General features: G+C 48.4%; 1 protein-coding gene across 1 annotated transcript; it reads right to left on the bottom strand.

Moving 5' to 3' along the window:
- Positions 1–26348: 26348 nt before the first annotated feature.
- Positions 26349–130108, bottom strand: LOC138568909 (vomeronasal type-2 receptor 26-like). Its single transcript, XM_069646689.1, has 3 exons — positions 129962–130108; positions 43763–43886; positions 26349–27256 (listed from the first exon to the last, which is right to left on the bottom strand). Exons 1-3 carry the CDS (start codon positions 130106–130108, stop codon positions 26349–26351), a joined length of 1179 nt encoding a protein of 392 aa, XP_069502790.1.
- Positions 130109–288358: the final 158250 nt, after the last annotated feature.

Genomic DNA, 288358 nt, shown 5'->3' on the forward strand with positions numbered 1-288358 from the left:
ACAGAGATCAAGATAACTGTGACCCACGGACCATTGGCACAGTATGTGGCCCAATGACCCACAGCATCGAGCAACACGGAGAACAAGATAACTGTGACCCACGGACCATTGCCACAGTATGTGCCCAAATGACCCACAGCATTGAGTAACACAGAGATCAAGATAACTGTGACCCATGGACCATTGCCACAGTATGTGGCCCAATGACCCACAGCATAGAGCAACACAGAGACCAAGATAGTTTTGATGTTAGATATCGATTATGTTTACACAACCATTGTCATGGCGGAGGGGATATAATAGCGGATTTGTCATGCCCCCAATAATTTTGCGAGAATGGAAAAATGAGCAAGCACCCTCGGCCAATGCATGGCTGGTTGGTATGCATCGGATGTCCTTAATGGAGAGACTGATTATTTACAGGAATAAGAAGAGAAAACTCTATGAAGGAATTTGGGGGAGGTTTTTTGGAGTTGTTTTAATTGAACTACTTCAGTACATGTAATCCAGAGTCTGGTTATTGTTCGGAGAGAAGGTGTATATTATTTAAAAAGGACCATCAATAGGGATTGTGAAAGGATTATGTGTGGTGTAAATAGTTCAACTGTTCACTGTGCCTGTGGGGAGCGAGAGTGGGGGGGTCTATATATATCTGTAAGCATGCCTTTTTGGTTGTAACATGTGTTTTTCGCTCAATAAACATGTGAATACTAAAATTAAAAAAAAGATATGTGTAACCCAGTGACACAAGGAATATATCAATAAAGAAACCAAGATCTGTGTGTCAATGCCACACAGCCTCGATTAACGCAGAAACCAAGATAACTGTAAACCAATACCCCACACCCTGGATTAATGCAGACACCAAGATAACTGTGAACCAATGTCCCAGAACCTGGATTAATGCAGACACCAAGATAACTGTGAACCAATGCCCCACAGCCTGGATTAATGCAGACACCAAGATAACTGTGAAACAATGCCCCACAACCTGGATTAATGCAGACACCAAGATAACTGTGAACCAATTCCCCACAGCCTTGATTAATGCAGACACCAAGATAACTGTAAACCAATGCCCCACAGCCTGGATTAATGCAGACACCAAGATAACTGTGTAATGCAGACACCAAGATAACTGTGAACCAATGCCCCACAGCCTGGATTAACGCAGAAACCAAGATAACTGTGAACCAATGCCCCACAGCCTGGATTAACGCAGACACCAAGATAACTGTGAACCAATGCCCCACAGCCTGGATTAACGCAGAATCCAAGATAACTGTGCACCAATGCCCCACAGCCTGGATTAATGCAGAGACCAAGATAACTGTGAACCAAAGCCCCATAGCCGGGATTAATACTGACACCAAGATCACTGTGAACCAATGCCCCACAGCCTGGACTAACGCAGACATCAAGATAACTGTGAACCAATGCCCCACAGCCTGGATTAATGCAGACACCAAGATAACTGTGAACCAATGCCCCACAGCCTGGATTAATGCAGACACCAAGATAACTGTGAACCAATGCCCCACAGCCTGGATTAACACAGACACCAAGATGACTGTGAACCAATGCCCCACAGCTTCGATTAATGCAGAAACCAAGATAACTGCGAACCAATGCCCCACAGCCTGGATTAACACAGACACCAAGATAACTGTGAACCAATGCCCCACAGCCTGGATTAATGCAGAAGCCAAGATAACTGTGAACCAATGCCCTACAGCCTGGATTAATGCAGACTCCAAGATCACTGTGAACCAATGCCCCACAGCCAGGACTAACGCAGACACCAAGATAACTGGGAACCAATGCCCCACAGCCTGGATTAATGCAGACACCAAGATAACTGTGAACCAATGCCCCACAGCCTGGATTAATGCAGACACCAAGATAACTGTGAACCAATACCCCACGGCCTGGATTAACACACACACCAAGATAACTGTGAACCAATGCCCCACAGCCTGGATTAATGCAGACACCAAGATAACTGTGAACCAATGCCCCACAGCCTGGATTAACACAGACACCAAGATCACTGTGAACCAATGCCCCACAGCTTGGATTAATGCAGAAACCAAGATAACTGCAAACCAATGCCCCACAGCCTGGATTAACACAGACACCAAGATAACTGTGAACCAATGCCCCACAGCCTGGATTAATGCAGAAGCCAAGATAACTGTGAACCAATGCCCCACAGCCTGGACTAATGCAGATACCAAGATAACTGTGAACCAATGCCCCACAGCCTGGATTAATGCAAAAGCCAAGATAACTGCAAACCAATGCCCCACAGCCTGGATTAATGCAGACTCCAAGATCACTGTGAACCAATGCCCCACAGCCTGGACTAACGCAGACACCAAGATAACTGGGAACCAATGCCCCACAGCCTGGATTAATGCAGACACCAAGATAACTGTGAACCAATGCCCCACAGCCTGGATTAACGCAGACACCAAGATAACTGTGAACCAATGCCCCACAGCCTCGACTAACGCAGACACCAAGATAACTGTGAACCAATGCCCCACAGCCTGGATTAATGCAGACACCAAGATAACTGTGAACCAATACCCCACGGCCTGGATTAACACACACACCAAGATAACTGTGAACCAATGCCCCACAGCCTGGATTAATGCAGACACCAAGATAACTGTGAACCAATGCCCCACAGCTTGGATTAATGCAGAAACCAAGATAACTGCGAACCAATGCCCCACAGCCTGGATTAACACAGACACCAAGATAACTGTGAACCAATGCCCCACAGCCTGGATTAATGCAGAAGCCAAGATAACTGTGAACCAATGCCCCACAGCCTGGATTAATGCAGATACCAAGATAACTGTGAACCAATGCCCCACAGCCTGGATTAATGCAGACACCAAGATAACTGTGAACCAATACCCCACGGCCTGGATTAACACAGATACCAAGATAACTGTGAACCAATGCCCCACAGCCTGGATTAATGCAGACACCAAGATAATTGTGAACCAATGCTCCACAGCCTGGATTAACACAGAAAGCAAGGTCTGTGTGTCGATTCCCACAGCCTGGATTAACGCAGAAACCAAGATAACTGTGAACCAATGCCCCACAGCCTGGATTAATGCAGACACCAAGATAACTGTGAACCAATGCCCCACAGCCTGGATTAACGCAGACACCAAGATAACTGTGAACCAATGCCCCACAGCCTGGATTAACACAGACACCAAGATAGCTGTGAACCAAAGCCCCACAGCCTGGATTAACACAGAAACCAAGATCTGTGTGTCAATGTCCCGCAGCCTGGATTAACGCAGAAACCAAGATAACTGTGAACCAATGCCCCACAGCCTGGATTAACACAGCATCAAAGTTAATTTCGACCCACTGATCATTTCTAGAGAATGCGCTTACATAGAAATCAAGGTCCATGTGACCCACAGCACTGCGTAATAACGAAACCAAAACATGTGCAAGTCAAATGTCACAAAGAGTACATTAACACAGAACCCAAAATACATGTGCCCTTCTACCATAGCCACATCATGGACTTACAAAGAAAATAAGATACATGAGACCCAATGACCCACAGCATTGATTAACACAGAAATCAAGATACCTGCAACAGAAGACACAAAGCATATAAACACAGAAACTAAGCTGTGTGTGACCCATTGGCGCATATTATGGAGTAACACAGAAACCAAGTAACTGTGACCCAATGACCCACAACATTGATTAACGCAGAAATCAAGGTAACTGTGACCGACTATCCATTGCCACAGTATGTGTTTACATAGAAACCATGAATCATGTGACCTGACCCACAGCATTCAGTAATACTAAACCCAAGACACTGGAAACTCAAATGTCACATAGCATATATTAACACAGACACTCATTAAAGTATGACCTAATGACACATACTAAGGAGTTACACAGAAAGCAAGATAATTGTGATCCACTGACAAACAGCATGAATTGACACAGCCTTAAAGACACATTTGACCAAATGAAACAGCACAGATTAACAGAGAAACCAAGATACTTGTATGGATGTTGTACTCCACTTGACTGGGCGGCAGACCATAACTGTCAGGCCAACATTCTCTCCATCTCACCTCTAGCTTGCACTGGCCACCACCTTGTGTCATTCATGCTTTCTACTAACAGACCCCCACCCATCCTTAGGGCTCCACCCACACTAACTAGAAACACAAACAATATTACATTGGACAGGCTTATCCCGGCCTTACTTCCCACCCTCAACCTGCTCCCAGACAATACCGATCCCGAGAGCCTGGTCGAGGAATACAACAAAAGTATGACTACCCCTTTGGACCAGATCGCCCCCCTCAAACTTAGACCAAGCAAGCCGAAAACTCACTTGAATAAATGGTTTACACCCTTCCTAAAAAACCTAAGGCAACAAAAAAGAAGCTGTGAGGCTGCTTGGAAAAAACATCCATCAGAAGCCAACAAACTTAAACTCACCAAACTGTCTTCCCTCTATAAAAAGAAATATGTCTAGCTAAACGTATACCCTTCGACACGCGCATATCCCAAGCCAAGTCCAATATGAAGGAACTATTCACCATTCTTAAAGAAATAGAGACCCCTATACCATTACCTGACACATGCATTAAAGATAAAAAATGGTGTTCAGATATCCAACACACCTTAGCCAACAAAATATCCACCTTACAAAACAAAATTTCCTGTAAAAGAGCTTCTCTAAACGACCCACCTCCATCCAAAATAATTGGGAACACCATTGCTGATGAATCCACCCGATTCAACTTCACCAAAGTTTCTATCCCTGAAGTGGAAAGAATTATTCTGTCCCTTAAACCCTCCAACTGTCAGGGCGATCTCTACCCTGCGCAGCTCATCAAGGATGCGGCCCGAGACCTATCACCTTTCATAACAAAACTTATCAACGGGTCCTTCTCTACTGGTATCATCCCTACCAAGCTTAAACAATCCTGGGTACTCCCACTCCTAAAAATATCTACCCTTGACCCATCTACACCTACCAATTATAGGCCAATTACTACAGTGCCCTTCCTTCTAAAGATTCTGGACAAGGTAGCTTATATACAAATCCAAAAGCACCTGGAATTACACCACCTACTAGGAGCCAGACAATCAGGCTTCCGTCCCCAACATGGAACGGAGACAGCCCTCATCGATCTCAAGACCCAAGTTGATGAGCTCAGAGATAATGGTAAATCAGCCCTACTCCTCCTCGTAGATCTCTCGACTGCGTTCGACCTGGTTGACGACACTATTCCATGCATCCACCTTGACCAAGCAGCACACTTCTCCGACGACGCTGTCACCTGGATCAGATCCTTCTTAAATGGTAGAACAATGAGGGTCTTCCCGCCTCTAGCAGCTGCCGCCCCATACCCATCACCTGTGGTGTGCCTCAGGGTTCTTGCATCTCGCCCACACTGTACAACATTTTTACTAAGCCCCTTTTCGATGATCTGGATCATCTCGGTATCACCTACACTAACTATGCAGATGATACCCAGATCCTCCTCCCGCTTTCAGGGGATTACGACAAGGATTTGGCCTTGGTGAATAGAGTGTACATCATCATCCAGGTATGGATGGCCACGCATGGTCTATGCCTGAATGATGATAAAACCAAACTCATCATCCTGGACACTCCCTCTAACCTAAAAAGTTAGGATCTGACTATTCCTCATTCATAATTGATGGCAATAGCATTAAAGTAGAACACTAGGTAAAAACACTAGGCTTTTATCTTGACTAAAACCTCTCATTTACCAAACAGGTCAATTCTTTAGCGTCCTCCACGGCTTACACGTGCAAACTGTCTCGCCTGGACTATTGCAATGCCCTCTACTTAGGATCGTCTAAAGCTACTATCAGAAGTATCCAAACATTACAAAACAATGCCCTTAGAGCGACATTGGGCATTTCCACAAGAGATCACATCTCCGAGAGTAGCCGACAGAACAACTGGCTCCCAACCAATGACAAAATCCTTCTAAAAACCTTGTTGCTCACCCACAAATCTCTAAACAATGCTGCTCCATCTACCTGGCCGAGAGATTCCATAAACAGACCTCTCTGAGACCACCTAGATCAGCTAACAGAAATCGCCTCTTCATACCTAGTTTCAAATGCTTCACAATCGAGGCAACAGCTGCCCCATGAAAGCAGCCAAATTGTGGAACTCCATGCCACCCACACTGAGAATAGACCAATCTTACCAAAACTTCAGATCCAACATCATTATGTGGCTGAAATCGAATGACCAGTAAATGATAACTCCTGTTCAGCAAGCAGATAGGACTCACTGCTACGGTACCTTATGTCTGTATGGAGTGTATGCTTCGTTGCTTCTCTCGACCTGCTACCCTTGTGGTAACTACAACTGCCCTACTCACTGCCGTATACCTGTACTTATCTCCGGCCACCCGGTTATATCTATAAACCCCTAAACCTTGTATATACTACTTCTGCAAGATGTCTGTATCATCTGTATATACCCCCCTTGTATCCTACGCCTGTGATTAGGTACCATCTGTATAAACCCCCTTGTATCCTACACCTGTAATTAGGTACCATCTGTATATACCCCCCTTGTATCCTACGCCTGTAAATAGGTACCATCTGTATATACCCCCCTTGTATCCTACGCCTGTAATTAGGTACCATCTGTATATACCCCCCTTGTATCCTACGCCTGTAAATAGGTACCATCTGTATATACCCCTCTTGTATCCTACACCTGAAATAGGTACCATCTGTATATACCCCTTTTGTATCCTACGCCTTTAACAGGTACCATCTGTATATACCCCTCTTGTATTCTATGCCTGTAAACAGGTACCATCTGTATATACCCTCTTGTATCCTGCGCCTGTAATTAGGTACCATCTGTATATACCCTCTTGTATCATACGCCCGTAATTCGGTACCATCTGTATATATCCCCCTTGTATCCTACGCCTGTAAATAGGTACCATCTGTATATACCCTCTTGTAATTAATGACTTGTATGTACATTTTATACCTTGTCTGTTGTAACCAAGCATTGCAAATACTTGTAACCGCTGCGCCCTGTTACCCAAGGGTATGATGCGCATTATAAATAACAAAACAAACAAACTCCAATTACAGACACCATAGTTTAAGTAAAAAACAAGACGTGTGTCATTTGTACAATGCCAGTTGCATGTATTAACAGAGGTCAAGATATTATTGGCCCAAGGAGCAACGCACAGCATTCACAGGAACACTAACAAACTTGTGTATTGATCATTACCGCAACATGCCCTTGGACAGAACCGAATACAATAGTAAACCGAAGACCCAGAGCCTGGATTTACACATACATCAGGATATTTGTGCCATATTGATTAATGCCACAACATGGATTAAACCAAGATACGTGTGGCCTACTGACAATGACCAAAGCATGGATTAATGCATACAGCAAGCTAGTTGTGACTCAATGACCTTCACCCACAGAAGTAATGACCATGTAAACACAGCACCTGTGACTTGGTGTCTCCTACACATGGCATGGATTACCATATAATATACAACACTTGTGATCATGCGCTGCATAGATGACATTGAACCAAGACACTTCTGAATCAATGAACTTCACCCACAGACATGGATGACCATCTAGCCAGATGTGTAATTGTTTTTCAAAAGAAGGAAAGAGATAGTGATTTGAATTGATGTCTCCTATATAACTAACGCAGTTGTCCAGAATTGGGACAAAATAGGTCCATTCACCAGACCTTTCTGGTACAATGAAGGCAGATTGTTCAATTATAAAGAAGACCAGTCATGTCTGCCATGTACATACATTAAGATTTAAATTGGGCAAGAATTAAAAATAGCAGAAACAGTTATCCTTCCTGGTGGTAAAAGAAAGGTTGTTAAGGATGTATTTATTCTGTCACTCTTTTAAAAGGGTATTTCGCTCAGGAATGATTTTGTCCCAATTGATCGGGCATGTATTTTTGATCATACATCGATCCATCTCAAACAAAATTCCTATGCATTTTACCTTAGTTTTCCTCACTTTTATACCTGGTAAAACGCCTGCGTGGGCAGCACCATCTTGTGGAAATCTCACCTGTTTATTCATCAGCCTAAGTTCAAGGGCTCCCCCGGCACTAAATCATATTACCCACCCCTTACGCTGACATCACTACACGCTTACGGCCCTGCTCACAACGCCAATGCACGTCTCATGTGTACGTTCTCTGTGCGACATTTATTGACGTGCCTCCATGGAAATGCCTATTTCCTCCATAAATGTAAACAAACCCTTTCTGATCACACAACGTTGGAGATTCTTTTTCCTTGATGTCAGTTGATTTCTTTTCGAGCCTACCAGACTTGTTTGTTCAGCTATCTGATAAGTACTCCACACATTTACAACAGCTATTCATGCTGACGAAAAATAATGAACTCAGTAGTCGCTTTTTATGTAATATTTCTTATATTATGTACAGATGTCTTTACGAAACCATATTTAAATTATACTTACACATGGAATGTTCTTTACATGTGCCCTTGCAAACTTTTAAATGTTGTCCTGATTAATCGTGCCTTTGCACAATTGGTTTTTCTATCATGGCTGTTTTCTTGCTTGTTTTTAGTTGACATTGAAATTTTATGTGAAACCTGCTTTCATTAATGTATACAAACAAAAAGATTTCTATTTATTTCACTTTTAATTCTGTACCTTTACAATATTCAGCAACTGTGGTCACTATTCAGCCCTACATGCACAAACCTGAATATTCAGGAGAGGAGATCTGTGAAAGAGAAAACATTCGAGACCATGTGGAATCAGACGCTAGTCGTGATGATCAATCACCGGAGCCTGAACCCAGTCGCATGGAGGACGTTTCCACCTGGTGTACCTGACATCGTTGTGAGGTTATGCTCTGGCTGCTTGGCCTATACAGCTGCAGTAGACACGCCACTACTATGCGTTACCCAGCTGCATGACTTCAGGGCAGCCTGAGTGTTGCGAATGATGATGGTCCTTATGCACGAACTTCGATCTGCAGTTCACCGCCATAATCCACGTAACGAGTATGTTCCCTGAATATATGGTGTGTATTTGACAACCAAGACAGCTAAAATTTCAACATCCAAACAATTAGCTTTCTTTCACTTTGATGTAAAAAAAGGTTTTTTAACCGTCTCCCAAACTGTTTTTGATCGAATGGGCGTTCACATTTTCAACTGATCCCCACTTGATATCCCAAGCACAGTTAGTACTTTCCACATAAATGTACTTTTTAAAGCATCAAAAGATCTTACATTTAAAAAGGTATTTCAAATATAATATATGCAATTATTGGGTTAATTTACATAAGAAAACTATTTCTGTATCTCTTTCACAAGTGGAACAGGCTTGTGGCCTTTCGTGCGTTTACAAGGTAGATTCATGGAAGACTGGGATTCCATGTTCAACCAGTGATACCTTCGCGCCATTTGTGATGAATTTCCAAGTCACTCTGGACAATACTGCATATTTATACAGACAGTCCCTCGACCGCAGCAGTACAATTTGTAGTTTGTCATTGCAACCCACTTTACAAAACCTAGTTAAAAATAAATACAAAACTGATTGTAAATGAAAAGTTGCTGCACATTATTTGTAACTACACACCATGTACAGAAATATAAAAGGATTGTGAAAGATTGGTGTGCTTCAACAAGTTTACGGGCCTACTGCACTCCCCTCATCCACATCTATCTCCCCTGTGGGATCAATGGCAGTTCGCACTGTGGCCCTGCGCTCGAAAGGGGGCTGCACTTTGTGCGAACGCACAAGGTGCAGAATACAATGTGCTCCTTAAAGGGCTCTTTGGCAAAGGGACCATTGATCACATGGCCTCCCTAGACCCAGTGTATCCAGACCCCCCTTTGAAGGTCCCGTCCCTGCAATCCACATACCTCTGTGTCCTTTGAATGTGTTCCTGGCCATTATGCGCTCCCCTTACCCACATCGATTCCCCCTGTGGGATCAGTGGCAAGTCTCACTTGTGGCGGTGCACCTGCAAAGGGTCTGGGTGAGTGGTCTGGGTGAGTCAGAAGGCTCAAGGGGCCGGAAACCATGTACACATCAAAGGACTCTTTGGCACAGGGACCATTGACCACATGGTCAGCTCAGACCCAGGGTGTATCCAGACTCACCTTTGAAGGCCCCGTCCCTGTAATCAACAAATGGCAGTGTCCTTTCAATGGGTTCTGGGCCTATTGTGCTTGCCTTATCTACATCCATCCCCCCTCAGCCATCGATGGTCAGATATTCACACACGCACCCACTTCTGGAAGCCTTCATAAACACTGTGGAAGTTACCATGAAAACATCTCTGAAATCGACAAGGCATATCGCCATCTATCCACTTTTTCCTTGCTTGCAGAATCAGCTCATCTACTGGTCTCACAAACAGTTAGTCAACTTTTGCTATTGTTTTCTTTTGTGTCAATGTGTTATGCTATGCCACTTTCTATTGCTTTATGTTCAATGTACACCCTATTCTCAATGTAATATATGTCAAAGGTCTACATCATTATCAAGCATCCTATGTACTTTTATCTCTCTAACTAGCTCATGCCCACTTGATGTGCCATGTGGATGGTACTCAGCTCTATTTCAGGCTCCCTTCTTGAGCCTCCTCACCTACCTCTATCATTCCTGAGTGTCTATCCGCAATTCGGGATTGGTGTGTCGCAAACAATGTCAGCCTTATTGCCAGTAAGACTGAGATCCTTCTCATTGGGACCCCCTCTCCCGCTTTCAATCTTTTATTCTGCCTGCCCTCCTTGGGCCCTCTACATTTGCCTTCCTGTGATGCAAAAAGCAAACCTAGGTGTCATCTTTGAATCAACTCTTTGCTTTTCTCCTCGCATCACAGAGCGTTTCAAGAAGGGCCACTTCCAGCTGCACCTCTTCAGAGGTCTTCTTACATTTCTCAATTTACCTCAGAAGCTGACTGTATTTAGATCCCTGGTTCTCTCCAGGCTGGACTACTGCAACCGCATCTTTCTCAATCTGCTGACCTCTACTCTTTGCCCTCTGCAATGAATCCAGAAATGGGCTGCTAGACTTATCCTTTGCCTCAAGTCCAGGCACTGTATCTCCCATTCCTGAATTTTCTCCACTGGCTCCTGCTGACTGCAAGTATCAAGTTGAAGACCCTCTGCATTGTCCACAATCCTTCCTGGGGATTTATCTCTCTTGCTTGCTTGCTAACTTACCTGTCTGCTGTTTTGACTAGTTGTTTAGCTACCTTCAGTGTCTTACTGGGTACCAGGCTCCTCCATCACCAGTGTTCCTTGTACTGCCTCTGGGCCTACTGCACACATATGGGCTGTAACTGTAAACCCTACAGCCCCCCTGCCTCCTTTCACTTACCCAGAGCTGCTCTGCTCTGGGTGAACTTACCCAGAGTCATGCAGCCCTGATCCCACTTCCTCCTACCCTCCTACCCTCTTCCCTGCAATTCCCCCTCTCCCTTCCACCTGCACCTCGCGTTGTCGCACTTACACAATCCGAGTGACATACAGGCTAGTAGTAGCTCCTGAAGTGGCTTGGAAGTGGCTGTTCGGCTGGGACCACTGCTACAATTCATCTTGCTACGAGTCTCCTGTATATCCAAATTGGAATTTTTTATGGAGGTTTCTTGGAACTATATTGGATTACATGTCCTTAGAGAGTTTGTGATACTCGTGTTAATTATTGTGGCTCAATATCCATTCTAAATACACTATATTTGTATTCCTTAGATAAACCACGCCCCTTTACTGAACCGTCATAAAAACGAACCCCGGTGCGCTCCTGCACGCGCTCTCCTGAAGTGGCTTGGAAGTGGCTGTTCGGCTGTTCGCTGTTCGCAGCACAGCACGCCGCACCAGCCACTTGTAGTCACTCTTCTCTCTACTATGGAGAAAGTCCTAATACCCGCCTGTGCTGCATATCAAAGCTGCATGGTTCATACCCCATCACTTCAAGTGTTTGCTTCATAGCAGCTTTCATTGTTGGTAAGCGAGTTGCCCATTCTCGATTTCTATCAACTTTTCGACTAAGTACGCCTGTGCTTGGGGCATAACGTACTATTCGTAGCTAATGTGGTGACATTAAATCGTTTCTGTACTCTTGATTTTCATTCATGTGTTCTGTTCATCTTACTGTGAACGTACCTGAAACCAGAAGAACATACGAATATTTTGGGTACTGACTGGCTTGTGCATTCGAGTGATCGTGCTGTTACCACACAGTGTATTGAATTACCTTCATCCATAACGGTTTGTCACATGGTTCCAAACGCCTTCAGCATGTATCCTCAGAATCTTTCTTTTTCGCGTATGCACTTCTGACTAAAATAAAGCATTTTTATTCTAACGATACTAGGCACAACTTGTCAGCGCGGCTGCGCAGTAGGCACATTGAAAGCAAACCTCCACAAAAAAATCGTTAATTTACCACTATGGTAGATAACGATTGTACAATCTCTTCACAGAGTATGCCTCACCAAACCAAAGACAATGATAATGTATGCCCTTTAGCTATTGCACCTAGGCACCCATTGTGCGCAAGCGGCTGACTTAATCTGTCATGAAGTAGCATTTGCTTACGGCAAAGCACAACACAAATCACTTTCCAATTTGGAAAATAAACTTGGATTGAATGTGGATGAGCTAGAAAATTCTCATTCACATACTCCAAGGAAATGCTTTCTGAGCATGCGTGATGTGGAAGATAGAAATCTGGCAGAAAATACCCTAGGGGCTCCCTTTAGGCCTCTTTCTGACATATAAATTAGGGCCCGGCAATACTTTATGAACTAGAAAAAAAGGGTGGAACTATCAGTTGGGCCTTCCACACCGGTTACGGCTCCTTCGGGTCGCATTGCCCAAGTGCACATACATTGCACTAACCAACTATCACCAATCTTCTCCCAACATAAGCCCACTGAGACATTTCATATTCAATCTCTTGAAGAACTCCAAACAAAGGCATCTAGGGAGGAGTTGCCTTAAAGCATGTCTGGGCATGATTGTTAATCTCCTGATTAACAAAATTATGAACATTCTAAACTTGCAGAGGGCGATGATAAACCAGATGCAGAATCCAAGCATTCAGCCTTCGCTGAAGATCTGCAAATATTCAAATCTAATTACCCAGTAATATGCAGAATTCTCAATTTTTTAGATCGAGGGCACGATTATACACACTATGAACTTCGTGACATAAAAGCGGCCCTAGCTTTCACACTTTCAAAACTAAACAAACTCGAGTGCTTTATATTTGCAGAAAACTATAAACAGGAGGGCGTTGTATTTCTCCACAGCTCCCTCAAAAAAAGTGTAACACACCATAGCCACACAAACAGAGACCCCACCTGAAATCTTACCATCTGGTAAACCTTATGTGCAGGAACCACCGACCTTTGCATTTTCGCAGTCTTTTGTACAAATTACTAATGACACAAAATCTAGAGAAACCATTCAAGTCTACACGCATGCCCAACTAGGCCAGATGGTGACCGCACATGTCGTAAAGATAGATCAATTACTATTTTTTAATCAGTCCAACGAAGGGAGCATTGGGGATCAGTTAAACCAGGGGGTCACACCCCAGCATGAGGAGACTGCTTTACATCCCGACAGTCCCTTTGCCCTACTTGCGATCATTGAGAAGGAGAACATTACTAAAGACATTGCCAATAGTGATGAGGCATCTGCTGGGGTATTGGAGGAAATTTCACAACAAAAGCAATTTATCTCAAGAAAGGAGAAGAGGTCATACTTGAGGGCAATAAAAAGACTTAATATGCGCAAAGTTGCACAAGTTAAGGCCGAAAAAATTAAAAACATTACACAAACAAAAAAGCTACAAAAAACAAAAAAACAGAAAGGTCCTTTGAATGCGATCGATGCTTCAGATAAAGAGACCCTTACTCCGGATATCACCCTTAAACAGGAAAATCCGGAATTAGGCATAAATGTAGAACTGTCACTTGAAAGCAAGCTTGCATTACAGCACACTGTGGTGGGTAGCTTGAAACCATCTTTGATGGAATCATTAAAACAAGGCACGTATGGAAAACAACTTGTGAGAGATGAGGCCAGCTTTACCTTTATCAAACAGGCTGAGTTTGTCTCCTCGCTTACAGTGCCTCAACAAACTCTTCTTTCTACTTACTACAAACCAATCTACACCAAAAAAGCTATAACAGGAAGAGAAAATTTGGCACCAAATGAAAAAATTGGTGTTGGATGGAGACGGCATTTGACTGCAGAGCCCTTTTAGTAAGACTCTGCTCCACAACGATAAGGAGCCACTGCTCATGGGTGCCGTGCATGGAAGGAGTGCCCTGTTGGCGGCATCCCCCACGCGGGAAACATTGATAACTTCTTACTGCAGCCAGTGCCGCTTTCATCCTCAATCCATCAGGTGCTGTGATGACTCCCAACTCAAGTCTAAACAGCACTGCAAAAGACATAAAATTGGCAACTGATCTTTATCCTAATAATGCGAACATCAAGGAAAAGGAGGAGCAAGATACATACTCTCAGATATCAACCATTCTTGGTTGGATAGGCTCCCCCGAAATTAATGGTGACAAAAGCCTGAATCGCTCCTTTATGCTGCAGGCATTTCAAAAGATTACTGCACTAAGAACACTCACATCTCATGGCATTTCTTGGATTACCCTTCCTCCTGTTAATAATTGCAGAATGGTATTGCAAGTAGAGTCCACAATTATTGCTGAATTAATTTGGACGCACAGACGTGAACTGAAAACGATAGGCCTCGATCTGCATCCACTGTTATCCATTGGTGAAGCCATCGTATTCAATGAAACTCCACCAGTGACGCAGAAGGTTGTCCCACCAGCGCTGATAGGAACCTCAGCCACACCTCCACTAGAGGCCGTGTTGAATCCCCGACTAGCCGCAATGTCTGCTAACACAAAAGACTGGTCCTGGCTATCTGTCCTGCTCAATCCATCCAAGAATGTGCAGGACACAATCCCCACATAGTAACTAGAGTTCTTTGAGAGTGGTGTCTTGGAATTCGTGTGGTATTAAAAATCTTTTGCTCTGGGCTGACACATCAAATCCATACGAATTCATTGACATCATTCTATGCCAGGAAACCATGTGCACCTTCTCACTTCAAATAAAAGGCTATATTGCATTCCATTTGCAAGCAATTCTAGGCTTACATGGTAGGCCCTCTGGCGGTCTCGCTATTTTTCTCAGTAATGCACTTTTAGCTAAATACTGCAAGATCTACAAAACTCAGCTCTATTTGCCAATTGTTGTGGAAATTGGCGATAACGGCCAGGACCGTTATCTCCTTGTCTCTGTATACTATAACCCTCTACAAATGCTACTAGAACTTGCACTCCAAAAACGTACCTCCATCACACGACAAACCAGGCTGTGATAACTAACCTCTGTAGGAATGACAGACGATCTACCTGGGCGATATTACAGGGCGACACACTGAATGAAAATCATGCACAGAAGAGGCTTGGACAATCTTCTTTAGGGTTAAATTCCAGCTCCCTGAGAGATTCTCTAACGGATACTCTAAATTTGTTACATGTTGGATTGTCCACCCTCTAGGATGGGCCACCGATGACATCACATGGGCTATTGGTAAATTGAACAACTCTAAAGCCCCTGGCCCCGATTGCATTCCTCCTTGTGTTCTAAAAAGGAATCCCATACTATTGGCTGAGATTTTGGGAATTCAGTTAGAAGAAACAAGAACTACCTCTCATTTCAAAATCCTGAGTAAAATATATTGTAGTGCCACTACACAAAAAGTGCCACTACACAAAAAGGGTAGTACAACTGACCCCAAAACATTTCGACCAATTGCTCTAATTGACGCGGGAGCAAAGGGTTTTGCTATTCTTTTGCTACGTGAGCTTTAGTTCCACCTACGTCAACATAAGGTACTTTCGAGATTCCAGACAGATTTCCGTGCCCAATGGGCACTTCTCCGAATGCCACAGTTGTGGCCCATCTCTTAACCAAAACTAAAATGCTTGATTCTGGGCCACTATATATGGCGTCAGTCGATCTCTCGGCAGCTTTTGGCTGCGTAATACGCTCTGTTCTATGGGAAAAATTAGAACGGAAGGGAGTCCCTGCACATCTGATAGCATTGATTGCCAGACCACACCACAAAACGTCCTACCTAGTGAAGATCAATGGTTCAGGTGCTTCTACACAGCCGATACCTACAGAGGTCGGGGTTAAACAGGGATGCAACCTAGCAGCAACCCTATTCAACCTCTACCTCTGCGACATAGACGAAATATTGTTAAGTGAAGTATCATACCCAGCAAGGCTCAGCCATCTTAAAATCCAATGGCTTGCCTTTGCGGATGATATTTTAATATTTGATCGAACACCCGATTGGCATGCAGAACAACTTGAAATGCAGTGTAAATAAATCAAGAATACTCATATTTAAGAACCTAAAAAAAGGTGTACACCACTGTTTGGAATATGGATGCTAAAGCAGATGCTCTAGGCACTCCGATGAGGATGGTATACTCGAAATTTTAAAAATGTTCAATGCCCCCTTATTTGAATTCTACACACTCACGCTAGAAGCAATCTTACTATATGGGCTAGATTTATGTTTAATAAACATTGATAGTATGTTTGATCAAATACAAGGCAAACTGTAGAAGCACACTTTACGCCGCGCCAATTCACTTCCCAATTGTGTTCTTCGCCAGGAACTTGGCCTAACCGCACTATCTGCTAGATATCACTAGAGTTAACTGGCAAACCTTGCTAAAATGCTTTATCCTCCTGAAGAGTCACTGTATGAAGAATTTTGTATTATGATCAAAGCAAGAAATCCACCTTCGCTGGCAAAATTCTATTGACTCATTGCTGAAACTGCTTGAATTCGTGTGACTTGGAATTTCGTCTTACACTAGTAAAAAAAACGGCTCTTTGAGTATGATTGGGCTAGGACACTTACTGAGATGCACACTAAGAAAATGTACTCTGAGGCATCAGAGTATGCAGCAAAACGGATGCTTCGTAGATTGTATCTGTTGACATTTCCACATCATGCCTTAAGAGACCTATACCTGAGATTTAAGTGTAACCAAATTCACACTGGTGAGAAAATAGCAAAATGGGTTAAAGAATGTATTATTGTTGAGATTGATGCATGTCGTTTTTGTAATCAAACTGGGCAAAGAGAAACATTGAAACATTTGACAATTTACTGCATCTACTTTGAAATTTATCGTATAGCGACTTTGGGAGGTGCACTGCTGGGTTCCACACCAGAATGCTCGAGAATTGTGCTGGATGAGATTGATGTGGGGCAATTCATGTAAATCTGTATTAGCACTCACCAATCTTCTCAAGATCATTACTGGGGAACTGCTCAACAAAAATAGATTTTAGAGCGATCAACATAACTGCTTTTCTTGGTTGCCCGTATTGTTTTATCCTTGGATGTTTTGTTTATCCTTTTGTAACCAAAAATCAAAATGTGTTTGGAAATCTTGTACATTTGATGAAACACTTAAGTCTGTGTATGTTTTAAAGTTTTCTATTGTAACCTTGTATGTTGTAAAAGTTTGTTAATCAAACTATAAAAAAGTAGTATTGTTTTTCTTGTCTTCCACCTTTCTTCCATCCCTTGTATGGTGACTCCTAGATACACTTGTGTACAGGCGTGTTATATTTGACATATCATATCCTCCTATCACATAACATTAGTGAGTATTGCTTCCAAATGTAATATTTCCTAGTGCATGTTTTCAACGCATATTTGCCGTACTACTCAGTGTCACAATATTTTGACATAAAAATGTTTTTTTTTTAAACAGGTCATAAAGACAATCCAAAAATGCCTTCATGCATTGTTTTCAGTTGCCCCAATGTCAGCCATGCCAACATTGAAAGTGCAGTCCTGTATGTCTTTCCAAAGGATATCAATTTAGTAAAGAATTGGCTGTCCAACTGCAGGTTTCCAATGTCTGAGATTAAAAGCAGAAGCAACAATATCTTGGCTGATGCGAGGGGCAATCGATTCTGTATCTGCAGCGTGCACTTCTCTGAAGATATGTACGAACGGTCAAAGTTCACTAAAAAGGGTCGCCCCAGACTCCATCGAAAATTACTGAATTCCAGCACACGTGTGGTGGCGGCAGATATTTTTAGTGTTTTGCACTATTTTGTAAATTGTTTCTATATAGTATGTTTTTAAAATTATCATTCAATACATTTAACTAGTCTGTGAACAAGTAACATAATAAAGGTTTTGGAATTTTTGTGGAATACTTCAATTTGCATTTTACTACACAAGTTTACTTTTTGGCACAATGTACTGTGGTTTTTACATTTATAACTGTAGATTCCTTTGCGTAACCCTTGTTTATGGATACAGGAAATGTTCGGAGCAATGTGAGCCTTCTCGCAAAAACATACATTGCTTCTCTTACAAACAGGTCAATTGGTTCAGTTGATTAGCATCTCTGTCTTTACGTAGACTGCAGTGATGGAAATGCAGACCGTTACGATGGAGGAAACCACATACCCTTCCAACATCCACATGGTGATGCTGAGTGACTTCAACAATGGTGGTACATCTACCACTATTCTGGAGCCAACAGCAACCACATTCACCATTTAAGTGATTTTTTGATAACTATCCTTCAGATTCTACTATGCAAGACATTTATTTTTTTAAGTGCATAGCAACCCGGAAATCTGTGTATTGGCATGTAGGCTTGTAGGTAAATATCGTCCATCTTTTGCGTCTAACATTTGTTTTCTGATTTTACTTTTAAATCTTTAATATTGAAATTACTTTGATATAGGGGAGGCTGGAACTTCAACAACATACTATTCTTGTACAGAAACCGTTCTGAAGGATGAGGTATGACAAGTGTGTTAAATTATTGAATTATATTATTTCTTTTTTTTTAATTTGCAATACTAACTGCAAATTACAAAGCATTGGCTCAGCAACCTCGATGTATTTCTCACAGAAACAAATTCCACAATTAAGGTTTGTATAATTCTAACTGTAGATTACTTAGTCTGTACTGAGTTCAGGGATACAGGGATAGAGGGAGTTGGAGGTGGATGAGCAAAGAGCTTGAGAAGGAAGATATTTAGGTAGAGAGAGTTGAAGGTATTGAGGCCACGGACCCTATAAAGCCTTGTGGACAATGCAGAGGGCTTTGAACTTAATCCTCGCAGCCACTGGGAGCCAGTCAGAGATTTCAGTCCTGGAGATACGTTCCCTGGGCTTGTGGCCAAGGACAAGTCTCGCAGTCCTGTTCTGGATGAGTTGCAGAGGGCAGAGAGTAGAGGCAGGCAGATTTAGAAAGAGGCTGTTGCAATAGTCCAGCCTAGAGAGAACCAGAGCCCTGAAGAAAGTGAGCTTCTGGGGGAAGGAAAGGAAGAAAACCTCTGAGGAGGTGCAGCTGGTAGTGTGAGTTCTTAGAGACGTCAGAGATGTGTGCAGAGAAGGAGAGTGTGGAGTCGAAGATGACACCAGGGTTTTTAGCCTCGCAGGTGGGAGCAGGAAGAGGGCCAAGAGAGGCCGTCCAAAGAGTGACAGGAAAGGAGGGAGTGGGTATGGCGATGAGGAGAAGCTCAGTCTTACTGGCATTAAGGCGGAGATCATTGGCGGCACACCACTCCTGGATAGCAGGCAGACAGTCAGAGATGAGAGATGGAGAAGAGGTGGCTGAAGGTAGCCTGAAAATGAGTTAAGTGTTAAACCTGCATATCACTGAAAGTTGGGGCAGAGAGCGGCAATGCGGTGGGCAAGAAGTGCCAAGTATTGGTTGAACAGCCAGGGAGAGAGGTTAGACCCCTGGTAGATGCCACAGGTAGAGATAGAGATAGATAGAGATAGAGGAAAGGAAGAACCCAAGTTGGCCTTGGGAGGGTCAGTCAGAGAGGAAAGAAGTCAGCCAGCCCTGACCGGTGATACCCAGGTTATCACAGAGACGGTTGAGCAGGACAGCATGGTTGACCGTGTCAAAGGCAGATGAGAGATCAAGTAAGATAAGAGGACACAGTGGGTGTTGGAATCAAGGTTGGAGAGCAGGTCTTCACCAATGTTCAGGAGAGCAGTTTCCGTGCTTCTGGTAGCTCTGAAGCCAGACTGATGGTCATGAAGACAGGCAACAGATTCAGTGTGGATGTTAAGCTGGGAAATGGCCAGCTTTTCCAGGAGTTTGCCCAGGAAGGGAGTGATGGAGATTGGGCAATAGTTAGCCGGGCAGGACCGGTCGGCAGAGGGATTCTTAAGAAGAGGGTGCACAAGGGAGTGCTTCAGGGGAGATGGGAAGACCCAGTGGCGAAGGAGTGATTTCAGAAGTCGGCCAGAGCAGGAGCCAGGGATTCAATGTGGTCCTTGATAGTTTTGGAGGAACATGGGTGAACCTGTTTTGATGATACTTTCATAGATCGGTCTACAAACCTTGTCAGGGGAGAACAAGGGAAAGGCAGAGAAGGAGGGAGTAGAGGTGGCCGAACAAGCACCAGAGGAAGAGCAGGGTATAGAGGGGGGTAGGGGGACAAGGAGATGACATGTTTTCCTGCGATTTAGAGATGGACTGAGAAGCCAGAGCCATGCAGAGGGCCTAGGAGGGGATAGGAGAGATAGAGACTGCAGCAGGATTGGCCAGGTCCTTGCAGATTTTAGAGAGTTCGGCCGAGTTGTTAGACGCCACAGAGATGCAGACTTGGATGTGGGCACTCTTCTTGGTGTGGACAGAGAGCCGGTATTGCCTTTGGATCAGGCAGCATTCCAGTTTGTCAGAGGATGTACCAGAAGCACGCCATTTCCTCTCAACCACCCTGCGCTTTCATTTGAGGGTGACAAGGTCTGAGTCGTACCAGGAACTGCACTTGGCTTTGGGCTTCAAGTGGATCTTCATGACAGGGGCAAGAACATTGAGAGTATCAGAAGTAGCAAAGTGGAGCATGGACCGGGCTGTGTCAGGGTGTGAGTCAGCCAGAGAGGTTGGGGGAGGTAAGAAATTGGCGGCGAAAGCCTCAACTGACACATGCTTCATGGGTCGGATTACCGAGAAGGTGGATGGCAGTGCTGGAGTTGGCTTAGCCTGGGGTGATGAGAGGGGGAGCTGGGAGAAAAGGAGAAAGTGATCACTCCAGGAGAGAGGAGTTTTGAGAGGAGTAGAAAGGGGAAGGGCTGAGGAGATCGGAACATCCAGAGTGTGCCCTGCAGGGTGAGTCGGGCCAGAGGGGAGAATAGAGAGTGAGGGTGAGACGCTGAGGTCACAAAAGTGTTTAGCGGATCAACATTCAGCAAAATGTCAAGTTTCTGTACATTTGTGGGACTTGAGTTCCTTAAAAAAACAATACTACAGCTAACAGAAAAAAATGTTAAAGAAATATCTTTGGACAATGCTTTACATGGAAAAAGGCACAGGCTTGGGGGTGATGGACAGTGTAACAGTTCTGGTTTTTCAGCTAAATACTGCACTTACCACTTCCAAGACATGGAAATAAAAAAAATAGTGAGTTCAGTCGTTGTGCAAGTGTCTAAATGTACATCTTCAGTTGCAATGGAAAAATATGGGTTCATTGAATCCAGTGTACTTCTGCAGTTCAGAGGAATAGTCCTGATAGCCACTGCTAGGCACGTGAACAATAGCCAAGGTCATGCAGGAGCAGTTCCCACACATACAGCATCAGTAGGATGTATGCTATGTTGCTAAATCAATTTCTAAAACATTTACATCAGCTGGAAAAAAAGTCTTCAGAAAACATTTTAAGTTGGTCACAGTCTATCAGCAACCATCTTTGGTGGAGCTCAAAAACATGTGATGGATCTGTAGATATGCTGCTCGAAAAAAATAGCATTCATTGAAGCACCATTGTTCAAACAAATTCTCTTGTGTAGAAAACAAACATTTCCACGAATGTGCACATGGACCATTGAGTGCAGAGCAGGAGCATAAGAAAACATGGTTGGTGCAATGTTCCCCACCTCACACAGCACTCGAGAAGATTGTATAAGACAAAATCCTTTCAAGAAACATGCGAGGACTCACCAAATTCTGCCACACTGGAGATTTGGAGGTGTTCCATAATATGTGCCTAAAGTACAGGCCTAAAAGGTTGCATTTTTCAATAAATGGTAGAACGTCAGCAGGTAACAATCAAAAACTGCCAAACATTTGGTAATCTTTGTTACAACAAGGAGTTTACCAAACAACGCAAACAGTGGGTGGAAAAGGCAATCTTCCAGCCAATGGATTTTGAATTTGTAAAAGATCTGACATTGAATGTGCTGGCCATTCAAATGCATTGGAATACCCCCTGATTTTGTTCCCAGAGCCCAGTCTATGCCATAGAACATTGTCAAAGTGGTTTGCCCTCCCAAAATTGAACTTGTTGAACGGTTGACTTCAAAATTCAAATTATGTGTGTTTCTCATTTTAACCATTTACACAGTGTTTCTCATTATTTCTAATTGTACAAAGTTGCACAGTGTGTTGTGCAGGCCTCTCTCCTTGGCAGGTGCCTCCCTTTGGAATAGCCTTCCTGCCACCCGGCCACCCTCAGACTTGGGCAGTATATCAGAAAATTCCAGACACCTGTCAAAAATCTGCTCTTCACCACCTCTTTCCCTCTTTCACTTCCCTGCTAACCCTACATTGCCACTGTGACCGATGGCCTCACCCTAGATAATATTACATGATCACAGTCTCTTCTTCCCAGTCAATCCAAGCACCCCCCACTGCACCGCACTGGGATATTGGACAGCACAGACGGTAAGGAAGAGCTGCCAGTATCCCTCCGGAATTACCGGTGGGATACCTGCAACACTGTAATGAGCCTCATTGTCAGGCTTTAGACATCATAACTATCCCCCTAAATTGCACATAATGCACTGTACAAGATCAACCTTTAGACCCCAGAAGTATTCTCCTAAATTGCATACACTGTACTTTACATGCTAAAGCTTTAGACCGCAGAGCTTTCCCCCTAAATCAGGTATCCTGTACCTTACATGGCGAGACTTTAGACACCAGAAGTATCCCCCTAAATGGCATACACTATAACTTACATGTTCAAGCTTTACAGAGCAAAGCTATCCCCCTACAGGAAGGGCCCAGGAGCCACAAAAAAGCACAACATGGCCAGGAAAACCAAAAGGGGCTCACATGGCCAAAACATGTCGCTTCACAACTTTCAGAACCAGTTCAAAAAAACACATACACAGTTCTCTGACATTCTTACCCAAACATCAAAACCGCTTGTATAAAACTTGTAAATGTCAGAGCACAATACTGTCAACCCCCACTTACTTCAGGAAAACACCCTTTCTTTCCCCTTTTTCACTTTTCTAGTATAAATAGCAATGAATAGGTGATGCAATACCTTCTTTCTCCAGGAGATCCCCTGTGGTGAACAGCTTGCACCTTGTGCATTGTTGTGTTCTTGATGACCCGCCCGGTCCATGCTAGGACATCCCTTTGAATGTCAATGAATAAAGGTTGGCAGTTTGTTGCCAGGCTCCATCATTTACTCGAATGCAATTACATAGACAACGGCCAGAATGACTGAAAACATGAGATTGCATTCTTATAGGAAACCCCTGGAATTTTGAGGAGTCCACACTCTCCCTTCTATCTTTTCTGCTCCTAGTTTCTGCATGAAGAATCCCCTGCAGGGCGGTTCCAGCGACACTCTGATACCAATGTGCTGGTTGCAGCTCAGAACATGGTGAGTTGTGGCCATTGGAGGCATGGGTGGGGGAACTCATTTTGGACTGTGTGGAAGAGTTTGGGGTTTGTGGGGGAAGCAGGGAGTCTGGCATGGAGTTTGGCAGGGAATCTGGTGTCTGCCCTGAAAAACACCTTGACCTGACCCTGACGGGCCCTGCCCTGGACGGATAGAGTCTCAGCAGACCACTGAACACTGCACCTGAGCGTATAAGAGTGCCAACCAACATACTAAGGAAGGTGAAATGGGTGACTGTGATCCTCAAATTTCAATCTGCCCTTCCTCTGACCTGAAAGTTCTTGCTCACAGATGCTTGAATTGTTGTACATGGGATACAACAAATACAATGTAACAATTTGAGGGGAAGAGGAAGAGCAAGACAGACATATTAAGTGAGTGAGTGGGATTGACATTGGCAATGTGAGCTAGTGAAATGGGACTGCATCAGGGAGAGCGACCTAGAGTGCTGTTTGGCTGAATACGCTGATTTGTTTCTACTTCCTTGAGGCTACGAGAATTAGTCCTAAATAATTCGCTTGGGCACTTATCACTTTTGGATATGCCATGACCCCAAGCTTCGATCACAAGCGCAGGAATGTTTAAATTAAGACTCCTGTGTGCACACCTGAGAGTGCGACCTAGAGTGCTGTTTGACTGAATATGCTGATTTGTTTCTACTTCCTTGAGGCTATGAGAATTGGTCCAAAAAATTAAATTGGGCACTTATATTCACTTTTGGATATACCAAGATCCCAAGCTCCGGCCACAACCGCAGGAACGTTTAAATTGTGACTCCCGCCTGCACACCTGAGAGTGCAACCTAGAGTGCTGTTTGGCTGGATACGCTGATTTGTTTCTACTTTCTCGAGGCTGCAAGGTATTTCAAGAATCTTAACCTCTCCTCAAATAATGGGACTTTTCTATTACCTTTGGACTGACTGATTTATATACACGTTACTTCTTTTTCAGAATTGGTCCTTAAAAACTTAATTTGGGCACTTTTAATCGGTTTTGGATATACCAACAGCCCATGCTCCGCCCACAGCCGCAGGAACATTTAAAATTGGACTGCTTATTTGTGGATTATTCGGTTATTGTGGGGTCAATAGTGTATAAAAAGGGTTCTTTGGGTTGTGCTTCCTATAACGTTATGTCGTATATGCCTATACTCTAAAAATGACTATGCCGCAAAAGGGCCTAGTTCATCAATGGATGGACACCTTAAGTAAGGACCCCTTGATAAGCAGGTAAGCGATTAGGAAGAAATCCATTCCCAGGTCGAATCCCGCACCACATTCTTACGGTCGAAATCACTATCCTCTGTTATTAGATGTTATTAGGTGAAACCAAAGGATCCTAGTGGCATGGATGAAAACAAAATAGCCATAAAGGATCTAAGCTCTGACATTGTAACGCAGGGTGCTCAACACTCTGTGACTCAAATGGATTTATTAATACATTTTGGTGACATTCCTGATTCTGCGTTAGTTGCAGAAGCAGTGAATCTAGATCTAGAGGTAGAAATAACGCATGAGGTATTCACAGGAATGTTGATGACTTGCATGGTAAATTGGGCAACACAATATAATCACAGATTATAATTAGAGGTTCTTGAGTTCCGTACGTGTTTAGGCTACCAGACTGTCTACACTATCATACCCTTTAGAGTACGTGAAGGCTAATAGCGTGTGGCAAAACATCTTGAGATGTGGGCAAGGCTGGTGGTCTGTGGTTGGTAAAAGGTCTACTTATAATTTGGTCTTCAGCCTAAATTGGGAAATCAGTAGTGAATGGACGTTAACATTAAATACATCATATGCATTAGAAGTACCTGAAATACTCAGCAGGAAAATCGTTTTGACTTGTAAGGGAAGATTCCTATGGGATCATCCTTTGCTCTATCCATGACAATCCTCATGATGTTCCCTGGAATGTTGGCATCGCTCAAGCAATGGAGACTTGATAGATGGTCACCATATGAAGAAAGGTGTCCAGAGACTTTATCGACTATGACTGGAATTGTCCCACCATAACTGCAATTAAAATTTCTTCATGTAATCGGGGCTATGTTTGGTCTGGTGCTATAAATATACAGATGCTTCCTAATCTTCTGCCCTCCCTTTCACCATGCCCATTACAGGAAGATGGGCAGAAGGCAATACAATACAGAGACCTCCGGGATGAAGGAAGGCCCCATGCATGGCATGGAACAAGCTAACCCATATTTAAACATTCATCCAAACATCCCACCCGATAACATCCTCTGACAGGTAGCCCACTCATGATGAAAACAAGAGAGAGAATTGCAGGCCAATAGTATGACACACTCAATGGGAAAATATAATTAAAAAATTGTTATATGCCTCAATTATCGATATATGATGAACAATATATGCTTTCTTTATTTCTGATTCCTGTTTCCAGGACTTCCAGTAAGTTATTGTAATACATTTCTAGGAACTAGGAACCATATTGTCCATTCACTGAATGTGGTGTTTGGGTATTTAATATTTAGGTCATATGGGTTGCAACTAGATTCAGATGGTGGGGAATTTCCCCATAAGACATTCTTTGGTGTTCCGGTCAGGCCTCACAATGATGATGTAGCATTTGGGTAAGAAGATCGAGCCCAGCAGTCCAGCACTTGAGGTCAGGATGGCGAAGATCTCCACAGCTACCATGTACTTGCCCTTGGTGCTCAGGTACGCTGGGATGAAGGAGATCCAGACACTGCAGAACACCAGCATGCTGAAGGTGATAAACTGGGCCTCATTGAAACTGGATGGTAACTTTCTCGCAATGGAGGCAACAACAAAACTAAGAAGAGCCAAAAATCCCATGTAACCAACCACAGCGTAGAACGCAAAGACAGAGCCTTCGTTGCACTGTAAGATCATCTTCCCAGTCTCTGATTTGGTGTCAATGTCTGGGAACGGAGCAGAGTGAAGGAGCCACACAGTACAGATCACCACCTGTACTAGGGAGCAGAGAAGCACCAAGCATCTCGATACTCGGGTGCCCACCCACTTTCTAAGCTTGCTTCCTGGCTTTGTGGCATTGAAGGCAACGATAACTGTGATTGTTTTTGCCAGGACAGAAGAAACAGCAACAGTGAAAATGATCCCAAAGGCCGTCTGCCTGAGGAGACATGATGTCTTTGAAGGGTGTCCAATAAACAGAAGAGAGCACAGGAAACAAAGTGTAAGAGAGAGGAGGAGGAGATAGCTGAGATCCCGGTTATTGGCCTTTACGAGTGGTGTGTAACGGTACTTTATAAAGATGAACAGTACTCCAGCAGTGAGGAATGAGAAGAAACTATACATGGAAGATAAGCTGACACCCAGAGGATCCTCAAAGGACATGAATTCTATGGTCCGTGGAACACAGCTGTCTCGCTTCTCATTGGACCATTGGTCTTCTAGGCATTTAATACAGTTTTCCATATCTGAAATAAAAGACAAACTTTGCTGTTAAAAGGATGCTTTCAAATAAAGAACCGTTTATAGGCACATTCCATGATCATAATGACCTACTAACCATAAGACCAATGTGAAGACCCTGTTTACAAATTCCTTTACATTCGAATCACATGACTGTGCATTAAGCTTGGGTGAAGTTACTTCAACATATATTGAACAACTCCAATGATGGGCATTTTGTGGGTAGTTCTGATAGCATTGTTCATTTTTTTAAATATGCAATCGTTTAGCAGAGGCAGGAGGCTGTGCAGCTGTTGAGGGAATATTTAAGTGAGGGGTAGAAAATTAATAGTATTTAATTGAACATTTAAATATGATAAAGTCTAGGGATGGTAAGGTTTGCAATTAGTATAAGCCATATACTTTTGCGTGTCGGATTCTGGAGACAAGCATCGCAGAAATGGATGGAGACAATGGCAGACACAAGAATACATCTTTCTGTGGCCAGAACAAGTACTTGCTGCTTGGAAAGTTGCAAACAAAAAGGTCTAGGATCCTTTTTGTCAGTGGAAAATTAGGTGAGGGCATCATCTCTCTGTGGTCAGTCCACATACTTGCTGGGTTCACATCAAAGTGTTAACATTTTTTAGAGACGATATCCAGTGGCTGCAACTCCATGCGCCATCTTTTTGTGCCCAAACCAAATGTATTTGACTTGAAAAATTGAGACTGAACAGCCTTAAGAATATGTTTGCTAAAGAAAAGTCTTAGAAATCTTTTTTAGGCAAGAGAGTATATTCTGCAACCCAATTTGAAATCCCTGAAATGGCCTCTGGGGATGTTTCCTGATTTTTTAGGTGTAGGTGGGATTCTGCTTCGTCTTCCCCACACGCTCTGTAACTGAAGGGATTGACGGCCATTGTCATAAGGATGAAGGTTCCTTGGATTCCGGTGGAATCCCCCTGTTCTTACAACTGCTATTACCAGATGGAGTCTAAAGGAATCCATTATAAATCTGCAAGTGTAAACAGAGGGAGACATACGCACCTTTTAGACTATCAAGTGCAAAAACATTGTTACAGAGATTTTGCCTATTTTAACTTTTATTTTTAAACTTTGTGATGGAAATGATGCACATTGCATGGGGGGCCTTAAGTGACTAAATTGCAGATGAAAGTGGTCCTCTCTGTGCAGTCCCTCAGTGTCTATAATTCTGTGCATAGTATTTTGATGTCAGTCCACATACTAGTTGCTTGCATAGAAAAGTTTTGGAATCTCTTAAAGGCAGGATTTGGTAATATGCATTGGCTGTAACTCAAATGTTCCATTTTGTTCTGGCCAGGCCGCATAATAGCTGTTTGCAGATAAAATTATTATAATTCTTTGGATGTAGGAAGACATTTAATTCATTGTGTGCAACACCGTTCCCATTCTGTTTGTGACCAGACCAACTATGTGTTATATGCAAAGCTGCAAATAAGAAATGTAAGGATTAAGATTAGATTTTTAGTCAAGAGGTTACATTCTGGTGCTCCTTTTCTAGTCTCCTGAAGTGCAAAAGGATGTTCAATCCCGACATAAGAGGGTAAACCAGATGCATAACCCCTTTTTAAGTTCTTGGGGATTTTCCTAAATGTTTGCAATCAGAGCCAGTGCACAGAAGTACTACTTGCTTACCCGTGGTAACGTTCTTTTGACTGGATGTTCATCCCACGTGTTCGTCATCTTATGATATCTCCATATTCAGCTTCCGATGCTTCAGAAATGTATTCCAGCAGGGGGCGCTGCATGTCGATGCCTGTCGACTCGATGTCCCTAGAGGGGCTCTGTCTCAGCGTCAACGTTATCGATGGTATATAGACTGCGCAGCAACCGTTGACTTTAGTTCCGATTTTTACATGAATAGGTCTATCCTATACCGATAGCTACTCACCCTGAAAGAGCGCAAACTGTAATAACATGGAAACTGCAGGGTAGGCTGGGAGGGGCGATGAGGAATACGTGGGAGGAACATCCAGTCGATAGAACGTTGCCATCGGTAAGTAACTAGTTCTTTGAATGGATTGTGTTCTCCCACGTATTCCTCATCTTATGATAGCCTCCCAGAGCAGTGTTTGTATTTCTGGAGGAGGGTGTCAGAATTTTCAGTTTCAAATTAGAATTTGGGAGTTCCTTATCAGCCTGTGTGTACAGAATGTAATACTGCCTTCCCAAAAACACCTTATCGGCCCGAGGAAGCGTCCAGACTATAGTGCTTGGTGAATGTGTGGACTGAGGACCACGTTATTGCCTCACAAATATCCTGAACAGGGACTATCCTCAGTGAGGCAGAGGAAGTAGCCTAGCCCCTGATCAAATGTGCTCTGAGACCCTGAGGAGGATCTTTTCCAGCTAACCCGTAGCATTCAGAGATTGCAAGGATAATCCACCGAGACAAGGTTTGTTTTGAAACCACCATACCCAACTTATGTCCTGTGTAACCAACAAAAGGTTGATTGTCTTGTCTTAGTTCAAACATTCTGGAAATGTAGAAAATAAGTGCACATTTTGGGTCTAGCCTCCCCTCTTCATTTCCAGGATGAGGTGGGGGTTAGAAAGAAGGTAGAATGATTGTTTGAGTTAAATGAAACTCATACACAAGTTCTGTAGAAAGGCAGGTTTAACCTTAAGGACAACTCTATCCTTAAAGAAGACTGTATAAGGAGGTTTGCAGGACAAGGCATGAAGTTCACTCACCCTATGGGCTGATTGATGTAAGGGTCACTAAAAGAATGGTTTTAAAGGTCAACAACCTTAAAGGGCAGGAGTGGATAGGCTCAAATCAAGCATGCATTAGGAATTTGAGAATTAGTTTGAGATCCCAAACCGGGACTTGAAAGGGGACCGGAGGAGGAAAGACATTTGTCTATCCTTTCACGAATTGTATGACCGGTGGAATCTTGAAGAAAGATACCTCTTCAGAGGAGCGCTTAAAAATAGATAGCGCTGCCAGATACCCTTTAATTGTGTCAACCTGGAGGCCCAGATGGGCCAGGTGTAACAACAATGATAACACCATAGGTGTACTGTATGTAAAAGGGTCCACATTCTTATCATTACACCAACTGCAGAACTTGTTCCAGCGGCAGCGTTACAATGACTTTGTTGCTGGCCTTCTGGCTGAAAGCAAAATCTCTATTACGTTGTACGCGTGGTCCCAATCCTTATATCTCAACCTCTCAGAAACCATGTGTGAAGGTTGAGTGTCTTGACCTCTGGAAGGAAAACCTAGCCCTCCTCTCACGAGAGAAGATCCTCTCTTTGTGGAAGACATATTGGAGGGCGGATGGACATGTCCAGAAGGTCCGGATACCACGTCCTCCTGGCCCAATCTGGAGCAATTAGGATCATTGTTTTCAAAAAAACCTTTTCAACCTCCTGATGACTTGAGGAATGACGAGGACTGAAGGAAACTCATACAGGAGTGGAAAATCCCAGTCCACTACGAACGTGTCTCTTAGAGCTCATCTTGGGGGAAATTCCATGGATCAGTACAGTTTGCAATTTCGGTTGACACTGGTCACGAAAAGATCACCTTGAGGGGTTTTCCAGGGGGTGAAGATCTCTTGAAGGACTTCCTGAGCTATTTCGCACTTGTGGGAGACTGTGATCTGCCTGCTCAGAGCGTCCAACACCGTGTTCTCCTCTCCGGGTAGGTGAACTGCTGATAGGGAGATTCCTTCTTGAATTGCCCAGAATCAGAGCTGCATTGTCTCCCTGCACAGTGGTAGTGACCCTACACCTCCTCTATTGTTGAGGTAGTACATGGCCAATGTGTTGTTTGTCATTATCAGGACATTGTTTCCCAGTACCGAGGGCAGAAAGGGCCTCAGCACTAGTCTGATCGCCCTGAGCTCCAAAATATTGATGTGTAGTTTGGACTCCAATGGAGACCAACGAACGCTGATAGATCGTTGGTATGGGATCCCCGCTCCATGAGTGAGGTGTCCGTCACTACTGTTATCTCCAGCCATGGTTGCCAAAAATGGTTCTCCTTTTAGAATGTTTTCTTGGTGAGTCCACCACAGAAGAGCTTCTGCTACTCTGCTTGGAACCTGAAGGAGGTCTGACATTTTGCCTGAGAATTGTAACCATTGAGTCCTCAGAGCCCATTGGAGAGATCTCATTCTCAGGCGAGCTTCTGGCACCAGAAAAATGCACAATGTCATGAGGCCGAGCAACCTCAGAAAATCGAAGGCCGGAAGACTCTGGGCATTCTGGAATTTGTTGACCATATGCAGAATGTCTTGAGCCCTCACCTCGTGTGGCGAGGCTTTTCCCAAGTATGCTTTCTGGACAGCCACTGAGATGGTATCATATGGGACTAATTGAAGTTGAGGGAGAAGCCCAGTCTGTAGAGGGAGTGACAGGTGAAGCTGAGATGTTCCAGGACCTGTTTGGGAGAACGTGCCCTGATCAGCCAAATGTCCAGGTAGGGGGTAGACGTGAATCCGCCCTCTCCTGAGATTCGCTGCAACCACTGCCATCAAGTTGGTGAAAACCCTTGGGGCGGAGGTCAATCCAAAAGGCAGAACTCAACATTGATAATGAGAACTGCCAACGGCAAACCTCAGGTAATTTCTGTGCTTGTGATCTATTGACACATGAAAGTAAGCATCCTGAAGGTCCAATGATACCATCCAGTTATGAAGCTGGAGGGCCGGAAGGATCTGAGAAAGGGTAACCATCTTGAACTTGTCCTTCCTGAGGAACTTGTTCAAATCTCTTAAATCCAAGATCAGTATCAATCCTCCGTCCTTCTTGGGGATTAGGAAGTAAGGTCAATACCAACCCTTGTTCCTCTCCGCTACCGGTACCGGTTCTATAGCACCTTTCTTTAGCAGGGTTAATATTTCCAGCATAAGGAGTGGATCTGGTACATTGAAAGACCTGTTCCCCGGTGGATGATCCTGAGGCAATTTTAGAAAGGGAAGGTAGTAACCCTGGGCCACTGTTTCCAATGCCCATGCATCTGAGGTAATACCTCGCCATTCTCTCAGCTGCTGTGAGAGTCTGCCTCCCACCGGCGTCTTGTGAAGTAAGCCCTCACAGAGGTTTTTTGGTGGCTGATGCAGTGGCTGAGGGTAAAGCAGCCACTGCCTGAGCGGTCTTAGTACCTCTTCCCCATCCACCACGGGGGAATCTTTTCTGAGCTCTTTGATTCGACAGTCCTCTCCCTCTTCCAACTAAGGAGTAATAGTGAAAGGACCTGCCCCTCCAAGCTGCACCGGTGGGGCGAGTAGGTGGCAGCCTGATTTCTGCGCCAAGGGATTTGGCTGCAGCTTTGGAGGTTTGCAGCTTCTCCAGGCTCTCGTCAGTCTTGCCGCCAAATAAATGATTGCCGTCAAAGAGCATGTTAACAAGTCTGAACTGTACATCAGGAGAAAAAACTGAATTTGTCAACCAGGCAAATCTGCGTGTTACAGTGTTAGCCGCCATTGCTCTGCTGATACTGTCTGCAGAGTCGAGACCCGTCTGGAGGGATTCGCACATGACATCTTTCCCATCCTTGATAATGTTTAAAAAGCTGTCTCGTTCTTCCCCTTCAGGGATATGTTCAGCCGCCATCACTATACAATCTCATAATGTGAACATTAACTTGGCTAGTGGCATTTGCTGATTTAAGAGCCATACTCCGTACAGAGAAAACCTTTCTATCCCAAGCGTCATTATGCTTGTCATCTCTGTCCATGGGGGATAGTTGGATATGCCTGTTGCCTGCATGTAGAAGTGGCAGCCTGAACTATCAAGCTTTCAGGAGCTGGATGTGTTGTTAGATAGTATGGTTCACTAGTTGATGCACAGTACTTGCTGGTTAGTTTCTTGTTCACAGCTGGAAGTAACTCAGGCGTCTCCCAGTTATGATATGATGTTATATGACTTGATGATATGATATGGCATCTATAACACGCCTATACACAAGAGTTTCAAAGTGCGACGAGGCAAGGGAGGGGAAACAGAGGGAAGACAGAGACAGCGATCCTACTAGGCCAGGTGACATTGAGATTGCGCAAGTGTGGGGGAAGGAGAAAAGTGCGGGGGAATAGGGGACGTGGCAGTGCAGTACATAGGATAAAAGTAAAATAAATAGAGACTATAACTAAAAAATAAAAGTGCGGCCAGCTGGTGGCAGATGCACGGGTAAGTGCAGACATCAGGTGTCAAGTGCTAGTAGGGGCTGTAGGGATACAGAAACAGTCCCCAAGTGCAAGAGTTACCAGGGGGGCAGTACAGGTGTGCAACCGGCGGGGAGGGAACCTGGGCCCGAGATCAGAGGGTAGCCAGGTAACCAGTTTCAGATTCAGCCGGAAGATCAGCAGGGGAGAGGAGTTGAGAAAGCAGAAGAAAAGAGGACGGTCTTGAGGTGCTTCTGGAACCGCAGATGGTTCTCCTCAAGTGTCAGAGAGGCAGGTAGGCTGTTCCAGAGGGAGGCCCCAGCAGAAGAAAGGGATCTACCACCAACTCGCTGTTTGGAGAAGCGACTGACTCTGAGGGAGTTGTAAGCGGATGAGCTAAGAGCTCGAGAAGGAAGATATTTAGGAAGAGGGAGTTGAAGGTATTGAGGCCGCAGGCCCCAGAAGGCCTTATGGACAATGCAGACGGTTTTGAACTTAATCCTTGCCGCCACAGGGAGCCGGTGCAGGGATTTCAGTGCTGGAGAGATACGATCTCTTGGATTGAGGCTAAGGACAAGTCTTGCAGTCCTGTTTTGGATGAGTTGCAAATTACCCCAAGGTTTTTAGACTAACATGTGGGAGCAGGAAGAGGGCCAAGAGAGGCCGGCCAAAGCATGACAGGAAAGGAGGGAGCTTGTGTGCCGATGAGGAGAGTCTCTGTCTTACTGGCATTAAGGCAGAGATCATTGGCAGCACACCACTCCTGGATAGCATACAGACAGTCAGAGATGAGAGAAGGAGAAGAGGTGGCGGAAGAGAGCCTGAAAATGAGTTGAGTGTCATCTGCATAGTTGGGACAGAGAGCGGCAATGCGGTGGTTAAGAAGTGCCAGTTATCGATTGAAATGCCAGGGAGAGAGGTTAGACCCCTGGGGAACTACCCAGGTAGATATAGAGATAGAGGATAGGAAGGACCCAAGTTGGACCTTGGAGGGTCGATCGGAGAGGAAAGAAGTCAGCCAAGCCTGGGCCTGATCAGTTATGCCGAGGTTATCACAGAGACAATTGACCAGGATGGCATGATTTACTGTGTCAAAGGCAGAATAGAGACCAAGTAAGGGGGTGTTGGAATCAAGGTTGCAAAGTAGGTCTTCACAGATGTTCAGGAGAGCAGTTTCATGGAGACAACCAACAGATTCAGTGTGTAGATTAAGCTGGGAGATGGGCAGCTTTTCCAGGAGTCTGCCCAGGAAATGAGTGATGGAGATTAGCTGATAGCTAGCTGGGCAGGAAGGGTCGGCAGAGGGTTTCTTAAGAGGAGGGTGCACAAGGTAGTGCTTCAGAGGGGAAGGGAAGAATCCAGTGGCGAAGGAGTGGTTGCAGAAGTAAGCCAGAGGTGGTTTTTGAGGAACAGGGGTGAATCTGTTTTGACAAGACTTTCATAGATCGGACTTGTCTAGAAACCTTGTCTGGTGAGAACAGGGTAAAGGCATAGAAGGAGGGAGGCGAGGTGGACAAAGAAGGGCCAGAGAAGGAAGTAGTAGAGGGAGTAGGGGGAGAGGAAGAGAGAGAGGGCTCAGGATGTCCTGAGTTTTAGAGATGAAATGAGAATCCAGGGCCGTGCAGAGGGCCTTGAAGGGGACAGGAGAGGTAGAGACTACAGCTCCTTGCAGATTTTGGCACTGGTTGGAAAACACTAGTAGTTTACATGTAAGGAAAAGAGTTGCATTTAGGATTGTCTCTTTTTAGTGGGAATTTATTGAAAGGCAAAGAATGCATACATGCATTAGAACTTCCACCATCTCCCTGTTTTCATGAAGTAAGGAACATGCATGTGCAAAATTTTCTAGCAACTGATTTAAGCGGCACTTGGTGTAATGAGGTGTAATATTGTACCACTATATGGAAAGTGGTAGTATTGGGTTTAAAACAATCTACCTTTATATTTAAGGAAAGCTGATACGTTTTAGTAATGCCTAGTTTGCTTTTAGCAAGAAACATACAGTGTATACATACTTCAGCAGTAGCAAACATTTTAAATGTATGTAAAGGAAAGGAAATGCAGTTGGTAAACACTGGCATGGCACTGGTAAGTGGTAGTTGATGTGGGCAGGGGTGAATGGTGGCAGGATAATCTGATAGCAATGGTTGGAAAACATCACATTTATATATAAGGAAAAAGGCTGGTGTTTTAAAAATGCATCTTTTTAGCACCATTTTATTGAAAGTCAAAAAATGTCAAAAATGAACAGGTGCATTAGGAGCCTCGCCATCTGTAACTTTTTTTTTTACAAATTAAGGAAAATGCACTTGCAAAAGATTTGTACAATACGGTTAATTGGAAGAATGCACTTTCTGAACATTTTAATGGTACAATTAATTGCCACTTGATGTGAGCAGGTGGAAAATGTTGGCAATATGTGGCATCTGATAGTGGTTAAAAAAGAGCATGTCCCTATGGAGATGCATATATATAAATATATATATATATATTTTTTTTTTTTTTTTTTTAATGAAAAAACTTTGTTAAGGGGATGTTATGGTTAAGTTGCACTAATAAAAACCGATGAAATTCAATGAAAAAACTTTTTTTATATTACATTTCTGTTAACATGGGATCTAGGTTTTAAGGTGAAACAGATTTTAACAAAGCAATCTGGAGAAAGCGAAGTGGACAGGTTGGCAGATAAAAGAGGCCAGGTATCTTATGTGTCATCTGCCTCCACCGCGATGACAAATGAGACAACGGTGTCCATTGAAATCAAACAATACGAGACTGATGAACACGTTTTAGCTCATAAAGAATTCATGGAATTTAATAAACTATAAAAGCCGTTCAGAATTACAATTGAAAGCCAGAATCAAGGAAAAGACTCAGCTAGGAATAGTAAGATAGTGAAAACTAAAGACATGGCTGAGGAAAATTGGAGTTGGATTGTTGGTTCTCTGAATGCCAAGAAGGAGAGTTAACATGCGTAGTCTAAGAAAGATGAAGTTAAATCAATGGGTTGCTGGAATACGTGAGGCTTTGGGCCCTTGATATGGATATCCCGAAAGCTGTTATTACTGTTTGACATGATATGCCTAGAAGAGACTTGGCTGAAAGCACCGCCCATTGTTAAAGGGTACGAAGTAGCCTTTAATCCAGCTATAACTCAAACTAAAGGACGACCTATATCTGGCCTGATTACTTTGAAAAAAGACAAACTGGATTTGAAATCCTGAAGTCAAGCAATTCATCTTGCTATATACAGGCGACTATGATTGGGTTGAGAGATCATGCAGAGAAACCCAAGTCAATAATTAATATTATAAATGTCTATTGGCAACATAAAGTAATAGGCAAGACGGATTTCATTGAACAGATATGCAAACTGCTTGATAACATAACATCTGCAGAAGTGAATGTGCGCATTATTCTTTGTGGTGATTTTAACATGGATCTTATATCGGAAAGAAATAGACAAAAAAGAAAGAACCAGAATGAGAAACTACGAACATCCGTTCTCGAAGAACTAGATGTTGGAAGTATGGATATCCTAAATTGAAATATAGTGGGCGACATACCTCTTTCATGTCTCTTTCCTTCTCCCTGTCTGGCCCTCCACTCTTCATAACTAGGGAAGAGATATATAACAACATCAAGATGCTGAGTGCATCCCGAGCACCAGGACCCGGTGGTCTAACTAACTACATACTCAAAAAAAATCCGGAAGAATGGTCGGACTTCTGCTATAAACTCTTCATAATTGTGCCTATTTTTAAAAAGGGCTCAAGATTAGAGCCAAATAATTATAGGCCCATAGCGCTACTCGATGTAGTGGGCAAAATCTTTGCCACCCAACTTCTATCCCAACTAACAGATTGGATTAAACCGGCCGGTGTTGCGATATGAGGCAAACAGGCTTCATCAAGGGCGTGGGCTGTAGTTTAAATCTGTTAGTTTTGAATATTTTAAAAATGGAAGCTATACGTAAAAAGACGCCCATAGACGTTGCATTCATTAACTTGGCCCATGCCTTTGATGGTGAAGACAGGGAGTTTCTATGGGCCAAAATGATCAACAAAGGCTGCCTATCAAGTCTAATATTGCTGCCATAAAAGCTCTGTATTCAGAGACGTCTATACAAATGTGTCTGGATCTAATGGGACATGTAACGTCTCCTTTAAAAACAACGTGAGGTGTGAAGCAAGGGTGTCCTCTAGGAGCCACTCTCTTTAACTTCTTCATTTAAGATGTTAGCAGGGCCATAGAAGTAGTCCATTCCTTTACACTGAAAATCAATGATACGTTAACATAATGATATGTGCAGACGATATTGTGCTCCTAGACAGGACACCTATTGGTCAGCAAAGAAAGATCAATGCCTTGAAAAATTATTTTGAAAAAAATAGACTCGAGATTAATGTGAAGAAATCTGAGATATTGGTTCTTAAAAATCTACAAGGATTGAGAAGGAAAACAAGCACGAAAAACTTTGTGCGGAGGTTGATAAAAAGGAGATGTTGAACGTTGCTAAGGAAGCAAAATACTTGGGAATAACAATAAATTCAAGTATTAATGATGGACCTATGGTGAAGAAAATTGCCTCCAAATGCAATCAGCTTGCTGCAGAAGTGGACAAGCTTCATAAAAAATATGAAAAGTATTTGCTTCTTCCAGTAGTCTACTTTTATAGGAATACAATTATTCCAGTAGTAACTTATGGAGCAGAGATCTTGCTTGGTTGCGATTATGAGATCTGGTCCCGATGCAAACATGTATTCTGGAGGAGGATTCTACAACTACCGAAAGGTTTTCCAACACTGTGCATGAGATATGAGATCAGCTTATCTTCTATTAATTCTACAGTGAAAAGGAACTCCTCGGCTCTCTACCGAAAGGCGATAGGAGGCGATAACATTCCACAATTTAAGATCTTAAACAATGTTGTAAATTCTGAGGCAGATAGTCGTATAAACAAGTGGAAAATCACAAGTGAAGATATTCTAGAGCAGCTGAACACCGATAAAGAATGCCTAATGTGTAATCTGAATGCAGTAAAAAAATAAAACTATATGAGCAAGATTGGATTGAAACTAATGACAAACAAAGCCAACATACAAGAATGAGACATGCACCAGTTGAAGCTAAAAAATTGAATGTGCTGCCTGAATACATGGTGAAGTTCCCTTGTAAGAAGATAAGAGCAACGTTTTTAAAGTTTAGACTGAATACACTGCACACAAGAGATGTTTGCTTTGATACTTAGGATGCTGAGAAAAAAAATTCTATCTTTAGATTCTGTAATTCCCAAGAAGAATCTTTGAAACATCCAGTTCTTTTCTGCCCTAACATGAGAGATAAAAGAACAAGACATATATGGGTACAGAATTGGACAAATACCCAGCCCGATATGCAGAACAATGGTGGTTGCATTATATATTATATTTTTTTGGGACAAGTTGAAAGAGAGTCTTCAGAGAGTCAATGAAAAAGTGATATGAATAATAGCCCGGAGATTTGCTTTTTATTTTTTTTTAGACATGAACAACTATGAACATACATACACTGATACGAAACAGTTTGTAATTTTTTTTAAAGTTTGTAATAAACTAAATACATTTTTTTTTAAAAAGATTACATTTATATTTATTTTAAGAAAGGGATGGGTAATCAGAGTGTGAACCAAATATAGGGGAGGTTGTAAATTTTCATGATTGGGAAAATTGGGGATTGAAATTTCATCAACACGCATATTATAATAATGTTCTGGCAAGGATTGGGGTCATCTTTTGGGAAAAGGGTAAGAAGTACATGTGGGGCAAAGAAAATCATATTTACGGATTACATGATTCTTTACATAACAAACATTTGAGTGCATAATTTATTCATTTTGGTTTGAACACTTTCCATTTGTCCTTCGTCAGTATTTACAAATGGTTCCTCATGATAATTGTCTTGGAATTTTTATTCTCTGACTTTGTGGAGAATAAGATAGATGAAAAAGATGTAATTTAATAACTGCTGGTCATTTTTTATCATTAATACATTCTTGATCTGTCATCTCATTTTTGAGGAACTAATCCTCAAGCCACTCAAGTGTGCTTTCCTTTTCTATACAATTATATAATGACTATTTTCAGTTACTGAAAACATTATTATAAATGTATTAACTTCAAATGGTAAACATTTGGAATAAAAGAGAAGGTAATCTTTACTTAGTAATTTCAAAAATACTCTTTTACTGTGCTGCCTTGTGCTTCAGTTCGTAAATGGTGTCGAAGTGCATTGTTTACATAAAGTGTACAGTTATATTCAGCATTTGATACTCCTCCCTCCTCACCCTCCCTACCCCTCAGGCCAAGCCACCTCCATCACTGCCATCCACCTTATCGGTCATCCGACCCATGAAGCGCATGTCAGCTGAGGCTTTTGCTGCCCCCTTCTGACCCCCATCCCCTTTTGACTGACTCTCACCCTGACACAGCCCACTCCACACTCTACTCAGCTATTTCTGATACTCTTGATATCCTTGCCCCTGTCATGGGGATCCGCCTGAAGCCGAAAGCCAAATGAAACTCCTGGTACGACTCAGACCTCGTCACCTTAAAACGCAAGTGCAGGGTAGCTGAGAGTAAATGAAGCCCGCGTCTCTGCAGCATCTAACAACTCGGCTGAACTCTTTAAAATCTGCAAGGAACTTGTCAATCCATCCGCAGTCTCTACCTCTCCTGTCTCCTCCCAGGCCCTCTGTACAACACTGGCGTCTCACTTCATCTCTAAAACTCAGGACATCCTGTCCTCTCTCTCCTCCTCTCCCCTCCCTCCCTCCACTCCCTGCTCTTCCTCAGGCACCTCTGCAGTCGCCTCTCCTCCCTCCTTCTCTGCTTTTCCCCTGTTCTCCACAGACGAGATTTCTAGACAAGTCAGATCTATGAAAGTCTCATTGAAACAGGTTCACCCCTGTTCCGCCAAAACCATCAAGGACCACATCGACTCCCTGGATCCTGCCCTGGCCGATTTCTGCAATCATTCATTTGCCACTAGAGTCTTCCCATTCCCCGTGAAGCACTCCCTTGTGCACCCTCTTCTTAAGAAACCCACTGCCGACCCCTCCTGCCCGGCCAAATATCGTCCAATCTCCATCGCTCCCTTCCTGGCCAAGCTCCTGGAGAAACTGGCTTAATCTCCACACTGAATCTGTTAGTTGTCTTCATGACCATCAGTCTGGCTTCAGAGCTATCAGAAGCACGGAAACCGCTCTCCTGAACATCTGTGAAGACCTGCTCTCCAACCTTGACTCTAATACCCGTTGCGTCCTCATTCTGCTTGATCTCTCCTCTGCCTTTGCACTGTCAACCATGCCATCCTGCTCAACCGTCTCCGTGATAACCTGGGTAACACTGGTCAGGCTCTGGCGTGGCTGACTTCTTTTTTCTCTGAAAGTCCCACCCAGGACCAACTCAGGGACTTCCTCTCCGCTATCTTTTTCTCTACCTGTGGTGTCCCCCAGGGGTCTAACATCTCTCCCTGGCTGTTCAACCAATACCTGCCACTCCCGGCACACCGCATCGCCGCTCTCTGCCCCAACTTTCGGTGTTAAAAGCCCAAGAATCATATCTCTCCAGGACTGAAATCTCTGCACTGGCTGCCAGTGGCTGCGAGGATTAAGTTCAAAACCCTTTTCATCGTCCACAAGGCCTTCTGGAACAGCCTCCCTGCCCCCCTGAAAGTTGAGGAGAATCGCCTTCGGTTCCGGAAGCTCCTCAAAACCTTTCTCTTTGCTTCTGCTTTTTCTCCTCCTCTCCCTTGCTGACTTCCTGGCTGATATTGAAATTGCACTGGTTACCTGGCCACCCTCTGATCTCGGTCCCAGGTTCCCCCCCTCCAGTCGCACTCCTGTACTGCCTTCCTGGCAACCCCGGCACTTGGGGACTATTTCTGTATCCCTACAGTCCCACTTCCAGCACTTGACACCCGATGTCTGCACTTACCCTACACTTGCCACCAGCTGGCCGTACTTTTACTTATTGTTATTTACTTATTGTTATTTATTCTTATCCCTTGTACTGCACTGTCCTCCCCATGCACTTCTCCTCCCTTCCCTTACCATGCACTTGCGCAATCTGAATGACACCTGGCCTAGTAAGATCGTTGTCTGTCTTCCCTCTGACCCCTCCCTTGCCTAGTCGCGCCTCGAAACACTTGTGTATAGTTGTGTCATAAATGCCATATCATATCATATCATAATACAAGCAGGCTTGCCCCTTGGCTCCCGCTCTTTACATCGCCTACATGGGTGACATTGTAGACCTGGAAAATAACACCAGATCTTTTGCGGCAATTGTAGGAGAGGAAAAGATCACACGGCTCCTCTATGTAGACATCATACTTTTGGACCACACAGCAATAGGCCTTCAACGCCAACTAAACAGCCTCTCATTATACATTAAAAAAACGACTTGGAAAACAACACAAATAAAACAAAAATCATGAACAGCAACTAGAAGGTCGGAAATGCTACGCTGGTACCTTGAAGCTGGGCAACTGGAGACAGTAACGAATTTTACATACCTAGGAGTGATAATCAACAGGAGTTCAGTGGAAAGGCTGATGCAGAATTCACTCTATGCCAAGATCAACACACTAGCTTCATAAACCATGGCACTTGACAGAACATTTGGGCAGCTTTCTTTGATCCCAGTACTCAACTTTTATATTGTATGGAATGGAAGCGAGCATCTGGAACAAACTGGAAGGCCTCTTCTGGTGTAAAATTCTGAAATTGCCATCCTCCACGCCAATTGCTTCAACCAGAAGAGAACTAAGCTTGTCATCATCAAAAGCAGCTACTGACAAAAACAGTCTGATGTTTTTCAGGAAGATCCGGCTAAATCCTTGCCCAAAAATATTCAAAACCAGCAATAAGGAAATAGAGGGAGGCAGAAATAGGATGCTGACAGACTGGGCTAAGAAAAATGTGACCTTTCTATCTGCCATTGGAAGCTCAGAGGAGGAACTGGATCGCAACCTAGAAAAAGTCAAGGATAGACTTAAAATCTGGGATTGGATACAATCTCTGGAAAGAGCTTCAAACAACAAATCAACACCTGCCTCGAAAACACACAAAAAATAGATTACCCAATGAAATATCTGACTAAATTTCCTGACAGAATACTGCGTTCCACATTCCTCAAAGCTCGACTGAAGGTCCTAAAAACCACTGAGATCCTGACAATTCAGGGTCAATCCTCCTCCAACTCGTGTCGTTACTGTAAAGACAAGACCCAGAAAGAAAAAATACGACATCTTTTACTGTCCTGCCCTGGAACAGCAAAGCCACGAGACGCTTATTTGAAACATCATTTGGAAGCAGCACACATACTGGAGGAGGAGGCTTTGTGGTTCAGAATGATTAACGGGGACAAGACATCCCTGGTCACAGCCGTGACAAGATCTTACAGAGCATAGGATTCGAGCAAGAAACTGGCAATAATCCGTAATCATCACCAACCAAGAACAAGGCCAAATAGACACTTGACCAGCAAAGTTCAATACATCAAAACAAAAGGACAAAGGAAAGGAAAAACACCATCGCTAACCAACAAGGAGAACATTTCGTGAAAATTGTTAACAAAATAATTAAATTCTAATAATTAAAAAAAAAAAAAAAATATATATATATATATATATATATATATATATATATATATATATATATATATATATATATATTTGTTTTAGATTTGGAAAGATATAAGTGTATATAAACGTACATTTGGGTAGCATTCATTGTTTGTAATGTTGGTTTTTGTACATTGTTTCTGTTAAAAGGAAGCATTAACATTGTGTTGACCCCTGTGTTTTTGGGTTGGTTCACATCTGGACGCAGGATACTGTCCGCAGACGTTGGAACAGCTGCATAGTAGGCAGAATGATTTTTTGATGTAAAGTTTGAAAAAAACAATGTGATAAATTGGTAGAAATTAGAGTGCACTAGTAAAAACCTATGAAATTCAGTGATAAAACATTGTTAAAGGGACTTTCTGGTTGCAAGTAAAATCGAAAAACTCAAGAAATTCACCAGTTATGGTAAGCTATGCAAACATAACTTGCACCATTGACATGCACTGCTAAGACTAACACCCAAGACATCAAAGATGACATCATAAATGACACCATTGATGAAAGTATTAAAGTGGCATCATCTCTCTTGTCTACACCACAGTTCTCCTAAATGCTTGGGTGTCACTTTCCTCCAAGCACTATGGCTAAGTGCACCAAGCAGAGCCCAGAGCACCCTACCCTGCACAGATCACTTGCCCACTTGCACACAAGATAGGAATCAAAGATCAGCAATTTAGACAGACCAGTAAATATGTAGTAATTACCTACCACTTGCGTTAGTGATTTCTCCTTCTGGGCAGAAGGCACAGTCATAGCAGCAGATTGGCTCTCCCTCCAGTTGAACCTTTCTGTATCCAGGGTGACAGCTCTCACTGCACGCAGAGCGGGGGGTCTGAGGAGGAAAGTTACAAAGGACATGGGTGATAAAAAACACATGCTAGTGTGTCAGAGGATAAAGAGGTATGAGGCCACTATGATAATATTGGCGAGCTACGGGTCTGAGGAGGAAGAGACAAGGGCCACGTGTGATACAAATGACTTGTGCACAGTGCAAAGGTTCTGAGGAGAAAGAGACAAAGGACAAATGTGATAGCAGCTAGGTTCTGAGGAGAAAGAGACAAAGGACAAATCTGATAATATCAGCTATGTGTATGAGGAGAAAGAGACAAATAGTATATCATTTTGAAATGTACATGGCATCTCTCTTTCCAGTAGCAGTCATTTAGTAACATTGCTTATTTGTTTCCATTTTGGGCTTACAATGTTTTTCCTCTCGCTCCCTCATAGTCATGTAGGCAGAGGGTGACTAAAGCGGTAAGTCCTACCATCTTTTTCTTGGACACAAAAATTTAGCTTAAGCTGTACAAGTGCAGCCAACCAGGCTCTTGCTCGCTGATTCTGTTGTGATGGCGGTGATAGTGTGGGAGGGAGGTGGTGCCCTTGCCAGCAGGAGATACCAATTGATATGTACCACTGCAGCATCCAGAGGTCTAGAGTGTTACTGGAATGGTATGTCAAGGACTCAGAGCAGCAGAAGCTTGTTTAGCGCATTGTGTCACCAGCCAGGGCCACATACACCACCAATACACCCAATAGCCGCAGCTGTGGGAGCTGGATCAGGCACGCGGAAATGCCACACAGCTACGACACAGAGAGAGAAGTTCTAATGTGGCACTGCAGAGGCTAGTCAGGTGAGTAAGCAGTGTTATATACTATTTCAGCTTCTCAACTCACTGATCCCTGGAACCCATGCCGGGTGGTCCACCCACAAGCTGTGCATAATTGTTATTCATATGTATGGAATGGTAGAACCCTAGCAGCCATATGAAAATGTACTACAAGTTATACTTTTATCAAAGTTCTGAAACTGAGCAGAGAAAAAACATCTGGGACACACCACAGAAAGCCTGGCAGTCCCACCAGAGGCAACAAAGATTGTTATCAAATTGAGGACAATATTGATCAACTATATTTGCAAATGGGAGCAAGACACACTCTGGGGATAAATGAAATAGGCTAAAACCTCCAGTTATAAATATCTTGTAACATTATCTGATTGAATGTCAGCTCAGGGTTGTATCTAATATTGCAATATCAAGTAATTAGCATTAATCAGACAATACATTACAAAGTGAAACGTGTCACAGGTGGCTTCACAGGTACATGGGCCATTATGATGTTTCTTCTGTTATTAGGACATTTTCAGAAAGGATGATTCAGGAAGTCGTGTGGAAGCCAGACTAGGGGGGTCCCTAAACTTTCCTCATCCTCCATGTATGCTTCATCCCTGTAGCAGAGGAGTCCCTAACCCACAGACGTTCCCAGTCATGTAGAAACCAGACTAAACGGGTTCCTAAGCTTTCCTCAACCTCCATGTATGCTTCATCCCTGTAGCTGTGGAGTCCATAACCCACCAAGGTTCCCAGGCATGTGAAAACCAGACATGGGGGGGTCCCTAAGCTTTCCTCATCCTCCATGTATGCTTCATCCCTATAGCCGAGGAGTCCTTAACCCACCTAGGTTCTCAGACATGTGGAAACCAGGCAAAGGGGGGCCCCTAAGCTTTCCTCAACCTCCATGTATTCTTCTTCCCTGAAGCCGAGGGGTTCCTAACCCACCAAGGTTCCCAGGCATGTGGAAACCAGACTAAGGGGGCTCCTAAGCTTTCCGCGTCCTCCATGTATGATTTATAACTGCAGCCGAAAGCTTCCTAATCCACCAAGGTTCCCGGCATGTGGAAACCAGACTTAGGGGGTCCCTAAGCATTCCTCATCCTCCATGTATGCTTCTTCCCTGCAGCCGAGGAGTCCCTAACCCAATAAGGTTCCCAGGCATGTAGAAACCAGACTAGGGGGGTCCCTATGCTTTCCTTATCCTGCATGTATGCTTATTCCTTGCAGCTGAGGAGTTCCTAACCCACCAAGCTTCCCAGACCTGTGGAAACCAGACATGGGGGGGTCCCTAAGCTTTCCTCATCCTCCATGTATGCTTCTTCCCTGCAGCCGAGGAGTACCTACCCCACCAAGGTTCACAGATATGTGGAAAACAGACGAGGGGGGTCCCTAAGCTTTTCTTAACCTCCATGTATGCTTCATCCCTACAGCCGAGGGGTTCCTAACCCACCAAGGTTCCCAGAGATGTGGAAACCAGACTAAGGGGTTCCCAAAGCTTTCCTCAACCTCTATGTATGCTTTATCCCTGCAGCCGAGGAGTTCCTAACATGCCAAGGTTCCCATGCATGTCATATCCAGACTAAAGGGGTACCCAAGCTTCTCCTAATCCTCCATTATTTCTTCTTCCCTGCAGCCGAGGAGTCCCTATCCCACCAAGGATCCCAGGCATGTGGAAACCAGAGTAAGGGGGTCCCTTAAGCTTTCCTTATCCTCCATGAATGCGTCATCCCAGTAGCAGAGGGGATCCTAACCCACCAATGTACCCAGGCATGTAGAAACCAGACTTATGGGGTCCCTAAACTTTCCTAATCCTCCATTATTGCTTCTTCCCTGCAGCTAAGGAGTCCATAACCTACCAAGGTTCCCAGGCATGTGGAAAACAGAGTAAGGGGGACCCTAAGCTTTTCTCATCCTTCACGTATGCTTCATCCCTGTAGCCGAGGAGTTCCTAACTCACCAAGGTTCCCAGACATGAGGAAATCAGACATGGGGGGTCCCTAAAGTTTCCTCAACCTCCATGTATGCTTCATCCCTGTAGCTGAGGAGTCCCTAACCCACCAAGGTTCCCAGACATGTGGAAACCAGACATGGGGGGGTCCCTCAGCTTTCCTCAACCTCCATGTATGCTTCTTCCATGCAGCCGAGGAGTCCCTAAGCCACCAAGGTTCCCATGCATGTGGAAACCAGACTAAAGGAGGTCCCTAGGCTTTCGTCATCCTCCATGTATGCTTCATCTCTGTAGCTGCAGAGTTCCTTACCCACCAAGGTTCCCAGACATGTAGAAACCAGACTGCGGGTGTCCCTAAGTTTTCCCCATCCTCCATGTATGCTTCATCCCTGCATCCGAGGAGTTCCAAACCCACCAAGGTTCCCAGACATGTGGAAACCAGTTTAAGGGGGTCCCTAAGCTTTCCTTATCCTCCATGTATGTGTCATCCCTGTAGCTGAGGATTTCCTAACCCACCAAGGTTCCCAGGCATGTGGAATCCAGTCTAAGGGGGTCCCTAAGCTTTCCTCATGCTCCATGTATGCTTCATCCCTGTAGCTGAGGAGAGCCTAACCCAGCAGGGTTGCCAGACCTGTGGAAACCAGACATGGGGGGGTCCCTAAGCTTTCCTCAACCTCCATGTATGCTTCTTCCCTGCAGCCGAGGAGTCCCTATCCCACCAAGGTTCCAGGCATGTGGAATCCAGAGTAAGGGGGTCCCTAAGCTTTCCTCCACCTCCATATATGCACAGACCTTGCAGTCACAGGGGCGTGCTCCTCTGGCTGCCAGGCAGTACATATGCACAGACCTTGCAGTCATAGGGGCGTGCTCCTCTGGCTGCCAGGCCATACATATGCACAGACCTTGCAGTCACAGGGGTGCGCTCCTCTGGCTGCCAGGCAATACATATGCACAGACCTTGCAGTCACAGGGGCGTGCTCCTCTGGCTGCCAGGCCATACATATGCACAAACCCTGCAGTCACAGGGGCGCACTCCTCTGGCTGCCAGGCCGGACATATGCACAGACCTTGCATTCACAGGGGCGCGGTCCTCTGGCTGCCACGCAGTACATATGCACAGACCTTGCAGTCACAGGGGCGCACTCCTCTGGCTGCCAGGCAATACATATGCACAGACCTTGCAGTCACAGGGGCGCACTCCTCTGGCTGCCAGGCCATACATATGCACAGACCTTGCAGTCACAGGGGCGCGCTCCTCTGGCTGCCACGCAGTACATATGCACAGACCTTGCAGTCACAGGGGTGCACTCCTCTGGCTGCCAGGCAGTACATATGCACAGACTTTGCAGTCACAGGGGCGCGCTCCTCTGGCTGCCAGGCAATACATATGCACAGACCTTGCAGTCACAGGGGCGCGCTCCTCTGGCTGCCAGGCCATCATTTGCTCAGACCTTGCAGTCACAGGGGATGTGCTCCTCTGGCTGCCATGCCATATCTATGCACAGACCTTGCAGTCACAGGGGCGTGCTCCTCTAGCAGCCAGGCAATACATATGCGCAGACCTTGCAGTCACAGGGGCGTGCTCCTCTGGCTACATATGCACAGACCTTGCAGTCACAGGGGCGTGCTCCTCTGGCTGTCAGGCCGTACATATGCACAGACCTTGCAGTCACAGGGGCGCGCTCCTCTGGCTGCCAGGCAATACATATGCACAGACCTTGCAGTCACAGGGGCGCACTCCTCTGGCTGCCAGGCAATACATAGGCACAGACCTTGCAGTCACAGGGGCGCGCTCCTCTGGCTGACAGGTCATACAGATGCACAGACCTTGCAGTCACAGGGGCGCGCTCCTCTGGCTGCCAGGCAATGCCAGGCAATACATATGCACAGACCTTGCAGTCAGAGGGGCGCACTCCTCTGGCTGCCAGGCCATACACATGCACAGACCTTGCAGTCACAGGGGCGCGCTCCTCTGGCTGCCAGGCCATACATATGCACATACCTTGCATTCACAGGGGCGCGCTCATCTGGATGCCAGGAAGTACATATGCACACACCTTGCAGTCACAGGGGTGTGCTCCTCTGGCTATCAGGCCACACCTATGCACAGACCTTGCAGTCACAGGGGCGTGCTCCTCTGGCTGCCAGGCAGTACATATGCACAGACCTTGCAGTCACAGGGGCGCGCTCCTCTGGCTGCCAGGCCGTACATATGCACATACCTTGCAGTCACAGGGGCGCGCTCCTCTGGCTGCCAGGCCATACATATGCACAGACCTTGCAGTCACAGGGGCGCGCTCCTCTGGCTGCCAGGCCATACATATGCACAGACCTTGCAGTCACAGGGGCGCGCTCCTATGGCTGCCAGGCCATACATATGCACAGACCTTGCAGTCACAGGGGGGCGCTCCTCTGGCTGCCAGGCCATACATATGCACAGACCTTGCAGTCACAGGGGCGCGCTCCTCTGGCTGCCAGGCCATACATATGCACAGACCTTGCAGTCACAGGGGCGCGCTCCTCTGGCTGCCAGGCAATACATATGCACAGACGTTGCAGTCACAGGGGCGCGCTCCTCTGGCTGCCAGGCCATACATATGCACAGACCTTACATTCACAGGGGCGCGCTCCTCTGGCTGCCACGCAGTACATATGCACAGACCTTGCAGTCACAGGGGCGCGCTCCTCTGGCTGCCAGGCAGTACATATGCACAGACTTTGCAGTCACAGGGGCGTGCTCCTCTGGCTGCCAGGCAATACATATGCACAGACCTTGCAGTCACAGGGGCGCGCTCCTCTGGCTGCCAGGCCATCATATGCACAGACCTTGCAGTCACAGGGGAGCGCTCCTCTGGCTGCCATGCCATATCTATGCACAGACCTTGCAGTCACAGGGGCGTGCTCCTCTAGCAGCCAGGCAATACATATGCGCAGACCTTGCAGTCACAGGGGCGTGCTCCTCTGGCTACATATGCACAGACCTTGCAGTCACAGGGGCGTGCTCCTCTGGCTGTCAGGCCGTACATATGCACAGACCTTGCAGTCACAGGGGCGCGCTCCTCTGGCTGCCAGGCAATACATATGCACAGACCTTGCAGTCACAGGGGCGCACTCCTCTGGCTGCCAGGCAATACATAGGCACAGACCTTGCAGTCACAGGGGCGCGCTCCTCTGGCTGCCAGGTCATACATATGCACAGACCTTGCAGTCACAGGGGCGCGCTCCTCTGGCTGCCAGGCAATGCCAGGCAATACATATGCACAGACCTTGCAGTCAGAGGGGCGCACTCCTCTGGCTGCAAGGCCATACACATGCACAGACCTTGCAGTCACAGGGGCGCGCTCCTCTGGCTGCCAGGCCATACATATGCACATACCTTGCATTCACAGGGGCGCGCTCATCTGGATGCCAGGAAGTACATATGCACACACCTTGCAGTCACAGGGGTGTGCTCCTCTGGCTATCAGGCCACACCTATGCACAGACCTTGCAGTCACAGGGGCGTGCTCCTCTGGCTGCCAGGCAGTACATATGCACAGACCTTGCAGTCACAGGGGCGCGCTCCTCTGGCTGCCAGGCCGTACATATGCACATACCTTGCAGTCACAGGGGCGCGCTCCTCTGGCTGCCAGGCCATACATATGCACAGACCTTGCAGTCACAGGGGCGCGCTCCTCTGGCTGCCAGGCCATACATATGCACAGACCTTGCAGTCACAGGGGCGCGCTCCTATGGCTGCCAGGCCATACATATGCACAGACCTTGCAGTCAAGGGGGGGCGCTCCTCTGGCTGCCAGGCCATACATATGCACAGACCTTGCAGTCACAGGGGCGCGCTCCTCTGGCTGCCAGGCCATACATATGCACAGACCTTGCAGTCACAGGAACGTCCTCCTCTGGCTGCTAGGCCATACATTTGCACAGACCTTGCAGTCACAGGGGCGCGGTCCTCTGGCTGCCAGGCCATACATTTGCACAGACCTTGCAGTCACAGGGGCGCGCTCCTCTGGCTGCCAGGCCATACACATGCACAGACCTTGCAGTCACAGGGGCACGCTCCTCTGGCTGCCAGGCCTTTCACATGCACAGACCTTGCAGTCACAGGGGCGCGCTCTTCTGGCTGCCAGGCAGTACATTTGCACAGATCTTGCAGTCACAGGGGCGCGGTCCTCTGGCTGCCAGGCCATACATTTGCACAGACCTTGCAGTCACAGGGGCGCGCTCCTCTGGCTGCCAGGCCATACATATGCACAGACCTTGCAGTCACAGGGGCGAGCTCCTCTGGCTGCCAGGCCATACATATGCTCAGACCTTGCATTCACAGGGGCGTGCTCCTCTGGCTGCCAGGCCATACATATGCACAGACTTTGCAGTCACAGGGGCGCGCTCCTCTGGCTGCCAGGCCATACACATGCACAGACCTTGCAGTCACAGGGGCGCGCTCCTCTGGCTGCCAGGCCATACATATGCACAGACCTTGCTGTCACAGGGGCGCGCTCCTCTGGCTGCCAGGCTATACATATGCACAGACCTTGCAGTCACAGGGGCGAGCTCCTCTGGCTGCCAGGCCATACATATGCACAGACCTTGCAGTCACAGGGGCGAGCTCCTCTGGCTGCCAGGCCATACATATGCTCAGACCTTGCATTCACAGGGGCGCGCTCCTCTGGCTGCCAGGCCATACATATGCACAGACCTTGCAGTTACAGGGGCGCGCTCCTCTGGCTTCCAGGCCATACACATGCACAGACCTTGCAGTCACAGGGGCGCGCTCCTCTGGCTGCCAGGCCTTACACATGCACAGACCTTGCAGACACAGGGGCGCGCTCCTCTGGCTGCCAGGCCATACATATGCACAGACCTTGCATTCACAGGGGCGCACTCCACTGGATGCCAGGCCATAAATATGCACAGACCTTGCAGTCACAGGGGCGAGCTCCTCTGGCTGCCAGGCCGTACATATGCACAGACCTTGCAGTCACAGGTGCGGGCATCTCTGGCTGCCAGGCAGTACATATGCACAGACCTTGCAGTCACAGGGGCGTGCTCCTCTGGCTGCCAGGCCATACATTTGCACAGACCTTGCAGTCACAGGGGCGCGCTCCTCTGGCTGCCAGGCCTTACACATGCACAGACCTTGCATTCACAGGGGCGCGCTCCTCTGGATGCCAGGCCATAAATATGCACAGACCTTGCAGTCACAGGGGCGCGCTCCTCTGGCTGCCAGGCCGTACATATGCACAGACCTTGCAGTCACAGGTACGGGCATCTCTGGCTGCCAGGCAGTACATATGCACAGACCTTGCAGTCACAGGGGCGTGCTGCTCTGGCTGCCAGGCAGTACATATGCACAGACCTTGCAGTCACAGGGGCGTGCTCCTCTGGCTGCCAGGCCATACATATGCACAGACCTTGCAGTCACAGGGGCGCGCTCCTCTGGCTGCCAGGCAGTACCTATGCACAGACCTTGCAGTCACAGGGGCGTGCTCCTCTGGCTGCCAGGCAATACATATGCACAGACCTTGCAGTCACAGGGGCGTGCTCCTCTGGCTGCCAGGCCATACATATGCACAAACCCTGCAGTCACAGGGGCGCGCTCCTCTGGCTGCCAGGCCGGACATATGCACAGACCTTGCATTCACAGGGGCGCGCTCCTCTGGCTGCCACGCAGTACATATGCACAGACCTTGCAGTCATAGGGGCGCGCTCCTCTGGCTGCCAGGCAGTACATATGCACAGACTTTGCAGTCACAGGGGCGCACTCCTCTGGCTGCCAGGCAATACATATGCACAGACCTTGCAGTCACAGGGGCGCGCTCCTCTGGCTGCCAGGCCATACATATGCACAGACCTTGCAGTCACAGGGGCGCGCTCCTCTGGCTGCCACGCAGTACATATGCACAGACCTTGCAGTCACAGGGGTGCGCTCCTCTGGCTGCCAGGCAGTACATATGCACAGACTTTGCAGTCACAGGGACGCGCTCCTCTGGCTGCCAGGCCGTACATATGCACAGACCTTGCAGTCACACGTGCGGGCATCTCTGGCTGCCAGGCAGTACATATGCACAGACCTTGCAGTCACAGGGGCGTGCTCCTCTGGCTGCCAGGCCGTACATATGCTCAGACCTTGCATTCACAGGGGAGCGCTCCTCTGGCTGCCAGGCCGTACATATGCACAGACCTTGCAGTCACAGGGGCGCGCTCCTCTGGCTGCCAGGCAGTACATTTGCACAGATCTTGCAGTCACAGGGGCGCGGTCCTCTGGCTGCCAGGCCATACATTTGCACAGACCTTGCAGTCACAGGGGCGCGCTCCTCTGGCTGCCAGGCCGTACATATGCACAGACCTTGCAGTCACAGGGGCGAGCTCCTCTGGCTGCCAGGCCATACATATGCTCAGACCTTGCATTCACAGGGACGCGCTCCTCTGGCTGCCAGGCCATACATATGCACAGACCTTGCAGTCACAGGGGCGCGCTCCTCTGGCTGCCAGGCCATACACATGCACAGACCTTGCAGTCACAGGGGCGCGCTCCTCTGGCTGCCAGGCCATACACATGCACAGACCTTGCTGTCACAGGGGCGCGCTCCTCTGGCTGCCAGGCCATACATATGCAAAGACCTTGCAGTCACAGGGGCGAGCTCCTCTGGCTGCCAGGCCATACATATGCACAGACCTTGCAGTCACAGGGGCGAGCTCCTCTGGCTGCCAGGCCATACATATGCTCAGACCTTGCATTCACAGGGGCGCGCTCCTCTGGCTGCCAGGCCATACATATGCACAGACCTTGCAGTCACAGGGGTGCGCTCCTCTGGCTGCCAGGCCATACACATGCACAGACCTTGCAGTCACAGGGGCGCGCTCCTCTGGCTGCCAGGCCTTACACATGCACAGACCTTGCAGACACAGGGGCGCGCTCCTCTGGCTGCCAGGCCATACATATGCACAGACCTTGCAGTCACAGGGGCGCGCTCCACTGGATGCCAGGCCATAAATATGCACAGACCTTGCAGTCACAGGGGCGAGCTCCTCTGGCTGCCAGGCCGTACATATGCACAGACCTTGCAGTCACAGGTGCGGGCATCTCTGGCTGCCAGGCAGTACATATGCACAGACCTTGCAGTCACAGGGGCGTGCTCCTCTGGCTGCCAGGCCATACATTTGCACAGACCTTGCAGTCACAGGGGCGCGCTCCTCTGGCTGCCAGGCCATACATATGCACAGACCTTGCAGTCACAGGGGCGCGCTCCTCTGGCTGCCAGGCCTTACACATGCACAGACCTTGCATTCACAGGGGCGCGCTCCTCTGGATGCCAGGCCCTAAATATGCACAGACCTTGCAGTCACAGGGGCGCGCTCCTCTGGCTGCCAGGCCGTACATATGCACAGACCTTGCAGTCACAGGTGCGGGCATCTCTGGCTGCCAGGCAGTACATATGCACAGACCTTGCAGTCACAGGGGCCTGCTCCTCTGGCTGCCAGGCAGTACATATGCACAGACCTTGCAGTCACAGGGGCGTGCTCCTCTGGCTGCCAGGCCATACATATGCACAGACCTTGCAGTCACAGGGGCGCGCTCCTCTGGCTGCCAGGCAGTACCTATGCACAGACCTTGCAGTCACAGGGGCGTGCTCCTCTGGCTGCCAGGCAATACATATGCACAGACCTTGCAGTCACAGGGGCGTGCTCCTCTGGCTGCCAGGCCATACATATGCACAAACCCTGCAGTCACAGGGGCGCGCTTCTCTGGCTGCCAGGCCGGACATATGCACAGACCTTGCATTCACAGGGGCGCGCTCCTCTGGCTGCCACGCAGTACATATGCACAGACCTTGCAGTCATAGGGGCGCGCTCCTCTGGCTGCCAGGCAGTACATATGCACAGACTTTGCAGTCACAGGGGCGCACTCCTCTGGCTGCCAGGCAATACATATGCACAGACCTTGCAGTCACAGGGGTGCGCTCCTCTGGCTGCCAGGCCATACATATGCACAGACCGTGCAGTCACAGGGGCGCGCTCCTCTGGCTGACACGGAGTACATATGCACAGACCTTGCAGTCACAGGGGTGCGCTCCTCTGGCTGCCAGGCAGTACATATGCACAGACTTTGCAGTCACAGGGGCGCGCTCCTCTGGCTGCCAGGCAATACATATGCACAGACCTTGCAGTCACAGGGGCGCGCTCCTCTGGCTGCCAGGCCATCATATGCACAGACCTTGCAGTCACAGGGGCGCGCTCCTCTGGCTGCCAGGCAATACATATGCACAGACCTTGCAGTCACAGGGGCGCGCTCCTCTGGCTGCCAGGCCATCATATGCACAGACCTTGCAGTCACAGGGGCGTGCTCCTCTAGCTGCCAGGCAATACATATGCACAGAACTTGCAGTTACAGGGGCGTGCTCCTCTGGCTACACATGCACAGACCTTGCAGTCACAGGGGCGCGCTCCTCTGGCTGCCAGATCATACATATGCACAGACCTTGCAGTCACAGGGGCGCGCTCCTCTGGCTGCCAGACCATACATTTGCACAGACCTTGCAGTCACAGTGACGCGCTCCTCTGGCTGCCAGATCATACATATGCACAGACCTTGCAGTCACAGGGGCACGCTCCTCTGGCTGCCAGACCATACATTTGCACAGACCTTGCAGTCACAGTGACGCGCTCCTCTGGCTGCCAGGCCATACATATGCACAGACCTTGCAGTTACAGGAAAGTCCTCCTCTGGCTGCCAGGCCATACATTTGCACAGACCTTGCAGTCACAGGGGCGCGGTCCTCTGGCTGGCAGGCCATACATATGCACAGACCTTGCAGTCACAGGGGCGCGCTCCTCTGGCTGCCAGGCCATACATATGCACAGACCTTGCTGTCACAGGGGCGCGCTCCTCTGGCTGCCAGGCCATACATATGCACAGACCTTGCAGTCACAGGGGCGCGCTCCTCTGGCTGCCAGGCCATACATATGCACAGACCTTGCAGTCACAGGGGCGCGCTCGTCTGGCTGCCAGGCCATACACATGCACAGACCTTTCAGTCACAGGGGCGCGCTCCTCTGGCTGCCAGGCCATACACATGCACAGACCTTGCAGTCACAGGGGCACGCTCCTCTGGCTGCCAGGCCATACATATGCACAGACCTTGCAGTCACAGGGGCGCGCTCCTCTGGCTGACACGCAGTACATATGCACAGACCTTGCAGTCACAGGGGCGCGCTCCTCTGGCTGCCAGGCCATCATATGCACAGACCTTGCAGTCACAGGGGTGAGCTCCTCTGGCTGCCATGCCATATCTATGCACAGACCTTGCAGTCACAGGGGCGTGCTCCTCTAGCTGCCAGGCAATACATATGCACAGACCTTGCAGTCACAGGGGCGTGCTCCTCTGGCTACATATGCACAGACCTTACATTCACAGGGGCGCGCTCCTCTGGCTGCCAGGCAATACATATGCACAGACCTTGCAGTCACAGGGGCGCGCTCCTCTGGCTGTCAGGCAATACATATGCACAGACGTTGCAGTCACAGGGGCGCACTCCTCTGGCTGCCAGGCCATACATATGCACAGACCTTGCATTCACAGGGGCGCGCTCCTCTGGCTGCCACGCAGTACATATGCACAGACCTTGCAGTCACAGGGGCGCGCTCCTCTGGCTGCCAGGCAGTACATATGCACAGACTTTGCAGTCACAGGGGCGCGCTCCTCTGGCTGCAAGGCAATACATATGCACAGACCTTGCAGTCACAGGGGCGCGCTCCTCTGGCTGCCAGGCCATCATATGCTCAGACCTTGCAGTCACAAGAGCACGCTCCTCTGGCTGCCATGCCATATCTATGCACAGACCTTGCAGTCACAGGGGCGTGCTCCTCTAGCAGCCAGGCAATACATATGCACAGACCTTGCAGTCACAGGGGCATGCTCCTCTGGCTACATATGCACAGACCTTGCAGTCACAGGGGCATGCTCCTCTGGCTGCCAGGCCGTACATATGCACAGACCTTGCAGTCACAGGGGCGTGCTCCTCTGGCTGCCAGGCAATACATATGCACAGACCTTGCAGTCACAGGGGCGCACTCCTCTGGCTGAGAGGCAATAAATAGGCACAGACCTTGCAGTCACAGGGGCGCGCTCCTCTGGCTGCCAGGCAATGCCAGGCAATACATATGCATAGACCTTGCAGTCACAGGGGCGCGCTCCTCTGGCTGCCAGGCCATACATATGCACATACCTTGCATTCACAGGGGCGCGCTCCTCTGGATGCCAGAAAGTACATATGCACACACCTTGCAGTCACAGGGGTGTGCTCCTCTGGATGCCAGGCCACACCTATGCACAGACCTTGCAGTCACAGGGGCGTGCTCCTCTGGCTGCCAGGCAATACATATGCACAGACCTTGCAGTCACAGGGGCGTGCTCCTCTGGCTGCCAGGCTGTACATATGCACAGACCTTGCAGTCACAGGGGCGTGCTCCTCTGGCTACCAGGCCGTACATATGCACAGACCTTGCAGTCACAGGGGCGTGCTCCGCTGGCTGCCATGCCGTACATATGCACAGACCTTGCAGTCACAGGGGCCTGCTCCTCTGGCTGCAAGGCAGTACATATGCACAGACTTTGCAGTCACAGGGGCGTGCTCCTCTGGCTGCCAGGCAGTACATATGCACAGACTTTTCAGTCACAGGGGCGCGCTCCTCTGACTGCCAGGCAATACATATGCACAGACCTTGCAGTCACAGGGGCGCGCTCCTCTGGCTGCCAGGCCATACATATGCTCAGACCTTGCATTCACAGGGGAGCGCTCCTCTGGCTGCCAGGCCATACACATGCACAGACCTTGCAGTCACAGGGGCGCGCTCCTCTGGCTGCCAGGCCGTACACATGCACTGACCTTGCCGTCACAGGGGCGCGCTCCTCTGACTGCCAGGCAATACATATGCACAGACCTTGCAGTCACAGGGGCGCGCTCCTCTGGCTGCCAGGCCATACATATGCTCAGACCTTGCATTCACAGGGGTGTGCTCCTCTGGCTGCCAGGCCATACATATGCACAGACCTTGCAGTCACAGGGGCGCGCTCCTCTGGCTGCCAGGCCATACACATGCACAGACCTTGCAGTCACAGGGGAGCGCTCCTCTGGCTGCCAGGCCATACACATGCACAGACCTTGCAGTCACAGGGGCGCGCTCCTCTGGCTGCCAGGCCGTACACATGCACTGACCTTGCCGTCACAGGTGCGCGCTCCTCTGGCTGCCAGGCAGTACTCAAGAACAGACCTTGCAGTCAAAGGGGCGCCCTCCTCTGGCTGCCAGGCCGTACACATGCACAGACCTTGCAGTCACAGGGGCGGGCACCTCTGGCTGCCAGGCCGTACATATGCAAAGACCTTGCAGTCACAGGGGTGTGCTCCTCTGGCTGCCAGGCAGTACATATGCACAGACCTTGCAGTCACAGGGGCTTGCTCCTCTGGCTGCCAGGCCATACATTTGCACAGACCTTGCATTCGCGGGGCCTGCTCCTCTGGCTGCCAGGCCATACATATGCACAGACCTTGCAGTCACAGGGGCGTGCTCCTCTGGCTGCCAGGCCATACATATGCACAGACCTTGCAGTAACAGGGGCATGCTCCTCTGGCTGCCAGGCTATACATATGCACAGACCTTGCAGTCACAGGGGCGTGCTCCTCTGGCTGCCAGGTCATATATATGCACATAACTTGTAGTCATGGGGCGTGCTCCTCTGGCTGCCAGGCCATACATATGCACAGACTCTGCAGTAACAGGGGCGTGCTCCTCTGGCTGCCAGGCAGTACATATGCACATACCTTGTTGTCATGGGGCGTGCTCCTCTGGCTGCCAGGCCATACATATGCACAGACTCTGCAGTCACAGGGGCTTGCTCCTCTGGCAGCCAGGCCGTACATTTGCACATACCTTGCAGTCACACGGGCGTGCTCCTCTGGCTGCCAGGCAGTACATATGCACAGACCTTGCAGTCACAGGGGCGGGCACCTCTGGCTGCCAGGCCATACATATGCACAGACCTTGCAGTCACAGGGGTGTGCTCCTCTGGCTGCCAGGCTTTACATATGCACACACCTTGCAGTCACAGGGGCGTGCTCCTCTGGCTGCCAGGCCGTACATATGCACAGACCTTGCAGTCACAGGGGCGCGCTCCTCTGGGTGCCAGGCCGTACATATGCACAGACCTTGCAGTCACAGTGGCGCGCTCCTCTGGCTGCCAGGCCGTACATATGCAGAGACCTTGCAGTCACAGGGGCGGGCACCTCTGGCTGCCAGGCAATACATCTGCACAGACCTTGCAGTCACAGGGGCGTGCTCCTCTGGCTGCCAGGCAGTACATATGCACAGACCTTGCAGTCACAGGGGCGCGCTCCTCTGGCTGCCAGGTAATACATATGCACAAACCTTGCAGTCACAGGGGCGCGCTCCTCTGGCTGCCAGGCCATACATATGCACAGACCTTGCAGTCACAGGGGCGCGCTCCTCTGGCTGCCAGACCATACATATGCACAGACCTTGCAGTCACAGGGGCGCGCTCCTCTGGCTGCCAGGCAGTACATATGCACAGACCTTGCAGTCACAGGGGCGGCTCCTCTGGCTGCCAGGCCATACATATGCACAGACCTTGCAGTCACAGGGGTGCACTCCTCTGGCTGCCAGGCCATACATATGCACAGACTCTGCAGTCACAGGGGCACGCTCCTCTGGCTGCCAGGCCATACATATGCACAGACTCTACAGTCACAGGGGCGCGCTCCTCTGGCTGCCAGGCCATACATATGCACAGACTCTGCAGTCACAGGGGCGCGCTCCTCTGGCTGCCAGGCAATACATATGCACAGACCTTGCAGTCACAGGGGCGCGCTCCTCTGGCTGCCAGGCCGTACATATGCACAGACCTTGCAGTCACAGGGTGTGCTCCTCTGGCTGCCAGGCCGTACATATGCACATACCTTGCAGTCACAGGGGCGGGCACCTCTGGCTGCCAGGCCGTACATATGCACAGACCTTGCAGTCACAGGGGTGTGCTCCTCTGGCTGCCAGGAAGTACATATGCACACACCTAGCAGTCACAGGGGCGTGCTCCTCTGGCTGCCAGGCCATACATATGCACAGACCTTGCAGTCACAGGGGCGCACTCCTCTGGGTGCCAGGCCATACATATGCACAGACTCTGCAGTCACAGGGGCGCGCTCCTCTGGCTGCCAGGCCATACATATGCACAGACTCTACAGTCACAGGGGCGCGCTCCTCTGGCTGCCAGGCCATACATATGCACAGTCTCTGCAGTCACAGGGGCGCGCTCCTCTGGCTGCCAGGCAATACATATGCACAGACCTTGCAGTCAGAGGGGCGCGCTCCTCTGGCTGCCAGGCCGTACATATGCACAGACCTTGCAGTCACAGGGTGTGCTCCTCTGGCTGCCAGGCCGTACATATGCACATACCTTGCAGTCACAGGGGCGGGCACCTCTGGCTGCCAGGCCGTACATATGCACAGACCTTGCAGTCACAGGGGTGTGCTCCTCTGGCTGCCAGGAAGTACATATGCACACACCTAGCAGTCACAGGGGCGTGCTCCTCTGGCTGCCAGGCCATACATATGCACAGACCTTGCAGTCACAGGGGCGTGCTCCTCTAGCAGCCAGGCAATACATATGCACAGATCTTGCAGTCACAGGGGTGTGCTCCTCTGGCTACATATGCACAGACCTTGCAGTCACAGAGGCGTGCTCCTCTGGCTGCCAGGCCGTACATATGCACAGACCTTGCAGTCACAGGGGCGCGCTCCTCTGTCTGCCAGGCAATACATATGCACAGACCTTGCAGTCACAGGGGCGCACTCCTCTGGCTGACAGGCAATAAATAGGCACAGACCTTGCAGTCACAGGGGCGCGCTCCTCTGGCTGCCAGGCAATGCCAGGCAATACATATGCACAGACCTTGCAGTCAGATGGGCGCACTCCTCTGGCTGCCAGGCCATACACATGCACAGACATTGCAGTCACAGGGGCGCGCTCCTCTGGCTGCCAGGCCATACATATGCACATACCTTGCATTCACAGGGGCGCGCTCCTCTGGATACCAGAAAGTACATATGCACACACCTTGCAGTCACAGGGGTGTGCTCCTCTGGCTGCCAGGCCACACCTATGCACAGACCTTGCAGTCACAGGGGCGTGCTCCTCTGGCTGCCAGGCCGTACATATTCACAGACCTTGCAGTCACAGGGGCGTGCTCCTCTGGCTACCATGCCGTACATATGCACAGACCTTGCAGTCACAGGGGCCTGCTCCTCTGGCTGCAAGGCAGAACATATGCACAGACTTTGCAGTCACAGGGGCGTGCTCCTCTGGCTGCCCGGAAGTACATATGCACAGACTTTTCAGTCACAGGGGCGCGCTCCTCTGGCTGCCAGGCAATACATATGCACAGACCTTGCAGTCACAGGGGCGCGCTCTTCTGCCTGCCAGGCCATACATATGCTTAGACCTTGCATTCACAGGGGTGTGCTCCTCTGGCTGCCAGGCCATACATATGCGCAGACCTTGCAGTCACAGGGGCGCGCTCCTCTGGCTGCCAGGCCATACACATGCACAGACCTTGCAGTCACAGGGGAGCGCTCCTCTGGCTGCCTGCCATACACATGCACAAACCTTGCAGTCACAGGGGCGCGCTCCTCTGGCTGTCAGGCCATACACATGCACAGACCTTGCAGTCACAGGTGCGCGCTCCTTTGGCTGCCAGGCAATACACATGCACAGACCTTGCAGTCAAAGGGGCGCCCTCTTCTGGCTGCCAGGCCGTACACATGCACAGACCTTGCAGTCACAGGGGCGGGCACCTCTGGCTGCCAGGCCATACATATGCACAGACCTTGCAGTCACAGGGGTGTGCTCCTCTGGCTGCCAGGCCATACATTTGCACAGACCTTGCAGTCGCGGGCGTGCTCCTCTGGCTGCCAGGCCATACATATGCACAGACCTTGCAGTCACAGGGGCGTGCTCCTCTGGCTGCCAGGCCATACATTTGCACAGACCTTGCAGTCGCGGGGCGTGCTCCTCTGGCTGCCAGGCCATACATATGCACAGACCTTGCAGTCACAGGGGCGTGCTCCTCTGGCTGCCAGGCCATACATATGCACAGACCTTGCAGTCACAGGGCGTGCTCCTCTGGCTGCCAGGCCATACATATGCACAGACCTTGCAGTCACAGGGGCGTGCTCCTCTGGCTGCCAGGCCATATATATGCACATACCTTGTAGTCATGGGGCGTGCTCCTCTGGCTGCCAGGCCATACATATGCACAGACTCTGCAGTCACAGGGGTGTGCTCCTCTGGCTGCCAGGCAGTACATATGCACATACCTTGTAGTCATGGGGCGTGCTCCTCTGGCGGCCAGGCCATACATATGCACAGACTCTGCAGTCACAGGGGCGTGCTCCTCTGGCAGCCAGGCCGTACATATGCACATACCTTGCAGTCACAGGGGCGTGCTCCTCTGGCTGCCAGGCCATACATATGCACAGACTCTGCAGTCACAGGGGTGTGCTCCTCTGGCTGCCAGGCAGTACATATGCACATACCTTGTAGTCATGGGGCGTGCTCCTCTGGCGGCCAGGCCGTACATATGCACAGACCTTGCAGTCACAGGGGTGTGCTCCTCTGGCTGCCAGGCAGTACATATGCACACACCTTGCAGTCACAGGGACGTGCTCCTCTGGCTGCCAGGCCATACATATGCACAAACCTTGCAGTCACAGGGGCGCGCTTCTCTGGCTGCCAGGCCATACATATGCACAGACCTTGCAGTCACAGGGGCGCGCCCCTCTGGCTGCCAGGCCATACATATGCACAGACCTTGCAGTCACAGGGGCGCGCTCCTCTGGCTGCCAGGCAGTACATATGCACAGACCTTGCAGTCACAGGGGAGCGCTCCTCTGGCTGCCAGGCCATACATATGCACAGACCTTGCAGTCACAGGGGCGCACTCCTCTGGCTGCCAGGCTATACATATGCACAGACTCTGCAGTCACAGGGGCGCGCTCCTCTGGCTGCCAGGCCATACATATGCACAGACTCTGCAGTCACAGGGGCGCGCTCCTCTGGCTGCCAGGCCATACATATGCACAGACTCTGCAGTCACAGGGGCGCGCTCCTCTGGCTGCCAGACAATACATATGCACAGACCTTGCAGTCACGCGGGGGCGTGCTCCTCTGGCTGCCAGGCCGTACATATGCACAGACCTTGCAGTCACAGGGGTGTGCTCCTCTGGCTGCCAGGCCGTACATATGCACATACCTTGCAGTCACAGGGGCGGGCACCTCTGGCTGCCAGGCCGTACATATGCACAGACCTTGCAGTCACAGGGGTGTGCTCCTCTGGCTGCCAGGAAGTACATATGCACACACCTAGCAGTCACAGGGGCGTGCTCCTCTGGCTGCCAGGCCATACATATGCACAGACCTTGCAGTCACAGGGCGTGCTCCTCTGGCTGCCAGGCCATACATATGCACAGACCTTGCAGTCACAGGGGCGTGCTCCTCTGGCTGCCAGGCCATATATATGCACATACCTTGTAGTCATGGGGCGTGCTCCTCTGGCTGCCAGGCCATACATATGCACAGACTCTGCAGTCACAGGGGTGTGTTCCTCTGGCTGCCAGGCAGTACATATGCACATACCTTGTAGTCATGGGGCGTGCTCCTCTGGCGGCCAGGCCATACATATGCACAGACTCTGCAGTCACAGGGGCGTGCTCCTCTGGCAGCCAGGCCGTACATATGCACATACCTTGCAGTCACAGGGGCGTGCTCCTCTGGCTGCCAGGCAGTACATATGCACAGACCTTGCAGTCACAGGGGCGGGCACCTCTGGCTGCCAGGCCGTACATATGCACAGACCTTGCAGTCACAGGGGTGTGCTCCTCTGGCTGCCAGGCAGTACATATGCACACACCTTGCAGTCACAGGGACGTGCTCCTCTGGCTGCCAGGCCATACACATGCACAAACCTTGCAGTCACAGGGGCGCGCTTCTCTGGCTGCCAGGCCATACATATGCACAGACCTTGCAGTCACAGGGGCGCGCCCCTCTGGCTGCCAGGCCATACATATGCACAGACCTTGCAGTCACAGGGGCGCGCTCCTCTGGCTGCCAGGCAGTACATATGCACAGACCTTGCAGTCACAGGGGCGCGCTCCTCTGGCTGCCAGGCCATACATATGCACAGACCTTGCATTCACAGGGGCGCACTCCTCTGGCTGCCAGGCTATACATATGCACAGACTCTGCAGTCACAGGGGCGCGCTCCTCTGGCTGCCAGGCCATACATATGCACAGACTCTGCAGTCACAGGGGCGCGCTCCTCTGGCTGCCAGGCCATACATATGCACAGACTCTGCAGTCACAGGGGCGCGCTCCTCTGGCTGCCAGACAATACATATGCACAGACCTTGCAGTCACAGGGGCGTGCTCCTCTGGCTGCCAGGCCGTACATATGCACAGACCTTGCAGTCACAGGGGTGTGCTCCTCTGGCTGCCAGGCCGTACATATGCACATACCTTGCAGTCACAGGGGCGGGCACCTCTGGCTGCCAGGCCGTACATATGCACAGACCTTGCAGTCACAGGGGTGTGCTCCTCTGGCTGCCAGGAAGTACATATGCACACACCTAGCAGTCACAGGGGCGTGCTCCTCTGGCTGCCAGGCAGTACATATGCACATACCTTGTAGTCATGGGGCGTGCTCCTCTGGCTGCCAGGCCATACATATGCACAGACTCTGCAGTCACAGGGGCGTGCTCCTCTGGCAGCCAGGCCGTACATATGCACATACCTTGCAGTCACAGGGGCGTGCTCCTCTGGCTGCCAGGCAGTACATATGCACAGACCTTGCAGTCACAGGGGCGGGCACCTCTGGCTGCCAGGCCGTACATATGCACAGACCTTGCAGTCACAGGGGTGTGCTCCTCTGGCTGCCAGGCAGTACATATGCACACACCTTGCAGTCACAGGGACGTGCTCCTCTGGCTGCCAGGCCATACATATGCACAAACCTTGCAGTCACAGGGGCGCGCTTCTCTGGCTGCCAGGCCATACATATGCACAGACCTTGCAGTCACAGGGGCGCGCCCCTCTGGCTGCCAGGCCATACATATGCACAGACCTTGCAGTCACAGGGGCGCGCTCCTCTGGCTGCCAGGCAGTACATATGCACAGACCTTGCAGTCACAGGGGCGCGCTCCTCTGGCTGCCAGGCCATACATATGCACAGACCTTGCAGTCACAGGGGCGCACTCCTCTGGCTGCCAGGCTATACATATGCACAGACTCTGCAGTCACAGGGGCGTGCTCCTCTGGCTGCCAGGCCATACATATGCACAGACTCTGCAGTCACAGGGGCGCGCTCCTCTGGCTGCCAGGCCATACATATGCACAGACTCTGCAGTCACAGGGGCGCGCTCCTCTGGCTGCCAGACAATACATATGCACAGACCTTGCAGTCACGCGGGGGCGTGCTCCTCTGGCTGCCAGGCCGTACATATGCACAGACCTTGCAGTCACAGGGGTGTGCTCCTCTGGCTGCCAGGCCGTACATATGCACATACCTTGCAGTCACAGGGGCGGGCACCTCTGGCTGCCAGGCCGTACATATGCACAGACCTTGCAGTCACAGGGGTGTGCTCCTCTGGCTGCCAGGAAGTACATATGCACACACCTAGCAGTCACAGGGGCGTGCTCCTCTGGCTGCCAGGCCATACATATGCACAGACCTTGCAGTCACAGGGCGTGCTCCTCTGGCTGCCAGGCCATACATATGCACAGACCTTGCAGTCACAGGGGCGTGCTCCTCTGGCTGCCAGGCCATATATATGCACATACCTTGTAGTCATGGGGCGTGCTCCTCTGGCTGCCAGGCCATACATATGCACAGACTCTGCAGTCACAGGGGTGTGCTCCTCTGGCTGCCAGGCAGTACATATGCACATACCTTGTAGTCATGGGGCGTGCTCCTCTGGCGGCCAGGCCATACATATGCACAGACTCTGCAGTCACAGGGGCGTGCTCCTCTGGCAGCCAGGCCGTACATATGCACATACCTTGCAGTCACAGGGGCATGCTCCTCTGGCTGCCAGGCAGTACATATGCACAGACCTTGCAGTCACAGGGGCGGGCACCTCTGGCTGCCAGGCCGTACATATGCACAGACCTTGCAGTCACAGGGGTGTGCTCCTCTGGCTGCCAGGCAGTACATATGCACACACCTTGCAGTCACAGGGACGTGCTCCTCTGGCTGCCAGGCCATACATATGCACAAACCTTGCAGTCACAGGGGCGCGCTTCTCTGGCTGCCAGGCCATACATATGCACAGACCTTGCAGTCACAGGGGCGCGCCCCTCTGGCTGCCAGGCCATACATATGCACAGACCTTGCAGTCACAGGGGCGCGCTCCTCTGGCTGCCAGGCAGTACATATGCACAGACCTTGCAGTCACAGGGGCGCGCTCCTCTGGCTGCCAGGCCATACATATGCACAGACCTTGCATTCACAGGGGCGCACTCCTCTGGCTGCCAGGCTATACATATGCACAGACTCTGCAGTCACAGGGGCGCGCTCCTCTGGCTGCCAGGCCATACATATGCACAGACTCTGCACTCACAGGGGCGCGCTCCTCTGGCTGCCAGGCCATACATATGCACAGACTCTGCAGTCACAGGGGCGCGCTCCTCTGGCTGCCAGACAATACATATGCACAGACCTTGCAGTCACAGGGGCGTGCTCCTCTGGCTGCCAGGCCGTACATATGCACAGACCTTGCAGTCACAGGGGTGTGCTCCTCTGGCTGCCAGGCCGTACATATGCACATACCTTGCAGTCACAGGGGCGGGCACCTCTGGCTGCCAGGCCGTACATATGCACAGACCTTGCAGTCACAGGGGTGTGCTCCTCTGGCTGCCAGGAAGTACATATGCACACACCTAGCAGTCACAGGGGCGTGCTCCTCTGGCTGCCAGGCAGTACATATGCACATACCTTGTAGTCATGGGGCGTGCTCCTCTGGCTGCCAGGCCATACATATGCACAGACTCTGCAGTCACAGGGGCGTGCTCCTCTGGCAGCCAGGCCGTACATATGCACATACCTTGCAGTCACAGGGGCGTGCTCCTCTGGCTGCCAGGCAGTACATATGCACAGACCTTGCAGTCACAGGGGCGGGCACCTCTGGCTGCCAGGCCGTACATATGCACAGACCTTGCAGTCACAGGGGTGTGCTCCTCTGGCTGCCAGGCAGTACATATGCACACACCTTGCAGTCACAGGGACGTGCTCCTCTGGCTGCCAGGCCTTACATATGCACAAACCTTGCAGTCACAGGGGCGCGCTTCTCTGGCTGCCAGGCCATACATATGCACAGACCTTGCAGTCACAGGGGCGCGCCCCTCTGGCTGCCAGGCCATACATATGCACAGACCTTGCAGTCACAGGGGCGCGCTCCTCTGGCTGCCAGGCAGTACATATGCACAGACCTTGCAGTCACAGGGGCGCGCTCCTCTGGCTGCCAGGCCATACATATGCACAGACCTTGCAGTCACAGGGGCGCACTCCTCTGGCTGCCAGGCTATACATATGCACAGACTCTGCAGTCACAGGGGCGCGCTCCTCTGGCTGCCAGGCCATACATATGCACAGACTCTGCAGTCACAGGGGCGCGCTCCTCTGGCTGCCAGGCCATACATATGCACAGACTCTGCAGTCACAGGGGCGCGCACCTCTGGCTGCCAGACAATACATATGCACAGACCTTGCAGTCACAGGGGCGTGCTCCTCTGGCTGCCAGGCCGTACATATGCACATACCTTGCAGTCACAGGGGCGGGCACCTCTGGCTGCCAGGCCGTACATATGCACAGACCTTGCAGTCACAGGGGTGTGCTCCTCTGGCTGCCAGGAAGTACATATGCACACACCTAGCAGTCACAGGGGCGTGCTCCGCTGGCTGCCAGGCCATACATATGCACAGACCTTGCAGTCACAGGGCGTGCTCCTCTGGCTGCCAGGCCATACATATGCACAGACCTTGCAGTCACAGGGGCGTGCTCCTCTGGCTGCCAGGCCATATATATGCACATACCTTGTAGTCATGGGGCGTGCTCCTCTGGCTGCCAGGCCATACATATGCACAGACTCTGCAGTCACAGGGGTGTGCTCCTCTGGCTGCCAGGCAGTACATATGCACATACCTTGTAGTCATGGGGCGTGCTCCTCTGGCTGCCAGGCCATACATATGCACAGACTCTGCAGTCACAGGGGCGTGCTCCTCTGGCAGCCAGGCCGTACATATGCACATACCTTGCAGTCACAGGGGCGTGCTCCTCTGGCTGCCAGGCTGTACATATGCACAGACCTTGCAGTCACAGGGGCGGGCACCTCTGGCTGCCAGGCCGTACATATGCACAGACCTTGCAGTCACAGGGGTGTGCTCCTCTGGCTGCCAGGCAGTACATATGCACACACCTTGCAGTCACAGGGACGTGCTCCTCTGGCTGCTAGGCCATACATATGCACAAACCTTGCAGTCACAGGGGCGCGCTTCTCTGGCTGCCAGGCCATACATATGCACAGACCTTGCAGTCACAGGGGCGCGCCCCTCTGGCTGCCAGGCCATACATATGCACAGACCTTGCAGTCACAGGGGCGCGCTCCTCTGGCTGCCAGGCAGTACATATGCACAGACCTTGCAGTCACAGGGGCGCGCTCCTCTGGCTGCCAGGCCATACATATGCACAGACCTTGCAGTCACAGGGGCGCGCTCCTCTGGCTGCCAGGATATACATATGCACAGACTCTGCAGTCACAGGGGCGCGCTCCTCTGGCTGCCAGGCCATACATATGCACAGACTCTGCAGTCACAGGGGCGCGCTCCTCTGGCTGCCAGGCCATACATATGCACAGACTCTGCAGTCACAGGGGCACGCTCCTCTGGCTGCCAGACAATACATATGCACAGACCTTGCAGTCACAGGGGCGTGCTCCTCTGGCTGCCAGGCCGTACATATGCACAGACCTTGCAGTCACAGGGGTGTGCTCCTCTGGCTGCCAGGCCGTACATATGCACATACCTTGCAGTCACAGGGGTGGGCACCTCTGGCTGCCAGGCCGTACATATGCACAGACCTTGCAGTCACAGGGGTGTGCTCCTCTGGCTGCCAGGAAGTACATATGCACACACCTAGCAGTCACAGGGGCGTGCTCCTCTGGCTGCCAGGCCATACATATGCACAGACCTTGCAGTCACAGGGGCGCGATCCTCTGGGTGCCAGGCCATACATATGCACAGACCTTGCAGTCACAGGGGCGTGCTCCTCTGGCTGCCAGGCCATACATATGCACAGACTCTGCAGTCACAGGGGCGCGCTCCTCTGGCTGCCAGGCCATACATATGCACAGACTCTGCAGTCACAGGGGCGCGCTCCTCTGGCTGCCAGACAATACATATGCACAGACCTTGCAGTCACAGGGGCGTGCTCCTCTGGCTGCCAGGCCGTACATATGCACAGACCTTGCAGTCACAGGGGTGTGCTCCTCTGGCTGCCAGGCCGTACATATGCACATACCTTGCAGTCACAGGGGCGGGCACCTCTGGCTGCCAGGCCGTACATATGCACAGAACTTGCAGTCACAGGGGTGTGCTCCTCTGGCTGCCAGGAAGTACATATGCACACACCTAGCAGTCACAGGGGCGTGCTCCTCTGGCTGCCAGGCCATACATATGCACAGACCTTGCAGTCACAGGGGCGCGATCCTCTGGGTGCCAGGCCATCATATGCACAGACCTTGCAGTCACAGGGCGTGCTCCTCTGGCTGCCAGGCCGTACATATGCATTTTCCATGATCTTCAGATAAGGGGAGCAATTGGCATGGAATTAGATGACTCTATGTTATGCAGTGAACTTGTTTGCACATATGTGCCTCTCCGACTCTCACATGTAATGGAACACCTGTTCAGAAACAGGAGATACCGGCATTCTGTAAACCTGCAGACTAGATGCCTCTGATGCCTAGATGCCTGTGGGCTATGTGTTCTATATAAATGACTAAATAAACTAAGCAGGAGAGCTGCATGGCAGCAGCATCTACCATTCGTGGCAGCAGAGTATGAAGATCTGTGGTTGCTGGCTAATTTGGGTAGGTTTTGCCACACATCCCCTTGTGCAAATTGAACATGACTTGACATGAGGCCTCTTCCTACCCACTGAGACTGAGGGGGCACATAATGGCCCAATGACCATAATGGCAAGGCAGTCCTATTAGCTCTCAGAAAGTGAACAGGCATTAGTATATTAGTATCTCATTCTTGCAAGAAAAATCACCAGCATCGCCTCCTAATCCGGCGTGACCCCATTAACCCGCGGCACCCCAAGACGTGCTCCATTACACCCAACGCCGTATCTTCAAAGTGACATATTTAGGCCTTCCAGCACACGTCTCCCATATAACTATAGAACACTTTTCCCCATGATTCCGACTCATTACATGCTAATCAGTTTTCCGGTAAATGACGAGGTTTTTATAATTTCCCGTTTAGATATCTCAGGTGAGGTTCATTGGTTCTTCACTCCCTGATGCAGTTCCTCTTGCCTATGTGGGGCGCATTGTTTCTACCAGTTGAAACCAGTATGATCCACATGATGGCAGGGTGGTGTCTTTCCAGAAAAGATTGAGGCCAGCTAGTCCCAATACCACGTGCTCACAGAGTTAGTGCGACATGTGCAGCACAATAAATACTACTCACAAATTAGGAAACACTGTGAGAAGACTCAATAATCATTCCATGCAATGTAGTAAATAACTGTATTAGTGAATACAAATCATAAAAACAATGATCAAACAGAGCAGACCATAAAACATGGCATTTGGGATAGACCCCATTCCTTCTTCAGGGCGCCTCTATAACAAACATGAGAACACAATAACAACATACAAAAATCACAACATGAGAAAAGAAAAGAAGAAAACAAAAACAACATTTTTAAAAATAACCCACATAGATATCATGTGTAAACTCAAAGTTCCGAAATAATCATCAATGTTTATTAAAATAATAAACAGATGGGAAAGAATGTCTGTCTCTCTATATATTGTAGTCTCGGGCACTTTCTCACAGCAATTCTAGCACAAAAGAATAACCACGTAAAGTAAGAAAGAATTCCATGTCAGATCAGGCAGCAAACTAGGGAAATAGAGTGTGACAGGAACCCCTGCGCCGGCCAGCAGCGTGGAAGGAAGCTGCACTCAAGAAAGCAGGTGCAGCCACACACTGAGCGCACGTGGTGAGGCGAACATGGCAAGTGAGGCAAGAAGCATCTGCAAACAGAGAACACGCAGCACAGTGACCTCATCACAGCACAGGAGAATAACCATGTAAAGTAAGAAAGAAGCCCATGTCAGATCAGGCAGCAAACTAGGGAAATAGAGTGTGACAGGAACCCCTGCGCCGGCCAGCAGCGTGGAAGGAAGCTGCACTCAAGAAAGCAGGTGCAGCCACACACTGAGCGCACGTGGTGAGGAGAACATGGCAAGTGAGGCAAGAAGCATCTGCAAACAGAGAGAACATGCAGCACAGTGACCTCATCACAGCACAGGAGAATAACCATGTAAAGTAAGAAAGAAGCCCATGTCAGATCAGGCAGCAAACTAGGGAAATAGAGTGTGACAGGAACCCCTGCGCCGGCCAGCAGCGTGGAAGGGAGCTGCACTCAAGAAAGCAGGTGCAGCCACACACTGAGCGCACGTGGTGAGGAGAACATGGCAAGTGAGGCAAGAAGCATCTGCATACAGAGAACATGCAGCACAGTGACCTCATCACAGCACAGGAGAATAACCATGTAAAGTAAGAAAGAAGCCCATGTCAGATCAGGCAGCAAACTAGGGAAATAGAGTGTGACAGGAACCCCTGCGCCGGCCAGCAGCGTGGAGGGGAGCTGCACTCAAGAAAGCAGGTGCAGCCACACACTGAGCGCACGTGGTGAGGAGAACATGGCAAGTGAGGCAAGAAACATCTGCAAACAGAGAGAACACGCAGCACAGTGACCTCATCAGAGCACAGGAGAATAACCATGTAAAGTAAGAAAGAAGCCCATGTCAGATCAGGCAGCAAACTAGGGAAATAGAGTGTAGCAGGAACCCCTGCACCGGCCAGCAGCGTGGAAGGAAGCTGCACTCAAGAAAGCAGGTGCAGCCACACACTGAGCGGACGTGGTGAGGAGAACATGGCAAGTGAGGCAAGAAGCATCTGCATACAGAGAGAACATGCAGCACAGTGACCTCATCACAGCACAGGAGAATAACCATGTAAAGTAAGAAAGAAGCCCATGTCAGATCAGGCAGCAAACTAGGGAAATAGAGTGTGACAGGAACCCCTGCGCCGGCCAGCAGCGTGGAAGGGAGCTGCACTCAAGAAAGCAGGTGCAGCCACACACTGAGCGCACGTGGTGAGGAGAACATGGCAAGTGAGGCAAGAAGCATCTGCATACAGAGAACACGCAGCACAGTGACCTCATCACAGCACAGGAGAATAACCATGTAAAGTAAGAAAGAAGCCCATGTCAGATCAGGCAGCAAACTAGGGAAATAGAGTGTGACAGGAACCCCTGCGCCGGCCAGCAGCGTGGAGGGGAGCTGCACTCAAGAAAGCAGGTGCAGCCACACACTGAGCGCACGTGGTGAGGAGAACATGGCAAGTGAGGCAAGAAGCATCTGCATACAGAGAGAACATGCAGCACAGTGACCTCATCAGAGCACAGGAGAATAACCATGTAAAGTAAGAAAGAAGCCCATGTCAGATCAGGCAGCAAACTAGGGAAATAGAGTGTGACAGGAACCCCTGCGCCGGCCAGCAGCGTGGAAGGGAGCTGCACTCAAGAAAGCAGGTGCATCCACACACTGAGCGCACGTGGTGAGGAGAACATGGCAAGTGAGGCAAGAAACATCTGCATACAGAGAGAACACGCAGCACAGTGACCTCATCACAGCACAGGAGAATAACCATGTAAAGTAAGAAAGAAGCCCATGTCAGATCAGGCAGCAAACTAGGGAAATAAATCGTGACAGGAGCCCCTGCACCGGCCAGCAGCGTGGAAGGAGTTGCACTCAAGAAAGCAGGTGCAGCCACACACTGAGCGCACGTGGTGAGGAGAACATGGCAAGTGAGGCAAGAAGCATCTGCATACAGAGAGAACACGCAGCACAGTGACCTCATCAGAGCACAGGAGAATAACCATGTAAAGTAAGAAAGAAGCCCATGTCAGATCAGGCAGCAAACTAGGGAAATAGAGTGTGACAGGAACCCCTGCGCCGGCCAGCAGCGTGGAAGGGAGCTGCACTCAAGAAAGCAGGTGCAGCCACACACTGAGCGCACGTGGTGAGGAGAACATGGCAAGTGAGGCAAGAAACATCTGCAAACAGAGAGAACACGCAGCACAGTGACCTCATCAGAGCACAGGAGAATAACCATGTAAAGTAAGAAAGAAGCCCATGTCAGATCAGGCAGCAGACTAGGGAAATAGAGTGTGACAGGAACCCCTGCGCCGGCCAGCAGCGTGGAAGGGAGCTGCACTCAAGAAAGCAGGTGCAGCCACACACTGAGTGCACGTGGTGAGGAGAACATGGCAAGTGAGGCAAGAAGCATCTGCAAACAGAGAGAACACGCAGCACAGTGACCTCATCAGAGCACAGGAGAATAACCATGTAAAGTAAGAAAGAAGCCCATGTCAGATCAGGCAGCAAACTAGGGAAATAGAGTGTGACAAGAACCCCTGCGCCGGCCAGCAGCGTGGAACGAGTTGCACTCAGGAAAGCAGGTGCAGCCACACACTGAGCGCACGTGGTGAGGAGAACATGGCAAGTGAGGCAAGAAGCATCTGCAAACAGAGAACACGCAGCACAGTGACCTCATCACAGCACAGGAGAATAACCATGTAAAGTAAGAAAGAAGCCCATGTCAGATCAGGCAGCAAACTAGGGAAATAGAGTGTGACAGGAACCCCTGCGCTGGCCAGCAGCGTGGAAGGAAGCTGCACTCAAGAAAGCAGGTGCAGCCACACACTGAGCGCACGTGGTGAGGAGAACATGGCAAGTGAGGCAAGAAACATCTGCATACAGAGAGAACACGCAGCACAGTGACCTCATCACAGCACAGGAGAATAACCATGTAAAGTAAGAAAGAAGCCCATGTCAGATCAGGCAGCAAACTAGGGAAATAGAGTGTGACAGGAACCCCTGCGCCGGCCAGCAGCGTGGAAGGAAGCTGCACTCAAGAAAGCAGGTGCAGCCACACACTGAGCGCACGTGGTGAGGAGAACATGGCAAGTGAGGCAAGAAGCATCTGCAAACAGAGAGAACATGCAGCACAGTGACCTCATCACAGCACAGGAGAATAACCATGTAAAGTAAGAAAGAAGCCCATGTCAGATCAGGCAGCAAACTAGGGAAATAGAGTGTGACAGGAACCCCTGCGCCGGCCAGCAGCGTGGAAGGGAGCTGCACTCAAGAAAGCAGGTGCAGCCACACACTGAGCGCACGTGGTGAGGAGAACATGGCAAGTGAGGCAAGAAACATCTGCAAACAGAGAACATGCAGCACAGTGACCTCATCACAGCACAGGAGAATAACCATGTAAAGTAAGAAAGAAGCCCATGTCAGATCAGGCAGCAAACTAGGGAAATAGAGTGTGACAGGAACCCCTGCGCCGGCCAGCAGCGTGGAAGGGAGCTGCACTCAAGAAAGCAGGTGCAGCCACACACTGAGCGCACGTGGTGAGGAGAACATGGCAAGTGAGGCAAGAAGCATCTGCATACAGAGAACATGCAGCACAGTGACCTCATCACAGCACAGGAGAATAACCATGTAAAGTAAGAAAGAAGCCCATGTCAGATCAGGCAGCAAACTAGGGAAATAGAGTGTGACAGGAACCCCTGCGCCGGCCAGCAGCGTGGAAGGGAGCTGCACTCAAGAAAGCAGGTGCAGCCACACACTGAGCGCACGTGGTGAGGAGAACATGGCAAGTGAGGCAAGAAGCATCTGCATACAGAGAGAACACGCAGCACAGTGACCTCATCACAGCACAGGAGAATAACCATGTAAAGTAAGAAAGAAGCCCATGTCAGATCAGGCAGCAAACTAGGGAAATAGAGTGTGACAGGAACCCCTGCGCTGGCCAGCAGCGTGGAAGGAAGCTGCACTCAAGAAAGCAGGTGCAGCCACACACTGAGTGCACGTGGTGAGGAGAACATGGCAAGTGAGGCAAGAAGCATCTGCAAACAGAGAACACGCAGCACAGTGACCTCATCACAGCACAGGAGAATAACCATGTAAAGTAAGAAAGAAGCCCATGTCAGATCAGGCAGCAAACTAGGGAAATAGAGTGTGACAGGAACCCCTGCGCCGGCCAGCAGCGTGGAACGAGTTGCACTCAGGAAAGCAGGTGCAGCCACACACTGAGCGCACGTGGTGAGGAGAACATGGCAAGTGAGGCAAGAAGCATCTGCAAACAGAGAACACGCAGCACAGTGACCTCATCACAGCACAGGAGAATAACCATGTAAAGTAAGAAAGAAGCCCATGTCAGATCAGGCAGCAAACTAGGGAAATAGAGTGTGACAGGAACCCCTGCGCCGGCCAGCAGCGTGGAACGAGTTGCACTCAAGAAAGCAGGTGCAGCCACACACTGAGCGCACGTGGTGAGGAGAACATGGCAAGTGAGGCAAGAAGCATCTGCATACAGAGAACACGCAGCACAGTGACCTCATCACAGCACAGGAGAATAACCATGTAAAGTAAGAAAGAAGCCCATGTCAGATCAGGCAGCAAACTAGGGAAATAGAGTGTGACAGGAACCCCTGCGCCGGCCAGCAGCGTGGAAGGAAGCTGCACTCAAGAAAGCAGGTGCAGCCACACACTGAGCACACGTGGTGAGGCGAACATGGCAAGTGAGGCAAGAAACATCTGCAAACAGAGAACACGCAGCACAGTGACCTCATCACAGCACAGGAGAATAACCATGTAAAGTAAGAAAGAAGCCCATGTCAGATCAGGCAGCAAACTAGGGAAATAGAGTGTGACAGGAACCCCTGCGCCGGCCAGCAGCGTGGAACGAGTTGCACTCAGGAAAGCAGGTGCAGCCACACACTGAGCGCACGTGGTGAGGAGAACATGGCAAGTGAGGCAAGAAGCATCTGCAAACAGAGAACACGCAGCACAGTGACCTCATCACAGCACAGGAGAATAACCATGTAAAGTAAGAAAGAAGCCCATGTCAGATCAGGCAGCAAACTAGGGAAATAGAGTGTGACAGGAACCCCTGCGCCGGCCAGCAGCGTGGAAGGAAGCTGCACTCAAGAAAGCAGGTGCAGCCACACACTGAGCGCACGTGGTGAGGCGAACATGGCAAGTGAGGCAAGAAACATCTGCAAACAGAGAACACGCAGCACAGTGACCTCATCACAGCACAGGAGAATAACCATGTAAAGTAAGAAAGAAGCCCATGTCAGATCAGGCAGCAAACTAGGGAAATAGAGTGTGACAGGAACCCCTGCGCCGGTCAGCAGTGTGGAAGGGAGCTGCACTCAAGAAAGCAGGTGCAGCCACACACTGAGCGCACGTGGTGAGGAGAACATGGCAAGTGAGGCAAGAAGCATCTGCATACAGAGAACATGCAGCACAGTGACCTCATCACAGCACAGGAGAATAACCATGTAAAGTAAGAAAGAAGCCCATGTCAGATCAGGCAGCAAACTTGGGAAATAGAGTGTGACAGGAACCCCTGCGCCGGCCAGCAGCGTGGAAGGAAGCTGCACTCAAGAAAGCAGGTGCAGCCACACACTGAGTGCACGTGGTGAGGAGAACATGGCAAGTGAGGCAAGAAGCATCTGCATACAGAGAACACGCAGCACAGTGACCTCATCACAGCACAGGAGAATAACCATGTAAAGTAAGAAAGAAGCCCATGTCAGATCAGGCAGCAAACTAGGGAAATAGAGTGTAGCAGGAACCCCTGCGCTGGCCAGCAGCGTGGAAGGGAGCTGCACTCAAGAAAGCAGGTGCAGCCACACACTGAGCGCACGTGGTGAGGAGAACATGGCAAGTGAGGCAAGAAGCATCTGCAAACAGAGAGAACATGCAGCACAGTGACCTCATCACAGCACAGGAGAATAACCATGTAAAGTAAGAAAGAAGCCCATGTCAGATCAGGCAGCAAACTAGGGAAATAGAGTGTGACAGGAACCCCTGCGCCGGCCAGCAGCGTGGAAGGAAGCTGCACTCAGGAAAGCAGGTGCAGCCACACACTGAGCGCACGTGGTGAGGAGAACATGGCAAGTGAGGCAAGAAGCATCTGCATACAGAGAGAACACGCAGCATAGTGACCTCATCACAGCACAGGAGAATAACCATGTAAAGTAAGAAAGAAGCCCATGTCAGATCAGGCAGCAAACTAGGGAAATAGAGTGTGACAGGAACCCCTGCGCCGGGCAGCAGCGTGGAAGGGAGCTGCACTCAAGAAAGCAGGTGCAGCCACACACTGAGCGCACGTGGTGAGGAGAACATGGCAAGTGGGGCAAGAAACATCTGCAAACAGAGAACACGCAGCACAGTGACCTCATCACAGCACAGGAGAATAACCATGTAAAGTAAGAAAGAAGCCCATGTCAGATCAGGCAGCAAACTAGGGAAATAGAGTGTGACAGGAACCCCTGCGCCGGCCAGCAGCGTGGAAGGGAGCTGCACTCAAGAAAGCAGGTGCAGCCACACACTGAGTGCACGTGGTGAGGAGAACATGGCAAGTGAGGCAAGAAGCATCTGCATACAGAGAGAACACGCAGCACAGTGACCTCATCAGAGCACAGGAGAATAACCATGTAAAGTAAGAAAGAAGCCCATGTCAGATCAGGCAGCAAACTAGGGAAATAGAGTGTGACAGGAACCCCTGCGCCGGGCAGCAGCGTGGAACGAGTTGCACTCAAGAAAGCAGGTGCAGCCACACACTGAGCGCACGTGGTGAGGAGAACATGGCAAGTGAGGCAAGAAGCATCTGCAAACAGAGAACACGCAGCACAGTGACCTCATCACAGCACAGGAGAATAACCATGTAAAGTAAGAAAGAAGCCCATGTCAGATCAGGCAGCAAACTAGGGAAATAGAGTGTGACAGGAACCCCTGCGCCGGCCAGCAGCGTGGAAGGAGTTGCACTCAAGAAAGCAGGTGCAGCCACACACTGAGCGGACGTGGTGAGGAGAACATGGCAAGTGAGGCAAGAAACATCTGCATACAGAGAGAACATGCAGCACAGTGACCTCATCACAGCACAGGAGAATAACCATGTAAAGTAAGAAAGAAGCCCATGTCAGATCAGGCAGCAAACTAGGGAAATAGAGTGTGACAGGAACCCCTGCGCTGGCCAGCAGCGTGGAACGAGTTGCACTCAAGAAAGCAGGTGCAGCCACACACTGAGCGCACGTGGTGAGGAGAACATGGCAAGTGAGGCAAGAAGCATCTGCATACAGAGAACATGCAGCACAGTGACCTCATCACAGCACAGGAGAATAACCATGTAAAGTAAGAAAGAAGCCCATGTCAGATCAGGCAGCAAACTAGGGAAATAGAGTGTGACAGGAACTCCTGCGCTGGCCAGCAGCGTGGAAGGAAGCTGCACTCAAGAAAGCAGGTGCAGCCACACACTGAGTGCACGTGGTGAGGAGAACATGGCAAGTGAGGCAAGAAGCATCTGCATACAGAGAGAACACGCAGCACAGTGACCTCATCAGAGCACAGGAGAATAACCATGTAAAGTAAGAAAGAAGCCCATGTCAGATCAGGCAGCAAACTAGGGAAATAGAGTGTGACAGGAACCCCTGCGCCGGCCAGCAGCGTGGAAGGGAGCTGCACTCAAGAAAGCAGGTGCAGCCACACACTGAGCGCACGTGGTGAGGAGAACATGGCAAGTGAGGCAAGAAGCATCTGCATACAGAGAACATGCAGCACAGTGACCTCATCACAGCACAGGAGAATAACCATGTAAAGTAAGAAAGAAGCCCATGTCAGATCAGGCAGCAAACTAGGGAAATAGAGTGTGACAGGAACCCCTGCGCCGGCCAGCAGCGTGGAAGGGAGCTGCACTCAAGAAAGCAGGTGCAGCCACACACTGAGCGCACGTGGTGAGGAGAACATGGCAAGTGAGGCAAGAAGCATCTGCATACAGAGAACACGCAGCACAGTGACCTCATCACAGCACAGGAGAATAACCATGTAAAGTAAGAAAGAAGCCCATGTCAGATCAGGCAGCAAACTAGGGAAATAGAGTGTGACAGGAACCCCTGCGCCGGCCAGCAGCGTGGAAGGGAGCTGCACTCAAGAAAGCAGGTGCAGCCACACACTGAGCGCACGTGGTGAGGAGAACATGGCAAGTGAGGCAAGAAACATCTGCAAACAGAGAACATGCAGCACAGTGACCTCATCACAGCACAGGAGAATAACCATGTAAAGTAAGAAAGAAGCCCATGTCAGATCAGGCAGCAAACTAGGGAAATAGAGTGTGACAGGAACCCCTGCGCCGGCCAGCAGCGTGGAAGGGAGCTGCACTCAAGAAAGCAGGTGCAGCCACACACTGAGCGCACGTGGTGAGGAGAACATGGCAAGTGAGGCAAGAAGCATCTGCATACAGAGAACACGCAGCACAGTGACCTCATCACAGCACAGGAGAATAACCATGTAAAGTAAGAAAGAAGCCCATGTCAGATCAGGCAGCAAACTAGGGAAATAGAGTGTGACAGGAACCCCTGCGCCGGCCAGCAGCGTGGAAGGGAGCTGCACTCAAGAAAGCAGGTGCAGCCACACACTGAGCGCACGTGGTGAGGAGAACATGGCAAGTGAGGCAAGAAGCATCTGCATACAGAGAGAACACGCAGCACAGTGACCTCATCAGAGCACAGGAGAATAACCATGTAAAGTAAGAAAGAAGCCCATGTCAGATCAGGCAGCAAACTAGGGAAATAGAGTGTGACAGGAACCCCTGCGCCGGCCAGCAGCGTGGAAGGGAGCTGCACTCAAGAAAGCAGGTGCAGCCACACACTGAGCGCACGTGGTGAGGAGAACATGGCAAGTGAGGCAAGAAGCATCTGCATACAGAGAACATGCAGCACAGTGACCTCATCACAGCACAGGAGAATAACCATGTAAAGTAAGAAAGAAGCCCATGTCAGATCAGGCAGCAAACTAGGGAAATAGAGTGTGACAGGAACCCCTGCGCTGGCCAGCAGCGTGGAACGAGTTGCACTCAAGAAAGCAGGTGCAGCCACACACTGAGCGCACGTGGTGAGGAGAACATGGCAAGTGAGGCAAGAAGCATCTGCAAACAGAGAACACGCAGCACAGTGACCTCATCACAGCACAGGAGAATAACCATGTAAAGTAAGAAAGAAGCCCATGTCAGATCAGGCAGCAAACTAGGGAAATAGAGTGTGACAGGAACCCCTGCGCCGGCCAGCAGCGTGGAAGGAAGCTGCACTCAAGAAAGCAGGTGCAGCCACACACTGAGCGCACGTGGTGAGGAGAACATGGCAAGTGAGGCAAGAAGCATCTGCATACAGAGAACATGCAGCACAGTGACCGCATCACAGCACAGGAGAATAACCATGTAAAGTAAGAAAGAAGCCCATGTCAGATCAGGCAGCAAACTAGGGAAATAGAGTGTGACAGGAACCCCTGCGCTGGCCAGCAGCGTGGAAGGAAGCTGCACTCAAGAAAGCAGGTGCAGCCACACACTGAGCGCACGTGGTGAGGAGAACATGGCAAGTGAGGCAAGAAGCATCTGCATACAGAGAGAACACGCAGCACAGTGACCTCATCACAGCACAGGAGAATAACCATGTAAAGTAAGAAAGAAGCCCATGTCAGATCAGGCAGCAAACTAGGGAAATAGAGTGTGACAGGAACCCCTGCGCTGGCCAGCAGCGTGGAAGGAGTTGCACTCAAGAAAGCAGGTGCAGCCACACACTGAGCGGACGTGGTGAGGAGAACATGGCAAGTGAGGCAAGAAACATCTGCATACAGAGAGAACATGCAGCACAGTGACCTCATCACAGCACAGGAGAATAACCATGTAAAGTAAGAAAGAAGCCCATGTCAGATCAGGCAGCAAACTAGGGAAATAGAGTGTGACAGGAACCCCTGCGCCGGCCAGCAGCGTGGAAGGAGTTGCACTCAAGAAAGCAGGTGCAGCCACACACTGAGCGCACGTGGTGAGGAGAACATGGCAAGTGAGGCAAGAAACATCTGCAAACAGAGAGAACATGCAGCACAGTGACCTCATCACAGCACAGGAGAATAACCATGTAAAGTAAGAAAGAAGCCCATGTCAGATCAGGCAGCAAACTAGGGAAATAGAGTGTGACAGGAACCCCTGCGCCGGCCAGCAGCGTGGAAGGGAGCTGCACTCAAGAAAGCAGGTGCAGCCACACACTGAGCGCACGTGGTGAGGAGAACATGGCAAGTGAGGCAAGAAGCATCTGCATACAGAGAACATGCAGCACAATGACCTCATCACAGCACAGGAGAATAACCATGTAAAGTAAGAAAGAAGCCCATGTCAGATCAGGCAGCAAACTAGGGAAATAGAGTGTGACAGGAACCCCTGCGCCGGCCAGCAGCGTGGAAGGAAGCTGCACTCAGGAAAGCAGGTGCAGCCACACACTGAGCGCACGTGGTGAGGAGAACATGGCAAGTGAGGCAAGAAGCATCTGCAAACAGAGAACATGCAGCACAGTGACCTCATCACAGCACAGGAGAATAACCATGTAAAGTAAGAAAGAAGCCCATGTCAGATCAGGCAGCAAACTAGGGAAATAGAGTGTGACAGGAACCCCTGCGCCGGCCAGCAGCGTGGAGGGGAGCTGCACTCAAGAAAGCAGGTGCAGCCACACACTGAGCGCACGTGGTGAGGAGAACATGGCAAGTGAGGCAAGAAGCATCTGCAAACAGAGAACATGCAGCACAGTGACCTCATCACAGCACAGGAGAATAACCATGTAAAGTAAGAAAGAAGCCCATGTCAGATCAGGCAGCAAACTAGGGAAATAGAGTGTGACAGGAACCCCTGCGCCGGCCAGCAGCGTGGAAGGAGTTGCACTCAAGAAAGCAGGTGCAGCCACACACTGAGCGGACGTGGTGAGGAGAACATGGCAAGTGAGGCAAGAAACATCTGCAAACAGAGAACACGCAGCACAGTGACCTCATCAGAGCACAGGAGAATAACCATGTAAAGTAAGAAAGAAGCCCATGTCAGATCAGGCAGCAAACTAGGGAAATAGAGTGTGACAGGAACCCCTGCGCCGGCCAGCAGCGTGGAAGGGAGCTGCACTCAAGAAAGCAGGTGCAGCCACACACTGAGCGCACGTGGTGAGGAGAACATGGCAAGTGAGGCAAGAAGCATCTGCATACAGAGAGAACTTGCAGCACAGTGACCTCATCACAGCACAGGAGAATAACCATGTAAAGTAAGAAAGAAGCCCATGTCAGATCAGGCAGCAAACTAGGGAAATAGAGTGTGACAGGAACCCCTGCGCTGGCCAGCAGCGTGGAACGAGTTGCACTCAAGAAAGCAGGTGCAGCCACACACTGAGCGCACGTGGTGAGGAGAACATGGCAAGTGAGGCAAGAAGCATCTGCAAACAGAGAACACGCAGCACAGTGACCTCATCACAGCACAGGAGAATAACCATGTAAAGTAAGAAAGAAGCCCATGTCAGATCAGGCAGCAAACTAGGGAAATAGAGTGTGACAGGAACCCCTGCGCTGGCCAGCAGCGTGGAAGGAGATGCACTCAAGAAAGCAGGTGCAGCCACACACTGAGCGCACGTGGTGAGGAGAACATGGCAAGTGAGGCAAGAAGCATCTGCAAACAGAGAACATGCAGCACAGTGACCTCATCACAGCACAGGAGAATAACCATGTAAAGTAAGAAAGAAGCCCATGTCAGATCAGGCAGCAAACTAGGGAAATAGAGTGTGACAGGAACCCCTGCGCCGGCCAGCAGCGTGGAAGGAGTTGCACTCAAGAAAGCAGGTCCAGCCACACACTGAGCGGACGTGGTGAGGAGAACATGGCAAGTGAGGCAAGAAACATCTGCATACAGAGAGAACATGCAGCACAGTGACCTCATCACAGCACAGGAGAATAACCATGTAAAGTAAGAAAGAAGCCCATGTCAGATCAGGCAGCAAACTAGGGAAATAGAGTGTGACAGGAACCCCTGCGCCGGCCAGCAGCGTGGAAGGAGTTGCACTCAGGAAAGCAGGTGCAGCCACACACTGAGCGCACGTGGTGAGGAGAACATGGCAAGTGAGGCAAGAAACATCTGCAAACAGAGAACACGCAGCACAGTGACCTCATCAGAGCACAGGAGAATAACCATGTAAAGTAAGAAAGAAGCCCATGTCAGATCAGGCAGCAAACTAGGGAAATAGAGTGTGACAGGAACCCCTGCGCCGGCCAGCAGCGTGGAAGGAAGCTGCACTCAAGAAAGCAGGTGCAGCCACACACTGAGCGCACGTGGTGAGGAGAACATGGCAAGTGAGGCAAGAAGCATCTGCAAACAGAGAGAACATGCAGCACAGTGACCTCATCACAGCACAGGAGAATAACCATGTAAAGTAAGAAAGAAGCCCATGTCAGATCAGGCAGCAAACTAGGGAAATAGAGTGTGACAGGAACCCCTGCGCCGGCCAGCAGCGTGGAGGGGAGCTGCACTCAAGAAAGCAGGTGCAGCCACACACTGAGCGCACGTGGTGAGGAGAACATGGCAAGTGAGGCAAGAAGCATCTGCAAACAGAGAGAACATGCAGCACAGTGACCTCATCACAGCACAGGAGAATAACCATGTAAAGTAAGAAAGAAGCCCATGTCAGATCAGGCAGCAAACTAGGGAAATAGAGTGTAGCAGGAACCCCTGCGCTGGCCAGCAGCGTGGAACGAGTTGCACTCAAGAAAGCAGGTGCAGCCACACACTGAGCGCACGTGGTGAGGAGAACATGGCAAGTGAGGCAAGAAGCATCTGCATACAGAGAGAACACGCAGCACAGTGACCTCATCACAGCACAGGAGAATAACCATGTAAAGTAAGAAAGAAGCCCATGTCAGATCAGGCAGCAAACTAGGGAAATAGAGTGTGACAGGAACCCCTGCGCCGGCCAGCAGCGTGGAAGGGAGCTGCACTCAAAAAAGCAGGTGCAGCCACACACTGAGCGCACGTGGTGAGGAGAACATGGCAAGTGAGGCAAGAAGCATCTGCATACAGAGAACACGCAGCACAGTGACCTCATCACAGCACAGGAGAATAACCATGTAAAGTAAGAAAGAAGCCCATGTCAGATCAGGCAGCAAACTAGGGAAATAGAGTGTGACAGGAACCCCTGCGCCGGCCAGCAGCGTGGAAGGAGCTGCACTCAAGAAAGCAGGTGCAGCCACACACTGAGTGCACGTGGTGAGGAGAACATGGCAAGTGAGGCAAGAAGCATCTGCATACAGAGAGAACATGCAGCACAGTGACCTCATCACAGCACAGGAGAATAACCATGTAAAGTAAGAAAGAAGCCCATGTCAGATCAGGCAGCAAACTAGGGAAATAGAGTGTGACAGGAACCCCTGCGCCGGCCAGCAGCGTGGAAGGGAGCTGCACTCAAGAAAGCAGGTGCAGCCACACACTGAGCGCACGTGGTGAGGAGAACATGGCAAGTGAGGCAAGAAGCATCTGCAAACAGAGAACACGCAGCACAGTGACCTCATCACAGCACAGGAGAATAACCATGTAAAGTAAGAAAGAAGCCCATGTCAGATCAGGCAGCAAACTAGGGAAATAGAGTGTGACAGGAACCCCTGCGCCGGCCAGCAGCGTGGAAGGGAGCTGCACTCAAGAAAGCAGGTGCAGCCACACACTGAGCGCACGTGGTGAGGAGAACATGGCAAGTGAGGCAAGAAGCATCTGCATACAGAGAACATGCAGCACAGTGACCTCATCACAGCACAGGAGAATAACCATGTAAAGTAAGAAAGAAGCCCATGTCAGATCAGGCAGCAAACTAGGGAAATAGAGTGTGACAAGAACCCCTGCACCGGCCAGCAGCGTGGAAGGAAGCTGCACTCAAGAAAGCAGGTGCAGCCACACACTGAGCGCACGTGGTGAGGAGAACATGGCAAGTGAGGCAAGAAGCATCTGCATACAGAGAGAACATGCAGCACAGTGACCTCATCAGAGCACAGGAGAATAACCATGTAAAGTAAGAAAGAAGCCCATGTCAGATCAGGCAGCAAACTAGGGAAATAGAGTGTGACAGGAACCCCTGCGCCGGCCAGCAGCGTGGAAGGAAGCTGCACTCAAGAAAGCAGGTGCAGCCACACACTGAGCGCACGTGGTGAGGAGAACATGGCAAGTGAGGCAAGAAGCATCTGCAAACAGAGAGAACATGCAGCACAGTGACCTCATCACAGCACAGGAGAATAACCATGTAAAGTAAGAAAGAAGCCCATGTCAGATCAGGCAGCAAACTAGGGAAATAGAGTGTGACAGGAACCCCTGCGCCGGCCAGCAGCGTGGAAGGAAGCTGCACTCAGGAAAGCAGGTGCAGCCACACACTGAGTGCACGTGGTGAGGAGAACATGGCAAGTGAGGCAAGAAGCATCTGCATACAGAGAGAACACGCAGCACAGTGACCTCATCAGAGCACAGGAGAATAACCATGTAAAGTAAGAAAGAAGCCCATGTCAGATCAGGCAGCAAACTAGGGAAATAGAGTGTGACAGGAACCCCTGCGCCGGCCAGCAGCGTGGAGGGGAGCTGCACTCAAGAAAGCAGGTGCAGCCACACACTGAGCGCACGTGGTGAGGAGAACATGGCAAGTGAGGCAAGAAGCATCTGCAAACAGAGAGAACATGCAGCACAGTGACCTCATCACAGCACAGGAGAATAACCATGTAAAGTAAGAAAGAAGCCCATGTCAGATCAGGCAGCAAACTAGGGAAATAGAGTGTAGCAGGAACCCCTGCGCTGGCCAGCAGCGTGGAACGAGTTGCACTCAAGAAAGCAGGTGCAGCCACACACTGAGCGCACGTGGTGAGGAGAACATGGCAAGTGAGGCAAGAAGCATCTGCATACAGAGAGAACACGCAGCACAGTGACCTCATCACAGCACAGGAGAATAACCATGTAAAGTAAGAAAGAAGCCCATGTCAGATCAGGCAGCAAACTAGGGAAATAGAGTGTGACAGGAACCCCTGCGCCGGCCAGCAGCGTGGAAGGGAGCTGCACTCAAAAAAGCAGGTGCAGCCACACACTGAGCGCACGTGGTGAGGAGAACATGGCAAGTGAGGCAAGAAGCATCTGCATACAGAGAACACGCAGCACAGTGACCTCATCACAGCACAGGAGAATAACCATGTAAAGTAAGAAAGAAGCCCATGTCAGATCAGGCAGCAAACTAGGGAAATAGAGTGTGACAGGAACCCCTGCGCCGGCCAGCAGCGTGGAAGGAGCTGCACTCAAGAAAGCAGGTGCAGCCACACACTGAGTGCACGTGGTGAGGAGAACATGGCAAGTGAGGCAAGAAGCATCTGCATACAGAGAGAACATGCAGCACAGTGACCTCATCACAGCACAGGAGAATAACCATGTAAAGTAAGAAAGAAGCCCATGTCAGATCAGGCAGCAAACTAGGGAAATAGAGTGTGACAGGAACCCCTGCGCCGGCCAGCAGCGTGGAAGGGAGCTGCACTCAAGAAAGCAGGTGCAGCCACACACTGAGCGCACGTGGTGAGGAGAACATGGCAAGTGAGGCAAGAAGCATCTGCAAACAGAGAACACGCAGCACAGTGACCTCATCACAGCACAGGAGAATAACCATGTAAAGTAAGAAAGAAGCCCATGTCAGATCAGGCAGCAAACTAGGGAAATAGAGTGTGACAGGAACCCCTGCGCCGGCCAGCAGCGTGGAAGGGAGCTGCACTCAAGAAAGCAGGTGCAGCCACACACTGAGCGCACGTGGTGAGGAGAACATGGCAAGTGAGGCAAGAAGCATCTGCATTCAGAGAGAACATGCAGCACAGTGACCTCATCAGAGCACAGGAGAATAACCATGTAAAGTAAGAAAGAAGCCCATGTCAGATCAGGCAGCAAACTAGGGAAATAGAGTGTGACAGGAACCCCTGCGCCGGCCAGCAGCGTGGAACGAGTTGCACTCAAGAAAGCAGGTGCAGCCACACACTGAGCGGACGTGGTGAGGAGAACATGGCAAGTGAGGCAAGAAGCATCTGCAAACAGAGAACACGCAGCACAGTGACCTCATCAGAGCACATGAGAATAACCATGTAAAGTAAGAAAGAAGCCCATGTCAGATCAGGCAGCAAACTAGGGAAATAGAGTGTGACAGGAACCCCTGCGCTGGCCAGCAGCGTGGAAGGAAGCTGCACTCAAGAAAGCAGGTGCAGCCACACACTGAGCGCACGTGGTGAGGAGAACATGGCAAGTGAGGCAAGAAGCATCTGCATACAGAGAACATGCAGCACAGTGACCTCATCACAGCACAGGAGAATAACCATGTAAAGTAAGAAAGAAGCCCATGTCAGATCAGGCAGCAAACTAGGGAAATAGAGTGTGACAGGAACCCCTGCGCTGGCCAGCAGCGTGGAAAGGAGCTGCACTCAAGAAAGCAGGTGCAGCCACACACTGAGCGCACGTGGTGAGGAGAACATGGCAAGTGAGGCAAGAAACATCTGCAAACAGAGAGAACACGCAGCACAGTGACCTCATCAGAGCACAGGAGAATAACCATGTAAAGTAAGAAAGAAGCCCATGTCAGATCAGGCAGCAAACTAGGGAAATAGAGTGTGACAGGAACCCCTGCACCGGCCAGCAGCGTGGAAGGAAGCTGCACTCAAGAAAGCAGGTGCAGCCACACACTGAGCGCACGTGGTGAGGCGAACATGGCAAGTGAGGCAAGAAACATCTGCATACAGAGAGAACATGCAGCACAGTGACCTCATCACAGCACAGGAGAATAACCATGTAAAGTAAGAAAGAAGCCCATGTCAGATCAGGCAGCAAACTAGGGAAATAGAGTGTGACAGGAACCCCTGCGCCGGCCAGCAGCGTGGAAGGGAGCTGCACTCAAGAAAGCAGGTGCAGCCACACACTGAGCGCACGTGGTGAGGAGAACATGGCAAGTGAGGCAAGAAACATCTGCAAACAGAGAGAACACGCAGCACAGTGACCTCATCAGAGCACAGGAGAATAACCATGTAAAGTAAGAAAGAAGCCCATGTCAGATCAGGCAGCAAACTAGGGAAATAGAGTGTGACAGGAACCCCTGCGCCGGCCAGCAGCGTGGAAGGGAGTTGCACTCAAGAAAGCAGGTGCAGCCACACACTGAGCGCACGTGGTGAGGAGAACATGGCAAGTGAGGCAAGAAGCATCTGCATACAGAGAACATGCAGCACAGTGACCTCATCACAGCACAGGAGAATAACCATGTAAAGTAAGAAAGAAGCCCATGTCAGATCAGGCAGCAAACTAGGGAAATAGAGTGTGACAGGAACCCCTGCGCTGGCCAGCAGCGTGGAACGAGTTGCACTCAAGAAAGCAGGTGCAGCCACACACTGAGCGCACGTGGTGAGGAGAACATGGCAAGTGAGGCAAGAAGCATCTGCAAACAGAGAGAACATGCAGCACAGTGACCTCATCACAGCACAGGAGAATAACCATGTAAAGTAAGAAAGAAGCCCATGTCAGATCAGGCAGCAAACTAGGGAAATAGAGTGTGACAGGAACCCCTGCGCCGGCCAGCAGCGTGGAAGGGAGCTGCACTCAAGAAAGCAGGTGCAGCCACACACTGAGCGCACGTGGTGAGGAGAACATGGCAAGTGAGGCAAGAAACATCTGCATACAGAGAGAACACGCAGCACAGTGACCTCATCACAGCACAGGAGAATAACCATGTAAAGTAAGAAAGAAGCCCATGTCAGATCAGGCAGCAAACTAGGGAAATAGAGTGTAGCAGGAACCCCTGCGCTGGCCAGCAGCGTGGAAGGAAGCTGCACTCAAGAAAGCAGGTGCAGCCACACACTGAGCGCACGTGGTGAGGAGAATATGGCAAGTGAGGCAAGAAGCATCTGCAAACAGAGAACACGCAGCACAGTGACCTCATCACAGCACAGGAGAATAACCATGTAAAGTAAGAAAGAAGCCCATGTCAGATCAGGCAGCAAACTAGGGAAATAGAGTGTAGCAGGAACCCCTGCGCTGGCCAGCAGCGTGGAACGAGTTGCACTCAAGAAAGCAGGTGCAGCCACACACTGAGCGCACGTGGTGAGGAGAACATGGCAAGTGAGGCAAGAAGCATCTGCATACAGAGAACACGCAGCACAGTGACCTCATCAGAGCACAGGAGAATAACCATGTAAAGTAAGAAAGAAGCCCATGTCAGATCAGGCAGCAAACTAGGGAAATAGAGTGTGACAGGAACCCCTGCGCCGGCCAGCAGCGTGGAAGGGAGTTGCACTCAGGAAAGCAGGTGCAGCCACACACTGAGCGCACGTGGTGAGGAGAACATGGCAAGTGAGGCAAGAAGCATCTGCATACAGAGAACACGCAGCACAGTGACCTCATCAGAGCACAGGAGAATAACCATGTAAAGTAAGAAAGAAGCCCATGTCAGATCAGGCAGCAAACTAGGGAAATAGAGTGTGACAGGAACCCCTGCACCGGCCAGCAGCGTGGAAGGAAGCTGCACTCAAGAAAGCAGGTGCAGCCACACACTGAGCGCACGTGGTGAGGCGAACATGGCAAGTGAGGCAAGAAACATCTGCAAACAGAGAACACGCAGCACAGTGACCTCATCACAGCACAGGAGAATAACCATGTAAAGTAAGAAAGAAGCCCATGTCAGATCAGGCAGCAAACTAGGGAAATAGAGTGTGACAGGAACCCCTGCGCCGGTCAGCAGCGTGGAAGGGAGCTGCACTCAAGAAAGCAGGTGCAGCCACACACTGAGCGCACGTGGTGAGGCGAACATGGCAAGTGAGGCAAGAAGCATCTGCATACAGAGAACATGCAGCACAGTGACCTCATCAGAGCACAGGAGAATAACCATGTAAAGTAAGAAAGAAGCCCATGTCAGATCAGGCAGCAAACTAGGGAAATAGAGTGTGACAGGAACCCCTGCGCCGGCCAGCAGCGTGGAGGGGAGCTGCACTCAAGAAAGCAGGTGCAGCCACACACTGAGCGCACGTGGTGAGGAGAACATGGCAAGTGAGGCAAGAAGCATCTGCAAACAGAGAACATGCAGCACAGTGACCTCATCACAGCACAGGAGAATAACCATGTAAAGTAAGAAAGAAGCCCATGTCAGATCAGGCAGCAAACTAGGGAAATAGAGTGTGACAGGAACCCCTGCACCGGCCAGCAGCATGGAAGGAAGCTGCACTCAAGAAAGCAGGTGCAGCCACACACTGAGCGCACGTGGTGAGGAGAACATGGCAAGTGAGGCAAGAAGCATCTGCAAACAGAGAACACGCAGCACAGTGACCTCATCACAGCACAGGAGAATAACCATGTAAAGTAAGAAAGAAGCCCATGTCAGATCAGGCAGCAAACTAGGGAAATAGAGTGTAGCAGGAACCCCTGCGCTGGCCAGCAGCGTGGAACGAGTTGCACTCAAGAAAGCAGGTGCAGCCACACACTGAGCGCACGTGGTGAGGAGAACATGGCAAGTGAGGCAAGAAGCATCTGCATACAGAGAACACGCAGCACAGTGACCTCATCACAGCACAGGAGAATAACCATGTAAAGTAAGAAAGAAGCCCATGTCAGATCAGGCAGCAAACTAGGGAAATAGAGTGTGACAGGAACCCCTGCGCCGGCCAGCAGCGTGGAAGGGAGCTGCACTCAAGAAAGCAGGTGCAGCCACACACTGAGCGCACGTGGTGAGGAGAACATGGCAAGTGAGGCAAGAAGCATCTGCAAACAGAGAACATGCAGCACAGTGACCTCATCACAGCACAGGAGAATAACCATGTAAAGTAAGAAAGAAGCCCATGTCAGATCAGGCAGCAAACTAGGGAAATAGAGTGTGACAGGAACCCCTGCGCCGGCCAGCAGCGTGGAAGGGAGTTGCACTCAGGAAAGCAGGTGCAGCCACACACTGAGCGCACGTGGTGAGGAGAACATGGCAAGTGAGGCAAGAAGCATCTGCATACAGAGAACACGCAGCACAGTGACCTCATCACAGCACAGGAGAATAACCATGTAAAGTAAGAAAGAAGCCCATGTCAGATCAGGCAGCAAACTAGGGAAATAGAGTGTGACAGGAACCCCTGCACCGGCCAGCAGCGTGGAAGGAAGCTGCACTCAAGAAAGCAGGTGCAGCCACACACTGAGCGCACGTGGTGAGGAGAACATGGCAAGTGAGGCAAGAAGCATCTGCAAACAGAGAACACGCAGCACAGTGACCTCATCACAGCACAGGAGAATAACCATGTAAAGTAAGAAAGAAGCCCATGTCAGATCAGGCAGCAAACTAGGGAAATAGAGTGTGACAGGAACCCCTGCGCCGGCCAGCAGCGTGGAAGGGAGCTGCACTCAAGAAAGCAGGTGCAGCCACACACTGAGTGCACGTGGTGAGGAGAACATGGCAAGTGAGGCAAGAAGCATCTGCATACAGAGAACACGCAGCACAGTGACCTCATCACAGCACAGGAGAATAACCATGTAAAGTAAGAAAGAATTCCATGTCAGATCAGGCAGCAAACTAGGGAAATAGAGTGTGACAGGAACCCCTGCGCCGGCCAGCAGCGTGGAAGGAGTTGCACTCAGGAAAGCAGGTGCAGCCACACACTGAGTGCACGTGGTGAGGAGAACATGGCAAGTGAGGCAAGAAGCATCTGCATACAGAGAGAACATGCAGCACAGTGACCTCATCAGAGCACAGGAGAATAACCATGTAAAGTAAGAAAGAAGCCCATGTCAGATCAGGCAGCAAACTAGGGAAATAGAGTGTGACAGGAACCCCTGCGCCGGGCAGCAGCGTGGAGGGGAGCTGCACTCAAGAAAGCAGGTGCAGCCACACACTGAGCGCACGTGGTGAGGAGAACATGGCAAGTGAGGCAAGAAACATCTGCAAACAGAGAACACGCAGCACAGTGACCTCATCAGAGCACAGGAGAATAACCATGTAAAGTAAGAAAGAAGCCCATGTCAGATCAGGCAGCAAACTAGGGAAATAGAGTGTGACAGGAACCCCTGCGCCGGCCAGCAGCGTGGAAGGAAGCTGCACTCAAGAAAGCAGGTGCAGCCACACACTGAGCGCACGTGGTGAGGAGAACATGGCAAGTGAGGCAAGAAGCATCTGCAAACAGAGAGAACACGCAGCACAGTGACCTCATCACAGCACAGGAGAATAACCATGTAAAGTAAGAAAGAAGCCCATGTCAGATCAGGCAGCAAACTAGGGAAATAGAGTGTGACAGGAACCCCTGCGCCGGCCAGCAGCGTGGAAGGAAGCTGCACTCAAGAAAGCAGGTGCAGCCACACACTGAGCGCACGTGGTGAGGAGAACATGGCAAGTGAGGCAAGAAGCATCTGCAAACAGAGAACATGCAGCACAGTGACCTCATCAGAGCACAGGAGAATAACCATGTAAAGTAAGAAAGAAGCCCATGTCAGATCAGGCAGCAAACTAGGGAAATAGAGTGTGACAGGAACCCCTGCGCCGGCCAGCAGCGTGGAAGGAAGCTGCACTCAAGAAAGCAGGTGCAGCCACACACTGAGCGCACGTGGTGAGGAGAACATGGCAAGTGAGGCAAGAAGCATCTGCATACAGAGAGAACACGCAGCACAGTGACCTCATCAGAGCACAGGAGAATAACCATGTAAAGTAAGAAAGAAGCCCATGTCAGATCAGGCAGCAAACTAGGGAAATAGAGTGTGACAGGAACCCCTGCGCTGGCCAGCAGCGTGGAAGGAAGCTGCACTCAAGAAAGCAGGTGCAGCCACACACTGAGTGCACGTGGTGAGGAGAACATGGCAAGTGAGGCAAGAAGCATCTGCATACAGAGAGAACACGCAGCACAGTGACCTCATCACAGCACAGGAGAATAACCATGTAAAGTAAGAAAGAAGCCCATGTCAGATCAGGCAGCAAACTAGGGAAATAGAGTGTGACAGGAACCCCTGCGCCGGCCAGCAGCGTGGAAGGAGCTGCACTCAAGAAAGCAGGTGCAGCCACACACTGAGCGCACGTGGTGAGGAGAACATGGCAAGTGAGGCAAGAAGCATCTGCATACAGAGAGAACATGCAGCACAGTTACCTCATCACAGCACAGGAGAATAACCATGTAAAGTAAGAAAGAAGCCCATGTCAGATCAGGCAGCAAACTAGGGAAATAGAGTGTAGCAGGAACCCCTGCGCTGGCCAGCAGCGTGGAACGAGTTGCACTCAAGAAATCAGGTGCAGCCACACACTGAGCGCACGTGGTGAGGAGAACATGGCAAGTGAGGCAAGAAGCATCTGCAAACAGAGAACACGCAGCACAGTGACCTCATCACAGCACAGGAGAATAACCATGTAAAGTAAGAAAGAAGCCCATGTCAGATCAGGCAGCAAACTAGGGAAATAGAGTGTGACAGGAACCCCTGCACCGGCCAGCAGCGTGGAAGGAGTTGCACTCAAGAAAGCAGGTGCAGCCACACACTGAGCGCACGTGGTGAGGCGAACATGGCAAGTGAGGCAAGAAACATCTGCAAACAGAGAGAACATGCAGCACAGTGACCTCATCACAGCACAGGAGAATAACCATGTAAAGTAAGAAAGAAGCCCATGTCAGATCAGGCAGCAAACTAGGGAAATAGAGTGTGACAGGAACCCCTGCGCCGGCCAGCAGCGTGGAAGGAAGCTGCACTCAGGAAAGCAGGTGCAGCCACACACTGAGTGCACGTGGTGAGGAGAACATGGCAAGTGAGGCAAGAAACATCTGCAAACAGAGAGAACACGCAGCACAGTGACCTCATCAGAACACAGGAGAATAACCATGTAAAGTAAGAAAGAAGCCCATGTCAGATCAGGCAGCAAACTAGGGAAATAGAGTGTGACAGGAACCCCTGCGCCGGCCAGCAGCGTGGAAGGGAGCTGCACTCAAGAAAGCAGGTGCAGCCACACACTGAGCGCACGTGGTGAGGAGAACATGGCAAGTGAGGCAAGAAGCATCTGCATACAGAGAACATGCAGCACAGTGACCTCATCACAGCACAGGAGAATAACCATGTAAAGTAAGAAAGAAGCCCATGTCAGATCAGGCAGCAAACTAGGGAAATAGAGTGTAGCAGGAACCCCTGCGCCGGCCAGCAGCGTGGAGGGGAGCTGCACTCAAGAAAGCAGGTGCAGCCACACACTGAGCGCACGTGGTGAGGAGAACATGGCAAGTGAGGCAAGAAGCATCTGCATACAGAGAGAACACGCAGCACAGTGACCTCATCACAGCACAGGAGAATAACCATGTAAAGTAAGAAAGAAGCCCATGTCAGATCAGGCAGCAAACTAGGGAAATAGAGTGTGACAGGAACCCCTGCGCTGGCCAGCAGCGTGGAAGGGAGCTGCACTCAAGAAAGCAGGTGCAGCCACACACTGAGCGCACGTGGTGAGGAGAACATGGCAAGTGAGGCAAGAAGCATCTGCAAACAGAGAGAACATGCAGCACAGTGACCTCATCACAGCACAGGAGAATAACCATGTAAAATAAGAAAGAAGCCCATGTCAGATCAGGCAGCAAACTAGGGAAATAGAGTGTGACAGGAACCCCTGCGCCGGCCAGCAGCGTGGAAGGAAGCTGCACTCAGGAAAGCAGGTGCAGCCACACACTGAGCGCACGTGGTGAGGAGAACATGGCAAGTGAGGCAAGAAGCATCTGCATACAGAGAGAACACGCAGCATAGTGACCTCATCACAGCACAGGAGAATAACCATGTAAAGTAAGAAAGAAGCCCATGTCAGATCAGGCAGCAAACTAGGGAAATAGAGTGTGACAGGAACCCCTGCGCCGGGCAGCAGCGTGGAAGGGAGCTGCACTCAAGAAAGCAGGTGCAGCCACACACTGAGCGCACGTGGTGAGGAGAACATGGCAAGTGAGGCAAGAAACATCTGCAAACAGAGAACACGCAGCACAGTGACCTCATCACAGCACAGGAGAATAACCATGTAAAGTAAGAAAGAAGCCCATGTCAGATCAGGCAGCAAACTAGGGAAATAGAGTGTGACAGGAACCCCTGCGCCGGCCAGCAGCGTGGAAGGGAGCTGCACTCAAGAAAGCAGGTGCAGCCACACACTGAGTGCACGTGGTGAGGAGAACATGGCAAGTGAGGCAAGAAGCATCTGAATACAGAGAGAACACGCAGCACAGTGACCTCATCAGAGCACAGGAGAATAACCATGTAAAGTAAGAAAGAAGCCCATGTCAGATCAGGCAGCAAACTAGGGAAATAGAGTGTGACAGGAACCCCTGCGCCGGGCAGCAGCGTGGAACGAGTTGCACTCAAGAAAGCAGGTGCAGCCACACACTGAGCGCACGTGGTGAGGAGAACATGGCAAGTGAGGCAAGAAGCATCTGCAAACAGAGAACACGCAGCACAGTGACCTCATCACAGCACAGGAGAATAACCATGTAAAGTAAGAAAGAAGCCCATGTCAGATCAGGCAGCAAACTAGGGAAATAGAGTGTGACAGGAACCCCTGCGCTGGCCAGCAGCGTGGAACGAGTTGCACTCAAGAAAGCAGGTGCAGCCACACACTGAGCGCACGTGGTGAGGAGAACATGGCAAGTGAGGCAAGAAGCATCTGCATACAGAGAACATGCAGCACAGTGACCTCATCACAGCACAGGAGAATAACCATGTAAAGTAAGAAAGAAGCCCATGTCAGATCAGGCAGCAAACTAGGGAAATAGAGTGTGACAGGAACCCCTGCGCTGGCCAGCAGCGTGGAAGGAAGCTGCACTCAAGAAAGCAGGTGCAGCCACACACTGAGTGCACGTGGTGAGGAGAACATGGCAAGTGAGGCAAGAAGCATCTGCATACAGAGAGAACACGCAGCACAGTGACCTCATCAGAGCACAGGAGAATAACCATGTAAAGTAAGAAAGAAGCCCATGTCAGATCAGGCAGCAAACTAGGGAAATAGAGTGTGACAGGAACCCCTGCGCCGGCCAGCAGCGTGGAAGGGAGCTGCACTCAAGAAAGCAGGTGCAGCCACACACTGAGCGCACGTGGTGAGGAGAACATGGCAAGTGAGGCAAGAAGCATCTGCATACAGAGAACATGCAGCACAGTGACCTCATCACAGCACAGGAGAATAACCATGTAAAGTAAGAAAGAAGCCCATGTCAGATCAGGCAGCAAACTAGGGAAATAGAGTGTGACAGGAACCCCTGCGCCGGCCAGCAGCGTGGAAGGGAGCTGCACTCAAGAAAGCAGGTGCAGCCACACACTGAGCGCACGTGGTGAGGAGAACATGGCAAGTGAGGCAAGAAGCATCTGCATACAGAGAACACGCAGCACAGTGACCTCATCACAGCACAGGAGAATAACCATGTAAAGTAAGAAAGAAGCCCATGTCAGATCAGGCAGCAAACTAGGGAAATAGAGTGTGACAGGAACCCCTGCGCCGGCCAGCAGCGTGGAAGGGAGCTGCACTCAAGAAAGCAGGTGCAGCCACACACTGAGCGCACGTGGTGAGGAGAACATGGCAAGTGAGGCAAGAAACATCTGCAAACAGAGAACATGCAGCACAGTGACCTCATCACAGCACAGGAGAATAACCATGTAAAGTAAGAAAGAAGCCCATGTCAGATCAGGCAGCAAACTAGGGAAATAGAGTGTGACAGGAACCCCTGCGCCGGCCAGCAGCGTGGAAGGGAGCTGCACTCAAGAAAGCAGGTGCAGCCACACACTGAGCGCACGTGGTGAGGAGAACATGGCAAGTGAGGCAAGAAGCATCTGCATACAGAGAACACGCAGCACAGTGACCTCATCACAGCACAGGAGAATAACCATGTAAAGTAAGAAAGAAGCCCATGTCAGATCAGGCAGCAAACTAGGGAAATAGAGTGTGACAGGAACCCCTGCGCCGGCCAGCAGCGTGGAAGGGAGCTGCACTCAAGAAAGCAGGTGCAGCCACACACTGAGCGCACGTGGTGAGGAGAACATGGCAAGTGAGGCAAGAAGCATCTGCATACAGAGAGAACACGCAGCACAGTGACCTCATCAGAGCACAGGAGAATAACCATGTAAAGTAAGAAAGAAGCCCATGTCAGATCAGGCAGCAAACTAGGGAAATAGAGTGTGACAGGAACCCCTGCGCCGGCCAGCAGCGTGGAAGGGAGCTGCACTCAAGAAAGCAGGTGCAGCCACACACTGAGCGCACGTGGTGAGGAGAACATGGCAAGTGAGGCAAGAAGCATCTGCATACAGAGAACATGCAGCACAGTGACCTCATCACAGCACAGGAGAATAACCATGTAAAGTAAGAAAGAAGCCCATGTCAGATCAGGCAGCAAACTAGGGAAATAGAGTGTGACAGGAACCCCTGCGCTGGCCAGCAGCGTGGAACGAGTTGCACTCAAGAAAGCAGGTGCAGCCACACACTGAGCGCACGTGGTGAGGAGAACATGGCAAGTGAGGCAAGAAGCATCTGCAAACAGAGAACACGCAGCACAGTGACCTCATCACAGCACAGGAGAATAACCATGTAAAGTAAGAAAGAAGCCCATGTCAGATCAGGCAGCAAACTAGGGAAATAGAGTGTGACAGGAACCCCTGCGCCGGCCAGCAGCGTGGAAGGAAGCTGCACTCAAGAAAGCAGGTGCAGCCACACACTGAGCGCACGTGGTGAGGAGAACATGGCAAGTGAGGCAAGAAGCATCTGCATACAGAGAACATGCAGCACAGTGACCGCATCACAGCACAGGAGAATAACCATGTAAAGTAAGAAAGAAGCCCATGTCAGATCAGGCAGCAAACTAGGGAAATAGAGTGTGACAGGAACCCCTGCGCTGGCCAGCAGCGTGGAAGGAAGCTGCACTCAAGAAAGCAGGTGCAGCCACACACTGAGCGCACGTGGTGAGGAGAACATGGCAAGTGAGGCAAGAAGCATCTGCATACAGAGAGAACACGCAGCACAGTGACCTCATCACAGCACAGGAGAATAACCATGTAAAGTAAGAAAGAAGCCCATGTCAGATCAGGCAGCAAACTAGGGAAATAGAGTGTGACAGGAACCCCTGTGCTGGCCAGCAGCGTGGAGGGGAGCTGCACTCAAGAAAGCAGGTGCAGCCACACACTGAGCGCACGTGGTGAGGAGAACATGGCAAGTGAGGCAAGAAGCATCTGCATACAGAGAACACGCAGCACAGTGACCTCATCAGAGCACAGGAGAATAACCATGTAAAGTAAGAAAGAAGCCCATGTCAGATCAGGCAGCAAACTAGGGAAATAGAGTGTGACAGGAACCCCTGCGCTGGCCAGCAGCGTGGAAGGAGTTGCACTCAAGAAAGCAGGTGCAGCCACACACTGAGCGGACGTGGTGAGGAGAACATGGCAAGTGAGGCAAGAAACATCTGCATACAGAGAGAACATGCAGCACAGTGACCTCATCACAGCACAGGAGAATAACCATGTAAAGTAAGAAAGAAGCCCATGTCAGATCAGGCAGCAAACTAGGGAAATAGAGTGTGACAGGAACCCCTGCGCCGGCCAGCAGCGTGGAAGGAGTTGCACTCAAGAAAGCAGGTGCAGCCACACACTGAGCGCACGTGGTGAGGAGAACATGGCAAGTGAGGCAAGAAACATCTGCAAACAGAGAGAACATGCAGCACAGTGACCTCATCACAGCACAGGAGAATAACCATGTAAAGTAAGAAAGAAGCCCATGTCAGATCAGGCAGCAAACTAGGGAAATAGAGTGTGACAGGAACCCCTGCGCCGGCCAGCAGCGTGGAAGGGAGCTGCACTCAAGAAAGCAGGTGCAGCCACACACTGAGCGCACGTGGTGAGGAGAACATGGCAAGTGAGGCAAGAAGCATCTGCATACAGAGAACATGCAGCACAGTGACCTCATCACAGCACAGGAGAATAACCATGTAAAGTAAGAAAGAAGCCCATGTCAGATCAGGCAGCAAACTAGGGAAATAGAGTGTGACAGGAACCCCTGCGCCGGCCAGCAGCGTGGAAGGAAGCTGCACTCAGGAAAGCAGGTGCAGCCACACACTGAGCGCACGTGGTGAGGAGAACATGGCAAGTGAGGCAAGAAGCATCTGCAAACAGAGAACATGCAGCACAGTGACCTCATCACAGCACAGGAGAATAACCATGTAAAGTAAGAAAGAAGCCCATGTCAGATCAGGCAGCAAACTAGGGAAATAGAGTGTGACAGGAACCCCTGCGCCGGCCAGCAGCGTGGAGGGGAGCTGCACTCAAGAAAGCAGGTGCAGCCACACACTGAGCGCACGTGGTGAGGAGAACATGGCAAGTGAGGCAAGAAGCATCTGCAAACAGAGAACATGCAGCACAGTGACCTCATCACAGCACAGGAGAATAACCATGTAAAGTAAGAAAGAAGCCCATGTCAGATCAGGCAGCAAACTAGGGAAATAGAGTGTGACAGGAACCCCTGCGCCGGCCAGCAGCGTGGAAGGAGTTGCACTCAAGAAAGCAGGTGCAGCCACACACTGAGCGGACGTGGTGAGGAGAACATGGCAAGTGAGGCAAGAAACATCTGCAAACAGAGAACACGCAGCACAGTGACCTCATCAGAGCACAGGAGAATAACCATGTAAAGTAAGAAAGAAGCCCATGTCAGATCAGGCAGCAAACTAGGGAAATAGAGTGTGACAGGAACCCCTGCGCCGGCCAGCTGCGTGGAAGGGAGCTGCACTCAAGAAAGCAGGTGCAGCCACACACTGAGCGCACGTGGTGAGGAGAACATGGCAAGTGAGGCAAGAAGCATCTGCATACAGAGAGAACATGCAGCACAGTGACCTCATCACAGCACAGGAGAATAACCATGTAAAGTAAGAAAGAAGCCCATGTCAGATCAGGCAGCAAACTAGGGAAATAGAGTGTGACAGGAACCCCTGCGCTGGCCAGCAGCGTGGAACGAGTTGCACTCAAGAAAGCAGGTGCAGCCACACACTGAGCGCACGTGGTGAGGAGAACATGGCAAGTGAGGCAAGAAGCATCTGCAAACAGAGAACACGCAGCACAGTGACCTCATCACAGCACAGGAGAATAACCATGTAAAGTAAGAAAGAAGCCCATGTCAGATCAGGCAGCAAACTAGGGAAATAGAGTGTGACAGGAACCCCTGCGCTGGCCAGCAGCGTGGAAGGAGTTGCACTCAAGAAAGCAGGTGCAGCCACACACTGAGCGCACGTGGTGAGGAGAACATGGCAAGTGAGGCAAGAAGCATCTGCAAACAGAGAACATGCAGCACAGTGACCTCATCACAGCACAGGAGAATAACCATGTAAAGTAAGAAAGAAGCCCATGTCAGATCAGGCAGCAAACTAGGGAAATAGAGTGTGACAGGAACCCCTGCGCCGGCCAGCAGCGTGGAAGGAGTTGCACTCAAGAAAGCAGGTGCAGCCACACACTGAGCGGACGTGGTGAGGAGAACATGGCAAGTGAGGCAAGAAACATCTGCATACAGAGAGAACATGCAGCACAGTGACCTCATCACAGCACAGGAGAATAACCATGTAAAGTAAGAAAGAAGCCCATGTCAGATCAGGCAGCAAACTAGGGAAATAGAGTGTGACAGGAACCCCTGCGCCGGCCAGCAGCGTGGAAGGAGTTGCACTCAGGAAAGCAGGTGCACACTGCCACACACTGAGCGCACGTGGTGAGGAGAACATGGCAAGTGAGGCAAGAAACATCTGCAAACAGAGAACACGCAGCACAGTGACCTCATCAGAGCACAGGAGAATAACCATGTAAAGTAAGAAAGAAGCCCATGTCAGATCAGGCAGCAAACTAGGGAAATAGAGTGTGACAGGAACCCCTGCACCGGCCAGCAGCGTGGAAGGAAGCTGCACTCAAGAAAGCAGGTGCAGCCACACACTGAGCGCACGTGGTGAGGAGAACATGGCAAGTGAGGCAAGAAGCATCTGCATACAGAGAGAACATGCAGCACAGTGACCTCATCAGAGCACAGGAGAATAACCATGTAAAGTAAGAAAGAAGCCCATGTCAGATCAGGCAGCAAACTAGGGAAATAGAGTGTGACAGGAACCCCTGCGCCGGCCAGCAGCGTGGAAGGAAGCTGCACTCAAGAAAGCAGGTGCAGCCACACACTGAGCGCACGTGGTGAGGAGAACATGGCAAGTGAGGCAAGAAGCATCTGCAAACAGAGAGAACATGCAGCACAGTGACCTCATCACAGCACAGGAGAATAACCATGTAAAGTAAGAAAGAAGCCCATGTCAGATCAGGCAGCAAACTAGGGAAATAGAGTGTGACAGGAACCCCTGCGCCGGCCAGCAGCGTGGAAGGAAGCTGCACTCAGGAAAGCAGGTGCAGCCACACACTGAGTGCACGTGGTGAGGAGAACATGGCAAGTGAGGCAAGAAGCATCTGCATACAGAGAGAACACGCAGCACAGTGACCTCATCAGAGCACAGGAGAATAACCATGTAAAGTAAGAAAGAAGCCCATGTCAGATCAGGCAGCAAACTAGGGAAATAGAGTGTGACAGGAACCCCTGCGCCGGCCAGCAGCGTGGAGGGGAGCTGCACTCAAGAAAGCAGGTGCAGCCACACACTGAGCGCACGTGGTGAGGAGAACATGGCAAGTGAGGCAAGAAGCATCTGCAAACAGAGAGAACATGCAGCACAGTGACCTCATCACAGCACAGGAGAATAACCATGTAAAGTAAGAAAGAAGCCCATGTCAGATCAGGCAGCAAACTAGGGAAATAGAGTGTAGCAGGAACCCCTGCGCTGGCCAGCAGCGTGGAACGAGTTGCACTCAAGAAAGCAGGTGCAGCCACACACTGAGCGCACGTGGTGAGGAGAACATGGCAAGTGAGGCAAGAAGCATCTGCATACAGAGAGAACACGCAGCACAGTGACCTCATCACAGCACAGGAGAATAACCATGTAAAGTAAGAAAGAAGCCCATGTCAGATCAGGCAGCAAACTAGGGAAATAGAGTGTGACAGGAACCCCTGCGCCGGCCAGCAGCGTGGAAGGGAGCTGCACTCAAAAAAGCAGGTGCAGCCACACACTGAGCGCACGTGGTGAGGAGAACATGGCAAGTGAGGCAAGAAGCATCTGCATACAGAGAACACGCAGCACAGTGACCTCATCACAGCACAGGAGAATAACCATGTAAAGTAAGAAAGAAGCCCATGTCAGATCAGGCAGCAAACTAGGGAAATAGAGTGTGACAGGAACCCCTGCGCCGGCCAGCAGCGTGGAAGGAGCTGCACTCAAGAAAGCAGGTGCAGCCACACACTGAGTGCACGTGGTGAGGAGAACATGGCAAGTGAGGCAAGAAGCATCTGCATACAGAGAGAACATGCAGCACAGTGACCTCATCACAGCACAGGAGAATAACCATGTAAAGTAAGAAAGAAGCCCATGTCAGATCAGGCAGCAAACTAGGGAAATAGAGTGTGACAGGAACCCCTGCGCCGGCCAGCAGCGTGGAAGGGAGCTGCACTCAAGAAAGCAGGTGCAGCCACACACTGAGCGCACGTGGTGAGGAGAACATGGCAAGTGAGGCAAGAAGCATCTGCAAACAGAGAACACGCAGCACAGTGACCTCATCACAGCACAGGAGAATAACCATGTAAAGTAAGAAAGAAGCCCATGTCAGATCAGGCAGCAAACTAGGGAAATAGAGTGTGACAGGAACCCCTGCGCCGGCCAGCAGCGTGGAAGGGAGCTGCACTCAAGAAAGCAGGTGCAGCCACACACTGAGCGCACGTGGTGAGGAGAACATGGCAAGTGAGGCAAGAAGCATCTGCATACAGAGAGAACATGCAGCACAGTGACCTCATCAGAGCACAGGAGAATAACCATGTAAAGTAAGAAAGAAGCCCATGTCAGATCAGGCAGCAAACTAGGGAAATAGAGTGTGACAGGAACCCCTGCGCCGGCCAGCAGCGTGGAACGAGTTGCACTCAAGAAAGCAGGTGCAGCCACACACTGAGCGGACGTGGTGAGGAGAACATGGCAAGTGAGGCAAGAAGCATCTGCAAACAGAGAACACGCAGCACAGTGACCTCATCAGAGCACATGAGAATAACCATGTAAAGTAAGAAAGAAGCCCATGTCAGATCAGGCAGCAAACTAGGGAAATAGAGTGTGACAGGAACCCCTGCGCTGGCCAGCAGCGTGGAAGGAAGCTGCACTCAAGAAAGCAGGTGCAGCCACACACTGAGCGCACGTGGTGAGGAGAACATGGCAAGTGAGGCAAGAAGCATCTGCATACAGAGAACATGCAGCACAGTGACCTCATCACAGCACAGGAGAATAACCATGTAAAGTAAGAAAGAAGCCCATGTCAGATCAGGCAGCAAACTAGGGAAATAGAGTGTGACAGGAACCCCTGCGCTGGCCAGCAGCGTGGAAGGGAGCTGCACTCAAGAAAGCAGGTGCAGCCACACACTGAGCGCACGTGGTGAGGAGAACATGGCAAGTGAGGCAAGAAACATCTGCAAACAGAGAGAACACGCAGCACAGTGACCTCATCAGAGCACAGGAGAATAACCATGTAAAGTAAGAAAGAAGCCCATGTCAGATCAGGCAGCAAACTAGGGAAATAGAGTGTGACAGGAACCCCTGCACCGGCCAGCAGCGTGGAAGGAAGCTGCACTCAAGAAAGCAGGTGCAGCCACACACTGAGCGCACGTGGTGAGGCGAACATGGCAAGTGAGGCAAGAAACATCTGCATACAGAGAGAACATGCAGCACAGTGACCTCATCACAGCACAGGAGAATAACCATGTAAAGTAAGAAAGAAGCCCATGTCAGATCAGGCAGCAAACTAGGGAAATAGAGTGTGACAGGAACCCCTGCGCCGGCCAGCAGCGTGGAAGGGAGCTGCACTCAAGAAAGCAGGTGCAGCCACACACTGAGCGCACGTGGTGAGGAGAACATGGCAAGTGAGGCAAGAAACATCTGCAAACAGAGAGAACACGCAGCACAGTGACCTCATCAGAGCACAGGAGAATAACCATGTAAAGTAAGAAAGAAGCCCATGTCAGATCAGGCAGCAAACTAGGGAAATAGAGTGTGACAGGAACCCCTGCGCCGGCCAGCAGCGTGGAAGGGAGTTGCACTCAAGAAAGCAGGTGCAGCCACACACTGAGCGCACGTGGTGAGGAGAACATGGCAAGTGAGGCAAGAAGCATCTGCATACAGAGAACATGCAGCACAGTGACCTCATCACAGCACAGGAGAATAACCATGTAAAGTAAGAAAGAAGCCCATGTCAGATCAGGCAGCAAACTAGGGAAATAGAGTGTGACAGGAACCCCTGCGCTGGCCAGCAGCGTGGAACGAGTTGCACTCAAGAAAGCAGGTGCAGCCACACACTGAGCGCACGTGGTGAGGAGAACATGGCAAGTGAGGCAAGAAGCATCTGCAAACAGAGAGAACATGCAGCACAGTGACCTCATCACAGCACAGGAGAATAACCATGTAAAGTAAGAAAGAAGCCCATGTCAGATCAGGCAGCAAACTAGGGAAATAGAGTGTGACAGGAACCCCTGCGCCGGCCAGCAGCGTGGAAGGGAGCTGCACTCAAGAAAGCAGGTGCAGCCACACACTGAGCGCACGTGGTGAGGAGAACATGGCAAGTGAGGCAAGAAACATCTGCATACAGAGAGAACACGCAGCACAGTGACCTCATCACAGCACAGGAGAATAACCATGTAAAGTAAGAAAGAAGCCCATGTCAGATCAGGCAGCAAACTAGGGAAATAGAGTGTAGCAGGAACCCCTGCGCTGGCCAGCAGCGTGGAAGGAAGCTGCACTCAAGAAAGCAGGTGCAGCCACACACTGAGCGCACGTGGTGAGGAGAATATGGCAAGTGAGGCAAGAAGCATCTGCAAACAGAGAACACGCAGCACAGTGACCTCATCACAGCACAGGAGAATAACCATGTAAAGTAAGAAAGAAGCCCATGTCAGATCAGGCAGCAAACTAGGGAAATAGAGTGTGACAGGAACCCCTGCGCCGGCCAGCAGCGTGGAAGGAAGCTGCACTCAAGAAAGCAGGTGCAGCCACACACTGAGCGCACGTGGTGAGGAGAACATGGCAAGTGAGGCAAGAAGCATCTGCAAACAGAGAGAACATGCAGCACAGTGACCTCATCACAGCACAGGAGAATAACCATGTAAAGTAAGAAAGAAGCCCATGTCAGATCAGGCAGCAAACTAGGGAAATAGAGTGTAGCAGGAACCCCTGCGCTGGCCAGCAGCGTGGAACGAGTTGCACTCAAGAAAGCAGGTGCAGCCACACACTGAGCGCACGTGGTGAGGAGAACATGGCAAGTGAGGCAAGAAGCATCTGCATACAGAGAACACGCAGCACAGTGACCTCATCACAGCACAGGAGAATAACCATGTAAAGTAAGAAAGAAGCCCATGTCAGATCAGGCAGCAAACTAGGGAAATAGAGTGTGACAGGAACCCCTGCGCCGGCCAGCAGCGTGGAAGGGAGCTGCACTCAAGAAAGCAGGTGCAGCCACACACTGAGCGCACGTGGTGAGGAGAACATGGCAAGTGAGGCAAGAAGCATCTGCAAACAGAGAACATGCAGCACAGTGACCTCATCACAGCACAGGAGAATAACCATGTAAAGTAAGAAAGAAGCCCATGTCAGATCAGGCAGCAAACTAGGGAAATAGAGTGTGACAGGAACCCCTGCGCCGGCCAGCAGCGTGGAAGGGAGTTGCACTCAGGAAAGCAGGTGCAGCCACACACTGAGCGCACGTGGTGAGGAGAACATGGCAAGTGAGGCAAGAAGCATCTGCATACAGAGAACACGCAGCACAGTGACCTCATCACAGCACAGGAGAATAACCATGTAAAGTAAGAAAGAAGCCCATGTCAGATCAGGCAGCAAACTAGGGAAATAGAGTGTGACAGGAACCCCTGCACCGGCCAGCAGCGTGGAAGGAAGCTGCACTCAAGAAAGCAGGTGCAGCCACACACTGAGCGCACGTGGTGAGGAGAACATGGCAAGTGAGGCAAGAAGCATCTGCAAACAGAGAACACGCAGCACAGTGACCTCATCACAGCACAGGAGAATAACCATGTAAAGTAAGAAAGAAGCCCATGTCAGATCAGGCAGCAAACTAGGGAAATAGAGTGTAGCAGGAACCCCTGCGCTGGCCAGCAGCGTGGAACGAGTTGCACTCAAGAAAGCAGGTGCAGCCACACACTGAGCGCACGTGGTGAGGAGAACATGGCAAGTGAGGCAAGAAGCATCTGCATACAGAGAACACGCAGCACAGTGACCTCATCACAGCACAGGAGAATAACCATGTAAAGTAAGAAAGAAGCCCATGTCAGATCAGGCAGCAAACTAGGGAAATAGAGTGTGACAGGAACCCCTGCGCCGGCCAGCAGCGTGGAAGGGAGCTGCACTCAAGAAAGCAGGTGCAGCCACACACTGAGCGCACGTGGTGAGGAGAACATGGCAAGTGAGGCAAGAAGCATCTGCAAACAGAGAACATGCAGCACAGTGACCTCATCACAGCACAGGAGAATAACCATGTAAAGTAAGAAAGAAGCCCATGTCAGATCAGGCAGCAAACTAGGGAAATAGAGTGTGACAGGAACCCCTGCGCCGGCCAGCAGCGTGGAAGGGAGTTGCACTCAGGAAAGCAGGTGCAGCCACACACTGAGCGCACGTGGTGAGGAGAACATGGCAAGTGAGGCAAGAAGCATCTGCATACAGAGAACACGCAGCACAGTGACCTCATCACAGCACAGGAGAATAACCATGTAAAGTAAGAAAGAAGCCCATGTCAGATCAGGCAGCAAACTAGGGAAATAGAGTGTGACAGGAACCCCTGCACCGGCCAGCAGCGTGGAAGGAAGCTGCACTCAAGAAAGCAGGTGCAGCCACACACTGAGCGCACGTGGTGAGGAGAACATGGCAAGTGAGGCAAGAAGCATCTGCAAACAGAGAACACGCAGCACAGTGACCTCATCACAGCACAGGAGAATAACCATGTAAAGTAAGAAAGAAGCCCATGTCAGATCAGGCAGCAAACTAGGGAAATAGAGTGTGACAGGAACCCCTGCGCCGGCCAGCAGCGTGGAAGGGAGCTGCACTCAAGAAAGCAGGTGCAGCCACACACTGAGTGCACGTGGTGAGGAGAACATGGCAAGTGAGGCAAGAAGCATCTGCATACAGAGAACACGCAGCACAGTGACCTCATCACAGCACAGGAGAATAACCATGTAAAGTAAGAAAGAATTCCATGTCAGATCAGGCAGCAAACTAGGGAAATAGAGTGTGACAGGAACCCCTGCGCCGGCCAGCAGCGTGGAAGGAGTTGCACTCAGGAAAGCAGGTGCAGCCACACACTGAGTGCACGTGGTGAGGAGAACATGGCAAGTGAGGCAAGAAGCATCTGCATACAGAGAGAACATGCAGCACAGTGACCTCATCAGAGCACAGGAGAATAACCATGTAAAGTAAGAAAGAAGCCCATGTCAGATCAGGCAGCAAACTAGGGAAATAGAGTGTGACAGGAACCCCTGCGCCGGGCAGCAGCGTGGAGGGGAGCTGCACTCAAGAAAGCAGGTGCAGCCACACACTGAGCGCCCGTGGTGAGGAGAACATGGCAAGTGAGGCAAGAAACATCTGCAAACAGAGAACACGCAGCACAGTGACCTCATCAGAGCACAGGAGAATAACCATGTAAAGTAAGAAAGAAGCCCATGTCAGATCAGGCAGCAAACTAGGGAAATAGAGTGTGACAGGAACCCCTGCGCCGGCCAGCAGCGTGGAAGGAAGCTGCACTCAAGAAAGCAGGTGCAGCCACACACTGAGCGCACGTGGTGAGGAGAACATGGCAAGTGAGGCAAGAAGCATCTGCAAACAGAGAGAACACGCAGCACAGTGACCTCATCACAGCACAGGAGAATAACCATGAAAAGTAAGAAAGAAGCCCATGTCAGATCAGGCAGCAAACTAGGGAAATAGAGTGTGACAGGAACCCCTGCGCCGGCCAGCAGCGTGGAAGGAAGCTGCACTCAAGAAAGCAGGTGCAGCCACACACTGAGCGCACGTGGTGAGGAGAACATGGCAAGTGAGGCAAGAAGCATCTGCAAACAGAGAACATGCAGCACAGTGACCTCATCAGAGCACAGGAGAATAACCATGTAAAGTAAGAAAGAAGCCCATGTCAGATCAGGCAGCAAACTAGGGAAATAGAGTGTGACAGGAACCCCTGCGCCGGCCAGCAGCGTGGAAGGAAGCTGCACTCAAGAAAGCAGGTGCAGCCACACACTGAGCGCACGTGGTGAGGAGAACATGGCAAGTGAGGCAAGAAGCATCTGCATACAGAGAGAACACGCAGCACAGTGACCTCATCAGAGCACAGGAGAATAACCATGTAAAGTAAGAAAGAAGCCCATGTCAGATCAGGCAGCAAACTAGGGAAATAGAGTGTGACAGGAACCCCTGCGCTGGCCAGCAGCGTGGAAGGAAGCTGCACTCAAGAAAGCAGGTGCAGCCACACACTGAGTGCACGTGGTGAGGAGAACATGGCAAGTGAGGCAAGAAGCATCTGCATACAGAGAGAACACGCAGCACAGTGACCTCATCACAGCACAGGAGAATAACCATGTAAAGTAAGAAAGAAGCCCATGTCAGATCAGGCAGCAAACTAGGGAAATAGAGTGTGACAGGAACCCCTGCGCCGGCCAGCAGCGTGGAAGGAGCTGCACTCAAGAAAGCAGGTGCAGCCACACACTGAGCGCACGTGGTGAGGAGAACATGGCAAGTGAGGCAAGAAGCATCTGCATACAGAGAGAACATGCAGCACAGTTACCTCATCACAGCACAGGAGAATAACCATGTAAAGTAAGAAAGAAGCCCATGTCAGATCAGGCAGCAAACTAGGGAAATAGAGTGTAGCAGGAACCCCTGCGCTGGCCAGCAGCGTGGAACGAGTTGCACTCAAGAAATCAGGTGCAGCCACACACTGAGCGCACGTGGTGAGGAGAAAATGGCAAGTGAGGCAAGAAGCATCTGCAAACAGAGAACACGCAGCACAGTGACCTCATCACAGCACAGGAGAATAACCATGTAAAGTAAGAAAGAAGCCCATGTCAGATCAGGCAGCAAACTAGGGAAATAGAGTGTGACAGGAACCCCTGCACCGGCCAGCAGCGTGGAAGGAGTTGCACTCAAGAAAGCAGGTGCAGCCACACACTGAGCGCACGTGGTGAGGCGAACATGGCAAGTGAGGCAAGAAACATCTGCAAACAGAGAGAACATGCAGCACAGTGACCTCATCACAGCACAGGAGAATAACCATGTAAAGTAAGAAAGAAGCCCATGTCAGATCAGGCAGCAAACTAGGGAAATAGAGTGTGACAGGAACCCCTGCGCGGGCCAGCAGCGTGGAAGGGAGCTGCACTCAAGAAAGCAGGTGCAGCCACACACTGAGCGCACGTGGTGAGGAGAACATGGCAAGTGAGGCAAGAAGCATCTGCATACAGAGAGAACATGCAGCACAGTGACCTCATCACAGCACAGGAGAATAACCATGTAAAGTAAGAAAGAAGCCCATGTCAGATCAGGCAGCAAACTAGGGAAATAGAGTGTGACAGGAACCCCTGCGCTGGCCAGCAGCGTGGAACGAGTTGCACTCAAGAAAGCAGGTGCAGCCACACACTGAGCGCACGTGGTGAGGAGAACATGGCAAGTGAGGCAAGAAGCATCTGCAAACAGAGAACACGCAGCACAGTGACCTCATCACAGCACAGGAGAATAACCATGTAAAGTAAGAAAGAAGCCCATGTCAGATCAGGCAGCAAACTAGGGAAATAGAGTGTGACAGGAACCCCTGCGCCGGCCAGCAGCGTGGAAGGGAGCTGCACTCAAGAAAGCAGGTGCAGCCACACACTGAGTGCACGTGGTGAGGAGAACATGGCAAGTGAGGCAAGAAGCATCTGCATACAGAGAGAACATGCAGCACAGTGACCTCATCACAGCACAGGAGAATAACCATGTAAAGTAAGAAAGAAGCCCATGTCAGATCAGGCAGCAAACTAGGGAAATAGAGTGTGACAGGAACCCCTGCGCCGGCCAGCAGCGTGGAAGGAGCTGCACTCAAGAAAGCAGGTGCAGCCACACACTGAGCGCACGTGGTGAGGAGAACATGGCAAGTGAGGCAAGAAGCATCTGCATACAGAGAGAACATGCAGCACAGTGACCTCATCACAGCACAGGAGAATAACCATGTAAAGTAAGAAAGAAGCCCATGTCAGATCAGGCAGCAAACTAGGGTAATAGAGTGTGACAGGAACCCCTGCGCCAGCCAGCAGCGTGGAAGGGAGCTGCACTCAAGAAAGCAGGTGCAGCCACACACTGAGCGCACGTGGTGAGGAGAACATGGCAAGTGAGGCAAGAAGCATCTGCAAACAGAGAACACGCAGCACAGTGACCTCATCAGAGCACAGGAGAATAACCATGTAAAGTAAGAAAGAAGCCCATGTCAGATCAGGCAGCAAACTAGGGAAATAGAGTGTGACAGGAACCCCTGCGCCGGCCAGCAGCGTGGAAGGAGTTGCACTCAAGAAAGCAGGTGCAGCCACACACTGAGCGCACGTGGTGAGGAGAACATGGCAAGTGAGGCAAGAAGCATCTGCATACAGAGAACATGCAGCACAGTGACCTCATCACAGCACAGGAGAATAACCATGTAAAGTAAGAAAGAAGCCCATGTCAGATCAGGCAGCAAACTAGGGAAATAGAGTGTAGCAGGAACCCCTGCGCCGGCCAGCAGCGTGGAGGGGAGCTGCACTCAAGAAAGCAGGTGCAGCCACACACTGAGCGCACGTGGTGAGGAGAACATGGCAAGTGAGGCAAGAAGCATCTGCATACAGAGAGAACACGCAGCACAGTGACCTCATCACAGCACAGGAGAATAACCATGTAAAGTAAGAAAGAAGCCCATGTCAGATCAGGCAGCAAACTAGGGAAATAGAGTGTGACAGGAACCCCTGCGCCGGCCAGCAGCGTGGAAGGAGTTGCACTCAGGAAAGCAGGTGCAGCCACACACTGAGTGCACGTGGTGAGGAGAACATGGCAAGTGAGGCAAGAAACATCTGCAAACAGAGAGAACACGCAGCACAGTGACCTCATCAGAGCACAGGAGAATAACCATGTAAAGTAAGAAAGAAGCCCATGTCAGATCAGGCAGCAAACTAGGGAAATAGAGTGTGACAGGAACCCCTGCGCCGGCCAGCAGCGTGGAACGAGTTGCACTCAGGAAAGCAGGTGCAGCCACACACTGAGCGCACGTGGTGAGGAGAACATGGCAAGTGAGGCAAGAAGCATCTGCAAACAGAGAACACGCAGCACAGTGACCTCATCACAGCACAGGAGAATAACCATGTAAAGTAAGAAAGAAGCCGATGTCAGATCAGGCAGCAAACTAGGGAAATAGAGTGTGACAGGAACCCCTGCGCTGGCCAGCAGCGTGGAGGGGAGCTGCACTCAAGAAAGCAGGTGCAGCCACACACTGAGCGCACGTGGTGAGGAGAACATGGCAAGTGAGGCAAGAAGCATCTGCATACAGAGAACATGCAGCACAGTGACCTCATCACAGCACAGGAGAATAACCATGTAAAGTAAGAAAGAAGCCCATGTCAGATCAGGCAGCAAACTAGGGAAATAGAGTGTGACAGGAACCCCTGCGCCGGCCAGCAGCGTGGAAGGAAGCTGCACTCAAGAAAGCAGGTGCAGCCACACACTGAGCGCACGTGGTGAGGAGAACATGGCAAGTGAGGCAAGAAGCATCTGCATACAGAGAGAACATGCAGCACAGTGACCTCATCACAACACAGGAGAATAACCATGTAAAGTAAGAAAGAAGCCCATGTCAGATCAGGCAGCAAACTAGGGAAATAGAGTGTGACAGGAACCCCTGCACCGGCCAGCAGCGTGGAAGGAAGCTGCACTCAAGAAAGCAGGTGCAGCCACACACTGAGTGCACGTGGTGAGGAGAACATGGCAAGTGAGGCAAGAAGCATCTGCATACAGAGAGAACACGCAGCACAGTGACCTCATCACAGCACAGGAGAATAACCATGTAAAGTAAGAAAGAAGCCCATGTCAGATCAGGCAGCAAACTAGGGAAATAGAGTGTGACAGGAACCCCTGCGCCGGCCAGCAGCGTGGAAGGGAGCTGCACTCAAGAAAGCAGGTGCAGCCACACACTGAGCGCACGTGGTGAGGAGAACATGGCAAGTGAGGCAAGAAGCATCTGCATACAGAGAACATGCAGCACAGTGACCTCATCACAGCACAGGAGAATAACCATGTAAAGTAAGAAAGAAGCCCATGTCAGATCAGGCAGCAAACTAGGGAAATAGAGTGTGACAGGAACCCCTGCGCCGGCCAGCAGCGTGGAAGGAAGCTGCACTCAAGAAAGCAGGTGCAGCCACACACTGAGCGCACGTGGTGAGGAGAACATGGCAAGTGAGGCAAGAAGCATCTGCATACAGAGAACATGCAGCACAGTGACCTCATCACAGCACAGGAGAATAACCATGTAAAGTAAGAAAGAAGCCCATGTCAGATCAGGCAGCAAACTAGCGAAATAGAGTGTGACAGGAACCCCTGCGCCGGCCAGCAGCGTGGAAGGGAGCTGCACTCAAGAAAGCAGGTGCAGCCACACACTGAGCGCACGTGGTGAGGAGAACATGGCAAGTGAGGCAAGAAGCATCTGCATACAGAGAACATGCAGCACAGTGACCTCATCACAGCACAGGAGAATAACCATGTAAAGTAAGAAAGAAGCCCATGTCAGATCAGGCAGCAAACTAGGGAAATAGAGTGTGACAGGAACCCCTGCGCCGGCCAGCAGCGTGGAACGAGTTGCACTCAAGAAAGCAGATGCAGCCACACACTGAGCGGACGTGGTGAGGAGAACATGGCAAGTGAGGCAAGAAGCATCTGCAAACAGAGAACACGCAGCACAGTGACCTCATCAGAGCACAGGAGAATAACCATGTAAAGTAAGAAAGAAGCCCATGTCAGATCAGGCAGCAAACTAGGGAAATAGAGTGTGACAGGAACCCCTGCGCCGGCCAGCAGCGTGGAGGGGAGCTGCACTCAAGAAAGCAGGTGCAGCCACACACTGAGCGCACGTGGTGAGGAGAACATGGCAAGTGAGGCAAGAAGCATCTGCATACAGAGAGAACACGCAGCACAGTGACCTCATCACAGCACAGGAGAATAACCATGTAAAGTAAGAAAGAAGCCCATGTCAGATCAGGCAGCAAACTAGGGAAATAGAGTGTGACAGGAACCCCTGCGCCGGCCAGCAGCGTGGAAGGGAGCTGCACTCAAGAAAGCAGGTGCAGCCACACACTGAGCGCACGTGGTGAGGAGAACATGGCAAGTGAGGCAAGAAGCATCTGCATACAGAGAGAACATGCAGCACAGTGACCTCATCAGAGCACAGGAGAATAACCATGTAAAGTAAGAAAGAAGCCCATGTCAGATCAGGCAGCAAACTAGGGAAATAGAGTGTGACAGGAACCCCTGCGCCGGCCAGCAGCGTGGAACGAGTTGCACTCAAGAAAGCAGGTGCAGCCACACACTGAGCGCACGTGGTGAGGAGAACATGGCAAGTGAGGCAAGAAGCATCTGCAAACAGAGAACACGCAGCACAGTGACCTCATCACAGCACAGGAGAATAACCATGTAAAGTAAGAAAGAAGCCCATGTCAGATCAGGCAGCAAACTAGGGAAATAGAGTGTGACAGGAACCCCTGCACCGGCCAGCAGCGTGGAAGGAAGCGGCACTCAAGAAAGAAGGTGCAGCCACACACTGAGTGCACGTGGTGAGGAGAACATGGCAAGTGAGGCAAGAAGCATCTGCAAACAGAGAACAGGCAGCACAGTGACCTCATCACAGCACAGGAGAATAACCATGTAATGTAAGAAAGAAGCCCATGTCAGATCAGGCAGCAAACTAGGGAAATAGAGGGTGACAGCAACCCCTGCGCCGGCCAGCAGCGTGGAAGGAAGCTGCACTCAAGAAAGCAGGTGCAGCCACACACTGAGCGCACGTGGTGAGGAGAACATGGCAAGTGAGGCAAGAAGCATCTGCAAACAGAGAACATGCAGCACAGTGACCTCATCACAGCTCAGGAGAATAACCATGTAAAGTAAGAAAGAAGCCCATGTCAGATCAGGCAGCAAACTAGGGAAATAGAGTGTGACAGGAACCCCTGCGCCGGCCAGCAGCGTGGAAGGGAGCTGCACTCAAGAAAGCAGGTGCAGCCACACACTGAGCGCACGTGGTGAGGAGAACATGGCAAGTGAGGCAAGAAACATCTGCAAACAGAGAACACGCAGCACAGTGACCTCATCAGAGCACAGGAGAATAACCATGTAAAGTAAGAAAGAAGCCCATGTCAGATCAGGCAGCAAACTAGGGAAATAGAGTGTGACAGGAACCCCTGCGCCGGCCAGCAGCGTGGAAGGGAGCTGCACTCAAGAAAGCAGGTGCAGCCACACACTGAGCGCACGTGGTGAGGAGAACATGGCAAGTGAGGCAAGAAACATCTGCAAACAGAGAGAACACGCAGCACAGTGACCTCATCAGAGCACAGGAGAATAACCATGTAAAGTAAGAAAGAAGCCCATGTCAGATCAGGCAGCAAACTAGGGAAATAGAGTGTGACAGGAACCCCTGCGCCGGCCAGCAGCGTGGAACGAGTTGCACTCAGGAAAGCAGGTGCAGCCACACACTGAGCGCACGTGGTGAGGAGAACATGGCAAGTGAGGCAAGAAACATCTGCATACAGAGAGAACACGCAGCACAGTGACCTCATCACAGCACAGGAGAATAACCATGTAAAGTAAGAAAGAAGCCCATGTCAGATCAGGCAGCAAACTAGGGAAATAGAGTGTGACAGGAACCCCTGCGCCGGCCAGCAGCGTGGAAGGGAGCTGCACTCAAGAAAGCAGGTGCAGCCACACACTGAGCGCACGTGGTGAGGCGAACATGGCAAGTGAGGCAAGAAGCATCTGCAAACAGAGAGAACACGCAGCACAGTGACCTCATCACAGCACAGGAGAATAACCATGTAAAGTAAGAAAGAAGCCCATGTCAGATCAGGCAGCAAACTAGGGAAATAGAGTGTGACAGGAACCCCTGCGCCGGCCAGCAGCGTGGAAGGAAGCTGCACTCAAGAAAGCAGGTGCAGCCACACACTGAGCGCACGTGGTGAGGAGAACATGGCAAGTGAGGCAAGAAGCATCTGCAAACAGAGAACATGCAGCACAGTGACCTCATCAGAGCACAGGAGAATAACCATGTAAAGTAAGAAAGAAGCCCATGTCAGATCAGGCAGCAAACTAGGGAAATAGAGTGTGACAGGAACCCCTGCGCCGGCCAGCAGCGTGGAAGGGAGCTGCACTCAAGAAAGCAGGTGCAGCCACACACTGAGCGCACGTGGTGAGGAGAACATGGCAAGTGAGGCAAGAAGCATCTGCATACAGAGAGAACACGCAGCACAGTGACCTCATCAGAGCACAGGAGAATAACCATGTAAAGTAAGAAAGAAGCCCATGTCAGATCAGGCAGCAAACTAGGGAAATAGAGTGTGACAGGAACCCCTGCGCCGGCCAGCAGCGTGGAAGGGAGCTGCACTCAAGAAAGCAGGTGCAGCCACACACTGAGCGCACGTGGTGAGGAGAACATGGCAAGTGAGGCAAGAAGCATCTGCAAACAGAGAGAACACGCAGCACAGTGACCTCATCAGAGCACAGGAGAATAACCATGTAAAGTAAGAAAGAAGCCCATGTCAGATCAGGCAGCAAACTAGGGAAATAGAGTGTGACAGGAACCCCTGCGCCGGCCAGCAGCGTGGAAGGGAGTTGCACTCAGGAAAGCAGGTGCAGCCACACACTGAGCGCACGTGGTGAGGAGAACATGGCAAGTGAGGCAAGAAGCATCTGCATACAGAGAACACGCAGCACAGTGACCTCATCACAGCACAGGAGAATAACCATGTAAAGTAAGAAAGAATTCCATGTCAGATCAGGCAGCAAACTAGGGAAATAGAGTGTGACAGGAACCCCTGCGCCGGCCAGCAGCGTGGAAGGAGTTGCACTCAGGAAAGCAGGTGCAGCCACACACTGAGTGCACGTGGTGAGGAGAACATGGCAAGTGAGGCAAGAAGCATCTGCATACAGAGAGAACATGCAGCACAGTGACCTCATCAGAGCACAGGAGAATAACCATGTAAAGTAAGAAAGAAGCCCATGTCAGATCAGGCAGCAAACTAGGGAAATAGAGTGTGACAGGAACCCCTGCGCCGGGCAGCAGCGTGGAGGGGAGTTGCACTCAAGAAAGCAGGTGCAGCCACACACTGAGCGCACGTGGTGAGGAGAACATGGCAAGTGAGGCAAGAAGCATCTGCAAACAGAGAGAACATGCAGCACAGTGACCTCATCACAGCACAGGAGAATAACCATGTAAAGTAAGAAAGAAGCCCATGTCAGATCAGGCAGCAAACTAGGGAAATAGAGTGTGACAGAAACCCCTGCGCCGGCCAGCAGCGTGGAGGGGAGCTGCACTCAAGAAAGCAGGTGCAGCCACACACTGAGCGCACGTGGTGAGGAGAACATGGCAAGTGAGGCAAGAAGCATCTGCATACAGAGAGAACACGCAGCACAGTGATCTCATCACAGCACAGGAGAATAACCATGTAAAGTAAGAAAGAAGCCCATGTCAGATCAGGCAGCAAACTAGGGAAATAGAGTGTGACAGGAACCCCTGCGCCGGCCAGCAGCGTGGAAGGAAGCTGCACTCAGGAAAGCAGGTGCAGCCACACACTGAGCGCACGTGGTGAGGAGAACATGGCAAGTGAGGCAAGAAGCATCTGCATACAGAGAACACGCAGCACAGTGACCTCATCACAGCACAGGAGAATAACCATGTAAAGTAAGAAAGAAGCCCATGTCAGATCAGGCAGCAAACTAGGGAAATAGAGTGTGACAGGAACCCCTGCGCCGGCCAGCAGCGTGGAACGAGTTGCACTCAGGAAAGCAGGTGCAGCCACACACTGAGCGCACGTGGTGAGGAGAACATGGCAAGTGAGGCAAGAAGCATCTGCATACAGAGAACACGCAGCACAGTGACCTCATCAGAGCACAGGAGAATAACCATGTAAAGTAAGAAAGAAGCCCATGTCAGATCAGGCAGCAAACTAGGGAAATAGAGTGTGACAGGAACCCCTGCACCGGCCAGCAGCGTGGAAGGAAGCTGCACTCAAGAAAGCAGGTGCAGCCACACACTGAGCGCACGTGGTGAGGCGAACATGGCAAGTGAGGCAAGAAACATCTGCAAACAGAGAACACGCAGCACAGTGACCTCATCACAGCACAGGAGAATAACCATGTAAAGTAAGAAAGAAGCCCATGTCAGATCAGGCAGCAAACTAGGGAAATAGAGTGTGACAGGAACCCCTGCGCCGGTCAGCAGCGTGGAAGGGAGCTGCACTCAAGAAAGCAGGTGCAGCCACACACTGAGCGCACGTGGTGAGGCGAACATGGCAAGTGAGGCAAGAAGCATCTGCATACAGAGAACATGCAGCACAGTGACCTCATCAGAGCACAGGAGAATAACCATGTAAAGTAAGAAAGAAGCCCATGTCAGATCAGGCAGCAAACTAGGGAAATAGAGTGTGACAGGAACCCCTGCGCCGGCCAGCAGCGTGGAAGGGAGCTGCACTCAGGAAAGCAGGTGCAGCCACACACTGAGCGCACGTGGTGAGGAGAACATGGCAAGTGAGGCAAGAAGCATCTGCAAACAGAGAACACGCAGCACAGTGACCTCATCAGAGCACAGGAGAATAACCATGTAAAGTAAGAAAGAAGCCCATGTCAGATCAGGCAGCAAACTAGGGAAATAGAGTGTGACAGGAACCCCTGCGCTGGCCAGCAGCGTGGAAGGAGTTGCACTCAAGAAAGCAGGTGCAGCCACAGACTGAGCGCACGTGGTGAGGAGAACATGGCAAGTGAGGCAAGAAGCATCTGCATACAGAGAGAACACGCAGCACAGTGACCTCATCACAGCACAGGAGAATAACCATGTAAAGTAAGAAAGAAGCCCATGTCAGATCAGGCAGCAAACTAGGGAAATAGAGTGTGACAGGAACCCCTGCGCCGGCCAGCAGCGTGGAAGGAGTTGCACTCAAGAAAGCAGGTGCAGCCACACACTGAGCGCACGTGGTGAGGAGAACATGGCAAGTGAGGCAAGAAGCATCTGCAAACAGAGAACATGCAGCACAGTGACCTCATCACAGCACAGGAGAATAACCACGTAAAGTAAGAAAGAAGCCCATGTCAGATTAGGCAGCAAACTAGGGAAATAGAGTGTGACAGGAACCCCTGCGCCGGCCAGCAGCGTGGAAGGAAGCTGCACTCAGGAAAGCAGGTGCAGCCACACACTGAGCGCACGTGGTGAGGAGAACATGGCAAGTGAGGCAAGAAGCATCTGCATACAGAGAGAACACGCAGCATAGTGACCTCATCACAGCACAGGAGAATAACCATGTAAAGTAAGAAAGAAGCCCATGTCAGATCAGGCAGCAAACTAGGGAAATAGAGTGTGACAGGAACCCCTGCGCCGGCCAGCAGCGTGGAAGGAGTTGCACTCAAGAAAGCAGGTGCAGCCACACACTGAGCGGACGTGGTGAGGAGAACATGGCAAGTGAGGCAAGAAGCATCTGCAAACAGAGAACACGCAGCACAGTGACCTCATCACAGCACAGGAGAATAACCATGTAAAGTAAGAAAGAAGCCCATGTCAGATCAGGCAGCAAACTAGGGAAATAGAGTGTGACAGGAACCCCTGCGCGGGCCAGCAGCGTGGAAGGAGTTGCACTCAAGAAAGCAGGTGCAGCCACACACTGAGCGGACGTGGTGAGGAGAACATGGCAAGTGAGGCAAGAAGCATCTGCAAACAGAGAACATGCAGCACAGTGACCTCATCACAGCACAGGAGAATAACCATGTAAAGTAAGAAAGAAGCCCATGTCAGATCAGGCAGCAAACTAGGGAAATAGAGTGTGACAGGAACCCCTGCGCCGGCCAGCAGCGTGGAAGGAGTTGCACTCAAGAAAGCAGGTGCAGCCACACACTGAGCGGACGTGGTGAGGAGAACATGGCAAGTGAGGCAAGAAGCATCTGCAAACAGAGAACATGCAGCACAGTGACCTCATCACAGCACAGGAGAATAACCACGTAAAGTAAGAAAGAAGCCCATGTCAGATCAGGCAGCAAACTAGGGAAATAGAGTGTGACAGGAACCCCTGCGCCGGCCAGCAGCGTGGAAGGAAGCTGCACTCAGGAAAGCAGGTGCAGCCACACACTGAGCGCACGTGGTGAGGAGAACATGGCAAGTGAGGCAAGAAGCATCTGCATACAGAGAGAACACGCAGCATAGTGACCTCATCACAGCACAGGAGAATAACCATGTAAAGTAAGAAAGAAGCCCATGTCAGATCAGGCAGCAAACTAGGGAAATAGATTGTGACAGGAACCCCTGCGCCGGCCAGCAGCGTGGAAGGGAGCTGCACTCAAGAAAGCAGGTGCAGCCACACACTGAGTGCACGTGGTGAGGAGAACATGGCAAGTGAGGCAAGAAGCATCTGCATACAGAGAGAACACGCAGCACAGTGACCTCATCAGAGCACAGGAGAATAACCATGTAAAGTAAGAAAGAAGCCCATGTCAGATCAGGCAGCAAACTAGGGAAATAGAGTGTGACAGGAACCCCTGCGCCGGGCAGCAGCGTGGAACGAGTTGCACTCAAGAAAGCAGGTGCAGCCACACACTGAGCGCACGTGGTGAGGAGAACATGGCAAGTGAGGCAAGAAGCATCTGCAAACAGAGAACACGCAGCACAGTGACCTCATCACAGCACAGGAGAATAACCATGTAAAGTAAGAAAGAAGCCCATGTCAGATCAGGCAGCAAACTAGGGAAATAGAGTGTGACAGGAACCCCTGCGCCGGCCAGCAGCGTGGAAGGGAGCTGCACTCAAGAAAGCAGGTGCAGCCACACACTGAGCGCACGTGGTGAGGAGAACATGGCAAGTGAGGCAAGAAGCATCTGCATACAGAGAGAACATGCAGCACAGTGACCTCATCAGAGCACAGGAGAATAACCATGTAAAGTAAGAAAGAAGCCCATGTCAGATCAGGCAGCAAACTAGGGAAATAGAGTGTGACAGGAACCCCTGCGCCGGCCAGCAGCGTGGAAGGAAGCTGCACTCAAGAAAGCAGGTGCAGCCACACACTGAGCGCACGTGGTGAGGAGAACATGGCAAGTGAGGCAAGAAGCATCTGCATACAGAGAACATGCAGCACAGTGACCTCATCACAGCACAGGAGAATAACCATGTAAAGTAAGAAAGAAGCCCATGTCAGATCAGGCAGCAAACTAGGGAAATAGAGTGTGACAGGAACCCCTGCGCCGGCCAGCAGCGTGGAAGGAAGCTGCACTCAGGAAAGCAGGTGCAGCCACACACTGAGCGCACGTGGTGAGGAGAACATGGCAAGTGAGGCAAGAAACATCTGCAAACAGAGAACATGCAGCACAGTGACCTCATCACAGCACAGGAGAATAACCATGTAAAGTAAGAAAGAAGCCCATGTCAGATGAGGCAGCAAACTAGGGAAATAGAGTGTGACAGGAACCCCTGCGCTGGCCAGCAGCGTGGAACGAGTTGCACTCAAGAAAGCAGGTGCAGCCACACACTGAGCGCACGTGGTGAGGAGAACATGGCAAGTGAGGCAAGAAGCATCTGCATACAGAGAACACGCAGCACAGTGACCTCATCAGAGCACAGGAGAATAACCATGTAAAGTAAGAAAGAAGCCCATGTCAGATCAGGCAGCAAACTAGGGAAATAGAGTGTGACAGGAACCCCTGCGCCGGCCAGCAGCGTGGAACGAGTTGCACTCAAGAAAGCAGGTGCAGCCACACACTGAGCGCACGTGGTGAGGAGAACATGGCAAGTGAGGCAAGAAACATCTGCAAACAGAGAGAACACGCAGCACAGTGACCTCATCAGAGCACAGGAGAATAACCATGTAAAGTAAGAAAGAAGCCCATGTCAGATCAGGCAGCAAACTAGGGAAATAGAGTGTGACAGGAACCCCTGCACCGGCCAGCAGCGTGGAAGGAAGCTGCACTCAAGAAAGCAGGTGCAGCCACACACTGAGCGGACGTGGTGAGGAGAACATGGCAAGTGAGGCAAGAAACATCTGCATACAGAGAGAACATGCAGCACAGTGACCTCATCACAGCACAGGAGAATAACCATGTAAAGTAAGAAAGAAGCCCATGTCAGATCAGGCAGCAAACTAGGGAAATAGAGTGTGACAGGAACCCCTGCGCCGGCCAGCAGCGTGGAAGGGAGCTGCACTCAAGAAAGCAGGTGCAGCCACACACTGAGCGCACGTGGTGAGGAGAACATGGCAAGTGAGGCAAGAAGCATCTGCATACAGAGAGAACATGCAGCAGAGTGACCTCATCACAGCACAGGAGAATAACCATGTAAAGTAAGAAAGAAGCCCATGTCAGATCAGGCAGCAAACTAGGGAAATAGAGTGTGACAGGAACCCCTGCACCGGCCAGCAGCGTGGAAGGAAGCTGCACTCAAGAAAGCAGGTGCAGCCACACACTGAGCGCACGTGGTGAGGAGAACATGGCAAGTGAGGCAAGAAGCATCTGCAAACAGAGAACACGCAGCACAGTGACCTCATCACAGCACAGGAGAATAACCATGTAAAGTAAGAAAGAAGCCCATGTCAGATCAGGCAGCAAACTAGGGAAATAGAGTGTGACAGGAACCCCTGCGCCGGCCAGCAGCGTGGAGGGGAGCTGCACTCAAGAAAGCAGGTGCAGCCACACACTGAGCGCACGTGGTGAGGAGAACATGGCAAGTGAGGCAAGAAGCATCTGCAAACAGAGAACACGCAGCACAGTGACCTCATCAGAGCACAGGAGAATAACCATGTAAAGTAAGAAAGAAGCCCATGTCAGATCAGGCAGCAAACTAGGGAAATAGAGTGTGACAGGAACCCCTGCGCTGGCCAGCAGCGTGGAACGAGTTGCACTCAAGAAAGCAGGTGCAGCCACACACTGAGCGCACGTGGTGAGGAGAACATGGCAAGTGAGGCAAGAAGCATCTGCAAACAGAGAACACGCAGCACAGTGACCTCATCACAGCACAGGAGAATATCCATGTAAAGTAAGAAAGAAGCCCATGTCAGATCAGGCAGCAAACTAGGGAAATAGAGTGTGACAGGAACCCCTGCGCCGGCCAGCAGCGTGGAAGGAAGCTGCACTCAAGAAAGCAGGTGCAGCCACACACTGAGCGGACGTGGTGAGGAGAACATGGCAAGTGAGGCAAGAAGCATCTGCATACAGAGAACATGCAGCACAGTGACCTCATCACAGCACAGGAGAATAACCATGTAAAGTAAGAAAGAAGCCCATGTCAGATCAGGCAGCAAACTAGGGAAATAGAGTGTGACAGGAACCCCTGCGCCGGCCAGCAGCGCGGAAGGAAGCTGCACTCAAGAAAGCAGGTGCAGCCACACACTGAGCGCACGTGGTGAGGAGAACATGGCAAGTGAGGCAAGAAGCATCTGCATACAGAGAACACGCAGCACAGTGACCTCATCACAGCACAGGAGAATAACCATGTAAAGTAAGAAAGAAGCCCATGTCAGATCAGGCAGCAAACTAGGGGAATAGAGTGTGACAGGAACCCCTGCGCCGGCCAGCAGCGTGGAAGGAAGCTGCACTCAGGAAAGCAGGTGCAGCCACACACTGAGCGCACGTGGTGAGGAGAACATGGCAAGTGAGGCAAGAAGCATCTGCAAACAGAGAGAACACGCAGCACAGTGACCTCATCACAGCACAGGAGAATAACCATGTAAAGTAAGAAAGAAGCCCATGTCAGATCAGGCAGCAAACTAGGGAAATAGAGTGTGACAGGAACCCCTGCGCCGGCCAGCAGCGTGGAACGAGTTGCACTCAGGAAAGCAGGTGCAGCCACACACTGAGCGCACGTGGTGAGGAGAACATGGCAAGTGAGGCAAGAAGCATCTGCAAACAGAGAACACGCAGCACAGTGACCTCATCACAGCACAGGAGAATAACCATGTAAAGTAAGAAAGAAGCCCATGTCAGATCAGGCAGCAAACTAGGGAAATAGAGTGTGACAGGAACCCCTGCGCTGGCCAGCAGCGTGGAAGGAGTTGCACTCAAGAAAGCAGGTGCAGCCACACACTGAGTGCATGTGGTGAGGAGAACATGGCAAGTGAGGCAAGAAGCATCTGCATACAGAGAACATGCAGCACAGTGACTTCATCACAGCACAGGAGAATAACCATGTAAATTAAGAAAAAAGCCCATGTCAGATCAGGCAGCAAACTAGGGAAATAGAGTGTGACAGGAACCCCTGCGCCGGCCAGCAGCGTGGAAGGGAGCTGCACTCAAGAAAGCAGGTGCAGCCACACACTGAGCGCACGTGGTGAGGAGAACATGGCAAGTGAGGCAAGAAGCATCTGCATACAGAGAGAACACGCAGCACAGTGACCTCATCAGAGCACAGGAGAATAACCATGTAAAGTAAGAAAGAAGCCCATGTCAGATCAGGCAGCAAACTAGGGAAATAGAGTGTGACAGGAACCCCTGCGCTGGCCAGCAGCGTGGAAGGGAGCTGCACTCAAGAAAGCAGGTGCAGCCACACACTGAGCGCACGTGGTGAGGAGAACATGGCAAGTGAGGCAAGAAACATCTGCATACAGAGAGAACACGCAGCACAGTGACCTCATCACAGCACAGGAGAATAACCATGTAAAGTAAGAAAGAAGCCCATGTCAGATCAGGCAGCAAACTAGGGAAATAGAGTGTAGCAGGAACCCCTGCGCTGGCCAGCAGCGTGGAAGGAAGCTGCACTCAAGAAAGCAGGTGCAGCCACACACTGAGCGCACGTGGTGAGGAGAACATGGCAAGTGAGGCAAGAAGCATCTGCAAACAGAGAACACGCAGCACAGTGACCTCATCACAGCACAGGAGAATAACCATGTAAAGTAAGAAAGAAGCCCATGTCAGATCAGGCAGCAAACTAGGGAAATAGAGTGTAGCAGGAACCCCTGCGCTGGCCAGCCTTATGGACGATGCAGAGGGTATTGCACTTGATCCTTGCAGCAACCAGGAGCCAGTGGAGAGCATTCAGAGCTAAAGAGATACGATCCCTGGGCTTGAGGCCAAGGACAAGCCTTGCAGTCCTGTTCTGGATGAGTTGCAGAGGGCAGAGAGTAGAGGAGGGCAGATTGAGAAAGATACTGTTGCAGTAGTCCAGCCTAGAAAGAATCAGGGCTCTAGAGACAGTGAGTTTCTGGGGGAAAGTGAGAAATGGAATAATACCTCTGAGGAGATACAGCTGGCAGCTGGAAATGGAATAATACCTCTGAGGAGATGCAGCTGGTAGTGGGCCTTTTTGGCAAGGTCTGTGATGTGAGGAGAGAAAGGGAGAGTGGATTCGAAGATGGCACCAAGATGTATTGCCTCACATGAAGGCGAAGAAAGAGGCCCCAAGGCGGGATGGCCAGAGTGAGAGATGGAAAGTGGGACCAGGCGTCCCAATAAGAAGGATCTCAATCTTACTGGCATTAAGAGATATTTGGAGGTGCATCCAATTCTGAATTGTGGATAGACAGTCAGCAATGAGCGAGAGAGAAGATGATGCTGAGGGGAGCCTAAAAGAGAGCTGAGTGTCAGCCGCATACCACTGAAAGTTAGAAGAGAAGGTAGAAATAAGGTGGGCCAAGTAGACATTGAAGAGCCATGGTGAGAGGTTAGAGTCCTTGGGGACACCACATGTGGAGAGAGAGGTGGGGGAGAGAATGGACCAGAGTTGGACCTGTGAGGGTTGGTCCAGCAGGAAGGAGGTCAACCACTCCAGGGCCTGATCAGTAATGCTTAGGTTCTCATGGAGTCGATTGTTCAGGATGGCGTGATTGAACATGCCAAAAGCAGAGGAAAGGTCAAGGAGGATGAGGACAGAAGGAAGGCTTGAATTGAGATTAGTGAGCATATCTTCAAGGGTGTTCAGGAGAGCAGTTTCCGTGCCTCTGGCAGCTCTGAAGCCAAACTGATGGTCATGAAGACAACCAACAGATTCAGTGTGGAGAGTAAGCTGGGAGAGGGCAGCTTTTCCAGGAGTTTGCCCAGGAAAGTAGTGATAGAAATCAGGCGATATTTTGCCCGACACGCAAGGTCGAGGACCGGCTTTTTTTGCGGAGGACGCACACGGGATAGCTTGAGGAGAGAGGGGAAAGCACCAGTGGCAATAGAGTGATTGCAGAAATCGGGCAAGGCTGGAGTGAGGGTGTCAATGTGGTTGTTGATGGTTCTGGAGGAACAGGAGAGCACTTGCTTAGACAACACTTTCATAGACTGAACTTGTCTAGAAACCTTGTCAGGTGTAGTCGGAGAGAAAGAGGAGAAAACAGGCGCACAGGGCGAGGCGGCCAGTGGGGGCCCGAGAGAAGTAGAGGAGAGTGAGGACAGGATGTCCTGAGTTTTAGTGGTGAAATGATATTGCAATGTTGAGAAATGTTTCACTTGAACTTATTGCACTGTGTAGATTATGTATGCATGAGCAGCCCTCCAGATAAGGAGCGTATTCGTATTGTTTACGCATTCAAATAATGTAAATACATCACATTTTATTTTTATTTTCGTACCATTTACGCAGGCTGGCCACAGTACTTTCTTGAGAATTCCCCTATTCTTTCATTCCAGTAGATGGCGCTGGAACACATATTTAGCAAATGCTAGCTTTCATTTCCTCCTTCTACAGTGACCAGAGCGGCTGGAACAATGAGTTCCTCTTCACATCCTGAGTCCCTGCATTAACATCTATAGGTAAGCCCCCTCCTGGGCTCTATGTTCCGGTGCACGATGGCACCACAGTTGACTTTGTTACTCTGGCTAAATTGAACTCTGAGGTGTGGCATCTGCTTCATCATGTTAGGATTGTGTACTTTTTGAGCATTTTGGCAGAGTCGTGTGTCTGCTGATGTGCTTTTTTGTGTGCTGGCCTCACTGACCCCATGAGGCATGGCCATTCCAAGATGGCAGTTTCCATCCATCAGCACCGGTGTGCTTTTGATTTCAACGCTGGGTGCCTGTGATTGGGCATGGCCTCTTCTAACTGGGCCAATGAGGAGGCCGGCAGGCTTCGCTTGCCCTCCTCACAAGGCCCACTCGGAGACGCCTAGCCCTGTCCACACCTGTCCACCAAGGTATGCCGCTGTGCCACCCCCGTAAGTGTCTGTGTGCCCCCACTGCCCCTTGAATGTGCCTGTGTGTCCCCACTGCCCCTCAAATGTTTCTGTGTTCCCCCTCTGCCCCCGTTAAGTGTGTCTGTGTGCCCCCACTGCCCCTCGAATGTGTCTGTGTTCCCCCTCTGCCCCCATAAGTGTGTGCCCCCACTGCCCCTCAAATGTGTCTGTGTGCCCCCACTGCCCCCCGTAAGTGTCTGTGTGCCCCCACTGCCCCATAAGTGTCTGTGTGCCCCCACTGCCCCTCAAATGTGTCTGTGTTCCCCCACTGCCCCTCAAATGTGCCTGTGTTCCCCCACTGCCCCTCGAATGTGCCTGTGTGCCCCCACTGCCCCTCGAATTGTGTCTGTGTGCCCCCACTGCCCCTCGAATTGTGTCTGTGTGCTCCCTCTGCCCCCCTAGTGTGCCTGTGTGCCCCCACTGCCCCTCGAATGTGTCTGTGTTCCCCTCTTCCCCCTGAATGGGTCTGTGTCCCCCTGCTGCCCCCCAGTGTGCCTGTGTGCCCCCACTTCCCCCCCAGTGTGCCTGTGTGCCCCCACTTCCCCCCAGTGTACCTGTGCGCCCCCACTGCACCCCCTAGAGTGTCTGTGTTCCCCTCTGCCCCCAGAATGGGTCTGTGTGCCCCCTCTGCCCCCCAGTGTGCCTATGTGCCCCCCCAGTGTGCCTATGTGCCCCCTATGCCCCCCAGAGTGCCCATGTGCCCCACTGCCCCCCCAGAGTGTCTGTGATCCCCCTCTGCCCCAAATGAGTCTGTGTGCCCCCTCTGCCCCTCCCCCAGTGTGTCTGTGTTCCCCCTCTGCCCCCGAGTGTGTCTGTGTTCCCCCTCTGCCCCCCGGGTGTGTCTGTGTTCCCCCTCTGCCCCCCAGGTGTGTCTGTCTGCCCCTACTGACCCCCTAGTGTGTCTGTGTGCCCCCTCTGGCCCCTATTTCCCTCAGGGCACTCTCCTCGCCACCCTTCCCTTCTTACAGTCCCTTCCTCTCCCCTTCCCCCCTTTTCACTTAAAGTCCACCTCTCACCCCCCCTTGCCCTCCGTGATGTTTCCCTTTCCCCCTCACCCCTTCCTACCTTGCATCCTTTCCCCTCTCCTCCCCCCACCTCGTCTCTCCTCCCCTCCCTACACCGCCTTCCCTCCCTTCTGTAATCTCCAGCACTACCCCAATTGCCGTCAGGCATAGTAAATTGTAGTCACCTGTCTTTTTGCAGCCTCTCCGCTCCCCCCTCCTCTGTAACATTGAAGCTGCACTGGAATAGTCTCATTACAATAAGTAATGTAGTTAGATGCCCCTACACAAGTAAGTTTGCCACTTTTCCACCGTCTCTGAAGTTGGTGCCCCTCCCAACATTTGAAGGGTTAGCCCCGCCTAAATTTTAGCCTAGGTGCACCCCTGGATGTGCGCACTTGCATTTTGTTAGGCAGAGAGGTGAGGGAAGCCTTTCCACGAAACTGGCAGTGTTAACGTTTTACTGTATTTGTTCAGAAAAATGTACTTGGAACCAATGCAGTAAAACTTTAAAGCTGTTACTTTCAAGAAAGACTTACATCACCTCTGCATATTGCGCTTTAAAATATACTATTCGATAGTTTGTGTTGGATACGTTTTAATCTCTTGCAGAGGAGAACATTAATTTTTACCCTCTTGATATTGCATTTACTCTCTAATTTGAAAAGCATGCGTAAAATACTCCCACCTCAAAATCTTATCTGGAGCACTGGGCATGAGCGTCAAGTCGGTGCCTTTTTAGGTTTGTATTTAGTTAAGGAAGACTCCCTTCAAATACTGGAAACATTTTCTTTTTATGTTGAAGGCACAGAGAATACAACCCACTAGGGAAGAAAGGCCCAAGTCGATATTGTAAGGTTAACAAGGTTTTAATCTCAAATTCAGATGAACACAACAGTGAACAACTCTGCTGCTATGAATGTTCTGCCAAAAAGAGGTACAAGCAGAAACTTTTAAAGGTACAGGGTGTCATAATGACACAAAGACATAGAGTAAAAACCCACGTGGCTGATTGGATGGACCCTATACATGTTCCACCTTTACCCATAAGGTATGCCGGTCTAGTGGTCCCAGCCCAGTCTGTCCGTCTTCCATCACGTGGTTTCTGCATGGTTCATCTTCTTCTCACATCAAAGGTCAGAAAAATGAATTATACTCCTAACATATGAATATTTTATCACTCATACTGTGCAATTGGCAGGCCTAAAGACACACACAAAGGAGAATCTGGGGCACTCTAACCTTCACACACCCATTTCACTCACTCCCCTCTGCGCCATCCAGCTCCAAGGTCTCCACCCTCGATTTGAACTATAATTTATCCCTCCCAGCAGCTCACAATACAAATCACACGATTGTCGCTTCAACGATGTGCCCTGTCCGTCCTCTTTGAACGTCTCAGGACTTGTTACTTTGGTGTTGGTGGTCAAAGGGCACCTGGGACCATGACTTCAGAGGTCTTAAGTTTTAGTCAGTTATATGGGCTATAACTCGTGGTCGCCTGGGGATGGGCCGAATCATGTTTTGGCCAGTGTGAGATAACATGCACACCAGGTGCTGTTCTGTGATTGCGGCCTTGTAGTGCACATTCTTCTCAAACATCTTTGCAACACTGTTAGAACAATGAGGTGTTCAGGGGTGTGGACTGTCCTCGTGGGAGCTCGGACATGGGTGGGTATTTCTCTGGTCTCGCACTTTTGGACCTAGTGCACGAAATTCTGCATTTACCATAGCATGCCTTCCCTTCTACCTATGGTTACTAATATCTATGCAAAATAGCAATGCTGCTTGCACCTTATGCTGAGCTATGTGGATACACTATATTTGGTTATATCGGAGTAGGGTCCTGTTAAACTGGGAGGTGTCACTTTTCACCGTCCCCCTACTCCGTTGCCCATCATTGTGCCCATCAAATGCATCTCGCCTCACTCTAAAGGGCCTAGGGGGTTGGGACAGGGCAGCCCCCTTCCCAGCATTCCCCCCTTTCAATACTTCTACAGTAACAAACTGTGGAATACCTTTGTGCTCCCTCTCCCCACCTCTGCTTCCACATATGGCTGAGTTCCTTTTATTGGCACCCAGGCCCTACACACTGACCGCAAACTCTACCCCCTTTGTAGGTATTCTTCAGGTGAGCAAGTCATATAGATGCATCCACCCAACTCCATCAAGGTGTGGTATAGAGGATTAACTTAATCTCCATACGGGATGGGTTCATACTTAGGGCCACCCTCCTGTGACATCAGTTTGTACTTGAATATTTTTTGTTTAGCGAGGTGCTTTTGAAACCCCAATTGATACCATAATTCTGGCGCTATCAGTTGCCACATTGGCACAGCATCGAAGGACCAGCTGACAAGTGCAGATAATGACCAGGATGAACACAATGATGAGCATTAACATATTCACGATCATTCCGAGCCTCGGCGGGGCCCAACTGAATATCATGGTAAACCAATCACTGTCCTGTATTCCTCTCTCTTTCTTCATACTAACACCCAGGCCATGGGCATCTGTGATGATGTGGGATAATGCTGCGTTCTCTGCATCCTCTGGGGGGGTGAATGTGCAGGAGGAATCGCCAAACTTTTTGCAAACCTTACCTTCCATTGCTGTAAACAAGTCCAACATGATACGATTTTGCATCATCATACTCAACGCACGCAACTCAAACTTGATCACGTTGAACCTATTCTCTGTGTTGTTCATGAGCTGGACCAGTTCCCATTTTACGATTTGCAACATTTTGGCATTTGCTGCAGCCTGCACCACCGGCAAGAGTAAAGATGAAAAAAATGATTCTGCTGAGCTCTAGAGCCTCTATTCTTCTGGTATTTAAGCAAGAAATGTGGAAGAGTCTTTGGCTATCCTCTGCAGTTGTTGGAACTGTCTTTTTCCTAGCTGGACATGGGGCTCTGGTGTGGGCACCAAGCCCTTATCTTTATTTTTGACTTTGGGGAGACTAGTTGGTCCCTCTGCAGGCAGTGCTCACCCTTCAGGTGTTCTTCTGTGATAACTAATAGCACTGAGTGCAATGTGGCCAGCGAACAATAGCCCCTTCATGATGGTGGGAGGTGCAAATATGCTTGTCGGCCACATACCCAGTAGTAATCCATCAGCGCTGCTGTTCCTTTATTCATGTTTTTGATCAAGAGGTCTTATTGCAATGTTCATTTGAGCTGACAAAGACTGTACCGTTGCTGCAGAAAAAGAGTCTATATCCTTCTTCCTTGTGCACTCGCACCAACTTTTCCATTGTTGCAATCCACATCATCTTTGTGATATGCTGTATCCAGATTTGCGCACAGAAAGTGTCCACTCTTGCTATTCTTTCCTTGCTATATGTTACCAGTCCTTCTGCCAAGCAAGGTAGTGTGAAGTCCTGCCGGTTATTATTGGCATTGAAGAGGGAAAATTGAGACCAAACCCATGCCCCCTCACCCCAAGCGCATATATAGAAGAACAGCAGGAAGAACAAGGAGCGCACTTATCATTTGAACCAGGCCCCAGCGCACCCTTGGGTGACAAATATGCTGAAACACACCCACTTCACCAACAGTGCAACTTCCATGCTACATTAGAATCAATGCTGCAATATCAGAATCTACAAACACAAAAATCCCTGTTTAAAGGCTTGCAAATGCCTATATGAATTAACATGGTCTAAATGCACAGTGTAAAGCCATGTTTCAGGAAAATTACAGCCAAGTTCATTTCTCTCACTGAACACTGGCTGCGGGAGCCTTCAGCAATGTTCCTCGCAAAACATCCGACCTGCCAAGGACGCACATTCAAGATAAGATTGCTTTCTGCCGACAGACATTTTTTAATTATCCACAAATGTGAATAAATCATGGCAACCCAGTGTGTTTTTTTTCTTTCTGGGAAGGAAAGACACTTTCTCAAGGACTCGCACAACATTTGAAACATAAATTGTAACAAGAATGGCGCAGCCCAGCGCCCAGAGCCCAGGTGCGAACTGCTTGTTCAGCTAAAAAGTTATGGGAACAAGGTCATATTGCAACAAGTTAGAATTAGGTAAGGGGGGGCTGGCACAGCTAAATCAACCCACTGACGCAAAAAGGCTAATATCCAATTGTCAGTCTCTCTATAAGGGCTACATAGGTAACCTACCACTTAGCAGCCAATAGCAGGAGGAGATAGGCTTCTGGGAGCTGATCCAATTCTGTGAGGTCAGCCTGCAGTGTGATTACAAAGCTGGCTTGCAAGCCAGCCCCGGGGAGACGGCGCCTGAACTCTCGATGTGCACGATGCTCTGCATGTTTTTTTTTTCTTTTGCTGTCCAGATATAAACGCAGTTTGGAACATGCTGCTGCCTGCTTGGGACTCTGTTGCATTTCTGGGGGCCATATGGGAGGTGTTGGCGTCTCCCATAGATGGTGAGGGTATGGCTTCTGGCCCCCACTGCCCTGGTGGGGGTCCAGCTTCTCCCCAACAGCATGTTTCCACATTTTCACCATCAGATAGGATAGCTCCACACACTTGATGTTTTTTGGATCGTGGTTGCACTTTACAAAATCTGGACCCACCATTTGCAGTTGCACATTATTTGCCTGGAACGTTCCTATTGTTCTGCATAGCTCAAGATGAACTAGACATTGTGCATCAATAATTGGGACTGCTTGCGGTGCTAACACCTTGGAAGCCCCTGACACGTTTGGAATGAGTGAACACAAATAACTGCTTCCATTCACAGCCTTTCTCCCCACACCACTCATCAGAATACCATGAGTCGGTGAACTCGGGATGATGAATATCCTCAATCAGACCAAAACCCAGCCTTTGATACGTGTCATACTTTTGTCGTACTTCTCTTTTCATTCGTACATACATGCTCTCAGAGATGACTGTATTAACAGTGCTATCGGGAAAAACACTATATTGTTTCGCAGTGTTAGACAATCTCCTACTTGCTGAGAACAACCTATTCACTGTTGCCCCCACTGACGTATTGATCTTATTAAAGACATTAAATGAATTTCCATTAATATTGTTAGTGTTCACATTAGTGCTAATATATGTAAATCAACTCATATTATTAACATTTATACGTATTGTCCCATTTGGATAATATGCGATCCTACTTCCCCCATTCCCTCTCTTTATAGGACCTCCCCCTACAACACCCTCCCCCAATACACTGCCAACAGTACTATCAATATCACACTGAGACCTACAGCCATAACTGATCCACAATAATAAGCATAGTTGCATATCCTCTCTTTCATGCATCTGCACCTCAGGTCCCTGCTTAACAAATTATTTACATAAGTCACGCCCATCTTCCTTCCTGAAATGAAAGCACAGGCACACAAGACAACAAAAAGGAGAAACATTCAAGATATACTTTGTACACAAAGAAAGAAGAAGGGAAAAAGAGGGAAAACGAGAGAGAGAGGAAAGAGAAAAGATTGAGTGAGTGAGAATGAAGAGGGAGAAAGAGAGAAAAGAGAGAAGGAAGAAAGCACCCATGAAAAAAGAGCAGCTGGGCTTCAGCCTGCCACTGGAGCGTGCTATCGCACAAGTATCACCCCTGGACAGGCTGGTGAGGAAGTCAGGGTACAAGTACTGCTACCCCTCATTTTAAGATAACTGATGCACCAGTGTGTTCTCTAAGGATGCCCTATGAATGTCAGAGAGGTGGACCCAATAGCGAAATTCCTTGACTTTAACAGCTGTGGAGTACAAAACACCACCTCGTAAGGTCGTTGGAACTGAGGGATATTCCACCTGTGTACCAAATTGCAAGATGTAAATCAAGACCCCAGGCAGCAGAGGTTGTGTGGTCGTATACTCGGGATCTATCACCGTAGTAGTCTCAGCATCTGGTGTCTCTGTCGTTGCCATCCTGGGAGGTGCAATCTGTTGGGAGACATATTTAATGGCCCTAGTTAGTGTAGTCAAATACTCCTTGAACTCATTACCAACCATCGCTGCAGCCCTATGTGCATCTGAAGCCCTTCTTACAGGGGAGATGGGAGTATACATATGTCGGCCAGTGACCAAATGGTGGTTTACTTGGCTGCATGCATAAACTGAAGAGGGCCAGGGGCAAACCGTGCACCCAGTTTTTCTTAAATGTTGTCCACAGTTTCGATAACTTGCTTTTAAGGAGCCCATTTATTCTTTCAACAATACCATTACCCTGCAGGTGGTAAATGGAACACCTCAGGTGCTTTATGCCAAGTAGTGCTGTAAAGTGCTGTAATAATGCATTGAAGAAATGTGTGCCATTGTCTGACCTTAGGACCTTGCGCACACCCCATTGTGGGAAGACTTCCCACACTAAAAACTTAGCTGCACACTTGGCATCCATGTGTGCACACGGCCCTGCTTCCACCCACCTTGAGAAAGGACAGACCACTACAATGAGGTACCTAGACCCACTGCACTGCTCACCCATATCAGCGTAGTCTAAGTGTAATTCACAGGCAGGGCAAGGTGCCCCATAACATCTGTAGAGTCATCCCTGTACTGAAACTTTGACATGCGTTGCAATGTACTAAAATGTCAGTAATACTTTCCTGAATATTTGGTTTGAACCAGTCCTCCTGTATATCTGATGCTATGTGCTGTTTCGCACTGTGAGATGGGTAGTGTAATTGTTCAGAGGCTAAGGGCTAGCAGCTCTTGGTGCATTATTGTTTTCCCAGAGCTCTCCTGCCTCCATAACAGATCTGTCGGAGATTGCTTACAACCTCTCTGTGAGCACAACTCTTTCTCCCTTTCATGTGCCCTTCCTTGTAGTTTGATAATCTGGGAGATGGGCAATGCTGTGCAATGTACTGGATGCTTTCTTGCCAGTGGGGCAATCACAATGTACTCAGCAGGTATTTCATTGGGCAGATATGCCGCCATTTTGGCTGCTGCATCAGCGGCTGCGTTCCCCATTGATATTTCATCAGTCCCCCTAGTGTGTGCGTCGCACTTGATGAACGCCACAGCAGATGGCTGTGATAATGTTTCTATCAGTATTAAAAGTGCCTCCTGCTGAACTGGGGATCCATCTGTCCTCCCAAATCCCCTCTTCTTCCAGCGGGATAGACTGGCGTGTACCGTCGTTGTAACATACGCCTAGTCAGAATATATTGTGACATGGCACCCTTGAGATGCTCTTGGTGCTTCAATGAGCACCATGAGTTCTGCCACCTGTGCTGAATAATGCATGGGCAATGTTTTCATGACCACTGTCTTGTAAACCCCTTCCTCAAGTCGTACCATCTATGCCCCTGTCCCCCTTTGCCCAACCTCCTGGTCAATTGTGGAAGACCCATCAAAAAAAGTATTTCAACCTTTGTCAATGCACAGTCCCTTGCTTTGGGAACGTCCTCCTCGTCCCCCTCGTATGTGGCACATTCATGCGCTGTCAATTCCTCTGTAGTAGGCATGTCCGTTAAAAAGGTGGCATGGTTTACTGTTTCATACGGAACCCTATGAATATGGGGTTTAGAAATAATGATCTCATATGCCGAAGACATTTGCGTAGTCAGGGTAGACTTTGACCTTTCTAGAATGGCAAGCAAAGAATGGTCCACATGCAATTTGACTGAACACCCCATTACAATTGGAGAATGTTTCTCTATTGCAAAACCAGCAGCTGCTAAAGCTTACTCGCACGCAAACTGCCCTTGCATCACTGTATCCAAAGTACCACTATTGTAGGGCAATGGCCTATGGCCCATAGTGTTTTTCTGAGTCAACACTGCTGTCATAAACTGGCCCTCCGAATGTGAAAACAAATAAAATTCCTGCGTGTAATCTGGGGTGGCCAGTATGGATGCCAAACTAATTACTTCTTTTAAGACATCAAACTGTCTGATAATTTCAGCCGTCCACTGTAACCTATGGTCCTTTGTCTGTTGTGCTTCCCTAATGGCCTGTAAAAGTGGCTTTGTATATGCCGCATAATCTAGAATACAGGCCCTACAGTAATTACACAGGCCCAGGAACCTCTGCATTTCCTTAACTGAGGCTGGTCTCGGGATGGCTCATATTAATGCTGCTCTGTCTGGTAGTATTCTTTCACCATTTGCTGACATGAACCACCCCCAATAGAGCACTTTCTGTTGGGAATATTGCAATTTGGCCTTGTTCAACCATGTACCCCTTACAGGCCAGTGACTGTAGGATTACAATGGAGTTCCTTCGGCAGTGCTGTTCATCCTCACTACACATTAGCTGAGGGTCCACATTCTGGATAATTGTGCTAAGCAACTGAATATTCCCAATAGCAACATGCAGTATTCTTTTAAATGTGCTCGGGCTCTCGCAATATCCCTGCAGTAACCTAGTGTGTTCGAACCGCATCCAGCCCTTTGTAAATACCATGAGGTACCTCGACTCAGGATGGAGTGGAATTGAGAAGAAAGCGTTTTTAATGCCAACAACAGTAAAATATATGACTTCTTTTGGGATACTACATAAAATTGTTGCAGGATTCAGAAACAACTGGAAAGTCTTTCTGTACCACATAATTTTCCAATTTCCCCCCTGTTGATTTTTTAACCGGGTATATTGCCGTATCGACGTTGATGACACAATGGTCCCTTGTTCTAGTAGGGCCCGTATTGTCTTTCTAATACCCTCCTCAGCTACCCTTGATAATGGATATTACCTTAGCCTGGGCAGCACCGCACCTGGCTTCAGTGTTATATGCACAGGGGTCACTACTTTCAGTAACCCTACATTATGTGGATTTGTAGTCCACAACTGCGTAGGCACATGTTGTAAGTACTCGTTAAAAAATGCAGGTGGAGTTAATACTGCCATCAAGGCGCACTGCACTCTTCAGTATTGTATCATTATGTCACAAGGGATACAGATATATAGTAGTATTTCCCCATCTTTGTCACTATCCTCAAACAATTCCTCATCTGTCATTTCCTTTAGTTGTACTAATGGATTTACACAGAGCACTGTGCACTACTCACATCCATCCCTGTCCATTCCCAGCAGGACAACCCTCTTGTCCAAAACCAACAACCCCTGTAAATCCAGTGACAATATTGTTCCTGCCATCACCTCAGGCGCACTGCTGGATGAAAGATAAAATCAGTGGGCACTCGTTTGGCGATCTGGGGGACCACCATTAGAAGCACTGTTATACCATACATAAACATGTCTGGGTAAACGGAAATCCCACAGACCATCATTTCCCTTGTCATTGTATGCATTATCAACATCGCCCTTACAGCACACAAACCAGGCGTGGAGCAGACTATACCATGATCTGTAAAAGATTTAGTCATGTTTAACTTGCTGAGCAGGTCCCTACCCAGTAAATTGACATTGGAACTTTCGGAATATAGTAAGGGCGGCTGTTGTACCTTTCCCCCCACCTTTATGTCCAACTTCTCAGTGTATGGAACCTTGGAAATAGCCCCAGAGAATCCCTGCACATCCAGATATTTTCCTGATAGTGAAAAGTTTCCTTCCATGATACATGATTTAGTTGCACCAGAGTCCACCATGAATGTTAACTGTTTGTTTCATATCTCCGCCCCCACCAAAGTTTCCTCTGCGGGCACGCAAGTGCTCTTTGTGGGCTGTCCTAATTGGACAGTGTTAGTTCCAGGGGCCACCTCCTACCACTGCTGGTGAAGAGCCAGTCAAGGGCACTAGACCAGTGTGCAGGGTTAGATTTAATCAGGGTACTACAAATACTCTCTGGGCCCGAAGCACTGGATGATTTACTTCTCCCAACTAGCTTCATAATATCAGCAGGACCTTCAGAGTACACCCATTTGTCCGGGGGGAAATTCAAGTACGTAGCAACCATATCTACCTTACCTAGGGAGTCTGGTGATGTATTCTACCCACATCAGTGCCAAGACGCTGATTACATCACGGGTCACTGGGGAGTTGCCATCAATGGCCTTCCAAAACTTGCGAACGTAGTTAGTGAATGCATAGCCCACTAAGGATCGCCAACGTGAGCAGTCTAGTTCGCACCTACAATGCCTCAACCATTTGCGATTGTTACTGTTGGCCTGACTGACTCGCAAAGCAATTTCAGAAGGATTCAGGGCCATTTGTGATAGATCCCTAAGGGAGGAACATAGTTCTTTCCTCTTCTTGATGATTAGCTCATCAAACGAATGTGCATGACGTCTGTCGGTAGTCACTCGGGCATTAGTGTTTCTTTTGGCAAAGGTCTTCGACATAATTGCCTGGGTGGAGTCACCAAAGTACTTAATGGCAACGGCCGCAAAAGTGCTAGAATTTATAAACTGCCTTTCCTCGCAGCTCCCAACATAGGAGGTCAGTGCCAACTGCATGGGGGCCACTACCACCGTCAGTCTTCGGTCATTCCAGGACACACGGTTCAGGGTAGAGTTAACTCTGAACTCCCTTTCTGGTTCCAGAGGCAAAGGGTGCATAGGACAGTTCAAACTAACTAGGAGGGGTAGGTGATCACTCTCTAATCTATGAATCACACGCATGTCATTTACTAGAGTGCCGGAATTAACCAAAAAGGCATAATCCAGGATACTACAGGTTTTTTTGTCCAATTTGGGTGCATTAAGTGGGGAGGTCGGATGGCATGGATCCGTTGATCATTTTGAATCCAAAGAAATAGAGAATATTTGCCCACTCGAGTTCCCTCTTATAAAAATGGGCAAGCAAATCCTTGAGTCCAAGCGAGTCGGACCAAGTACAAGCATCTCGATCCGAGGGGGCCAATTCTCTTGGGATCCTAGAGTTGAAATCCCCACAAATAATACAAGGGAGGCGTCCAAGTTGGAGGTGGAGCAATGCCTCCATTTCAGATGGAACCAAAGCATGTGGTAGCCTGTAGGGAGGATCATAGATATTCACTATAATAAGATCTTTAAAGACTCCTCCAAAGGACCCAAATGGGAATTATATTTTTCCCTCTAGTATTTTAGGAGAGTTCGAAGTCATTTCCACCATGGATAGGGGGTTCTTAATGGCTAGTATTAGTCCTCCGATGGGTGGCCCCGTGGGCCATGGACGGATGGCTTACGAAAAACTTCTCAACTGTCAATGGCCAGTTCATTGATAAGCCAGGTCTCCTGAATGGCCACCACAGTATAGTCTATTTTCTCCATCAGGCCACCACCCTCAAACAGGTGATAATGTCTGCGGGTAGTCCAACTATGAGCAGGGCCCCAGGCACCATACTTGAAGCTAGGGGCCTGGTCTCTCATGCTGTGCCACCAACTTGGCCAGCCAGTCCCAATGGGTTTCTTTCCCCAGGCCATAATCACAAGTACCCACTGTACGTGATGAACTAAAGGCAACTATACGTTTATTGCTGCCTAAGTCAGCTCCATAAGATGTCCCATCATATCTTGGTGGAGAAAATCTCTTACCATACTCAGTTTCTATAAAGACACATTCATAACCCATGCAGCCACAAGAACCCACATGTTCCAATATATGAGACAAGGTACTGTTTGTAAAAAAAATTCAATTGAAGTGTGATTGGATACTTGTTCACAAATATCAACGATTTTGATGTCGTTACTCTGGATGTGTCGCAGAGGGATGATAACGTGGAATAAATCCAGTATATTGGCACCGAAAAGACTGTACCTGAAAGGCCATGTGAGTTGTTCTATTTTTAAGATCAGCCACCAACCGGTTAGTTTTCTGGGCTGATGGCCACTGGCCCCAATGGTCGGGTATCCGCATAGGTGCCTGGTTAACAGTCTCTTCCGAGTCAATAGTTGACGTGGAAGAGGGGACAGGCTCCATTCAGACTGAGCCAAGGCATCAGATCTAGACATAAATTGCTCTGGTTGGTTGTTGGACAGAGATTCCAGATTAGTGTGAAGGACTGATCCCTTGTGGTCATACCTGAGTGAAGTATTTGTGTAGGACTGGCACTCTTCTTTCTATTTAGGGTAGTTGTTATCTTTGTGGGTTTCATTATTAAATACTTCTTTGGGGGACTAGTAACCAGGTAGCCCGAAGTTGTGGACCCACAGAGGTGATCTTCTGATCACCATCCAAATCTAGCGCTAGAATTCCGGCAGGATCCCGTGAATACACCACACAGTTAGCTGGAGGTAGGAGCCCCTTACTCACTTCTAAATTTAGATACAAAGGCTGGCTAGTTTGGAACTTGGGGTAGAGTGGGGTGGCAGGTTCACTTATACAAGCCTTATCAGACACACCTTTGTTCCCCAATCATTTCTTCTTTGTTGCCAATGGTTTGTCCACCAGCGCCTGTTTGATGGGTTTCCGCAGGTGACCTCGCCTGCCAGATACTAGCAAAAGGTCCGCAAGGATTTCAACCAGGGCCTCCCAGCTGTAATCCAGGTTTGGACAAGGCAAGGAGTTGTTCAAAGGAAACTGTTCTAAATTGGGAGCAATTGCCAAAAGAGGTAAAGAAGAGGTAACAAGAGTATGAAGTTCAGGCATAGCTGACATATGGCTGTCAAAAGATTATGGAGGGTGTGCACCGAGGTCTTGGTCTTTATTAATTGATCACTCTGCGTTTCTAGCTTACTCATAATTATTTCAGTTGTATTAGTGAGCTCAATTAGCAACGTCTCCAAAATGGTAAACATCACTGCGGATGACCCGCTTTCATTCAGCACATCAGGGGAGTTGGGCGCATTAGATGCAGAAGGCAAGGAGAGGCCATTAGAGCACAATGATGTTACAGGGTGGAGATACGTCACAAGAGTCGTAGGCCTTAATAGGAATAGAATCTCACTGTCCCAGGTCGATTCACTTGTCTCAATGGCATGTTTTGTAATTGGGGGCAATGGTGGCGATTCAAATACTGGCGCCAAGCTGACTTCATTGCATGTTTGTAGCCCATTCTCATTTGGGGGGTTAAGGCCCTCTTGTGTGGTGTCAAGCAACACAGGGCTGCAAATGGTATTGAGTGGAGAAGAAGGGGCAGCATCGCTCTGGTGCACTATAACATTGGTCACGGTACACCAGATCCTTTTATCATCACTCAGTCCTGTGTCGACTGGCATTGTATCAACACTCCTGTCATCTTTACTGCCAGTAACTGTGCTATTACTGTGGAAGGGGCAGACATGATCCCACTTACCATTGTGGTCTCACACCGACATTTGGGTCCTTTTTTTGCTCCTCCCACTCCGCCTAATCTGCGTGGTGCTGCAAGACCATCTTCCACCCTGGCTGGTGTCTGGCTCACATGACAGATCACATGCCTAGCATGCTCTATATCTTTGCCAGTCTAGGGCGTTGAAGCAAAATTAAAAACCAGAGGTTGGCTCGAGGGAAATCCCCCATGCACAAGAAATGGAGGAATCCATAAATGTGAGGAATTACTGCTTTATTAATGCAAGGCAGGGATAAACACACAGACTTTGGTAGCGTCCAAATGCACTCTCTGCTCATTAGAGGTGGGCAGTGAGGTTTTAAACTGATGTGACCTCACAACCACAAGCTACATTCCTGGGCACTAGGTGAAATGGGATTGGGTGAACAGTATAGGCATAATTACAGCCTATGGGGTATACATAATCTAAAAGGTCTGGCCAGACCTGGTAGCACCGCCAGGCACCATCCCTGTGTAGCAAGAGTAAGCTTTGTCGATTTAGGAAATTTACCAGCATGTCCGCAAACATTATGGGTGGGGCGAATGGCCTCAGAGCACTGCCTGTTTCCCACTAATGTTACCACCTCTCTCCCTGAACAAGGACACTCCAGTCTCCACCTTCATGCTATGTTAAATGTCTGCATCTTCTGTCTTCAGTTTGATGGGAACAACAGTTTCTGTGTGCCTCAAATGAACGGGCCTTGGTTCCCAGTTTAAGATCACGTATTCGGGGACCGTAAAATTGATTTTCTCTGCTTGCATTTATGAGGAATTTCAGCTCTCTGTCCTTACAGGGGCTATATCTCTTATGTTGACTCAAAACACTCCTGTCCTAGTGCCCTCTTTAAGGCTGGTTATGGTGACTGCACTGCCCACTCTGCTTTACGTTTCTCAGGGAAATCAGGGAAATCAGTGTCACGCCTCCCCTGTGTTATAAGCCTCTCCAATTAATTTCAATGCAGCTGTGGTTTCCATTTATTTTCAGAGCAGTTCATGGTAATTGCGTTTAGGTGTCAGCAAGCAGTTATTGTGTGTTCTTTTGCACCTGACTAATGTCTCAACGTGTGTGTTCAGCCATGTTGCCTCTTCATGATTACTTGGGTGATGTCATCCAGTTATGGTCTGTGGGGCTGCTTCAGTAGGAGCATCTGTCATCTTGGTGGTATGCTGGGTGGGTTTGAGGCCTTCTCAAGAGTGTCCACATCAAAGGGCAACTCATCTAAGGCTATTGTTAACTTCTATTTGCTCTGTTAGCTCGTGTGAGCTGGTGGTTTATACTCCAAAGTAGCTGTCTGCTGCTAACTATGGCTTATCTATTCCGTTAGCTTGGTGTTTAAACATGTCGCAATGCATAGCTGTCCACTGTTCTGTTCGAACTTCCTTTCCTCAATCATCACGTATTCTTGATTCCTCTAACTTACTTCATCCTTCTCTATCTTCCATTAATTCACTTCTGTTCATTATTGGTCTCCGGAATGTTCATTCTGCATGTCAGAAATCATGTTTTATTCTTGATACTTCCTTTTGCTCTAATTTTCAGCTTTTATGTCTTACTGAAACGTGGCTGTCTCCTGATAGTACTGTTACTCCTGCTTCTTTTCTTACTTCCTCCACTAGTTTTACACCCTCGCTCGAGATTTATTTATTCTGCATTTGTAAGGCGCTTATACATCAAGTAAATTGTGTTTCAAAGCGCCCACTGTGCAACTGGGAGAGGACATGGGAATTAAATGCTAATAGAACAATGAAAGAGGCGGTCCTACTAGGCCAAGTGAGCATTCATAACATGCAAGTGCTGAGAGAGTGAGGTATGATGGAGGGGGTACATGCTAGGAGTACCACGCATGCAAGTGCTAGGGAGTAAGCAGCTGTTCAGTGGCTTGGTGAGAGTGGTCAGCTGCCAATAAATAAGTGCCGACCAGTGGTAACACAGGCCAGTGGGTGCCAAGGCAAGTGCTGGGCATGGGTGGAGGCTGAAGGCGATTGGGTGTGGGAGGCCAAGGACCAGATGGACACATAAGGATCCTGATCACCAATCTCAGCAACTGTGGGATTTAGCAGAGGAGGGAGGGAAAGAGGAGCGGAAAAGAAGTTCTTGAGGAGCTTCCGGAATTTGAAGTGATCCAGTGCAAGATGAAGATGAAGGGGGAGGTTGTTCCATAGGAGGGAGCCTGAGGAAAGAGATTGGCCATGCCGCATAACCCAATAGGCAAATCAGAGTAGACATTTGCATTTGCTGAGGGCCAGGGCCACTGCCCAGACACCAACATTATATCAATAGTTTTTCAACTTACATTCTATCACTTTGGAAAAATAAAACACAAGACAGATTTGAAAAACATGCTTTCACGCTCTTTCTGATGCTCTTTACACAGGTTTTTTGTTATCCAGTCCACCACTTCAGGCTGTAACCGCCATCAGAATATTTTTTCCCATTCAAACCTATGGCTTCCGTCATGTCTCATGTCGCATGCCCCAATAACCAAATTACAGTACACATTTCTCCTTGCTGAACACAGCACATATTTGCAAAACCATGCTTTCAAGTTCATGCTGATGCTCCTCGTGCATTTTTGCTGCAATCCTGTCTAGCACTTCAGCCTGAAGCCACAAGCAAAGAAATGTTCCCATTAAAACATATTCCGATTTAAAAAAGCGTTATCACATAGCCAGTCCCTGCTGATCAAGCCCAATTTAACCCCAAAGCCAGTCCGTCGTGGCCATGGCTACTAGCCCGATTGTCCACGACATGGCCTTTGTCAATGTTGCAGACAATATGGCCACTGCCCATGTCCACAGGCTATACCTCAGTCACCAAAAGTATATCACTATTGTTTGTACCTACGTCATCCTTTTCCAAAAATGAAACACAGACACATTTGCAAAACCAAGCTATCGAGTCCTTACTAATGCTCTTTGCATGTGTTTGCTGCAAATCCGTCCATGTTTTAATTTTTGAAAGGTGTCAAAATGTACATACCAAGAATTGTCATATAACTTGGCGGCCATTTGACAAAATCCATTCAGACTTTGCACAAACATTCATGGTTAGGTCTATAATCTTTCTGAAAGTGCACATTCTTCAAACGACAACAAAGTTATAAGCCATCTAAAAATGTTAAGACCCACCCTTTAATGTTACCCCCTCTTGACAAAATCCCACAAAACTTTGCAAAAACATTCAAATCTGGGTCTTAAATATTCTTGCAAAACTTTGTGCAGATTCATGAAAAGGCACCAAATGTATAAGACTCAAATATTTGGGATCCCCCTCTAATTGTGTTCCCTCTTGGCAAAACAGTACCGAACTTTGTAGAACCAATCAATATTGTTTTTTTTCTCATATATTTTTGCATTTATAGCAGCATGCAAAGCCCATGGCATCTCGGCACTAGTTACAGAGATACAGTTATAGAACAGATGTGGTAAGGAAAGGGGGGAGATGATGCTATTTGAAGAGCAAGTTTTTGATATGCTTTCTGAAGACATTGTAGGAACATTCCCCTCTCAGGAGTGGGGGTACCTTTTTCCATAGAGAGGGTGCCCGGACTGGGAAGCTGGATCCCCCTGCTTTTGAGCGCTTGAAACTTGGCGTAACAAGGCAGTGTCTGTTGTCGGATATAGTAGGTTTTTTCTGAGATGTTTCTATTTTGTTTATCTGCTAGGTATCCTGGTGGGTCGTTCGAAAGACATGGGTGGGTGAGGGACAGAATTTTGAAGTTGATTCTATCCTTGACTGGAAGCCAGTGCCCTGCTTTCCTGGCATCCGATATATATGGTCCCATTTCCCAATGTCAAGGGCAGCTCTGAGTGCATTGTTCTTGGCTGTTTGTAGTTTGCAGAGTTTTTTTTCAGACGTGCTCAAAGTAAGGAGTTACAGCCGTCGAGTGTTTAACCTATTAGTACCCCTGCAACCTCCAGGCAGTTAGTGGTAGTGAGGAAAGGTTTACTGGCGTTGATCAATTCGAAAGCATACCCTGATGCCGCTGCAATGCCTGATGCCGCTGCAATGCCTGATGCCGCTGCAATGCCTGATGCCGCTGCAATGCCTGATGCCGATGCAATGCCTGATGCCGCTGCAATGCCTGATGCCGATGCAATGCCTGATGCCGATGCAATGCAATGCCTGATGCCGATGCAATGCCTGATGCCGCTGCAATGCCTGATGCCGATTCAATGCCTGATGCCGCTGCAATGCCTGATGCCGATGCAATGCCTGATGCCGATGCAATGCCTGATGCCGCTGCAATGCCTGATGCCGATGCAATGCCTGATGCCGATGCAATGCCTGATCCCGATGCAATGCCTGATGCCGCTGCAATGCCTGATGCCGATGCAATGCCTGATGCCGCTGCAATGCCTGATGCCGCTGCAATGCCTGATGCCCATGCAATGCCTGATGCCGATGCAATGCCTGATGCCGCTGCAATGCCTGATGCCGCTGCAATGCCTGATGCCGATGCAATGCCTGATGCCCATGCAATGCCTGATGCCGATGCAATGCCTGATGCCCATGCAATGCCTGATGCCGCTGCAATGCCTGATGCCGATGCAATGCCTGATGCCGATGCAATGTCTGATGCCGCTGCAATGCCTGATGCCGCTGCAATGCCTGATGCCGATGCAATGCCTGATGCCGCTGCAATGCCTGATGCCGCTGCAATTCCTGATGCCGATGCAATGCCTGATGCCGCTGCAATGCCTGATGCCGATGCAATGCCTGATGCCGCTGCAATGCCTGATGCCGATGCAATGCCTGATGCTGCTGCAATGTCTGATGCCGCTGCAATGCCTGATGCCGATGCAATGCCTGATGCCACTGCAATGCCTGATGCCGATGCAATGCCTGATGCAGATGCTATGCCTGATGCCGATGCAATGCCTGATGCCGATGCAATGTGGTTGACCTGGCGGGTCATGCCTAGAGAAGAGTCGAGGTAGACCCCAAGAGAGGAAATGGCGTGCTTCATGTTCATCCTCTGACAAACTGGCCTGCCGCCTGCTCCAAAGGCAGTACCGGCTCTCCGTTCTCACCAAGAAGAGAGCCCTTATCCAAGCCTGCATCTCTGCGGCATCAAACAACTCCGCCGAACTCTTTAAAATCTGCAAGGAGCTGGCCAACCCTGTTGCAGTCTCTACCTCTCCTGTCCTCTCCCAGGCCCTCTGCACTGCACTGGCCTCTCACTTCATCTCTAAAACTCAGGACATCCTGTCCTCGCTCTCCTCCTTTCACCTCCCTCCCTCCCTACCCGGCCCTTCCTCTGGCCCTTCTGCGGTCACCCCTCCTCCCTCTTTCTCTGCCTTTCCACCTTTCTCTGCTGACGAGGTTTCCAGACAAGTCCGATCAATGAAAGTCTCGTCTAAACAGGTTCACCCCTGTTCCTCCAAAACTATCAAGGACCACATCGACTCCCTGGCTCCTGCCCTGGCTGACTTCTGCAACCACTCCTTCGCCTCTGGAGTCTTCCCTTCCCCCCTCAAGCACTCCCTTGTGCACCCTCTTCTCAAGAAACCCTCCTCCGACCCCTCCTGCCCGGCTAACTATCGCCCTATCTCCATCACTCCCTTCCTGGGCAAGCTCCTGGAGAAACTGGCCATCTCCCAGCTTAACCTCCATTCTGAATCTGTTGGTAGTCTTCATGACCATCAATCTGGCTTCAGAGCTGCCAGAAGCACGGAAACTGCTCTCCTGAACATCCGTGAAGACCTGCTCTTGAACCTCGATTCCAACACTCCGTGTGTTCTCATTCTGCTCGATCTCTCCTCTGCCTTTGACACTGTCAACCATGCCATCCTGCTCAACCGTCTCTGGGAAAACCTGGGTATCACTGGTCAGGCTCTGGCGTGGCTGACCTCTTTCCTTTCAAATCGACCCTCCCAGGTCCAAATGGGGTCCTTCCTCTCCGACATCTTTTTCTCCACCTGTGGTGTCCCCCAGGGATCTAATCTCTCTCCCTGGCTGTTCAACCAGTATCTGGCACTCCTTGCCCACCGCATCGCCACTCTCTGCCCTAATTTCCAGTGCTATGCGGACGATATCCAGCTCATTTTCAGGCTACCCTCAGCCTCCCCCTCTCCTTCCCTCATCTCTGACTGTCTGTCTGCTATCCAAGAATGGTGTGCCGCCAATGACCTCTGCCTTAATGCCAGTAAGACTGAGATTCTACTCATCGGTACTCCCACTCCCTCCTTCCCTGCAGCTCTCTGGCCTGCCTCCCTTGGCCCCCTCCCTGCTCCTACCGGCAAGGAAAAAAACCTTGGGGTCATCTTCGACTCCACACTCTCCTTCTCTCCTCATATTTCTGACGTAGCCAAGAGGTCACACTACCAGCTGCACCTCCTCAGAGGTATTCTTCCCTTCCTCTCCTTCCCCCAGAAGCTCACTGTCTCCGGAGCCCTGGTTCTCTCGAAGCTGGACTACTGTAACAGCCTCTATCTTAACCTGCCTGCCTCCACTCTCCGCCCTCTGCAACTCATCCAGAACAGAACTGCGAGACTTGTCCTTGGCCTCAAGCCCAGGGACCGTATCTCTCCAGGACTGAAATCTCTACACTGGCTCCCAGTGGCTGCGAGGATAAAGTTCAAAACCCTCTGCATTGTCCACAAGGCCTTCTGGGGCCTGGGTCCTAAATACCTTCAACTCTCTCTTCCCAAATATCTTCCTTCCCGAGCCCTTCGCTCATCCGCCTCCAATTCCCTCAGGGTTAGCCGCTTCTCGAAGCATCGAGCTGGGGGTAGATCTCTGTCCGCGGCAGGGGCCTCCCTCTGGAACAGCCTTCCTGCCTCCCTGAAACTTGAGGAGAACCATCTCCGGTTCCGGAAGCACCTCAAAACCTTCCTCTTTGCTTCTGCTTTCTCTCTCCCTCTCCCCTGCTGAACAGCTAATTAATTCTTCACTGAAACTGCACTGATCCTGCAACTGGACCACTCTAAACGGCCTCGGTCCTGGGCCCAGCCACTCTCCACTTGCACTGATGCCCTGGAACCCCTTTGCACTGCGGGACTGTCTCTGTATCCCTACAGCCCCCCCTTCCCCAGCACTTGCTCTGCACTTACCTCGCACTTGCCACCAGCTGGCCCTATTTATTTATTACTTTACGCCACTTACCTTGTACTGCACTTCCCCCCCTCCCCTTCCCTTTGCACTTTTCCCCCTCCCCCACCCCTGCACTTGAGCGATCTGAATGACACCTGGCCTAGTAGGATCGTTGTCTGTCTCCCCTTGTTCCTCCCCTCCCTGCCTCGTCGCGCCTTGAAACACCTGTGTATAGGCGCGTTACAAATACCATATCATATCATATCATATCATTGACAGAAGGGGCGATGGAAATCTTGTGGCCGTCAAGGATTTGTATTCCTGGGGTAGACTCTTCAGGCTGGCAGGGTGCCCAATGATGAGGAGTTCCGTTTTTTCATCATTGAGGCAGAGGCTGTGTGCAGCCATCCATGATTGAATGGTGTTGTAGATTTCATTGATTCTGATTGTGTGTTTCAAGTGGACGCCGAAGAGGGGGGTAAGAATTTGGGTGTCATCTGTGTAGTTAGTGTACGAGATTCCAAGGATATCGAGATGGTCGAACAAAGGCTTAGTGTATACGTTGTACAAGGTGGGGGACATGCAAGATCCTTGGGGTACACCACAGGAGTTGGGTGTAGGTGAGGCAGTGCCCCCCGCGAATACTCTGGAGGGTCTGTTTCACAGGAATGAGGCGATCCATTTAGTGGCTTCGGGGGAGAAGTGGGCAGCAGAGGTTGGAGCTTGGCAGAGGATCAGGTGGCTATGGGGTCAAATGCTGCGGAGATGTCAAGGAGTAGGAGCAATGAGATGGTGCCCATGTCTTTGGTGCGGTCCAGCTGTTTCTTTAGGTCAAGGAGGGCTATTTCTGTCCCATGCTTAGGGCGGAAGCCCAAAATGTGGTTGTGTTCTAGGAAAGGTTGTATTTGTAGATAGGCCACTCTATCCATGATTTTGAGGAGCAAGGGGACTGTAGTAATGGGGCGGTAGTTTGTGGAGATGGCTGGTTAGAGGGTTGTTTTTTTCAGGAGCTGTGAGATCCAGGATTCCTTCAGTGCCAGTGGGACAGAGCAGGATGTGAAGGATGAATTGATGATGATGGCAATAAGAGGGAGGAAGAGATCCACGCATTCCTTGACTACGGATGCTAGGAATGTGTCCCCCTTGCAGCGGGATGGATTAAGCTCAGCAATGGTGTTTGTGAGGGCAATATTACTGATTGGTTTGAACTTAAATAGCGGGATCTCATCGAGAAATGGGAAGGGTAGGTGGCAGGCAGTTGGTAGAGAGGCTTGTTTGTCTTGTTTTTTGGATTGTAGCTGCATGATTTTTCCTGTGATGCTGTCTTGGAATTTCATTTGATTTATTTCTTATTTCACCATGGGTTATCTTTCAGGATGGCATCTGGGGGGAGATGGGGGTTTCTAATTCATGGAGAACGGTGAAGAGTTTGCGCGAACACGATGCAGCATTAACAATTCTTTTGTTATAAGTGGAGGCTTTAGAAGTCAGGATAAGCTGTTTGTATTAATGTGACAGCATAGAGAGGTGGCTCATTTTGCAAAGGCTAACAGGGTGATAGTGAGTAGCATTGCCCAAACACTCATCAAGCAGTTGGAATGTTTAGATCCCTGTTCATAAGCAATGATTAGCCTTTCCCAAACACTCATCAAGCAGTTAGAATGTTTAGATCCCTGTTCGTAAGCAGTGATTAGCATTTCCCAAACACTCGTCAAGCAGTTGGAATGTTTAGATCCCTGTTCATAAGCAGTGATTAGCATTTCCCAAACACTCATCAAGCATTTGGAATGTTTAGATCCCTGTTCGTAGGCAGTGATTAGCATTTCCCAAATCAAGCAGTTGGAATGTTTAGATCCCTGTTCGTAAGCAGTGATTAGCATTTCCCAAACACTCGTCAAGCAGTTGGAATGTTTAGATCCCTGTTCATAAGCAGTGATTACATTTCCCAAACACTCATCAAGCAGTTAGAATGTTTAGATCCCCGTTCGTAAGCAGTGATTAGCATTTCCCAAACACTCATCAAGCAGATGGAATGTTTAGATCCCCGTTCGTAAGCAGTGATTATCATTTCCCAAACACTCGTCAAGCAGTTGGAATGTTTAGATCCCTGTTCGTAGGCAGTGATGATCATTTCCCAAACACTCGTCAAGCAGTTGGAATGTTTAGATCCCTGTTCGTAAGCAGTGATTAGCATTTCCCAAACACTCATCAAGCAGTTGGAATGTTTAGATCCCTGTTCGTAAGCAGTGATTAGCATTTCCCAAACACTCATCAAGCAGATGGAATGTTTAGATCCCTGTTCGTAAGCAGTGATTAGCATTTCCCAAACACTCATCAAGCAGTTGGAATGTTTAGATCCCTGTTCATAGGCAGTGATTAGCATTTCCCAAACACTCATCAAGCAGTTGGAATGTTTAGATCCCTGTTCGTAAGCAGTGATTAGCATTTCCCAAACACTCATCAAGCAGTTGGAATGTTTAGATCCCTGTTCGTAAGCAGTGATTAGCATTTCTCAAACACTCATCAAGCAGTTGGAATGTTTAGATCCCTGTTCGTAAGCAGTGATTAGCATTTCCCAAACACTCATCAAGCAGTTGGAATGTTTCGATCCCTGTTCGTAAGCAGTGATTAGCATTTGCCAAACACTCATCAAGCAGTTGGAATGTTTCGATCCCTGTTCATAAGCAGTGATTAGCATTTGCCAAACACTCAGTAAGCAGTTGGAATGTTTTGATCCCCGTTCGAAAGCAGTGATTATCATTTCCCAAACAATCATCAAGCAGTTGGAATGTTTAGATCACCGTTCATAAGCCGTGATTAGCATTTCCCAAACACTCATCAAGCAGTTGCAATGTTTAGATCACCAATCATAAGCAGTGATAAGCATTTATTTTCTCCTACAGTTTGTTTAACTTGTAAGCTTAGACTACAACGCTCACAAAATGCTCACTGACTGTGGCTATTGCACCGTATGGGGCCTTGGAAATGCTTAAATAAAGCATTTTGGAAACAGTTTGCTTGCTTAGTCGGTGCTTGAGAAATGCATTTAATTTAGACGTGGATAAAAGGACAAGAATGTCCACGACACATTCTGTATGTGGGAATTCCCCAAGCACCTTTACATTCTATCGACCCACACACCATTTTTGGGAAATGTCATTTATTTTTGTATCCACAGGACAGAGACCTCCTCAGTCTATGTGAGGATCCTTACCTGCATAATTCCCCAAGCACCTTTACATTCTATCGACCCACACACCATTTTTGGGAAATGTCATTTATTTTTGTATCCACAGGACAGAGACCTCCTCAGTCTATGTGAGGATCCTTACCTGCATAAAGAAGGGGTGCCACAAGATGGCGCTGTCGTTAATGTAGAAACGCTGCTCCTCTGAAGAGTGGAAACTGAAGCCTCCGACTTTGGTGAACTTCACATCATAGCCCGAATAATAAAAAACGTTATAAATATCAAAGCGGGAGGGCGGATCCCCCTGGGCATCGAAGTAGATGTCATCACCGGCAGAGGTTTTAAAGTCAAGTTTGCGCATGTGATGATGTAACTGCAGAGGAAGAGAGACACACCTTCAGATGCCACTAACTGGAGAATGCTGATGAGAGCTCTTTGCAACACCTAGCAAGACTGTCAGTCATATGCAATAATACTCAATTCAATAAAAATATTATAGTCTAGCAGTAATTGTCATGATCACTGCTTCCAAGGAGCCAGGACCAGCCCAACGTCCTCGGAAGCAGGCCCCTAACCCTAATCCTAGGCACCAGCCGGTCCCCACTGGGACCTTTTGGACCTTGTCCTGGCACCGGTGGCACCAGGCTCATCAAAACCATTGGTCCCAGCACTGGAAGCGCCGGGCTCATATTAGGTGTGAGGATGCTTGGGTGGACTTACCTGCAGCAGACCATGCTGCTTACTTACCAGCCACTTAGAAGCTATCTAAGAACAGGAACTACTTTCTTACCTGGGTGGGGCAGCTCCACTCCCTGGATACAGCACTGGAACCCTTCCGGAAACTGGAACTCTTTTCTTACCTAGGCGGGGCCGTGGAAGAAGACGCCTCATCACTCCAAGGCTATTTAAACCACACCCGATAGATGAAGCGTGCTTCGCGTTATTCTGCATCTGCAGCAGAACGCTCACCGAGTCTGCTCCGGCTTTTCTTCTTCTGATCCTGGACCTGCAAGAATCCTACTTACCATTTCAGTATCCAGACATCATCAGCACCTGCAAAGAACAGAAACAACAAGTTAGCAAGGCGAACTTTACACGCAGTACTTACTCACCTGATCCATCAGCTGCGGCCTCTTCTTCACGCCGCATCTCCACCTGCAAAGGCAAAAGCATTGCAATACTTACCGGCACGCTGTGAATTCCGGATTTCTTCGTTCTGCATCGCCGCCTGTAAAGACAAAGAATCGTTAACAACTTACTGGCATTCCGCGGACTCCGGCGCTGCAAACCAATATCTGAAAGGCAAAAGAAAAGACATAAGCAGGTATTTACTTACGTCCATCACGCTCGTCGCCATCAAACGCCTGCAAATACTCCGGCGTCTCTTTAACACGAACTAAGCTTCAAGGAAAGAGACAGTTAGAGCGCTTGCCATACTTACGAACTTCCAGGCGCGTCACTTCATCTTCCATCTCAAGAACCCTGCAATACATAAGGGAAAAGCATTATATAGAGTCTGCATATAAACGTGCCACGCATTTAAAGACTATAAAGACAAAAGGTGTCCAGAAACTTACCGCTCGTGCAGATAACGACGGTAACCATCCTCTGAATTCAAGAGGCCTATGTTTCACCAGTGACGGAACTGGCAACGGCACTCTGCACCAGACGCAGATGGAGAGCCCAGCATTCACCTATATAAGGTGAGCACGTTGACCTGGGGGGGGCTCTACGAAAAAGCTGGGAAGAGAGAGAGAGAGAGAGAGGACATTCAACTACCCAGACCATTAAGCTGCATCAGCTTCAAATCCAGTTAAAATCAATCTGCCCGGTAACGTGCCCTTGGCTCCGCCCGAACGCTTTTCTGGTGATCCAAAGAAATTCGCAGTGTTCATCAACCAGTGTCGCCTACACTTCTTATCTCGACCAGCTGCATTCCCAACAGACCAGACCAAGGTGGCTTTCGTGCTTTCTTATCTCAGTGGCAGCGCTGCAGATTGGTCGATCCCTTTAGTCACCCAGGATGATCCAGTTTTACATGATTTTCAGGCCTTCCAGTCCAGCATGGAGAAACTGTTCGCAAGACATGCACAAGGGCAGGCCTTGGACAATGAACTGCTCTCATTACGACAGGGTAGTCAAGACCTCTTGACTTACATAGCCTCCTTCAATAGACTCATAGTGGAAACACAATGGCCCGAGGACAAGAGAATAACGCTTTTCTACAGAGGCCTGCGTGGAGAGCTCAAGGATGTGTTAGCGCAAGTTGTGAATCCTCCACAAGAATGTTCTGAGTTGTCCAATTGGACCATAGACTACAGAACAGGAAGGCAGATCGTTCCAGATTTGATACCCTAGTGTTTTCAAAACCACAGACCTCGAATAAGGGATCTGACACTGTGGAACCCATGCAAATAGGGGGCATGAAAGGACCTTTAACCCAGAAAGAGCGGGAAAGAAGAAGGCAGCTGCAATTATGCCTCTATTGCGGAAACTCAGGACACTTTCTTCGGGGCTGTCCAGTGAAACCAGCTAAGAAGACTGTAGGAGCCGCGGATACCTGTACCACAAAGTCTGAGCAGGGAAACAACCTCGCCCGACAAGAGTAGAGGTCCTCTTGCCGAGCGTTAAGATCTGTCCCGTGACCTCGCATTTCGTGATACCCATGGTCCTCATTAGTCCTGAACGTCCGGATCGTTTGCATGCAATTGAAGCTTACATTGACAGCGGAGCAATCGGTAACTATGTGGACCGTGAAATGGTATCAAGGATGAATCTACCCCCTGTCCCTAAGGCAGTAAAAGACGTCATCACTAATGTGGATGGCACGGAGATAGCCTCCGGACCAGTAACGCATGCCACCCAAGAAGTAACGCTAGTGAGCCAAGATGGACACCGGGAGAGAATCGTGTTCGATGTAATCAAGGCCCCTCAGTTCCAGATCATTCTGGGAATCCCTTGGTTAGAGAAGCACAATCCTCAGATCGATTGGCGAGCAAAGACGGTTCAGTTTCCAGAGTGTTTTACCACTTGTTATCCTCGGTCTGATGTTTCACTGGTGGCAATCTCTTCTGAGGAGGCTCCCAAATTACCTCCCGAATACCAGGAATTCCAAGACGTCTTCCAGAAGGATCAAGCTAACACCCTGCCTCCTCATAGGTCTTACGACTGTCAAATAGATCTGATACCTGGAACAACTCCTCCTTGCAGCAGGATTTATTCCCTCACCGAGCCAGAGAACCTTCATCTCAGACAGTACCTGGACCAATACCTAGCTAACGGTTTATTCGTCCTTCAAAATCTCCAGCTTCATCGGCTTTGTTCTTCGTTCCGAAAAAGGAAGGAGACCTTATGACTTGCATAGATTACCGCGCCCTGAATCAGATCACCGTTAAAAACAGATACCCGTTGCCTTTGATCCCTGAACTCCTGGACCAAGTCAAAGATGCATGTATATACACAAAGCTGGATCTCAGAGGAGCCTACCACTTGGTACGGATAAAAGAGGGCGATGAATGGAAAACGGCCTTCCGCACCAAGTACGGGCTATTCGAATATCAAGTGATGCCCTTTGGACTGTGCAATGCTCCTGCTGCTTTAAAATATTTTATGAACGATGTCCTTAGAGAACTCATAGACGTGTGTGTGGTTGTCTACATTGACGACATCCTCGTCTATTCATCATCTGAAGAAGAACATCAGAGACACGTTAAAAAGGTTCTCGAGAGATTGCGTAAACATAATCTTTTTGCTAAGCTTGAGAAATGCGTTTTCAACATAACGGAAGTCGAGTTCCTGGGATTCATATTGTCAAGTAATGGAGTCCATATGGATTCAAAGAAAGTTGATGCAATTATCAAGTGGCCATCACCAACCTCTGTAAAAGGAGTTTAAAGCATGTTAGGATTTGCTAACTTTTACCGCAGATTCATTCCTGAATTTTCTCGGATAGTCCAGCCCATCTCCGCTCTGTTGAAAAAGAACAAACGTTTTGAGTGGTCTTCTGAAGCAGAACAAGCTTTTCAGGACTTAAAAGCTAAAGTCATTTCTGCACCTGTTTTAAAAACATCCTCGCCCAGAACTTCCTTACATCGTGGAAACGGATGCTTCTAGTCTTGCTATGGGGGCAGTGTTATCACAAAGAGATCCGGTCACACACCAACTACATCCTGTTGCCTTTTGGTCCCGCAAGTTTTCGCCTCCCGAGATCAACTATTCAATTACAGACAAGGAACTTTTGGCCATCAGATCGGCCTTTAAAGCCTGGCGGCATTATCATCTGGGAGCCAGACACACAGTCACCGTAATGACTGACCACCGCAATTTACAATATCTAAAGACAGCCAAAGCTCAATCTTCCAGACAGCTTCGCTGGGCTCTGTTTCTAGCAGAATTTGACTTTATAATTACTTATCGACCAGGCAGTAAGAACAGAAAAGCTGATGCCCTCTCCCGGATGGGAGTAGATGAACATTTGACCAATCCAGAACCAATACCCATAATTCCAGAACAAAGAATTTTGGGTTTGGTCAGCGCCCAATCATTTGAAGACATCAAGACCATGGTTAAATCACTCCTAACTCCGGGCGATTTACAAAATTGGCAATTAAAGGGGAAAGAATTTTCAGTGGATCAAGACCTACCATATTTCCGAGGACGATTGCATTTACCCTGTGAGAAAATACAAAAACAAGTAATCTCCTGTTATCACGACTCTCTAATGGAGGGTCACCCTGGCATTACCAAAACCATGGAAAAGATTAAAAGACATTTCTGGTGGCCATCATGGAAAAAGGATATTAGAGACTTTGTAATCTCCTGCGGTGTGTGTGCTCAGAATAAAAGTCAGAAGGAAAAACCAGCAGGCCTACTACAGCCACTAGACATCCCTCCCTGTCCATGGCATACCCTGTCCATGGATTTCATCACGGACTTACCTCCATGCTCGGGGTATACTACCATTTTAGTAGTCGTGGATTTATTCTCCAAGATGGCTCACTTCATTCCCCTAAAGGGTCTACCATCAGCCTCAGTATTGGCCCGAGAATTCTTAGAAAACATTGTTTGGCTACACGGTTTTCCCTCGGTTTTAGTCTCCGGTAGGGGAAGTCAATTCATCTCTCACTTCTGGCGCAGTTGCTGTCGTCTAGCCCAAATTGATGTAAGACTTTCAACTAGTCACCATCCCCAAACTGACGGACAAACCGAAAGGACAAATCAAACTCTAGAGCAATATCTACGTTGCATGCTCCAACTAACTGAAAACCCCTGGAAGGCTATTCTTTGGATCGCTGAATACGCTTACAATAATTCGATTCATTCTGGAACAGGAAAGACTCCCTTCTTCTTACTATACGGACACCATCCTAGAACCTCTAACCTGGATCCTCCCCAAGAATTCGAAGCACCTGCTGTGGATCACTTGCACTCGGAGATCACCCGTGCTTTTAAGGAAGTCTCGGCCCATCTGCAAAGAGCTTAAGCTCAATTCAAAAGAGGAGCAGATCGACACCATAAAGAGGCTCCTCACTACGCTGTAGGAGATCAAGTCTGGCTATCCACTAAGCACCTGCCTCTAAAGGGACCCCGCACCTTCATCCTGAGATACCTTGGACCCTATCTCATATCTGCCATAATTAATCCAGTGGCTGTCAAATTGAAGTTACCTACGCATATGAAAATACACCCAGTATTCCATGTCTCCTTATTAAAACCTGTGCAACCAGAAACCCGATTGACTGAACTCCCAGAACCGGTTTTAGTAGATGGAGAACTTGAATTTGAAGTAAAGAACATTCTAGACTCCAAAATCTCCAAATCCAAGTTATATTATCTGGTTGATTGGAAAGGTTACGGCCCCCAGGAAAGGTCTTGGGAACCTTCAGAATAGGTCCACGCACCTCGTCTGGTCAAAAAATTCCATCTGAATAACCCCGACAAGCCAAAACCCCCGGAGAAGACACGCTTAGGAGGGGCCTTGAGGGGGGTACTGTCATGATCACTGCTTCCAAGGAGCCAGGACCAGCCCAACGTCCTTGGAAGCAGGCCCCTAACCCTAATCCTAGGCACCAGCCGGTCCCCACTGGGACCTTTTGGACCTGGTCCTGGCGCCGGTTGCACCAGGCTCACCAAAACCATTGGTCCCAGCACTGGAAGCGCCGGGCTCATATTAGGTGTGAGGATGCTTGGGTGGACTTACCTGCAGCAGACCATGCTGCTTACTTACCAGCCACTTAGAAGCTATCTAAGAACAGGAACTACTTTCTTACCTGGGTGGGGCAGCTCCACTCCCTGGATACAGCACTGGAACTCTTCAGGAAACTGGAACTCTTTTTTTACCTAGGCGGGGCCGTGGAAGAAGACGCCTCATCACTCCAAGGCTATTTAAACCACACCCGATAGATGAAGCGTGCTTCGCGTTATTCTGCATCTGCAGCAGAACGCTCACCGAGTCTGCTCCGGCTTTTCTTCTTCTGATCCTGGACTTGCAAGAATCCTACTTACCATTTCAGTATCCAGACATCATCAGCACCTGCAAAGAACAGAAACAACAGGTTAGCAAGGCGAACTTTACACGCAGTACTTACTCACCTGATCCATCGGCTGCGGCCTCTTCTTCACGCCGCATCTCCACCTGCAAAGGCAAAAGCATTGCCATACTTACCGGCACGCTGTGAATTCCGGATTTCTTCGTTCTGCATCGCCGCCTGTAAAGACAAAGAATCGTTAACAACTTACTGGCATTCCGCAGACTCCGGCACTGCAAACCAATATCTGAAAGGCAAAAGAAAAGACATTAAGCAGGTATTTACTTACGTCCATCACGCTCGTCGCAATCACACGCCTGCAAATACTCCGGCGTCTCTTTAACACGAACTAAGCTTCAAGGAAAGAGACAGTTAGAGCGCTTGCCATACTTACGAACTTCCAGGCGCGTCACTTCATCTTCCATCTCAAGAGCTCTGCAATACATAAGGGAAAAGCATTATATAGAGTCTGCATATAAACGTGCCATGCATTTAAAGACTATAAAGACAAAAGGTGTCCAGAAACTTACCGCTCGTGCAGATAACGACGGTAACCATCCTCTGAATTCAAGAGGCCTATGTTTCACCAGTGAAGGAACTGGCAACGGCACCCTGCACCAGACGCAGATGGAGAGCCCAGCATTCACCTATATAAGGTGAGCACGTTGACCCTGGGGGGCTCTACGAAAAAGCTGGGAAGAGAGAGAGAGAGAGAGAGGACATTCAACTACCCAGACCATTAACCCCCATATTCTTTCACCTGCAGAAACCTCACTCTTCGAGTCCGACACATAGTGCGAAGAGGTTCAACCCCAGAAGCCAATCGAGTCCTGCACATCACTTTTCGAGTCACAGACAGCTTCCTGCCAAGACCCGCGCCTCCGTGGGAATCAGGTGAGCGTTACAGTAATGGGCAACATTGATAACGCTAAGCATCTTTCTCAATATATCATCGTCCACTCTACTCTCCAGGTCCGGGACCCACACCTTCAATCTTAGGCGTGCCTTTGTTTTTGCCGTCCCCTGGTGACCTTTTTGGGCGACCTTTATCCGGTCAAGTGGCACAGCAAGTAGAGCGCTCGCTTTGACATCCGTGCAGAGCCTGCTAACGCAGGTTCGAATCCCGGCAGGGCCAAACTCAGCCTTTCATCCTTCCGAGGTCGATAAATGAGCACCACACACCGTGGGTAATAATAAGCAGCGCTCAGATACCTGAGGGTTCGTAGCGCTATACATAAGTGCCAAATTATTATTATTATTATTATTATTATTATTATTATTGTTGCAGCACTTTCCCCACCAGGGCTCGCGGGATGACGATTTGACACCCTCCCAGAAGGCCGTCTTCTGCAACTGACAGCTCGTTGCGCACCTTCCATAGTGCTTGGAGATCTCTTTGCGCCCCGCTCTCTCTCCTGGCATTGTTTGTGAGCACTTCATGCCACTCCCCGCTAGCCATGGCTTCCTTGATGACCAGGAATACCTCATCCACATTTGACACATCCGCAATTTCTTGACGTGCCACGGCCACTGGCAAGGCTGCTTCCACGATGCACTGCACCATCTCAATGCAGTCCACCACCTCGGCCAAGTCTCGAGGGCGCCCTGCCCTCGGGTGACGGGACAGATAGTCCACTGGGTTGTGAGTTCCAGGGCAATACTGTAGCTTGACCCCATATTCAATAAGCGACAGCATCCATCTCTCGATGCGCGGTGGAGGCTTGGAGGAGGTGCCGGCCATAATCGGAATCAGTGGCTTGTGGTCAGTTATCACAACCACAGGCTTCCCCAGGATGTAGATCCTGAAGTGCTTGCAGCCCCACAGGATGGCTAGGGCCTCACACTCAATTTGCAAATACCGCTTTTCTGTCTCTGTAAGCGCCTTGCTGCCATAAGCGATGGGACGCATGGTCCCTGCAGATCTGTCTGCATGAGTACCGCTCCTAACCCCACTGGGCTGGCGTCCACCACTATTTCTGATTCCCTGTCCGGGTTAAAATACGCCATGGTCTCTTGGCCCGACAAAGCATTTTTGATCTCAGCGAACGACCTTTGTTCCTCTGACGTCCAGGCCCATGCCGCGTCATTCCTTGACAGGGCCTGCAAAAGCTCAGACAGAGACGCCAGATTGCGAATGAATCGTCCACAGTAGTTGACTATGCCGAGGAAGCTCCTTATCTCGGCTGGTGACTCTGGCGGGGCCGCCTCACGAATGTCCCTTACTTTCTCCGGATCAGGCGAGATACCTCCCGCATGGAACACAAACCCGAAGAATTCTATTCGGTCCTTGAGAAATTCACATTTCTTTCGGTGCAGGGTCAACCCCAAGCTTTTGAGTCTCTCCAGTGCCCGCTCCAGTCTCTTTAGGTGTTCCGCCTCCGATTGTGCGAAGGCTAGAATGTCATCTGACATATTAATCACCCCTTTCAGTCCCGCCAGGGCTCCCCAGATGGCGTTCTGGAAAACCTCAGCCGCCGACGAGACACCGAAACTGAGCCTTTTAAACTGATACAGCCCCTCGTGAGTCGTGAAGGTGGTGATATATCTCGACTCCGGGTGAAGTTCCAGCTGATGGTAGCCAGACCTCAGGTCCAGTTTGGAGATGACCTTCGCTCCCTGCAGCTCGCCGACAATGTCATCAGCGTGGGCGTGAGGTGACACTCCCTTTTGATGGCAATAGTAGGCAGTCTCATGTCCACGCAGATGCGGACGGGCCCTGGTTGTTTGGGCTTAGGGGCAACAACAATTGGGGAGACCCATGGGGTTGGACCCTCCACCCTCTCAATAATGTCCAGGTCGATGAGCGACTGAAGTTCTTTCTCCACCTGTGTCCTCAGGTGGAAGGGTATTCTACGGTGCTTGAGGCCTGTCGGCCTCACAGAACCATCAATGTGAAGCCTGATGGGGTCACCCTTCAATTTTCCAACCCCATGGAAGATGCCATCGAAAACGCTGCAGGAGGCGATCAATGTCAGTGTGATATACAGCCAGCGTAAAATGTACAATGTCAAGGGCCTCGGAAGCAGCACAACTCAGGAGGGAGTGCGGGCTCACACTCGTCACAAAGAACCTCGCCTTGATCTTGTTAGGCCCATGCGACACCGGAGCCACAAACACTCCCTGAATCGGTAGCGGCATATCTCCACCAAAAGAGTATATCCGGGCCTTTGACTCTGTCAGCTTGGGAGGGCCTGGGAGAGCCTCATAGTGTTCTGCCGCTAGCACGCAGACTGATGCTCCTGTGTCTATCAAGACGGGAGTGGGCACATCACCAATGTTCACTGTGCACATCGGTTGTCTGCTCCCTCTGGACCCTGTCGCAATGCTGGAAATGAAAAAGATCTCCTCCTCTTCTTCCTCCTCAGCAATGTCCAGATCCTGCATTCCTTGCTCAACCATCGACACGCCCCTCACTCTCCAGACACCACTCCCACCTGCTCTTGCTGGCCCCCTCGACGCCGTCACTTGGGTAGAGGCTCTGCACACCCTTGCATAGTGTCCTGGTGTGCCACACCGGCCACAGATCCTTGTCTTTGCTGGGCATTCCCCTACATGAGGCAGGTCATACCCGCAATATGGACAAGACTGTGGAGTGCCAGGCACAGAGGGACTGTCCGCCCTCCTGGGTGTCCATCGCGCCCTCCCTGGGGCAGAACACCCGATGGCAAAAGCATCTTCGCCCTTCCCAGGGTGCATAGCAGCGTCCATTTTCACCCCTCTGGACTCCGCCAGTTTGTATGTTCTCCCTGTGTCGAGAATCTGTTGCAGTGTCAGGCCCGGCTCCCTTAGCACCTGCCTTCTCAGCTTCCCCGAGCTGCACCCTTGAAGCAGCTGGTTCCACAGCATCTCCTCCTCATTCACCCACCTGCAGGTACTTGCGAGGTGTCTCAGCCATGCACAGAACTGGTCCAGCGACTCCTCCCCTTGCTGCTTCTTTGCACACATTACAAATCTTTCGAAATCGACATTCGCCATGGGGAGGAAGTGGTCTTGAAGGGCCTGTTTCACTGCATCATAGGTAACCACCTGAAGATTTAGAGAGTCATAGATCCTGTGGACCTCAGTGCCTGCTGAGTACACCATTGTAGCAACCTTCGCTTCGTCATCTGTCTCCCCTGATGCCCTGAAAAACATTTCCAACTTCTTAACCCATAGAAACCATTTCAGCCCTAGCTTTGATGGTGGGCCTGTAGTGTCGAATTCGGGCATAGGAGCAAGGGTGCTGTGCATTCTGCGTGGGACAGGCGCAGGGACCCCCTCTTCTTCCCCCTCCTCACCCATGATGACAAAAAGGGTGAGGGTGTCTCTGCCAGATCACTCCTTGAATGCTTGCATAGGCTTCCCAGCCACCGGATGGGTGTTCAGGCACCAAAACACAGGAAGAAGAAATACTGGGCCTGCAGCAGTGGATGGTGACACCTCCAGCCGTCTCAAATGTCTTCCTGGGTTTTATTTATTTATTTATTTTTGAATCCACTGCCCCTCAGACAGAAAGGGCCATGGAATGTCCAAAAACTGTTCCTTACGGAAAGAGGATCGCAGCCGGCACCCGAGCACCCACCTGGGCCGCAACCGCTGCGATCCGCGTGTTACCCAAGATGGCCACCGGCCATGTGCGTAGGTATGCGACGAAATGAGGAAAAGACACTATCTCTGACTCGATCGGAGCAATGTCTCATCTCCCCGTCGTCGCCGCTCCTCGTCGCCAGTGTTGTGTGGGCGCGTGGCCCCTTGTGCCCCCCGCTGGCATTCACCCGTGCGCAGGCACTCACACTGAAGGAACACACACGGGACGCGTATTGCCTGCTCGGATCCCGGCTGCAACTGCTTGCCGGGACCTTCTTCATTCACTACGCGCATGCGCGAGCCTCGTTATGGTCCGCTCATGTGCCTACAGCGTAGTCACTATGCAACACTTTGGAGCCACTGGTGCTGTCGGCGTCTGTCGGGGTTGGCTGCCAGTATCTATTTGGATCCCCGCTGGTGCCCTTCCGGTGTAATTGTGAGCACCTGTGTGTCTCGATTTTGTGTTCCACACTTATAGCCTGTGCGCGGTTTACGGGAGCAGGAACCATGCTTTCTTCAGGTGAGGTGTGCTTTTTTTGTCTCCTTTTCTCTATTATGTCCTCTTTCAGAGTGCACGCCTTAAAAAGGGCTCCCAAAATATTGCTGGAACCCATTTTTATAGATAAGGTCACCGTAATATCACCTCCTACAGAAACCTCTCAATCAATATTTAGTCCAGGGTCTGGGTATTGGGATTTAACACGATTGGACTCCTGTACCCCAAGTGGGAGTGTGACCCCCGATTCGCTTGTCTTGGCGAGCACCTCCTTGAGAAGACAGCACCTCCAGGAAGAGAAAGTAGATCTAGCTGATAAGGATAGGGGGAGGTTACTAGTTGGCGCCAAGATTAGTTGTAAAACTACTAAAGAGACTGTTGTTTGGCAGGAACTTGTTGGTATTCTGTGTAAGGAAAAAGCTGCCGTCAGATCTTCAAGAAATTGCATTTCACCTTCACCTATCAGGAGTTTGAAAAATGTTATTTCAGAAGCCAGTTCATCGTTGCCCTAGAGGGATCTCAAGTTGACAAATGATGGAAGCTACAATATGAACTGGCATCTCATCAAGGAGAAAATCATTACCCTCCTTAATCTATGCCTTCATGGTTTGGATTGTGGCTGTTGGTTGGAATCTTTCCTAGCCTCATTACAAATGTCTTCAGCTTGGATAGACAGACAATGTCAAACTGATGAGACTTGTCCTTCCATGATGAGTGTGGCTTGGCAGACGAATAGGGCCACCCTTGCATCCTGTGCTGGGGTTTGTAGTAAAGATGGTGTACCCCAAGCCATTGTAATGGATGCCATCTCTATAGACCCTTTAAACCCTTCATTTGTATTTTGTATTTGTATTTATTTATTTATAAAGCGCAGCCAGGCCCAGGGGCATACGGGCGCATAAGTTAGATCTGGTTACAGTTGCAATTGAAAGCAGTCAATAAGGGTTACGTTACATTGCAGTTACAGGTGGGTACAAACTTAGTCATGCAAATGCATATATACATAGTCTAGTATAAGTACATTAATTACAAAAGTGTGCCAGTGACAGTCGATCATGCTGGGATCAGGAGGTTAGGCTGTCATAGAGTGCATGTTGTGAAGCCAACACTTCGTGTTATGTTTAAATAGGTTAAATGAGGGTTCTGCTCGCAAAAGCGCAGGTATTGTGTTCCATAATTTAGAGGCTTGTACAGGGAAGCTAGCACCACCCGAGTTATGAAGTTTAAATCTCGGTATGGACATAGTGTTAGCTTGTGCTGCTCTAAGTGGTCTTGAAGAAGTGTGAGGTGTAAGTTGGTTGGTGAGGTAGGCTGGTGCAAGGTTGGCCCTGGCTTTATGTGTAAGGGCCAGAGTTTTAAGGGATATTCTGTGCTTGACTGGGAGCCAACGTATTTTGCGTCTGGTCTCGGAGATGTGTATCTTTTTGGGGATGTTGAGGGCAGCCCTGATGGCATTATTTTGAATTACTTGCAGTTTGTTGATATTTTTGTGGCTAGTGCCTAAGTAAAGGGCATTACAATAGTCTATCTTGGATAGGACTAATGCTCTAGCAAGAGTAATGCAGTTGGGCGAGGAGATGAACGGCCTACATGCTGTGATCAGCTTACAGGTGTATGCGGCTGATGATGCTACTGCATTAGTTTGTTTGGAGAAGGATAAGGTGGCTTCGATGTAAACCCCAAGGGTTTTGGTGTTATTTGACACGGGGATGAGATTGCCATCTATGGTGAAGGATTTAAATGCGGGATTGAGATTTTTGAGTTTGGCGTGAGTGCCAAGGATGATCAACTCGGTTTTTTCGTCATTGAGACAGAGTCCATGATGTGCCATCCATGCTTGAATTACTGAGTGTAGATTTCATTAAGGGTTTTGCTGTCTGTTTCATAGTTCCCCGAGATAGGAATGAGTATCTGGGTGTTGTCCGCGTAATTGGTATACGTGACACCCAGATAGTCAAGGATATCAAAGAGGGGCTTTGTGAATATATTATAGAGTGTCGGGGACACGCAAGAGCCTTGTGGGACTCCACAGGGTACTGGTGAAGGTTCAGCAGAATCAGTGGGAGAGAAGACCCTCATGGTTCTGTTCGCCAAGACGGAACTGATCCAGGCTGTGGCTGCGTCTGAGAAGTGTGCTGCAGTTTTCAAGTGGTGACAGAGTGTTTGATGGTTGACCAGGTCAAAGGCTGCTGACAGATCAAGCGAAAAGAGGAGTGCGAGTTTACCATTGTCTTTCAGGATTTGGATCTGGGTAGTGAGATCTATTAATGCAGTTTCTGTACCGTGTCTCGGTCGGAAACCTGACTGCCTAAGTCCTAGGAGATTGTTTGATTCTAAGTAGGCCTGTATTTGTAAATAGGCTGCTCTATCCAGTATTTTTAATAAGAAAGGTACAGTTGTTATCGGTCTATAGTTAGACGGGTTGGCTGGATCAAGAATAGGTGTTTTAAGGAGTGGGATGACCCATGCATCTTTTAGGTTATCAGGCACTACTCCAGTTTTGAAGGAGGAATTGATGAGGTTGGTTATGAATGGTGCCAGGTTGTGCGCAGCAGCTTTGATGATCGGGGCAGGGCAGGCATCACCTTGGCAATTTGAATGTTTAAGTTTCCTGATGATGTTTTCTACTTCCCAGATTGAGAGGGGTGAGAAGCTGAAAGGTTTACAAGTTGACTTAAAGGTAGGTGATTTGTTAGGTAATTGTTTGTAGTCCGGGTCAGCAAGTAGCAGGGATTTTTTTGCGTTGATTTTAGATTGTAGGCGAGCTATTTTATCTAATAAAGTCTAATCATGTGTTAGGAAATCATTTTCTGTTAGAAATGGGAATGTTGGGCATCCTACAGGTAGGCCTATGGCTTGGTCAACTAAGAATGATTCTCTTCCCAAGAAGCAGAGTTTGCCTGTGATTCCGGACCCAAACTTGAGACGCTGTATTAGGGATTCCAGAAACGTTATCCTAACCAATGTAAACAAAGCTGAGCGGTGGGAATCTAGACAGTCTCCAAAAAAGAAGCTTTGCCATTGGCTACAATGAAGAGCGGGTTCTGGGTGCATTCGAATACAGGACCTTAGATTCCTTCGCAGGACTCAAGTGAAGAGTTGGCCCTTAGAGGACAATGGTGACTGCATTATTACAGGCCATGGCCTTAGCAGCCTCAGCATTGCAAGATGTGTGCCCCTTGGACTCTAAGCTTAACATCATGTTATGGTATAGTTTCTGGACTGAACAGTTGGCTTTTGATATGTCATGTCCTATACTCTGTCAGATAACCTGGTGTATATGCTGTATGGATGTGTCCGTGTGCGCCTAGAAGCCTGCAGGCTTTGGTGTGATATAAATAAATAAATACATATTAAATATCAAGATCCTGTGGGCCAGTCTTGTCCTCCAGGCACTGCTCCTTAGTGGCTCTGCACAGTGTGGCTATCAGTGAACTCATAGCCACCCCCTCTGGCTGCAAAGCTAAGTCCCATTAGCCAATCACATTCTAACAGACAATGATGTCATCCATTTCATCAGTGGGGACAGTGAAACTAAACATCTTGCTTAAGCACATTTGAATCAAGCCGATCGTGTTGTTATCTGTGTCGTGTGTATTCACTAACGGGGTTCTGGAAGATGGGCTTCTTCCAAAGGATAAAATAGAGGTCAGGGATTTTTATTCTCATAACATTCATAGAATGTTCTGATGTCAGCATGTCCTGATTAAGCATTCTACCTTGGTTAGTGTTTTATCAAATTTAGCAATGAGAATATTGATAATGGGACAAGGTTAGTAGATATACTGGTTGCTTAGTCAATAGCTTCTCTCGTACATGTTGCATAGAAACACATTCATTTGTTTTCTAAACAACTCAAGCTTTTAGATTTCTAGTGACCATATCAATCCTGTAATGCACTTTTATTACCTTTTAGAAATGTTCTGTATATTTCCAATTATGCTAGAGAAGAGAATGCCAGAAAAGCTGTAATGCACATTTGTGAAATGTGTCTCTGTAAATGCTAACAGGAGTGTTTGATGTGTGGCTACATGCTGATGCCGACTGGCTTTAGGTTTAGAGCTGTTCGTATTATGGGCCTCTTTCCACCCTGTGACCTCTGTTCACCACTTGCCTCACCTGTTACTAAAAGGACATTGAAACCTTCTGCCTTTCCTTCCTTTCTCTCTGACATACAGTTCTCTTACTCCTCCTTCATACCTGATGCGTCTGCCACTAGCACTGCCTTTCCAGCTTCCAATCGCTCCTTTAGGACTCAGTCTCCTCTCACTTTCAACTGCTTATGTTCACCCCTTGGTCTCAGCATCCTCAACCATGGGTCACCCCAAGCTCTCTTTGCGAATTGGCTTCTGCACAAATGGAGGTATGCCCACTCACATGATGATCTGCAACTCCACCTCTCTGCCTTGAATTCTCTCACGTCCTCTCTTGATAGAACAACAAGGGAATTTTACTTCACCTTCATTGATTCTCACTACACCCATCCTTGCCGGCGACAGGGCACCCCAAACTCACTTTTCACTCTTCCCAAAAGTATGACTATCAACGCCACTCTCACAGCTAATGATGTAGCTGAAAACTTTGCTGCAACATTTTTCAAAATTAGAGACTCTCTCCTGACTTTCCTCACACTGCCTCTTCCTATTTTCTACACTTTGCCTACGCTACCATCATCCTGTTATGAGACGTCCTGCTTACAGTCGCTTCCCTGCTGTTTCCTTGTGGTAGCGTTGGCTTTTGGGTTCGTCCTGTGGGAACCTCTACAAGATGGCCACCTCCATACCCCCGGCACATGCTCCCTGTCTTCTACAGTCCAGCAGCTGCATGGTGTCATTGCAAGAAGGCGGCAGCGCTCAGACTCCGCTGCTACGGACATTGAAGAACAGTGCATTAAAGGATCACAGCAGCCCAGCTTTGGCACGTTGCAACACTCAGATTAGTCTTCCCTGCGCAGACCCTGTGGTTCCTGGCCATTCTTAGTTCCCTGCTTGCTGCCTCATCCTGGTTTCCTCTGCCTTTCTCCTTGTCTTCCCGGCTCCTGATTCAATCCGTTCATCAGTTATCTCGCTCTGCCTTATCGCCAGTCGCTGCTTGCTGCTTATCTTGACTCCTGCATCCGTCTACATTGTACTTTAATCTAGATCTTACCTTCCATCTGTCAGAATTGTACTGTAGTTGAGTCCTCATTGCTAAATTTGTCACCTGCATCATCGTCAAGGTTTTTTTCCCCTCATTAGGGATTTTCCCTTGATTGGCAGCCCCCATTGGGGTGTCAGCCACGAGCAGCTGTTTTATCTAATGGGCAGTTGTGCCACACTTGACACTGGCTTACTCTTCTTGCATCATCTGCCACAAGAATCAAGCTTACAGGTACGCACTGTTTAGTGAACCTTAACAGTTTGTGATACCCATAAGTATACTGCCAAAAGATGGACCAGATGCAACAGTTGCTTGCCACTGTTCAAGCTCAGACATCTGAGGTTCAAAACCTAAAAGCAGAAAATGTCACCTTAAATCAAATGATTACGGGGGGCCAGTCCAGCGGTTCAGGGAGTACCCCTCATGTGGAAAATTTGATGGGACACCAGGAAAACCCCAGGAATTCCCTGATACCTGCACTGTTCAGTTTACTTTCAGATCCTTGTCCTTACCATTAGAACGTGCTGAAATTGGCTTCATGATATCCAATATGACGCGTAGTGCCTTGCCTTGGCAACTCGCCTGGTGAATAATAACAACCCAATTTTAGATGAATATACTGTAGTCATTCATTCTTTGAGGACTATGTTTGGTCACCTAGAATAACATATTCTAGCCAAGAAAGTTTTCTGGATGACTGATGACGCCAAATGAGGCTGAAATATGTCTCGGGATGCTTATGGTACATGCAGAAGGGATGTGACCTAGCAGTTCAGACTTGCATTTTGGTGGTGGGACCAAGCCTGATTTGCATGTGGTCTTTTGCCTTCTGTAATGGCTTGGCAGGCTGAAGAACGATGGTCTGCAGGGTTCCTAAAAGCAACGCTGGAGGTTAGGATTAATATCAAAACTTCCAGCCATCACCTCTTTTGTTTTGATCTTCGTCAAGTCACTAGGATCTTCTATCCCATGTTACAAGATTTAAGCAACTGGCTTCAGAAACTGCATGGCCAGCAGAGGTTCAAATCCAGTTTTTTCGCAGGGGCCTGAATGAATCCTTAAAGTATGAGTTGGCCAGAGTTCCCAGACCAAAAATTCTTGCAGAATTCATTACTTTGGTTCTGAAATTGGATTACCGTTTGCAAGAAAGACTTGCAGAAAATAAGAAGGGTCGAGAAGTAATTTCAAGATCTTTAACGCCAGTTTCTACAACCAAGAAGAATGATATGACTGAGCCCATGTGGATTGGCCGTCTTTCCAATGAAGAAATACAGCGAGGAAGAACCCAGGGGCGTTGTATGTACTGTGTCTCTGTCAGTCTAGAAATCTAATTTGAGACCACAAACGCATTTTGGTGGCCGTGGGCCGTCTCATGCACGATACGACAGAATATAGGTTTTCGAATTTTCCAATGAACGGCCATTTTGATGTAACAAGAATCGCCATTTTGTTTTCTAACCATTGCTCATTGCTTTCTGTTCCTATTGCTTTGCAGTATATTTTCCGCTAACACTGCTCGACTGTGGAACATTGTTGTCTGTATGTGAAAAGGATAAGGCCGCAGGGCCGTGTGTATAACAAGAGTTTCGCTGAAACACAAACGTAGGCAGCGCCAGGAAGAATGCCCGGCTCCCTCCTTAATGTAGCCTTGAAGCAAAGCCGCAGGGCATTTACTCATTTCACAGCTGCCAGCCAGTCTCGTTATATGGTAGAACATGTTAGAATAATACCGCTAAAGGCTTGAATTATGCTTTTCTAACGGCCCCCTTTTGATGAGCCCGCTAGAGCATGTCGGCTCCCAGGACGCGAATAGCACCTGATAGATAGCAAGGTCCGGAATGCAACTCCCCCTGTATGTAGTTCGCTTCCAAGAACAGAAGCGCTGTGTTCTATTCAATAACCGAAAGATGCCTACGCACTCACAAATTGCAAATTGTTACTAGAATAGATGTTTGAAGGTGTCATAGTGGTCGGAGATGTCCATCATCACACCAAGTTCAAAGAAATCCAATAAAGGGGGGGTGTTAAATATGTCATAGCTGATTGTTTGATATGCATTTTGTATATATGTAACTGATGTACTGATGTACGTAATTCACTCTCTTGCGTCCCTCGAGGTCTAGAGATACACATCGCGGTGCGTGAGACCGAGTTGGCCAACTGAGACTTTTGCTTTGCAATAAAACCCTTGCTTTGGGAATACAACCTCGTGTCTGGCGTCTCTATCGTGTGTGGTGACCCGCCTTGTTTCCATAGACGTCAGGGTCCCCTAGGGGCCCCTTTCAAGATGGCGCCCGAATAGGGACCCTCCCCCACTTGTTCCTTCGCGTAACGTTGTAATTGAGAAAGGCAGAGAACAAGAGGTGTTCGGGGCGCCCGGTAAAAGAGATGAGAGATTCCTTTGCAGATCTGCACACATCTGATCCCTGATCAACGTGCCTGGCTAGAGAACAAGGAGGCGAGGGTCCCGAAACGAGGCGGAAGCCAAGAAACGCAGATACGACGTCCTTTGGTGCATCAGTATACAGACGACTTGATTTATCAGGTGAGTCATGCCCCTATTCAAAGCATCCTGATATTGGTTGAGAGTTGACTTTGCAAAATCAAACGCCATAGGTAAGGTTGATTAACCAAGGGGAAGGTTGAAACATGCCTGGGGTATTGTCCACCTTAGCAGGGTTTTTTCGCTGTGGTAGACAATCTTTTGAAAATGGCCAAATTGTACCACCTGGGGGAACGCCGGCGTATGAGATGTATGTGAAGTATGGAGTGGGTGCGATAATATTCTGTGAGACTTGGCATAGGCAAACCAGAAAGCAACAAGACCATCAGTGGCCGATTAATGATAGTTTTGAGATGGCGAGGATAGATAACTTGGAAAGAGTGCTAATAAGAAAAAAAGCGCGTCCTGCAGAATTTGAAACAATTAAAGACTGGAGAAAGGAAGCAATGCTCCGATTTAAAAGCAGAGCAAAGCATGCGCGCAGGCATAAATCAAAAGGTGAGGTAGCAGAAGAAAAAGAAGAGGAGGAGTGGACTGAGAGTCTAAGAAGGGCAGGCAGGCGTGACCAGTTGAATATAGAAAAAATATACCTACAACGAGAATTACACATGACAGATGAATTGATAGAAAATATATTGACCCATACAAAACAAGGCCCAAGATCAGAAGTAAGACCAGATACGTCAGTAGCTATTGCCCAGACCCCGCCCGTAGCCCAAGCTCCCCCTCCGGTAGCTCAAGCCCTCCCACAGCCACAGTCCGCGCACGTAACACTTCCTACTAGCTAACCAGGCCCACAACAGACAGTCGCTGTTCCCATTGTCCCATCCGCACCTCCCGCCTTAGACACAGACTCGGTACCATCCGTCCCTCCCGGGTTTGAAGTTGAAACCACGGGGGCAAGAGGCGGGACAGACCAACGGGAGTGCACAAGGGTAACCCGCAGCGCAATCAGCAAGGAAAGGAAGGCGGAATTGCAGCAACAGGCAGAAATGTATGTAGACGGGAATGATGGGACGGCAACATTGGCTTCAATATATGACTTTCGTAGAAGCAACGAAAGACAGGTAGTGTTGGAATGCATGGGTGAATATTTGGTGGAGAGATGGAAACAGCTAATTGGGAAATTACCACCGCAGCGATTGTTAGATTTGAATGCATTAGCACGCTGTAGGGAGAGGGATGAAGAAGTAAGAGAACATGTGTATAGACTTCTTGAGTTTAGAGATGAATTAGATAATGATTATGTCGAAATGTTTACTGCACCTGCCAAAATGTTTACTACACCTACGTACAGGAGTAGGGATATCGGGAGACCTGGGAAGAGGGGGAAAAGGGGTTGCATAAGAAATGATGGCAGTTACCATCGCCGGGGCAGAAGGAGATGGTGAACGAATTATCGTTGCTAAAACAGGTGGGGGCAGACTTGAAGGAATGTCTAATTGGAACACGAGTATTAATGCAGCAAGTAGTAGGACATAATAGAGGGCGAGGGAACGCACAAGTAAGGAGTAGTTCGAATATGCATGGGGGAAAAGTGGGGCCGAATCAGTGTGCATATTGTAAAGAGGAAGGACATTGGCGAGCGCAATGCCCGCATCTACAGAATAGAAATGGGTCTGGTCAGAGGAGACAGCATAGAGGACACACAGGAGCGAATGGACCAAATAGGAATAGTATGCAGCAGCATCATAATAACGGAGGTAATCAAAACCAAGGCCAAAACCAAAATGCCCCAAACCAGAGTCAGGGACAGCAAAATCAACAATATGGAAATCAGAGTGGGGGAAATAGAGGGAAGAGTGGAAATGTTTTTGATACACAGCCAAACATGTATTACAGTAATAGTAATGATTACACATCGGACGTTATTTCCCCAATAGGACAGCCCAGGACAGGAGTTGGAACCAGTGTCTATTCCCGTGAATCAGAGAGGACCCTACGTAGAAATGAGAGTCGGGAATGAGGAACACCGCTTTCTTGTAGACACAGGAGCACAGAAGTGTTCAATAGACCATCACTTGGTTCCGAATATACCACTGTCAGGGCAAAAGAATATTTCCGTAGGGTTCGCAGGTACACTAGTCATAAACCCAGTGTCCAAACCAGTCCCAGTTACCATAGGACCATTTCCCGAACATTGTCCTTTCCTTCTAACAGAAAATTGTGGAGAAAATGTGTTGGGATTAAATTTGTTGAAAAAACTATGTTCTGTTATACATTGCAGGGCAGACGGAGTGTTTCTAACGATATGGCCACACGATGCCCCTGTGTCAGAATTCATGTCCGAAGCGTTACCAGGGGAACTAAGTAAAGTACCAACCTGTATATGGGCAATGCATGACAACGATGTGGGATGTTTAAAGATAGAGCCAGTAAAGATTATTTTAAAAGAAGGTGTTACCCTACTGCGAATACCCCAATACAAAATTTCGGTTGAAGGTGAGAAAGGATTGAAGAGTATTGTTACCGATTTGGTGAAATTAGGGGTAATAGAGGAAATCACGGGCAGTACATGTAACAGCCCGATCCTTCCGGTTTATAAAAAAGGAGGTAATGAGGTACCATACCGTTTCATAATTGATCTACGCGCATTGAATAAGGTAGTACATCCGCAATTTCCTCTAGTACCAGACGTCACTACAATATTGACAAGGATACCTGTTTCAGCAGAATATTTTAGTGTAATAGATTTGAAGAACGCATTCTTTAGTATTCCAGTGGACAAGGACAGTAGATATTTGTTCGCGTTCACATTAGGAGGACGATCATTTACATTTCCGCGGATTCCGCAAGGTTACACGGAAAGTCCAAGTATTTACAGTAGAGCATTAAAAGAACAGCTAGACATGCTGGAATTACCCGTGGGTTGTGTACTTTTGCAATACATAGACAATTTATTGCTAGCTGCAGACACAGAGGAGATTTGTAAAGAAAGCACTGTATTACTACTGTCACACCTAGCGGCACATGGCCATAAAGCTAGTTTGAAGAAATGTCAGTATAATCGAAAGGAGGTAGCTTATTTGGGCTACCTACTTTTGAAAGGAGGGAGAAGACTAACGCCAGAACGCATAGACGGTATTTCTTGTATGCCTTTTCCAAAGACACAAAAAAGAGTCAGAGCCATAATAGTCATGGCTTCATATTGCCGACAATGGATTGGTAATTTTGCGTTGATGGTGAAACCATTAGTGAATTTAACTAGAAAAGATGCGGTTATGCCTTTTCAGTGGGATGAGGAATGTCAGAGAGCATTTGATGGATTGAAAACTGCGTTATGCTCGGCTCCAGTTTTGGGTACGCCGAACTATAAGAACATTTTTAGACTATTTGTGTGTGAAAGTGAGGAATTGCATTGGCGGTTTTGACACAGGAGCAAGGTGGAAGAAATAGGCCGTGCGGCTATTTTTCTTCTGCGCTGGACCCTGTAGCGCGCACACTACCACGATGTTTGCGATCTGTCGCGGTGGCTGCTGCGTCAGTGAAACAAACGGAAGGGATGGCATTGGGGCACACTTTAATTCTGATGGTGCCACATGCCATAGACGTTCTATTAAATAGGACACAGACGCAACACCTCACCTCTGCTAGACTGACAAGATATGAGATTATCTTGTTCACGCCCCATATCCAAATTATGACATGTAGCGCATTGAATCCTGCAGAATTAATGCCACTAACCATAAAAGAAATTGAGAAGAATGAATCACCCCCCCACGATTGCTTAATGGTCACTGAGGAAGAAACCAAGGGAAGAGTTGATTTAAGTGATATTCCACAGAAAGAGCTGGATGGAGAGTTATTTTGTGACGGCTCATGTTTTAAATTACCAGATGGCACGACAACTGCTGCATACGCTATCACTACCCTACAAAGTGTGGTAGAAAGTAAAAGAATCCCCTATAGTTCAGTACAAGCCGCGGAAATAATAGCAGTAACCAGAGCCTGCGAGATTTCTGAAAATTTGAATGTGAATATATATACTGATAGTCAGTACACGTTTGGAGCGGTTCATAACTTTGGTCAACTCTGTGCTGAAAGAGGGTTTCTGACATCACATGGTGCCAGAATTTAACATGGCCCTTTGATTGTACGATTGCTGTCTGCACTCACGTTTCCAAAGCGCCTAGCAATAGTGAAATGCGAGGCACATAAAAAAGTAACATGCAAAATAGGAGAGGGAAACGCGTTTGCAGACAGGATTGCGAAACAAACTGCCGCTGATTTGAATACCAAGATGATGACGGTTCAGACAGAGGAAGTACCCTGTATGGTAGAAGATGGAGTTGCGACTGTCAAAGAAATGCAGGCTGAGGCTATGGCCGATGAAATACAGGGATGGGCATAGGGATCTGCTGAGTTGGATTTGGAGGGTTGTTGGGTGGACAAGGGAACTAGAAACTGGATGTTGCCAAATTCATATGTGACTGCAATGGTTACAATGGCCCACAGCCCTACGCACATCTGTGCCAAGAAAATGATACAGCACCTTTCTACAGTATGGCAGAATGTAAACATAAAAAAGAATGCAGAGAGGTTGGTGCAGAACTGTATCACGTGTTTACAACACAATGTAAGAAAGGGAACATTGACACCAACAGGCAGTTTTGGCCCACCCTCCATGCCGTTTGAAGTGATCCATTTTGATTTCATAGAGATGGAGAGATGCCAAAACTTAAGCTACCTCTTAGTGGTGATCTGTGCATTCAGTAAGTGGGTGGAGGCATATCCCTTGAAGGACTGCACAGCGATGAGTATGGCAAAAGTAATGCTTAAAGAATACTTTTCCCGTTTTGGTTTGCCCCTTGTCATATGGTCAGATAATGGTCCACATTTTGTGGGTGCAGTGGTGTTACGGATATGTGCAGGTCTCCAGATTGATAAGAGATTCCATAGTTCAAGGCATCCGAGTTCTGCCGGTCTTGTGGAGAGGCACAACGGGATTCTTAAATCAAAGATTAGCAAGATTTGTGCGGGAAGCAAGTTGAGTTGGTTGGATGCATTACCAATAGCACTATCATGCATGCGTACGTCTGTACAGGCTAAAACTGGGCTCTCCCCATACAAGATCATAATGGGGAGGCCGGCAAATGTATGGTGCGCACCTCAGCCAAAACGACTCAGTGAGGTAGAACATCCTGTGCTTAGTACTTATTGTGGCCTTTTAATATCAGCAAAAACCAAATCGTGTACCCCTTTGGCGCCCACCAGCACTTGCCAGCACACCAAAGACCGAATCTGCATCATTGGTGCGGCGCACACCAGCACCTGCAGTAGCGCCGCAGGCTGACTTGAAGCCTGAATCTGAAAGTGCACCGGCACTGTTCACGGATCATACGATACCAGGAGCAAGGCAATACAACCTGCGTCCTCGGAAGACAAAGTGATCCGCATTCTTTTTCTTTTGGTGTTTATGTCAACCTCTGGTTCAGCTCATGGACGGAGAAGGAACCAGGGTTGTAGAGGAGAGAAGCGTGAGAATTGTGCAAGTCGGACAATTCAAGACTCGCGGCTCCTCGGTGTGATCATAAAAGTACATGTGTCCTGAACCAGAACGGACATGCTGGGCGCACATGGTACTATGACAAGTGAGATAATTGATTAACAGTACATGTATCCGGAACCAGAGCGGACAAGCTGGGCGCACACGATACTGAGGTGATAACTGATCAAAGGTCCTCTGAGCAGTATAAGAAGGGACAAGTGATCTCGCCTAAAAACGAATAATCGAATCAGGCTAAATAAAAAAAGGACAGGCAAAACTGAATTGTGAGAAATCCATTGAATGTAGTTCGCTTCCAAGAACAGAAGCGCTGTGTTCTATTCAATAACCGAAAGATGCCTACGCACTCACAAATTGCAAATTGTTACTAGAATAGATGTTTGAAGGTGTCATAGTGGTCGGAGATGTCCATCATCACACCAAGTTCAAAGAAATCCAATAAAGGGGGGTGTTAAATATGTCATAGCTGATTGTTTGATATGCATTTTGTATATATGTAACTGATGTACTGATGTACGTAATTCACTCTCTTGCGTCCCTCGAGGTCTAGAGATACACGTCGCGGTGCGTGAGACCGAGTTGGCCAACTGAGACTTTTGCTTTGCAATAAAACCCTAGCTTTGGGAATACAACCTCGTGTCTGGCGTCTCTATCGTGTGTGGTGACCCGCCTTGTTTCCATAGACGTCAGGGTCCCCTAGGGGCTCCTTTCAAGATGGCGCCCGAATAGGGACCCTCCCCCACTTGTTCCTTCGCGTAACGTTGTAATTGAGAAAGGCAAAGAACAAGAGGTGTTCAGGGCGCCCGGTAAAAGAGATGAGAGATTCCTTTGCAGATTTGCCTGGTTCAGGTGATCACTTATACCCTACCCCCAATGGAAGAAAAACATAGTGAAGGTTTTAGAAATAACACCTTACTTCTGATAATGAACATGACACATGCAATCCTGAAGAAAACAAACTGCTGGGTATGTGCCCATTTACCACAGCATGCTGGGAAAGGAATAGGGTGGCATGTGCAGCCATTACCATTAAGTTCTGCATGTAGTGCATCTTTAGGTGCAATGTTCTATGGGAAATGGAATGAGAGTAATACGGGTCAATTAGACAGAACCAACATGAATGAGTTTGAGGAGATAATAATGACGCCTGTGGGTTGTTCCATTTTCCATAAAGCACAAGTAATAGCCCCAGAGCCCACGAGGAAAAGCACACGGAAGATAACACAACAAAATAGACGAGATAGATTGTCCCCGCCAGAAAAAACATCTGTAATGACGTTTCGTGTAAGAACAGAAGGGAACAAAGATGCGATTCCCCCATCTTACACGGTGAATTATAGCCCAAGAACTGTCCTTTTTTGCCTAAAAAAGAAAGGCTCTTTTTTAGTGGGAACATATACTGGTTGTATGAATACGGTTGTACTAAAATGGGAAATAGAACCAGTATACGTAGGTGATCCAGTTTATTTTATATGTGGAGAGAAAGCATACCCTTGGTTTCCCAGAAATTGGGGAGGTACATGATACCTAGGGCTACTGTTCCCAGGAGTATTCCTCTAAGAAACAGCAGCCATGGCCAAATTATCCAGAACTAGATTCAAGAGGACTGACGAAGGTGTTTTAATAGCAACTGATGTAGTGAAATCATTAATTCCATTTTTAGGACAGATAGTATAAGGCAACTGTCCAGAATCCTAAAGAATACAATAAACACAACAGATATATTATTTAACATGACGTTGGAAGAAGGAGGAATCAGGTTAATGACGCTGCAAAATAGAATGGCTCTCGATGTAATCCTGGTTGATCGTGGGGGAATTTGCAAAATAGTGGGATCAGCATGTTGCGTTTATGTCAATGACTATGCCCCCACAATCTTTAAAGCAATAAAGAAAATGCACGTTCTAAGCTCTGAACTCCCCACGGGAGAAGGAAGCTGGGGAATAGGATCTTGGTTTTGGGGAATACTACGTTCTTGGGGATGGAAGTTGATCACAATATTAGTAGTGGTGTTTGGAATATTCCTAACGTGCTGTTGTTGTATACATTGTTTACCCATAGTTTGCACAGAGGTAACTGAGGGATGTACGGAAGGATGCATGCATATGATAACAAAGAAAAAACAACCTCATGATCGAACTAGCCCAGACCCAAATGAGATGAGAGTAATGAAAGAGTTGATGGCAATAGATATTAATGAAGACAATGATGTCCACGAAAGCATGCGAGACTCAGACATAAGTACTTCAGATTCATCATCACTACAGGAGGCTTCAATAAATAGATGAGACGTTTGGCATACGGCCAAAGGAGGGTTTGTCAGTCTAGAAATCTAATTTGAGACCGCAAACGCATTTTGGTGGCCGTGGGCCAACCGTCTCATGCACGATACGACAGAATATAGGTTTTCGAGTTTTCCAATGAACAGCCATTTTGATGTAACAAGAATCGCCATTTTGTTTTCTACCCATTGTTCATTGCTTTCTGTTCCTATTGCTTCGCAGTATATTTTCTGCTTACACTGCTCGACTGTGGAACATTGTTGTCTGTATATGAAAAGGACAAGGCCACAGGGCCGAGAGAATAACAAGAGTTTCGCTGAAACACAAATGTAGGCAGCGCCAGTAAGAATGCCCGGCTCCCTTCTTAATGTAGCTTTGAAGCAGAGCCGCAGGGCATTTAATAATTTCACAGTTGCCAGCCAGTCTCGTTATATGGTAGAACATGTTAGAATAATACCACTAAAGGCTTGAATTATGCTTTTCGAACGGCCCCCCTTTGCTGAGCCCGCTAAGAGCATGTCGGCTCCCAGGACGCGAATAGCACCTGATAGATAGCAAGGTCCGGAATGCAACTCCCCCCTGTATGTAGTTCGTTTCCAAGAACAGAAGCGCCGTGTTCTATTCAATAACCGAAAGATGCCTACGCACTCACAAATTGCAAATTGTTACTAGATAGATGTTTGAAGGTGTCATAGTGGTCGCAGATGTCCATCATCACACCAAGTTCAAAGAAACCCAATGAAGAGGGGTGTTATACATGTCATAGCTGATTGTTTGATATGCATTTTGTATATATGTAACTGATGTATGTAATTCACTCTCTTGCGTCCCTCGAGGTCTAGAGATACACGTCGCGGGGCGTGAGACCGAGTTGGCCAACTGAGACTTTTGCTTTGCAATAAAACCCTAGCTTTGGGAATACAACCTCGTGTCTGGCGTTTCTATCGTGTGTGGTGACCCACCTTGTTTCCATAGACGTCAGGGTCCCCTACGGGCCCCTTTCAAGTTGTGAACAAGTGAACAAGTTGTTAGGACCTGCCCAATCATTCAGAAAACCCCAGCTCTGGGTCATAGTGGGGACCGCTGACCTGGATGGGAAGAAGCTGTGTCCCTCACCTTCTCTTCTATCTAACACTTCCAATTTTACTGTCAGTTTAGTAGTACTTAAAGTACAAACACTGAAATCAGGTTCCACTATTGTAGAAACATCAGCCATAGTATATTTTGGTACACCCGTCATATTCATGGACAGTCGATGGGAAAAGGGCCATGACAATCCTAGTTTACAGAAATAAGCCAGCCTGCCTGTGGAAGGAGTGGATGGACAACCTTGGGTTTCCAGACCCATTACTGAAGAAACCACTTTGCAGACTTTACTAATCAGAACTAATCTTAAACAACTCCAATTTGACCTTATCAAGGCCGCACATTACCTTATATATGTGGGTATTCCCAGGTTAAAATTTCATAATCCTTATATCAACTGGAATGGAAGCACCATACTTTCCGAATACTGCATTCAACACTGTCTTTCAGCAGGACAGGTTCCTTTAGGGAACAGCAGTTCCTTTCATACTGTGTCTTCGACCTCTGACAATCATCTTCAAGTGGTACCAAAACAATAACAGGACTTTATGAATGGGTTTGCTGATAGTTGTGATCTTAAGCTCCCTCCTACTTGACCTGTTATATGATGCCTGTATTCCTTTTGGTTGTGTGTTCTACTTTTTGAACCAGAGAAGAAGGCACTTTTCGAAAACCTGTATGACAAGTTGGTTAAAGGTCCTATTGCTGCTTCAAAATACCCAGCAGGACATCTCTCTTTTTGTACCTAAAAAGGAGTGTTCTGAATTAAGACTTTTTCTGGATTATAGGGGCCTCAATAAAATAACTGTGAAGGATAAGAACCCACTCCCTCTTCTTTTAGATATCTTGGAAGCAGTCAGTGGAGCTACCATTATTGACCAAACTGGACTTCAGAGGGGTTTACCATTTGATCAGAATAATATATTTGGATGAGTGGAGGACCACTCTTAGAAAGCCCCTAGGCATTTCAAGTACAAAACCTTGTCCATTGGCCTCAACAATGCTCCCTCTGTATTTCAGCTTTTCATGGACAGGGTCTTTTCCGATTTGTTATTACACTTCGTCATTGTATATCTGGATGACATCTTGATATTTTCCCAAAAGCCTTCCAAGCCTGAACAATATGTATGTACAGTACTTTTATGGCTATCTAAGAATCAAATCTATGCTACACCAGAGAATTGTTCTTTCCATCAAGTCTCTGTTCCTTATCTTGGCTATATTTTGTCATCTGAAGGTATCGCTATGGATCCACACAAGGTAGTGGCAATCAACAATGTGTCAGCACCCATTTCGGTGAATGAAATCCAATGGTTTTTAGTTGTAGAGAATTTCTAAAGAAGGTTTATTCCACACTACTCAGAAAAGACACTCTCCTTGATGAGAATATTGAAGAAAGGGATGTGCTTTCTGTGGACTGAAGCGATGGAAAAGGCATTCCTGGATCTCAAAAGATAATTCATGAATGCACGTATCCTTTGCTAACCTGACATTGGTCAGTCTTTTGTCATTGCGTCTGACATTTCTAATGACTCCATTGGCGCTGTTCTTAAACAAAAACAAGAGGATGGTATTGAACATCCTGTGGCTTACCTTTGTCATACGCGCAACATCAGAACACAATTACACTGTTCTAAAAAATTTGCTTCAGCAATGAAGTTAACTTGCAAAGAATGGAGTCATTTATTGTTGGGTTCCCTTCAATTAAATGGAAATCAGAACTGATCACCACAATCTGCAGGTCTCCAACAGTTTAATTGCAGGAACAGCAGACAAGCTTGTTTCCTTCAATATGACTGATGTCTTACCTGCCAGGCAGCGAGAAATTAGCAGCTGATTTTCTCTCATGAATGGCTCAATCAAAAGCCATGAAGTCACAGTTGGAAAAGATGCTCCTCCGCAAGCCACCTTTGTATACGTTCCTACAGATTTTCTTCAGTTTCTTAGGTATGCTTCTAGCGGTGCATGATTCGCTTTCTCAACACCTTATCAGGGAAATCCATGGTCTGTAGTTTCATGATCATGCTTTGATTATCCCAACTGAAAGATTACAAGGTGAAGTACTTTATATGTGTCATGACAGGCTTTCTGACAGACATAAGGTGAAAACTCTCTACAATATATGTGAAGAAGTTTGTTCATGACTGTTTCGGTTTGTAAGATCTGCCTTCAAACTAAAACACCTCGTACTGAACCATTGGGTAAACTACATCTAATGCCTACCCCTAAACGACCCTGGCAGCAGGTCGGCACCGATTTCGTTTTGGAGTTACCATCTTCTAAATTTCATACATTGTGTACACTTGTGTATAGGCGCGTTACAAATACCATATCATATCATATCATATCATATCATATCATACAGCTATCATGGTAACTATTGAAACATTGATGAAGTTGGCTCACTTCACTCCTTTACCACAGGTTGCTACAGCACCCAACTTGGCACACATATTTATTTGGCAGATTTTCCGTCTTCATGGTTGTCCTGAAACCATTATATCTAATCGTGGGACGCAATACATTTCTCGCTTTTTGGAGTCAACCATGTGGAGTACTGGGAATATGAAGATCTCTTTCCTCAGGATTTCACTTGCAAACTAATGGGCAGACTGAACGTCTGAATCAAACATTAGAACAGTATTTAGGTTGCTTTGTTATTGCATCCCAAGACAACTGGATGATTTGCTACTTATGGCCTGGGTGCGGAGTGGCCCTAAAGTTCACTGAGTGGGTCCCTGCTACTATCATACCCACTCAGTCCTATTCCACATTCAAATCCCTTGTCTGCAGGCTTGGTGTCTCCCCTGGTCTCTCTCTGACTCTGACTACCATCTACAGGGCCCTGGTGAGGTCTCAAACTTCCTCTCTGAATGGGATAACCTTGCCTCGTCTCTCGTGACCTCCTCCTCCAATCCTCTCTTCCTTAGATACTTCATTATTCACCTTGACTCCCACAATGTGGCCTCTGGGGCTTTCTGCAACCTCTGTGACTCTTTCCCTCCCCATTCTTCCCTCTGGCCCGATGCAATCTGCCAGACACATCTGGGATGTTCCCAACACCTCAGTCCTCCCCATTTACAACCCTCTCGTTACTCCTCTCTCCTGGCCTGTTTATACCCTCCTTTCCTCTCACCTTCACCTCCTTGGTACTCCGGCTAAGCCTTTGCCTGCACTACAAACCGCCTCCTCATTCATTTGACCTATGAAGTGAGTGTCAGCTGCTGCTTTTGCTGAAACCTTCACACCGCCTCCTACTCCTCCCACTGACTCTCACTCTGCCACAGCCCTCTCTAACCTTCAGCTCTCCATCTCCAACACTCTGGATAACCTTGTCCATGTCATGTGGATCCACTTGAAACCAGCTTCCAGGTACAACTCCTGGTATGACTACGATCTCGGCGCTCTGAAACACAAGTTCAGAGTTGCTGAGCAGAATTGGCAGGTTTCGAGCACATTCCCTGACAAACTGACTAGCCGCCTGCTCCAAAGGCAAAACAGACTTGCCAACTGCTCTAAGAAGAGGGCCTATATCCAAGCCAACATCTCCGCAGCCACTAACATCAGGTATCAGGTAATAAAATCACGGCAAAAATATTGTTGGTAAAAAGAATCCTGGCAAAAATGCTATGGTTTGACCCGGTAAAGGTGTTCCCCATTATACCATTTAAGGGGGGCAGGGGTTGTGGCGGTGTCCCCCGCATCCTTTACATGATAGTGGCGCAAAAAAACACAGAATTTTTGCTGCAAAATTTTGTATTCACAGGCATTTCTGCCACGATTTTAAGACATGGAACCTAACAACACAGCTGGACTTTTCAAAATTTACAAAGAACTCGACAACCCTACCGCAGTTTCTACTTCTCCACTGCCATCCCTTGCACTCTGCACCTCTCTGGCCTCCCACTTCATCTCCAAAATGCAGGACATCCTTTCCTCATTCATCTCTACTCCACATCCTTCTCCCCCTCTTTCTTCCAGGCCTCCCATGGCTCCCCTCCCCCTTTCTATTCTCCTCTTTTGCTCCTATAATGCCTGATGAGGTTTCTTGAAAAGTCTGCACTATGAAATTCTCCTGGAACACATGTGCTCCCCTGCTCCTTCAGAACTATCAGGACAACATTGTATCCCTTGCTACAGCCTTGGGAGATTTCTGAAATCACTCCTTTACCGCTGGACCCTTCCCCTCACTCCTAAAGCACTCCCTTGTGCACCATCTCTTCCAAAAAAATCTGCAGATCTTGCTTGTATGGCAAAGAACTCCCCTAACTCCACTACCCCATTCTTGAGCAAACTCTTGGAGAAGCTGGCCATTTCACAGCTTTTCCACCGCAAAGCATCTGCTGGTTATCTCCATGAGCACCAGTCTGGCTTTAGAGCTGCCAGAGGCACAGAAACCGCTCTCCTGAACACCCATGAAGACTTGTTCACTAAGTTCAATTCCAGCTCTCCTTCTGGTCTTATCCTTCTTGACATCTCCTCTGCCTTTTTTACGGTCAATCATACCACCCTGATGAAGCGGCTCTATGACTCCCTTGGCTTCACAGATCTGGCTCTGGACTGGTTGACCTCATTTCTCTCTGAACGACCCTTCCAGGTACAACTGGGCCCATTCCTCTCCACTATCCCACTCTCCACCTGTGGTGTGCCTCAGGACTCTATTTTCTCACCCTGTCTCTTCAATATCTACATGCCCCCCCAGCCCATCTGATCACCTTCTCTCCTAATTGTCATTGTTATGCTCCTGATATACAGCCTTCTTTCAAGATATCCTCATATACCTCCTCTTCTTTCTCTCTCATTCCTGATTGTCTGTCTGCTATTCAGGTATGATGCACTACTAACAATATCTGCCTTAATCCCAGTAAGACAGAGATCCTTCTCATTGGGACCGCGGCTACCTCTCCCCCCTCCCACTCTGGCTGCCCTCCTTGGACCCCCTCACCTTCGTGTGAAGCAGAAATCCTTGGTGTCATCCTCGAATCCAGGTTGTCTCCAGGCTGCACTACTGCAACAGCCTCTTCCTCAATCTGCCTAACTCTTCCCTTCATCCCCTTCAACTAATCCAGAACAGGACTGCAAGACCTATCTTTGGCCACAAGCCACAGACCGCATCTTGCCAGCCCTTAAATCTCTCCACTGTCTCTCAGGCTGCTGAGAGGATCGAATTAAGACCTTCTACATCATCCACAATGCTTTCTGAGAGAGAGTTGTGGGTAGCTCTCTCTCTTCTGCAGGTGCCTCCCTCTGTAATGGCTTATCTGCGCCTCTCAGACTTGAGCCAGATCTGAAGTTCCTGAAGCACCTTCAGACCTTCATTTTCTCCTCTTTCTTCCCCCTGTCCCTCCCTTGCTAATGTTCCCTCTGCCTGAGACTGGTGACCTGGTTCCTCCAGAGTCTTAGAGTATGCCAGACACTCCCCTACCCAGTCTACCTCTGCACTTATACACCTGTCCCACCCCCACAACCCTCATCTTGCTCTTGCCCTCACTGGCCCCCGCCTACACTTAGCTGGTTGGTGTGCACCCCTTGTAGCCTTCCAGCCCCTTAATTTGCACTTGTGGACCCCCCTTCACTCTCTTCTCCCTGGTCCTGTCCTCTTGGCTTCCCCAGCACTCCTTCTCATGGGCCGTTCCACCCAGTTCCTGCACTTCACCACCTCCCTTCCCCCAGGCACTTCTCACTGCCGCACTTGCACGATTATGTCACAAGGCCTGTTAGGATCACTACTTCCTCCTTACTGTTTCCCTTCTCCTAACTTTTGCTGCACTTCGAAACATTTGTGTATAGGCCCCTTAAAAATGAACAATACATAAATAAAAATAAATGGCAGAAATCGCCTATAACAATATGACTCATTCTTCCCTCTTCTGATTCCCGTTTTCCCAGAGTCCAGGAATTGATCACCACTATCCGGGAAGGCCACTAGTCGGCTTTAACTTGCCTCAAGGAAGCACAGTTATGTGCCAAGTAGTTTGCAGTTGTCAAAGATTCACAGAAACCTACAACGTCTGTATGGTGATCAGGTCTGGTTATCAACTCAGTTCTTACCTAGACAATTTATACATTTTAAATGATCTCTTAATTTTGTTTGTTCAATTTCCCATCATCAAACAGATTAGACCAGTTTGGTTAGCCCTTCGTTTGCCTCCTACATGGTCTTGTATCTATCCTTTCTTTCATATCTCTCAATTGAAGCCTCGTGTTTTGAGTTGTTTTTCCAGCAGGGTGTTGCCTTTGCCTGCTCCTGTTGAGACTTCCACTGGCCTGGCGTATGAGGTCTCTCACATTTTCGACTCCAGTCCTGCGCCAAGGTGAGGTCCCAGGCAACATGGTAGCTGGCAGAGTGTGGCAAATTGGTTTCTGCTTCACAGAGTACACAGTTGAGTAGAAGTAAAATGGCACATTGAGCCCTCATACCTTTACATACCTAAACACAACGCAATCATAAATGTAAAACAGGGATAATCAAGAGATATACCTCCTTTGTCTTTTGTGAAAATGCAAGTCGTGGGAAGGCTATACTCTTAAGGGGGTATGTAGGTGAACCAGTAGTGGCCCAAACAACACATTATCACAGTCCAAAATAAAGGGAATGTCCTGTCAAGGTTTCTATAGAAATATAAAAATATAACCATTAAAACAAACCATCTGAAATAGAACAAAAAGTGATTACTATACAAAAACCAAAGGAAAGAGCAAAGAACATGTGTCAGACTGGAGAAACTGTAGTTCCAGGGGTGGTAGGTAAGGTACCACTATAAAAAGGATATTGAACTGAACACAGGAGAGATCATGACCTAACCAGTCTCTTGGGTCCAAGTGGACTGTGGGGGTAGTTCAGTGTCATAATACCTGGATTCGGTTCTTATGCAGGCTGGTGCATAACATTGAACGTTTATGTGAGCTGATCAAGCTCAGTCCAGGCACGTAACGATCGTGGAAGCCATAGCGGCAAACATCCATAGAGTATGGTAAAATGCGGATCTTCTGTTCAGTTGAACGGTGGTCATTCAATGATGTAGGCCAGAGCAGTCTCCAGAGCGCTCACAGATGGCCAGACCGAGACGGGCTTAGGCAACTGGCAGAGGTTGCCGAGTGACGCTCCAGTGGTTGGAGTGGGCAGGCGACAGTTGTTGAAGTGGGGATCGAGGGTGCATTGATGTGCAGGCAATGAGACGGCGGATCTCGGGCTAGCTCGTCTGAGCCATTAGAGTAACCCCTGGTTAGAGTCGGCAATCAACCCCCCAGACATTCGGTTCGGGTTCCAGCATTGAGCAGATGCTTCAAGCCTAGAAGGTGATGTGCTTTGCTAGGACCCGATGCAGTGTCAAGCTCATTTAGGTGCAGTGGAATAGTTCAGATGGTTGGAGCAAAATCAGACACCATCACCAGCGACCTTCCGTAATGTTTGGTATGTGGGGAACATTGAGGGACTAGTTTGGTGCAATGGAATAGGGTGCTTTGGCTGGTCTGGCTCTCCAGATACTGTGGGGACTTCTAAAAGGACTTGATGACAGGATTCTCCAGTTCAGGGTCTGCTCTTCTGGCTTGAAGATTCATTGTAGACTGGATGGTCATGGTCCACAGCACTTGTCAATCCCGATCTGCCCTGGGAGTGATTAGGGGGCAGATCTTCCTTCTGTCTTGGCATCTTGTGACCTCTGAACTGCTTTGCGCCACGATCACAGCGGGTGCTCCGGATCAAGGTACTGATGCAGCAGGGCCCAAGGGCACTATTCTTTTGGCATGGAGTTGCGACAAAGGGGGATCTGGTTAGCAGGTTACCCCTTTGGAGAAGGAATCCAAAAAAGCCAGCGCGTTGCACCCTTGCAATTGCTCACACAGAGATGCAGCCATGCACCAGCAGCAGAGTTCACCACCGAAGGCTCTAGGGGATGGTCAAGGGACAAAGCTGGCATCTGCCTTGAAACACCTGCCTTCACCTCACAACTGGAGGACTTTAGAATGAATGACAACCTCTCACTGTGCCACCAGGACAGGATCCTCAGAGTTATGCCGTTCTTTAAATAGGGGTGCATATAATAAATGCACTTCTGGTGCTGCAGAGACTTGACAGTGACTGCAGCTGTCAAGAGGGCACCTGCAACCTCTGAAGCTACTCTGTGCCACGGGTAAAGCAGGCATTGCAAGTCAGAATACTGATGTGGCAAGGCACAAGTACAGACTATGTTTTTGGCATGTAGCTTCTAATCAGCATTTTTCCCTTTAAGAGAATTACTCATATCCTTTTATTAATTAATAAAAATTAATTAATAAAAATCAAGCAGCCAGGGCTTCTTCAGCCTTGCCGGATGGCAATTCCTCACAGTTCTGATGTTAAGCCAAATTTGACACATGTAGGTGCAGTGGGTGCTGGCTCAGACACATGGCCAACACAGAGAGGGGCTCTTGCAATAATCATATTTCTCTCTGGTGCATGTGCTGATCAGTTGGTGCCCTTCAGGAATGGGGATGTTTGCATTACGCTTTGCATTACAATTCCAGCAGAAAGTAGGCATTATAACTATACACCACAGTTTCTTTACAGTAAACTGCTTACAAATGTATACTGTTCAATAGATACAACATCATAACTCTCAACCATTTGTGTAGCAAAAGCGGGTGAGAATTCCCGATTTTATTTTTGGCGGGTGAGAGGCACATTGAAACGTATGGGCGTGCTGGAGGTTTGGCGGGTGAGTCCACTGTTTACAAGGCGGGTGACACCTGCCAAAAGCGTGTGAGTTGAGACCTATGCAACATACAGTATAATCCCTCTCTCACAAGGACCAGGCCAGCTCCAGCAGATACTAGCTCCAACACAGAAGCACGCCAAGTACACAAGGACCAGGCCAGCCCCAGAAGATACTAACTCCAACACAGAAGTAAGCATGCCACGTACATAAAGACCGGGCCGGCCCAGTAGATACTAGCTCCAACACAGAAGTAAGCGTGCCAAGTACACAAGGACGAGGCCAGCCCCAGAAGATACTAGCTCCATCACAGAAGTAAGCATGCCAAGTACACAAGGACCAGGCCAGCCCCAGCAGATACTAGCTCCAACACAGAAGCACGCCAAGTACACAAGGACAAGGCCAGCCCCGGCAGATACTAGCTCCAACACAGAAGTAAGCATGCCAAGTACACAAGGACCAGGCCAGCACCAGCAGATACTAGCTCCAACACAGAAGTAAGCATGCCAAGTACACAGGGACCATGCCAGCCCCAGCAGATACTAGCTCCAACAATGAAGTAAGCATGCCAAGTACACAGGGACCATGCCAGCCCCAGCAGATACTAGCTCCAACACAGAAGTAAGTATGCCAAGTACACAAGGACCAGGCCAGCTCCAGCAGATACTAGTTCCAACACAGAAGTAAGCATGCCAAGTACACAAGGAACAGGCCAGCCCCAGCAGATACTAGCTCCAACACAGAAGTAAGCATGCCAAGTACACAAGGACCAGGCCAGCCCCAGCAGATACTAGCTCCAACACAGAAGTAAGCATGCCAAGTACACAAGGACCATGCTAGCCCCAGCTGATACTAGCTCCAGCACAGAAGTAAGCATGCCAAGTACACCAACTGCACACAAGCAATTCCCTATGACAAATGTGGCTCACTATATGAATCCTCCATTATAGCATATAGACAAAGAATTCTTTCAAATATGACACCCGTGGTGTGGGGGGGGGAATTGAGTACTATCAATAATTGTTCTAGGACACCCAATTTATGAGGCATTCAGCCAACTGCAAGCAGCAGCCTCAAGCCCCTACTCCGAAATCTACAGCAGGGAGCAAACCACCCGTACCTCATAGCTGCCGGGCATCTAAATTCCTATGCCTACAATACACACTGCACCATGAAGGCACATCTAGTAGGTTTGCAATGCACTGTGATGGGACTTGCCACTGAGTTAGCTGACCTCTCGCTGACAATTTGTTGTGATGCCTGGGATATAGGGTACTGTCTCCGCTACCACAGCTAGGTAGGTCAATGGGCAGCTACAGTACTGATTTGCACTTTGCATTCCCTTCAGTGAGCCTTGGTTGCGGTTGTGGTTGCTAGACACCCTGACTTGTGGCAGGACTGGAAGGTCCCATGCACTATTTTCAGAAAGGTGAGTGTCAGTGAAAGGGTGTAGGGATTCCTGTTAGTGTTCTGGATGCAACAGAAACCTCAATCAAGCAGTCATAGAAGCCTAATACTGTGGCATGAGTTCTACTGACCATAATGTAGGTATGTAGTGTGGATGCTGCAGTATTCAATTACCAACGAGGGGTGTTCCCACCTGTAACGATGCTTCAGCGACCAATAGGAGCCACCGTGAGACATGATATGGCATTTATAATATGCCTGTACACAAGTGTTTCAAGGTGCATCGAGGCAAGGGAGGGCGAAAAGAGGGTAGGCAGATACAACAATCTTACTAGATCAGGTGTCATTGAGATTGTGCAAGTGCAGGTGAAGGGGGTAGGGGAAAAGTACAGTACATGGGATCGACAGTAATAAATTAAATAAAATAAATAAAAGCAGTAAGTAAAAGAGCGGCCAGCAGGGGGCAAGTGCAAGGGTAAGTGCAGGCATCAGGTGTCAAGTGCTGGTAGGGGACTGTAGGGATACAGAAAACAGTCCCCAAGTGCGGGGGTAGCCAGGGAGGCAGTGCAGGTGAGCAACTGGGGACCTTGGCCCGAGATCTGAGGGTGTCCAGGTAACCGGTGCAGTTACAGTTCAGCCCAGAGTTCAGGAGGGGAGAGGAGGAGAGAAAGCAGAAGCAAAGAGGAAGGTTTTGAGGTACCTCAGGAACCAGAGATGGATCCCCTCAAATTTCAGGGCAGCAGGGAGGCTGTTCGAGAGGGAAGCCCCAGTCGAAGAAAGAGATCTACCACCAACTCGTTGCTTGGAGAAGCGACTAACCCTGAGGGAGTTGGAGGCGGAAGAGCAAAGAGCTTGAGAAGGAAGATATTTAAGAAGAGAGATTTGAAGGTATTGAGACCCCAGAAGGCCTTGTGGACAATGCAGAGGGTTTTGAACTTAATCCTTGCATCCCCTGGGAGCCAGTGCAGATATTTCAGTCCTGGAGAGATACGATCCCTGGGTTTGAGGCCAAGGACAAGTCTCGCAGTCCTGTTCTGGGTGAGTTGCAGGGGGCGGAAAGTAGAGGCAGGCAGATTTAGAAAGAGGCTGTTGCAGTAGCCAGCTTTGAGAGAACCAGGGCTCGGGAGACAGTGAGCTTCTGGGGGAAGGAGAGGAAAAGAAGAATACCTCTGAGGAGGTACAGCTGGTAGTGTGACTTGTTAGAGACTGTTAGGGAGAATTCTCCAGAATGGCTAATTTTCCTTACCTACTGAGTCCCTCAGCAGCTTTGCTGGATTTCTAGGATTTATTTTTTCACCTGGTAAGAGTGTGAGCCTTTTTTCCCACTCTTACATGTGTTTTTGCTGTGGGTGATTAACATTTTTGTGTTCATAGACTGTGGAGCTTCACCTACTATATAGGCATCATGTTTTTACTGTGTGTCACACAGCACCTTCAGTGAAGTGACACAGGGTTGTCTTTTTTAGACTCCCCACTTTAAACTCCATTTTCTGGGACTGACTACTGTCCCCCAGAACATGTAAAGTTGCCATTGACTTTATTAGTCTTTTTAAATTCACAGACCCAGTACAAACTATCTTACATAGAGTTCCTGAAAGGGTTATTAGTTATCCCTTTTTGTTTGTTTCTCCTGGAACATTATTTCGTTCCCTTTTCATTAAGACTTGTCTGGTGGCAGTGGCATCTACCCTATTTTTCCTACCACGGTTATTTTAAATAGCCTTGGTATTGTTTTAGGCTTAGTAGCCTCGAACTTAAACCCGCTGGACCACATTTACTTTTATATGGTTTCGGCTGGGTTTATTCGCCATTTCTTTTTGTAAAAGTCTTTCTCGTGTTTTACTCTGCGCGCCAAACCAGGTTTGGTTCCTTTGTTCGCCATCCTTTGGTGGGCTTCTACACAGAAGCCCTCCTTAGGCACCTGAATGTCTGAGGGGAAAAGGATGTGAGGGAGGCGTTTGACACTCCCTGCACAGCGTCTCCTTGGAGACGCATGTCGCACAATGTGTGATTGGCTGTGGTGATTGTCCCGCCGGAGCAGCCAACCTGCTGTGTGATTGACAGCCAGGCAATGTGAGAGGGGGAAAACTGCATAAAATGCAGGTCTCTGGGACCGAGAAGGCAGAGTTGCCACTGGATCGAGAGAACCGAAGAGAAGCTGACAGAAGAGGACCTCTACCATGACTGAACCTCCCGGTGAAGCCCTGCTGAGGGTCTGAATCTCCAAACTTCGATGACAGGGAAGATCTGCAAGGAATCTTCTCCCCTTGAGCTGGTGAGAACAACCAGTTTGCCAAACTGCAAGCCAGGCCTCCCTCCTCTGGTCGAATTTCTTGTGCACAGCTACAGTGAACCGGATAGTCAGGAGGATCGGACTCTGCTTGGGTTTTAAGGAGCGCACCTTTTATTCGTTGCTTTGCTCCGCTGCTGGTTTCTTCCCTGGGCACTGCAGGACCCTCCAGTCTTCCTACTTCGTGTCGGTTCAACAATCACTTCAGGAACTGCGAGCCTGCAGGACCTGGCAGGAACGTCCGCCTCAGCTACAGCCTTCTTCTCCATTTAAGGTACTGTTCAAATCCAGTCGTTCGTTCCGTCCGACCGCGGTGAAAGTGCTTGAAATCTTTTGCCAATCTGAGGGCTTGTCCTTCTCTATTCTTTAAAGTAACTTTTCATCTGACCAACTTCGTTCTGAACTCTTGGCAAAGACTTAACCGCAAACTACTCTGAACTGTGTGATCCTCTGCAAAGTCTTTGGCCCATTGACTTTGGCTTAGGCCTCTTGATTTTGATTTACTCACTGTAGTTACTTTTTCTAGATTGCCCTGCTTACTTACTTGTTGGTGCTGCTCAACTGTTGTCTAACTTTGATTTTCCCTCCCTTTTAAATTGCTGGAGTGCCATTTTGCTCACACTTCATTTGTGAGCTTTACTTGTCCAGAATCTATTGGGTGTGGTGTAGTGTATTAAGAGTGTGATTTTTCTACTGCTTTACTTTGGTGAAATGTGTTATAACTGATGTTTAAATCAATGTATATTCTTTTACTCAGAAACCTTGAGTCAGTGTTTGTTTGAACCATAGTAATTACTGTCATTTGTGTTACCATTGATTGTGCTCACTTAACTCTTGATATAAGTCTGGCTGCTTTGTCATCGCTACCACTTTACTGTGTAGTACAGGCTTGTACCAAAGGTGAATTTGTACTGTCACTTGTAGTCTTAATTGAGTGTGATGTTCCCAAAGGAAACTGCATATAATTCTGCCTAACAGGGACGTCATGAGAAGAGAAGGAGAGTGTGGAATCGAAGATGACCCAGAGGTTTTTAGCCTTGCAGGTTGGAGCAGGAAGAGGGCCAAGAGAGGTCGGCCAGAGAGTGGCAGGAAAGGAGTGAGCGGCTGTGCTGATGAGGAGTATCTCAGTCTTAGTGGAATTAAGAAAGAGATCATTGGCGGCACACCACTCCTGGATAGCAGACATACAATTAGAGATGAGAGAAGGAGAAGAGGTGACTGAAGGTGGCTTGAAAATGAGCTGAGTGTAATCCGCCTAGCTCTAAACGTTGGGGCAGAGACCGGCAATTTGGTGGGCAAGAAGTGACAAAGTGACAGTTATTCGTTGATCAGCCAGGGAGAAAGGTTAGACCCCTGGGGGACACCACAGGTAGAGATAGAGATAGAGGAGAGGAAGGACCCACGTTGGACATGGGAGGGTCGATCAGAGAGGAAAGAAGTCAGCCAAGCCACGGCCTGCCCGATGATACCCAGGTTATCACAGAGACGGTTGAGCAGGATGGCATGGTCGACAGTGTCATAGGCAGAAGAGAGATAAAGTAAGATGATGACACAGGGGGTGTTGGAATCAAGGTAGGAGAGCAGGTCTTCACAGATGTTCAGGAGAGCAGTTTCCATGCTTCTGGCTGCTCTGAATCCAGACTGAGGATCATGAAGACAATCAACAGATTCAGTGTGAAGATTAAGCTGGAGGATGGCCAGATTTCCAGGAGTTTACCCAGGAAGGGAGTGATGGAGATTGGGCGATAGTTAGCCTGGAAGGACGGGTTGGCAGAGGGTTTCTTAAGAAGTGAGTGCTTAAGGGGGGAAAGGGAAGACTCCAGTGGTGAAGTTGTGGTTGCAGAAGTTGGCCAGAGCAGGAGCCATGGAGTCAATGTGGTCCTTGATGGTTTTGGAGGAACAGGGATGATCCTGTTCTGATGAGACATTCATAAATCGGATTTGCCTAGAAACCTCATCTGGGGAGAACAGGGGAAAGAAAGAGAAGGAGGGGAGAGAGGTGGGCGAACAAGCGCCAGAGGAAGAGCAGGGTGTAGAGGGAGGAGGGGGAAAGGAAGAGAGAGAGGACAGGATGTCCTGGGTCTTAGAGATGAAATGAAAAGCCAGAGCCGTGCAGAGGGCCTGGGTGGGCACAGGAGAGGTAGAGACTGCAGCAGGATTGGCCAGTTCCTTGCAGATTTTAAAGAGTTCATCTGAGTTGTTATAGATGCCGCAGAGATGCGGGCTTGGATGTGAGCTCTCTTCTTGGATGTGGACAGAGAGCCGGTATTTCCTTTGGAGCAGGCGGCCAGCCAGTTTGTCAAAGGATGTACCAGAAGCTTGCTAATTCCTTTCAGCCACCCTGTACTTGCGTTTGAGGGAGTGTGTGAATGGGTCATTGAGTGAGTGGCAAAGCGGTTACTAAATGATGATGCATGCATAGAAATGACAAAGACAGTGAGTAGATGAGTTAATAAGTGAGTGACTATGGAAAACAGCATGGATTAAGATGCATATTAAATACAGGCCTGTGCTATATATTATGAACCCAGTGCATCTGGGCTCTGCGTTGCTCCTAATATGAGTGCTTGAATGACAGATGGTTTTCCTACCTGCCATGGTTGGAAATCTCTCTGTAGACTCTCTCTCATTGAAGCAGGGCCTGCTGGAGTTCTGGAGGAGAGCATGTCATGTAACGCGTGAGCTGCGGCATAGACTGCGGTGTAAACACTGTATGTTGAATAAAAGTAGTCGGCATTATATTCTCTAGTAGAAATTTCTTCGAGCGTGTGTTCCACTGTACAGCGATGGAAGATGGAATCATACGGATAAGTGCCATCCGGGTAGGCAGGAGCACAATTGAATAGTGTATACCAAAGTTCCAGGAATATGGCACTACCCGAGACATTATAAGGCCTCACACTGTACAGGAAATCCTTGAGTCCTGGGATCTCTCCCTTGGGTATAGAAAATGCCAGGGAACCATTGAACAGCCAGAAGGGATAGAAATATGTAAATTCTTTCCAATATGAAGAAGCCACTGAAGCAATCCAAACCTTTATAGGTGATAAGGAGCAGTAAACGATCATGAAATGTGTCAAATGAGCGTTTGAGGAGTGAACTATCACCACATTCACTGTGGACCGATTAATCATTTCAGCTATCTCATATGTCTCCTGAGGTGAGGACAAAGGATTCCTGCGGAGTCTTACTATGAAGGCCACACAGCCCCCGATCATGGCGACCTCTTTCTCCAGCTCCTCGCTCGCTTTCCTTCCATTGTCATCATCCGATGTGAGGATCCCAACCCAGGTCCATCCAAAGTGCTTGAGCAGCCGGGCGATGCCGCTGGGCACATGGATCTCACTGGGGACCGTGCGGTAAAAGGATGGGAACTGAAGCCTGTTGCTGAAGATTGGGTCTGTGGCTCCATAGCTGATCTGTGGAATAAACATACATGATCTGTTTCACATACTACATTACACACCACACAGCACAGCATTAAGAGGTTCCAGGCACCCTGACGGATGCATTGCAGTGCTGAGAAACATGCACATCTGAAACAAAACCCCAACCTTGTGATTGATCCAGTAATTTAAGGGGACCTGATAATGAAGCTAGGAAATCCTGGCATCGTGGTGTGTAGAGATGCTCCAAACGATTCCAGTGACACAAAATGAAGGAACGCACCAAGTGCAAGAAAAGAACCGCTTTAATTACAGTATTCAAAGCAAAATTAACAATGACATCGTCAAAGAATGATATAGCTGTAAACTGCATGATTTACATCATTACAAAAATTAACATTCAATAACATTCTAACATAACTAATTGGCTACTGTAATCAAGGCCCTACAGAACCTTATACATTGGAATCTACCATTGGATAATCCAGTATCCCCAAACACACCCAGGTCCAGCCCATCACCCCTAACGTCATTACAATGAACAGCATCACCTGGCATTTATATTGGCTGGCCCTTTTATGCATGGCATTGATAAAATGTCTGTGTGCCATTCATTTGGTACTGGATAAAGAGGCCTTGGAAGTTGCATCGCTCAGAGACAATCCAATTATTAATTAATTCATGTGAGCAGTGAACTGAAATTGGCTGCATCCAGTGAGTGCAACACCCTCCGGTGATTCATATCTTGTATTTGGCCGTTGAAAGTAAGACCCTACCCTGCATGGTAAATCTTCCCACCCTCTAACAGCCAGCCTTGCAGCTATTCCCCCTCCTCCCCCAACCTCAACTCGCATCAGCTTTCTGTACTTCCCCCAGAAACCACACCTGCCTACCCCCTCCTCCTTTCCTGGCTCACCCCTCTCACTCCCACCTCCACCATGCGATCATTATTCACCACAACGAGCTACCTCTCTAACAGCTGCACATCCAGCCTCCACTTCCAGTAGAGTCCAGGCGGGGCCCTAAGCATGACCACTAGACAAACCACTGCCCATACTCTGATTGCCTCTGCATTTTAGGCCCTGTTTACCTTTAGAATCAAGGTGTTTTTCAAAATATTGTTCACATTGTAATTGCCTCTGCCTTTTAGGCCCTGCGCACCACACAGCATTGCTCCTATTGTGATTCTTCCCACATTTCTGGCACTGAGCACCTTCTAAATCCCAGATCACATTGGCCAGTCCCTCTCATCCGTAACCTTCCCTTTCTATGCTGGAGAAACTCCTCCACTATGACAAACAAATCCAAGGAAACAAGAGCTCTCTGGAGTATCTAAAACCAGAAGATCTCAACTCCACCACGCATTCCTCCACTCCGTCCCTCCTCCACAGTGCACATCTGATATCCCCGCCCACACTACCCCCCCGTTCTCTCACTCAATCACCCCATCTCTCAAACCCCTTCTCTATGATCCTCATTTCATTCTCCTTCCCACAGACCTATCCTTCGACACTATCACAACCCTGTCCAACCCCTCTTCCTCTCCTCTGTTTATACCACTAGTCCCCCTCCTTCTTCCCTATTGCACTCCCTCAACCCTTCCCCCAGCTCCCTACAAGAACCCCTCTGCCCGATGCTCAACTTTCACGTCCCTAAGCACAGCCCACACAGATTTCTGACCAAACACCACAGCCAGCAGACCCTCCCACCCTCACCGACTCACCACTGCCACCTTCCCATCAGCACAGAAGGCCCTAAAATCGCAGCCTCCCTGCCAAACTCCTCTCCCAGCCTCCTCCCACAAGCCCATCTTTTCCCACTCTCCCACTCATAAGCCCAGTCCCTTCCCAGTACACTGCCCATAAACCCTCTCTCTTGCATCCTCATCAGCGCCACATCAGTCACCACAAACAAACACATGATTGTTGAACTTATCTCAGAATAAAAACCCAGGCATCTTCTTCATCACTAAAACTTGGTTTTCTGACAACACCCCTCTCCCCACTGCACACGAGGCCTTCACTCAGGCTACTCCTTGATCTCACACAACAAAGCCAGCAGAGCAGGTGGAATAGCCATCCTCCACAAATGTCACCTCACACCCTTACACATTGAGAAACAACCCTACAGTGATGACTTTGAAACCCTGCTAGTCAAATTCCAAACATCTCCCACTTTCTCCCTCAGCTCCCTCCTCCTTTACAGACCCCTGGACTATAACAGAACTTTCTGTGACTTTCTGAGTGACGCTGTAGCGGCCATCATGATCTCTCATGCCATGCTTACCCTTGTAGCTGATCTGAACATCTGGTTCGGCACTCCCTGCAACCCCATGACCTGTCATCTCATTGACAACTTGGAAGTCCTCAGTATGACCCAACTCATATCAGGCCCCACATACATTGCTGTCCACACCTTAGATGTAGTGTTCAGCTCGTCCAACCTGATCTCTTCCCCCCTCACCGCCTCCTCATCTGGACTGTTCACTCAGCTTTTTCTTGTTCCCCCCTCCCTACCTGCCTCTCCCTGCCAACACTTCCAGGATCCAGGATCCCACTGTGGAACAAGGTAACTACTACCCAGATGTATCCTCCCCTACTCTCCTCCCATCCCAAGCTCCCCCTCCAGGGAGGTCGCAGTCCCCTTCAGTTTCAACCAATGGCTCTCTGAGGCTATATCCCCCTGACCCCCACAAGACCCCCCTCCCACCACACAGGCTCTTCTCCCAGATGATTCAGCCCTTCCCTCAAATACCTCAAAACCCATCACTGGGACCGCCAGGCAGACCAACCCTTCCTCCCAAAACAAATCTAGAGAGATGAGAACTGCAAAGTACTCCACTTGCTTATCACTGAGCTCAAGACCCCCCTCTATGCTCTTCCTCTCTGCCCCCCACCCGTATCCTAAGCACTGTGCAACACTCTGTCTGACCACTACGTCTACATAGCCATTGAAAGGAACCTACCCATCAATGCTAAATTATCACCCTCTTCCCCCTCACTCCTGACCACCCCCAGCCCTGCACCCGACACGCACCCTCTTCAGCTCCTTCTCTGCAATCTCCCACGGTGGGTTCTTAAGCCTTCTCTCTAATTTCTGCCCATTAAAATACCCAGGAGACCCTTTCCACGGCCTTCCTCAAAAACATTCTCTCCTCCACCTGCGCAGGCACCCTTTCCAGATGTATAATCAACCACTCACTAACATCTGGGATCTTCCCAGAAGCATACAAAACCTCTCACGTTAAACCGCTATTAAAAAAGCCCTCTCTTGAACCGCTCCCCCGCTCCAATTACCATCCCCTTTCTAACAATCGCTTCATAGCCAAACTACTAGATTGCACAGCCTATTCCCAGCTTCACAGAATCCCACACCCTTTTTGACCTTCCCAGTGTAGCTGCAGACCCCTTCATGGGACTGAATCCTACCTTGTCTCAATCTGGGACGATCTGAAAAGAACAGCAGACTTTGATGGCTGCCCTGCACTCATCCTCCTTGACCTTTTGGCAGCCTACCACATGATCAACCACTCCATCCTCAAGAACAGACTCTTTGACCTTGGTATCAGGGACTCTTCCCTTAGATGGATCTCATCTTTTCTCTATGACCGCTCCCAAATCATCTTTTTTCATCCTTTTTCCTCTGCCCCTCGCTCAGTCCCCCACCGAGTCCCTCAGGGAGCCTCCTTCTCCCCTCTGCTCTTCAGCCTCTACCTTTTGTCCCTCCCCGCGCTCATCAGCCCACACATCTCATATGTTACAACCATGCTGATTACCCTCAGATCATCCTCAAGGTTCCCAACTCTCCGTCTTTATCCACATCCTCTGACCTGTTGTCAGAATGCAGATCCGATATTCCAACTCCTCAATCTACCTCTCGCCAACCAAAAGAGGAACCTATGCAAATCAGAAACGCCTGAGGTCCCTTGACTCCAGAAGAACAGAAACAACAGAAAGAAAAAGGCTTGTGTATGTACTCTGGTTCCGAAGGTCACCTTCTTAGAGAGTGTCCCGAGGTACCCCCCTGACATCCGGGAAATGGACGACCTTGGTCCTAGGAGGGATGGGCTACTGAGGTAACAAGACCAGTCCCTATGCTACCCTATCAATGGCCTCTCCCAACACCCCTGAAGACTCTCACCACATGGTGATTGCCATACAGTTCAGGATATAGGAACGTAAGATCGATGCTCTGCCCTCCTAGACTGTGCAGCTGCAGGAAACTTTGTGGACAAGATTTGGGCCAAGAAGGTCAGTCTCTATCGTATTGAGAAGAAGGAAGACCAGAAAGTGGGAGGGGTGCATGGCGAGCCCTTTAGCTTCTGGCTGATCACTCATTCCACCGAAGACCTCCAAGCCACTGTTCTACAGCAATAGGAAACTATCAGGTTTGATATAATCCATGCAGCCCACTTCCCGGTCATCCTTGGGATATCGTGGTTGTGCAAGCATAACCCAACAATGGACCCAAAACCAACTGAGCTTCAAGTCTGCCTTCTATCAAAAGAACTGTTTCGAAGACCTAGTTACGAGACGGTGACAGCGATAACTGTCATAGAACCGGTTGGGGTGCATTGTCTACCGGTGGAACTCACGGAGTTCAAGGAAGTCTTTGTTGACAAAATCCCTTTTGATTTGCCTCTGCACCAACCCGAAGATTGCACCATCGACTTGACTCCCGGCGCTTTAGTGCCCTTCGGAAGGATGTACTCTCTCCCCCTGGATGTGTTCTTTCTCCCTGAGGGAAAAGAAGGTTCTCTGAGACTACATGGATGCCAATCTCACAAATGGTCTGATCCAAGCATCCCGCTCTCCGGCAGGAACTTCTTTCTTTTTCATACCCAAGAGAGATTCTCTGGAGCTAAAACCATGCATAGACTTTCGTGGACTCTATAACGTCACCACTCGGAATCGCTATTCGATGACCGTTATATCAGAGGTCCTGTAAGCTGTTCAGGGGCAACCGTATTTCCCAAGCTCGATCTAAGGAACGCTTACCATCTTCTCCTCGTCCGTGCAGCAGACGAATGGAAAACGGCTTTCCAGACTCCGTTCGGCCACTTTGAATATAAAGTAATAACATTCTGGCTAGTCAACACACCAGCGATCTTCCAAAGGTTCATGGACCGGCTGTTCTCAGACTTATTATTTCACTTTACCATTATATACCTACACAATATCCTCGTCTACTCTGCCAAGCAGCAGGATCACCAAACCCACCTGCAGGAAGTCCTTAATCGACTACAGACCCACTCGAAACATGCGTGTTTGGGGTGTCTTTAATCCGTATTTGGGATTTATCCTCTCTAGCCAGGGGATCATGATGGACCCTAAAAAGTCTCTGCCATCCTCGAATGGCCTGAACCTAACTCGGTCAAAGAAGTTCAGAGTTCTTAGGTCTGGCAAACTTCTATCGTAAATTCATCCCACAGTTCTCCAACATTGTGTTGCCCCTCACAAGCCTACTTAAGAAGATAGCTATGCCGTTTTGCTGGATCGAAGCAGCTGGGCTATGGTTGGATTTACTCAAAACTCCCTTGTGTTCTGCTCCCATACTCCACCAACCCGATCAAACTCCACCATTCATTGTGGAAGCGGATGCTTCCTCCGCTGCAGTAGGTGCAGCACTTTACAGGAACATGACGGTGTTGAGCACCCCATCACATATCTCTCCTAGACCCTCACGACCAGCCAGGCTAATTATTTGGTAATTGAAAAGCAACTGCTGGCCATTAATTGGCATGCAAGGAGTGGTGGCATTTGCTTCAAGGAGGGGCTCTCCCATTTCTCATACGTACAAACCTCAAAGTACTCCAACAGATGGAGTGTGTCAATTCACGGCAGGCCAGGTGGGCATATTTTTTCTCCCAATACGACTTCTCAATCACCTACCTGCCTGGTAGTCTCAATGTTTTGGCCGATGCCCTCTCTTGTCGTGATTCGTAAAACAGACCTCCGGCACCACGCACAAACCTGTTTTCCCCAGGAACAGGATTGTATTGTTGGTCTCGTCATTTCTCCAACACGTCAAAGAAGCTACAGTCCAGGGTCCTGTACTCAGATATAACATCCTCCAGGGCAAGGTCCAAGAGAAGGACGGCCTGCTCTTTGTGAACCAGCGCTTGTACATCCCCAACAAGAGTTTGCGGCTATCAGTCATGTCATGGTGTCACGACAATTTCACTGTTTGCCATCGTGGTAAGAAGTGCACTTTGGATCTCATGAGACGTTCTTTCTATTGGCCGGGTATGTCTCCTGATGCTGAGGAATACACCAAGGCTGGCCCCATATGTGCGTGCAGCAAACATTGCACTCAAAGGCTCGTAGGGCCGCTAGAGCAAGGACCACTGCCAGCTCGTCATTGGAGCCACATTTCCACCTATTTTTATCATGGAGATACCTCGCTCACAAGACGGTTCTTGTATTATGGTTAGAGTGGACTGCTTTTCCGAGCTAGCGCATTTCTCACCCTTACCTGAGATTCCTTTGGGCTCCAAGATGGCCGAAATCCACATTAGGTATGTGTTTCATCTTCATGGCCTACCTGAGAAGATAGTGTCTGACAGAGGACGCCAGTACACGTCCAGGCTCTGGAAAGCCCTCTGTGAGAGACCTGGTATTGACAGGGTTCTGTCTTCCTGGTTCCACACTCAGACCAGTGGCCAGACCGAGCACGTCAACAGTACTCTACAACAATACTTAAAATACTTTACCAATCAGCTACAGGATAACTGGGTGTCTCTATTGCCCACTGCAGAATTTGCATACAACAATTCCCTCCACTCTGCATTGGGCATGAGCCCCTACATCTGCACATATGGACAACATCCCCTTGGTATCCTACCCTTGTTATCCTTTCCTTCCAACATACCATTGATTGGGGACACTTTAGCTTAGATCTCAGAAGCCCACAAGACTACGGAATTAAGCCTTCAAAACAGCAGAAGAAACTACAAGAAACAAGCCGATCGGCATTGAGCGGAGGGGCCTGCTTGGGAGGTTGGTTCTAAGGTCTGGCTGTCCACAAGATTCCTTCTCCGTTGGGTTCGCCCCTCCATTTTTTCTCCCAGTGATCTAGGACCTTTCGAGGTCCTGTCCAAGATAAACCCTGTGGCCTTTCGACGGAGGCTCCCTGGGAGTCTCAAACGCATGCATTCTTCCCTTATGCGCCCTGTAGAACCGGATGCAGCTGGTCTCTCTGTCCCCTGTACTCGCACCACGCCCATGCAGGAACCCGAGGAGTACGAGGTGGCCCAGATATGCGACTCCCGGTATCGCAGATGATGAGTTAGAAAGGTCACCCGGCATCAGAAAGCTCCTTGGAGTCTTTTGTGTATGCCCCTCTTTTTCTCTGCAAGTTTCACAAAGCTCACCCAGGGAAACCAAGGAGCCCATGGCACAAGAGGGGGCATACTGTTACACGCCCGGGTGGTTGGCGCTTCTGGGGCAGATGAAGGACTCGCCTCCATTGATGTTAAGTCTTGTGCTGCACACTTGGTGTGGGCTAGTTCTTTCCAAGATGGCAGACCGCTGTGAGGTTCTTATTCTCATGCCTCCCAGCGGTTGGCATTTTGTAACCCTGATGTGCCTTTCTCCTGTGGGTCTTAACGCTGTGATATCCTCTTTGGCTGCCCGCCATCTATTCTTTCCTCCGGTCCTTGCCAGTAAGCTTCTGCTTTGCTTTTGTCAGGAATACAGTTTGGGGCAAAAGACGACGCTTTGTATTTAAGAAATGAAGAGGCCATGGTAAAAAACTACATTTCCCAGCATGCTTTGGGAATGGTGTAGTTCTGTGGTTTCGTGCGGCTCTACAGCTGGCAATCAAAGAACGGTTTAAAGTCCTCAACCGCCCATGCCTCAGTGCAGATAATTACTAATTATATGCACGGGTGGCAGCGTTGGAGGATGTGAGGATTCAGGCAGCATTTCGGACGCTGGAGGACTGTTGGGCTGCGGCGATAAATAAGAAGCAGTCAAGCATGAAGTAGCAGGCGTCGGGCTGTGGCGGGGAACTACGAGCATCTTTGGCGTTCGTTTTGGGCTTCAGTCTTCAGGGTCCGGGTGTCCTCGTGAGGCACCCTGACCGACAGATGAGTGCATTCATCCTTTTTGTTATTGCATCCAACAGATGTAGTTGAATATGGCTGTGCGTGTGAGGAAACACGCCGTCAAATTGATATATGGACTAAAGCAATGCCAGTTTCCTCTTCAAGTTCTGATTTAAATGACATGAGTGTTTCAGGGAGGGTCATGAATCCTATACCAGTGTCTTGGGAGTAATGACACGGTGCCTTTCCTTGGAAAAGATATGTGTTGTGTATTCTGTGTGCCATATGTTGTTTGTCACTTCACTGTGCCCATTGGGCCATGAGTCTAATGTTTTCCACCCAGTTTGTGCCATCATGCTTGTGTGCCAAGAAAAGCTGTGTTCGCAAAAGAAACATTCATCTGTTTGCTTTCGTATAATGTTATGTATGAGTTTCTAACACCATGTTCAGTGTGCTTAAAGCAGTGTCTTTTGAGCCACACTTACGGGAATGCTAAGAGTATAAGAATACATTTCATTGATGTACAATAGGTTCATGTGGTGTTCAGGAGGTCAGGATAGGTCAGGTTTAGGAGTTAGGATATTTGTATATGAGAATTGAGTTGGATGTAGCTATTGTTACATTTGCATATTATGTTTTCCCCTCCTTTCCTTTGTCATTTCACCCCCTTTCCCTAACTCCGTCTTCCCTCCATTGGCTGCTACGTGGCTTCCTGTGTTACTCAGTTCAGGTGCCCGTGCTAACCAAGGTGGGAGGGTCAATCTATTTGGCTTCTGGGGTTTGGGAGAGGGGGTCGCGACCCTATCATTCCTTTTGCTAGTTTGACAGAATTATCTGCCGTCAATTTCGGGGTAATTGAACCACCCAGGCCAAATGGAGATGAATCCTCCTTCTTTTGCGGAAGTGCTAAAAGCACTACAGGATATTCAAGTGGCGTTAGTACAAGTTAGACAAGAATCAAATATGTTAAAGGCTCAGGTGCAGGGTTTGGTTGCACAAGGCACCCCGTTGGAGGGGGCTGGCTCCTCTACAGGTGTTTCAACGGGTAGAGCCCCAGCCACAGTGATTGTGCAGCCCCCTAGTAGTGTGCCTTTAGCGGCACCCGAAAGATTCACGGGGGATCCCAAGAAATATATGACCTTCTTAACCCAGTACAGATTACACTTTTTGTGTAAACCCACGGCCTTTGAGACCATACAGGCTAGGACAGCATTCATCATTTCATATCTAATGGGGGATGCTGCCGCTTGGGCAATGCCTCTGGTACAGAAGGATGATCCTTTATTGTGTAATTGGGATGGTTTCCTGGGGGAATTTGGAAGACTGTTTGATCGCAGGGAAGTTTTTCTGGCTCAAGACAAAGAAATGTTGGCCCTAACACAAGGAACTCGGGACTTAGTGGCGTATGTTACCCTGTTTAATAGGATAGTGATTGAAACAGATTGGCCAGAGAATAAAAAGACTGTGTTATTTTATCAAGTGTTAAAGGAAGAATTGAAAGATGCGATCGCTCAGGTAGAACCTCAACCGACTACCTGTACTGCCATGATTGATTTAGTGTTACGACTAAATCATCGTATCAATGAGCGCAAGGGAGATAAGAAAAGACCAGAAGTAGTGCCCTTTGCCAGACTGGATCGGGGAAAAGGAAGTAGGAATATAGAAGGAGAACCTATGCAGATTGGTGGAGTGAGAGGACCATTGTCTACAGCAGAAAAGGAACAACGCACAACTAACAATTTTTGTTTATATTGTGGGCAACCAGGACTTTATATTAGGACCTGCCCTAATATTCCAAAAAAAGGAGCCAGTGGAGACAGAAGCAAAGGGGAGACAGAAAAAGGATTGGGTCGGCCTTAGAGGGGAACTCAGGTGACAGGCCCAGAGGAGACTAGGTTCCCCAATTGGATAGCCAACACGGCAGGGAAAAGAAAGTCGCATTTGTACATTTTGGTGACTTTATTCTTTGCCTGTACAAAACAGATAGTATCAGTCATGGTAGACTAAGGAGCTACAGGTCATTTCATTGATATTGGGTTGGCCAAGAGGCTGTGCTTACCATTAAGAGAAAAATCACAGGTGGAGGGGGTGCAATCGGTGGATAAGTCTCCCTTGATTTCTGGGCCCATTTGTCAACAGACTCAGTCCATTAAAATGAAGTGCGGGTCTGGGCATTTGGAGGGAATTGTATTTGATTTAATAGTGGCACCTCAGTTTGGACTCATCCTGGGCATGCCTTGGTTAATTCAGCACAATCCCAGGATTGATTGGGTTAAGCGTTAGGTGAGCTTTGAAGGTTTGGAGTGTGAGGGTCACATGGAGGAGAAGATGGGCCCCGCATTATTGTTGGCAGAGCAAGTGGCGGAACCCCAACTGGTGGAAGCAGTGGCTGGGGGCATTCCGGACCAATACCAAGATTTGTCTAAAGTCTTTGACAAAGGGGGAGCGGACAGGTCACCATCCCATAGATCATATGATTGCGTAATTGAGTTGGAGCCAGGGGCAAAGTTACCTTGTAGCAGAATCTATGCTTTGACTGAAACAGAAAACCAGCATTTACGGGAATATTTGGATGAGATGTTGAGTAAGGGTTTTATTAGACATTCAATCTCACCCGTCTCGTCTCCTTTATTCTTTGTCCCTAAGAAAGAAGGAACTCTTAGGACATGCATTGATTATCGAGCTTTGAATAAGGTGACGGTAAAGAACAGATATCCTTTGCCCTTGATTTCAGTGTTATTGGATCAAGTTAAGACAGCAGTGGTGTACACAAAACTAGATTTGAGAGAGGCCTATCATTTAATTTGTGAAAAAGAGGGAGATGAGTGGAAGACGGCCTTCAGAACTAAATTTGGCTTGTTCGAATAACTTTTCATGCCTTTCGGACTGTGTAACGCCACTCCAGCATTTCAGTACTTCATGCAGGAGCTGTTGAGTGAGTTTCTGGATGCGTTTGTCATAGTATATATAGATGACATTTTGATTTACTCATATTCTGAAGAGCAATATATAGGTCATGTTAGAGCAGTGTTAAAAAGATTACAAGACTATCAGTTGTATGTAAAACTGGAAAAATGTGCCTTTCATACCACTCAATTGAAATTTCTTGGTTTTATTTTGACCCCTTCTGGGATAGTGATGGACAAGAAAAAGGTTCAAGCAGTCACTGAATGGCCAGCGCCTCAATGCATCATGGATATTCAGTCCTTTTTGGGTTTTGCTAATTTTTACAGTCGATTTATTTCCAATTTTTCCCAAATTGTTACACCTATCAGGAAATTATTAAGGAAGGCCACTAGTTTTTGTTGGAACTCTGAGGCAGAAGAAGCTTTTCAAGAGTTGAAGGAAGCGTTCACATCAGCTCCGGTACTGAGACACCCGAATCCGGGGAATCCTTTCCAAGTGGAAACAGATGCGTCCAATCTGGCGGTTGGGGCAGTGTTGTCTCTACGAGACGAAGAAGGGGTGTGGCATCCAGTCGCTTTCTACTCTTGTAAGCTTACTAGTTGTGAACAAATTATTCCATTAATGACAAAGAACTATTGGCAATTCGAGCAGCCTTTTTGGAGTGGAGGCATTATTTGCTGGGGGCCAAACATCAGGTGGTGGTTGTCACTGATCATAAGAACCTACAGTATTTCCAGACGGCCCATACTCTGAGTCAACGGCAATTACGGTGGTCACAGTACTTTAATGAATTTAATTTTATGGTAACTTTTATACCAGGAAAAAAGAATGGAAAAGCTGATGCTTTGTCTAGGCAGCAAAATCTTGAAAACAGTATAACAGAAGTTAAAACTATCATTCCAGTGGAGAAAGTAGTGGGAGCTGTAATGACTCAATTGTTGAGACAAGTGAAACAAAAAATGAAAAGACAAGAAAGAATGAAATGGAGAATCCATTATAAACTTTTCGCAATGGTCTTCCCTATTATGCTGGTAGATTCTATTTGCCCACACTGGATTTACAAAAGAAAGCCATGCATTGGTGTCAAAATTCACCTTTGGCAGGACATTCAGGAAGCAAAAAGACACAAGGTATGCTGGAAAACTATTTTTGGTGGCCAGGATTGAGACAGGACTCTATGAAATATATCCAATAGTGTGAAACATGTGTACGTAGCAAGACATACCATACCAAGAAAGCGGGGCTGCTCCAGCCTTTACCAACTCCTGAGAATGTTTGGACACATATATCCATGGATTTCATTACTGACTTGCCTCCTGATGATCAGTATGATACTATATGGGTGGTAGTGGATTATCTATCCAAGCCAGCTCATTTTGTGCCTTGTCAAGGTATTCCGGGAGCGGGGAAATTGGAGTTGTTCCTGCAACATGTGGTCGTTTACATGGTTTACCCCAGAGAATTGTGTCAGATAGAGGACCTCAATTCACTTCCAAATTTTGGCGTGCTTTCTGTCAGATGTTAGGAATTGACTGTGCCTTGTCCACAAGCTATCACCCACAGACGGATGGAAAAACTGAGAAAGTCAATCAGACACTGGAGCAATATTTGCGCTGTTATCTAAATGATGGTCGCGAATCTTGGGTGCAATCCTTATGGTTGGCTGAATTCACCTATAATAACACCGAACACCCATCATTTGGTATGGCTCCGAATTAATATTTGTACGGCCAAGTGCAAAATATGTTACCTGAGCATTTACCTGATGTAGAGAATATTTTTACACATCGGGAAAGGAAACAGTTACTTCTGACCATCAGACAGAAGGCACGAGCAATTAAGAACAGGCCAAGGAACAGTATAAAAGATATGCAGACAAGAGAAGGAGAGAGACTCCTCAGTATAAGGTGGGAGATAAGGTATGGTCGTCTACTCACAATTTGCTTCTAAGAGGACCTCGAAAATTTGCACCTACGTTTATTGGACCCTATGAGGTGATTAAATGTATATCTAAGGTGGTGGTTAAACTGCATTTGCCCCAATCATTGAAGATACATCCGTGTTCCATGTGTCTTTGCTTAACCCCGCAGCTCTTGGGACGCGCGCACAGAGACCTCCAGCAATTATCAAGGAAGGCAGATGGAATACGAGGTGAAGAAAATACTGGACTCCAGGCGAAGACAAAATGAAATGATGGTATCTCATTCAATGGGTGGTCTATGGACCAGAGGACTGTTCATGGGAACCGGCTACTGCGGTTCATGCACCTCGTTGGGTGTGCCAATTTCATTTGCGCCATCCGGAGAAAGCAAAGCTTGGAAAGGGCCCTGAGAGAGGAGGTACTGTCAGGAATACAGTTTGGGGCAAAAGACGGCACTTTGTATTCAAGAAATGTTATATTATGTTATATTATTTTGCATTTATATAGCGCCTTATATACCATTGGTATGGTCTGAAGGCGCTGGTAGGTTGAACGCCCTTGGGAACCGAAGTTCAGATCAGCAGAGAGAGTAGAGGGAGTCAAAAGGTACATGTGAGCACCGGGTATGTGTGCTGCTCGTGCGTTATTCGTGTGATAGCTGCTTCTTAGCTGTAGGTGAGGGGGTTGAGAGATCAGGAGTATGTGTTCGCTCCGGCAGGGTTTATCCAAACCGGATGTGGCTGCGTTAGGCCTGAGAAGAACGCCTGGCTGGGGGTGTGTAACCAGCAGTGTTTGGAGTGAGCGGCGGATGTTAGTATGAGAACAGTTATACCGAATGGTGTCATAGTATCTCTGTGTTCAAGTTGAGTGGTGATGTAAAGGAGAGAGTAAGCGTGGTGGTGAGATATGATGAGTAATATGATTTTTTTTAATGTTCTCTGCATTCCAAACCATACTATATACGTCTATATACGCAATTCTGTGCGCTCATTTGCTCCAGGCACTAATCCACTTTATGCCCTCATACATATTATGCACTCACCCCTTCAACGTTCTCGCCCCCTCAATGCACTCACCCCCTCTGTGCACTCACCCCCTCTATGCACTCACCCCCTCTACGCACTCACCCCCTCTCCGCACTCACCCCCTCTACGCACTCGTCCATTCTACGCACTCGTCCATTCTACGCACTCATCCACTCTACGCACTCGTCCGCTCTATACACTCGTCCGCTCTATACACTCAACTGCTCTATACATTCATCTGTTCTATACATTCATTCATTCTATACATTCATCTTCTCCAGAGATCTACATATTCTCCGCACATCCGAATTCATCAGCTATCCACATTCATGCGCAGTACTTGCTTCTCTTGCAGATATCTGCAGATAAGACCTGGAGCTGTTACATGCTCTACATACTCATCCGCTCCACATATTCATCAGCTCTACACACTCATCAGTTCGAGATGCTCATCCATTCTATACACTTATCCAATGTACTTAGTCATTCGATTTCCGCACTCATTTGAACTATGTAGTTATCTGTTCTTCCTTTCATGCATTCTTCAAATGAAGAGGCCATGGTAAAAAACTACATTTCCCAGCATGCTTTGGGAATGGTGTAGTCCTGTGGTTTCGCGCGGCTCTACAGCGGGCAATCAAAGAACGGTTTAAAGTCCTCAACTGCTCGTGCCTCAGTGCAGATAATTACTAATTATATGCATGTGCGGCAGCATTGGCGGACTTGAGGATTCAGGCAGCATTTCGGACGCCGGAGGACTGTTGGGCTGCGGCGATGATTAAGAAGCAGTCAAGCATGAAGTAGCAGGCGCCGGGCTATGGCGGGGAACTACGAGCGCCTTTGGTGTTCGTTTTGGGCTTCAGTCTTCCGGGTCCAGGTGTCCTCGTGAGGCGCCCGGACAGTCAGATGAGTGCATTCATCCTTTTTGTTATTGCATCCAACAGATGTAGTTGAATATGGCTGTGTGTGTGAGGAAACACGCAGTTGAATTGATATATGGACAAAAGCTATGCCAGTTTCCTCTTCAAGTTCTGATTTAAATGCCAGGAGTGTTTCAGGGAGGGTCATGAATCCTATTCCAGTGTTTTGGGAGTAATGACATGGTGCCTTTCCTTGGAAAAGATATGTGTTGTGTATTCTGTGTGCCATATGTTGTTTGTTGCTTCACTGTGCCCATTGGGCCATGAGTCTAATGTTTTCCTCCCAGTTTGTGCCATCATGCTTGTGTGCCAAGAAAAGCTGTGTTCGCAAAAGAAACATTCATCTGTTTGCTTTCGTATCATGTTATGTATGAGTTTCTAAAACCATGTTCAGTGTGCTTAAAGCAATGTCTTTTGGGCCACACTTAAGGGAATGCTAAGAGTATAAGAATACATTTGATTGATTTACACTAGGTTCATGTTGTGTTCAGGAGGTCAGGTCAGGATAGGTCAGGTTTAGGAGTTAGGATATTTGTATATGAGAATTGAGTTGAAGGTAGCTATTGTTACATTTGCATATTATGTTTTCCCCTCCTTTCCTTTGTCATTCCACCCCTTTTCCCTTACTCCGTCTTCCCCCCATTGGCTGCCACGTGGCTTCTTGTGTTACTCAGTTCAGGCGCCTGTGCTAACCAAGGTGGGAGGGTCGATCTATTCGGCTTCTGTGGTTCGGGAGTGAGGGTTGCAACCCCTATCATCCCTTTTGCTAGTTTGACAGCTTTTCCCCCACTTGCGGCAGGTTCTCGTTCCCTGTACGCGGTGTTGGTTTCTCTCCGCGCCATCCCCCAGCACTTTCTCTCTCCCTCTCTCTGTCCCGCTTTCCCAGCTCTCCTCTCTGCTTGCTTACCCTGCCTTGATTTTTGGCTCTCCGGTCCTGTCTCCCGCTGGTCTCTATCCTCTGCCCCTCTGGTTCCTTTGGCACACAGTCTCTCTACACCCGCTGTCCCGAGCTGCTCTGCCAGTTGTCTGGAGTACTTACCTGTGTTTTGGGGATTACGCAGACCTTCTCACTGGAATTTCTGCTTCAAGCCAGACCCAGATCCTTACCGTCCTCCCAAACCATCCGTAATGCTGACTTTTCTGCATGACATCTAGAATCTCATTGCTGCTCCTCCTCTGATACCTGTCTTTGTGTGAAGGCAGTAAGTTTGCAGTTGTTTTGGTACAGTCGGCATTCTATCTTAAGAGCATTAATATCACATATTGACTATGTGAGTGTATATGTCGTGTCGGACGAATCTCAGAATTGCACAACCCACACCACATTCTATGGTTTGCATTTTGCCCCAGTTGCTGAAATGGAATGGAGTCACAGCATTGATACATACACAAAGCATTCATTAGGGACTTGTTCCTGAATGACATGGTTGCACAGAGTGCATGTATGTTTCCACATGTAGGAAATGTGAAAGATTTCATTTACAAGTATGTTTTTTCTTTCCAGTATTTGTAGTAAGTACATTCCTGTGGATCTTCTTGTCGGTTTAAGTAGTCCAATTCCTGTCTTATTCCTGAGACACTGTGGACCCGATTCATAGAATCCAGCGCAGAAGCAGCTGTGGCACAAACCAGCAATTGCGCGGCACGCGGTTTCATGGATTTCCCAAGGCATCAATAGCCGTGGTGCAATGAACAGCAAGCAGCGCCAGTAACGACCCCAACACTGCCCTGTGCACAGGAAAAAGTGGGTGAAATGGTCAATACGACGCAAGGACCGACGCCATCCGTGGTCCAGCACACAGCCCCCCTCCATCATAATCGTGTGAGAAATAGGAGCGTACCCTGCTTGCACCAGCCAAATCGCGTGGAAAGGGTCACGTGTGCCACGTATGCACCCCGGCAAAATCGCGTACCCCGCTTGCACCTGCCAAATCGCGTGGAAAGGGACGTGCATGTCCCATCTGCACCCCTGCAAAATTGTGTACCCCATTCACACCAGCCAAATTATGCGGAAAGACCTGCACGTACCCCGTCTGTATCCCTGCAAACTTGCATACCCCGCTCGCGCCAGCCAAATCGTGTGGAAAGGGCTGCGCGTACCCCCGCAAAATCGCCTACCCGGCTCGCGCCAGCCATCAGCCGCTAACACCCCCCGTAGGCATCCCACACCATAAGGGACCCCCATCACCCGTGACCATACCCCGCAAGCAGCCCACACCACAAGGCACCCCCATCACCTGGGACCATACCCTGCATGCAGCCCACACCACAAGGGACCCCCATCACCCGTGACCATACCCCATAGGCATACCACACCAGAAGAGACCCCCCATTACCCGTGCCCAAACCCTGCAGGTAGCCCACACCACAAGGGACCCCCATCACCTGTGACCACACCCCGCAGGCAGCCCAAACCACAAGGGACCCCCATCACCTGTGACCATACCCTGCAGGCAGCCCGCACCACAAGGAACCCCCCATCACCCGTGCCCATACCCCATAGGCATACCACACCACAAGAGACCCCCCATCACCCGTGACCAAACCCTGCAGACAGCCCACACCACAAGGGACCCCCATCACCCCTGACCATACCCCGCAGGCAGCCCAAACCTCAAGGGACCCCCATCACCCGGACCATACTCCGCAGGCAGCCCACACCACAAGAGACTGCCCCCATCACCCGTGACCATACCCCGCAGGCAGTCCACACCACAAGAGCCCCCCATCACCTGTGACCATACTCTGCAGGCAGCTCACCCATGACCATACCCCGCAGGCAGCCCACACCACAAGGCCCTCCATCACCTGTGACCATACCCCACAGGCAGCCCACACCACAAGGGACCCTCCCATCACCCGTGACCATGCCCCACAGGCAGTCCACACCACAAGGGACCCCTTCACCTGTGAATATTCCCTGCAGGCAGCTCACCCTTGACCATACCCCACAGGCAGCACACACCACAAGGGACCCCCCATCACCCATGACCATACCCTGCAGGCAGCCTACACCACAAGGGCCCCCATTCCCTGTGACCATACCCCGCAAGCAGCCCACACCACAAGGCACCCCCATCACCTGGGACCATACCCTGCAGGCAGCCCACACCACAAGGGACCCCCCATCACCCGTGACCATACCTCATAGGCATACCACCCCACAAGAGACCCCCCATAACCAATGACCAAACCCTGCAGGTAGCCCACACCACAAGGGACCCCCCATCACCCGTGAACATACCCCGCAGGCAGCCCAAACCTCAAGGGACCCCCATCACCCGTGACCATACTCCTCAGGCAGCCCACACCACAAGAGACTGCCACCCATCACCCGTGACCATACCCCGCAGGCAGCCCACACCACAAGAGCCCCCATCACCTGTGACCATACTCTGTTGGCAGCTCACCCATGACCATACCCCGCAGGCAGCCCACACCACAAGGCCCTCCATCACCTGTGACCATACCCTGCAGGCAGCCCACACCACAAGGGACCCCCCCATCACCCGTGACCATGCCCCACAGGCAGTCCACACCACAAGGGCCCCATCGCCTGTGACCATACCCTGCAGGCAGCTCACCCTTGACCATACCCCCCAGGCAGCCCACACCACAAGGGACCCCCCATCACCCATGACCATACCCTGCAGGCAGCCTACACCACAAGGGCCCCCATTCCCTGTGACCATACCCCGCAGGCAGCCCACACCACAAGGGATCCCCCCATCACCTGTGACCATATCCTGCAGGCAGCCCTCACCACAAGGGCCCCCATCACCCGTCACAATACCCCGCATGCAGCCCACACCATAAGAGGCTGCCCCCATCACCCGTGACCATACCCCGCAGGAAGGCCACACCACAAGGGACCCTGCCATCACCCGTGACCATACCCTGCAGGCAATCCACATCACAAGAGACCCCCATCATGTGTGACCATACCCTGCAGGCAGTCCACACCACAAGGGATCCCACATCACCCGTGACCATACCCGCGGGCAGCCCACATTACAAGGGAACCCCATCACCTGTGACCATACCCCTCAGGCAGCTCACACACAAGGGACAACCCATCACCTGTGACCATACCCCGCAAGCAGCTCACTCTTGACCATGCCCTGCAGGCAACCGACACCACAAGAGACCCCCCATCACCCGTTGCCATACCCCGCATGCAGCCCACACCACAAGAGACTGCCCCATATCACCCGTGACCATACCCCACAGGCAGCCCACACCACAAGAGCCCCTCATCACCTGTGACCATACCCTGCAGGCAGCTCACCGATGACCATACCCCGCAGGCAGCCCACACACAAGGGCCCCCCATCACCTGTGACCATACCCTGCAGGCAGCTCACCCGTGACCATACCCTGCAGGCAGCCCACACCACAAGGGACACCCCATCACCCATGACCATACCCCACAGGCAGCCTACACCACAAGGGCCCCCATCACCCGTGACCATACCCTGCAGGCAACCCTCAACACAAGGGCCCCCCATCACCTGTGACCATACCCCACAGGAAGCCTGCACCACAAGGGACCCCGCCATCACCCGTGACCATACCCTGCAGGCAGCCCACACCACAAGAGACCCCCATCATCCGTGACCATACCCCACAGGCAGCCCACACCACAAGGGCCCCCCATCCCCTGTGACCATACCCCGCAGGCAGCCCACACCACAAGGGCACCCCCATCACTTGTGACCATACCCTGAAGGCAGCTCACCCGTGACCATACGCTGCAGGCAGCCGACACCACAAGAGACCCCCCCACCACCCATCACCATACCCGAAATGCAGGCCCCGACCCATGTCCCCTCCACCAGTGACAGCAACCTGCATACAGGCCCCGACTCATGTCTCCCACCGCCCAGCAGTGATGGCAACCAGCATGCAGGCCCCGTCTCATGTCCTCCCACCCCTCCAATGATGGCAACCTGCAAGCAGGCCCAGACTCATGTCCCCCACCAGTGACGGCAATCTGCATGCGGGCCGGACTCATGTCTCCCCACCCCTGCCAGTGACGGCAACCTGCAGGCAGGCCCCAACTCATGTCCCCCCCAACACATTGGCCTGACATGCAATCATGTAGCATATGTCCACTAAAATGCCTCCACACGCTGCCCCCCCCACCAGTGTGCTCCCCAGTACATTCCCCATGGCATGGGAATCACGAATTCACACATGCATGTTTGCACGCACATGAACAACATTGTTCAACAGCAGGGACATGTACCAGAACCAAGGAAGAGTGAGACATGCACCAAACCATTGAGAGCTGACACCACTTGTATTTCAAGGAATAAAAATGTATTGATTCATAAAACTCACACTTACTAAAAGACAACCAGTAAAATCAACATGAATGTAATCCAAATGAAAATCAAACAAAAATAAATCTGATGCAAAAAAAGAAAAACTCAAAAAAGTGGTCCATGTCCAATAATGCTTCTCACAATGTAAACAGAAATCATAAAAAGAAACATTCCTCCATTGTGATGAATTTAAATATAAATATATATATATATATATATTCGTCCAACTATATACAAAGCTCCAGGGTCCAGGATCCCAAAACATAAATCAACATCCATAAGAAGTGTAAGAAGAAATAACTAATGACAAGATGTGGAGCTAAGTCCATGAACTCCAAATAAAAAAGAAAACAAATGAAGCCCACTCCTAAAGAACTATTTACAAAGGCAGCGGCCTCGTCCTTTGACTCACCATGTTCCCCAAGAGTTTCGGCCAGGGCATTATCGAACTCTGCATCTATTTCCCTGAGGCGGGCCTGTGCTCTCCCCTTGAGGACCCCCAAGGACTCCAACGTGCTTCTCTCAAACTCACTGAGGAACCCGGCCTGCTTCTCCACCCAACGCAGAGTGTTCTCCGCCCTGGCGATGGTGTGTCGTGCCCCCTGTGCCCGCTGCCACTCTGCTCCGATCTGCTGGCCCATTCGCTCCAACACGGAAGACGTCCTTGTGTTAATGTCCACGTTTCCCTCCTGCCCGATGGCCGATACCTGCCCCTGTGATGTTGAGGGCCCAGAGTCCTGTCGCCTCCTACGTTGAGCCTGCTGCCGCCGATAAGCCTCGTGCCTGTGCCTCTGGGACAGCCTCCGGGATGATGACAACCCCCGGGGCTGTCATGCACGTGCCCTGCTGCTTGGTGCCTGCACTTCCTCTATTGCCATTGCTCCTGTTGCTGCAGTGACCACCTCTGATGATCCTCCTTCGACTCCCGACTGTGGCAGGGATGTGGTCTCCACCAGACTGGTCGCCCAGGTTTGTGACAGGTACAGAGGTGGCCCTGGAGGTATCTGGGCCGGAAGACGGCAGGGATGATGACTGGCATACAGAGTAGGAAGAGGAGGAGGAGGAGGTTGCAGCAGTGGCCAGCACACGTAGCACATTCATGACAATGAACTGTGCTAGCCAGTTGATGAGGCGACAGACCTCATCGTGATGATGTGCAAGCCCCCGATTGGAAGCCTGCACATCATCAAGAATGATGCCTGTAAGCCTTGCAATACCGGCTAGCACAGGTTTAACCCTGTCAAAAATTGCCACATCTGCAGGTAGTGGAAGTTCCATTTCTGTGGATATATCCACCACCTGCAGATGGGTCTGGCCTGAGGCATGCCCGTAGGTGCACAGTGGTGCAGTCGCAGTTCCAGGGACAAGAGCAGTCACAGACCCCTCCACAGTGACCTGCACTACCTCTGGCCCCTGACCCTGTACTGCACCAGGAACCTACCTTATCACCCCCACCGGGCCCTGTGTACTGAGTTGATGTGACCACCTCCTCTTCCACCACCAACCTGGATGACTCCCCACTGTCTTCCGCATCAAATTGCCCCTGTGTGGTCTCACCTCTACCTCCCACTGCCGAGGAGCCCACAACCAACTTCATCCCCTTGGGCCTCCCCTCAGCAGCTATGGCCGATGACTCTGACGCGGCACCAGCCTCCTCGCTCCCGGAAGATGACATAACCTGGGAGGACAACTGGGCCTTGCATCGGTACATGGTGGAGGTATCCCTGCAGAGGTGCTCCACAGCGCCAACTCCGCCTTCTTTCTTCATCGTCACTGTGGATAGGGAGGCATTGAACACAAGCATCAGTGTACCAAAAAAATATCTGCTTGACACAAAGCAAATGCACATGAGTGGCACTGTCAAACGTCACAACCATCATCACCCTCCCCAACACACATGCACAAACATGCTTGCCATGTGCAATAAACATTCACATCCATGTACAAGGCACTGTGAGCACATCAGAAGAGGGGCTGAACCAAACATGCATCATGGTACATGCACATCACATACACACACATCATCTGACAGTCAAGCATCAGGCCATGTAACCTCCTGTCAAAGTGCGCTTGGGGACAACTGTGCCGCATGAGTCAATGACGCATTGAGATACTCATGTGTCATACATCCATGGGGTTGGCCAGTCACACACTCACTACTCAGAAACACGCACATGTACACCATGCATGTCCATGATGGTGACATGAGCACCCATGTGTCACACCTCTCGCATGCCCCAGTCCAGACACAAATATACAAACATGTGCACATAGTAAGATGCTGGTGCGCATCACGCATTGCAACACCAACACCACTGATGTGGGACACGCCTGAATGGACTCACATGCAGCACTGTCAGGGACATGCACACATACATCTGTACAGTAGGAGTGCCAGACATAAGGGCAAGGTGCACACTCCAGCCACACCTCAACATGCACAAGCACTATGGTGGACAAGAACACATAAACACTTACCAGTCGACTCCAGACGGAGCACCAAATCCAAGACATGGGTGTACAGCGCTGGGTCGATGCGCTCCAGGACCCGCATCTCATCGTTGGTCAACTGGCCTCAGCGCCTCGCTTGATCATCACCAGCCTTGAGGAGGCACCGGGCCTTGTTGAGGGTCCTGGTCCTCTTCCCAGCACTTACGGACATGTCGGTAGTCGCGGGTTGCCAGCCTCTCCGCGTTGATGGCACCCACGATGTCCGCCCAGAACTTACTCCATCCTTCCTTGTCAACTCGCGATGGTCCAGGGAAGAGGGCATCATAATGCCCGAGGACTTGCTCCACCAGGATGCCAACTTCTGTGGAAGAGAAACTGACAGTCCTCTGCCTCTCTGCCAGGGGGTTGCCACTTGCCTCAGATGGTGTTGGGTCGGACATGACAACACCCCATGGCAGGTGTGGGTGAGCAAGGTGGTCCTGCAGCTGGGCTGTGGAGCAGTGGTATGGCAGTCGGGATTCTTCGGGATCAGCAGAGATGGTCACAAAAACAGGATCACTGGCAATGGCTTCAGAGCAGGCACCAAAATGCAATGCACGTGGGCAGCAGGCACACAGAGTGGGCTGGCAGCAGCAGATGGCTGTAGGAGGCAGCTCGGGGAAGTTGGAGGCAGGTAAATGGCAGGAGCATGGGTCTTCCGTGTTCTTTCGCATGGCCAGCCGGAAACAGTGATTCCGCACGTACGGAAATAGCGCGTTAGCGTGTAACCCTAAGAGTGTAAGTTACGTGAAACGTTGGACGTTCAGTATGGGATAAAGGTCTGTGTAGGACAACAGTGCACTAAACGTGCTTTTCGTGTGGATGGACGTGTGAACTTTACTTCTTTGTGGGTTTGTACGTGAATAGTTCACTATTCTGCGTACTTCTTGTTTTGGCGGGGGAGTTGCCTACACGCCCACCCACGCATGTTTTTTTTCTTTCTACAAGGCAGACAGTGACTCGCGCATGCATTTTTCATTCTGTGGTTGCCCCGTGTGTCGCATATCCCATTTTTGGGCTCATAGTAGCCTACGTGTGCCTCACGTATGCCTTTTTTGTGTTGCTGGGTGCCACAGCGTATTGCAGGACATTTTTTCATCACATCTGGGCTACAAAGGAGTTGCATACACGTTGTATTTTGTTTATGGGGTGCCTGAGCTTTTTGCGACCTGTCCATTTTCCACCAGGGGTCACTCTGAGCCTTGCTGGGCACTCATGTATGTTTAACATCACATACCCTGCCCACTCACTCCAATTGCCAGGTCAATTGTCTGCTGCACCCCCATTGCACCATTACATCTGTGCCATGACTGGGAACTGGGGGGGGGGGTGTGGGAAGGGAGGCAAAGGTGGCCGAGGGGGCCAAGATGCTGGAGCTGACAGAGGTGGCAGAGGGATCCGGGGTTCCCAGGTCCATGCAGGGAGGGACATGCCCCCCTCTCAACAGGGTCCAGTAGCTGCAGGGGCAGCAGCAGCGCCAGCCACCCAGGCTCAGGATCCTCCTGCCATGCCTGTTGTAGTCCTGCCCCGGCCCAGGGAGACCAAGGGGCACATGTCCATTTCACCAAGGCCAAGAGGCGTGTGGTGCAGGGACCTGCCACCAGCACACAGGCACACATGCCTGCAGGGCTACCTCCACTCACAGCATCAGTGCCTGATGCCTCAGCCCCGGCCACCAGTGCTCCAGCCCCTACTGACGCAAGTGGTCCCAGCCACACAGGGACTGCACAGCCCTGCAGGAAGGGTAAGCGGGCAGTAGGCAAACAGGTTCAGTCCCGAGCCACGGCGCAGGGGACTCGTACGGTGAGGAAGAGGAGCTTCAGTGGTGCAGATATCGAGATCCTCTTGGACTATGTGCAGAAACATGAGGCTGACATGCTTGTGCGGGCAGGTAGCACTCATACGCATGCCCAGCATATGGCCCACTGGCAGTGTGTCACCAATCGTTTCAGCGCCCTGAGCATTGAGAGGTGCACAGCCTTTGAGGCAATGAGTCAAACGTAAGATGGATGCCAACTGTTAGGCAGAATCACATGCAGTACCCTTTGGGAACACTACACACAATTAAGACTACAAGTGGCAGCACAAATTCACCTTTGGTACAAGCCTGTACCACACAGTAACGTGGTAACAATGGCTGAGCAGCCAGACTTATCTCAAGAGCAAGTGAGCAGTAAGGACAGCAATTACTATGATTCAAACAAACACTGACTCAAGGTTTCCAAGTAAAAGAATATACAGTTATTTACCTTTACACTACCAAATCACACTCTTAATACACCACACCACTCTCAATAGTTTCCAGACAAGTTTAGCTCACAAAAAGAAGGGGGAGCAAAATGGCACTCTGTTAATTAAAAAGGGAGGGAAAGACAAAGTTAGGCAGAAATTGACCAGCACCAACAGGTAAGTAAGCAGGGCAATCTAGAAAGAGGAACTCAAGTGATAGGATCAAATCAAATAGGCTTAAGGTCAAAGTCAATAGGGCAAAAGGCTTTTGCTCAAGATCGCACGGTTCAGGGGAGTTTGCGGTTAAGTCTTTGCCAAAAGTTCTGGATGAAGTTGGTCGGCAGAAAAGTTAGTTCAAAGAGTAGAGAAGGACAAGCCATCGGATTGGAGAAAGTTTTCACACACTTTCACCGCGGCTGAACGAAACGAACAACCGGATTTTGAACAGTACCTTAAATGGAGAAGAGGCTGTAGCTGAGGCGGACGTTCCTGGTAGTTCCCGCAGGCTCACAGTTCCTGAAGCGACTGCCAGACTGACACGAAGTAGGAAGACTGGAGGCTCCTGCAATACCCAGGGAAGAAACCAGCATCAGAGCAAAACAACGAATAGAAGGTGCACGCCTTAAAACCCAAGCAGGGTCCGACCTTCCTGGCTATCCAGCCCACTGTAGCTCTGTACAGCTAATTCGATCAGAGGAGGGCGTCCTGGCTTGCAGTTTGGGTGAACTGGTTCGTCCCACCAGCTCAAGGGAAGAAGATTCCTGGAGGATCTTATCTGTCGATGGATTCTGATGATTCGGACCTGCAGTAGGGCTTCACCCGGCGGTTCAGTCATTGTAGGGGTCCTCTTCTGTCAGCTCCTTGTTGGTTCTTTCATTCCAGTGGCGACTCTGCTCTTCCAGACCCAGAGACATGCTTTTTATGCAGTTTTCCCCCATTCACACAGCCTGGCTTTCAATCACACAGCACGGTGGCTGTCCTGGCCGGACATTCACCTAGCCAATCAAGCAGGAGTGCGACTTGTGTCACCCTGCCTGTCCTAAGACCCCTCCCTCACACCCGGCCTTCCCAGACTTTCAGGCGCCTAAAGGAGGGCTTCTGTGCAGAAGCGTGTGAAAAGCGTGTGAAAAGACAGTGAACAAAAGGAACCACTTTTTCCAAAAAGAAATGGTGACTAAACCCAGCTGGAAGAATATTAAAATCAATATGATCAAGCGGGTTTAAATTCAAGGCTACCAAGATAGCCTAAAACAATTCCATGGTTATTTAAGATAATCGCGGTAGAAAAAATAGGGTAGTTACCACTGGTAGCAGCTAAGTCTTAATGGAAAGGGAGCAAAACAGTGCTCCAAGAGAAACAGACAAAAAGGGATAAGAATTGACCCTTGCCAATACTCCATGGAAGATGGGGTGTACTGGGTCGGTGGTTTAAAGAGAATACATAAAGTTAATGGTAACTTTACATGTTTCCGGGAGACAGTAGTCAGTCCCAGAAAAATGGACTCAGTGGGAAGTCTGAAAGACAGCCCTGTGTCACTGCATTGAAGGTGCTGTGTAACACACATTAAAAAGATGATTGGCACATGTTGAATGCACTTCCAGTTCCACCTGGCTGCTACATTCCCATGGGTTGTCAGTGTGTTGTGTTTGACTTGTGCGACGTTCACCTGTGGTGCACGGGCCACTCCCACTTGCATCCACTGGGATCACCTCCATTGTGCATTTTTACTTGACTGGTGTCGATGTGACATGGGCTCATGGGACGTGGGTGTCCACATTCAACATTTCACTGCAACCTTGCATCTTGCCACCTTGTGGGACTTGTGTGTATGGAGTTTTTGTGTTACCTGTCATGTCATGTCACATACCTCATTCATGGCTCTGTGACAGTGATATGCATGTTACATCTGTTGCATTTAGCAGATCAAGGCAAGGCTATGGTACGTGGCATATGTGTGTTTACATCCTGGATATTGGTGTATGGACTATGGCCCGCTGATCAAAGGCCCTTCCTGTCTGCCCCTACAGCCTTCCTGCCACTACTGATCTGGGCAGGAGCCCTGCAGCACCTCTTTGTGGCTGCTCTGCGCACCAGCGCTGGATCGGAGCTGCTGGAGCAGCATCCTCACCATTGCCGCGTCGAGTACGGCATTTCAGCTGATCTTCTTGAGGCACGCGTCTCGTGGCCTCCACCCGACCCACCCTGCCTGTGCTTGCACCCTGTGCATGCACCCTACACTGTGGCAGTAGTGGATCTCAGGAGTTCACCCGAGGCTATCTAGCGAACCTACCTGTAAAATGGCTGCCGCTCCGAATGCGTTGTGAGCGTTCCTACTGGTTGCCTAGCAACCTCATTTGCATTTTACTCGCAACGCGAGGACCGGAGGTGGAAGCCGGCCCTGCACGACCGAAGGCCTGCGGATCAAAGGCCCTTCCTGTCTACCCCTACAGCCTCTCTGCCACTACTGAACTGGGCAGGAGCCCTGCAGCAACTCTTTGTGGCTGCTCTGCGCACCGGCGCTGGATCAGAGCTGCTGGAGCAGCATCCTCGCCATTGCCGCGTCGAGTACGGCATTTCAGCTGATCTTCTTGAGGCACGCGTCTCATGGCCTCCACCCCCCACCCTGCCTGTGCTTGCACCCTGTGCATGCACCCTACACTGTGGCAGTAGTGGATCTCAGGATTTCACCTGAGGCTATCTAGCGAACCTACCCGCAAAATGGCCGCCGCTCCAAATGTATTGTGAGCGTTCCTACTGGTTGCCTAGCAACCTAATTTGCATTTTACTCGCAACGCGAGGACCGGAGGCGGAAGCCGGCCCTGCACGACCGAAGGCCCGCTGATCAAAGGCCCTTCCTGTCTGCCCCTACAGCCTCTCTGCCACTACTGATCTGGGCAGGAGCCCTGCAGCACCTCTTTGTGGCTGCTATGCACACCGGTGCTGGATCGGAGCTGCTGGAGCAGCATCCTCACCATTGCCGCGTCAAGTATGGCATTTCAGCTGATCCTCTTGAGGCACGTGTCTCGTGGCCTCCACCCCCCACCCTGCCTGTGCTTGCACCATGTGCATGCACCCTACACTGTGGCAGTAGTGGATCTCAGGAGTTCACCCGAGGCTATCTAGCGAACCTACCCGCAAAATGGCCGCCGCTCCGAACGTGTTGTGAGCGTTCCTACTAGTTGCCTAGCAACCTCATTTGCATTTTACTTGCAATGCGAGGACCGGAGGCGGAAGCCGGCCCTGCACGACCGAAGGCCCGCTGATCAAAGGCCCTTACTGTCTGCCCCTACAGCCTCTCTGCCACTACTGATCTGAGCAGGAGCCCTGCAGCACCTCTTTGTGGCTGCTCTGCGCACCGGCGCTGGATTGGAGCTGCTGGAGCAGCATCCTCACCATTGCCCCGTCGAGTACGGCATTTCAGCTGATCTTCTTGAGGCACGCGTCTCATGGCCTCAACCCCCCACCCTGCCTGTGCTTGCACCCTGTTCATGCACCCTACACTGTGGCAGTAGTGGATCTCAGGAGTTCACCCGAGGCTATCTAGCGAACCTACCTGAAAAATGGCCGCCGCTCTGAATGCGTTGTGAGCGTTCCTACTGGTTGCCTAGCAACCTCATTTGCATTTTACTCGCAACGCGAGGACCGGAGGTGGAAGCCGGCCCTGCACGACCGAAGGCCCGCTGATCAAAGGCCCTTCCTGTCTGCCCCTGTCTGCACCTGGCGGCATGGCACGGGACTCTGCTCCGCTTATTTGCATCGTGACATTCTTTGTCACCCTTACGCTACCCACACTTCAATGCACACGCGCCGCCTATTCTCGAGCAGGCTCTGACTGACCGGATCTATCCCCACCTGTAACAATCCGGTAAGACTTGTGCCCAAGCGCTGCTTTCTAATGAAGTTTACTACGTGTCTCTGCTCACTACACTGCACATCTGTATGGCACATCCACGGCATACACTATGTTCACCTAGCATGTGTAGAGCGTTCACTCCTACTGTCACCAGTTGTCCATTTCTTACAACACAGCCGACACCTATTGCTGTCTCCCGTGCACCATCTTGGTCGTGTGTCGGTCGTGTGTCCTATGATCCTGGACAGACCACATCTGATTGATCTGTGCATTTAAGGTTACTGATAGACCACACTTGATAGTGGCATGCCTATGGTAGTTTTAGACTGCATGCGATTGATTTATGTTGCACCTCATATGCGCCTACAGACCACATTGACCGCTGTGTTATGCCTCATGGTCGCCTACAGACCACATTGATTGCTGTGTTATGCCTCATGGTCGCCTATGGACCACATTGATTGTTATGTTGTGCCGTATGGTCGCCTATGGACCACATTGATTGTTGTGTTATGCCTCATGGTCGCCTATGGACCACATTGATTGCTGTGTTATGCCTCATGGTCGCCTATGGACCACATTGATTGTTGTGCTGTGCCTTATGGTCACCTACAGACCACATTGATTGCTGTGTTGTGCCTTATGGTCGCCTACATACCACATCGACTGCTGTGTTTCACCTTATGGTCGCCTACTGACCACATTGATTGTTGTGTTGTGCCTTATGGTCGCCTACAGACCACATTGATTGTTATGTTGTGCCGTATGGTCGCCTACAGACCACATTGATTGCTGTGTTGCTCCTTATGGCTACCCTCTGACCACATTGAATCGATCTGTGTTGTGCTTCTGGTCGCTAATAGACCACACCTGCTACCCTGTGTACTAGCGACGCCACCCACATCATGTATTGGTGCCTATCGACTCTCATCCACCAACTGTATACATACAGTAGACACTGGACTAGTCAACCCAACCCACATTCTAATCAAGACACACTCACCAGCTCATGTATGGTAACTACTACCCTCTCCTCGTGGCCTAGCACCATGACACCTGCAAATCCGTACTTGGATGATCCAGCACTCTGGATACGCCACTTTGCTACTAGACCAACACCTAACCAACCTTGTACTATCGCTATTAGAAACACTAGATTGAATTCTAGAACTAGCCCACCTACCTCTCCTTACTCTCACCACCCTAGCATCTTAACCAGAAACTCTAGACTAAGAGCCCGTAGTATGACACATTCGCATATTGACCATAACCCTGCCAATTCCCCTATTGACTCAGACAATCTAGACCATAGCCTTCGGCATAGTCGACCGACACCACCTGAAAACTCTCCCAAAAAAGACAAACTAATTAAAGCAGCCTTGGTGAATGCTAGGCCTCTTCCTGCCCATGTTCTCGACATCGCTGACTTTATAACTTATGAAAATCTTGATCTCCTCGCAGTCACAGAAACTTGGCTTAATGCTGCATCTGGCCCATCCCTGGCCCTCGCCATACCTAATGATTATGCTATTATTAGATCCGATAGAAACACCACTCAAACGAAGGGAGGCGGACTCGCCCTCATATTCAGAAATACCTTCGACATTAAAGTTATCCAAGACGCTCAAATCCCTTCTGCTGAATCCCTGTCAATTAAGCTACCTCTTTGACCCAACCCCACAGCAACCTTGCACCTTATTTACCGACCACCAGGACCCATTTCCTCTTTTATAGAGGACACTGCATCACTCATAACCATAAATGCCAAACCTAATTCTAAAACCATTTTACTTGGTTTCAACGACCCTAAGGACACTAACGCCCATGACCTAGCCAACAACTTATCTGAACTGGGTCATACGCACATTAACCACGAACCCACTCATATCAAAGGCAGAACACTAGACTGGCTCTCCCACCTCAACTGCTCTATTGACCTCCTATCCAATGACCCATGCATCTGGTCGGATCATCATAAATTAACCTTTGCTATCAAAGCCAACACACCCCTCCCGGCGACTATCATCGCCCCTGCCACCTGCACGAGAAATAAGAAAGATATTACTCCCGACAAACTCCTACCTATACTACTCCCTATTTTGAATAATATTGATTCAGATGCTGACCCCACAGTTTTAGTGGATATCTACAACCAGGCTATACTCAAAGCACTGAACACCATTGCCACTATAAAACTGCGGAAACCTAAACCACAGCGTCACCTTAACACTTGGTTCACGCCGCAGCTTAGAGAATTACGCAAATCTAAAAGAACCACTGCTAAAAAAAGACACCTATAACAAAAGAATTACACAAGCAGAATCCAACACAAAAGAACTCTTTAAAATTCTGAAAGAACTAGAATCCCCCATTGCCCCCATAGACAAATGTGTTACAGACGCACTATGGTGTAGCAATATTCAGAAGGCTTTATTAGATAAAATAGCTCGCCTACAATCCAAAATCAACGCAAAAAAATCCTTACTACTAGCTGACCCAGACCACAAACAACCACCTAACAAACCATGTACCTTTAAGTCAACCTGTAAACCTTTCAGCTTTTCATCCCTCTCTACTTGGGAAGTAGAAAACATCATCAGGAAACTTAAACCCTCAAACTGCCAAGGTGATGCCTGCCCTGCCCCGATCATCAAAGCGGCTTCGCATGACCTGGCACCATTCATTACCAACCTCATCAATGCCTCCTTCAAATCTGGAATAGTACCTGACAACCTTAAAGACGCTTGGGTCATTCCACTCCTCAAAAAACCTACTCTTGACCCAGCCAACCCGTCTAACTATAGGCCGATAACGACTGTACCGTTCTTATTAAAAATACTGGACAGAGCAGCCTATTTACAAATACAGGCCTACTTAGAATCAAACAATCTCCTAGGACTTAGGCAATCAGGCTTCCGACTGAGACACGGTACGGAAACTGCACTAATAGACCTTACTACCCAGATCCAAATCTTGAAAGATAATGGCAAACTCGCACTCCTCTTACTGCTTGACCTGTCAGCAGCTTTCGACCTGGTCAACCACCAAACCCTCTGTCACCACTTGAAATCTGCAGCACACTTTTCAGACGCAGCCACGGCTTGGATCAGTTCCTTCCTGACGAACAGAACCATGAGGGACTTCTCTCCAACGGATTCTGCAGAACCCTCACCAGTACCCTGTGGAGTCCCGCAAGGCTCTTGCGTGTCCCCGACACTTTATAATGTATTCACAAAACCCCACTTTGATATCCTTGACTATCTGGGTGTCACGTATACCAATTACGCGGACGACACCCAGATACTCATTCCTATCTCGGGTGTTTACGAAACTGACAGCACCACCCTTAATGAAATCTACTCTGTAATACAAGCATGGATGACACACCATGGACTGTGTCTCAATGACGAAAAAACCGAGCTGATCATCCTGGGCACTCATGCCAAACTCAAAAATCTTCATCCCTCATTCAATGCCTTCACCATAGATGGCAATCTCATCCCTGTGTCAGATAACACTAAAACCCTTGGTATCTACATCGATGCTACCTTATCCTTCTCCAAACAATCCAATGCAGTAGCATCATCAGCCGCATACACCTGTAAGCTGATCACTGCATGTAGACCGTTCATCTCCGCACCCGATTGCATTACTCTTGCCAGAGCATTAGTCCTATCTAAAATAGACTACTGTAATGCCCTTTACTTGGGCACTAGTCACAAAAATATCAACAAATTGCAAGTAGTCCAAAACAATGCCATCAGGGCTGCCCTCAACATTCCCAAAAAGGCACACATATCTGAGACCAGACGTAAACTACGCTGGCTCCCTGTCGAGCATAGAATATCCCTTAAAACGTTGGCCCTTACACACAAAGCCAGGGCCAACCTGGCTCCAGCATACCTTACTAACCAACTTACACCTCACACCTCTTGAAGACCACTCAGAGCAGCACAAACTAACACCATGACCATACCGAGATTCAAACTTCATAGCTCGGGTGGAGCTAGCTTCCCTGTACAAGCTTCCAAATTATGGAATACTATCCCCGCGCCCTTGCGAGCAGAATCCTCATTTAACCTGTTCAAACACAACACAAAGTGCTGGCTTCACAATTTGGACTCTGACAGCCTAACCTCCTGATCCCAGCATGATGGACTGCTGCCGGCACACTTTGTAGTTTAATATATATTTGTACGCACTTGCAATACTATGTTTGTACTTACCTGTAACTGTCACGTAACCATTGTTGATTACATTTAATTGTAACTGTAACCAGATCTAACTTACGCGCCCATATGCCCCTGGGCCTGGCTGCGCTTTATAAATAAAATAAATACAAATAAATACAAATACAAAATATGCCATTCAAGTGCTCCATGATTGGAGGAGCTGCTGGGCACCATGCACCAAATATGTTTCTGCCCTTCCCACACATGTCCATGTCTTCTTCCATGCTCTCCATCACTTGCATTGACACTGCTTACCTGTGTGAGATTGTGACAGGGCAGGTTGATATCTTGCATGTCGACATTGTAGTGGCTATGTGTATGGCCTACCCTGTTTCCATGACTAATCATGTGTTTTTCTGTCTATGTGCAGGTGATGAGGCACTGGAGGTAGAGGAGGAGGTGGAGGAGGTACAGGATAGTGAGCCAAGACCAACCACCAGTAGAGGACGTGGGGGTGGTAGCCCATGACAATCCACTGGTTTTGCAAGCCATCCTGGACGTGACTCACTCTGAGTCAGCCTGTGAAGATGCCTATGGCTCCGGTGGTGAAACAGGCAAGGATGCCTCTGTGATGTCGCAGGTGAGTGCAGGGAGTGTAGATCCTGTTGCATCTCAAGTATCTGAAGGGGGGAAAACCCCTCACAGGGTCAGTCTGTGTTGGTACGTCCGTCTGTGGTGGTTACAGCTGAAGGGCCACACTCCACAGTCTTGACTCTTGGGCCTGAGCCAGCTGATCAGGGAGGGATGCAGTTCTCCTGCCACAGGCAGCACCATCACATGAAGGGCCAGGTTCCCCTGGCCAGGGCAGTCATGGTGTCCGCCAACGTGGTGGGTGTGCATCAACTGGCTGTGTGGGAGCAGTCCATGTATGCTGTTGCATGACAACAGGCTGCTTCACAGGGAATGTTGGCTCAGGGCAAGGATAGGGTGGTCAATTTCCTGATCCTCCGGCTAGACAGGTGGGGCACCAGCAGCAGGCATTGCAGTCCACATGCCGCTCACACAGGTTGAACATGCTGGCCAGCAACAGGAGCCGATGGGCGGACCTGAGGAATCTGCGCGCATCCTTGGCTGCAGCGGGTCGGGCCCAAAGGGAAGCCCTGAGGTTGGAGTATAGGTCTCTGAGGACAACACTGGCTGCACTTGAGGCATCCAGCAGTAGGCGGTCTACACAGTAGTTGCAACTGATGACTCGTGCCATCACAGAGGAACTGCGTGCATCCTGTAAGGTGTTGCATGGAGACCTCTGAGCCATCAGGTTGCAGATGCATGCATCTCAGTCCCGCGTGGCCACTGCCATCAAGGACCAGACCAGGACCATACATGGTGTACCTCCCGTGCCACTTGCACATTCAGATGCACCACCAGAATATGACGACAGCAGCAACAGGTCTCCTGATCTCTAATAGCCGTGAGGCCCATAAACCCATGGAGGGTTTTTTGTTCACACATAATCCACACATGTGGGTGTTGGTGTGCACCCTCCACCTCCTCTCTCCTGGGTGCCCCCACCCCCAAGTGACACATGGGCAATTTTGATTTTTCTATTTATTTTCTTTTTCTGTCTATTGTGCTTTTATGTGACAGTGTGTTGCTTTGTGTGGCATCCGAAGGCCTCCACTGTGGTTTCCAGCTGGACCCATGCAGACGTGTCTCTTGTCTCGTGTTGGTACCCTCCTTGTTTGTGCCTTGGGGTCCAGACACATGTGTGCCTCCTTCTTCTCCTTTCCATGGGCTTGAAAGGAGTGCATCATGTGAAAGTAACTTACACATTGGCAATGGGCTTCCATGATATCTGTGGGCAGTCTCAAGTCCATCATGTGTATACACCCCTAGTGGGAATCATGATTGTTTGTCCCTTTTGGTATGTGCATTTAGTCCGATACTTTATTGGTGTGTTAAATTCATTTATATGCTTGTCTATCTTCATTGGTGTTGGCTTTATGGCTGTATACAATTTGATGATCCCTTTGGTTGTCTGGAATGCATGTATGTCCAAGGGAAACATGCGCAAGTTGCTGCACATTGTAGCACGAGTGCAGTTGTGTCTGGTCACAGGAGGAGGGCTTCACTGTTGGGTGCTGTGTGTCTGGTATGTTGTACTGGGCAGTTGGTGTTCCTGTGTACATTGTTGGGTTTAGTTGACATGGTGGGTTGATTCATGGACTTGGTCCATTGATTGTACATCACTTTGTGCCAGTGGTGTTATGTGTTGGCCATTTGTTTCTCTGCTTGGGAATTGCATGTCATGGAACGTTGTGTGGGACAGGTGACATGAATTGTGGGGGGGGGGTTGGGTGACATACCAGCATTTAGATGGTTGTTTAGCATTGTGGTGGTTGGAAGCTCCTTCTTCCATGAGTCCCTTTTGTACACACCAGATTGTGTTGCTTTTACTGCTAGGGAATGCACACAATGTGGCATTTCCGAGGCCACATTCTCAGGGTGGTAAGACTTGGACAGATGTTTGTCCCTTTGCCATCATCGATTGCGGCCTGGCATGTCCCAGGGCTGTGTGCACTCTGCAGGGGTTGGAGTATAGGTAAAAAATGGTGCCACAAGCTGGGTACGGGTAGCCTCGCCACGTGCCCTTTCCCCACCATGGGCAGCTGCCATGCATGTGGTAGGGGATGTGGGGGCACCACCATGTCCACCAGTATGCCCCGCCATGTTGCAACATTGTGCAGGACACATGCTGCCACAATGATCCTGAACACTACTGGTGGTGCATATAGTAGCTGTCCACCAGAGTGGGCAAGGGAGCGGAAGCATGACTTTTGCACTCCGAATGTGCACTCCACTATGGCCCTAGTTGCAATATGGGCTGCATTGTATCTTAACTGGGGTGGTGTGGTTTCGTATTGGTGTCATGATGTAGGTACTCAGAGGGTAGGCACTGTCCCCTGTGGAGGTGAGATGGTTTGTCAGTGATGTGGTTTAGTCTGCGTGAGACATGCATGCAATTGGCGGGCCATTTGTACTCACAAATGAGCCATGTACTGCCATGCCTCCCAGCTTCCAGGGCCCGGTCTAAGTGTGACATTCTGTAGATGAAACTATCGTGGGTTGACCCTGGATAGTTGGCATATACAGAGATGATGATTCTCTTGACATCACATACAACCTGCACGTTGATGGAATGCCAGTGCTTGCGATTGCGTTAGATGTGCTCCGTGGCCCTAGGTGGATGTAGGACCACATGGGTGCAATTATTGTCACCAGGCACTTTAGGGAAGTGTGCCACCCCACAGAAGCCCTGGACCACAGCTTGCCTTTCTGTGGCTGTTCTGAGCATGTATATGTGCGTGTGGGCGTTGCAAGTATTTTGCATGTATATGTGCCTGCGTACTGAGGGGTGTACAGTCATGATTGCCAACACCTGGTGTAGGCAGCATGACTGTGTGGCCTGTAAAACACGCCCAGTTATGGCAGTTGCTCGCTAAAATGACCCAGTGGCCAATGCAGTACACTGAGCACCTTTTCCAAGGGGCTCAGTGCTTGGGAGCACAGGGTGGGTGATGTGAGGTCATACTTCCACTCAGTGACCAGGTCTAGGATGATATGAGGTGGAAACCTATACTTGCAATAGACCTGGGCATCAGGCATCCCAAAAAGGCTGGTCCTGGGTAAATAAATGCGGGACCTGGCTTTCCTCCACCTCCTGCGGCGTCCCATGATCACCTCTGCAAGGAATGGTACATTCATCGTAGCTGTATACGTGCGTTTGTGTTCGCGCATGCTTTTTATGCATTGTTTTAGGTGCGCGGTGACGCTACGCCTGCTTTCACTTGGTGGATGTGTTTCCGGATTAGTGCGCATTTGCCCGGGAATAGGAGAGCCCAGTTCAATTCCATGAATACGTGTTGTTAGCGCGTGTGTGGGCGTTGTGAGTATTTTACTGTGGTACTTGCAACGTAACTCTCACAGTTACGCTTGTTGTTCCCCATTCCACGTGTTTGTCAGGAAAGATTTAATAATTGTATGTAATTTTCCCTCCATGTGTCAACCACCAAACCTTTTGTTGCTGTTTTACACCCTGATCTAGACTTCGCCAGAGAAGCGCAGCCTTCCGCCGCACTCCTCTGGGCTTTCGCTCAATTCTTATGGGGAAACTGACATGCCCTTAAAACAGTCAGTACTGGGAAACTTTGTTTCCCTTAGTCCTTTCCTCATGTTGCAGCTTTTGTGCAACATGAAACAAGAGTGCATTGTAACTTACTTTACCGTGCTCTTGGGTCTCTAGTCATTCCAAAGGCCCGAGCCACTCTCGCTGGACTTATTATGAACTGTGCAAATGTGTCACGGACAGGACTGGTGGCAGCTATCGTTTCTCTTGTGTTTTGAACCCTTTTCGCCATGTTATCCACGCTTACCGCATTTAGCATGAGTAAGTGGCCTGGCACCAAAATGGCCATGCCACGAGGTTCTTTGTCCTGTCCGCTGACCGTCTTGCCCCTTCACCTTCCCCCAGGTCGAGCCGACCCTGGGCAGTCCTTATTTGGTCATGCACTTTCCCGCAAGACACAACGCTTTCGCGGGCTTCTGCATGCCTTCTGTGTGCCTCCAGGATGTGGGCTAGGATGTCTGGTCCCAATACACATCGTGGGTGCCAGAGAGTCTAGAGTGTCCTGAATGCCTGGGACCACTGTGGTCCGTGATAGGTCCACGTATGGTGTGAGTGTTTGTGAGCCGATCTCCAATTGGGTCCTCTCCGTTTTGGCACGAATGGAACTTTGGATAAGAGGAGGCTGGAAACACCAATACGATGTCGATCTCCTGAGTTCACACCGAACAAGGGATAAGGAGCCCAGTATCCTGCAACAAGAAGCTGAGTCGAGGAACCGCTGGTGACCCGCTGAAAGTTTGGCACCCTGAACTGCTGTCGTCCTGCGAGACCCCTCTGCATCTGATCGTCCTAGAAGGTCTGCGAAGGCGCTTCGACCCATTGGAATAGTGGGATCAACTATTCCCGGCACCTTCATCAAACCCTGCAAGTAAGCCTCTTCAGAAATGTGTCCCTGGGCCAACCAGTGGGCTGACCAGCTTACGCAGGACGCTTTGCTCTGTCACTGCCACCGTTTCGAGGAAGCCCTCGAAACTTGGTTTACTTTTTGCTCTGCATCCACGGCTCCCTCACACCGAATTTCGTACACTTGGCATTCCCAGGTCTGAAGTGAGACGAGTGTGCCCGGACCAGAGTAAATGCGGTTGCCGTGTTGCCCTGCTGTGGTAACTACCTGTGCACGTCCGCTGCATTTGGGACAACCTCGACCCTGCATCCTGCTAACACAGAATCTACACAGTGTTGAGACGCCCTGAACATTGCAGCTGAACCTGCCAGCAACGTGAACTGAACTGGAGAAGTCTGGGTCTGCATGCATCGGGGACCGGTGAGTAGTCCATACCCCAACCGGTGGCCCCTCGCGCAGGAGCCCGTTTCTTTTCTACCGCTGTTGCGAAATAGCGACTCTATCCCGCACTCTCACCATGCCTCTGCCCACAAGTGGAGGCCTTGCTTGAGTAGTGGGGACTTGTTCTGCATCGCTTCATTCACCTTCCTGAACTGCCTGATATCCTTGAAGAGGCCCTCTTTTGTCCATTGGGACCAGAGCATGAGGGTACTTTTGAGCATAAGGCTCCTCTCTTCATAGGGCTTGGACTTCCTCCTAGTTAGGTGTATTTCAGATGTCGAACTGGGTCTAATGATTACTTCCACTGCCTGTTTTCCTCTCCATCTGGGTGGTCTACATTTTACGTGCTCCTAACTCCTTAGACCCCTTGGTCTTGTATATATATTGGATTGATTGTGATGTGTTGGTTTACATTAGTATTATTGTGTTGTGATTCTTTGCATGGTCGATGTTACAAAGGCCTTGTAATAAATGTGTCCATATTTTTAATATAACACCTGTCTGGAGAAATTTGTAAGTGTCCTTGCTTTGTGTGCTCATTGCGGGCTTTCAGTCACCCTCACCCCTCTTGAGACTTAGTCTTGACCGCCGCCATCGCTACCCTGATTGGTGTGGCTTGTCCAGAGGTTACCCTGTTCCAAGAAACTAGGCTGGCCTTCTGAACCTCTGCCCCTCCAGGTCCAAGTTCAGAAATCCATCTTAACAAATTGGTGTACAGCGGTGGGATACGACTGAAGGTTTCCAGTGTTGCGCACGAGCGAAGGCAATTGAAGTTATTCTTACCAGAACACACAGTGAATTGTCGTAGTATAACTTTTTAAAGGCCATAGTCCTATATAACAATATGGAAACAAGTACCTTGTTAACTTTAAATGCTTCTAAATCCGAAACATTGAAAAAGATGTGTGCTGAAAGAGGTGTCTCCTCTCAAGGCACCAAAATGGAAATGATCCAAAGAATCATGGCGTGGCAAGAAGCTCAGCTTAGCGCTATAGCTTCAGAGGACAGTGCAGAAGGAGGTAGGGCTCCTCTCACTGGTAGAACTGACAGTTCTGCCCCTGCACTGGTCCACAGCGACCATTAGGACAGGGAGGATGAAATGTCCAATGTTTCCTCTGCCAGTGCTGATGGGAAGGCCATACTTGAATTCAAGAAGCAAGAAGTGCTGTTTAGGCAGAAGGAGCTTGAGTTCAATATGGCCAAACTCCAGGAAGAGCTTGAGTTCAATAGGGCCAAGCTAAAGATAGAACAGGCAGAAAAACAGAAAGACAGGGATCACCAGTTGGAACTGGCCAAGCTTCAAGTTGCCAATGGATCCTAGGGTCCTGGACATGGGTCTGGGGCCTCCTCTCATCCAAGGTTTCCAAAAGATCTGCTCAGTGTGTATGAGGAAAAAAATGACATTATGGACTGGCTGAATACATTTGAGTATGCATGTGAAGTTCAACAAGTTGACAATGCTGATAAAATTGCCTGGTTACTTAGCAGACTGCCCCATTCTGGCTGCATTGCCATTATGGAAATGTCGAAGGCTGAGAGAGCAGATTTTGCAATGTTGAAGCAGACACTCATTTTAAAGTTTGGAAAGACTCCTGCCCAATACGTAAAAAGATTCAGAGAGTATAAGAAAAAAGAAGGTGGTACTTGGGTATCTTATGTAACTGAATCCTTAAAAAACTTGACTGGCTGGGTCGAAGGTTATAAGGTTTCTACCTTTGAAGGTATGATAAGTCTTGTCATGCTGGAACATATTTTTGCATCTTCTTCCCCTGAGCTTAAGCAGCATTTGGCAGATTCAAAGGAGATAGATCCTAAGAAACTTGCCATTGCAGCAGATTTATGGGTGTCACATCGAGTGTTCCATAAGGACAAGACTCATCCTGGTAAACAGGAGGAAGGGAAAAAGTCCAAAGATAAGGAGGGTGGGGAAACTGATAAATCTTCCCAAAAGGGCCACAAAAAGAAAAATAAGGGTAAGACACAAGAGAACTCACAGGGTAGTGGAGGTCAGCCTCCGAAACAGAGCTCTGGTTATAATAATCCTCCCTATGTAAACAGACCCAATGGATCGTGTTTTGCTTGTGGAGAAACTGACCACGTGAAGGGGGATCCCAGATGTAAGGTCAAAACCTTGGGGGTCCACTCTGCTAATCTGGCCTTCTCCTCCTACGAGGAAGAAGAGATTACCAGAGCATTCTTCTCCTCAGACTCCTTCCCCAGTGGGATAGAAGCTGAGGTAGTTTTAGTTTCCCTGGGTTCCTGGGAGCCTAAAGTCGCAGATGCTTATGCGAGGATTCCAGATAACACCAAGCACTACTTTAAAGACAGTGTGCTGATCAATGGAGTAGATACTCCAGCTCTTAGGGATAGTGGGTGAAGTCGAACTGTAGTGGATTCTACCTTGGTAGACTCAGAGGAAGTTGCCAGAGCTACTCTGATGCCCACTAAGTTGGCTGACGGCCCACCTCGCATGTTGCAAGTAATACCTGTAAATCTTACTATCAATGGTACAGCAGTCAGGATTCCAGTGAACATTCAGAGGAGAGTCCCAGGAAAGGTCTTGTTGGGCAATGATCTCAGAGCTTTAGGGCTTGTGGGAGATACTGCTGACAGACCCTGCTCAAGGTCTCAAACGAGGGCCGCATTGGCCAAGACCAATGCCCTGCCCCAGCCAAAGGGGAATCCCACGGCTAAAGGAGTCAGAAAACCAAAAAGAGGGAAAGAAAATATCCCCCCTAACTCGCCTACCACTGCAGTGGAGGAAGTTGGTCAATCACCCGGACCTGACGAGGAGGTGGTGATACCTGAAGTATTTGACCCCAATGATCATCCTGAACTAAACGATTTGTTAGTAGAAGGTGGTCCTGACAGGCAAGAATTCAGTAAAGGCCAACGTGAGTGCCCATCTCTGGAAGGCCTAAGGAGACCGGCCAGCTCCCAGCTTGAGGGTGAACATCCTGGGAAACATAGGATTTACTGGGAAGGTGGACTCCTGTATAGTGAGCCCACAGAGTCTACAGAAGGAGACCATAGGCAGTTGGTGGTTCCCCTTGCTGTAAGACCCTTCCTCCTGCAGCTGGCGCATGAAGTGCCCCTTGCTGGTCGCCTTGGTATTAAGAGGACCAAGCAAAGGTTATTCATGTACTTCTACTGGCCCAAAATGGGGGTGCAAGTAGAAAGTCACTGCAGGAGTTATGCCTCCTGCCAATTATCTGGTAAGAGTGGTTCAACAATCCAAGCTCCATTGGTACCACTCCCAGTTGTGGGAGTACCATTCGAGAGGGTAGGGATCAACATTGTTGGTCCCCTTGACCCCCAAACATCCTCAGGCAATAGGTTTATCCTGGTATTGGTTGACCATGCTACCAGATATCCTGAGGCCATCCCATTGAAAACTGTGACTGCCAAGTCAGTCGCAAAAGCTTTACTCAGCATCTTTACTAGGGTTGGCTTCCCTAAAGAAGTTGTGTCTGACAGAGGCAGCAACTTTATGTCGAAGTATATGCAGGCTATGTGGAAAGAAGGTGGGGTCACCTACAAGTTCTCCTCTGCATACCACCCCCAGACCAATGGTCTGGTGGAACGGTTTAACAGAACGTTAAAAAGTATGAGTGGGGCTCTGAAGAACCTCAAAGAAGAAAATGGGATCTTCTTTTACCATGTTTACTGTTTGCCTACCGAGAGGTACCACAGGAGGGTGTTGGCTTCAGCCCCTTCGAACTTCTGTTGGGTCACCCTGTGCGGGGACCCTTAGCCATAGTCAAGGAGGGATGGGAGATGCCTACTCCCCCTATTACTACCAACGTAGTAGACTATGTGTTAGGGCTCAGAAAAAGGATGGTACTCCTGATGGGTCTGGCTAGTGATAAGTTGAAGGCAGGACAAGCCCTGGTGAAACATTGGTATGACCAGAAAGCTGCCCTCATCAACTTCACACCGGGTCAGCAAGTCCTGATCATGAATCCCATAAGACCTAGAGCATTACAGGATAAGTGGTCAGGCCCTTACACAGTGGTGGAGCCCCTGGGTGAGGTCAACTATTTAGTGGACCTTGGAAGGCCTCGACAGGCTCCAAAAGTGTTCCACGTAAATAGGCTGAAGGCTTTCATCCCAAGAGTTGAAATCGCAGCACTGCTATTGGCTTCAGATGTTGAGGAAGAGGAGTCTGAACCTCTCCCTGACCTGTTTCAAAGCAGTCCTTCAGATAGCTCCGTTGAGGGAGTCCGAGTGGACCCTCACCTGACTTCTGATCAGCAGGCTGAGGTGAAAAGTTTGGTGCAAACAACATAGACACAGGAGACAGTGTACCTACCAAAAGTAGGGGATATAGGATGCCAGACAAAGCACGGTGTTATATTAAGACAGAGGTCAACAAAATGTTAGATCTTGGGGTGATTCAACCCTCTAGTAGTCCTTGGTTCAGCCCTGTGGTTTTGGTTCCAAAAGCAGGTACTTCCGAATTGAGGTTCTGCGTGGATTACAGGGCTCTGAATGCTGTCACCAAGACAGATGCCCACCCCTTGCCTTGAACAGATGAGCTGGTGGATACCTTGGGTGCCTCCAAGTACCTCAGCACGTTTGACCTCACTGCAGGCTATTGACAAATAGCCTCGCAGAACATGCCAAGGAGAAGACAACATTCTCAACTTAGAAGGTCTTTACCAGTTCAGGGTAATGCCTTTTGGATTGAAGAATGCGCCTGCCACTTTCCAGAGGCTTGTGAATCATGTGTTGAATGGGTTGGATGAATTCTGTCTTGCATATCTGGATGATATAGCAGTTTTCAGTGCCACCTGGGAAGACCATGTGAAACACCTTGGGATTGTGTTACAGGCTCTTCAGAAAGCCCACTTGACCATAAAGGCCAGTAAATGCCAGATTGGACAAGGCTCAGTGGTTTACCGTGGACATGAAGTAGGTGAAGGGAGGATACAGCCTCTACCCAGCAAAGTACAAGCCGTACAAGACTGGCCTACCTCACTACACAGACCCAAGTAAGAGCCTTCTTAGGACTCACGGGGTATTACAGAAATTTCATGGCAGACTATGGCACCATAGCTGCCCCTCTGACTGCTCTCACCACTCCAAAGAAACCCAAGAAGGTAACTTGGACTGAAGAGTGTGAGAAGGCCTTCAATGGCTTAAAAGACTCCTTGTGCCAGGCCCCTGTACTCAGGGCCCCTGATTACCAAAGACCTTTTATTGTGCAGACAGATGCCTCTGAAACTGGGATAGGAGCTGTACTATCACAAGTAGATGAGAAGGGTAAGGAACACCTGAGGTGCATCATTAGTCACCAGTTTAAGGACAGAGAGCTCTGATGGTCCACAGTAGAGAAAGAATGTTTCTCTGTTGTGTGGGCCCTATGGAAGCTGAGGCCCTACCTCTATGGGACCCACTTCACTGTGCAAACTGACCATAAGCCCTTAAAGTGGCTGATGAACATGAAGAGAGAGAATCCAAAGTTGCTTAGGTGGTCCATAAGTCTACAAGGCTTTGACTTCACTATTGAGCATAGGCCAGGTGTCCAACATAGCAATGCTGATGGGTTGTCCAGAATGTTTAACCGACCTGAACAAGAAACTCATCCAGGGGTGGATTAGTTCCCCCTGTTCTTAGTCTGGGAGGGGCGAATGTTAGGAAAGATTTTATAATTGTATGTAATTTTCCCTCCATGTGTCTACCCCCAAACTTTTTGCGGCTGTTTTATACCCTGATCTAGACTTTGCCAGAGAAGCGCAGCCCTCAGCTGCACTCCTCTGGGCTTTCGCTCAATTCTTATGGGGAAACTGACATGCCCTTAAGAACCTCAGTACTGGGAGACTTTGTTTCCCTTAGTCCTTTCATCATGTTGCAGCTTTTGTGCAACATGAAACAAGTGTGGAAATGTCAATTTTATCTGTTAATCAGTTCATAACAATATTGCTTGAAGGAGACCTAATCTGCTAGGGGCCAATTACAAACGCCATTCAAAAGATTAGGCCTCCTTGCTTTAACACACGAAGCTAAAACAATAGGCCTCACGTTAGAGGTCCCTGATTAAAACTGCACAATGCATAAAACTTGCTTACGCTCGCTGGAATTTAAGATAAACAGCATGACCTCTCACCGAGATATGCATGTTGAAAGTACATCAGCTCATCCCAGATGTGAGAAAATTCCGCTGACATTAATGATAAATTTACAGTAAACCATTTTATTAATACAACGAGACTGGCAGAAACACTTCCCTTTTTCTGCTGCTTTTAACCTTTGTACACAGTAAACATTTGCGCTGCTCGCTTTCCTTCCTGATTTTACAAATAGCATTTGCTTTCCGTAACATTGGATGTGATGTATTATGACAAACGACTGCCTTTTTACTCTCTGCATATACTGTTCTGACCCAATTCTGGGAAATCATCACAGAAGTGACGGAGGGATGATTGATCTGCCACGAGATGTCTAGGCACGTATAGTGTGGGAGTGATGTCTGGTATCTAGCTATATAAACATGGTCATTCTGTTTTGAAAATTGTCAGCAACTGAGGAATGCAATGACTTATGTTTTTTCTCCGTTATTGTAATCTTTATTTGCTCACCCACTATAGTGTTATTTGTAATAAATGCTTGCAATTGAGAAAAACCTCTGTGTCGGAATCTGTATGTATCTGATGTAAAAGTGTTTATCCGATTTATATTTCAGACTGGGCGAACCGCAAATATATCCATTGCAAATTCGCTGTTTTACAATTTGGCGAACTCTGGTGGTGACACTTCGGTGACAGACGGATCCAGCTTGTATTTTGTTTCCAGCGGTTGACCAGTGCAGGATTGTCGGTTTGACGAATTCACCGTGGAGGCATCTGCTCAGAAAGGAGCTCGTCCTCTAGCAGCCACAAAAAAAAGAAACCCTCAGACCACATCTGCAACTAACTGCTCAACAAGATGATCCGTTTGTGACCAAAGGTTTTTTTCCGTCTGAACAACCATCTGAGGACCAGTGCAACGTTTTCTGAGAGGTTCCGACACAGACGTGCGTGTGTGCTGGTGTGTGTGCTGGCGAGATAGATGACATCTGAAATCCGGTGAGAATATTTCTAGCTGTTGAATGACTATTTGAGAAATGAAAGTCGTGTCATTTTTTTTTCTCTCTTTCTGTTTTATTTATTTAATTTTTTGTTTTATTTGCATGTAGTATTATAACATGGGGAAATACTACACTTAAGTATGCCCTAGGGGTTATAATCCTTGTGATCACGAGTTAAGTACAGACGTTATGCAAGGTAACAGAGATTAGCGAACAACGCTAGGCGCGCCGATAACAGGTAATTGAACAATCATGGGAAATGCATGTACAAAAGTGAATTGTCGCGCAAATAAGCGCTTGAATAAGCTAGAACAACACGTATCGCCACCGCCGATGGGCAGTGCGGGTTGGGAATTGATGGTAAAAAAAGGGTTAGGCACAGTTTTGTTCTTACGAGAATGCCACAAATATACCTCCAAAGCCAGTGATCCTGCCCTGTCTTTTCCGATTTATGGCTCTTTTGATTTAGCCCGAATTGCATATCTCAGGGAAGCACTACTGGCATAAGGATATAAAAAGATAAGCCCTCTTCAGTGGGTAACTTATAAAATCTGGGAGGGTTATGCTAGACAGAAATCTATAAGAGAAGCACGGCTTAAGGATAAAAAGCCACAATCAGAGAGGGATAAAGCAAAAGCCTATGAGCTCCAGAACCTAAAGGAAGGATGGGAACAGGATAACAGAGAGTGTGTTCTAAGCACGTTAGGAGCAGATGTATCCACACCATGTACTGAGGCTTCTGCACCTATGATACAGACAGATGAAGAGCCTGATCCCTTATTAGAATGCCTTCTCCTCACTAAGAGAGCTCCTCCGCCTCCTTACTCTCGCCCGGAAGGGAGTGGGGAGTCAAAGGAAACCCCTCCTCCACCAAGTACCTCTGGATACCAGACTAGAAGCATAACTACATCCCAGAAGGATGAAGCAAAATGTTTTGCAAATGCTTGGATAGCCAAAAGTACGGAAGGCATTAAAATAGCTAGGGATAAGGCACCTCAAGTTGAACAGCCAGTAGCAAATGAAATTGTAAATTACTTATGCAACAAAGTATGATCGGCCTATAAATTGATTAATAGGGATGAAGCATATGATCTTCCAGACCACTACAGGGAAATGGATGTGAATAGCCAAAAAGGGATCATTTCCATAGAAGACTGTTCAGATATTATAGTGACACTGCTTATGTGGCTTGAAAAAATTCCCTTAAAAAAAATCAGTAACACACCAGAACCCTATGAGAGAAGTACCAGGCTTTGATAGCAGCAGCCCCACACATCAGGTTCATGTGCCTTGGAGTCGAATGGAATTATTCTCTTTTATCAAGGATTTTCCAGATATTAGACAGAATCCAGAGCAATGTTATAGTCAAACTAACCGAGTGCTAAAGAGTGGACCTCTCACAATAAATGACATTGATCAGTTGTTCTCATGTATATTACCCCCAGATATTTGGAGACAAAGTAGAAAACGGGATAGTGAAGAACCTCCCATCAAATGGACTGATTTAGAGGATGAAAAAGTGACCAAATACAGGGATGGGCAGGGTTCTTTACACAAGACTATCCTAGCCTTGCCAGAATACATAATGGGAAGGATTGAACATATAGTACCCCAAAAACAGATGAACTGGGATAAGTTAACTCATTGCATACAGAATGAAGGAGAATCAGTTGAACGAGCAGGCTTTTAGCTCTTTTAGCGGAATGGATTTAAGTACGACTGAAGGACAAAAGGGATTTTGCCCGCACTTTGTAGAAGGGATCCTTTCTTATCTTAAGAATGATATTCAAATGTATGAATCTACATGGCCAACCCAGAATGCTGCTCAAATATTGACCAGGGCCAGAGATTATGCAGATAGACACAATAAAGAAAAGACTGAGAAAGATAGAAAGCTTAATAGTTTAAAAACTAGAGTATTAAAGAAAAAAGCATTTCCAGCGAGAGGTAGGGGACAGATGCAGACAGCAAGAGGTATGTTGAGAGGAAGACATGGAGGAAGTGCACCCCCATCCAATGGAAGGAGTGGTATAGATGAAGGATGTCACTATTGTAAATCGAGTAACCATTGGATTAGGGAATGCCCTCTAAGACCAAGGGGGAGAGGGAGATCAGTGGGACGTGGTTTTTCCAGAGGACAGATGAGACAAGGTAACAGTGAAGAGGTAAAAACGATCCAAGAGCAGCAGAATTATTTCGATCCTAGACAAGGCCAACAGTATTCAGCAAGAGATTACTATGAAGATGACACACATTCAGATGATTATGTAGAATAGGGATGTCCAAGAGAGGGAAAAGGGAGAGTGGAAATACAAGTGGACCCCGAAGGACTCTATGTTGAATTAGCACTTAAAAATGCAAAGCCAGGAAAAGTGAAGTTCTTACTTGACACCAGGGCTACCCATACATCCATCTCCCATAAATTGGTACCTACTGCACCCCTCTCTGGGAAAGTAAATACATCAGTAGGGTTTTCAAATACCCCTATTCATAGCCCCATTGCAGAGCCTATCCAGTTCTCTATAGGACCTAATTCATGTCTTGCTCCTGTTGTGCTTACTAACAAATGTGCATTGAATCTATTGGGAATGGATCTGCTAAAAGAAATTGCATGCTACAATTTATTGTACCCCTGATGGTGTCTATCTCACTTGCATGTCTGATAACTTACAAAAAGGCTGTGCTTACAATGCTATTACCATAGAGGTACTTCCTGATGAATTACTAACTGTTGATGAGAGGGTATGGGCTAAAGGTAAAAATGATGTAGGGTGTCTCCAGATAGCACCTGTTAGCATTACATTAAAGGATAATGTTCTTTACCCAAGAATACCCCAGCACAAAATAACCCAACAAGCACTAGAAGGAATCCGTCCAGTCATACAAGATTTCTTAGCTAAAGGCATTGTCAAACAAATTACAGGCAGCCCCTGTAACAGCCCTATACTTCCCATTCGGAAGAAGGTTAGCGAGAATGCAACACCTGAATGGCGATTAGTTATTAATTTGTGCCGTATTAACAAGATAGTACTACCTCAATTTCCAGTTGTACCAGACATGGTTTCTCTTTTTACCATGATCCCACCTGCTGCCCAGTATTTTACAGTAATAGATCTTAAGAACGCATTTTTTAGCATTCCAATCCATGAGGATAGCCAGTTTTTGTTTGCTTTTAATATTGAAGGAAGGTCATATACATTCTGTAGAGCTCCACAAGGTTATACAGAGAGTCCAAGTATTTACAGTCAAGCTTTAAAAGCACAGCTAGATTGTTTTTCACTTCCTGATGGCACAGCCCTCTTACAGTATGTAGATGGTTTGCTTATATCTGTTGAAACCAAAGAACAATGCATAAACTGTACAGTCCAATTATTGAATTTCTTAGCACCATTGGGTCACAAAGCTTCTCAGAGTAAGTTACAGTTTTGCCAAAAATAAGTTACTTATTTGGGTCATCTCCTATCAAAGGGAGAAAGGAGATTACATCCACAGAGAATACAAGCTGTATTCAATACAGTAGCTCCAACCACACAGCAAGAAGTGAGAGGATTTTTGGGAATGACGTTGTTTTGCCGCCAATGGTTTCCCAATTTTTCTCTCTTAGCAAAACCCTTACTTAATCTCACTACCAAAGAGACACCAACTCCAATGCCATGGTTACCAGAACACCAAGCAAGCTTTGATATGCTAAAACAGGCTTTATGCGACTCACCTGCTTTAGGGAACCCTAATTATAAGTGTTTTTCCTTGTTTGTGCATGAAAGATCTGGATGTTCGTTATCTGTATTAACTCAACTCCATGGAGATAAAAACAGGCCTTGTGCCTATTTTTCTTCAACCTTAGACACAGTGGCTAGGGGTTTACCTAGATGCCTAAGGGCAATTGCAGGTGCTGCACTTTCTGTGAAACAATCTGAAAGTATCGTGCAAGGACATCAACTGCTAGTGATGGTGCCTCATGCTATTGATATACTGATGAACAAAACAGTAGATCTCTCTCCGCGGCAGGGGCCTCCCTCTGGAACAGCCTTCCTGCCTCCCTGAAACTTGAGGAGAACCACCTCCGGTTCCGGAAGCACCTCAAAACCTTCCTCTTTGCTTCTGCTTTCTCTCTCCCTCTCCCCTGCTGAACAGCTAATTAATTCTTCACTAAACTGCACTGATCCTGCAACTGGACCACTCTAAACTGCCTTCGGTCCTGGTCCCAGTCACTGATCCCCTGGAACCCCTCTGCACTACGGGACTGTCTCTGTATCCCTACAGCCCCCCCCTTCCCCAGCACTTGTACTGCACTTACCTTGCACTTGCCACTAGCTGGCCCTTTTTTATTTATTACTTACGCCACTTACCTTTACTGCACTTCCCCCCCTCCCCTTCCCCTTGCACTTTTTCCCCCCTCCCCCACCCCTGCACTTGCGCAATCTGAATGACACCTGGCCTAGTAGGATCGTTTGTTTTGTCTCCCCTTGTTCCTCCCCTCCCTGCCTCGTCGCGCCTTGAAACACCTGTGTATAGGCACGTTACAAATACCATATCATATCATATCATATCATATCATAACACAAACTCAGCATACGACTAATGCTAGGTTGACCAGATATGAACTGATTTTACTTGCACCACACATAGCGATAAAAAGGTGTCATTTCTTTGAACCCAGCCACAATGCTACCCCTCCCTTCTGATGACCTCACTGTATTGCATGACTGTATCCCAACAACAGAGGAGGAGACAAAGGGAAGGGTGGATTTAACTGATATACCTTTAAGTGAACCTGATGGAACACTGTTTGTGGATGGCTCATGTTTTAAATTATCATGCGGTAGCACCACAGCTGCCTATGCTATTACTACATTGAAAACAGTGGTTGAAAGTTGCAAAATTCCACAGCACTCTGCCCAAGCACCAGAAATCATTGCATTAACTCGGGCATGTGAGCTCAGTCTTGATTTAAGAGTGAATATATATACTGACAGCCAGTACGCCTTCGTTGTGGCACATCATTTTGGAAAATTATGGGCTGAGAGAGGTTTTCTTACTTCTCATGGTACCAAAATCCAGCATGGAATGCTGATCACAAGATTGTTGAATTCACTAGTAGCGCCTAGAAAGCTAGCAATTATCAAATGCAGCGCTCATAAGAAAGTGACAAATTTTGTGGGAAAAGGTAATGCATTCGCTGGTAGGACAGCTAAATTGACTGCCCAAGCACCTGCCACTTTAACCTACGTATCAGTAAATGCACCAGTAAATATTGAATTTGATAATTCTCTTGAATGTGTCAGACAAATACAAGCAGAGGCATCCAAAGAGGAACTTGAGAAATGGAACAGCGAAGCAACCCTTGATGATGGTTGCTATGTATACCAATCTGATAGGAGATTATGGATGTTACCAGACAAATATGTGTCTATGATGGTCACAATGGCACATGGACATTCCCATATATGTGCAGATGCAATTGTAACCTTACTAGGAGAAGTATGGTATAACACAAACATTCGGAAAACAGCTGTAGCTAAATGCAGAAATTGCATTACCTGCTTAACACACAACATAGGAAAGGGTACACCTGTCCCTAGAGGTCCTTTCAGACCCCCAGAGTTACCATTCGAATGCCTTCAAATGGATTTCATAGAAATGCCTCTATGTCAGAGATTTAAATATGTACTAGTTGTAGTCTGTATGTTTAGTAAATGGACAGAAGCATTCCCTTTGGCAAAAGAGTATTTTCCAAGATACGGACTGCCCCATACAATTTGGAGTGACAATGGTGTTCACTTTGTTAATAAGACAATGAACCTAGTGTGTCAGGCTTTGGGAATACGACAAAATTTCCATTCCATTTTTCATCCGGCCGCAGCTGGTTTATGTGAACGTTTCAATTCCACCCTGAAGAGCAAATTGGCAAAAATCTGTGCCAGTAGCCCCCTCAAGTGGGTAGATGCTTTGCCCTTGGCCTTAATGTCCATACGTACTGTCCCACATTCAGGAGTAGGTTTGTCACCATTTGAAGTTGTAATGGGACGACCAGCAAATATATGGGGAATCCCAAGTCCAAGAAAACTGTCAAATGTCCCTTATCCTTTGTTGAGCGATTACTGTTTGGAGTTTACTAAGAGGTTGTCTATTATTCATAAACAGGTGAAAAACTTTTTGCCAAAGCCTCTTGAAGGATCCGGCCACTCCATACAGCCTGGCGACTGGATTTTTACAAAGAACTTTCAGCGATCATCCAGTCTACAACCACGGTGGAAGGGCCCAGTTCATGTCCTACTAGCCACCCAGACTGCTGTCAAGTGCGAAGGAATCCGTAACTGGATACATGCCAACCACGTGAAGCGGGCTCCTCTATTTCTGGCTGGGAATACATCTACAGAGTTACCATGGGAAGAATCTGTGCTGCAAGGGACTGATAATTCCCAAAGACTACCTCCGTGCAACGTTTCCCCAGGTATCGTGCCTCCCAAAGACATCACAGGATGACAGAGGGACCATGATATAACCTCAGGCCACAAAAACAAAAGTAACTGTGCTGATTGACGCTTGCTTCTTTTCTTGAATTGACTTTGCTGCCTTCTCTGCGGATTGTCCAGGGCGGTGAATACCGGCATCTTTAACAAACTGTCTTTGGGTTTAGGCATATGAACACTCCTGAAACTCCTATAAACCTTTTCTTACCTCAGCCTGTTAGAGTATTTCCTTTAAGAAACTCTCTCATAATGCCAAACAGTATCTATGACACACCTACTCCTGAATCCAGACCTTAGTATCACTCCAAACCCAAGGTTCTGTCATTTCTACTACTGCTGAATGTTTTCCTATTCAGTTTATTTTTTTTCCTAGACAAATTGCTGAAAACCCCATATTCTGCTGAGCCCATACCTATATCTGTCCCTTCACCTGAAGAATTATATCATAAGGAACAAATAAGAGAGAACGCTTTTATCTCCCTGCTTCATCACACTCATGATATTGTGAAGGATTCTGATTGCTGGATCTGCTTGCAGCTACCTGCCTATGTGGGGCACGGAATGCCCCTGCTACAGGTACCTTTACCTTTACTGCCTTCCTGCTATGCGCTCTATTTGGTATTCTCACGTATTGAGATAGTGCTTGCCCTCAGACAATTGTCTTTAGGGTTTAGCACCAAGCGTGGTACTGCTCTGAATCACAAAAGCGCTTACTCTGATTTTGATAAGGATGTCCTTAAAATGGGCCGATGTGATATGGTAACTATGCCAATGCTACTTTTCCTTTTTCATCTTATTTTTCACCCTTTCCTGATAATGAACTATATTCTCCTGATAAATTTAGTGTGAACTCCCCTACCACAAACCCGATTGCATTCCTTAAATTAAGAAACCTAGATGTCCAAGGTAGTATCTGTATAGAAGCTTCTGGGGCCTATGATATGGGATATAGCCTAGATTGTAACATAACCTACCACATGCCTGACCTACATCCTTCTATGGATGCCCCTTTGTATGTGGGGGATTCTGTTAACTTTATCTGTGGTAGTAATGCGCACACATGGCTTCCCAAGGGCTGGTCAGGACGTTGCCATCTAGGATTTGTATTACCTGCCATATCTGTTAAACGCAACAAAGATGTTCCACAACCTGTCATTAAGCCCCTACCACGCTCCGGAAGGGGTGTGGTGAACCAAGGAGATACTGCAGCAGACAAAGCCGGTGATTTTATGAAAGCTTTTATTCCCTGGTTTGGCCCCGCTATTAACTCCTGTGATATTAGGAGATTAGCTAGACTCTTGGAGGCCACAATCTCTGAGTTAGCAGATGCTTTAGAAAACATAACTATTGAAATGCAAGCTATTAGGCTAGTGGCCCTTCAGAACAGGATGGTGCTAGACATGATCCTGGCTGAGAGCGGTGGAACGTGCAAAATTATAGGGTATAACTGCTGTTCCTATGCACCTGATGCTTCCACCTCTGTGCGTGAGTCCATAAAAAGGCTCCGTGGGATTGGCTCCCAAGCTCACGTAGAAACTGGATCATGGGACATTTTACATTACATTTGGGGTTTCTTTAGCCTATGGGGTTGGAAGATCGGAATGGTACTGCTTACAGGGATACTAATAATCCTGGGATGCTGCCTTTTTGTTAATTGCTTACCTGCATGCTGCCAATATCTAGCCCAATTGTGTGCCCCACGACCATTCCATGGTGCCAGAGGAGTTGCACTGTTGATACAGGATGTCGCTATACAGGAACTAATGCAAATTGAGATTACTGAAATAGACATAGAAAGCTTTGCCCCCTCGGCCTTCACCTTGCACCTCTTTACCCCTTTTCTAGTGATGCCAATGAGTATGTTTCACAGACAGCTGTCCAGGATGAGGAGATATATGAGGCGGTTCTGTAACTTTTGTGTAGCAATATTGTTGAGCTGATTAACAGAAAGGCCGTCTGTGGAAATGTCAATTTTATCTGTTAATCAGTTCATAACAATATTGCTTGAAGGAGACATAATCTGCTAGGGGACAATTACAAACACCATTCAAAAGATTAGGCCTCCTTGCTTTAACACACAAAGCTAAAACATTATGCCTCACGTTAGAGGTCCCTGCTTAAAACTGCACAATGCATAAAACTTGCTTACGCTCGCTGGAATTCAAGATAAACAGCATGACCTCTCACCGAGATATGCGTGTTGAAAGTACATCAGCTCATCCCAGATGTGAGAAAATTCCGCTGACATTAATGATAAATTTACAGTAAACCATTTTATTAATACAACGAGACTGGCAGAAACACTTCCCTTTTTCTGCTGCTTTTAACCTTTGTACACAGTAAATGTTTGCGCTGCTCGCTTTCCTTCCTGATTTTACAAATAGCATTTGCTTTCCGTAACATTGCATGTGATGTATTATGACAAACGACTGCCTTTTTACTCTCTGCATATACCGTTCTGACCCAATTCTGGGAAATCATCACAGAAGTGACGGAGGGATGATTGATCTGCCACGAGATGTCTAGGCACGTATAGTGTGGGAGTAATGTCTGGTATCTAGCTATATAAACATGGTCATTCTGTTTTGAAAATTGTCAGCAACTGAGGAATGCAATGACTTATGTTTTTTCTCTGTCATTGTAATCTTTCTTTGCTCACCCACTATAGTGTTATTTGTAATAAATGCTTGCAATTGAGAAAAACCTCTGTGTCGGAATCTGTATGTATCTGATGTAAAAGTGTTTATCCGATTTATATTTCAGACTGGGCAAACCACAAATATATCCATTGTAAATTCCCTGTTTTACACAAGAGTGCGCTGTAACTTACTTTACCGTGCTCTTGGGTCTCTAGTCATTCCAAAGGCCCTAGCCACTCTCGCTGGACTTATTATGAACTGTGCAAATGTGTCACGGACAGGACTGGTGGCAGCTATCATTTCTCTTGTGTTTTGAACCCTTTTTCGCCATGTTATCCGCACTTACCACGTTTGGCACGAGTAAGTGGCCTGGCTCCAAAATGGCCATGCCACAAGGTTCTTTGTCTTGTCCGCTGACCGTCTTGCTCCTTCATCTTCCCCCAGGTCGAGCCGACCCGGGGCAGTCCTTATTTGGTCATGCACTTTCCCGCAAAAGACAACGCTTTCGCGGGCTTCTGCATGCCTTGTGTGTGCCTCCAGGATGTGGGCTGGGATGTCTGGTCCCAATACACATCCTGGGTGCCAGAGAGTCTAGAGGGTCCTGAATGCCTGGGACCACTGTGGTCCGTGATAGGTCCACGTATGGTGTGAGTGTTTGTGAGCAGATCTCCCATTGGGTCCTCTCCGTTTTGGCGCGAAGGCAACTTTGGATAAGAGGAGGCTGGAAACACCAATACGATGTCGATCTCCTGAGTTCACACCGAACAAGAGATAAGGAGCCCAGTATCCTGCAACAAGAAGCTGAGTCGAGGAACCGCTGGTGACCCGCTGAAAGTTTGGCACCCTGAACTGCTTTCGTCCTGCGAGACCCCTCTGCATCTGATCATCCTAGAAGGTCTGCGAAGGCGCTTCGACCCATTGGAATAGTGGGATCAACTATTCCCGGCACCTTCATCAAACCCTGCAAGTAAGCCTCTTCAGAAATGTGTCCCTGGGCCAACCAGTGGGCTGACCAGCTTACGCAGGATGCTTTGCTCTGTCACCGCCACCGTTTCGAGGAAGCCCTCAAAACTTGGTTTACTTTTTGCTCTACGTCCATGGCACCCTCACACCGAATTTCGTACACTTGGCATTCCCAAGTCTGAAGTGAGACGAGGGCGCCCGGACCAGAGTAAATGCGGTTGCTGTGTTGCGCTGCTGTGGTAACAACCTGTGCACGTCCGCTGCATTTGGGACACCCTCGACCCTGCATCCTGCTAACACAGATTCTACACGGTGTCAAAACGCCCTGAACATCGCAGCTGAACCTGCCAGCAACGTGAACTGAACTGGAGAAGTCTGGGTCTGCCTGCGTCGGGGACCGGTGACTAGTCCATACCCCAACCGGTGGCCCCTCACGCAGGAGCCTATTTCTTTTCTACCACTGTTGCAAAATAGCGACTCTATCCCGCGCTCTCACTCTGCCTCTGCCCACAAGTGTAGGCCTTGCTTGAGTATTGGGGACTTGTTCTGCATCGCTTCATTCACCTTCCTGAACTGCCTGATAGCCTTCAAGAGGCCCTCTTTTGTCCATTGGCACCAGCGTGTGCAGGTACTTTTGAGCATAAGGCTCCTCTCTTCGTAGGGCTCGGACTTCATCCTAGTTAGGTGTATTTCAGATGTCGAACTGGGTCTAATGATTACTTGCACTGCCTGTTTTCCTCCCCATCTAGGTGGTCTACATATTACGTGCTCCTAACTCCTTAGACCCCTCGGTCTTGTATATATATTGTATTGATTGTGATGTGTTGGTTTACTTTAGTATTATTGTGATTCTTTGCTATGGTCGATGTTACAAAGGCCTTGTAATAAATGTGTCTATATGTTTAATATAACACCTGTATGGAGTAATTTGTAAGTGTCCTTGCTTTGTGTGCTCATTGCGGGCTTTCAGTCACCCTCACCCCTCTTGAGACTTAGTCTTGACCGCCGCCATCGCTGCCCTGATTGGTGTGGCTTGTCCAGAGGTTACCCTGTTCCAAGAAACTAGGCTGGCCTTCTGAACCTCTGCCCCTCCAGGTCCGAGTTCAGAAATCCATCTTAACAGTGTTCCACCCCCTTTTTAGGTATGTGCGCTGGACAGTGTGCACCTTCACCTGGCGTCTCATGCACGGTTCGTAGTGTCATAGTGACTTGTTGGACCCGCGCGGATTCAATGCAGGTCTTAGGTAAGCCACTCGCAATGTGTTCCATGAATCAGAAAATGGGCGCTTGCGCGCGTTTTGCACACAAGTGCCCCGTTTTCGGCGCACATTTATTCCATGAATCGGGCCCTGTAAATGGTGTCAGGATTACTTACTACTTTTCTGTGAAAGACGAGCATTTGCAAACACAACTGGGGTGCGCCATTTAATTAGATGTTTTCAACATATGGTGGTATTTGGAATAGAACATTGATTGTTACATTTGCATAGCAATTAACACCTGTTGTATTGGAAAATCTGAATGATCCAGGTACTTCTGTGTCTGAGCCCTTAGATGGAAAGGTATGTAGTTTCTTTGCAGAGGTATTTGTGGGTAGAGTTGGGTATGGTTTGTCTATTTTACTACTTTTGTATTTTCCTTTGGTAGTTGCTGTAGTATGAGTTTCTTTTAATTTCTTTGATGGTACTGTGGCAATATCATTTTGTACTTCTGATGGAATGAGCCTTCTTTACAAACCTTTTGGTTTTTGAGGAATAGGGTTCATTGTTAGATGGGGTTTGTACAGTGCACGTAGTCTTTTGTACACTATGATACAAGGAATTTCTGCACTAACTATCGTTGCATCAAAATTAACTAGATACAGTCCTTCCAGTGTACGTAGCTGTGACAGTGTTAAGTAACTCATGCCTTCTTTGAAGACTGTGTTGCTAATATCAATCAATGCTTGATCTGCGATTTATGAATAGTTACTGCATAAGCTAGCAAGAAAGAAACTGTTCTCTGCGTACATACATGTCTTTGAAAAGAAGGAATCTTGCAGTTGTGCATCCTATATTTTTGATTTCTGAAAGTTCATCAAACTTGATGTGTACAAACTGAATGCTGCTTTGCCGTGGGTATGTCTGGAAGCCAACAACTGTACCAAGTGCTCCATTAACTAAACCTTGCTCTATGTCAATGTTACGAGTTAACATAACTCTACAGTTGACACATAAAGTTAACATTTTCTCTAAACCAGCTGTGTTGGAGATGGAGTTCTCCAAGGCTTGTAGTCATCCTATGCCTTGTTGACACATAGGTATTGTCAGACTGTGTACGTCCAGTTTGTCTGTGGCATGAATTTGCACTAGTGGTTGTTTTTCTTTTTGCAGCATTGTTGCATTAAATTGTGCACAGCTAGCTAGAGTTGGCATTAAGGCCATTCTGCTCACATTTTTCTGAGCTTATTGTTCCATGACCTCAGTAGCACATGTGTTACGGCCATATAGCTCCTGTATGCGTCTATTATTGAGGGTAGACTGCGCCTCCTTTGATAGTACACCAATCCGTATGTTTTTTTAAATGTTGGCATAGGTGAGGTCTGCCGACTGACGCATGTTTTGAGTTAGTTATCTGTATTGGAAATGTTTCCAAATATTTACATTCCCGATGCTTCCAAGCCTTTTACGGCACTGTTTGTGCTTAAGGTTTTGAAGATAGGTTCACCTTTGACTGGTGTCAATTGAAGGAGATCTCCGAAAACAATTATATGTTTTCCTCCAAAGAGTTCTTCGTAGTCTGTTTTGAGTACCCCTTGCATTCTGAGGTGAATCAAAGCCAACATTAGGTTGGAGACCATGCTCACCTCATCTATTAGGAGCATTTTCATTTGTTTCAAAACTCTGGGTAGCTACATAGCAGATCCTGCTGAAAGTTTATAGTACTCTAATTTGTTCTGGTGTTCTACTGGAAGGAGCATTAATCGGTGTACAGTGACTCCACCTATGTTGTAGGCAACCAAACCTGTAGGGGCAGTTACAACAGCAGAAAGGTTATTGTTTGTTAATTGTTGGAGGTATTTACTGATCATTTTTATTAAGAATGTTTTACTTGACCCAGCTTCACCACTTACCTATAGCAGTACAGGTTTGTAGTTGTCACAGGTTCAAGTTTTACTTTCGTGCTGTATGCCATGTTCAATGGTTTCACTTACTTCTACAAAAATGGTACGCTGTTCATCGTTTAGTTGGGATTTAAGTACTGCTAACTCTTCTGGAGAGTGCTCATACTGAGGCATAGTGGTGGTTACAAATGAGGCTAATTATGCCTCATTTGCTATGAGTGGCTCTCCAAGTCATTCTTGGCTGCCTGTTTGCGAAGATTCACTGCTCCCTGAAGTGTCTACAGTTAATTGTACTTGAAGTTTTTCTTCTTGTTTTGTTTGTTTGTTTTATTACTTATATTGCGTACCAGACCCAAGGGTATTAGGGTGCATCGCATAAGTTATCTTACAGCTTGGTTACATATCATTTTGAATACATAAATAGAACAGTAACTATACATAGCAGAGCAAATCCAAGACATATATACATGTGGTATCAAGGTAGGCTCTAAGAAGAATCCCTGAAAGCACAGAGGATCTTGTGTGTCAATGAGTATGTATAAATATACAAGTTGGCCAGATGGGGTAGTCAGAGAAAGAGTCAATCATAGTTGGTATAGAGGCCTGCCCTTATTTGTCAAGGTATTTAATCCACCTTATAAGGTTCAGTCGGAATGTAAGGTATGGTTGATCTGATCGCAGAGAGAGTGGTAGGGAGTTCCAGAGTTGAGCTGCTTTGACCTGGAGGCTGTATCCTCCAACTCTGGTGAGATTGAATCTGGGTAATGTGATGCAGTTGGAGTTCGAGGATCTGGTAGGTCTGGTAAGATTTTTCTAGTGAGTCTCTCAGAAAGATAACAGGGAGCAGCGTTGTTTAGACATTTGTATACAAGTGAGGCAGCTTTTAGCTGGATTTTCTGATAAGTCAAGGAGTTGGATTCTCTTGATGGTAGTTTTATTGGCACCAATGTATAGACAGTTACAATAATCTAACTTTGAGAGAATGAGTGATCTGGCATGAGTAATGCAACTGTTGTTAGACAGGAAGTGTTTACCTGCTCTTATCAATTTGCAAGTGTATGCAGTGGCGGACGCCATCGCATTGACTTGTTTATTAAAGGATAAGGTGGAATCAAGATAAAAACCTAAAGTTTTTACCCCATGAGCGGTGGTAATCAGGTTATTGTCAATGTTGAAGGTGGAATAGTTGGGTCTCAGTTTTTTAAGGGTAGTGGATGTGCCCAGGATGATGATCTCAGTCTTGTCGTCATTAAGACATAGTCCATGGGTGGCCATCCATGCCTGAATGATGGGATATACCCTATTCACCAAGGCCAAATCCTTGTCATAATCACCCTTAAGAGGTAGGAAAATCTGAGTATTGTCTGCATAGTTAGTGTAGGTGATACCAAGAGAATACAGATTATCGAAAAGAGGCTTAGTGAAAATATTGTATAGAGTGGGTGAGATGCAGGAACCCTGAGGCACTCCACATGTAATGGGGGTTGGGTCTGCAGCCACGGTGGGGGAGAAGACTCTCATGTTCCTAATGTTGGGAAAAGATTGTATCCATGCTATGGCTTCTTCAGAAAAGTGGGCAGCCAAATCTAGATGCCTGCATAGGACCTTGTGTTCGACAAGGTTGAATGCAGCTAATAAGTCCAAGAGGAGGAGTAGCACAGATTTCCCTTTATCCCTTAGCTCATCAATTTGAGTCTTGAGGTCTATTAAGGCTGTTTCAGTCCCATTCTGGGGTTGGAAGCCAGACTGTCGTGCCCCTAACAGGTGGTTAGCTTCCAGATGTTTTTGTATTTGTAGGTATGTCATTTTGTCTATGATATTTAATAGAAAGGGCACTGTTGTGATTGGGCGGTAGTTAGTAGGTATGGCGGGGTCTAGCGTATGTTTTTTGAGTAAAGGGAGCACCCAACATTCTTTGCGGTTACTTGGTAGGGAACCCATGACAAAGGAAGCATTAATGAGTTTTGAAATGAAGGTAGCCAAGTCTCTAGCTGCATCCTTTATTAGATGGACTGGACATTGGTCTCTTTGACAGTTTGATGGTTTGAGCAATAGTATAGTTTTTTCTGTCTCATTAATGGACACTTTGGTGAACTTGAAAGGGGGGTGATTGATGGTTTTAGGAGACGTGTTAGAAGTGTTGGGCATGGAAGTTGGGATCAGAGAGTCTTTTTTCTTGGCAATTTTAGCCTGAAGAGTTGGGACTTTGTTGGCCAGTGCTTGCTGTATATTAGAGCACCAGGATTTGTCTTTTACACAGTTATCTAGCACTGTGATAGGAGATTCTATTTCTTTCAAGATGACAAAAAGTTCCTTTATACTCGGGTTGGCTTGGGATATTCTGTTATTGTCAGTTTCCCGCTTAGCCACCAGTATTTCTTTTTTGTAGATTCTAGATATATCCTTCAGGTTATTTTTATTTTCTCCAGAGGGATGTATTCTCCAAGCGACCTTGCATTGTCTTTTTTTGGTACAAAGTGTTTTGAGGTAGGGTGTATGCCAGGAATTGAGGTGGGCTTTAGATTTACTTTGTCTCATTTAAAGCAGTGCGATTGAGTCGAGAGCTGTGGACATCGTTTTATTGAACTCATTCAATAGGGCTTCAGGGCCCAAGTTTTCTGGTAATGAGTTAAGTTTGGGTAAAATCAAGGGAAGAAGATTATCCGGGGTAATTTCTTTTTTTTCCTTGTTGAAATAGGTGGAGCCCGCTGGGTGGGGGTGGAGGTAACTCTATTAGTTGCAAGAGTAAATGTTATGAGGTGATGGTCAGTACAAATCTGGGGGAAGATAGATGAAATGGAGACATTGCATTTATGATCCTCTACCCAATCAAGTATTCTCCCTTATTTATGGGTAGGGTAGAGTACTCTTTGGGATATGCCTAGTTCGGTGAGAATGTTGGCCACACTGGTTGCCTGAACGTCTTTTGGGTCCTTGAAACCCAATTTGAGGTCACCAAGGACAACAACTTGTGTTGAATGTTTTAGGTTATTGGATATGATAGTCGAAATATCCTCCTCAAAGGTTCCGATGGGGCCTGGAGGCCTGTATATCAAATGAATCATTAGGGTCTGAGTGTTATTGATCGATAACCTGGCTGTACGACTTTCACAAGTATTGATATCATGAGGTGGAACTAGTCTGATAGGCAGACTAGATTTGATAATAAGGGCAATGCCTCCTCCACGGGCTTCGCTTCTATCCAATCTTAAAATGGTATATCCACTGGGAATTGCTAGCATAAGGGCTGGACCTACAGCGGCATGTAACCAGGATTCGGTAACGGCCAAGAAGTCTACATTTTTAGTTTGGATTACGTCTGAGATCTCAATGACATGAGCTACCATAGATCTAGCATTAATTAAAGCACCTTTAAGGTGAGGAATGGTAGTTATAAGGATACCTGTAGGTTGGGTCGTAGTAATGGAGTGTGTGTGTCCTTTATACCCTCTGATGGAAGTTGTGAGGACTTTTAGCACTCTTGTTCGGAATTACAGTGTGAATAATTTTCCTACGGTTGGAGGTAGTGAGAGTTCTGGCTAATGGTTCATATAGTTTAGAAAGTCTTGAGCGTTGTCTAGTATTTCTAGAGGTGGTGTTACAAGGTTGGGTGTCGTATGTGAGATGTTGTTGTGGACCTGTAATGTCATTAGGGTTGAACAATAAAAGGGTTTGTGTTTGTGTCATGGTAGAGTTATGGTCCGAAAGTTGGAGGGGAGCTAACAGTTTTCTGTGTATGCAGGCTAGGACTAAGAGTAGTGTGAGGAGAGGTTGAAGATATCCTGGGGCACACATCTTATGGTGGCACAGTAGCCTAGTTGGGCTAGATTGTACTGAGATAAACTCTTGGACCATAAAAGGTACAGGGACAGGATAGGCTAAGATGTATCAGATATATAGGCAGGTTAATTACACTGTATGCCAATGAGTAAAGCGCTGTGTACAACAAGCATAATAAAGTAACACAATTTCACACAATACCATGCAGCGAGGCTAATTCTACCTCAGTATACCTCAGATAAGTGGTATAGTTTTAAGGCAGCAGAAGAGGTGGTAGGTACAGTGTGCACTAGGTGCAAAAAACATATGATACTTCAAGATGTAAGATGGTTTGATTCAGGTACCAGAGCTCATAGGATAATATGAATCGGGATGCACAAAAATCATAAGGAAACTTCAGTTAGGACGGTCAGTGTAACTTTGTCAGTGAAAACAGGATCTTATATATGACAGTGATTGCGTAAGTCATGTTAATGGTACATTAAGGCATTGCAGTTTGACTAAACAGTACACAACTCAGTCTAGCCGGCAATGTGCATGGGGCGATTAGAGGCAGTGCATCAGTGTTCAGTTGATATACATTTCAGGTAATTGTGTATAAAAATAGTTGGACAGCAATACTAAGCATGCCGGTATGGGAGAGTAAGTAGATTTGTAAAGTAATAGGAGGGCACCCATAAAATGGAATGAAGCGTGGATTGTTTAGCGAACTACCACTGTGTGGGTTGAGTACAAGTCGTTAGTGGAAGTCCACGTGTATTCCTGGATCTGGGTATAGTCAAGGTGCCGGGGAGGCACAGGGATAAACTTTGAGGAGCAAAGTCTAGCACTGATGTACAATTCAAAGTCTTACCTCGAGAGATGGTGTAATAAAGGAGGTAGAGCAGCCTGGAAGCACAACCAGAACGCAAACAGGGGCTAACAGGCCTTATACTGGCCTTAGCTGAGGCCGGCTCTTCCGCCTGCCGGTGGATGTCCCTAATCATTATTCAGGAGATTACCTAGTAACGGATGGCAGCCAAGCCTCGTTCTGAGACTGCATCGCGCCCGACATTTTGAAATAGGGGCAAGTTGGCGCAATGCAATAAAGTCTGATTTAAAAGCAGATTTAAGGTAAATCAGATATGTAGCTGCAGATCGGAGCCAAGACAGGGGCTGGGTGCAGCTTGTAGATTGCTCACTGTTGGATGCAGTTGCAATCATGGGATGGATCAGTGTCAAGGTGCATGTCATAGCAGGGCATCGGGCAGGGCAACAGGGTAGCTAGTGGGGGCTCAAGCCCACTCCACCATAGGATGGGCACAAACTGGATGGCCACAGGGGCTAACAGGGACTTATGCTGGCCTTAGCTGGGGCCGGTCCTTCCGCCTGCTGGCGGATGTCCCTAATCCTTATTCTGGACGTTGCCTAGCAACGGATGGAAGCCAAGCCTCGTTCTGAGGCAGCATCGCGCCCGACATTTGTAAATAGGGGCAAGTCAGAGCGATGCAATAAAGTCTGATTTAATAGCAGATTTAAGGTAAATCGGATATGTAGTTGCAGAATTGAGCCCAGGTGTTATTGGCATTCATTGTCCAATATGGTTTTGTAGCGTGTACAGTTTTTATCTGTAATTGTACTTTCACTGGCATTGAAAGCATCTTCATAGAAGGTGTAGGTGGCTAATACATCTTCTTCTTTTCTCCTTGGTTTGAAACGTTGCAGTAGAGCCATGTAGTAAAGTTCTTTGTGTTGAGGAGTTTTTAAGGACAACTTCATATGATTAATTAGGCTGCATTTGGTAAGTCTAACCAGACTGCCTTCACAACTTTCCACTCTATATTTACCTTTTTCCTCATTTGGTGTGATGTTGTTTTTGTAGGAGAGGTTTTGGGCTAACTGGTACAAGCACAAGGCTTTTAAAGTACTACTTCTGTTTGGGTAGCATGTGTTCAGTAAGTTGTTCTTCAAAATGTCTTTGCTGTTGGGATCGCTTTTGGCTATTGTTTGTATTTCTTCGTATGATTGAAGTACTCTTCTTCTGTATGCACCAGGCCCAAGGCTTAGCCACACTATGTTGTCAGATTTCCCATATAAGGTTGTGCCGGTTAAATGGTCAGCGGCTTCGTAGCTGCCACATTCCCTATGAGACAGCATTTTATGCTGTTAGGCAGAATCATATGCAGTACCCTTAAGCGCTTTGAAACACATTGTGTATAGGCGCTATATAAATAAACTCTCATATCATATCATATCATATCATATCATATCATATCATACCCTTAGGGACCACTGCACATAATTAAGACTACAAGTGGTAATACAATTTCACCTTTGGTACAAGCCTGTACTACACAGAAAGAGTGGTAGAAATGGCTGAGCAGCCAGACTTATCTCAAGAGAAAATGACCAGTAGTAGAGATTAGACAAAGGACTACAATTACTGTGACTCAAGCAAACACTGACTCAAGGTTTCTGGTTAAAAAATATAAGTGCATTTATTTTTAAACCATCCGTTCACAAAAGACTTCACTTCTATTAAAATCAAACCACACTTCAAATATACTACACACAACCCATTTCCCGTGTGCTGATCAATTCAAGGTAAGTACATTGGGTTTTGATAAACCGGTGATGTGAACCAAAAGACGTTACCGGGAGTACATAAACGATCACTTTTTGACAGTAATGACAGTTTGGTCTTACGAAAGCTAAGCATACCCGCGGGAAGAAATGTAACCGAAGTCAAAACACACTTAGCACATGAATTAACACAAGAGAATTGGGGATAAAAATCATAGGCAATACTTTTATCAAGGCAGATAGAACCAGAGGGCACCTTCTAACCAGTAGATAAAAGTCAATAGGCCTGCGCTAGTGTCAAATGTAACAGGGGTCCTGTTGACGAGGATCACACGGTTAGTACAGCTCACGATTCGAGATTGCCTGGAGTATTTAGATATTGTCACAAAGGGAAGCAAAAGTTATAAGAGGGAAGGAAGAAAAGGACAAGCCTTTGGTGAGGAAGAAGGGTTCACCCCAATTCCTCTAAGTCGGACACAGTACCTTATTCGATTGAAGCAAGCTGGTGCCACAACAGTTGTTCCTGGTACTTCCTGCAGACTCACGGTTCCTGGAGCTTCAGTCGTGGGGACAAGAAGGAGGAAGTCTGGAGCGATCTGCACTACCCATGGATGAGGTCAGCAGCAGCGAAGCAACTGTGGGTAAAAGGTGCGCTCCTTTAAAATAGGAGAGACTCTTCAGATGGCTATCCAGACCACTACAGCTGTGTGCAGCGATTTCGACCAAGAAGAGGATCCTCTGGATGTGGAAGATGAGTTGGTTGATCCCACCAGGCTCAAGGGAAGAAGACTCCAGGCTGGATCTTCTCTGTCGTTGAAGGGCTCAGATTGCAGCAGCCGTCTTCTTCTCCGCTTCTCTTCGGTTCTTGCAGTTCCAGTGGCGACTCTGACTTCCAACCCAAGAGTCCTGCCTTTTATGCCAAAATCCCCCATTCACACAGCCTGGCTGTCAAGCACTCAGCCAATCAACACAAAGTGCAACTTGGGTCTCCAAGGAGACCCTGTTCAGGCGGTGACTAAACCCCTCCCTCAAATTCAGCCCACCTAGACACCCAGATGCCAAAGGAGGGCTTCTGGACAGAAGCCCCCCAAAGGTCGTCAAACAAAGGCGGCACACTTGGTTTGGCGCGAAAAGTAAAACACAAGAAGGACTTTAACAAAAAGAAATGACGACTAAACCCGACCAGAGCCAAAATAAAAAGTATTTGGTCAAGCGGGTTTATGTTTGAGGCTAATACAATAGCCTAAAACAGTACCACGTTTATATAGTATAATCGCGGTAGGAAAGTTAGGGTAGATACCATTGCCACCAGCCAAGTCTAAATGTTAAGAGAGCAAAACAAAGCTCCAAGAGGCACAGACAAAAAGGGATAGGAATTAACCCTTTTCAATACTCCATGTAAGAATGCGTGTACTGGGGCTGTAGTTTAAAGTGACTATATAAAGTTAATGGCAACTTTACATGTTTCTTAGCGACAGTGGAAAGCCCCAGAAAAATTGAGTCAGTGGGAAGTCTCAAAGACAACCCTAGGTCACTGGGTCACTATGGGTGAATTCCGAAGGGATTTCGCATGTGACATATTTGTGAATAAACTGCAAAACAGTTTCATCACTTTCTTCAGCAAATTTAGGAGAATTTTTAATCCACAAAAGCATGTGGATATGTGGTGCTCCTCTGGCTTGGTATTCTTTACTCCAAAAGAAATGTTCCACTTCTCCGAGGGGAGGAAGTGTTTTATTGCAAATGAAGTGCAGCATGGCAAGGAAGCGATTATGAAAGTAGCGTGAAAGATTTATTGGTTCGAGAGAGCACAGCTCTCTTGGTGTTTTCATGTCTACACCTGTTTTGTTTTTGTATGCTATGCATTGGAAAGTATGCAAGTCTTCCCATGCATACTCAGCACAACTTAAAGTAACAAACAATGTGGGAGGGCCAAGGCAGCATAGCATACTAGCATACACTGTACATCTGCGTGCTGTCGGAACCACTACTCTTTCATACCACGCATGTTTGCCAAGTGATTTGTAACACTTGACTGTAAAACGTCATCCTTCTCTTGCACCTTTTGAAGTAGTTGTGTAGCAAACATGTTTTGGAAATGGGAACCTGTTTTTAATGTGTGGGCATCTCTATAGCATAGCATTTCTAGTTCACTTTCAAAGAGCAAGTGGAATATGCACTCCACGTTTTGTCTAAATCTAGGGTCTTCAGAATACATTTGTAAACATTGGTTTTCTGATGCTGTTATTTGTGTGCATCTTTCCTCATATCTTCCACCTTTTCCAGAGTAGAGGAAAGGCTTGTGCGGCCACACGTTTTTCCCATAAACTGATTGGCGATCCTTTGGCTTGCCGCATTTGATATGTTTCTAGTGCATCGTCTATGGTGTCTTTGGAGTGCAATGGGTGAATTGTATAGTGGTCTAAAAAACTGGAGGCTGCACTAGGATCTAGACGTTCAAATTGACCAGAGGAGTCCTGAATTATTTCGGTTGTTTCTCTCAGGTTTTCTTGAATGTTTATTTCCTTGTAGTATTCATTGTTTTCTTAAAGGTACTGCAACGCCTCTCTAACTTTGGTTAAGTCCACTAGGTGTTGCCAAATTATTTTGTCTTTTGTAGGTACACCGTTTACCAGGATAATCAAAGATTTGTGTATTGGTCTACATTTTCTTTGAGATCTAAGAGTAAATAGACTATTTTACCACAAAGGCCTTTCAGTAATTCGGTGGGAGGTAATTCTGCAGTTTTTGGTCGAAGCCCTATTATTGCTTGAAATGGGTGCACTGTTTGTATTATAATGCTCTCATACAAATTAAGCTGCTGCAGTGCGTTTGACATTGTAAATAGTTCCAATATATTACTAATATATTACTTATTGCCCGTGAAGGCCTTTGGTTATTGTCAAGTTTTGCAGTACAGTATGTGCACAGTATGGAGGTGTTGGTAATGTCATACTTGTTTTCTACTAGAAGGTACAAAGCTAATTGAAACCATTGGGATTCCTCATTGTCTTCTGTTTTCTGCATTATATCTATAGTTTTGGTGCTCCTTTTATAGAAAGGTCTCCGGCAACACGCACATACTTGGTTTGGCATTTCAGCAGTGCTTTTGAGCTTTTGTATTTCCTTTCTGTATGTGTGATATAAAAAAGTTGATAGCTGCACTGTTGTCAGTACTGTTGTCTGCAAATGTTGGCATGGGTAAGTGCTCTTCAGTTCCACAGTATTTCCTTTGGATGTGCTCAATTTCCTCGAGCACTTGTTTGGCTCTACCGTGTAGGAGAATATCATTTAAATGTTACAGTGCAAAAGCTGGACTTTTTGCATAGTACAGTTTGTAAACTAGATTTCTGACTGTTGAATGGTGGGTTGCTAACATTTTGATATGGTGGAAGGTGCTTTTGCAAGCTGGTCCAGAAATACAGGCTAAGGAATGTCCTCGTATTCCAGTGTAGTTGCACATGAGCAGGAGTCCATAGTTTGTAGTATTTTCATTTTTCTTTTGTCATTGCCTTTGACATACTGATTGAGGAATTGCGGCACATTTTGTATTAGGCATTGGCGAACTTTGCACATAGATGTGCAAGGCCATTTGTAGGTGAAGCGTGTTGGTTTAGTGGATTGGAGAGTGACATCTATGTTTGATGGGGATATTTCTGAAAGCAGTGTTTCTTCTTCCATTATGGTATTGTGTATCTTTTCATACCCTTGTCCACTCAAATGTAAGGCAATTTGGTAGTTTGATTCTTCATTGAAGTATGGCTCTGTGTTGGTGGTGTGACTCCACTCACCTTTACAGATGTGGCCAAAGGTATCTATGGTGACATTGCCTTTGTTTCGAAGTAGTGCTTGTCATTTACCAATTAATCTTGTTAGTGGTTTCATTCTCTTCAAAATTACTATAAACAATTTCCACTTCACGCTTGTAACACTGTCTACAAGCGCTTCGAGGATGACTTTTCTGTGGTAGGTTTTGAGGGTTGAGCTTGATTTCTGCCCTCTACTTATAAGGTTCTGGGTTCTGAAGGACTCTGTGGTGGAACATTTTTTGTAAAATTACCTTTTTAGAATGCTTGCTTGTGTTTACATCACCATTTGTACGTGCTCGCTTAGCAGTAGTGTGCATTGCATTGTATTTATTGGTTTCCTTTACATTGTTCAATTTTGCCAGATCACCTACACTGTTTTCGTTGGTAAATCTGTCTAGCTAAACAGAACTCCTACAACAACCGCATTGCCAATTCCAACTCAAGCATGAAGGAGCTCTTCTCCATCTTGAAGGAACTTGAGTCACCCATTGCCACACCCGACACCTGCACCAAGGACCAGACCTGGTGCGCAGACATCCAACAGGCTCTAGCAGATAAAATAAACACCCTACAAAATAAAATTCAACTAAGAAAAGACTCCTTAAACCTCACCAACCCTCCCAAACCTCCGTCTAATGTTTTACCTAGCACACACACTAATTCATTCTCCTTCTCTAAAACTACCACCCTGGAGGTCGAGAAAATAATACTTTGTCTCAAACCCTCAAACTGCAAAGGCGACACCTGCCCTGCACACATAATCAAGGACGCAGCCAGAGACCTATCGCCCTTCATTTCCAAACTCATAAACGCATCTTTTTCCTCAGGTAGCATCCCCTCCAACTTAAAACAATCCTGGGTGCTCCCCCTCCTTAAAAAGCAGACGCTTGATCCCCACTAACTACCGTCCCATCACCACGGTACCCTTTCTACTGAAAATCTTGGACAAAGTGGCCTATGTCCAGATCCAAAAATTCCTAGAACTACACAAATTACTAGGCTCCAGACAATCAGGCTTCCGACCACTACACGGTACGGAAACAGCCCTCATTGACTTGAAGACCCAAATTGATGATCTGAGGGATAAGGGAAAAACAGCACTCCTCCTCCTACTTGACCTCCCTGCGGCATTCGACCTTGTCGACCACAAGGTCCTCTGTAGACAACTGGACTCAGCTACTCACTTCTCCGCAGAAGCCATCAGATGGATTGAATCCTTTTTGAGCGAGAGAACAATGAGAGTCTTCTCCCAATCAGCAGCAGCAGACCCCTCTCCTATTACTTGCGGAGTCCCGCAGGGTTCATGCATCTCCCCCACACTATACAACATCTTCACCAAGCCTCTGTTTGACGATCTGGATCATCTGGGTGTCACCTACACCAACTACGCAGATGACACTCAGATTCTCCTCCCACTTTCAGGGGATCACAGTAAGGACAGAGAGTTGGTGAATAGGGTGTATCTCATCATTCAGGCATGGATGGCATCTCATGGCCTATGCCTGAATGATGACAAGACAGAGCTCATCATCCTGGGTACTCCCGCTAATATCAATAAATTAGGCCTCGAATATGCCGAATTCAACATAGACGGCAACATTATCAAAGTATCCAGGGAGGTAAAAACTCTCGGCTTTTACCTGGATGCCACTATGTCATTCACTAAACAGGTCAATTCACTAGCATCAACCACTGCGTACACTTGCAAATTAATAAGAGCAGGCAGACCATTCCTGTCTAATGATAGCTGCATGATCCTGGCAAGAGCACTCATACTCTCCAGGCTCGATTATTGTAATGCCCTATATAGCGGTGCTAACAAAGCCATTACCCATAGGTTACAAATCCTGCAAAATAATGCCTTGAGAGCTGCCCTCGGCATTAATAAAAGAGAACACATCTCCACTACCAGACGCCAACACAATTGGCTCTCCACCGATAATAAAATCAAACTAAAGTTGGCCTCCCTAACCCATAAAGCCCTCAACAATGCTGCCCCCAGCTATTTGATGGATACAGTTAAGAGAAAGTCATCCATTAGACAAACAAGAACTATCAATTCCAACTGTCTGATAATTCCCAGATTCAAACTCTGCACCATTGGAGGTAACAGTTTCCCTGTGAAAGCCGCCACATTCTGGAATTCTCTGCCACACAACCTGAGAGCCGACCAACCCTACCTGCACTTTAGAAGGAATCTCATCAGTCATTGGAACTCCAACAACCCCCGTACTTAATTGTACACTTTACACCTCTGTATAGATACTTGAGGCCTTTGTTCTCGCCAAAGAGCCCTGCACTTATCTGTATATTTCACTCCTTTGTAAAGATATTATATTTTTATGTGTAAAGTTTTGTATATTTCTCATTCCTGTAATCCTTAATTGCATATGTCTATAATTTTATCTTGTATATTTCTGTAACATTGTAAGCCTTGCATATCCTTTCTGCCTGCGCCCTGCTGCCCCTGGGTATGGTGCGCCATATAAATAAATAAACAAACAAACAAACAAACAGATGCATTTGTTTTCCTTAATAACTGAATTACCTCTTCTCCTTGACCTTTCTGTTCACGCTGTGATTGCAGTGGATAGCTACTTTCTGTGTTTGTACGTTGCTTGGCTCTCTTTCTGCGTTGCTTTCTACAAAATTGCTGTTTGGTAGGCATTGTGTAGTAGCTGTTGACCAGAAAGGGAAGTGTGGGTGTGAACATTTGCACATGTATATGTGTGCGATGTGCGTCAGTGGGTGAATGGGAGGGTATTTAATTGCAAGTGTGTGGCTGTGCAGTGGTGTGTAAGGTTAGGTTGGGTACACTATGTTAGTATGTGGGCATTATTCTAATGATGGTGACATAGCAAACACTTAGCACCTGTAGAGGTGTGATCAGTACCAATGAAGTACATACTGCTGGATGGGCACTCCTCTATATTCTACAGTGCTGGTACTTTGTTGATTGCCGAGAGTAGGTTTATTTTAGGCTGTATTTTGAAGTACACACTCCAGTAGCTTTCCAAAGACAGGTGGAAAGTATAAGAAAATGGTAAGAAAATATTTTGGCCAATGACATACTGCTTACATTTGTAAATTACAATCTTCAGAACTATAGGGGGTTGTCTTGGCAGGAAGACGAAGTGTGTGTGTATAACTAGAAGGCTTACAATATGAAGGGCACTTGGGAGCATAAACATGTTTGGTAATGGAGTCGGCGGGATATTTGGGAGTTTAGTGTATCACTTGTGATGAAAAACGTGTGTGTATTAGTGTAGGCCTATTTACTTGAAAAATGCAGTACTGTGCATTGTGGAAGGATGAGACAAAAGGTGCGGAAATATGTACAGAGTGCAAAGCTCAATGTTTTTGCAATTCTTTGCATATGTATGCTTAGTACATGAGTGCAGGCATTGCTTCAGGGTTTTCATTTCATTATGCATATTTACGAATGTTATTGTTGTGAATGTGGCATTAACTTTTTTTTATTGCTTAACTTCTGTTGTTATGTATGAGGTGTGGGTGGAAACTGTTGTTATGCTTGAAATGTATGCACTTTGCATAGTTTGGCGGAAAGGATGCCTGATAGTTTTGTGTGCGATTTGTACAAATTTGCTAGGAGGTGTTCTAATGGGGGAAAGCATTGTAAAAATGACAGAACAAAATAACAGAGTAACCTTTTTCGTATTCCAATGCCTGTTGTGGGCAAATGGAACCTTTGGCATCACCTACCACTCTTGGAGCGATTTAATGGTAGGTGATGGGAGACATAACAGTACAAATTATACAGTAACACAGTTGGTACTGTACTGTAGACAAAATAGTAACACCTACTGGGTGTGGTGATGGGTCGCGATGCTGATGTTTGTGGGTGCAGAACACGTAGATCGTTGTGTAGTTTTCTCGTGGAGGTGCTTTTGATTTACAGGCTATTTCACCTCTGCGTGTGTAACTGCTGTTATGCATTGTTCATTAGATGTGATAGCATTACATGCACAGTTCTTGGATATAATTTGTGGATGTGTATGTAATACTTTAGAAGCAGCTAATGAGGGAGTGCTGCTGAAAATGTACTTGAAAGGGAAGAAGGACTGGCCCTGCTTTACTGGGCTGCAGACCTCGCGGTAGTTGGGGAAATCGTACATGCAACATGCTGTCTTTTGTAATGTGCTTGCTATGGAAATGGGACTATGGTTCAGCGATTCACGTGTATGTCTGATTTTCTGTTCCATGGTAAGATGTTTTTTTGTGCCCATGTCAACGTTAGTGCTTGTAGTGTGACGTTTGTCAGTGGCAGTAACCTTTTTTTTCCCCCATTGCAAATAGTAATCTGTTGTAGTATATACAATGTACGCTGCAGACACATGTGTAGTAGCGTACGGAGGACAAGCCGAGAGCAACCCCTAACAAAGATCACATAGAAAGGTGTTTCTTTACACGTCCATTTAGCAAAATCAAGAAAAAACACTTTGCACAACTTCTACGAAGACGCCCACTTTCTATGACGCTTAAAATGTGTTTGTGTAGCCCCGTACACAAGAAAAAATACACCAATACTTTTTGTGCATTAACATAATCAGTTAGGTTATGAACACTTTCTGGTAGTACCTCTACGGTTTTGTTTACTTTACTTTTCTTGTATATGCTGCTATTGGTATGCGTTGTGTTGTCTTTCGGTTTTGTGTGCAGTAGTACATTTATGTAGTAACTGAGGGATTCGTAGCTACTTATCACATGTTTAAGAGTCCACAAAGTTCTAACAGGAAAGCATGCATCATTTCACTATGCAACATGGCAAGAATTTGGATATTGCACCTGTGTGATGCATGCTGCACATACTGCTTACGTTTGTCCATGAGTTTGGTCATGTAATGGAAAGAAATGTGTAATGCAACACTGTTTATAGCAATGCCTTGTCTAATGACCTACTTATGTAATGTTAGTTCTCCCATTGTCGGGGCAAAAGAATGTTTCTGTAGGGTTCGCAGGTACACCAGTAATGAACCCCATGTCCGAAGCTGTCCCACTTACAATAGGACCATTTACGGAACAGTGTCCATTTCTTCTGACAGAAAATTGTGGGGAGAACTTGCTAGGATTAAATTTGTTGAGAAAATTGGGGGCAGTTATACATTGTACGGCAGATGGGGTGTTCTTCACGATTTTGCCTCACAATGCACCGGTGACGGGATTTATGTCAAAAGCGTTACCAGAAGAGCTAAGTAGAGTACCAACCTGTCCGTGGGCAATGCATGATAACGATGTAGGATGCTTGAAAATAGAGCCAGCAAAAATAACTTTGAAAGAAGGTGTTACATTACCACGAATTCCCCAGTATAAAATTTCTGTTGAAGGTGAGAAGGGATTAAAGAGTATTGTTACTGACCTGGTGAGATTGGGGGTCTTTGAAGAAATTGCAGGTAGCACGTGCAACAGCCCAATTCATCCAGTTTACAAGAAAGGGGGCAATGAAGTACCATATCGTTTCATAATTGATCTGCACGCATTGAACAAAGTGGTAGACCCACAATTCCCTTTGGTCCCAGATGTCCCAACGATACTGACAATGATACCGGCCACTGCAGAATACTTTAGTGTAGTTGATTTCAAGAACGCGTTCTTTAGCATTCCAGTGGATAAAAGCAGTAGATATCTGTTCGCGTTCACTCTAGGAGGTCGATCATTCACATTCACACGCATTCCACAAGGATACACAGAAAGCCCGAGCATTTACAGCAGAGCGCTAAAAGAGCAGCTAGACATGTTAGAATTACCCGAAGGTTGCATACTCTTGCAGTACATAGATGACTTATTACTAGCTGCTGACACAAAAGAGATCTGCAAAGAAAGTACTATATTACTATTGACACACTTAGCGACCCATGGTCACAAGTTTGAAGAAATTCCAGTATAATCAAAAGGAGGTGTCTTAATTGGGTTACCTACTTTCGAAAGAAGGGAGAAGATTAACACCAGAACGCATAGAAAGTATTTCTAGTATGCCTATCCCAAAAACTCAAAAAGGAGTGAGAGCTGTAATAGGCATGGCCTCTTATTGTCGGCAGTGGATCAGTAATTTTGCGTTGATTGTGAAGCCGATGATAAAATTGACTAAAAAGGATGCAGTGTTGCCTTTACAGTGGGATGAGGAATGTCAGAAAGCGTTTGAGCAATTGAAAGCTGCATTGTGTGCTGCGCCAGTTTTAGGCACTCCTAACTATAAAAAGATCTTTAGACTATTTGTGAGAGAGAGTGAAGGATGTGCATTGGCGGTTTTGACACAGGAACAAGGTGGAAGAAATAGGCTGTGCGGCTACCACGATGTTTGCGATCCGTCGCAGCGGCTGCTGCGTCAGTGAAACAAACGGAAGGAATGGTATTGGGGCACACTTTAATTCTGATGGTGCCACATGCTATAGACGTCCTATTAAATAGAACACAGACGCAACACCTCACTTCTGCCAGACTAACAAGATATGAGCTCAAATTATGAGGTGTAGCGCATTGAATCCTGCAGAATTAATGCCACTGCCCATAGCAGAAATTGGTGACAACGAATCACCACCCCATGATTGCTTAATGGTCACTGAAGAAGAAACAAACGGAAGAGTTAACTTGAGCAACATCCCACAGAAAGAGCCAGATGGGGAGTTGTTTTGTGACGGCTCTTGTTTTAAATAACCTGATGGCACATCAATGGCCGCATATGCAATTACTACCCTAGAGAGTGTTGTAGAAAGCAGAAGAATCCCCTACAATTCGGAACAAGCCGCAGAAATAATAGCACTGACCCGAGCCTGTGAACTCTCTGAGAATTTGAACGTGAATATTTATACTGACAGCCAGTACGCCTTTGGCGTGGTTCATAACTTTGGCCGACTCTGGGCTGAGAGGGGTTTCTTGACATCACATGGGGCCAGGATTCAGCATGGGCCTTTGATTGTACGATTGCTATAGTGATTGTATAGTGAAATGCGAGGCGCATAAAAAAGTAACAAGTAAAGTGGGAGAGGGAAACGCATTTGCAGACAGGATTGCAAAACAAACAGCCACAGATTTGGGAAATAAAATGATGACAGTACAGACTGAGGAAGTACCTTGTATGATAGAGAATGGAGTTGCCACAGTCAAAGAAATGCAGGCTGAGGCCACGACCGAAGAGATTCAGGGGTGGGCTGAGGGCTCTGCTGAGTTAGATTTGGAAGGATGTTGGGTGGACAAAGAGACCAAGAACTGGATGTTGCCAAATTGTTACATAACCGCAATGGATACAATGGCACATAGCCCTACCCAAATTTACGCGAAGAAGATGGTACAGCATTTATACACAGTATGGAAAAATGAGCACATAAAAAAGAATGCAGAAAGGCTAGTGCAGAATTGTATTACGTGCCTTCAACACAATGTAGGGATGGGAACCGTGACTCCAGTAGGTAGTTTTGGCCCACCCTCCATGCCATTTGAGGTGATCCATTTTGATTTCATAGAAATGGAAAGGTGCCAGAACTACAAATATGTGTTAGTGGTGATTTGTGCATTTAGCAAGTGGGTGGAGGAATATCCTTTAAAAGACTGTACTGCCATGTCAACAGCAAAAGTAATGTTGAAGGAGTATTTCTCCAGGTTCGGGCGGCCCCGTGTCCTGTGGTCAGATAACGGCCCACACTTTGTGGGTGCAGTAGTACTACAGATCTGTGCAGGTCTGCAGATAGAGAAACAATTCCACAGTTCCAGGCATCCCAGTTCTGCCGGGCTTGTTGAGAGACATAACGGTATCTTAAAGTCAAAGATAGCTAAAATCTGTGCTGGGAGCAAGTTGAGTTGGGTAGATGCATTACCCCTAGCGCTATTGTGCATGCGCACGTCTGTGCAAGCTAAAACTGGGCTCTCCCCCTATGAAATTATAATGGGGAGACCGGCAAATGTATGGTGCGCACCGCAGCCCAAAAGATTATGTGAGGTCGAGCATCCTGTGTTAAGCTCGTACTATGGCCTTTTAATGCAGAAGTTGCGTTTAATTCATCCACAGGTGCAGGAGGCGTTACTAGTGCGATACACCGGACCGGGGCACTCGCTGGAGCCTGGAAGCTGGGTCCTGATTAAGTACTTTGAGCGGAAGACAGCATTAGCACCCAGGTGGCACGGCCCCTGCCAAGTACTTTTGGCGACGCAAACGGCCATTCGAGTGGACGGACGCAAGTCATGGATCCATGCGACACATGCCAAAAGATTCCCAGGACTGCTGACAACTTCCGACGACCAGAGAAAGGAAACAGTCTCGGAAATGAAAGAAACTGTTGCCAGTCCACTGCCACAGCATCAGCCTGAGCGAGAAGTGAAAGTTGAAACAAAGCCCAAGCGAGAAGTGAAACTCGAAACAGAGCCTGAGGAGGCTGCCAGAAAGGGGAAAGGGCGAAAAGTGCCCCAACGTTGCTCAGCAGAAACAACATCACTGCCGAGCGACTCAAACTCTGCTTTGTAAACACCAGCAGAAACAACGCGTGTACCCCTATGGAACGACCAGTTTCTGCAAACACACCAAAGCCAAAGAAAGAAACGACATCATTGCCACGGTGCTCATCGCTACCCATCATTGTGCCGCAGGCTGACACTGAGCCTGATACTGAAAGTGCAACGGCACTATTCTCGGATCATACAAAACCAGGAGTGAAACAGTATAATTTGCGTCCTCGACAGGCAAAGTGATCCACAGATCTTTGGTGCTTTTTTTTTGCCTTTGGTTCCACTCACAGACGGAGTAGGAGCTAGGGGCGTAGAGGAGAGAAGTGTGAGAGTTATGCAAGTCGGACAATTCGAGACTCACGGCTCCACGGTGCGCTTATAAAAAAGTACATGTGTCAGGAGCCAGAGCAGGACAAGCTGGACGCACATAAGTACTAAGACTGATAGAGTACATGTGTCCTAAGCCAGAGCGGGACAAGCTGGATGCACATAGTACTCTATCAATAAAGAACTGTTCAGAAATCGTATGAGCAGTGGGAGAAAGAACAACTAATCTTGCTCGGAGTAGATAAGTGATCTAGGCTGTGAAAGGGCTGGCAGAATTGAACTGTGACCTTTTCGTTGAACTTTTCTGGCATCAAGAACGAGAGACATTTGCGACGAACTTTGCCAGCAAGAAGAAGGACGATGAAGAACAAATCAAGACCGGTTTCAGCCTCCTCATGCACCCCTGCTGAAAAGATGATAGTTTTAGAGACTGTAAATTTAGGGAAAAAGCATGGTAAAAGGAATAAGGTACTGATTTGGACATTGGTCCTGTGTTTCTTAAGTATGGTAGTACCAACAATAACAGCTATTACACTATGGTTCCTGGAGTCGGCGCACCCATTAGAAACACTTTTGCCAAAAGCAGCTACTGAAAGCCCGGTTCATGTAATCACTGGTACTTTGTCCCCAATGGAAGAAAGACATAGAGAAGGATATGGCAACAATACATTGTTGCTCATCATGAACATGACCCATGCGGTTTTAAAGAAAAAAGATTGCTGGGTTTGTGCCCATTTACCACAGCACGGTGGGAAAGGGATAGGCTGGTATGTACAACTGTTACCATTGGTTTATTCATGTGAAGTATCGTTGAGTGCAATGTTCTTTGGGAAATGGAACAAGAGTAATACGGGTCAGCTAGATGAGACCAATATGAATGAATTTGAGGAAGTGATCATGAGACCTGCGGGTTGTTCCATATTCCACAAAGCTTGCGTGCTTTCACCAGATCCCATGAGGAAGAATACACGAAAGACAACAAGACTAGATAGATTACATAGGCAAAATAGACCGACCCCGCCAACAGAAGAAACATCAACAACAAGACTAGATAGATTACATAGGCAGAATAGACCAACCCCGCCAGCAGAAGAAACATCAGTAATGACATTTCGAATGAGGGATGAATGGAATAAAGATGCTGTGCCCCCTGCCTATACAGTGGATCACAGCCCCGAAACTGCTCCCCAACGTTTACAGAAAAAAGGTTCCTATAAAGTAGGAACGTTTAGCAGCTGCCTGAACAAAGTGGTTTTAAAGCACGAAATAGAACCCGTGTACGTAGGGGACCCTGTTTACTTTATATGTGGGGAAAAAGCATATCCATGGTTACCTGGGAACTGGGGAGGTACATGCTACCTAGGTCTACTGTTTCCAGGAGTGTTCCTCTTGGAGACAGCAGAAGTAGCGAGACGAACAAAAGGTAGAACTCAAAGGAGTAGCGAAGATGGAATGATAGCAATAGATATAGCCAAATCATTTATACTATTCTTGACCCATATAGAAAATTCCTATAATATAAGAAAACTGTCTAGAATATTAAAAAATACAATAGATTCAACAACGGATATTTTATCGAATATGACGTTAGAAGAGAAAGGAATAAGACTAATGGCACTACAAAACAGGATGGCTCTCGATATAATATTAGTTGATCGTGGGGGAGTTTGCAAACTCGTAAAAACTGCATGCTGTGTGTATATAGATGATTACTCCCCTACGATATTTAAAGCAATCCGGAAATTACATGTCTTAACTTCCACACTCTCTACTGAAGAAGGAGGTTGGAGGATAGGATCCTGGTTGTGGGGACTATTGCGGTCCTGGGGATGGAAGTTAATTTCGATACTAATGGTGGTACTTGGTATATTCATAACATGCTGCTGTTGCATACAATGCCTACCAATAGTTTGCACTGTGGGATGTTTTTACCCATGCATCCAAGCCCTACCTCAAAAACTGTGCAGTACTGACATGGAAAACATCATGATGGCCAGAGCTTCCCAGAAAATGCCCAGGGAAGTGCATGAAGAATAGGCTGCCACCCATTTTGCCGATGTTATGGGCACAGAAGGGCACTGCCTAAAATCACCATTGGACTACCCACACAGCAGTCTGAAACCATTGGGAATGGCAATGCTGATTGCCAAAAGCAACCTAGAATTGTGAGGAATTCATTTTCTTAAATCCCAAAAATGGGTGCATTACTAGTACTCACCACTGTCAGAAAGCCGGCGTTTTAAAACAACACCAGACTTTTTTTTTATGAGAACTGAATAAATGAACCCAAAGCAGGCCAAAGAAAGACTTACTGAGAGGTGGATCCAATGTAAAGTTATATTCTGAATTGACTTGAAGGTTTATAACAAGACTGGCTGAGCTGTGGATTTCAACAGTTTAAGTAAATTTGGACTGAAAGACACTAAAAATCTAAATGTTTAAAAGAAATGAGTGACCTACTTTTGAGTGTCACATAGGTTGCAATTGTTTAAATGTCAAAGTTTTAAACTTAGAATCAGCATTCTAGCTGCATATGTAAAATGGTTAGTTTTATTTGAATGCAGAAAACTGGGTAACTAAATTGACATTAGCTGTGGCCTGGCTTAAGGAACTGAATTCTGCCCACCAGCTACCCCCGACAGGAGTTGAGACTTGCACAACAGCTGTGTTCCCAGGCCGACCTGCATTTTGCTGCTCCCACCAAAAGGGATATGACACTTCTCTGATTGAATTACCTGGGCTCTGCAGGAAATTGAACAAAGCCCTGTCCTGACTCAGGCAAATGTTTTATTATGGGGGCCATAAATGGCTTCCTCTTGAGCAATGGGCCTTCCAGGGCCCAGGCAGATGGTTTATTGCAGGGGTAATAAAAATGGCTTCCTCTTGGCAGAAACTGGGAGGGGGAGAAACTGGAGACAGAGGCTAAGCTTGAAGAAAGTGGAAAGACTGGTTTCTGTACCATGTGACCTGAAAAGACACACCCCTGTAGCCAGAATATGGTTTTAGAAAAAGATGAATAACTCATAGTACGGACTTGTCATAATTATTTAAATGATACCATAATTCTTGTGATTTTTCTGCCCACATTTTAAGAGGTTTTTAGAACCGGTGGCATGATCTGGGGGCAAGCTAGCAGTTAAGAGGGTATTACTTAAAATGTATGCATGTTAAAAATCTGATACGTCATCAATTAATGCCTGCATGCCTTGCACACATTTGGGTACATTTGAATAAGAATCTGATATTGGTAACCTGACCAAAAAGTGAAATATGTTGCCATTTCTGAATGCAAGCTCCCAGGAAGAGCAGATTTGGACAGGGTATACCTCCTGTGATATGTGATGGGTGCATGTAATTTTAAACAAATGTGTACCTGTGCAAATATGTCTTTTGGGTCAAAATATAGATTGTGTGTAATTTGACAGGGGTGGGTACCATAAACAGACCTCATCATGATGACACTTCATTTCATTCCCCCAATCAAGGGGAAGAGGATGAAGTGGCCAATGACAAGTGGAGAGGGGTAGAGCCTAGTGATGCTGCACACACACCCATTTTCAAAACACATAAAAGCAGACAGACAGGACAGATAGGGACATTCAATTCCATTTGCTGCAACGCGCTCTGCCGGACCACACAACATCCAGAAGATACTAGATTCAACACTTAGACTTTAAAACTCCAAAGAACTTGATTCAGAACTCAAAGCAAGGGCCTAAACCCACAAACTGAGAACTCTTCTCAGTGGGCCTCAGCATCCAGCAAACCTAACAGCGTGCAGATCAGCGCTGGGTCCAGAGAAAGCTGTGCAGAAAGATCCAGAAGCAGTGTTGTATCCAGAGAGAGACCAGCTGAACCGGAGACCGCTGTATCCGGACCCACACACCTGATCAGAACCAGAGACCCAGAACAGACCAGCAGAGTAGAGCTGACCCACACGCTGTGCGCAGAAACCGTACTTGGCGAGGGAAGAAAACCTGACCAGATCCGTGGCGAGGCCCATTCTATTTCTAATCTATTGTGAGTACCTAGCAGAACTGTGCAGAACCAATCTCCTAGTTAAAATAATATAATTCAATCTATTTTAATCTATTTTAATCTAAGTAGACCTGCCTAAAAGCTGTCACCTGTCATTTTCTAGCTGCCCGCTGTCACTTGTCTTCTTGAACTTTAAAATTTCAAATCCGAAAAACGACCTTTATTTAATCGTTCATAACTCCGTAACCGTTTGTGCTAGGAACTTGCAGTAACTTTCCTCTGAAAGCTTAGAATCGTGGCTTTTCGACGAACCTAGAACCGCATTCCTACTCCATACACTTTTGCCGCAATCACGAAAAACGCACTCGCGAATTTGCCGCGATTTGCAAATTTCTCCACGTGTGAAAACAACCGTTTTCTTGCTTTCATTTGCCAAAAATTCGTTTAACTTGCTAGTTACTCCTAGATCCTTGCTAAAGTGAGCCTGAACTCATCCCAGGTATATTTCACTCACCCTGAACCTCCTAAAGGGAATTAAAACCATTTTCAGCATATTCCTCACTTCATTGCCAGCACATATAAAAGCATTTTGGGCCTGAGTTTCAAACTTCTATAGTCTAAGCTTGCTGGGGTGAACTGAATTACATTTGATTGCATTTCTGAGAACTGTGTGCCTGCCTTCCATTTCCTTGCATTGCATAAAGGGGGGAGGGGATTACCAGAAAAAAGTGATTACATTGTTTTGTTGAAATCATATTGAGTATTTTCTGTATTGCATTTTCATTCAACATTACATCCATCTGAACTTATATAAAGCATTCTCTACCACCTTATTCTTCTGTTCCTATTCACAAGTGTGCTAGAGCCAGACTATCCATTATTGATTACTGCTCAGATTAGGTGTGATATTCAATTATTAAATTATTATAAAGTGTGATATATATATCTATTGTTTAAATTATCAAATAAACCTTTTAACTTGCAAAACAGAACTACTTCTTGGCTCAGTGGGGTCAGGGGGATTCCAAGAGAGGGGTGTTATATAGGGGTAGTCATCCAGAACGCATGAACTGGACATAAAGATATATCAATAAGGGTTTCCATTCAGTATCCCAGACTAGGTATTGACTTAGCTGTAGTGTTGAATTGAATCCTCTTACAGCACTGAAACAACTGAGGGATGTACTAAGGGATGTATGCACATGGTGTCGAGAGGAAAACAAACGCATGACCGAAATAACAGAGACACTGATGAAACAAAAACAGTAAAACAATTCATGGCTATAGACATTAATGATGAAGATGATGCTCATGATAGCATGAGAGGTTCAGACATAGATACCCCAGACTTACCCTCATCGGAGGAGGATACAATGAATGAATAAGACGTTTGGCATACGGCCAAAAGGAGGGTTTGTCAATCTGGAAAAGTGAATACCCTTCATTTGAATGACAGACGTAACTTGATGGCCGTAGGCCAACCGTCTTATGCACCGAATTATAGAAATACAGACTGCTATGCTTGACCAACAAGCGGCCATTTTAAACGTAGCAAGAATCGCCATTTTGCTTGTTAACCATTGCTCATTGCTTTCTGTCTAAAACTGCTTTGCAGCTTGCAATTCTTGCGAATTCTGCTTACTCTGCTCAACTGTTAACATTGTTGTCTGAATATGAAAGGGCAAGGTCGCGGGACTGAGGAGTTTGTTGAAACTCCTCATGAGTAGCCCAGAAAGGAATGCCCACGCTCCCTCTCTGTAGCCTTGAGGGAGAGCTACAGGGCATTTAATCATTTCACAGCTGCCAGCCAGTCTCGTACTGTGGTAGAATATGTTAGAATAAAGCAGCTAAAAGCTTCAATTATGCTCTTCTTACGGCCCCCCTTCACAAAACCCTTTAGAGCGTGTCGGCTCTCAGGACACGAATAGTACCTCATAGATAGCAAAGCTTGGAATGTGACTCTTCCCCTGTGTGCAGCTTGCTTCCAAGAACAGAACCACTGTGTTCTGTTCAACAACTAGAAGATGCCTCCGTACTTTCTAAATTGCACATTGTTACTAGAATAGACATCGAAAGTGTCATAATTGTCATACCCGTCGGAAATGTCCATCGTCATCCCGAGTTCAAAGAAACTTAATAAAGGGGGGTGTTAAACATGACATAGCTGATTGTATGATATGCATTTTGTATATATGTAACTGACGTACGTAATTCGCTCTCTTGCATCCCTCGAGGTCTAGAAAAATCACATCGCGGGGCGTGAGGCCACAGTTGGCCTATTGGGACTATTTTTGCTTGCAATAAACCCTAGCATTGGGAATTTGAACCTTGTGTCTTGCGCATCCTTTCGTGTATGGTTATTGCCTTGTTTCCATATCGCGAGGGACCCCTAGGGGCCCCTTTCACCATGATCACCAATAGTTTTCTGCCAACATTACAATGCAGATGGGGAGCAGGTGCAAGTGGGTCTAGGTCGCCGGCCTAAGCCCCGCCCACCTGGTGCCTTCCTGCCTGCCACTCTTTTTAAGCACTTAGCAAGCCCCGCCCAATTGGTGCCTTCCTTCTTGCCGCTCTTTTTCATCACTTAGCAAGCCCCACCCACCTGGTGCCTTCCTGCTTCCCGCTCTTTTTCACCACTTAGCAAGCCATGCCCACCTGGTGCCTTCCTGCTTGCCGCTCTGTTTCCCTACTTAAGGAGCCCTCCAGCTTCTTTTCCTTTGCAGATGGGGAGCAGGTGCAAGTGGATCTAGGTCACCTGGCCTAAGACCCCCCCACCTGGTACCTTCCTGCCTGTTGCTCTTTTTCACCAGTTAGCAAGCCCCACCCATCTGGTGCCTTCCTTCACCATCTCTGTCTTGTGGCCAATGCTGGATTTGACTTTTATGGACTTCATTCATTCACGGTGTGCCACCCTTTCTCAACTCTCATGCTGGACTTCCTTTGCCTCTTGTACTCATGGTGGCCCTGAATCATGCTGTTCCCATCTTCATCTTGTATCCTGGCTTGCAACATTATGTGATACTACTGACTTCTGCAATTGTATTCGCTCTCCACTCTTGCTTCTCCACTCTTTTTGACCGCTTACTCTCTTTCCTCTCCTCCTTTCCCTTATCCCTTTCTCCTCCCCTTACTTTCTTCTATGCACTTACTGTTGCGAGGGGAAAATGGACACAGACACTTTAAGAAAGTTAAGAGGGAAAGAGGGAGATGGGCGGGGCAGGGGGCGGAGGCTGAAGCGGGAAAGTTGGGGGTGGCAGTTCCTGTTGAATAGAGAAAGTGTTAACACATATCCTGGCTCCGCGCTTCCTTTGGGGCCCACTCCAGCGAGCAACAACTGGCGACGAACACAGAGACAAACCGTGCGACACAGCCGAGCCACGGTGGGGCTCCACACTGTGACAGGCAGACGGGGACGCTGGTGAGGAGGACCAGCGGTCGCCACCAGAAGGGAGCAGTTCACGGAAGGTCACATAGCAGAAAGAGCCCAGCAGAGGCGTGGCGCATAACGGGCACTGCGACCACAAACAGAAGAGGGAGTCGGCGTCAGCGAATGCAGCAGCCGGAGTCGAGGAGGGACCCGAAGCTGGCGCGGTGCAGAATGGACGCAACGATCACAAGCCGAAGGGGGAGTCGGCGCCAGTGCGAACAGACCTGCGGTGCAGGAGGTCGACTGCAGAAGACATCCCGAGTCAAAGAGGGACCCGGCGCAGCAATACAAGGCGTGAGTCAGCGAAGGACTCGAGCCGTGACACGGAGGAGGACCGCACTGGGGGTAGGGCCAAAAAGGGGATGACCCAGCAACACAGCCAGAGAGCAGCAGGACCACACGAAACGAACTACCAGATGCGCACGACTAAACGAAAATATCCAGGTACGGAGTACAAAGGGCCTGGCTCAGTGAAAGAGCGGCATAACCGTAACACTGTAACCTACATTATAAAGACACAAGAAAGTATCAGTCAGTGTCATAAGTCACTAGAAAGTGAGGAAAGCCGCCAAGCAAGCATCAGTTATTGTCAGAAGCCACTAGAAAGCGAGGAAAGCCGCCAAGCAAGCATCAGTCATTGTCATAAACCACTAGAAAACGAGGAAAGCCGCCAAGCAAGCATCAGTCATTGTCATACGCCACTAGAAAGCGAGGAAAGCCATCAAACAAGCATCAGTCATTGTCACAAGCCACTAGAACACGAGGGCACAAAAGCACGCAACACTCCTTGTGACAATCGAAACCATAGCCAGTCGACATGTCGCAGCCAATAGACGCAGCAGTGGACACCACAGCACCCACAACACCAGGAGTAACACTCACTAACCCCGTGTCATTCCTTCGTCTTCCCAATCCATTTGCGCTAGAACTACAGGAGAACCAAGGCCAGAGATGGCAAGAGTGGATGGACAAATTTGAAGAGTTCTTGAGGGCAGTGGGAAACAAAGATGCGCCCAATAAACTATACATCTTCACTAACTTGGTCGGGAAAGACATCAAGAGCATCATCAAGACCATCCCGCAAGCAGAAAGGACTACATACCCGAAACCTATCGAAGCCATCAACAGTTGTCTGATAGTAGTCCCAAACAGGGACTATGAACGCTACATATTCAATCAGTGCACCCAGATGCCCCAAGAAACAATTGGTCAATTCTTATTACGCCTCCAGAGAAAAATCCCATATTGTGACTTCGCTAACTTCAGTGACAACGAGGCCATCCACTTGAGAGTCATAGAAGGACGAGTTCCCACACAAGGGCCAATGCCCTACCATAGGACAAATGTGCATGAAGTGTGGTCAGGAAAATCACTTTCAGAGCATGTGCTGGGAGAAGACAACCCCACTACCAGCGTACCGACCAGCCAACCAGCAGGCGACCCTGAGAAGATTTGAGGTGCCGAGACCTTTCAACCCAAGGTCATATCCTGAACGAGAATATAACAAGCCCTTCACCAGCCCCAGGCCCACGAATAACGCCGGGTTCATCAGGGCAGTAGGAAACCTACAGGTGGATCAGACGGACGAGACATACGCCAACCAGGAACAAATATACCAAATGCAAGCATACCCCGAAGAAGAACACCAAAGGGAGAATGCCACCAGAGATCCGTATGAAAACCCACCAATTGTGGAACACTCGATGGAACAGGTACAATATGCGGAATATGACCGATACAGCAGGGAATACGTTCGACTCATCTCAGACGCCTCAGATGACAGCACAGCGCCCAGGGTGACGGTCCACCTAGGAGGAATAGACACACCGTTCCTGGTGGACAGGGGCACAACCGTTAACGTCATGAACCATCTAACATATCAACACTTAGAAGACAATTTCCTGCTGCAGCCATCACACACCCAAATATTCCAGTGGGGTGTGTCACAGCAGCTAATGTCAAAAGGACAATTTGCATGTGACCTCGTCCATAGAGGAAAACAAATTCAGACAGTGATACATGTAATACACAGTCCCGCAATGGGAAGGTGCCTTCTGAGCCACAAGACCGCTCTCACTCTAGGACTCATTGACATCCACTACGATGAATCAGAAGCCATTCATGCATACCACCCGGCTCCCAACTGATACAGGCCATCCATCACGAGGCCTTAAACATCGAAGACCTGAAGACCACCTATCCAAAGCTATTTGAAAGAGTAGGAATGCTAAAGAACAATGTCATTAAGCTTCACATAGACCCTAAGGTACAGCCAGTAACACAGCACCCCAGGAGAGTAGGATTTCACCTACAGGCGAAAGTAACCCACAAACTGCAGACACTACTGGACAACGATATCATAGAAAGAGCCACAGGACCCACACCATGGGTGTCACCACTTGTAGTTGTCCCCAAGGCAGACGGACGCCTCCGCCTTTGCGTAGACATGAGGATCCCAAATACAGCCATCCAACAGGAGAGACACCCTGGCCTAACATTGAGGACATGTTGATCAGACTCAACCAAGCCACCAAATGTTCGAAACTGGATCTCAATCAGTGATACCACCAACTTGTCATTGACCCTGCATCCAGACCCATCACCACATTCACCACCCACAAAGGCCTGTTTCGATACAAACGGCTTAACTTTGGGATTTTCCAAGAGACAATCTACAGACTAATTAGCCCCGTCACCAACGCGTTCAATTACAGTGACGACATTCTCATATTTGGCATCACCCAAGACCAACACAACACCGTCTTACATCAGGTCTGCCGCATCCTCCAAGATGCCAGACTCACACTCAACAGCCAGAAGTGCGAGATCAACACACACACCCTATGTTTCTTTGGCCACATCTTCTCGGACCAAGGCATCAGAGCAGACCCGGAGAAGATCAGCGCCATAACAAACCTACCCAGCCCAAAGGATGTCTCCGAACTCTGCTCATTCCTGGGCATGGCCGGATACTGTGCTCGCTACCTCCCACAGTATGCCTCCCTCACAAGCCCATGGCGGCAATTGCTAAAAAAAGGATCAACCCTTCCTGTGGACAGACTACTGCCAACAGGCTGTCTCCACCATAAAACAGGAGCTCGCCCCCAACCGACAATTGGCGTACTTTAATCCTCAATGGCAAACCGAGATAACGGTGGATGCCAGCCCAGTGGGCCTACGTGCAATTCTAGCCCAAACAAATCCACAGTACAATGCCAAAACCCACATAGTAGCATATGCCAGCCGTGCGCTTAATGCCACCGAACAAGCATACACACAGGCAGAGCGCGAGAGCCTGGCAGCCGTGTGGGCATGCGAGAAATTCCACCACTTTGTCATCGGACAAACCTTCACCCTCATAATGGACCACCAGGCCCTGCTGGCCCTCTTTGGCAGACCAAGGATCAAAATGCCTCCACGCATTGAACAATGGGGCATTCGCCTCCAAGAATATGACTATACCATCGTCCACAAACCTGGAGGCGATGCAAACCCAGCGGACTATCTATCACGACACCCGGACGGAGCATCCAACACCACAATGCAGGGAGAAGCCGACGGATATGTTGCATACCTGTCACACAATGCCCTTCCTCCAGCCATCACGGCACAACTATTCGCAGAAAAGAGCAGAGCTGACCCCACCATCAAGGCAGCAGTTCACCTCACAAACACGAACAGGTGGCGACTAGCGGCCAATGAACACTTTGAGCCGGGGAGCGGGGGGACAGAAGAGACCTAGCCAGAATGGAGAGAAAACACAATGAACTGGCTACAACAAGCCAAGGCACGCTACTCAGAGGGAACTGCCTGGTAGCACCCAAGAGCCTAAGGAAGCCACTAGTAATGATCCCTCACAAAGGCCATCGAGGTGTGGCCAACACAAAAAAGATACTTCCCCCACATGGACACCATCGTGGATGACATACTAAGACACTGCAACCCGTGCCAAGTGAACGCAGCAAGTACACCACCCTGCCCGCTGTGCATAGTTCCGCTCCCGGATGGACCATGGCAACACGTGGCACTTGACTTCTACGGCCTGCTGGAAGAGGAAGGCCACCTGCTAGTGGCCATAGATGAGTACTCCCGATTCCCGTTAGTGAAGCATGTACAATCCACAGCCTTCCACCACATGGTGGGCGTAGTAGATGAACTATTCAGTGAGCGGGGCCTCCCCAACGTAGTGAAAACAGACAATGGGTCCCCATTTCAAGGTCAAGAATTTAAGAAATTTGCGACACATCTTGGATTCCACCATCAAAAAATCACGCTGCTATGGCCCCAGGCCAACGGGATGGTGGAACGGTTTATGGCGAACATCAAACGCACACGCCAGAAAGCGGCAACTGACCAGGCCTCAATGCCACAGGCCATCTCACAGATGCTATGGAGTTATAGGCACACACCACATGAGGCGACTGGTCACACTCCTGCCGAATTCATGATCAAGTATAAACAGCTTGAAGACTACATGCCAGAGGAAGACGAGGAGATCCGGAGACGAGAAGCTGAAAAGAGACAAAGGGCCAAAGAATGGACTGGCAAAAAGCGGAAAGCAAAGGAACCCCTGATCCCAATAGGGGAAACTGTGCTAGTCAGACAAGCCCAACGCCAGAAAACGGACTCGAGACACCGTCCTGAGCCCATTATAGTGACAGAGGTAAATGGGCCCATGGTCTCAGCCTCAGGAGACCAAGGCGAAGTGACCCGAAACACATCACAGTTCAGGCGGTTGCTTCCAGAGGACGAAATGGAGGGCATGCCTCTAGAGGAAGAAGCTTCCATGGATCCAGGGCCTCCACCCGACCCACCGGAGGAACGCCTGCTGGCCAGCCAGGACAACAATGAGGGCGAGCCAGCGGGACGGCCCCATCGGTCCGCCAGGAGGCACACCAGACTCATCGAAGAAATGTAAACTTGGACTCAGGTGATAAGTAAGGGAGGGATGTTGCGAGGGGAAAAGGGACATGGACACTTTAAGAAAGTTAAGAGGGAAAGAGGGAGAGGGGCGGGGCGGGAGGCGGAGGGGAAGCGGGAAAGTTGGGGGCGGCAGTTCCTGTTGAATAAAGAAAGTGTTTACACGTATCCTGGCTCTGCGCTTCCTTTGGGGCCCACTCCAGCGAGCAACACTTACTCTATCAGAATTGCACCTGGACCTAATATGATAGCAAACTCGTCCTTTTCCTCCACCCTCCCATTACTGTTTTTTTCCTCCCCACCATCCCTCCAGCACTTTCTGAAATGTCGTCAGGCCTAGTATGATAGTCACTTGTTTTGTTCCTCCCCTCCCTTTCTGCACCCCTCTCCATCACCTTTTGGTTTTCTACGGCTCTACCAGAAATGTCGTCAGGCCTAGTACGGTAGTCGCCTGTCTGTTTCCATTTCCTTCCCACTCTCTCCCTCCCTTCCTTATCTATGTCTTAGCTCTTGCACTATCTCAAATGTTGTCAGGCCGAGTACGATAGCTAATTTCACATCCTTACTGTTCATGGCCTGTAAGGATGTGGTTGTATTTTCCCTTGTTCCCTCCCTTGCCTTGAAGCGCTTTGAAACACATTGTGTATAGGTAATTGGTCCCCGAAGTAGTCAGGTGGCAGAATTGATGGCTGTGCATCAAGCCATCCTCACTGCTGTCCAGCATCAACTCCACGAACTGGTCATAATCACAGATTCAGATTATGTACGGAATGGGTTCGTGGAGCACCTGGTTAATTGGAAAACCAGAGGCATGTTATGTGCTAATAACAAACCCTTGAAACATGGGAAGTTGATCCAAAACATTGATGATCTGGTCACCTCGAATGAGATGACCATCTATTGGAAAAAGATCAAGGGTCATTCCAAAGTCGAGGGACCAGACAAAACAGGAAATGACTTAGCTGATCAGCTGGCCAAAACCGGAGCCATCCAAGGGGATCTAATTGAGATTGAGTCCCAGTTGGGGGAAATCTAGGTCACTGCTATCACTAGGTCCCAGACAAATGCTCACAACGACCTTTCAATTGCACAATGGAGCAAGGAGACCCCTGATGCTGATTTGATTACCGCTCAGAAGGGGGATCCAATAATTGGTAAATTTTACCAACACCTTGAGGACCCTGAGAACTTTCCCCTGACGGATACCGATTACATTGGGAAAGAGGACCTAAGAGTGTTGATGAAATGTCCAAAAATGTTCCGAATCCAAGACGGTTTGTTGGTAAGGAAATCCAAAGCTGGCCACAATAAGTGGGTGGTTCCTACCTCATTCCGAAGCCTGATGTTAAGTCACGCCCATGATGCGGCCACCGCCGGTCATAGGGGGTTTCACACAACACTGGAAATCTTAAGAGAGGTTGCATACTGGCCCCACATGGGGCAGGACCTCGACCAATACTTGAAGGGGTGTCTTGTGTGTGCACAATTTCAGCCATCCTCCCTCACGCACCGTGCGCCTCTCCAAAAGCGAGGGATGACACTGCCATGGTCAGATTTGCAAATCGACTTTGTAGGCCCTGTGATTCGCTCTGCTAGGGGGAATAAGTACATGTTGACTGTGACATGCTTGTTTACCAAGTGGGTGGAATGCCTCCCAGCCCCAAATTGCAAGGCAGAAACGGCAGCTGCCTTGATGATTAACCACATCTTTTCCCGTTTTGGTCTACCTCAAAGGATTGAGTCAGACAGAGGTAGCCACTTCACCAGTGAAGTAATGACGAAGATGTGGGAGATACTGGGGGTCAAGAGAAAGCTACACATTGCTTACAGACCAGCTTCTTCTGGGGCAGTAGAGAGATATAACCGGACAATTGTGAGCATATTAAAGAAGTTTGTGGCAGATTCTGGGCCAAGTTGGGATATCCGATTACCTCTGGTCCTAATGGCCCCTTCATCTGCAACCAAAATGTCACCATTTGAGTTGATGACTGGACGCAAGATGGTGCTTCCCCAGCATTTGCTCTACAGGACCCAAGAGCAGACACTGATAAATGCCTCCACTACTCATGAGTATGAGGAGAATTTAAGGAAACACCTTCAACATGCTTTTGCTTATGCTCAGCGGAATCTAGAAAGATCGGCTGATAGCATGAAGACCCATTATGACCTGAAAACTTCCAGGAAGGAATATCAGGTGGGAGACCGGGTCTATCTATACAACTTCCAAAGAAACCAGGCAAAGCAGCGCAAATTTTTGCCTACATGGAAGGGACCCTTTGAGATCATCGACAAGATCTCCCCTGTGGCCTACAAAATCCACATCCCCAAAGGTCCTTTGGCAGCGGGGGAAGACAAGTGGGTCCACATAAACCAGTTGAAATGTTTCCATCCCAGGCACACTCTGCAACAACTGGAGGAATCCTCTGGAATCCTAGCGGGTACTGTCTCAGACTAATTCAGTTCCAACCATAAAACATACCACATCTAGTCTCTAAAATATTGTGATTTGCATGAAACTGTCTCTTAGTTATACTGTTCTTTTTTCAAAATAAGAATGTAATGTTTCGTTATGATGAAATGCATATGCTGCCCCACTATCTCAACAGTGGTGGAAACACGTCTATGAGTAGGTATTGCCGCTCTTCCTTTGTCGTCCTAGGAGAAAGAAAACCTGGAGACGGGCCAAGGAGGACAATCCGGAGACCGGGAGCAGAGACGCAACGGGCCCAGTGTACCGCCCAATATTCCCATCAGGACCGGCGAGGAGAACCGATCGATCCGACCGGATGGAGGAAAAGATGCTGAACTGTGCCATCTATTGGAAGAAGCTGAGGAAACATCCCAGGTCTTGCGAGTCCCATCAGTGAAACCGAATGGCCATCGCAAGAGGGGGGCTTGTGGGATGTTTTTATCCACGCATCCAAGCCCTACCTCAAAACTGTGCAGTACTGACATGGAAAACCTCATGATGGCCAGAGCTTCCCAGAAAATGCCCAGGGAAGTGCATGAAGAATAGGCTGCCACTCATTTTTGCCGATGTTATGGGCACAGAAGGACACTGCCTAAAACCACCATTGGACTACCCACACAGTAGTCTGAAACCATTGGGAATGGCAATGCTGATTGCCAAAAGCAAACCCATAACTGTTGGGAATTCATTTTCTTAAATCCCAAAAAGGGGTGCAGTACCAGTACTCACCACTATCCAAAAGCCGGCATTTTAAAACAACACCAGATTTTACTTTTTGTAAAACTGAATAAATGAACCCAGAGCATGCCAAAGAAAGACTTACTGAGAGGTGGATCCAATGTAAAGTTATATTCTGAAGTGACTTGAAGGTTTATAACAAGACTGGCTGAGCTGTGGATTTCAGCAGTTTAAGTAAATTTGGACTGAAAGACACTAAAAATCTAAGTGTTTAAATTGACTGAGTGACCTACTTTGAGTGTCACATAGGTTGCAATTGTTTAAATGTCATAGTTTTAAACTTAGAATCAGCATTTTAGCTGCATATGTAAACATTGTCTTGACTTAAACTGGGTAACAAAAAGTGACATTTTATCTGAAACCTGGCTTAAGGAACTGAATTCTGCCCACCAGCCACCCCCATCAGGAGTGAAACTTGAGTCACAGCTGTGTTCCCAGGCCTATCTGCCTTTTGCTGGCCACACTAAGGATATGCCATCTCTCTGATAATTGAATTAAGGGGAGCCCCCACAGAATACAGGAGCTCTGAACAAAGCCCTGTCCTGACTCAGGCAAAGGTTTTATTACGGGGGCTGTAAAAGTAGCTTCCTCCTGAAGCAAAGGGGAGGAGCACTGCCTGTGAGAGCAAGCTGGCTTGGCAGAACTGGAAAAACCAGAAATTCAACCTTGTGCTGGGGGAAAACCACACCCCTTTGGGGCCAGAACATAACTCTAAAAAGATTAATAACTCATAGTACGGAC

Source organism: Ambystoma mexicanum, chromosome 2q (genome assembly GCF_040938575.1).
Source record: "Ambystoma mexicanum isolate Mex_15411 chromosome 2q, UKY_AmexF1_1, whole genome shotgun sequence".
NCBI classification, from domain to species: Eukaryota; Metazoa; Chordata; class Amphibia; order Caudata; family Ambystomatidae; genus Ambystoma; species Ambystoma mexicanum.

Bases quoted from the DNA above. Each gene is read 5' to 3' on its own strand.
- LOC138568909 (XM_069646689.1), bottom strand. From the start codon at position 130,108: ATGTTGCAAATCGTAAAATGGGAACTGGTCCAGCTCATGAACAACACA. The intron at 43,887-129,961 runs GTTTGCAAAAAG...TTTCCTCCTCAG, and splicing joins TTACAGCAATGGAAGGTAAG to ACCCCCCGCTCTGCGTGCAG. The intron at 27,257-43,762 runs GTAGGTAATTAC...CTTTTATTTCAG, and splicing joins AGAAATCACTAACGCAAGTG to ATATGGAAAACTGTATTAAA.